Source organism: Phodopus roborovskii, unplaced genomic scaffold (assembly GCF_943737965.1).
Source record: "Phodopus roborovskii unplaced genomic scaffold, PHOROB, whole genome shotgun sequence".
NCBI lineage: Eukaryota > Metazoa > Chordata > Mammalia > Rodentia > Cricetidae > Phodopus > Phodopus roborovskii.
Window position 1 is genome coordinate 29091241 of NW_026126541.1, and position 288358 is coordinate 29379598.

At 42.4% G+C, this 288358-nt stretch overlaps 5 protein-coding genes across 9 annotated transcripts; 2 read left to right on the forward strand and 3 right to left on the reverse strand.

Moving 5' to 3' along the window:
- Positions 1 to 38674: 38674 nt before the first annotated feature.
- On the forward strand, positions 38675 to 62076 carry Ak3 (adenylate kinase 3). 2 transcript variants are annotated; one of them, XM_051199963.1, is made up of 5 exons: positions 38676 to 38964; positions 46383 to 46502; positions 55406 to 55578; positions 56470 to 56588; positions 60135 to 62076. In XM_051199963.1, exons 1-5 carry the CDS (start codon positions 38814 to 38816, stop codon positions 60253 to 60255), a joined length of 684 nt encoding a protein of 227 aa, XP_051055920.1. In that variant the 5' UTR covers positions 38676 to 38813; the 3' UTR covers positions 60256 to 62076. The 2 variants fall into 2 exon arrangements, with proteins under 2 accessions (XP_051055921.1, XP_051055920.1); XM_051199964.1 differs by lacking the exon at positions 46383 to 46502 and having other exon boundaries at positions 38675 to 38964.
- Positions 62077 to 66950: 4874 nt separating this feature from the next.
- Positions 66951 to 92853, reverse strand: Cdc37l1 (cell division cycle 37 like 1, HSP90 cochaperone). Its single transcript, XM_051199959.1, has 7 exons — positions 92545 to 92853; positions 88110 to 88391; positions 83569 to 83659; positions 76294 to 76409; positions 75619 to 75741; positions 71225 to 71389; positions 66951 to 67566 (listed from the first exon to the last, which is right to left on the reverse strand). The coding sequence occupies exons 1-7, from the start codon at positions 92674 to 92676 to the stop codon at positions 67468 to 67470; spliced, it is 1008 nt and encodes a 335-aa protein (XP_051055916.1). The 5' UTR covers positions 92677 to 92853; the 3' UTR covers positions 66951 to 67467.
- A 10526-nt stretch (positions 92854 to 103379) lies between these two features.
- Spata6l (spermatogenesis associated 6 like) lies at positions 103380 to 144420 on the forward strand. Of its 4 annotated transcripts, none has more exons than XM_051199953.1 (13): positions 103380 to 103549; positions 107559 to 107696; positions 110937 to 110985; positions 112851 to 112892; positions 122154 to 122278; positions 124934 to 125011; positions 126031 to 126270; positions 128955 to 129057; positions 131601 to 131635; positions 132365 to 132549; positions 139444 to 139528; positions 140391 to 140492; positions 144176 to 144420. In XM_051199953.1, the coding sequence occupies exons 1-12, from the start codon at positions 103511 to 103513 to the stop codon at positions 140478 to 140480; spliced, it is 1209 nt and encodes a 402-aa protein (XP_051055910.1). In that variant the 5' UTR covers positions 103380 to 103510; the 3' UTR covers positions 140481 to 140492; positions 144176 to 144420. The 4 variants fall into 4 exon arrangements, with proteins under 4 accessions (XP_051055910.1, XP_051055911.1, XP_051055913.1 ...); XM_051199954.1 differs by having other exon boundaries at positions 126031 to 126261; XM_051199955.1 differs by lacking the exon at positions 103380 to 103549 and adding an exon at positions 107300 to 107448.
- Plpp6 (phospholipid phosphatase 6) lies at positions 104340 to 107248 on the reverse strand. Its single transcript, XM_051199962.1, has one exon. The coding sequence runs from the start codon at positions 107246 to 107248 to the stop codon at positions 106376 to 106378; it is 873 nt and encodes a 290-aa protein (XP_051055919.1). The 3' UTR covers positions 104340 to 106375.
- Positions 144421 to 150073: 5653 nt separating the features above from the next.
- On the reverse strand, positions 150074 to 210648 carry Slc1a1 (solute carrier family 1 member 1). Its single transcript, XM_051199726.1, has 12 exons — positions 210437 to 210648; positions 183048 to 183188; positions 171451 to 171543; positions 170597 to 170711; positions 169177 to 169219; positions 167750 to 167845; positions 163503 to 163687; positions 161993 to 162100; positions 160014 to 160136; positions 159253 to 159447; positions 154417 to 154551; positions 150074 to 152543 (listed from the first exon to the last, which is right to left on the reverse strand). The coding sequence occupies exons 1-12, from the start codon at positions 210525 to 210527 to the stop codon at positions 152297 to 152299; spliced, it is 1572 nt and encodes a 523-aa protein (XP_051055683.1). The 5' UTR covers positions 210528 to 210648; the 3' UTR covers positions 150074 to 152296.
- Between the last annotated feature and the right edge of the window lie 77710 nt (positions 210649 to 288358).

A 288358-nucleotide genomic window follows, 5' to 3' on the forward strand; every position in this document is an offset into this window, starting at 1 on the left:
TGCGGCAGCCCCTTGGCGAGGATGCTAGCCACTCCCGTGTTTTCCCGATAGACGAGAGGACAGGGTTGGCTCACTTACCCTGTTGTTCTCGAGGTCTGGGTCTGAGCAGTACTCCTGGGAGGTGCAGCCTACTATTGCAAAGCTGTCAGAGGCTGCCTGAACCAGGACCCAAGCCTTTAGACAAGAAGACACTGCTTATTTTGAAATGAGATGCCTTGCATCGTCCCTTTCTTATCTGCACCTTCGTTTATATACTTTGAGTTTGGTGTCAAGACAGATCCTTCACCTATCACGTCTCAAAATGGACAATTGCAATACTTCGAGACATACATGAGCATGCATACGCGAGGGGGGCGGGGTCTTGCTATTCCATCTTTCCTGTCATCCAAGCCCGCGCTCCAAAACCTTCCTAAGTACTGGATTATTTCATGCCTCTATTCAAAAACTATCAAATGACTACCATCTTAGGAATCTAGTATCTTAATGTTCGGTTTGCAGCTGTTTATGGGCGGCAACACCAGACCTTGAGTCCCAGAAAGCACAGTGGAGGATGGGAATGGGAGATGAAGAAAGGTAGCTGTTCAGAGTGGTGGGGAAACCCCGGAGGAGCACCTGCAGGGTGGCAATCAGTGCAGAGATATTCATGGATCAGCCCTGAAGTCCTCTGTGGCGGCTAACTCGCTTAAAGTAATGACGGTCTGTGACACTGCCTTTACACAGTGATGGTTTGATGGGCTCCTCTAAATGCTGCTGTGAAGACTACCAAAGCACCGGGAATACTTTCACACCAGGAATGGAGTTTTTACTTTCTTTTTTTAACTCCATCTCGTTTACTTACTAAATAACCTTAAGAAAATTATTATTAAATGAAGAATGTTCACATCTCTTCAGACCTCACTGTTTTCATTGCAAACCTGCTCAGTTTTGATCTATCAGTGCCTTGTCTCTGCTTCCAGATTTTTAAAGCCAACCTCGAATTTGCTGTTTTCAAGCAATGACTGACTGGAGCGGACATGGAAATAATATCCAGGCTCCCTTTAGCCTTAGGTGAGGTAACTGTGCTGTCCTTTAAGTTCTAGTTACTGACAGTGGTATTTTCTTGTTTGAGCATGACTGTCTGGCTTCTCTCCTTGTATCTCTTCTCGGCTTCCTTCTGATACGTGCTGGAATTAACTCTCCAATAAATTACGTCCACTCTAAATCCTGCCTCAGTATCTTTTTTTCTGGGCAATTGAGACTAAGTCCTGACATAAAATTTGAGAACTGAGATTCAGAAGGGGGGGGGGAAGGAGGGGATTCTTGGGAGCAATAAAGTAAATGGCAGAGTCAAAGTAAAAACCCCATTTATCTGTTTATTCTTTTAGAATTCTGATCCTTCTAGGGCTGACTTCAACACTGCTGGAGGATGCAGCAAAATCCACACAGAGAGAAAAATGCTAGCTGCCCCAGCTTCCAGAATTAAGGCCAGACATGGTCTCCAGTAAGCCCCTGGATGATTTCACTTGTCACCTACCCTCTGGTCTTCTGAGCCACCCTCACTAATGCCATCTGGGGCACAGATGAGCCACTGAGCCCTGCCCAAACCGCATAGCCACAAACGAATTATGACCACTGTCTTAAGCCATAGCTTGGGGTGGTTTGTTTCACAATAATAAATAACTGAAAATTATTTACTGTGGTATGAATGTGTTGTTTCAGTTTAGATAAGTTCTAACTACACATCCCTGAGCAGTAAGGGGTTGGCAAGCCACAATAAATGTCCCTATGATACTACTGAGTGCATGCCTACAGTCAATTTCCACAATAAAAGCCTTGTATATGGGATCTGATTTTGTCTTCACACCAAGCTAGCTCACAAGTTGGACCGTGCATAGGTAAAAGTTTATGACACAGCTCTGTTGACATTTGCCTATTTTTATATTGTCATGTACATTTAGTAATCTGTTCAGAGTCCTCTGCCTAACTAAATGACAAATGGCACACATCTCACTCTGCGGCCACTTCGATGCTAATAAGGACAAGAATCTGCTGGACTCAACCACAGAGCACTGGGCTTAAGAGCCAGGCTAGAAGTAAATTCTTCCTACCTCACAGAAAAAGTTGCTCAAAACCACACTTCCACACACACCCTACTATTTCATCATCTTTCCTCAAGTCGTCATGGACCCCAGGACTTTTTCCAGCTTCAGTCTGGAACAAATGCTTATTCTGATGCAGCTTTAGGGTGAGTTTCTGTGTCTAGTCCTCCTCAAGCCCTTACAATGACTATTCAAAACTGTTTGGGCATACACTATGTAGCCCTTTATCACTTGCTTATGTGCTAGTCTCTCTAACACACTTTTCATCCAGAAAAGGCAGGTCTGGGTAATTTCTTATGATAAGACAGCTTACTGTGACAATAAGAAGGGAAATATTTTCATTGTATTCTCCAAGCTTAGCACCTAGTAGTTTAATGAAAGCATGGCCTGACTGGAATTATTACTTAATCAGTTCACTGAAAGGTACATAGGAAAGGTAAGTCAGTAAAAATTGAAAGGGTAAAGATCATTGATTCTTAAGCTTTGGTATACATCAAATTGTCTTGAAGGGAGAGTTGGTAAGATGACTCAGCAGGTAAAAGTGCTTGGCAAGGAAATCCAGTGACCTGAGTGTAATTAATCCCTGGGACTCACCTAAAGGCAGAAGGAAAGAAGCAGTCCTCTGACTTCTTCATGCATGCAGCAGCATTTGTGCCTGTGACACATACATCACACACACACACACACACACACACACACACACATTCACTCACTCACACACACACACTAAAATATATGCTTAAAATTTGCCCAAGGAGTTTTGTTTAAAAACAAAACAGGTTGTTGTAACATGAAAAAATAAAAGAGCCAAAGACTGATATTGGGGTTAAAACTTCAAGCTAAAGGTCAGAAAAGCAAAGTAATGGGCCACTAGCTCTTACCACTACCTCAGGCTGAATGGGCTGATCCTTCTGACTCTCAATGTGGCTGGAGAATGAATGCCTGATACTGAGACCTTGGTCCTGTCTTATATACCTCCCTAGAGCTGGGATTAAAGGCATGTGATCCCAGGTGCTGAGATCATCTTTGTGTGAGCTATTTCTCTTTAGGATTGGATCAATCTTGTGCAGATCTGAGTAGCTATTACGAGCAGTTTCCCTCCTGCGTGGTCCCTCAGCCATGTCAGCCCCAAATAACACATAGAGGCGCTGTATGAGATATAAAGCTGTTGGCCTGTTACTAGCGTTTCTTATTGGCTAGCTCTATCTTAAATATTAACCCATTTCTATTAATATAAGTGTTTTCACATGGTCTTATCTTACCGGAGAGAGGGTCCGGACCTCTTCTCTCAAGTCTCTACATCTTGAATCTCCTCCAATACATCTCCCAGAATCCTCCTTGTCTCCTAGTCCCACCTATCTTGCTATCCTATTGGCCAACAGGGCTTTAGTCATTAACCAATAAGATAAACATATTTACAGAATGACATCTCCCATCAGGTAGCCTTGGACAGAGGTCTGTCTACTTCTTAATACTGAGTCCTTGAATCAAAGATGTGTACCATTACACACCCTCACTCCCAGTGTAAGGAGTCCCACAAAAACACAAAGCTATACAACCTTAATATACTTGCAGAGGACCTATCACAGACCCATGCAGGCTTCGTGATTGCCAGGTCAGTCTCTGTGAGCCCCTATGAACCCTACCCAGTCTCTGTCTGTGGACCATGTTCTCCTGGTGTCCTCTGGCTCTTACAATCCTTCCTTTCCTCTTCCATGGGGCTTCCAGAGATCAAGGGGGCAGAACCTGATGGAGATCTCCAATTTGGGGTCCCTCTCCTCCCAATATTTGACTCTGGGTCTCTGCATCTACTCCCATCTGCTGGCTGAACTAGACATCCTATGAGTGTGTAAAATATCATTAAGAATCTATCTATCTATTTATTTTTATTTATATCCTAGGTCTCTGGGCTATCCAGCCTCCCATTCCTGGCCACCCAGGCAGTGTAGAGATGGGCTTCCTCTCATGGCATGGACCTCAGATTAGACCAGTCACTGGTTGACCACTCCCAAGTTCTATACCATTGCTCCAGCACATCTTTCAGGCAGGATAGATTGTAGGTTGGAGGTATCCCAGTCCTATGGTCAGAAGTTGGCATGGTTACAGAAGATGGCTAGTTCAGGCTCCAGTACCCTCCATTACTTGGAGTCCTCCATAGGGTCACCCTTGGAGAATCCTGGGAAGCAACTCAAATGTCCACCCACAGCTCTTCCTGTAAGTGGCCTAAGCTAACCTGTGAAGACTATTCCCTCAAACTATCCTGACCCAGAAAAACCTACAAAACCATTCAAATAAAGAAGTTCAAATCTTTGTGTTCACTTTAAGAAACCAGGGAAACTACTCAAGTGTATGCCCATCCAAAAAGCCACCAAGTATCTGAAAAACAGCTTTTTTTTTTTTTCAAGATGTTTTTCTGTGTAGCCTTTACAGTGAGATGATCTTCCCTGAAAAAAGCAAATTGTTTCAAAGCTAGAAGAGGAGGATGTGAAAAAGATATCTCTGAAAACACAAAAATTGGGATAAATCATCATAAAATAAACACAAATGAAAGTAAAAAGAAAGGAGGAAAGAAAGGGAGGAGGAAAAAGAAAGAAAGGAGGAAGGAAGGAAGGAAAGAAAAAAGAAAAAGATAAAGAAAGAAAGGGAAGAAGGAAGGAAGGAAGAGAGGAAGGGAGGGAGCAGAAAGTGGGGTTTGAATAAAAATATTTCTCATAGGCTCATAGGGGTTCACACTATTAGGTGTGGCTTTGCTGGAGTGGGTGTGGCTTTGCTGGAGTAGGTGTGGCTTTGCTGGAGTAGGTATGGCTTTGCTGGAGGAAGTGTGTCACTGGGGGCAGGCTTTTGGGTCTCAGATAGTCATGCCAGGCCAGTGACTCACTGTCTTTTCCTGATACCTTTTGATCCAAATATAGAACTCTCAGCTACTCTCCATCACCATGTCTGCCTCCAAGTCACCATGCTTCCTGCCATGACAATAATGGACTAAACCTTATGATGATAATGGACTAAACCATCCCCAATTAAATGTTTCCTTCATTAAGAGTTGCAGTGGTCTTGGTGTCTCATCACAGCAATAAGACCCTAACTAAGACAGAAAGGAAAAGAAAATGTTTAAAAAATGACTAAAGCTCTAGAACTCATTGAATTCAACTCATTGAATTTAGAGAGAATTCTAAGAAAACATGTGAGATAAAATACTGAGTAAGATTAACCATTATTACACACGCAAAACTCCCATGTATTCATGATTCTGATGTTAATATGCTCTTAATGAATTTCATTGCATTTGATCTGCTGGGTGACACAGATAAACCTTGAGAGCAGTTAGAGGCTGGTCTCTTTAACATGATGCTGCCTTAGTTGTCCTAAGTCAAACTGAACCTTCTTCCAATGCAATGCCCCCAAAGAACTGTTCTGGGCCAGAGATAATGAGACCATCATGAGACCATCCAGCAACAGTCACTTCACTTTACAAAGTTGCTTTCTGCCCTATTTCTCTTTTACCTCAAGATTTTCTGCATCTAGCACTCACGGGACCAGAGCTCCCATTTCTTGGATGCAAATTGGTCATTTGTACAAAAGGAAATGTGTTGAGTCCTACGTTCTTAGTAAAGATCACAAAAGACTAAGAAGGGTCTTATTTTGGTTGAGTTCCAACAGTTACGGTGAGGTTACTCTCAAGTGATTAACTATTGCATCAGTTAGGGTTTCGACTGCTGTGAAGAGACACCATGACCATGGAAAGCCTTATAAAGGAAAACATTTAATTGGGGTTGGCTTACAGTTTCAGAGGTTTAGTCTATTATCATCATGGTGGAACATGAGGCGGCATGCAGGCACACATCTTGCTGGAGAAGGAGCTAGGACTTCTATATCTTGATCTGCAGGTAACATGAAGTGAACTGTGACACCAGGGTAGTTTGAGCCGAGTAGAACTCACCACCACAGTGACACACTCTCTCCAATAAGGCCACACCTAATCCAACAAGGCCACAGCTCCAGTAGTGCTCAAACCACCACAACTATCATATTCACATTTACAAACACGAAACTGCTTTTTGGTAATAGGACCCTACACTAAAGGGTAGGCCATTATACCTTAGCACAACTGTCTCCATGATGGAAGAGTCATTCAGGCTATAAAAACTCAGCATGTAGATAGCACCACCTGCCAAAACTAAAACAAAGGCTTCATTCATCAAATGCATATAGTTCTGAGAGTTTCAAAATGTTCTAACTTTGCTTTTTTAGCTTCTGGAGTTCTGTTTCTAGCTAACAGTTCTTATTAACTGTAGTGTGTTAACCTAGAACCCAGAACATGCTTTTTTGTGTTTAAATGCTCATCCTGAGAAAAGCTCCATGTTACACTGGGACCCCAATCACCCAGTGTGGTCACCAGCTGGCTAAGAAAGACTTTCTATTGGCTTACACCCATGTCGAGCAGTCTTCTCTGGTGAATACCCCACATTTCTAGGCCCCACCGAGATCCCAGAGATCAGACCTCGAGACACTGGTCATCTCAGAGCCACTGGGAGTGAGGAAGAGTGCAATCCTCAGGGAGTCCTTAGGGATGTGCAACCTGAAATGCTCCAGCTTCCCAGGGCTCCAGCTCCAATCAATCACAGCTGATGATTTGCGGGGTCTGACACCTCCACCCCAAAAGGAAACAAATTAAAAAGTTGCCTTATCTGTCACCTCTAGAGGTGAGTCTGGTTAAGGTGTCTTCTGTTTGGACACATAGGAAAAGCTGGACACGGCTGCTGATCCAGTGTCCAGGATCCGTGTGGAGACACCATGAGTTCCTTCTGTCTGTCCAGGTGCATGAATGTGTGGTGGCACCACTGGTTGCTTTTACTGTGTGTTTCTGTGTCTTCTCTGTGTGTGTCTCTGTGTGCCTTTCTATGTATTAGTTTTGCATTGACCAGTGACTTTCTCTGATGTTAGATCCTCCCTCACCCAGCTTAAGACCTGTGCCCTCTTCTGTTGGGGACCCAAATACTTTTGGCTCTGCCAGACCCACCCAGAGAAACCCCAAATCCTCCACCTGTCCCACTCTTGGAGCAGGACTCTTGGTTTGGTGGCTTGACTCCTGTTCACAGTCAGGGTTGGTCCCTGTGTGGAGATGGGGAGGGGCTGGGCCTCTCATCCAGGGCCCCTGCCATCCAAAGGGGATACATAGGGAGGGGGAAACAGCTCTGCTCCATGCCTGCTCTAAGAAGCCCCAGAGAAGGGGAAAGTTCCTCTGGACTGAGAAGGAAAGGAGAAAGTTCCACTCATTTCATTCACATGATTTGTGTCTCCTTCTAAACCAACGATCCATAAAACTCACCATTCTCTGAAAACTGTGAAGAGAAAAAAAAAAATGCACCTGGTCTGGGCAGGGGGATTGTAGCCAGGCAACATAGCCTGGACAGGATGGATTTTCCCTTCTGTTTAACACTGACCAAAGAGAATTTAAACCATTTTCATAGGCCCCTTTAAAGGATAAAGACAGCTCCTAAAAACATTTCCTTTGTTACCTAGTCAAAGTTAAAACTTTTCAGAAAAAGTTTTAAAAAATTGAAATTACAGGTAGGTCCCAGCTGTTGGAGGTCCTTTAAAGGATGTTTCACAACACAGACCAAATTGGGAAAAGATCTTCAGCATAAACTGAAAGCCTCCGTCACATTCTCTGATGATAAGATGCAGTTAGATTTACAAATGGTTGGCAAAATTTTGATGTCTCAACCTCTGTTTAGAAGAAACTAGCCCCCAGAACTGGCCCAACACCAAGCTCCTATGATTGATCAACTAACCAGTTCAGCTACCTCTGTCCAGATAAAACAATACCCAATGACCCTGAAAATAGGAAGGGGAAATTGTAGTCCATATTGCCTTGCTTGCAGACAAAGGCATCCTGGTACCCCTACCAGTATCCTGGAGTATAGCTCTCCTGCCTGTGAAAAAACCTAGGACCTCTGATTCTCATGAGTCTAAGTCTTCCAGAGAAACAGATGTCCACTCTCTTGGACCTGAAGGATGCATTATTCAGCCTCCTTTTGGCAGAGGTGAGTCAAGCCATCTTTGTTTTTAAATGAAAGACCTAATGGGAGGGTTATAGCAAGAAATATACCTGGACCAGGTTGTCCCAGGATTTAAATACATTGAATGCAGAATCTCTGCCCTTCCTTCAGAGGTTTACTGGAAAATAGATTATAAAAGGACCACTAAGGGACTGATGCAGAAGTTACAGATCCTGGGCTACAAATGTCAGCTAAGAAAGCCCGACTTTGTACACCAGAGGCTGCCTATCTTGGCCACCAACTAAGGGGAGGCAAAAGGCGCCTGTCTCAGAACAGGACTGCTGCCATCCTTCAGATCCCAACTCCAAAGATTAAGAGACAGGTTCAAGTAGCCAGTACCCACATGGCAGCTTAGGCCTGTCTGTAACTCTAACTCCAGGGGATCCCACACTTTCACATAGACACACATGCAGGCAAAAACAATGGACATAAAATAAAATAAAAAGAGTTCTTAGTATAGTTGGATATTACTGCCTCTGGATACTAGAGTTTGCAGAAATAGCAAGACCTCTATACACCAGCACAAAGAGGATACTGAGTCCTTAAACTGGCCCAAGGCATTTAAGGATTTAAAAACAGCTCTGACTTCTGTTCAAGCCCTAGGATTTCCATATATCTCAAAAGCGTTTCATCAGTTTGCCCAGGACAAAAGAATAAAAGGGGTTTTAACCCAAACTTTGGGGTCATAAAAACACCCTGGGACACATCTGTCCAAATTGTTGGGCCCTGTATCTAAACCACAGGGTGGCCCACCTGTCTGAGAGGTGGTGGCTACTGTTAGTTTAATAAAAGAAAACAAACAAGCTAATTCTGGGTCAGGAGCCTATATTCACACCACCCCTCTGAAGAGCACCCATACACTGGATGTCTAATGACTATGTGACCCAGTACTGGGCCCTACTTGAGTCCAGTTTGAGAAACCCACTACCATCAATTAACTACCCTCTTGCCTGATGACACAGGAGCTCATCCATGACTGTCACACAGGAGTTCATCCATGACTGTCACGAGATGAAAACTAAACCAGGTACGTGGGAGTTGTAATTATTGCATTAACCAAAACAATTTGTGTTGCTGTGGTGGCGCGCGCCTTTAATCCCAACACTTGGGAGGCAGAGGCAGGCAGATCTCTATGAGTTCGAGACTAGCTGTCTACAAGAGCTAGTTCTAGGACAGCCTCCAAAGCCACAGAGAGACCCTGTCTCAAACAAACAAACAAACAATTTGGGTCCAAGCCAGCTACCTCAGCCCAGGAATCAAAACTGATTGATCCGACCCAGACATTCAGCTGGGGAAAAGGAAAATCCAGCACCATATACATGGATAGGTGTTACTCTTTTACTACTGGGTACGTCCACAGTATGATCTATAGAGGAAGAGGGCTTCTCATCACTAGGAAAGGGGGTATTTAAAAAACCATAGCCCTCCTAGAGACTATTTGGCTTTCCCTACAAATTGCTCTCCTCTGCTTCTGACCTGGCTGCTGGACAAACAGCCCTAAGGCCAGTAGGTCCTATTGATATTCTAGTGGCACACCCTGACCCAGTGCTCCCTGAGATTCTATGGTAAAGAAAAAAACATGGACAACTGAAATCCACAGGTCAATGGAGGACACCAAAGGGGAAGATCATTCCCCCAGAAACAACTGGCTGAACTCTGGTAACTGTCCTTCACCGGGCTACTCATCTGGAGTCCACAAAACTTTCTGAGATGCTCAGTCCAAAGTATGTTATACCTAGACTGGACAGCCTAGCGTTGGATATCTCAGCCAAATGCCAGGTTTGTGAATCCAAACCAGAGAGCCCTTACCCAGGAAGGGGTCAAATGAGAGACCAACACCCCAGAGAACTCCGCAAAACACTGGCTTCATGGAGATCTAGCCTGTTGAGGTACAATAAAAGTACTTTGCTAGTTTTTATAGATTACTTTTCTGGGTGGCAAAAAGCATTCCCAAACTGAAACTGCTCAAATCGTAGCTAAAACATCTCCTCCCTAGCCTCCCCCTAGCATTGGGGTCCAACAATGGCCCAGCTTTCATAGCCAAAACCTCTCAATTAACAGCTAAAGCTTTAGACATTGATTGAAAACTCTATTGTGCATATAGACCTCAAAGTTCTGGCCAGACAAATAAAAAATAAACCAAAACAAAAAGCCTTTAACAAAACTCTCATCAGAGTCCAACAAAGGATGGATAGACCTCCTTCCTTTACTTTGGCCCATTGCACCCCACATAGGGATGGATTTACCCCCTATGAGATTATGTTTGGAAGACCCCCCCCCCAGCTGCCTTCCAGGCTCAGAAACCAGCAGTTGGCAGATTGCTCTAATAATTCCTTTCTCAAGTCACTACAGGACCTCCAGTCCTGCATAAAGGCTATTTATTCACTGGACTATTGGAGAGACCCAGCTGCCCTCAGAGTTCACCACCAGAGTCTTCTTGTTCCAGTCCAATGATACTGTCGGGGTTAGGCAGGTAGACAAAAGGGCACTGAAACCAACCTGGGTAGAACTCTACATGCTGACTCTCTCCACTCCTACAACTGTGAAGGCAGCTGGCATTACACAATGGATCTACCATACCCAGGTCAAGAAAGTGGAAGCCACAGATGTTGCTGTCAAATGGACTGTGTCCGGACTATGGACCCATTGAAGTTAAGGTTTCATTGGGCCCCAGACCCTTCCACTGTCCGTCCCTCTACAACTTCTTGAGACTTGTATTTGGTATGAATACAGTGCTATGGTGCAGCCTCTACCACCCTCGGGGCTGAACTGGAAACTAAAGAACACAGATACAGGGAAGATATTAGCTAGTGTGACCACAGACCAGCCATCTTTATTTCATCTTGACCTTTACTTTTTGATGCCTACTTTAGGCATTTGGTTATAGAGGAAAAGGAAAAGATATGGAAATTTATCTTTTCAGATAGGAATACAGAGTTTATAATTCTATGCTTGCCTTGTGGCTGGGGCCTCTAGTTGTTGGAAACAAGTTCCGTTACAAAAATTGGGGTTGTAAAATTGAGGCTTCCAGAAAAAGTCCTTTAAAAGGATTCTGGCCCCTGAAAAAAAAAAAAAAAAAAAAAAGCCAGGGGAATCAGACTCTATACCGCAGGAAGAAGCCCTGGGGATGAAGTTAATCATTCCCAGCCCCAAATCAGCCAGGATTGCTGGTTATGCTTAAACACCTGGCCTGCATCCTTCATATGCACAGGAACCAACCAGCTATCAGACTAACAAAACTCACTATAACTGGGGGTGGTCCAAATTAATGTTAGAAGTCTTATAAAGGGCTAAAATTTGTCTAATATCTAAAATCTTCTACCTAGGCATGTCCCTTTATTCTGATGCCTGTTAGTCTGCCTTATGCGCTAATTCATCTAGATAACAGCAACATTACTGAGCCCCCTAAGACTACTTGTTGGCCATGAACTAATGATTTGACTAAATATACTTCTGATGCTTTCCATCAGCTTGGTTGATCAAGACACAGGAGTATTAAAATTTTCCATTTCTAAATTAAAACGACTGACTACCTAGCCAAAAAAAAAAAAAAAAAAAAAAATCCTACAAAATTAGACTTGCTTCTCATAAATTAAAGAAAACTTGACTTTGAGAGAAATCTGTTGTCTCTATGTTAATTAATCAGGAGTAATAGAAAAAAAATTGACAAGGTTAAAAAGAAAGTAATTGATACCAGTCTCTGTTTTCTTGGTCCCCCTGGCTAACTACTCTGCTACCAGTGCTGACTAGGCCTTTCTCATTCTAACTGGATCAACATCAGGACCCTACATCTTAAACTAAAACAGGACAAGCCCATGACTTGACTCATTCACTTGGACCAGTGGGGGAGGTAACAGGGCCCCAGACCTTAGCACAACTGACTCCATAACAGAAGTACCATTCAGGCTGTAAAACTCAGCATGTGACAGTATCATCTGCCAAAACTAAAACAAAGGCCTGATCCATCAAAGTCCATATAGCTCTGGGAACGTCTCTAAATGTACTAGCTTTGCTTTTTAACTTCTGTAATTATGCTTCTGGCTAACTGTTCATGTTAACTGGAGTGTGTCAACCAAGAACATGGATTTTGTGTTTAAAAACTCATCCTGAGAAAGGCTTGGGGCTACACTGGGCTCCCAAATACCCAATGTAGTTGCCAGCTGACTAATAAAGACGTTCTATTGGTTTACAAAAGACAAATGGACTGCATATTGTGAGTATAATCCTTACCTGTTCTTAATATATATAAATGTTCTTCTTATATATAGTTTTGCTGTGTTAGAATTAGATCCTTTTCTTTTTACGTAGACAAAAAGGGGAAAATGTGAAATATTTGTTTGCATTGTAAAGATGTATCTTTGTCCATGAGCCTTCTGATTGCTTTCATAAAGAGCTGAATGGCCAATAGCTAAGCAGAGAGAAGTTATCTGGGACTTCTGGGGACAGAGAGGACTCTGGGAATAATAAAGGTGAGGGAATAAGATAGGCCTCATAAAATAATGTGGGTTTAAACACATGGGTTAATTTAAGTTATAAGAACTGGTTAGGGATAAGCTTAAGCTAAAGCAGAGCTTTTATAATTAATAATAAGTCTCCACGTTGTTATCTGTGAGTTGGCAGCCCTTTCCTTTTTCTTTTTTGTATCAAATCTCAAGAACAACTTGTTCTCGAAGTGCATCTCCAAATTTAAAGGAGACCATATGGACAAGATCAGTGTGTTCACTAAAACAGAGAGTAGTAGTGTTCATCATTGTATTGATAGCATGCACTAAAAACTCTAAATATATAAAATTAGATCTCCCCTTGAGTACATTTTGTTACATACTACTTAGGAAGGATGGATAAAACAGAAGCCTTGCTTCTGTGAACTGCTCTGCTGGTGAGAGACCAAAAAATCTTAGATCCCATGTAAATGTGTGTTACATATGAATGTATGTGCATTTATGCATGCATATGTGAAGGCCCAAAGTATCCTTACACATACACACACACATACACACACACACACACACACACACACAGAAAGAGAGAAAGAGAGAGGAGAAAGAGAGAGAGAGAGAACATAAGATATCTTTAATTGCTTCTCCACAGTTTTTGAACCATTGGCTTCACATCAATTCCTACCTCTATGTTCTGACCTGCTTGGGTTCCTGCCATGATTTCCTTCAATGATGGATTATGATATAAGAGTGTAAGCCAAATGAACCCTTTCTTCCCTGTCTTAGCTAGGATTTCTATTGCTGTGATGAAACACCATGACCAAAAGACAAGTTGGGAGGAAAGTGTTTATTTGCCTTACAGGTCCATATTGCTGTTCATCACCAAAGGAAGTCAGGACAGGAACTCAAGCACGGCAGGAACCTGGAGGCAGGAGCTGATACAGAGGCCATGGAGGAATGCTATGAGGTCAGATATTTATTTGATGGTTTCCTCCCTGACCATGACCAATAGCAACTTGTAACCACCCCCGAATGATGACAAACATCCACTGGATGACTGAAAACCACCTACCCCACCTCTTGGGAATATGGATACCATGTTCTCTAGACTGCTTCCTGCTCTCTGGGGGTGACAGCACTTTTAGGGGACCCTAGGAAATTGGGAGAATGGTCAACTTCTGGAAGAGCTAACTATATTATTTCCTTTTACTCTTTGTGTGATGGGAAGTGTAGAGCTTGTCTGAAGTTTTGGCTGAAGTAGTCTGTGAGGGTAAACCATCTCAGCTAGTTGTTCTAGATGCAGAATTTTGAGGAACAACAGAGGCATTCTGAGATCACCTAGGCTACTTGTCTTTATTGGTATCTGATTGTTTTGTTTTGAAAAGATGCAAACTTTTAAAGGTAATATACCTATCTGTATTAACACAAGTATGTTTGGTGTGTACAAGTCAACTAAAGATTTTTTGTTTGAGAAAGTAAAAGGCATCTATCAACTTTATAAGTCCATTTAGACTTTCTAATAAAGCTATAATGTAAATTCCATCCATATAAAGGATAGCATGTAATAAGTCATGAGGACTCTATAGCCAACAAGATTTATCATGTCTGATCCAGTCTCAGAGCTGTTCCCATGCAGAGGGATCAGCATTAATGTCATCTGCCATGCTAGTCTTTTCTAGCTTCCTCCCTCATATCTGCAGCCAAGATCCTCAGGAGGATCCCTGATCAAATCTGACCTTTGTAATTTTGAAGGAATCCATAGCTTTTTGTTTCCTATAGAAACAAAAGCACAACCTCTCCTCCAATGCAACACATTTTCCAACTTCTATTTTGAAGCCAAAACATTTCTAAAGTATATAGACTGGTTTAACTCAGCAGTTCCTTCCATAATCCAATGATTCTCAGAACCTGCTGTTCTCTGTTCAATAGCATCCAAAAAATCAAAATTAACAAAGCACCATATAAGGTCAAAACTCCCTGTATTATAATATTTCCCACCCTTACATGGCTTATTTTTCATATTACCTTACTCATTCTTTAACGACTTTACTATTATTTTTAAACTATTTTTCTGTGACTGTCTATACCCGTTTTCTTTTCTTTGTTCAACACCTAAGCACCTTATATACAGTTTAATTTTGTTAAAGTGTTTGTTAATAGTGTTTCTTTTTATTTAGACAAAAGGGAAAATGTTGTGGGCTATTTGTTTGTGTTGTTGCTCCAAGATCACCAATGGAGTCAGACCTCAATTCAGAGTCCACGTTTATCTGGTTGAAGCAGACCACAGAGTCTCCTGGAAGACTTAAAGGAAGATAAAGGGACACACAGAAGGATTAAGGAGGGGCCTAAAGAGATTTTTCCATTGGGAAAGGTGAAGAGGGTCAGGTGCTCATTTCTCCATTGTTCTGTGGATCTCTCTGGTTAATTTCCTAATATTTAACTCCTGGGTTTTATCTTATAACAAAACAATAAAAGTTGTTGCAACATTGCTGATTACTGGGTTGTTCATCATGGCTGGCTTAGCCGCTCAGCCTGCTTTCTTATAGAACCAAGAACCACCAGCCCAGAGATGGAGCCACCCACAATGGGCTGGGCCCTCCCCCATCAGTCACTAATCAGAAATTGTCTTATAGCCACATCTTATGGAGGCATTTTCTCGGTTTAGTTTCCCTCCTTTCAGATACCTCTAGTTTGTGGGCCAAGGCGACATAAGACCAGCCAGCATACTTATCAACATGTTTTTGATCATAGTGTTTTATCACAGCAATAATAACCCTAACTAGGACAGTAATCAATTCAGGTCTGTACCCCTTGTGTCTCATACATTTTCAGAAGAAGTATTTCCAGTCCTCTGGGGAAAGGCATTGGTTACTTCTACAGCAAAGCTGACTAATCAGGTTCCATCCTCCTATCTTCCTGAACCTGTATAATGTGAGTAGTCAGTTGGTCACCAGGCCTTTTCTATGCATCTTTATTTCCAAATGCAGGCTAGAGAGGCATCCGTCCCCTGTCTGAACACAGCTGGGTGGTACAGGGCAAAGCTGCAAATGGTTTATAAACAGACAAGCTTCTACTCATAAACTAAAGCTAAAAATAAGTAAAATAAAATAAAAAAAAACAACCTTGCCCCACGTGTGACACATGGATTCTTGTTAGTTTCCATCTCGGAGGTTTTCCTCTTCCTAGCCATAAATATTGAGTTAAGAGTCCACCTTCCCTGGGGATTATAACCTCCTGTCCACCAGCTGAAATAATGTCGAAATTACTCAAGAGAAGAACAAATTGTCCCAAAGCCCCATGAAATGTTTCAAAAGTTCTGTTCATACGTTTTTAAATTTTGTTTTTTATGTGTATTGAGTATTCCTTTTGTATCTCTGCATGTGCTTCACAAGCATGCCTGGTGTTCAAGGAGATCAGAAAAGGATGCAGGACACCTGGGACCGGGCTTACAGCGAGTTGTGAGCTATCATGTGAATGCTCAGACTCGAACCTGGGTCCTCTGAAAGAACAGCCAGCGCTCTGACTATTGTGCCCTGTTTAGACTCTGTTCATAATTCTTTTAAGATTGTAAATGCATGCTATTGGTATACTCTTTTTCACTTAACCATTAAACTTGGAAAATCTTTTTTGTTTTTGTTTTGCTTTTGTTTTTTGCTGTCCACTTGGTTGTGTGACCAGGATGACAAATCTTGGTTGTCAGCTTGCTACACCTGGAATCAACTAAAACCCAAGAAGCTGGGCACACCTGTGAGGGATTTTTGGCTAGCTCATTTGAGATGGGAAGACCATCGAGCTCCCAAATCATGACCCAGAGACTTACTAGTTATGAATGCTTGGCCTAGCTTACGCTCATTTCTAGCTCATTTCTGGTCGTAGTGGCACATAACCTTAATCCTAAGACTTGCAAGGCAGAGGCAGGAGGATCTCTGTGGGTTCAAGGCCAGTCTGGTCTACATAAAGAGTTCTAGGACAGCCAGAACTATGTAGAGAAGCTGATTCAAAAAACCAAAACAAAACAAAATTAAAAAACCAAACGTATTTACTTAGCTATTCTGGTAGGACAGAGAGATGGAAGGGCCCCATCTCCCACTGAGGTGGTCAGAGAACAAGGGGAACAATCACAATAAAAATAAATATATAAGTGCCCCAAAGGTCATGAGCAGATGCTGTGGTAGGAATGGTAGGGAAAGTCTGCTTTGGCTCCTGGGTGAGGTGTAGATTGGAAAAGGCAGAGAGACAGCCGGGGAACAGCAGAAAAAGGCTGTTCCAACTGTCTAGGCAGCAGCCCGTAGTAACTGCATGGATGGGGAAGGAGGGAAGGGATGTTGTAGAGGGGGAGGTGCAAAGCAGAATGACTGGACTGGCTGGTGGACTCCAGGAGTCTGAAAGGCAACTGCAAAGGGTGAACTGAAAGCCATGCCCAGTTTCCTAGCGTCAACAAATTGCACAAATGGCAGGGATGGGTGCTGAGATTAGGAAGACAGGAGATGAGGCGCTTGGGGACTGAAATCAAGGACTCCATTGTTGTGCTTGGTAAGGAAGGGACAATCCCTGAATCTCACCAGTGTGAAGAGTCCTGTGGAAGTAGGCGCCCTGTGACCCCTTCTTGCCCTGAAGCCATGGTCTCCCAGAGAGTCGTCAGAGGCCTATAGGTAACACTACCAGCTGCGTTGTAACTCCTACTTAGCAGTTCCACCAATATGGCTGAAAATGGCATTGATTTGTATATGACTTTGTTCTTGGTTCTGTTACCATTGAGAAAAAATCATGAGGCTGCTTCCATGTCAGGACAAGGAATTTGGGATGATCTGAATCTGTATTCCCGGGTCTTGGTCCTTCATACTTGGTCCTTCTCCTTCGAGGCAAGAATTGTGTTTTGTGTCAACCCTCCTAAAGGCAGAAGACAACAGCCGCACACTGATGTTGTGCAGTTCTGTTCTGTTCTGGTTCCATCCACTGTTCCTATATCTTGACAGCATGGGTACCAGGTCAGGATCACACGCTACATGTATTTGCCATGCATCTTTTAGTCTCCTTCAATCTGAAAAGTCCTTGACATTTCTTTAATGACTTTGGTCATTAAGCTTAACCGTTCCTCATGACTAGACTCAGGTGCTGTATCTTTTTGTGGCTGAAGTACTGATGAAGCCACATAGTATTCTTCTCTTGGCATCCATATTTGCACACGTCAAACAACTGAGCTTTGCACTTCAATTCCATCATAAAGGTGGTATCTACCAGGCTTCTTGATGGCAAATCGCCTTTCCCTTCTGTAACAAACAGGCACTTGGTAACAATGAACTTAGATCCTGCAAATTTTTCACTTATCGAAACTTCACATCACCTCATATAAATGCAAATTTATGAATTATAAAATCGTTATTTTGATTGCAGATTGTCCCAGCGTTGGCCTGCAGGAATGCTTGAGGCTAGTTTAAGCATACTTCTCTCAGCACTTTCTTACTTTCTGCCACAAAAATCTTTGAGGCTCATCTTGCATTTATGGTACTGGTTATTTATTTCTATTTATTTTTACTGTGGTGGGGCTTGAACCAAGGACTTCATGCATGCTTGGCAAGCTCCCTACCACTCAGCCATAACCCTGGCCCTTGTTTTACTTTTTATTTTGAGATAAATTCTGCTGCAGACCTGAAAGCCCTTGAACTTGCAATCCTCCTGCCTCGGTCCCCTGAGCAGCGAGGCCCAGAACTTTTCTCAGACTTACAGCCAGTCATTCCACCCATCCAAGGGATCTTGGCCCTTTTAATGATTCTGTTTAGAAACCAGGACAGAGCTCTGTTGCTCTCCCTTCAACCAGGGACTTATATATGTGAACACAAAACGGCATGCATGGACCCACGGGAACTTCTACATTTGTTTCATGCAGATCCATTATACTTAATGCTTCTCATTTAACCCTGTGCAGCTTGAAGGTAGTTTTCCCTCTAGTTATTGTATAACTCTTTGCTCGCATTAGCCCTGACACACCTGTATGCACAGCCTTAGATCTACCCTTCTCTCGCCACATCTGACTGTTTCTCTATGGGGACACCCTTACCCCACTTGGGCTCTGATGCTAATACCAGACTCCTCCAAATGTATGCCTCTGCCTCCCTATGAATCCGTTTGGGCAGCCACACTGGCTCCTGGCTGCCTGTCTTGCTTAGCCCCTGCCTAACTACAAGGAAGGGAAAGAGTAACCATATCCACTCTCTTGTTATTTAAAATTGTTTCTTTTAAATATTAGCATACAAGGTACTAGTCATTACAGCCCCCCCCCTTTTTTTTTTTGTCCTTGAGACAAGGTTTCTCTGTGTAGTCCTGGCTGTCTGGGAATTCACTCTGTAAACCAGGCTGGCCTCAAATTCACAGAGATCCACCTGTTTCTGCTTCCCAGAATGCTGGGATTAAAGGCATGCACCACCACTGCCTTGCTATTACAGCATTTTTTTTTTTTTTTAACGAAGTGTGTTTTAATAGCTCCTCCCTTCCCTTCCCTTTCTCTCCACTCCCCTCCCTCTGTTCCTTTCCTCTCCCATCTCCTCCCTCCCCTCCCTCTCCCAGCTCCTCCCCTCCTCTCCTCTCCCCCTAGCTAAATGTTACTCCTGGTCCTCCCTTACAAACCTGTCCACTAGTCTTTTCTAAACTCCGGTTCGTTTATTCTTGACCATTCAGAACTTGATAGCATTTTCTGCCACGTGTGACCCTGTGAACCGTGATACCCTCTTGTACACTGGCTCTGAGCTGTAGACCCCTTGCTTCAAGGAATCATCAGTCTCTCTGCCTTTGGCTTGGAGCCTGGGAAGACCTCAAGTGTCTCAGGCTGGCTGGTTCCTCCTTCAGGGCCCCTGGCTGAAGGTCTGCTTGCAGAAGAAAACGTTCAGCTCTGGCCATGGCCTTGCCTGATAGTCGGCTGTTGGCCCAGAGCAGCCCTATCAGTCATTTGCACGCAGATGCCCTTTGGGGGAAGGGAAGGAGGTGTTGGCTTGAGGCCCCCCTGCCTTTCACTCTGGGGTGACTTCCAACATGGCAAAAGAGACAGCGCTCAGTCAAGACAGGCCTTCAGACTGCTTTGTGACAAAAATGATTTGAAAAGGTTAGTCCGATTTCACCCCCATAAAGGAAAACAGTAGATGGCTAACAGAAATTACAAGCTGGCTGCCTTCTCTTGCTGAAATGGCAGTTTCATTTGTATATTTGAGTAATTTCACAACAGGCATTGCTAGCTCACATAGGATGGAAGCTGGGACAATTAGGAATGTCTGTCCAGTCCCTTCCTTACCTGTCCAGGCTTCTCTCGTCAAAAGCCTGCCTTCAGTCTAGTCATACGAGTGAAAGTCGTAGACAAAATAAGTACGAAAAAATTGAAATTCAACCGTGCTGCATTTGTTTGAGACTTAAAACGCCAGTAAAACATTTTCTGGGAAAGCATTTACGTCGACTCAGCGCCACCTGCCGGCAAGTAGGATCCTAGCAACTGCGTGTTCATTGGCCTGGCACCTCCATGCAGGTGGGGTGGAGTGGGGGCGGGGCAGCTCATTTCACCCCTTCATTCTAGTGAAGTTCCAGGTACTGTCCTCAGTAGCGCAGGACAAGAAGTATCACCGTCCTGTCTAATGTGGCACGTCTTAGATTCGGCACAAGTTGGGGTCATCTCGGGATGTAATTCAGACTTTCAGGCTCCACACTACAAAGATTGTAATTAATGGCCTAGAGTAGGTCCTGGGAGCTAGGTGATTCTGGGAAACCAGAAATCAACGAGGGACAATTTGAGGGGGGAAACTAAACATGGAGAAAAGCAGGAATATTTGCAAAGGCATCGGGGTCTGGAATTCCGCTGCATCTGCTGGTAATGAGGACCACTGGCAGCAAGGCTGACCTCAGGTCTCGGGGAAAGAACTCTCAAGAGTCCTGAGTAGAGTGAGGGCAGCCAGTGAGAAGCAGGCAGGGCTGAGTGAAGGAGCGCTGGCAGGAGAAGTCAGTGATGGGTAAGTGGGCCTGGGTGTGGACTCACTCAGCGCGCCCACAGCTGACCTGGCTTATATGGTTAGAGGACAGTGTGGGGGGTAGGGATGGCTTGGCAGAGGGGGACAGAACAGGAGGAGAAGAGACACAGAAGGAAAATGCACAGTGTGCCTTTATAATTGCCACTGTTGTCCCGTATCATTTACTGTGTGATCTGGATTTTTCCTTGGTTATCATCTGTGAGATGATATAGATTGTAGTACTATCTCCCTCGCAGTATTGCTCTGAGTATTCAAGGAGTTAATTTATTCCAAGTATGGTTTTAAAGAGCCTACCACATAAATGGTAGTTACCATTTCATTACTTGGTTATATTGTTTATAATAAATTAGAAATATATTTATAAATTGTGAATAATTAGGCATAATGTAATGGCTATATAGCCACACACTACATCTTTGATAAATAACTATAGAACCTATTGCAATAATACATTACTTACAATGCTATTAGTTGTCATTTCACTAGCAGTGTGCGTCTCTCTCGATCTGAATCTTTCACTCCCTGCATGTTTTGGTCAATTGTTCCCATGGTCCTCTCCCATGTACAGCCAGAATACCTTGGTTAACAGAGGGACACCCATGGCTGTTGTTGACCAATATCGTGTTGGTGGAGGTGACGTGAGATGAGACTTTAAGCATGCCAAGAACGCTTGGCCAACTTGCCTTTGCGTGTGACATTCCTGAGTGATGCCCTTCTTTAGGCCTAGACTGAAGAAGACTGCAAAGCTAACCTAGGCAGGACCTGCAGCCCCCATCCAGGGCCCCCACCAACGCACAGACTCATCAGCCAGGAAACAAATGGGTTTTGTTGTGTGCCACTGAGATAAGGGTTGCTGTTGCTGCACAACGCTATTGCCACTTGCTGGAGCTGGGTGTTCAGATGCAGAAACACAGACAGGAGCCTAGACCCAGGAGCCAAACAAGGTTGATTTTTTGTTTTTGTTTTTTGGGTTTTTTTTTTTTTTTCTGTTTTGTTTTGGTTTGGTTTGGTTTGGTATTTTTGACATCTAGATGGGAGATGCAGCTCACCCCAAGTCTGGGAGTGGCTGCCTGAAGAAAAGAAGCTTACATGTGAACAGACTTTGAAAAGGTTCCTACCAAGGTCCTCTAGCTCCCAAGGCGGTTCTCTGCCTCCTTTCATTCAGGGACTTGCTTTTTGTTGTTGTTTTGCTTTGTATGTTTGGGATGGGGCCTTACTATGTAGTCTTGGCTGACCCAGAACTCTTTATGTACACCAGGCTGGCCTGAAGCTGGTAGTGATCTTCCTGCCCCCATCCCTCTCTCCTATCTCATTCTCCCTATTTATTCCCCAAAGTGTTCAGATTTTGCTGCTTGCCTACTAGACCAACTCTACCAGGTTATCTCGAGGTGCTGACACAGTAGTCTACATGGTTATCTTTAACCCCTGATTCAAAGGTTGGGAAGGGAATGGAAGGGGGGGGATTCTCAGTGGATCACACAGTTTGCCTACAGTGACTATTTGTACAAGTGGGCTCCCATTGACAGGATGCCAGGAGTGTCTGTACCATGAGGCTGGACAGCCATGGTTTCTGACTTACTGTGGAGAGAAGTGAGATTCAGACGCTGTTAGTGCGTGCCCCACCCTGCAAGCAAGTTACTCATTGAACGGGGACTCGCCCAGGTTTTCCATTGTGCACTGTGTGTCTCTGCACCTCACGTAGCTTGAGGGAATCTTGGATGTAGTGGAGGTTGGAATTAGGGACTTAAAAGAGTTGTTGATTATTTAAAATACTTGTCCACAACTTATTTTCCTTCTCGCCTCCCATTTCCTTTTTCATAGCACTTATTATTTCGTTGAAGGAAAAGACGGCAAGTGAAGGGGTAAAGAAAAGGACTCTGGGAAACGGGACAGAAGGGATGCCCATATATGTTTAGCAGTTTATATACAAAATCTATGCAAACCTCCCAACGGCCCCTTGAGGTGTTACACCCCTCTGTTCCATAAACCTGAAGAGGGAAGCGAAAAGAGTTTCCTTATTTTGCTCCAGGCCTCCCAGCCTGTCCTGTATGATCCAGGAACTTGAATTTCAAGAAACATTGCCCTCAGAGGAGCACATGAGATCCCCTCTAAGGAATCAGGACCTTGAGATGATGTTTGGAACACTTTAAGAAATAAAATCCTGTATAATTAACTAAACTAACTTAAAGAACAAAAACACAGGGCTGGAGAGATGGCTCACTCAACAAGCATGAAGACCCTAGTTCTATCCCCAGAACCCACCCAAGAAAACTACCCAAGGTGGTGCATGCCTGTAATAATCCCAGTACCAGTGCTGGGAAAGTGGAGACAGGTGGATCCCTAGGGTCTGCTAACTAGCCAACTTGGGGAGTCTCAGGCCAACAAAGGATCCTGCACCCCCCCCTCAAAAAAATAACGTGGGCAGTACCTGAAGAACATCTGTGGTTGGCATCTGGCCTTCACACAGGCATACTCATTCTCAGGAACACACACATCAATCAAAACAAAAAATAATATAGCTGGGGATGCAATGCAATAGTAGAATGCTTGTCTATTATGCACAACAAGAGTCATGATTCTACTACCAGCATTGGTATACACACACACACACACACACATACACAGAGAGAGAGAGAGAGAGAGAGAGAGAGAGAGAGAGAGAGAGAGAGAAAGGAAGAGGGACATCAAGGAAGTTAGGCGTTAAGTTCAAACCTATGTGCCACCTCTCTCAGGCAGCAATTTTTATTTTAAATATTTGTTTATTTTCATTTTATATGCGTAAGTGCTTTGCATGCCTGTGTGTCTGTGTTCTGCTTATGTGTCTGGTGATCAAGGACCCCTGAAACTGGAGCTGCGTTTGTCTTTGAGCCACCATTTAGGTGCTGGGAATTGAACCTGAAAGCAGCCAGTACTATCTACTCAGCTCCCTGTCTTTCCAGCCTCCAGTTAATTGTCACTCTTGGTCCTGGGGATTGAACCTAGGGCCTCACACAGGCTAGACACGTGCTCTATTCGTGGGCTATGTCCTACTTTTAAATGACAATTTCCAGATGTTGAACGGATAGCTCAGTTTATAAAGTGCTGCTGTTCGAGCATCAAGACCTGAGTTCAATCCCAGAACCTACATTTTAAAAAGCAGGATGTGGCGGCAAGCACTGGAGAGGTTGAGCCCACCTGCCTGCCCTGCCTGGTAAGCTCCAGGCCATTGAGAACCCTATTTCAAAGAACAATACTCGATGTTAATTCTCTCCACACACGTGCCTGTACCCCCACACAGACATGTACCATAGCACATTATATACACACACACAAGCCAAAAACCAAATAAAAACCCCCACAAAAAACAAAACAAACAAAACAAAAACCTACTTCCCTTTTTGATACATTGGCCTCATTCTATATTCCAGGACGATTTCAAAGTCATGGTGATCTTCCTTTCCCAGTTTTCCAAGTGCTAGGATCACAGGAATAAGCTCCCGTCCCCATAATTCTTCTTATAAAGTAATAGTAGGTACTTAGGTCATCAAAATGAAATGAAATGAAATGAAATGCGAATGTACGTGAAATCACGTTTTAAAATAAGCCATGGAGAGCTAACAGCAATAAGAAAAGGGTAACCCCCAAAGCAAATTCTCCCAAATTTCCATGATTTGTGGAGCATAAATTCCACCACTCTCTGGGTGCTTTTATTATTTTTTAATTACATTTACCTATTTACTTATTGGAGAGGGCGGGGGAGTACTATGGCATGTGTGTGGAGCTCGGACAACAACCCACTAAAGTCACTTCTCTCCTTCTACCGTGTGGGCCCTGGGGATTGAACCCAGGTCATCAGTGCTGACAGCAAGCCTCTTCATCCACTGAGTCGTGTCTCTGGCCCTCTCAGAGGGCCAGAGTTTTGTACTGATGGAAAAGAATACACACTAAGCAAAGGCCCTCCCTTGCCCCAGCCCTGGCCCTTCTTTGTGTGACATTACTCTGTCCACATCTGATCTGGAATTCCTTTTACTCTGTGTGATGTTCTCCACAGATGTATGTCCTTGGCTGCAGTTTGCAGTAGTGAACAGATTTCTTCTGGATGTCCACTGTTAGTCCCTAAGCATCGTGGAGAAACTTCCCACTCCACCCTCCTGTTGTTACAAAACACAGCTCTTGCTGCATATGGAATAGATAGTTCATTCTGGAGCCAAATATGAGTTACCACAGCTTAAGAACATGGATCCAGGTTGCTCAGAAAGATTTATTCCACTGCAAAGGGTTATGTGAGGTTTATTAGTTACAGAACAAAGTCATAAATCGAGGCAATTGCCAAACACGGTGGTGGAGACAGTAGGCAGGCTACAGCAAAGCAGGGAAGCCTCTACCATAGGTCTCAGACGTGGTCTGATAAAGCCTCAATTTCTGGAGTGGTGGAAACTAGCGGTCTGTTAAGAACACATACTGGATCAGACATGTGGTGGGCAGTAAATGGCTTTCAAAATGACCAAAAATAGCCCAAGAGATTTTGCTCTAGTCGGTAACATTCTTTGTGTGTGTGAGGATGTGTAAACAGATGTGTGTGTGTACATATGTGTGTGGGGCAGGCATTTACAGATGTGTGCACAGAGGCCAGCTGGAGATGTCAGGTGTCTTTCTCTGTTGCTCTCTGCCTTATTCCCTTGAGACAAAGCAACTTGAACCTGAAGCTCACTGGGTTTCACTAGGCTGGGTGAGCAGCAGGCCCCAGGATCTACCTGTCTCCACATCCCACTTCCCCTCCTCAGTGCCGGGGTTACAGGTGCCTGTGGCCACACCTGGCTTTTCCCATGGGTGCTGGGGATCTGAACTCAGGTCCTCATGTTGTACATCAAGTGCTCTTACTCACTGAGACAACTCCCCAGTGCCTGCTCTTCAATAGTTCACTCTCCAAAATCATGAAATCCATTATTAGTCTTCTGGAATCTGTTTTCCTTTTCCTTACTTTTTCTATATTCATCTTTCTCCCTCCCTTCATTTCTTTCTTTTTATTTTTTGAAACAGGGTTTCTCTGTGTATTTCTAGCTGTTCTGACCCTTGCTCTATAGACCAGGCTGTCCTCCTGCCTCTGTCTCCCAAGTGATGAGATTAAAGGTGTGCACCACCACCACCCAGCTGCCTTCTAGAATCTTTAACAGAGGTACAGCTTTCTGTTTTTCTGTGCATTTCCGTTTCACTACTTTAAATATATATGATACACTTAGCAATATACAGGGGTGTTTCGCACTTGTTTTCTGCAGGTGCATAATGTTCCAGTATATGAATGGATCATTCACAGCCATCTATGATGAATAGATTTTGGGGGCTCCAAGTCTCCCATTATTTCAATCAATGTTCATTGAGTGGCTTTAAGGACGTGTGTGTGTGTGTGTGTGTGTGTGTGTGTGTGTGTGTGTGTGTGTGTGTTTGCCAAGAGTCTTCCTTTCTTTTGGAGGCAGGGACTCTTTATGTAGCCCAGGCTAGCCTTGAACCCTTAGTCTTCTATCTAGCTTTAGTCACCCAAGTGCTAGGACTGCAAACCAGTACCAAACCTGCCCAGTTTGCTAGAAGATCTTTGTGATCAGAGTCCTAGAAGTGGGGTTTTATATTAACAGGTAAGTATCAAGGGACTTTTGCTAAACAGTATCAAATTTCTCTCCCCTTGTACTGTACTATTCTTCATTTCCAATAGCGAAATATGAGCACCCTTTCTCCACTGCATTCTCTACACATGGTGGATGCTCTTTACCTCCAGATCAGTGCTGACCTGACAGCTGAGACAGTAATTTACTGTCATTTGGTGGCAGGTCTTAAACTGGGACCCAGCGCCACGCTGCTGCTTGTGGTGGCCTGGGCAGTGGTTTTCAGAGGCCTGCCTCCTCCCAGGTGAGGTTGGCTGCAGGAGACAATGTCAGGGTGAGCCGATTCAAAACCAGAGCTGCAGTTTATTAAAAGAGGCATTCCCCCCAATCATCCTGGAGAGTAAACCTGAGGCCTCATGCATGCCAAGTATTCGGTCTATCACTGAACTACATCCCCCCGCCCTAAAAGAGATTTTTAATATAGTTTAAAACACGGAGAGGGGTAACAGAGAAGACTCCAGAGAAAGAGTCAGACACATTCAGGAGTGTGGGTGTTTCCTTCTCAAAGGAGTCATTGTCTTTATAACAGCGATATATGTGTAGGAGTTTGGCGGTTAAACAATAAGTTACATTATATTTATTGCGTGGGGGTGGGTTAGGGGTGCATGTCGCCCCAATATGTGTGGAGGTCATGGCACATCTAGCATGAGTCAGTTCTTTCCTTCCACTATGTGGATTTTGGGGCTCAAACTGAGCTCCTTCACCCGCTGAGCCATCTCACTAGCCAGATTTAGGTGACTTTTGATGTTATTATCTTTGAAGGATTGCAAGGAATTTGAAGTGATCAGAGGGGGGTCCCCAGATGCTCTAGACAGGATCGAAGCTGCTGAGGTAAATGGAACAAAAGAGTTGCTTGGGAAGTTCACGGTAACACCGCTGTCTTGTTTGGGAGATTTCCAGAAAACATTTGGGAAAGGAAAAGGTCTTTTTACAGTTCACAAAGGCTTACGTCCTGCACACGAGTTCATTACTATCTTAAAAAATCTTATTTGAAAATACCTCTTATATACAAGGAATAGTAGACTTCATGGCAAATGTTATCAGTGCTGGTTTATTGATTCTCAGCTGGTGAGAGACTTCACCAAGGCTCCATGACAGAGGGTTTATTTTTTTTTTCCATGCCCCCTTAATATTCTGTTTTTCTATCTTTACTCAACTACAGTTTTTATTCGCACATAGCTGAGCATCTTTTAAAATATTAAGTTTTACTTTTTTACTTATGCATGTGCAGGTATCCTTGGAGCCAGAAGAGGGCATCATATACCGTAGAGCTGTGATTACAGGCATTAATGTGGGTGCAAGGAAATGAACACGGGTCTTCTGGAAGAGAAGCCAGGGCTCTTAATGACTGAGCGATTTGTCCAGGCCTCTCTCTCTCTCTCTCTCTCTCTCTCTCTCTCTCTCTCTCTCTCTCTCTGTGTGTGTGTGTGTGTGTGTGTGTGTGTGTGTGAGAGAGAGAGAGAGAGAGAGAGAGAGAGAGAGAGAAAGAGTTTATTCTTCTTCGCCTTCCTTCTTTGCTTCATTTCTTTCTTTCTTTGTAATTGAAGATGTTTTGAACCTTTTTACTCTTACTTTACGTATCCGGGTCTTTTGCCTGCATGTTTGTCTGTGCACCTTGTACCTGAAGTGCTGAGGAGCCCAGAAGAGGGCTTTGGATTCCCTGGGATTGGAGTATTAGATGGTTGTAAGATGTGGGTGCTGGGAGTTGAACTTGTGTCCTTTTCCCCCTAAGAGCAGCCAGTGCTCTTAACCACAGAGCCATCTTTCCAGCTGCAGTCCTTAAACTTCCAATGCACGTTAGTTCTGTGTGCCACCGTGCCCGGTTTTTATGTGGTGGGCATTGAGCTCGGGGCTTTGTGCACACTGGGCGAGCACCGTGACAACTGAGCCCCACCCCAGCCCTGCTTCTTTCTTTTTCCTCCCCTTCCTTCCTTCTTTCATTTCCTCCTTCCTTCCCTCCTCCCTTCTTTTCTTCCTTTCCTCCTTCCCTCCCTCCCTCTCTTCCTCCTTCCCTCCCTCCTTCCCTTCCTCCCTTCCTCTCTCCCCTCCTTCGTCCCTCCCTCCCTCCTCCCTCCCTCCCTCCCCTCCTCCCACTTTCTCCTCCTCCTTTTCTTCTTCTAGAAGGTGAATGGCTTGTGTCTCTGGCCTGATCTGCACAATTGTTTTTCCTTTTCTTTCGGCCTTTAAAGGACCTCTTTTAGGGACAGTAGCAGCATCGTGTTGGACCTGGCCCTGCCAGCACACTTGTTACATTTTCAGCAATTTTATTCCAGCTCATGTAGAGCAGTATTGCTGGTTTCAAGTTACAGTTGGCTGTGGTAGGACTCTTTACTCCACAGAAGTGGGAAAACTATAAACTGCCCCTTTTTTTGAAACAGGATTTTTCTGTGTAACATCCCTGGCTGTTCTGGAACTCACTCTGTAGACCAGGCTGGCCTGGAACTCACAGAGATCCACCTTCCTCTGCCTCCCGAGTGCTGGGATTAAAGGCATGGGCCACTATCAATTGGCTAACCTTTTCCTACAACATAAATTGGATTTTTTTTCCTCCAGTTTTTCAAGTCTTTTAATTTTTCTCACATGTTTTACTGTACAAAAATTATATTGTTTCGTTGGTTTTTATATTTCAACTTTTGACTTTTTCCACATTTTCTCACATCCCTCACAAATTTCTTAGGATTTTATCACATTGCCTTCTATTATTTATGTCATTTCATTTATTTAAAAAAAATTTAGCCTGGCATTGGTGGTGCACACCTTTAATCCCAGCACTTGGAACTTGGAAGGCAGAGGCAGGCAGATGTCCGAGTTCGAGGCCAGCATGGTATACAGAGTTCTGGGACAGGCTCCAAAGCAAGAGAGAGAGAGAGAGAGAGAGAGAGAGAGAGAGAGGAGACACCATGACAAGGCAACTTATCAAAGAATCAGTTTATTTGGGGCTCGCTGTTTCAAGAGGGTTAGAGTTGATGACCATCATGATGGAGGGCACCGCAGCAGGCTACACAGTGAAACCTTGTCTCAAAAACACCTCTGTCTCCCCCAAAATAAGATGGCTTATTTCTCTGTTAGATACCCCTTCACCCCAAGGCTCCTCATTATGGTATCCCCCCATTGATATGAAATGCCACACTGTTATAATGTATTAAACTTTCTAGATTAAATTAAATTTACTTTTTAATTTCCTATGCTTTTACTCGTGTACTTTGAATGTTTAACCTAGAAAAAAAAAAACCCATGACAACTTTTTTTTTTTTTTTAGACAAGGTCTCTCTACATAGTTCTGACTATCCTGGAACTCAGTAGACCAGGCTGGCTTTGAACTCACAGAGATCCATCTGCCTCTGTCTCTACCTCCTGAGTATTGGATTGGGATTTGTGTGTTATCATGCCAACTTTTAATTACCTTTATTTAATTTTATATCAGGACAGGTTCTTGCCATGTAGCACAGGCTGACATGCTGATCCACCTACATCAGCCTCTGTGCTAGGGTTAGGCCTTGGGGAAGGAGACATCGGGACAGCTGCTGAGCTGTGGAAGCTCTGTCCTCCTGGATGGGCTTGCAGCCTTTATAAGGACTTCAAGGCCTGTGCTCTCCACTCCCCCTTTGCACAGCATGGCCTCCACCTTGTGCCTCAACTGTCTGCCATGTCTACTTTGATCTTGTATTTTGCTGCCCCTCAAATGACAGGATTAAAGGTGTGTACCACCATCACCCTACTGAGTTTTTCTTTTAGAAAGACACAGGCCATAACAATGTGGAAAGCCACCAGCCTATTCAAATGATTAAAAAAAGCAAAAAAAGTAAGCTCCAAAGCAAAGTGGGGCTGGAGGTTGTGGGGTGTTCACCAGAGATGACAGCTCAGACATGGGTGTAAGCCAATAGAAAGTCTTTGATAGTCAGCCGGGGAACCCAGTGTAGCCCTGATTCTTTTTCAGGATGAGCTTTTAAGCCCAAAAACCAAGTTCTGGGTTGACATACTCCAGTGAATAAGAGCACTTAGCCAGAAACAGAACTACAGAAGTGAAAACGCAAGGCTAGTACATTTAGAGATTTTCCCAGAACTATATGGACTTTGATGGATTAGCCCTTTGTTTTAATTTTGGCAGGTGGTGCAGTCTGCATGCTGAGTTTTACAGCTTAAATGACATTCCCATCATGGAGTCAGGTTGAAGGGCCTACTAAAGTCTGGGGCCCTGTCACAAGGGTGACCAAGAGCTCTACTAAGGCTAGAAGGAAGCCAGGGGCTAAGTCCCACACACTGGGACAAGGACACCCCCACCCCTAACACACACAGCAGCTCAGAGATAATCAATGCCCTGCCCATCACAGGTTCACCATGCCTAAGCTCTTGTGGGCAGAATGGCTGGTTCCCTGCCCAAGGCAGTGCCAGGATTCTGCTCTGGGTCTCCTGGATCAGCTGGGGCTCATGTAGCCCTAGACACCGCTGAGGAAGGAGCACATGGCAAACCTTCTTGGCCACTTGGCGCTAATCCTGCAAGCTTACAGGTTGCAAAAACTGTGATGGCATAGCTTTCTCAGCTACATTTCAAAGGTCAGTGGGCTTGTTTCTCTCCTTCCACCACGGATGTCTCAGGAATCTAACTCAGTTTGTCAAACTTAGCAGGAAGAGCCTTTACTTGCTGAGTCCCCTGGATGCCCCCCCCCCAAATTTGAAAGTGAGTCAGCATGAAGCAGAGCTGGATTTATTAAGTGATGACAGTATACACTGGAAACTTAAACTTAAGCATGGGCGTTTGGAGAGAAACATCTAAGTGTCTTAACTAAGTATGTGTATGTATAGTATGTACATATGTACATGTATATGATCTTGTGGCTTTTTATGTGACATTGCTCCAAGAGTATAATTTGCAGCCAGTTTACAACAAGGTTCAAAGATTTAGCAATATTAAAATTTAGCACAGTTTAAAAATTAAGAAAACAAAGTGGTTTACATATTTCTTTTATTTTAAAGAATTTCCTCATTTAAATGCACTCCCAAGGTGGCTTATGGCGCGTGCTTTCAGGTTTAAGGATTAGAGAGGAGTGTTGATAAAGTCAAACTTCAAGGTCACGGACAGTTTTGACTTCACGCAAAGATGGGGCGTTTGCTTTTCTGAACATTCTTGGAGATACCCCTGAGAAAAAAAGCATGGCCGTCTCTGCAGACAGTCTTCCCTGCTTTTGTCAGAGCAGTTTCTGGAGGGTGGAGCTTTGGGTCCTTCTCACATCCCAGTAATCCCTTCTGTCTTTCCATCTTGCCTCAGCATCTCTGACTAGAGCCTCCACTGGGAGAACTCTGTGGAATCGTGGAGTTGAACCACTTCTGAGACCCCAAAACTACAGAACTACCAATGGGCAACAACTGCCTAAAAGAGCCAAGTCCTGATTCCAGCTGCAGAAAGGAGGCTGCACCCAAAACAGCTGTCAGGAGCCTTGAGGAGCTGTCCCATGGTGAGGCAGTGGAATCTAGAGCCAAAGACTATTCTTAGGCCTTGCAATCTCCTATGGCCCTGTGGAGTTTTGAGTTTGCTTGGGACCTGTTATCCCTTTCTTGTTTCCTGTTTTTTCCCTTCTGAAATGAGAACAGCTAACTCAGCCCTGTCTCAACAAGGCACTTCGGAAGTATTGAACTGGTCTGATTTCACAGGTGTGAAGCTGGATGGAGAGTTGAAGCTGAAACGAACGAATGAAAGCTTTTGAAGTGACATGAGTTTTCAGAAGGGTGCAGGGTTTGAACGGCCCTCCCTTCAGAACACAATGTTGAAATTTCATTTCCACTGTGGTGGTGCTGAGAATTGGTTCGGCTGTGGGACTCTGCTCTCTGGGTGAATTCACAGCCTTACTACACAGAGCAGCTGGTGTGTGGGCTGTCAGTCCCTTCCACCAGAGCAAGGCACAAACGGAAGGCCCTAGCCAGACACTAGCATCTTGCATGTAAAGCTCCAACCTCCAGAACTATGAGACAGCAAACATCTTTTCATTATAAATTGCTTAGTTTCAAACAGTATGTTGTAGTGGCACAAAATAGGATCAGGTGTGCCAATACTACCTTATTTTATAGAACTTCCCATGTTTCCTAGACTCCTTTTCATTTTTTTATAGTTTAGGATTGCCTATATGCTTATACTTGCTTATCCTTTCAAATAAACATCATGATAAAATTGTCTTATTTCTTGGGATCCCCGTCTGTTTCCATTGCAAGTGTAAAATATTAGACCTTTGGCTTTCAGGGTTCTGCCTCCCCTACTTTGGTCTGTGCATCCCTCCTCCCCACAGTAGTCTGCTTCTAGACTGTCTCAATTTTATCCCCAGGGAAGCTTGTCCTCAAAGAGAGCATTTTCTGATTGTAGTGTGTGTGTGTGTGTGTGTGTGTGTGTGTGTGTGTGTATTCATGGACACGTGTGTGTAGATGCTTGATGGAACTAGAGAATGACTTCAGTTGTCATTCATCTGGTACCATGTACCGCATTTATTTATTTATTTATTTATTTATTTATTTATTTAGACACGGGAAGCTTAGCAGTAGCTAGGCTGACAGACCAGCAAGCTCCAGGGATACTCCAGGCTCCACCATCCCAGTGGTGAGATTATGAACATGAACCACCAGACCTGTTTTGTTTTATAAGAATTTTAGATTTATGTTTCGATGATGTCATAGTGTATACAATGGATCTTGAACGTAACCAAACACACCTCTCCTTTCCCATCCCTCCAGGTCCCCACCACCACCAGCATGTCCCCTTCCTACTTTTATGTTCTTATCTTTAAAAAACAAAGTAACCTGAGCCTAACCAGTGCTGTCCAAATGTGTCTGGATGTTGGGCCGTTCACCAGAGTACAGACAACCTACTAGAACATCCCCACCCCTGCCCAGTATTGCTTCCTCCAGATACCATTAACTGTCAACAGCTCCTTAGTTGGGGTGGAGGCTACGACCGCTCCTCCCAGCTCATGCTAGAATTTCGACTGGCTTAACCTTGTGCAGATCTTGGGTAGATAACTAACTACAGCTGCTATGTTCATGAGTATGATGTCATTTCATGCCCAGAGGACAATCCTTCACAGCATTCCTCTCCATCCTCCAGCAGACATTTTCTCTTCCCTGCAGTGATATACTACTTATAATTTAAGCTTTCCTGAGGATTCAGAAAGCAAAGTCAGCCTCAAGCTATACAGATGAGACAGTGGTAGAACACACCTTTGATCCCAGAATTTGGGATTAAGAGGTAGGCGGATCTCTGTTGGATCTCTGTTAGTTTAAGGCCACAATGACCTACACAAGAGTAAAGACTAACAAAGTTCATGCCTTGACCCCAGCCCCTGGGATCACTTGCCTTTAGTCTGGGATTAGGAACAAGGTCTCAGAGCTGGCATTCATTCTCACTGAGTCACACTGAGGATAGGAAGACCTAGAGTCTCCGGATTCACGTTGAGGAGAGCATGGCAGTCTGGGATTTCAGTCTGAGGTTTGGCGGAGCCAGGATCACCTTACAGTCTGAGGTAGAGGTAAGAGCTAGTGGCCAGCTGCTTTGCTTTTCTGATCTTCAGCTGGAAGCTTGAACCCCGATATCAGTCTCTGGGTTGTCTATTTATTGTGCTACACTTCCTCCTTTTCCGCAATGTTTCTTGTGGAGACTTGGGGCGCTTGATAGAGATGTCCCATTTAGAGCTGAACACTCAACTCCCCTTTTCTCAGCCCTTTAAAGTAGTTAGGAGTCTCGGCATATCTGCTGCCCATGGCACAAAGAAGAATGTAGTTTGACAACATTCCATTTATTAAAAACAACAGCAGTAGCTCCCCACTTTATCCCTGCCCCATAGAGCCTATAACCTCCCCAGCCATAGGCTTTTGACTAGGTGTATTATCACTTGCATGAGTCACTTCTTATGTAGTTTGTCTCAAACCGAAACAGGAAGAAGTTAGTTAGTTCCACAACAATCATTCCATTATTGCCCCAGGAGCACATCTTGCCTGGCAGGATCTTGTGATGCAGTCCTGGCTGGGCTGGAACTCACAGAGATCTGCCAGCCTCTGCCTCCTAAGTGCTCAGATTAAAGGCCTGCACCACTACTGCCCAGCCCCATTCTCTTCATGTAACAGCAGTAACTCTGTCCTGACTCGACTCTCCCTTTCCTTCTACATTCTTCTTTGTGGCATCTCCAAACAGCTGCCATTTTGTGTACTTTTGTGTTTGTGTTCCTCTTCTCTCCCCAACCGAATGCTAGCTCGAGAGAACAAACAAGTAATGTATTTCCCTTGCTCAGGTCTGTGTGTTGGTTGTGTTGCTGGGCATCATAGCCAGGCCCTCATCTTCATCAGGGAAGCACTCTACCACTGAGGTACATGTGCGCTCCTTTCTACAGCATGCAAACTCCTCTCTTTGGCTAACAGTCACTGAGGACCTGAGATCTACCAACAGCAACATCAGGCAGCTTAGAGGTAAATCCCCTCTAGGTTGTGGTTGGAGAAGATAGTAGCCATAGCCAATATCTTTGCTGTAGCATTTTATGAGACCCTGAGCCAGAGGCACCTAGCTGAGCAGTGCCTGTGTCTGAATTTCTGATGTATGGTAATGATAAGACAATAGGTATCAGTGTTGTTGTTTGTTTTTGAGATAGCGTTTCTCTGTGTAGTCCTGGCTGTCCTGGAACTCACTTTGTGAGGGGAACCCCAGAGCAAAGTTAGCATCTTAACAGCCATCTTTCCTACTACTCTCTTAGATACTAACATACTGGTAATTTTCCCTTCTCCTATGACTGTTCTCTTGTTATGCATATGATGCAGAATGACTCTGAAAGAGTCCCAGCTGCAAGCTTATCGTATAGCAACTTATCTTACAGCAACACACCTGCATCCTGCTTGGAAGGACATTCTGCCTCCCTCACATCCTCCCTCTGGCCCATTCCCTCATTTCTCCACTACTTAAACCCTGTGGTTGTAATCATTAAATGAGACTTGACCGGAACACTGTCTTGTCTCCATCTCTTGCGTCTCTTGTCCCCTCATTCTCACTCCCTCCCTCAGGGTCCCTGTCGACTGACCCCGAGGGCCAGAGCAGCTCTGTAGGCCATGCTGGCCTCAAACTCAGAGATCCTCCTGCCTCTACCTCCCAAGTGCTGGAATTATAGGTGTGCACCACCACTTCCTGGCTAGCTATTATTGTTTTAAGTTAATAAGTTTTGGGATAATTGGTTAAGTTGTACTAGATAATTAAGGAGTCTCTGAGACAGATTATTCTGTTAGTGGTGTCTCATGAATCGTCTCTGTCTACACACACACACACACACACACACACACACACTGGCTTGGCCATGGGACTTGCTTTGGTCAATGAGGTATCACAAGAATGAAGTGGCAAGAGATGTAAGAAAGATTTACATATCAACACACTTCCGGGCCAGGAACCCAGATTTCATAGACTGCAGATTTGGAAACTGACAAACACTCATCTCTCCAGGCTGTTCCAGCCATCCAGGCTAGCGGGTAAGCCAGTGAGCCATGAGGAACCAGTGTGGGAAACTAAACCATGCTGTGCTAAGCCAGCAAAGGCTGGGGCAGCTTCTATGGCAATAGGTAGCAGACACACCCTCGTCAGACACTCCCTCCTCTACTGGCTTCTTTTTAGGCTCTTGTGGCTAGACACTGAACCTTCCCTCTCACTCACTCACTAACTCATGCTGGGACAACTCACTCTTATTTCTGGAACAAGTAGATTCATTTCCTAGGCCTGCTGTAACAAATTGCTGAGGACTGGGGTGCTTAAAGGAAAGGGATGTTTTCTCTCATAGTTTGGGGAATTTTGAGCCAAAACCAAGGTATCAGCAGGGTTGGGAGTTCTAGCAAGGCCTCTAAGGAAACAGTTCCATATCTTTCTCTAGGCACTGATCCGTGTTGTCCTGCTCTTTGGTGTCCCTTGGCTTGCAGCCCTCACAACTCCAGCCTCTTGTCTGTTACCACAAACTATTGTCCTCATGCTGTTACTTTGCATCTGGTAAAGAGAATGAACTGAGCATCCCGATGTGATCTCCCCAACTATCCTGTTACAGCCCTTCCCCAAATCAGGTCATGTTCTGAGGTCCTGGGACACAGGATCAACCACACCTCCGCATTTGGGGAGTCAACCTATAACACATACCTATGGTTCCTGCTCCATCCACTCTGTACATTCTGGGGCTTTAAGATATTCCAGCCTTTGATGTAACCCTTACTCTTTCGTCAACAGACATTTATTGAGGGCTTACTACACACAGCACTCATCTGAGCTTTCTTCCATGCAAATGAATCTGTATAAGAAAGCATTTGGCCATATGTAGTTTGGGCACTCTTGCTAGATGAAAACTTAAGTTAGGATCTGTATTGATTTTGAATTCTATCATTACCAGTGGTACAAGTTAAACAGGAAAACAAAGACTCATATAAATACACGCCTGTGTGTGGGGAAATGGCTGCCCCGTGCCTGCTTGCCAGGAGACTTCCCAGTTTGGCAGCCTCTTACTCCTCTGTAATCAACAGACTCCAGCAAAGCCAAAACTGGCAGGCTTCTGTGGGCCTGTTAATGTGACCACACACTCTGCTTTACAGCTCAAACGCCTGATGTCTTCTATAGGCCTGGGTTTGCTTCGTCTTCAAGCCCCAATAGGACGTTAGCTCCAAGAGAACAAGTAATGTATGGCTTCTGCTCGGGCTTGTGTATGTTTGTTGTGGTGCTGGGCGACCCTTAGCTTGTTTGAACATTTTCCTCCCTCATAACCCAAATTTCCAAAGATTCATTTTTTTTAAGTGTCTCTGAGGGCTGAAGCCACAATGTTCCCAACTTCGTGGAGACTAGAAAGGTTTTCTCCACCGTCAGTCAGGTTTTCTGGGTCTGGTCTTGCATAATCTGTTCTTGCCCAGACCTTTCCATTCTTGCCTGCTATTTACTAACTCCCTTCCTTTGCTTTTCTAGGGCCTGTCTCATGCTCCTTCCCTAACCCCACACACAGGCACTGGCTGTTTAATTTATTCATCTTTATTCTTTCTTGTGCAGTGATAACCATGTGACAGCCATTCTTTCCTTCTAAGTACAGGGCTGTCCACCCTCACCTTGCCACCAGGTCAGGTCCCTCTCTCAGCAAGTAACTTTCCCTTGCCACATTTTTCCAGAAGTGATTTCTACTTGGGAACTGCAAGTAGTTTTGAACCTGTCATTTGGCAGCCTCTGAAACATGGAGTTACCTTTTAACGACTCTGTTCTGTCCTTCCTTCCTGTGTCCAGAACAAAGAAACCATACCACATGGACAGTGGGCAACCTCCTCTGAGTGCTAGCCCCTACCTGCACAGGCAACTCATATACATTTGGACTAATCTGTGTCCATTTTGTAGGTAAAATACTACTCAATTACTTCTCTTCTGTCAAAACTTGGAGCAGGCCAGACTTTGAGTGGTTGGGCCTTGCCTTCGGCCTATGTCACTCTTAGCTCAGTGTATATATTCAGCCAATGCCAGGGCTTCAAGAGCATTCCTGCTACCTGTTCTAAAACAGCTCCCTCCCACCCTCCTACATCTTCTAGTCTTCTTCTTATTTTTGTTGTTGTTGCTGTTTTCAAGAAAGGGTTTCATTGTGTTGCCCAGGCTGTCCTGGAACTCTGTAGACCAGGCTGACCTTGAACTCACAGAGATCTGCCTGTCTCTGTCTCCCGAGTGCTGGGATTAAAGGTATGCATCACCACCACCGTTTTTTGTTTTGTTTGTTTGCCAGCACTGTTTCCAATGGTCTCTCTCCTTTGCGTCTGCCACTAGACTTTTAAACCCCGCCAGCAGTACAAACCTTGGTTTTGTTCAGCACAGCATTCTGGGAGGCCCTTAAGAACGGTGGCAAACAACAGACACTGGATAAATATTCCAGAAATGAATGCATTTCTGAAGGAACTAGTTCTTTTGACCTCTGCACAGTAACCTTTGGTTCTGCACGTCGTTCTGGGAGGTAAGACACACCTTTCACAGACCTGAGGCATTACTTGTTGAGAACTTCAATGAGAAAGGTTCAAGGTCACCCCTGGGAGGAGAAGAAAATGGGGTGAAGGGGGGCAGTATTGTCATAAAAATGTGTTTTGGGGGCAGGGGGTTGGCAAGCCAGAGGAGCAGAGGGGGTCACAAAATGGGGCACCCTGCTTTCTGTTGGAACTGAGTAGGACCGGGCCTGACTTAGAAAGGGCTAAGGGTGAAAAGAGATGAACACAGAAAATTAAATCTAGCCACCCAGAGGTGCCAAGGGGCGACTAGAAGTAGGAAGGAGCTCTCAGAGGTTGCCCATGGGGAGAATGCTGTCGGGCACAGCCTGCGGTTGGGGACCAGGCAGCACAGGGCGAGAGGGTCTGGGGATGCAGAGAGGCGTGGGGTGGAGTCGAGGGGAGTGGGGTGCAGCGGAGCGGAGGGGCGGTGCAGCAGCGGGCGGGGCGGCCCCGGTGGCCTGCGCTCACTTCCGGGAGAGCGGGGAGCTCTGGCCACCGCCCGCTCGCAGCTGCCAGCTCGCTGGGGCCGGGGAGCCTGTGAGCGCGCAGGCCAGGCCGCAGCCCAGTATCTGTGCAGCTCGGGCCACGGTCTGTCACCATGGGGGCGTCGGGGAGGCTGCTGCGCGCCGTGATCATGGGGGCCCCGGGCTCCGGCAAGGGCACCGTGTCGTCGCGCATCACCAAACACTTCGAGCTGAAGCACCTCTCCAGCGGGGACCTGCTCCGCCAGAACATGCTGCAGGGCACAGGTGGGAGCTGAGACCAAGGGCTGGCAGCGTGCGATCGTCCCGGAGGGGCTTTGCGGGCCGGGGTCGAGGGTCCTGCAGCGCTCCCTGATGTTGCCTGGGGAAACAGCGGCTGCGCCCTGAAACCTCCGGCCTCGGTGGGCAGCTTCGGGAAGATTGCGGGGGTGGGACTAAGAAATTCAAAATAAGCCCTAGGCTTTGTTCGAGTGGCATATCAGACCAGCTGGCAGATGCTACGGGGGTCCAGCCTGGGGAGCTGTGCACGCTCTCCACGTGTCCTTGTATGCGGAAGGCAAGCTTTGGCTCTGCCAGAGTTACCTTTCATTTCTACACTACCCCTCACGCCTTTGGTAAGCTCCGTGGGATCTTGCAGTTCTGACCTTTCTAAACTCTTCAAGGTCAAGTATGACTTATTTGCAGTCACAAAATTGGCTTAGATATTCATGTCCCCAGACATAAACAATTGTTGTGTTTCTTCTGCCAAAATCTTCTAACTCAGCATAAAATGAACTCAACAAACTACACTTTACAGTGAGTGGGTTTGTGGTGAGTTCTACTTTAAGAAAAGCAGTAAAGCCAGGCATTGGAGCACGCCTTTAAACCCAGCATTCGGGAGGCAGATATCTGTGAGTTCGAGGCCAGCCTGGTCTACAGAGTGAGTTCCAGGACAGTCTCCAAAGTTACACAGAGAAACCCTGTCTCGGAAAAAAAAAAAAAAAAAAACTTTTTTTTTTTTTTTTTTTTTTTTGAGACAGTGCCATTCGATGTAGCCAAGGTTAATTTTAACTTAAATTTGAGATCCTCCTGCCTCAGCCTCCCTAGTGAGTACTGGGATTACCAGGCACCAGCCAACTAACAACAGTAAGCTATTTTTAAAAAGTTAACACCAGATGTTTTCTTCAATACCTAACTAGTGCCTATTTTGAAAGTCATTTGAAGCTTATTTACATAGAAATCGTACCTGTTCAAGATAAAAGAAAAAAAAAAAAAAATGGAAGAAAAGGTAAAGGCCCTAGAGAGAAGGGAAGACAGAAGGAAAGAAGGTAAAAAGCAAACCTTTCTTAGTCCTGCCCCTACGGTTCTTCAGAGAAACAATGCATTTCCTCCTGAAGTATCTTTATGTACAAGCACATGTGTATATCCTGTGTATCATGTTACCATATATTTACTCAGCAGCCGTCTTCACACTCTGGTCTCTTCCATCCATATGTCCCGTCCCCTGTGTGTTTAACCACCAGTTTGCTGAACCTACCATGATTTATCAAACCTCCCCTCCCTCCTGGTGGGTGTATAACTAAAAGGGTGTTTTTTTTTTTGTTTGTTTGTTTTTTTGTTTTTAAGACACTGACATTCATATAGGGGAGAAGAAACCCAACCCACTCTTTCCAGTTTCTCTGGTTGGCTCAGCACCCCTGGAGCATGTTTTCCCTCTCTTCTAATGTTGACCTTAAAAAATAATAAAGGCTGCAGTTAATTAAACGTTATCAAAAGGTTGTTTGGCTCTTGCTAAATGTTCTTAGTACAACAGATTGCAATTTTACTTAGGGCAAACAGTCCCCAGTCCTGGAGACTGCCTGTTTTGTTTGCTGCAATCCAAAGTACAGAAGACTTTAGGTGACCTACAGGCTAAGAGCTCACCTGACTGTGGGTGGCAAAGAATGCACACTGCTGTGGGAAAACAGAGCATTTTAAGAGTAAATGAAAGGGAATTTGAATTAAGAAACAATGCTCCTTGATTCACTTTAAACCTGTTAAGAGTCAGGTATGGAAACTCTGTAACATGGAGGGGGCCTACAAAGATGTTCACCGGCACATTCTGTAATTTTTCTAAACTTATTTATTTTCATTTTGTATGCATTGGTGTTTTGCCTGGATGTATGTCTGTATGAGAGTGTCAGATCTTGGAGTTACAGACAGTTGTTAGCTGCCATGTGGGTGCTCGAACTGAACCCAGGTCCTCTTGGAAGAACAGTCGTTGCTCTTACTGCTGAGCCATCTCTCCAACAGCCTCATTCTGTAGTTTAAATGGGCAATGCTTTTCTTTTGTTAAGACACGGAAGGACAAACACTTTCTTAAAACCTTCAAGATTCGTTAGCAGAAGTGGGTGGTTGTTTTAACAGGGTCTCACACAGTACCTCTAGCTGATACTGAATTTATAGCAATCCTCCTGCCTCAACCTCTTATGTGTTGGGATTGCACACCCTCCAGGCCCTGCTAGAACTGAGGTTTGTGAGAGAAGTCTTTGTAGGTCAAAGTTCAAGGTACACACAGGGAGTTAGTCTCTGAACAGCTGGGAAAAGTTACAGATCTCAGAGGAAGCCAGGGCAGATCCCTAGGGATGGTTTCCACGGAGTCTGGCTCATCTAGCTGATTCCTGAAATCTGGAACTGGCAGGTCCTGGGATAGCCAGGCCACTTATTCTTCAAAGAAGTATGGGTAGTTCCTTAGTAGGAACAGAAGAAGCAGCTTGGGGAGTGTCATGAAATATTTTCACAGCTGTTAATAGTTCATTATACAGAGTATTTTTTTTTTTTTCATTAAATGGTATCCAGCAGGTCCCGTGGGACAGGCTGAGAATATAGCCCCAATAAATATTTGTGAAAGGATTGGATATTTCCCACAGAAACAACCAAGGGAGAAATAATCTCAAAAAAAAAAAAAAAAAAAAAAAATCCTAAGAAAGGACTGAGAATTCAGCAGAGGAACTGACACCCTCTAAGCTGCCTCATCAGGGACATGATTGATTGATTACCCTTGTGGTGTGTTCTCCTTTATTCTTTTCTTTTTCTGTTTCCTTGTTGCATTTGTGTGCAGTTGTACAATTGTTATTAGATAAGATACCTTTTTATTCTCATTTGTTGTAAGCATGTTTATATATCAAGTCTCAAACTTAATTTCAGGAAGACTGCACAATTAATTTAAACTTTGCCTGTTATTAGCTATTGATTTTTTTTCTTTTTTTTCTTTTTTTTTCTTTTTGGTGCCAGAAACCAAATCTTGAGCCTTGTGTACATCAAACAAGCCCTGTGCCTCGGAGCTGGCTCTGCAGACTCCTACCGATTGGACATTTTTGTGTTGTTAACCATTCTTGGCTGTAATAAATGCTCCTGGGTACCCAAACAGCTGGCTGCCACTTTGCTTATTTTCCTCTGAGTGAATTCCAAGTGTGGAATTCTAGGGACTCACTATCATTTCACGAAAGTGCTATTTTATAACACTGACTATATAGGCTAAAATGTGTTTGGTGGCAGTGGGGGGATCCAATCCTTCCAGGAGTATTCACTTCACCATTACTCACTGTTGGACCGAGACACCTTCCTCGGCTCTATATTTAACTTGAAATGCAAGCTGTGCGTTGTATTCATTAAAACAAAAAGTGCATGCGAGAAAAACAGCTCGAGAGAGACGATAATGGCTTTGGAAACTCGAGGTGACTTGGTGACACTCACAAACCTCTCGAGACCCTAGATAGAGCACCAGCCAGGACAGTGGAATCTGAAGGTCTGAGTCTGAGACTTACACCTTCCATGAGAAAGCTGAGTGCCACAGAGGTTGAAGAATTCCTTTCCATACTCACCTGGGTAGCACAGATCCTGAAGCTGGTATGCTACACAGCCATTAGTCTGGGCCCCAGACAAGGGTGAGATTCCGATTCATGAACTCCTTCCCATATACACAAAACCCAAAACAAAAAGAAACGGCATTTCCTGGGGTACCAGGGTGGAAAACTCAGGCCCCAGGTGTCAGTTATATATTCTTTCCACAGTGCAGTACTTACCAAATTGAGGTTCATGAGGTCATTTTAGATAGACTTTTTATTTATTTCAAGGTGTATTTGCCAAAAAGAACTTACATTTTGTGAACATGTTGGCTCATTCAGAAGGTGTGCTGCTTAAAGGGAGCATAGTGATTCAGGTGTGGCAGATGTGAGCATATGGGCAGCAGCCTGGTCTGGCTCCTTGGTGGGTGTTAAATCTGTGGTGCCAGATGAGAGAAACAACCCTTTAAGTCTCATTTGTTACCATCTGTATTTTAGGAGAGGCTAACTCAGTAGATAATCTCTAGCCCCCAGCTGTCCTCCATATGGCCAAGCCTTGTCATGTGGACCATGGAGCATAGTGTGTATAACTAGACTTAGATTGATGGTAGAACAGGTTGTTTTCAAGGTTTGCAATTCCAAAAAACATCGAAATGAATATTTAGTGATGAGAGCCTTGTAAGATATTTCATGCCTACATGACTTGGTGCTAACACAGGTCCATAATGTACAGAACCTTCAAGAGTCAACAGTATGCTTTCCAGGAGCTGTTTATTTCTGCCCCTGCAATACCTTGCTGGGATGATTCACTGCCCTGTAACTTCAGCATTTAAGGTATAGGTATGTAAAACCTGATGCACTTAGTGTGTTACCGAGTTGGGTAACTGTCACCACAACAGACTTCAGAACATTTTTATTACCCACAAAAGAAACCTCATACCTATGAGTCACCCCTATCCCCACCCACCCCACCTAAGCCTCTGGCAACACTATTATATTTTTCATTTCTCACATTCTGGACATGTCACAGACATGAAATGGTAGTCTATGAACTTTTCTCTTTGACTTCTTTGACTTAGCATACTAATTTTCTTAATTATATTCATTTACGTAGGGTGTGTGTGTACTTGTGTATATGTGTGACATGGTGTATATGTGGAGGTCAGAGGACAACTTGCGGGTGGGTGGGTGAGTCACTTTCTATCACATGGGTCCAGGAACCCAGCTCAGGGTGTAAAGCTCAGTGGCAAGCTTCTTTGACCTCTGAGCTGTGTCTGCTGTTCTGAGATTGTCAAACTGTGTCAGGCTGGACATGAACTCCTGGCTCAAGTGATCCCCTTACCTCAGCCTCCCAGATAACTGAAACTTGGGGTGAATGCCACTCTGCCCAGCTTGACTTGGGCATTTAAAGATCCCCTCATGCTGTAATTTTAGGACTTTTGCATTATATGGATGTTTCTCATTTTGTTTAGTTGATATTTGAATTAGCTTTTTTCCCCCCATTGTTTTGCATCTACATCATTCAGAGCAGCCTTAAAAAAGAGACATTCAGGACTACTGTCATAAAAAGTAAGCTGCTAAATTGTTGGGGTTTTTTTTTCATTTTTCATATACAAAACAAAGGAAAGTTTCTTTTGATGACTTCATACATATGTGTCATTGTATTTTGTTCTCATTCATCCCCCACAGCATAGATTCATTATTTAATAAAACATCATATAGACCTCCGAAGAACCCTGACCCTCGTCCATGCCCACATACTGATCCATCTACCCAGTGTTCTGTGGGTCCATTAGTCATGCACACAGGGTGGGACATTTCACAGGAGGTGCTCACAGTGGACATGGATGTGTGTATTAGTCACAGTGGCGGCCATAATAGCACACCACTGACTGGTGGCTCAGAGAGCAGAATTGTTTTTGGAGCCTAGAGGTCTAAGATCAAGGCTCTGGAAGTGTTGGTTTCTGGTGAGGCTTGCCTTTCTGGCAGGTAGCCAGCCACATCTCACTTTGTGGCTTTTCTTCTGTGCTCAGGCACTCCCACTATCTCCCCTCAGTGTTTACAGTTTCTGTGAAATGGAGGTCCCACCCTGTGACCCCATTCTACCTTTATTACCTTCTTAAAGGTAAATAGTCTAAATATAGTCACAGTCGGGGTTAGGTTAGAGTTTCAGTATGTGGACTTGGGACTGCTCAGTCCATAGCAGTATTAGCACATGACTTCAGGGGAGAGAGGAAGAAAGAGACAGAGAGAGAGTGCACACTCATGCACACACACACACACTCATGCACACACACATACGCACGCACGTGCGCGCAGGTGCTCTAAAGCCCTTGTGACATTACAGGAGCCTAGAGGGGAACCTGATTACCTAGGAGGTTGAGGCTTTCTTGCCGTGTAAGTCTTTTAAAATAATTTGTTTTCATTGCTATAACCAAAGACTAGACACTGAATAATTTATTAAAAAAAAAAGAAAAAAAGAAAAATAAAAGCTAATCCAGCGCACAGTTGTTGGGATTGGAAGTGCACAGATCTGGTTCTGCAGCTGGCAAAGGTCTGTGCTAGTTTATTCCATGCAGGCAAGTGGAAGAGCACGTGGGTGCACGAGGAAGTGAGAAAGTGTGGCAAGCAGTTACGTAGGACCCGCTCCCAGAGAATTCACCCAGCATCATTATCTCCTTATGAGGGTGAACTCAGGACCCAGACACCTCAGAGAGGCTACCTCTTCTCAACATTGCTTCTCTGGGTGCTGGATTTTATAATGAGTTCTGGCTCATGAATGTCAGGCCACCCTAACACGTATCTGTGTCTTGATTTGCTTATTTTGGATAAACCACATCCAAAATCTGGTGAAGAGTCCTATTATCTATCAAAGAAGGAGCAAGGGTTATAATATAGCTAGAGGTGGGACTGTGACAGATCCCATGGTGGGCAAGGGACAAACACACCAAGCAAACAGAGCTTAAGTGGAAAGTTTTATTGGGGGAGAGGGGAGGAAAGGGGGGAAAGAAGAGAAAGAGAGAGAGAGAGACAGAGAAAGAGAAGAAGAAAGGGACAGGAAAGGCCTATGGCCCCCTTCAGAGGAACAGTGGGAAAAAGCAGAAGTGGGCTGAGTCTGCCTCTTAAAGGGACCTTTGCACCTGCGTGCAGACTACATAGTGACATAGCAGCTTGTTGGGGGGGGGGCAGGCCAGCACAATGCCTGAATCCTAACACTAGGGACGGTTTGTTACTCTCCTAGTAGGGGTGTGTGCCTGGAAGGAAGCGTGCCTGTGGGAAAGGAAAGGGGTGGGCTGAAGGCAGTCACAAGGACCGTGAGCATGCTGGGCAGATGCTGTGCTACTGCCTGTGGAACCGGGCTGAAATTCTGTCCTGAAGCACAACGAGGAAGCAGGAGACAGGTCTGGAAGATGAAGGCTTTCAGGCTGTTTCACGGGAAGGAGGAACGATGGTTGAGGGGGAGTTTGCTGTTCAATGTTTTGTTTTAAAATGTATCTCTTGGGAAATATTCTGTACCTGAAAGTTGTATAACTATGTAGGGGTAGAATAGCCCTGGATGGCCTGGAACTTGGTATGTATATCAGATTGGGGTTGAACTTACGGCAGCCCCACTGTCTTCGCTTCCCCTTTGGTTCGCTTGTTTTGACAGGACCCTCTGTAGCATAGAGACCTCAACCCCACGTATGTACTGCCGCTGGCCTTGAACTCGGCATCCTCCTTCCTGCTGGCATTTCAGATGTGCGCCACTGTGTCCAGAGGTAACCTCTGCTTGTAGCATGCACTTTCTCATGAGCCTGACTTCTGGGAGCATCTGTAGAAATTGGATTCTGAGATCTGGAATGGGATAAAGCAAACACTTACTGGCTCTTCCCTCTTCTGTAGAAATTGGTGTGCTGGCCAAGACTTTCATTGACCAAGGGAAGCTCATCCCAGATGATGTCATGACGCGGCTGGCCCTTCACGAGCTGAAAAACCTCACCCAGTGTAGCTGGCTGTTGGATGGTAAGTGCAGATATGCAGTGTCCAGAGTGTATCTCCGCTGCCCCAAGTAATGACTGCCAGCAGGAGAAAGAGCAGTTGGGACAAGGGACAGTCAGGAGGGCAGTCAGTCACCTTTGAGCCTAATTTTAAGACTGAATTAGTGAACTGGTTAACTTACTTTGAGGCAAGGTCTTATGTAGCCCCTACTGGCTTCCAGTGTGCTATGTAGCTGAGGATGAACTACAACTTTTGATCCTCTTGTTTTTGCTGGGGCTACAGGAATGAGTGGCCAAGCTTGTTTATGTGTCATGGTGATTGAACTCAGGGCTTCCTGCATGCTAGGCAGGCTTGCTACCAACTGAGCTATATCCCAAGCCCAGGGGTCTGGTTCTTTTTTTTTTTTAATATACTTTTTATGAATTATTTTTATTTTGCGAGAATTGGTGTTTTGCCTGCATGTATGGCTATGTGAGAGTGTCAGATCTTAGTGTTACAGACAGTTGAGCTGCCATGTGGGTGCCGGGAATTGAACCCAGGTCCTCTGGAAGAACAGTCATGCTCCTAACCACTGTGCCATGTTGCCAGCCCCTGGTCTGGTTCTTTATTTGAAAGGAAAGAGGGTGTTTGTTGGTCTGCATGGTTTCTAGACTGCTTCCTTCCCACTTTTTAAACTTCTGTTGTTTTGCTTTTTGACACAAAGTCTTATGATGTAGCCCAGGCTGACCTTGAACTTGTGAGCTTTCTGCCTCAGTATCCTCCCCTCAGAGTAGGGATTCCAGGCAGGCAGCACCATACCCAGCTTAGAATATTTGGTGCTAAGAAAGGATCTGCACAAAAGCAGTTAGATGGAAAAGTACCTTACAACACACTAAAGACTTTCCCAGCCAGAGTCCTGACAGAGTCTCAGGGCAGGGTGGCTTGTCTACGCTGCTTGCTGATGTAGGGAGGACCCAGAGGAGGTCCTTAAACGTGGATGCTTCCCTTCAAGATCAAAGTTCTAATCCCATCTTGGAAGGAGTGTGCCAACCCGGTCCTGTCTCTTCTCTTCATTTAGCCCCACCCTCCACCTTCACACACCATTCCTCAGTGCTGCCGCTGTGCCCTGCAGCTCAGCTTGCTGTCACCCTGCTTACTAGCGGGCAGAGAAGCTGTGGTAGTCCCTAACTGCAGAAAAGTTCTAGATGACTCAGAAAGGTGACATAGAGAATGAACAGAGGGAGAGAGAGGCAGGGCAGAACTCCTTACTCTGGTTTATGAGAGCTAGAATCAGAAGATAAAAAGCTTAACGTTGCCTGTATATGTCCATCAGTATGTGCACAGAATCTCGAGGACTTAAAATTTCTTTAAACACTTATAAAAGGTCTTTGGTGTGTAATGACCATGCTAAAGACCAGAGACTGTGAATGCCAGCCTAACATATATTTATTCATGACATAAATGTTGACTGAGTGTCTTCTAAGTACACAGAGCTATTCTAGGCACTGAACCTAAGCAAGAACAAAGTCTTTGCTTTTATGGACTATATATTATAATAGAAAAGTTTGGACAAGCCTAGACTCAGTGTTGATGTGAACAGAGAGCTGTGTGAAGGGCAGGTGGGTGTGTGTCTCCTCTTCTGGTAGAGAATATGGATACATATTTATCCTCAGGGTTAATGAAGTCTTGCTTCTGTGAGATGCTGGGATTTAGAAGTACTGTTGACAGGCAGCCTGTGTGGGTCTCTTTAGCTGAAGGAATGGGGTACATGAAGGTTGAGTGTAGATGCTGCCCAGCACAAGGAAGTAGAAAGTTTCCCAAGGGCCCATGGCCATCAATAGAGTATATCTGGCGACTAGGCTCAAGACAGAGTAACAGGGGAAGGGACTGGAATGTGGAATTTTTTTTGTTGTTTTTGTTTTGTTTTTATTTCTTCATTGTCGTACTGTAACAATGGCTTTTCCTTTAGAAAAACTAAATCAGATGAAAATGTCTATGAGAAACAGCATCCTCAATGATCATACCCTCCTACAGCAACTATGTTTAATTGCCTTTCTTTAAACAGGCATTCTCTACAGTAATAAAAAAAGTACACATGTATACAAACTTCCATCATTATTAGATATTAAGTATTGCTCTCCCTATTAAATAATATTTAATATATTGTATGTATACACACACATACATACATACATACATACATACATACATACATACATATCCTTTTTTTTTTTTTTTTTCCAAAACAGGGTTTCTCTGAAATAGTCCTGGCTCTCCTGGAATCCATTTTGTAGACAGGCTGGCCTTAAACTCACAGAGATCCAACTGCCTCTGCTTCCTGAGTGCTGGGATTAAAGGTGTGTATCACCACCATCAGGCCTTAATATTGTTTTTCTTTTTGCTGGATTGACAAATACTTCAGAGAGACAACTGGAAAGAGGGATGATTTATTTGGGCTTCTAGTTTCAGAGTTTTCAGTCCATGCTGCTGCGCATGTTGTTTCTGACTTTGTTGAGAGTGTGACTGAATCGAGCCTGTTGTCTTCATGGCGTCATTGACCGTATGTGTGTAATCACAACCACCTCTCAATGACTGGATCTGAAAACTGGGGACCAAGACTTTTCAACACACTATTATTATTAAAACTGTGACACACACACACACACACACACACACACACACACACACACACACACACAGACATATACGCTGTGACAGCTATTCTTGGTTGTCAGCTACATCTGGAATTAACTGAAACACAAGCACTGGAAAAACCTATGAGGGCTTTTTTTTTTTTTTTTTTTTTTTTTCCTTAAAAAATTTGAAGCGGGAAGACCCACCTTTAATCCAGTACTTTGAGGTGGGAAGATTCACCTTTACCCTGTCCATGCCTTCTACTGGCAACCCATGTAGAGGACATGGAAGAAGGAAGCTTTGGCTCTTTGCCTGCTCGCCCGCTGGCAAGTCATTCCATCACTGGCATTAGAGCCTATTTCTTCGAGATTCCAGTGTATATTGAAAATGAGCTGAGACATCCAGCCTCATGGACTGAACTACTACAGATTCTTGGACCTTCTGCTGGTAGACAGCCATTGTTGGACTAGCTGAACCACAGCCTGTAAGCCATCCTAATAAGTCCCATATATATTTTTCTGTAAGTTCTGTTCCTTTAGACACCTTGACTAATACAGATACAAATTTTGCTACCAGAAGTGGTTTGAAAGTAACAGAAAAAAAAAAAAGTATAAGGATGAAATTTTAAAATGATCTTGAATGGGCTTTCCATTTGCTGATACACACTGAGGCCTTTCCAGTTACCAAAGCCTGTCCTAGCAGCTCAAAGAGTGCTGAAAGCCCACGGTATGAACTATTTTACAAACTTAAGGAGAAAAATAGCCAGGCAGTGGTGATACATGCCTTTAATCCCAGCACTCAGGAGGCAGAAGCAGACAGATTGATGTAAGTTTGAGGCCAGCCTGGTCTACAGAGCAAGTTCTAGGTCAGCTAGGGCTACACAAAGAAATCCTGTCTTGAAACAAACAAACAAAAAACATCAACCAAACCAAACAGACTTAAGGAGGCGAATATATTTGATTATCCTGATTCACCAATTGTGAGAGGCAAAATTGATTTGGTGACTCTGTACATTAAACTTTTCGACAATTTGTGGAAACATAAGGAAAATGATGATGCTGGTAGGTTGCTCCTGGCATCCCTGGATAAACTAACCAAGGAAAAGAATGAGCTCCATGATCAAATTAGCCAACTTCTAGCATCTCAGAATGTGGTGAAGGACACTGAACTCACTGATAAAATTAACAAACTCAAGGTGTGCATGAACTGTCTAGAGCTTCTACATGTGTCCTGGAAGAGTTCTTCTCTCCAGAGGCCACAGAGCTCAAGTTTCAGAAAATCAAACAAAATCCCTCATTATGAAGTTGACTGAATTACAGTGAAAATTCAAGTCCCAGCCTTGGAGGGTGTCAGCAGTTCAAGTAAGGCCCAAGAATGGGACCCTGTAACCGGATGGGGATATGTGGGGACCCCACTGAAGCTGAGAATTTTGAACCCTCAGGTTCTCAAGGGTTTATCTCACCAGAGGATTAGCCTCTCCACCCTCAGCAGAAGATGTGCTCCACCCCTGAAACACTGCCTTTTCTGCTCTTGACTAGGGAAATTAATCCTTCATTATCTGCTAAACCAACAGTAAGTTTTTCTGAAGCAGATGCCAGGCAAGACAATAGTGGTGCCTCAGGGCCTGCCAATAGTTGCCTCTAGACCTATAACCAGACTTAAGGCTAAGCAGTGGACCATGAAGAAATGTGCTACACTGCTTAATGAGCTTAATGAGTCTGCTAATTCATTCAAACACAGGTCTGATTACATGTGGAATAGATTTTAAGGGTGTGGGATAATGGTAGAAGGAACATAAACCTGGGCCGGGCTGAGTTTATTGATACAAACTCACTGAGTGGACATTCTAGGTTTGATATGGAAGTTCACACAGTTGAAAAGGGTGTCAAAAGTTTGTTTGAGTGGTTGGCTAAAGATCAGAATGTATCAGAAGATGGTCTACTGGAAAGGAGTTAGAGGCACTTGATATATATCCCTTGGCTTAGTGTTGATGAAGGGATTTTAAGGCTCAGGGAAATTGCTATGTTAAGAGTAGGTAGGCTAGCCTGGTGGTGGTGGTGCATGCCTTTAATTTCAGCACTCGGGAGGCAGAGGCAGTTGGAACTCTGTGAGTTCAAGGCCAGTCTGGTCTACAGACTGAGCTCCAGGACAGCCAGACTTGTTACACAGAGAAAGCCTGTCTTAGGGTGGGGGATGGGGGAGAGTAGGCACGGCGTGTAAAACCTAACCCTTCACAATGGGAAGGTCCGGAATACATGCCCTTATTGGTCCTGTAAAACACACAAAATGGTGAGGGGCACCAGTACATTTGAAGAACTTTGTTGTCACCCCTCTCCTTGTGCCACACCTCAGGGCTGGACAGATTAAATGCAATGTGTTTAATTGGGCCCAGAGCAGCGGAGGTCAGGTGATTGTAGTTACTGTAATGGGCAGCACAGGCAAAGCAGTGTTGATGCATAATGGTCAGCACAGGCAAAGTGATTGTATGGTGTCATGACACATATGGACCTTTGGCACTGGCTAATCAATCACAGTGTTTCCAGCCACGAAATAGATAAGAAGCCTACTGCCTTTCTATTCGATCTGTATAAATGGAAACTTTCTCAAACAAATGAAAGAAAGGCTACCCTGTATGACGGCAAAGGGTCATCTTAGCCCATGAACCAATTTCCAGACTTGAGCCAGTTTGCAGGCCCAGAACCCCTTGAATATAAGGATGGCCAGGCTCCCTGGAGGAAGGACCTTGATGAGACACATAAAAGTATTACTGTTAGCCTTTCTCTAGTCCTTCTCCAAGGGGACATATGGCCTTTTATGGGCTCACTGTACACTAAGGGAAAGGAAACAATCAGACTTTCTGGGGTCTGTTGGATACTGGTTCTGAACTGACCCTGACTGATCCCAGGAGATCCCAAGCAACACTGTGGCCCTCAGGTAAAGTAGGGGCTAATGGAGGCCAGGAGATTAATGGAGTTTTGGCTGTTGTTTGACTCAAAAAAGGTCCAGTGGGTTCCCGAACTCATCCTGTGGTTGAGTTCCAGAATATGTAATTAGGAAAGATACACTTAGAAATTAACAGAATTCTCATATTGGTTCCCACCTGTGGACTGAGGAATATTATGGTTGGAAAGGGTAAATAAAGTCTTTAGAGTTGCCTCTGCCAGAAATGGTCAATCAAAAACAGTATTACATCCCTGGAGAAACTGCAGAAATTAGTGCCACTCCCAAGAAGGGTGGTGGTCCCTGCCACATCTCCCTTTAATGCTCCATAACCAGTGCAGAAGGCTTACGGATCATGGAGAATGACAGGGAACTACCAAAAACTCAAGTTCTGACTCCAATTGCAGCTGTTGTACCAGATGTGATGCTCTTACTTAAGCATATCAACACATCTTTCGGTGCATGGTATGCAGCTATTGATCTAGCAAATACATTTTTCTTGGTACCTGTTCATAAGGGCCACTAGAAGAAATTTGCTGAGGCTTTACAGTTTTATCTCAAGGATATATTAACTTTCTAGCCCTGTGTCATAAAATTTACTTAGAAAGGATCTTGATCATATATCTCTTCCACAAAATATTTCTCTGGTGCACTATATTGATGACATTACGCTGATTGGACTAAGTGAGCAGGAGCAACCACTTTGAACTCATTGGTAACACATGTGCATGTCAGAGGATGGGGGACAAATCCAACCAAAACTCAAGGACCTTCCACCTCCGTGAAATTCTTAGGAGTCCAGTATGTAGGGCATGCAGAGACAATCCTTCTAAAGTGAAGGATAAAGTATGGCACCTGGCTCTCTCCAACCACTAGGCAAGAAACACAATGTTTAGCCGGCTTATTTGGATTCTGGAGACAGCACATTCCTCACACTGCTGCCAAGCATGCACCTTAGCCTCATGGTTTGTGTCCTGAGGAAGAGAAGACCAGGGCCTGCTTTACTGTTGGTTCTGAGCATTATGCTGTCACCACCCAGAAGTGGACAGCTGCAACATTACAACCCCTTTCTGGGACAACCCTGGAAGATACCTGTGCAGGGAGATCTTCACAGGTGAGCAGAACTTAGGGCAGTGCACATGATCATGTATTTTATTTGGAAGGAGAAATGGCCAAATATACAATTGCACACTGATTTATGGACTGTAGCCAATGGATTGGCTGGACCTGGTCAGGGAGCTGGAAAGAACATGATTGAAAAATTGGTAAGAAAGCCATCTGGCAAAGAGTTAAGTGGATAGAGCTCTGCAAATGGCAAAGGACGTGGAAGATACTTGTGTCCCATGTCAATGCTCATCAAAAGATGACTTCAGCAGAGGAGGAGTTCAGTAACTTATCCTTGGTTACAAGTGCAGGCGTCAGGTTAGATAGACTGCTATGTTCACATGTGACTACCACTGTTTAACAGCTTGATGAGTGACAGCAAGAGATTTGCTGCTGCTCTGCCTGTCTCCTCATTTGTAGAGTGGAGATAACAACAGCATCTCTCTTAGGACTGTTAGGGCAGTTGAAAGAAATGGTCCCTATAAACCTTTAACATACGGATGTTGGCATCTGAAAGCATTCTGTGGCATGAGTTATTATACTCTGATTAGTCTCATTAAAGATATTAAAATTGTTTCTCTCAGGATGACTTACTTCATTATAAATCTTATAGTAAATGCTTATTATTTTTTTCAACTTGGGGCTATTTAAAGTGTTGCAGGTTGAACCTCTTGCCATTAGTTTCCTTTGGAGGCTCGCCCCTCCCCCAATCCAGGTTCCTTAATAGTTATTTTATGACATTTAAGTTCTAAGTCATAAGCAAAATTTTCCATGTTTCAGGGTTAGCAAGATGTGTTTTTATCTCTAACAAATCATTGCATATTTATTTTAACCTCTGTTACCTTTGAGAAATGTATCATTCCCACCTATTTTAATTTGCCGTGTGTTCTGGACAGAATGTTCCTAGTCATAACATTGTAAAGTAAAAAATTTGGGCTCAGAATACCATTTCCAATTCCCCAACGTACTTGTGTCTATTTTGGGATTCAATAATCAGTTCTAGTTGCTTTTCTCTGTATTTTTGCTCACATTGTTTAAACTATTTTAGCTGCACTGGCTGCGTATCCTAGTTTTCAGATGCCTGAGACCACATGTTTCCTATTTCAGAGTGTTTGTACTTTCAACTGAGCATCCTGAACACCCCAAATCCCAAGTTAGACATTCTCTGACATCACTGGATCTAGATTTCTAGAGTAGGGATGTTCTGACTGAAAAAAAAAAAAGTTTCTTATGTCAGGACCTGCTTCTCTGTATTTTGCTTTCTGTCATATTCCAAAACAACCTTCTGAGATTCTGAGTAAAGATGATGTCCTCCTGATATGCCCCCCCCTCAAGATAGGGTCTCACTGTGTAGCCCTGGTTACCTTGGAATTCACTATGTAGACCAGGCTGGCCTCAAATTCAGAATTTAGCCTTCCTCTTTTGCCTCCTGAGTGCCGCCACCATTCCTGTCTTATTTTACAAATTTTGTGTCCGTGTGTGTGCAGGTGTTGTTGGTCAGAAGGTGTCAGACCCCACCCCTTGGAACTGGAGTTATGTAGGTGGTGTGAAGCCACTGGATGAGGGTACTCAGGGTTTGGTTGGTTTTTTTTTTGTTATTTTGTAGGGTTTTTTGTTTTCTAAATTTGTTTTGTTTTAGAGAACCAAGTGTGGTGATGCACACTTGTTTCATTTAAGATTTATGGGTGTTGTGCTTACGTGTTATATATGTGTACCATGTGCATGCCTGGTGCCCTTGGAGACCAAAAGGGAAAATCAGAGCCCTTCCAACTGGAGTTATGGTTTTGAGCTGCCAAGCGGGTGCTGGGGACTGAACCTGAGTGCTATACCAAAGCAGCAAGAGCTTTAAACCACAAGCCATCTCTAGCCCCTTTTGTTTATTTGTTTCTAAGGCAGAGTCTCCCATAGCCAAGGCTTTGAACTCCTGATCCTCCTGTTTCCAGTTCCCGAGGGATTACAGGCGTGCCATCACACCTGACTTGAATTCAGTTTGACTGGTAAGCATGAGGGCAGGCATGCTTACCAGTTACTCTTCTTCTACACAGGCTTCCAACTGTTTCTCCAAGACTTACCCACCCCAGGGGAGAGCAATGTGCTGTATTATACAGAAACACCCTGAATGCACACTCAGCATGTTTGACCAAATATCTCGGCACTCTGCAGCCCAGCCAAAATATTCGAGCACAGTTGTGCTACACTTCTGATCCACAGGCCCGGAAACACTAACCCTTTTTCTTCCTTGTCTTTTCCTCCCTTCCCCTCATATGAAGGGTTTCCAAGGACACTTCCACAGGCAGAAGCCCTGGATAAAGCTTACCAGATAGACACAGTGATAAACCTCAACGTGCCCTTTGAGGTCATTAAACAACGCCTTACAGCTCGCTGGATCCACCCTGCCAGTGGCCGGGTGTACAACATTGAGTTCAACCCTCCCAAAACTGTGGTGAGTTAACTGCAGTGGCACTGGACACAGCACAGTATCCCCGAGTTCTCTTACCCTCACAGGCAAAGCTCTGCAGCTTGGACATCCTCTGTCTGCCCAAGACTACTGCTCCGGTATTACTTAATGGGTCTGATCCACCCGAGCTTACTAGTGAAGAGCTGTGTTCCTCCGTCACAGGCGCGTTCCTCATTCACAAGTGCTATGCTGTAACTATGCAATGTCCCCCATAGGCTCAATGGGTTGACGGCTGGGTCCCCAACTGATGGTGTCATTTTTGAGGTGGAACACAACTGGAAGAAGTGGGTCACTGGGGCAGTCTCTCTCTCTCTCTCTCTCTCTCTCTCTCTCTCTCTCTCTCTCTCACACACACACACACACACACACACACGAAGACCTACACTCTCCAACCATGATGGCCCGAAGCCCAGGCTTATGAGCCCAAAGCAGCCAAGGTAGACGTCAGCCCTCTGATACTATGTGCCCAAATAAACAGTTGGTCCCTTCTGCTTGTTTTCCTCCAGTGTTAGTTACAGCAGTGAGAAACCCTGACACAGGAAAAGGTATTGATTGCCGTACCCTGTGCCAGGGTGTGAGCGAAGGCAGAGGTAGTGAGGATTGGCAACCCTGGCTTACAGTTGGAATGTCTGCCGCCACCTCCCTACTAGTAGCCCACACCTGGGAGCTAACACTTGAGGGCTTGGGCCTAGGAACGGAGAGGGGCTTCCAGATCCAAACTGTATGGGAATGACCCCGGGGGTTCTCACTGCTATATTTATCTTTAGTTTGGCTCCTGTTTACTGAAATGCTAGCACGTCTCTGTGATTGGAGTACAGAGGCTGTCTGCTTAGAAGGGTGCCATTCGCTGAGCTGATGTCCTAATGGCTGTCTTAGGGCATTGATGACCTGACAGGAGAGCCACTGATTCAGCGCGAGGACGACAAACCAGAGACGGTGATCAAGAGACTAAAGGCGTATGAAGCCCAGACAGAGCCAGTCCTGCAGTATTACCAGTGAGTTCTTGGTTTTCTCAGCTTCTCTCATACAATCAGCTTTGATTTTCCACACTTTGCAGATGAAATACTAGGCTACCAGAAAGAAGCCCCAACCCCAGCTGGCTCAAGCAATAGAGATTTCTAGGTGTAACAGACAGTAGGCGGGGCTTCAGTCTCCTAGCTTTCCTCAGTTTTGCCATTGTCTTAGTTTCCCCCACTTCTGAGTACTGGCTTTGTTCTTCCTGCACAGTTGCAAGTATTTGCCAGAAAGGCCACGCCTTCCTCTTTCCTGAAGGGCTGAGGAGTAACCCTTTCGTTCAGAGAACACAAGCTCTGCATCACTCAGGTGAAACCCTGCAGCCACTGGTCAGGAAACCTCATACTCATTGTTGTAAGCCTAGGTTACTGCCGGTTCCATTGTCAATCATGGGACTTAGGAGGGTGGATACAGGCTAGTCCACATCCAAGGTTTGGAGCTCATGTCCACCACATTCTGTCGTGTGGCAGAGGGCTGGAACCAGTGTTGACACAGTCGTGAGCCCAGTAGAACCCACCGACTGTACCCAGAGAGGAAAGCATAGAATTTCAAATGACAGCCAACTCTCGGAATTATCATGTGTCAACAGTCTGAAAGCTTCTACTCACATGTTTTAATCTGTTCTTCAAGGAAGTCTGTATCATACACAGAATATGAGAACTACCCATATGAGATACCCAACTCAGGCCAAGAAGTAGTTCTTCTTCCTTACTTCCTAAGCCCGCCCTTCCTCCCTCCCTCCCTGCCTCCTTCCCTCTCTTCTTCCAAGACTTGAGTACTGTGCTTTGCTGTCACTGTATCCTGCTAATGATTCAGGGCCAAAGTAGTACATACTGCTGCAATAAGAGCATATACCCAGAGTGAGAAGGCCCTAAGTTCAAAGCCCAGCTTGCTGTTTGATTAACATGACCTTCACCTCTTGCTCAAGCCCTGCCTGGTTCCTCTATCATAAAATGTGGGTGAGTTAGAGGCTTGAAAGTGAGTTAATATGTGTAACTCATCAAATTGTCCTGGATGCACAGGAAGAGCTGGACATATACTGGCTGTTAATTATGGCGACCATCACTGCTACATTAGGATAAACATGCAGGACCATCTGACCCAGTCCCAAACTGTCCTGATATTTCTAACAGTTAATTTCTGAAGGGAGAATTTACAAGAGTTGGCGATTCACTTTTTACTGTAGATGTTACTTTAAGCTTGTGTTAGTATACCAAGCCTGGCCCTATAACCCTGGGCAAGGCATTTCTCCTCTATACCACTGATTCCTTCTCTCCCTCCCTCCTTTCCTCCCTCCCTCCCTTCTTTCCTGTCAGCCAGTATTAAATAGTCCCTGCTCTATACATCTGTCAGGGGCAAGGAGATAACCAGGCTTAGAGCAGTCCTCAGCTCCTGAAGCAGCCACTGTTGGGTACTCTGCAGACAATTAGGCTCAGTTCCTACAAGCCTCCAAGGAAGTCACCTTGTATGGATAAAGAGGAAAACTGTGCAAACAGCATGTATAGTGCAATGAGATGCAACACGTGCTTATCATCAGAAACCATTCACACTGGCTTAAGCAAACAGGGGTGGGGTGGTGGGGGTGGTTAGTCCTATAACCAACAAGTCCAAATACGGATGGCAGATGGCTGGCCCAGGGGCTTAAGGAGTGTCTTCAAAACTCAGTCCTTTCAGCTCCATTCCCAGTGTGGGTTTCTGTCCCAGGTGGCTGCAATGTCTTCGGACTTTAGCTCAGGTCATGCCAGCCCTGCTAACACAGCAGCAGAAGAGGCACTTTTCCCCTCAGCAAAAGCTGTGGGATTGATGGTGATTAGCTGCAGCCACACACTGTTGAAGAGAGGGTGTGGAGACAGTCTCACTTGAACCTCATGTACTGAGTGTGCTCCACCTGACAGTCCAAGGACTCAGAACAGAGAACGCCGTGTGCCTGGGCAGATAATAACACTCCCGAGAGGCCGTGCATAGAGGAAGTGCCTGTAAGGATTGGTTCTGACACAAGATGGGAGGACAAGGAAAGCTACAGAAATTAGTGACTTGGGGGTCTTTCTATCTGGGCTCCTGGTACTTTTTGCCATAAATTCACGCTTTTCCACCTAAGATCTCATGCACAGATTTATAGGCTTAATGAAAAACAGAAGGCCTTAAAAAGAAACTTCATGCCAGGCGGTGGTGGCACGCGCCTGTAATCCTAGCACTGGGGAAGTAGAGGCAGGTGGATATCTGAGTTTGAGGGCAGCCTGATCTACACAGTGAGTTCCAGGACAGCCAAGGCTACACAGACAAACTCTGTCTCAAGAAACCAGAGGAAGGAAGGGAGGGAGGGAGGGAGGAAGGAAGGAAGGCAGGAAGGCAGGAAGCTTCATAATAGCCAGTACTATTATTTGAACAAGCTTAAGTCTTATTCTTCCCAATTGGGGAATGTTCACCAGTCTAGAAATGTAATGCCCTTACTCTTTGGAAGACTAATTTTTGTAGCTGGTTCCATTTCATTAGAGAAATTACACTGGCAAAAATACAGGGTGAGGAGGGAATGGGTGCCTGTAGTTCTGCCTTGGTAATACGTCACTCCTGGCACCGTGGCTGACGCTAAAGTGTCTTCAAGAAGCTTTCTTCTTCAAAGCTTGCTCTCCTCAGAGCTCTCTCTACCTGCCTGAGAACTGAGATGCTAATGAGCTTCTACCATGCAAATACTCCCTTTGCATAATTTTTCCCTGTAGCAGATTATTTCACTCAGAAAACAGCTCCTGTTATTTAAGTTAACCGCGGCAAATGTTGTGGTTTGTCAACAAAGGGATCCCTTTGTCCCAGCAAAAGCCTAGTGAGAACAGCTGCAGAGTTGTGACAGCCTGTTTGTGGAAATTAATAAGTCTAGTTATATATCTGCTCTTGGGTGACCTGCAAACCAGTGTGCACACACAAGAATCGTGTGTGGGTTAGGGGATTTCGGAGCCTCAAGGGAAACGCCAGAATTCTGAGCCTCACACTTCTTCCTTCTCGCTCCTGAACACTGGAGTAAAATAAAATACTTTGATGGCTGGTCTGCCAGGGGTCAAGCCAGGGATAAACCGAGAACTCCTCCGACAGGAGAAACGATTCAGGAAGGTAGAAAGATAATGAGTGTTAGAAAACTTTCAGACTCCAGTGGACAAAGTGAGGCAGGATGGTGGCTGACTGGCCTTGTTTCTAACCTGCCAACCCGGTTGAGGCTGAGTCCCTTACAAGAAGGCAAGGGCTTTTGCCAAGGCATGAAGCATTAGCATAGGCTTAACTGGAAGCACTGGCTCAATATGACAGCTGACATCTTTTTAAAGAGCCCCTTACATCACAGGACAAAGGTTTCACTGTCAGCCAAGTTCCTTCCCACTGGATCAGTGACCTAAGCTCACGGGACTTCCGGAAGTCACATGCACTACAGACTCCTTTGAAAAAGCTCATTAGGCACACTCAGACCTATGCAATCTATTTACTTAACTACTGATCACACAGTAGGTTTATCCATTTACCTTTCCATTTGTTTTTATCCTCAGGAAAAAAGGAGTGTTGGAAACATTCTCTGGAACGGAAACCAACAAGATCTGGCCCCATGTATATGCTTTCCTACAGACGAAAGTTCCAGAAACTACCCAGAAAGCCTCTGTTACTCCCTGAGGAGGGCAGTAATTAGCAGGATGAAACAGGACCTCCTTGCCCCACCTTGGCTCTGTTTTTTGAAGCTCTTTCCCTAAGACCTCTGAAAATTATGACTTATTCCTAATGGCTTTCTTCTGGATGTTACTAAGGATGTGCCAATGAGTCAGACACTAAGTAAGGCGATCTGTTAAAATAACCTCGAATGTTTAATCTGAATGTTTAATCTAGTTGTCTTCTGTGAATGTGCAATTAGAAAACATCAGAGATGTTGAAACTTAAAGAAAAAAAAATCAGAGCCCAATTAAAAGAGCAACTGGTAATCATCTACCCTCCTGTTCAGTTAGCCAATCGATCACATTTTTTTTTTTCTGGAAAAGTTAAAAAAATAATTACATATCACTTGAGGCAGATAAATATCTCATTAAAGGCTTTTGCATAAGCCAGTGCCTCATCACAACCCAAAAAATGTTTCCTAGCTCCATGAAATGTATTTGGGAAGACTGTCTATAGATGCCAGAAAGCAACTGGCTTTATTTACAGATGCAAACTCACTGCTGCCTTTACAGGAAAAAGCGAGGGCACAGCCACCATGCTGTGTCCTCTATTTACTAAGTTTCCAATTTGCTATGAAAATGCAGCCATTGGCACTTAAGAACATGTGACTTTGATATGGCTTGTTTTCTTTTCCAAGCATGCACATACTGAGGGGTATGATTTATGTACTGGCAAACAGCAGTGGATAGTCCTACGTCCTCACGTGCCACTCAGGCTGAGGACTATGTCTCAGCCTCTCAAGTGCTGGGATCACTGTGCACTACCAGTTGCCACTCTGCTTCAAAGGGAAACAACTCTTGTACTATCTAAGCAGGCTCCTTGTCTGCCTACAGCACTGTGGCTCCAACTCAGCCTTGTGTGCTGGGCAAGCACCCTTCCAGTGTGCTGTCTCTCCAGCCTTTAGTCTTTTCTTTTTTCTTTTGTGGTTTGTTTGTTTCTTAAGACAGGATCTCATTATGTAGCTCTGGCTGCCCAGGAACTATGTTAGCAAGGCTGGCTTCTAACTCACAGAGATTCACCTGTCTCTGCCTCCCAAGTGCTGGGATTAAAGGTATGGGCCACCACAGCTAGCCCCAGCCCCTAGTTTTTGAGACAGGGTTTCACTATGTAGCCCAGGCTAGCGTGAAATGATGTAGTCCAAGCTGGCCTCGTGTTCATGACCCTCTTGTTTAAACCTCCAAGTGCTTAAATTACAGGTGTGTACCACTAAGCCAGGCCTGAGAAGCCAATCTAAACTTTGGTCCCTTTAGATTCCTTAGTAGGACATTTCCTTATATATTGTGGCCCAAAGTGAGGAAAAAAAAAAAAAAAAAAAAAAAAAAAAACTACCTTCAAGGAAGATGTACTCTTTATTTTACTTGGTGCTAAATCAAAGAAGCCCTTGCCCAAACCTTGGCAATTTTGGCCTGTTTTATTTCAGACACTTAAGTACAGATGCCAGCAGGTGGTTCTTACATACCTGGGAGTGGGGGGAGGAATGTTTGATTTTCAAATTTCACTGTTGATCTTTCAAGATGGACTAGGCCTTTAAACAGGATACCAATGAACATCTTGTCCTTTATCTAAGTGTTTCTAGAATGCCTTATCTGAACGCTGGTAACTGCTTTCTAACAGTGTTGTGAACTACCTAAATTTAGGACTGACCATCAGGTTCTGTTACAGCACTGTGGCTGTCGTCCGTTGCCCTCCAACCCCCTTCATGTCTGTTGTTGTGGCTGCTCACTGGCTTCTTTCTAATGAATTGTCTTCCAATAGCACCTTTCTAATAAACAGGTCTTCAAACAATGACTATAAAATTTTTTCTCCTGCATACTGACTTTTATGATACTGTTTGGGGATGTGTAGGTAGAGGGTTGGAGAACATAAAGTGACAAAACTTCTTTATCCTGTGACCAGAACGACCAAGTTATTTGGGGACTGTGGCGTCTTTTCTATTAAAACAGATAAAGGGGACCTGTTTTCTGCTGGATTAAATTGTTATCAGACACTGATAACGGATATCAGTGTTGGGTCTGGACAGATGGGTCAGCAGTTAGTTTCGTTGGCTGCTCTACCAGAGGACCAGGGTTTGATTCCCAGCACCCACATGGCTTATAACCATCTGTAACTCTAGTTTTAGGGAATCCAGTGCCCTCTTCTGACCCATGCACACACATATTGCACAAATAGACAGGCAAACTCCAATATACTTAAAACTTTTTTAAAAAAATGACCATTACTGAATACATGATGCCGAATAGCAATGTTGTGGTAACCAGTGAGTTGCATGAAATTTGCATGTTTTATGTCACAAGGAATATACATATTTTATGTCACATGAAATATGCATGGAGCTGAATACCCTGGGCAGGGACATTGTGTTTTCTCACTGACAAAATTCCTGTATTAATAACTACAGCTTGCAGCTAAAGATTTTCATTCCCGGAAGTTAGGATTAAATTTTTTTTTTTTTTAATCAATTAAAATAGTCTAGATGGGCTCAAAAAGCCAGTACTGTTTTTGCATATCCAGCATTCCCCTGCAGTTCTGTTTTAAAGGTTTCATTTTTATTTAGGGTGTATGTGTACATGTGCATGGGTATCTACAGAGGCTATCAGGTCTCCTGGAAGTGGCGTTACAGGAGCTTGTGAGCCACCAGTCAGGGGTATTAGAAGTCAAACTCTGACCCTCTGCAAAAGCAGCAAACACTCTTAACCAAGGACTCCTCTCTTTAGCCACCCACCTTTTAAAGATCTCTAAAAACCCTGCTTTTCTATACAGCACCAAGTAGTATCATGCCAAGTGTCTACTGGCCCCATAGCTCAATTTTTCCTGAAAAGATTCCGAGTGTCTAAAGAGTAACATGAGAAACCACATGAAAGATACAAGGATTTTAAAATAATTTTCCTACCTTTAGAAAAGGTTCTAGTTCTTTAAGGCCTGTGAAAATATTTTCACCTGTTATTGTTGGTAAGCAATGCATAGGCCACATTTCCCTACTGACTGACACCGTGAGCCAGCCACTACCATTCTCTTCTTGGAAAACCCATGAAGTAGGACAGACACACCCATACAAGCAGGAACCCAAGGCTGTGGGATTTAAGGGTCTTCTTGTTAAAATGTAAAGGGCATGCTAGAAAAATGGAAATGGGAAACCCAACCCCAAATTGTGTCCCACATCAATTTAAGAAGTGCATAATGTGACTAACTCTGAGAGTAGTAAATCTACTTTTGTTTTTCTCTGAAAATCCCCTAGGATTACCTTAGGAATCACCTTGCCTACATCCTACACTGCAGTAAGGCCCACTGAGTAACAGAGAAACGTGCGCTCTTGGGGGAAGCATGTTAATTAAATCACTTAAAAAATTAAAAATGTGTGTGTGTGTGTGTGTTCTCCTGTGCACATATGAAAGTCTGATGAAACTTAAGGAGTTGGTTCTCTTTCCACCATTTAGGTCCCAGATACTGCAATCAGGTTGTTGGGCTTGGCAGCAAGCACCTTTTCTCAAGGAGCCATCTCAACAGCCCTTATTCACTTTAAAAATAATGATTGTGCTCATCTGAAAAAGCCTAGTATTTCTGAAGAGAAATTATAGGATATTATAAGCTCCTTGGGCAAAAAATTTGAAAGAACCACAGATGGGATAATTAAGAGATGCAAAGCAGTAATTCTAACCAGTATTTTCTCCATTATCATCAATGGAATGACAGTTAACAGGGTAAATGGAGTTACAGCTCTTTGTTCCTCTCTCACCTAAGACAGTTTTCAGGTAGCCACAAGGCTGGCCTTGAACCTGCAATGCAGTGGAGGAAAAGCATGAGCCGTCCTGTCTTTACCTCCCAGCACCAGCCACAGGTGTGTGCCCCCATGCCCAGTTTACGAGGTGCTGTGGATACATCAAGGGCTTAAACATCCTAGGCAAGAACTCTACCAACTGAACTGTACCTTAAGTCCCCAGCTGTCTCATTTAAAAAAGAAAATATTTTATTAAACAACACATGAAATTTATCAAGTAAAACAACAGTCTTTGTTGAATATTTTGATGTCAAATATTTTTCACTGACCAATTTGAACTTCTCATAGATTAGGGAAAATTTTTATAACCTGAAATATGAATTATCTATTTGCTATGTACTACTACTTCAGAAAAAAGAAGAAATTTATTTTGGCAGGAGATAGCCAGCTGTCAATACAAAATAAAGGAAATAAAATAATTCTAATATACTGTCCTTTTGTTTGTTTGTTTGAGACAGGGCCTCTTCACCTAGCCCTGGCTGTTCTGGAACTTTCTATCTAGACCAGGCTGTCCTCAAACTCAAAGATCCACCTCGCTCTGCCTCTCAAGTGCTGGGATTAAAGGTAAGTGCTACCATACCCAGCCCAATATACTGTCTTAATACCAAAGTCCTGCCAGGGATTAAGTTACCATCCTCAAGTGCAAATTACAACATCCATTAGTGGTTCCCCAAATACACTTTTTACACACTAAAACAACCCTTCCTTAGGGGAAGACCAAAAAAAAAAAAAAATAAAAAAAAAAATAAAACCAGAAAATTTTGTCTCAACAATTTTTTTTTCTTAATCAGTTTTTGTCTCAGAAAATAAAACCAAAATAAATTTTAATTATATACTTATTTTTCTAATATCTTTTTTTTTGTAACTAGTCTTTTGACATTAAGAATTAAAATTATCGTAAGGTAGAGGCAGTTGGATCTCTGTGAGTTCGAAGTCAGCCTGATCTACAGAACCAGTTCCAGGACAGGCTCCAAAGCAATAGAGAAATGCTGTCTTGTGGAAAATAAAAATAAAAAGAGTTTACATTATAACCCAGCCCACAATCCACAACCCCAAAGAAGCTAGAACCCTCTTCCAGAAACAGATGGAAGCAGATGCAGAAACCCACAACTAACCAGTAGGCCAAGCTCCTGGAGTACAATCGAAGTGAGGGAGGAACAATAATATGAACAAAGGAGTCAAGATCATGATGGGGAAACCTTCTAAATCAGCTGACCAGAGCTAGTGAGAGATCACAGACTAAGGTCTGACAAATGGGGAACTTGCCTAAGACTGAACTAGACTCCCTATTAAGGGATGACACTGGTGTGGCTGGGACAATATATGAGGCCACTGGCAGTGGGTCCAAGATCTAACACTAATGCACAAACTGACTTAGTGGAGCCCATTCTATATGGAGACACACCCTGCTCAGCCTAGACAGGTGTGGGGGTGGGGAGGTGCCTAGGTCCTGCCTCAACTAGATGGTGGGAAAGCTTGGTAGACTTCCTAGGGGAGGCCTTACCCTTTCTGAGGAGCAGATGGGAGGTGTGTACTGGGGGAGTGGGGGGACCCAGAAGAGAGAAGGGAGGGGATGGAATGTAAAAAATAAATGAATACAAAACAAAGCAACGTTTACGTTATGGAAGGCAAAACTGAAAGTCACAACCATTTGGCTGAGCTGACAAGTAGACGAGTTGTGGGCAGAGTGAAAGAGTAGCAAGCAGCCAGTCCAGGGCCACTTCTGTGAGCCAGGGATCCGTCCTGTTCTAGTCTGCCGATTTGGTATAAGAGGAAAACTAAGAGCATGCTCCAGACATGAAAAAAGAGAGGTAAAAATATAACAAAAACAAAACTATCTCCCATGACTAGGTCACTGATTAAAACCATTACAAGCCAGTGAGCACTACCATATAAATTAGTCAAACATTTTATTATAGAGTATATATATTTATATCAAAAGCACAAAAAGAATTTTATTCTGGGAACCAGGGAGATTGTGACATTACAGGAGTATGAGTCATGATTCCAGTCCATTTCCACAAGTATTTGGTGCCCGTCACCTAACTCAGCCCCATCAGCTAGAAGAAGACAGATGAAGCCCAGGTTACAGCTCTGACCCACGCAGGCCGCTCAGCATAATTTCTTAATCAAACTGCAACCCGCATTCCCAACCACAGGCACAGACTTTCCAAATAACTGCTATAACTCAAGTGGGTACTGAGCCAAAGATTACACTCAAAAATAACGAAAGCTAACACTCCCGTAGATCGGAAGATGAACCCTCAAAGAGTAAGGATATCATCATAATTGGCACTGTCATCTAACTCTAAATAAAAATAATCATCAAATATCCTGGTGGATCTCAGTGACTTAATCAGGAAGAAGTAAAGCACAGAAGCATCTCCTAACTGAATTAAGCCAGTAACAGATGGAGTGAAACCGTTATCACCACCAACGGTGACAGTTACAAATTCTTAAGACATGGCTGGCAGTCAAGGCAGCTTAGCTCTCCGTCACTTCTCCAGGCTTCACGGGAGGGAAACACACAATAACCACGATTTAACAATGGTGTTACTCTTACTGTTTGTTCTTACAGGCTGCTCTATTCTTTTAAAACTTACTCCCTGAGAGGTCCCAGACTATGTCAAGTAAAGAAGTCAGAGTAAGCTTGTTTGTAATTCATCTTGTTGGAAAAACAGAAAACTGTATAGCTTTCCACACATGCTACACTCCTTAACATTTAAACAGTCATCAGGACAAAGTCAACTCCTGAATAGTTTTGAGACTACTTGAGGGGTAAATGTCATGTTTTTAATACCAAGTTTATAGTCAAGGAGTTAACTGGTGGTGCCGAAAATACAAATGTAAATATTACCTTAGAACACTAATTTGTGCCACCCAGTTTACACATTAGTAAAGTAGGTTACCACTACTGATTTATTGCTTTTAATGTGACAAACACCAGATTTGACAGCTGAACTTTGACAGCAGTGGGACAAGCACACTTTTATCTTTAATTCTTTCCGTCAAGTCAGACATGTACATATCCACGTTAAAAAGACTCGCTAGCAGATTTCTCCTCAGTCTTGTAAACATTGCATTGTGCAGATTTTCATACTTTGATTCCAAAATTAACAACAGTTAAAGGCAAATTTAGTAACTGAGGGGTAAGGAGAGTCCAGTTTGACGTCCTGCAATGTATGGTACCGTCCCTCCCTTCAGAAACAAAACAACAAAAAACCCTAGCAGCACATTAAAAAAAAAAAAAAAAAAAGTTGCAAAACATTTCAGTACTCTTTTCCCTCCCATCAAAAACCGAACAAAAATAAAGTGCAGCACCCATAAAAGTGTCAAGAAAATAGCCAAGCTCTTCCTTTCTTGTAACAAAATAGTCCTTGGCCTCAGCAGTCTTAACTGAATTACACAGTGTCCATCATTTTGTCGTCATCTTCTTTATGTACCACTGAGTTTAAACTGCAGAGAGGTGTATTGATAGAATACTGAAGATAATCTGGATTCTGGGGGAGACAGAAAGGGAGAGGAAACACTTCATGAGCAGCCCACATCAGCACATTCATTGGCGCGTTTGTCTATTCCTCTGCAGCATAGCAAATAGGAAAGAACATGCATTTCTGAAGTCTGCTTGGGCTGAAACACAAAGGACTAAGGGTAGGAGGATATTACTTAATCCAAAGAGATGTGGATATACGTGAACAGAAATGTACGAAGCACCACACCCATTTAACTCTTTCAACACAACTAATTTTAATTCTTTAATCATATAAGGTTAAATTTCCCCATAAGCATTATATTTTAATAAATATGGCTTTTAGGGGGCTAGAGAGATGACTCAGCAGTTAAGATCACTTGTTGCTCTTCCAAAGGATCAAGGTTTGGTTCCCAGCATCCACGTGGCAGCTTACAACCACCTGAGAAGCTAGTTCCAGGAGATCTGCCAGTCTCGCCGGGCCTCTGTGGACACTGCATGCATACAGTGCACAGACATGTCTTTAGGCAAAACATCTACACATAAAATAAGGTTGTTAGCCAGCAATGTATCCTTAAGATTACTGATTACAACAGTGAGGTACTATAAGTGTAAAACATTTTGATACAGGCAAATCATGTACTGAGTAAAATAAACTTGAAGACAAAAATCTTTACTTTTCTGAAGAGGTACTTTTGCCTACAATTAAAAAAACAGATAAAAGTTCAAAATATTGTTCAACTAATGCCAAAACTGAATGCATGATTTTTAAATGTTCCATGGGTAAAAGTGTAAGCTCTTAAAACTCAAGACTGTACTTGGCCATTTTCTTCTTTTGAAGTGATTTTCCCCCCACTCAGTTATTTGACTATTTTCCAGTAACTTGGACTTTTTATTACTTTTACTACCTAATTTTATTTGTTTTTAATAAGCATTAATGAGCAAAGTTATCCAAATGAAATAGGTTTCTTTAGTAAAAACCAAAAGCTAGGTAGGAATTTGATTATTTCCAAGAGTCTTTTTTATTTTGTTTTAATGCTTCTATTTAGTATCATTAATACTCAAAAAGAAGAAAAAAATATGTCACAACTTAATACCATTAAAAGTCAGTGCAGAGAATAAACATGAAGCAGCCACTACTTTTATCCGAGAAGGCACTGTTGAGTCCTACAGCAAGAATAAGGATGGGAATATCTGGTGTGTTTCAGGACTGTTTTTCACTATTAAAAAAAACTAAAATCAAATGTTACCAAATTCTAAGCTTTATAAAAGTCAATACTCTTGTTATATTACATTCCAAAGTAGTGCTAAGCCTTTTCTGACATCCATTTCAGACTCCAGAGCCCTTCAAGACCAAACTTACAGTAACTCAAACATGATACTCAGAATTAAAAGCAACCAATATCCCTAACCTAAGCAACACTGACACTTCACTGGTTTCCTCTTCTGTCTGTCCAAATTCTCAGCATTTCACTTATCTCAGTATATAGTTCTCTCCAAGAGCATGACTACTTGTAGTGTAGGACTCTGAAGGCTGGAGAAAGGACATTCAAAATTAGAGTATCAGCCCCGTCACTTATTGTGTTGGCTTTAAGCAAAGTAATTTAACCTCTGACATTTTCAATTTACTTATGTGCAAAAATGAATTTAAATAATCACAGCACTTTAAAGAAGTTTAAATGATAAATGTCATCATATTATACAGGCCACGAAGTGACATACCATTATTATAGTAAGTTTTTCAGACTTCCCTTGGGTGGCTGCCTCCTACCGTTTCTTTCATCTAGTCAATAATCTTCGGCAACTAACAGGGACCTGGATCAGCGCTGCTCTCCCTGAGGCTGTCTAGGACAGGACGCCTAAACTTTCACCCTGTAAGGAACAACTAGTCTACTAACCAGAGTAAGTATGAAGATTCCTGACAGTAGTAATAATTTAAATGACAAAACTCTGACTCCAGTCTTCTCTGCCACAGGTGACAACAGAGGCCTAGCCACTGGTGTCAGCTGCCACTGGTATGCATGAGAATGACTTACAGCTCTCAAACCAGACGCATCTTCTGGATAACACGGGTTGCTTCTATTTCATTATGTGTAAAGAACCAATGATACCTTTTACGTGTCTTTTTCATCGATATGCAATAGGAGACTAATCTCAGGTTACCAACTGCCTCTGACATCATAAAGCTTCCTGGGAGCCTGCTTCCTTGCGTACTACCTCTCAATACTGTAGTTAAGTGGCAGTAAAGAAGTGATGACATGGCTCAGCACTTAGAGCATTTGATCCCTTGCAGAGGACCAGGCCTCACTTCCCAGGATCCACATGGCGGCTCACAACCATGCCTAACCAACAGTTCCAGGGGCTCCAAAGCCCTCTTCTGGCTTCCCTCTGTGGGCACCAGGCACACATGTGATGCACATATATACACGCAGGCAAAATATTTTCATATAAATAAAACAAATCTTAAAGAAATTAAAAATAAAGAATGGATCTTTTGGCATTCTTGAGGGGGCTATTTCTGATATGTCTAATTAAAGGAGAACACTAGTAATTATTTAAAGTCAGAATATGAATGTTTACATCCTTGAAAATGTTTTTGTTTGAGTTAAATATGACCAGGTGCTTTCCTTACTATTTTAGATACATTAGGTTAAAAGTGCTAATGTAAAATTTAACAGCTATTTTAAAAACACGTTACTAAAATGGTAAAATTATAGTGACATAATGTCAAGAAATTGAAAATCTCAATTTTTACCATTTTATGAGGCTTAAAAATAAATACAGGACTCTCCTCATATTATCTTCTCAATGATACTTTCCATCTCCCAATGTAGAAACAGAATAAACTGGCTAAAGCTGGTCTTAAAATCTTGGAGCCTGGAAATGAGAGATAACCGGGCTCTATTAAGCTGCTACTTCTAAGGTCATAACGGGTGGGGGCTGTCTGACAATATCTTAAGGCTCTAGGGAAGTAAGCAGTCAGCTACCTTAGTGGTCTGCTCCCCTCTTTTCACTGACACTCTTTCGTGTAAAAGCATAGCTTTTACCTTGCTCTAACTGCAGACTCTGAGGAGGTTCAAGCAGTTGCTAACAGTACTGGATAGATAACATACAAAAAGTGCTACTTAACAAGGTACTAATTACATAAAGCCATGCAGCAATTTAGCTACCACTCAAATGCCTGCTCTCAAGATAATTTCATCCTTAAAAAATTGCCAACAATGTATTTTACTCAGAAAGAGATGTTTGTGGGAAGCCACACTGAGTTTATGACTGAGATAACCATTAGGTAGTGACACTTGACATTAAAAACGTTTAGGTACAGTTCATCTTTTCCAGATTAAAACGAAACAGAATCTGGTGACTCTAAAAGATAGAAGAGACACAATGCCAAAGCATGGAATGAAATAAGACTAAGGTAATAAATTTATTATTTATTTATTTATTTTGGAGGCAACATGCCCCTGGCTGGCTTGGAGCTCTCAATGGCGATCAGGCCTCAAACTCACAGAGATCTATCTGCCTCTGCCTCCTGAGTGTTTAGATTAAAGGTGTGTGCCACCACATAAGAGTTATTTTTTTTTGAGGCAAGAAAAATTTAAGCGATCATACAGACATTATTCACAAGTGGCCTGACAACAAAATTATGTGAATACATTTATGAAATGAGCATCCTTTTTCCAGCTTACCTGTGATAAGGGTTCTAAGGAGCCTATGCATCCAACACCAGAATGGGGAACATGATTCTGAACCGTCATAGGCTGAAAGCTTTGTGATTGAGCATAAAGCCTTACTCTTGACTTGAAAGCTTCAAGTTCATTTTTGAATGCTTCAAAATAACCTTCTTCCTCTGCCTAGAATATAAAAACAAACAAGCAAAAAGAATTTTTCTGGACTACTAAACACAGAGTTAATTTCCAAAGCACACAGCAGAGCTGGAGTAGAAGCAGTGAGGAGTGGTCAAATGCAGAAACCAGCACAGTCTCCTGGCAGATTTGTGAACAATCTCTTTCACAGGAACATTCACAAATAGTTGGTTTCCTCTGTTTCTTTCTGGTTCAACAAAATTAACTACTGGAAACAACACTCCTATTTATACAGACAGAGTAGGAGTGGCCTGGTAGTAAAGCTTTTAAGACCAGCTACTCAGGAGGCCTAGGCAAGAGTATTGATAGCAAGTTCAAGGTTAAGTAGGCAAATGAGTAAATTTACCAGACCATGGCAACTTAGTGAGACCCTCAGGCAGATCTCTGTGAGTTCTAGGACAGCCTGGTCTACAGAGTGAGTTCCAGGACAGCCAGAGCCCTATCTCAAAACAAACAAACAAAAAACAAATATTTGCGACAGGTTGGGGTGTGATTCACAAATAAAGCCTGTCTGAGGGTCAGAAAATGGAGCCCCCCACTAGCTAACCATAGAGGTCCATACAGACAGACAAGAAGTGAGCTAACTGGGCAGAAACAGGATATAAGCACAGAGAAACAGGAACTCGCTGTCATATTTGCTGAGAGGTAAGTTGTGCTGATGACTTGCTGCTCCTCTCTGATCTCTCAGCATTTTCCTCTGTATCTAACTCTGGGTTTTTATTACTAAGACCAATTAAGAACACGGGGTTACTTGCTTAGAATGCACAAGGCCCTAGGCTCAATCCCGAAAACCAAAAAACAAACTATCAACGCTCACATTCACTTTATTCTCACTTAATTCGGGAAGGGGCACTATTACTATCCACTACATCTCTGACCTTTTAAAACTTTATTTCTTAAAGTTATAAAAGACAAAAAAGGGTTATAAAAGAACCTCAACATTCAATTTAATTATTATAAGGATGTCTTAAGTATTCTAGCTCAGCAATTGCCTGGCATCTGGAAACAAACAAGCATTGTAACTTAGGCAGAGGGAAGAGACTCACTTTTTGGCATCCAATGATGTAGGAGAGTTCTCCAAGAAAGCCTCTCTCTACTGCAGAGGCCTCTTTTCAAACATTTCTCCTATGTGTACCTGACAAGGTATATGTCCTGTGCTAACAGTATGCTGACTTTAAGTTCAGGGGGTAGAAAGATCTTGTCAATGGAGTTTAGGTTGTACATTAGTTCTGGGTTACATAAATAATGGAAATTATGCTCTGGGAGGATACCCTGTCTTTTTCCTTGGTTAGACTTAAATCTTACTGTAGTAATAGCTAGCTAGTGCTTGTGAGGACCTATGCTCCTGTCCAGGGCTTGCATACAAAGGCGAAGAGCATGACTGCTGACTCCACTGTAGTCCTAAGGCCGAGGCTTAAATCAAGGGACCGACTCTGCTTAATGAAGTAAGCTACAAGACACCATTTATTTTCTTTATGTCAGCTTCCTTTACAGGAGTAAAAATCTTCAAGAATAAATAAGGATTTAATAAGTTAACCTATCAAAATGCTTAAAACAGGGACTATCATGACAAAAGTACCCCATGAATATTACTCCCTAATTTTTACTATTAAAACTGTTAAAGCTGAAGATTTAAAGGATTTTCAGTTGTTTTATCAAAGAAAACATTTACATGTAGTGTGGCAATGTCCCACTACCAAATAAAGTATCAGTTTAAATAAATTAAGGTGTCATCAAAAGGTATAGTTTTTATTGCTTCTATGAGTCAAGTAAAAATTTAGTTACAATAAGCCTAGCTAAAATTCCAACCTAGTCATTTGTTCAATCAAAGTCAACTGCTGTAAACTGTAGGACAAGACTGGAGGAAACTGTAGGAACAGTGAGTGCACTTCAGAATTTATAGTACTTATTTTAGAGTAGGACTACTGTTACCTTGCTACAAGAAGCATTCACTGCAATAGATAATAAAGAAAATGAAAATGGTAACTCTACCACTCAAGCATAAACAAAGTTAAACTTCTGGTGCATTTCCTTTTAATTTCTAATTACATGATAAAATGTGCAAAAAGCCGTGTGTGTGTGCGCACGTGTGCACATGAGTGTATATGTGCATGCCCATAAAAATTAGGAATCTGATCACCACCAGTACCTCAGAAAGCAATTCCCATAGGTTCTTCTCCTCTCCCTGGGTCTCAAGTCATTCATTTGCTTTACTTTTCTTGCTCATACATGTAGCTCTCAAAAATATACTGTTATGCCTCTAAAAATGCTTTATAAAATATAAAATACTTAAAACTACCAACTTTATAAAGTACATCTTTAAAGTTGATACCGGCTATACAACTAGCCTGTTCCATTCATTCCTACTGTTGGGTTTATATTTTTTCCATCTATACTGATGATAAATTATATAAATGAATACGCCCAATTTATTCTTAGGGTTATTAGCAAAGGCGGCCAGTCTTTTGGTATTAAAACAAATCTATGAGCACCACAGCAGTGAATGCAGAGACATAAGAGCTGTGATTCTCAAACCTTACAGCCCTTCTACATTAAAATCTCATGCATACCATGATGTCACGTAGTCAATATTTACTGTGTTCAAAAACTTTAAATATAAACTTAAAAAGACCCAGGAACAAACTTATTACGTTTTGCCACTAGCAGTGTACTTTTTTTTTTTTTTTTTTTTTTTTTTTTACACAATTGCATTTTTACAGAATTAAACATATGATGATGTCTACTTGAGACTCAGAAATGGTGACCAGCAAAGCCCAGGAATATGACAAGTCTGGGCAGCAGTGACACCTACCCTAAAGCATGAGGACCCCAGTTTGGATCCTCAGCTCCCATATAAAACCCTGGCATGATGGCACACATGTGGAACCCCAGCACTGAAGTGGGGGAGGGGATCTGACAAAGACAAGCTGATCCTGGGGTTTTTCTGGCCTAGCCAAAATGGCGAGCTTCAAGTTCACTGAGAGACTCTGCCTTGGAAGATGGGATGGAACATGATAGATACCAGTAGTCAACTTCCGACCACCACACTGTAAGTAAACCTGCATACACACAATATGTAATATTTAAAAGACAAAAAGGATTCTTTAAAGCACCATCCCCCAAAGGAAAGAACTGTGAAATTTGCTGTTCATCCTCTCAAGTCTCTCACATCTAGCTTTAATAAGAGATGACAGGTTCTACCAACTGCCTCAGCATCAACTGTGCACTCATGAGTGGATGAGAGTGAAATGGGCGCTAATATCACAGTTGTATCATGAAAACCATTGTTACTGAGGCATCCCGACTATCAGGCCCTGAGCACATGCTAAGAATCTGCTCTCTGTGGAGCACTCTTCACAAAGGGTTTTGCTGCTCAGAGATGCACTTGCTCAGTTCCACCAGAAACATTTCCAAGGGGGTGTCCTAATGTATACTTATACCAGCAGTGAATTCAATTCTTATTACTTTGCTTCTTAGGAAACTTTTAATTATTACTGATCCAGTAAATATCAAACAGTAATCTTTCAACACATATCTATTTTTCTTAGTAGGGCCAACCTTATGTTTCTATAAACCATGCATCTCTTACTTTAAACTTGCAACATAAACATTTTCTTAATTATTAACAATGCTCCATAAGTATATAATAGCTATATAACATTCCAGTCTATAAGTCAGGTGGCTAGCTGGCTTCCTCCTTCTTCCCTCTCCTCCTCTACTATCTCTCTATTGCAGTCTGTGCTGATCTACAAATCATAACCCTCTTGCCTTAGCCTCCTGAGTGTAGTTAAATTTTTCATTACAAATTTGGTTTCTTAAACGGTAAGTTCTACAAGTAGAGGATGCTGTTGTGCTCAACATGGCATTTAAAATGGCTCTGTTATCCATTAGAAAACACTCTACATATACTAAATGGGTAAATGATGAAGTAGCCCATAATAGTCACATTAATTTGCATGGGTTTCAAATGTATGGTCTAGTGCAGTCTCTTTCTCATTTTAAGTCTCAATCAGCACAAAAACTGTGATGTAACATGTATTATAAATGCTAACATACTGTGTAACCACTGGTCTAGCTTATATATACTCTTTAACACTATACCTTTCTTTTCACTAGAAAACCTACAGCATTTGGATCCTACTGCCTAGACAGCTTTCTGACTAGAGAGCTCTGACAAAGAGAGCTCAGCTATAGTCCAACACCAAGTAACTACTTACTTTGGCTTTCTGGAAAAACAGACGGAAACAGCCTCTTGGATCCACATGACAGTTTTTGGCCATTTCCATAATAAACTGCATCACCACCGCTTGATGTGCTACTTGTTCCATTAGAGCGCCTTTCTGAAAGACACACATCAGGGTCACACAAAAGACCTCAGGAGGAGAGACTGAACTGGTCCCGAGGCCACTTTTCAATTTTCATAGTTCTTTTTCTTTTATTCTCCGTATTATTAAATAAAATATTATATAGACATAAAGACTGCTGTTATATGGGCCAGAATAACCACATGCTTTTGGCTTAGTCCTCACCATGATTACTTTATGAAAATTTAAAACATGACTAGTAGGAAAGGAGAGAGCAAGTGACTACAAGCACGCTGGGAAATAACAGCAAAGTCCTTACAGTAAGCATGAAAACAAACGATCAAACTTCATAATTCCTTCTGATATCTTCCTGTCCCCCTTCCCCCAAGAGAGAGGGTTTCTCTGTGTAGTCCTGGCTGTCCTTGAACTCAGAGATCTACCTGCCTCTGCCTTTGGAGGGCTGGGTTTGAAGGCATGAGCTACCACTGTCCAACCCCCTACTTTCATTTAAAGTAAGCAACAATTTTTTTAAAAAGTAAGTAAAAACTTAGAATTCTATTAAGGTTTCCAGACACCCAAGATTCATACCTGCTCAGCTTCTAGATGAAAACACCATAAAATAAGATATTTAGCAGTCTCTTCGCATACAAGGTATGGGTGGTCAGACAGAAACCTCTGACTATCATCCCACCGACTCAACATACCTGTAAAAGAGAATTGAATCACAGATGTCAAATATTTCCTTTCTTCCCGTGAAGCAAGAAATGGATTTTTAAATGTTTCTCTTAAAGACAGTTCCTGGTACTAGAGCACTGTGTTATGTGACAGGACAAGCCATGAGCAGTAATACCTCTTAAAGCAATATCCATCAGATTGGAATGACAGCAAGTTTTATTTCACATAATTAGTCTGACTAAGAAGAGTGACCTGCTGAAGACCCCTGCTAATAGGAATGCCTGAAGTCCCAAATACCGTGCACAACTTGGACTTCCCTTAAGGTTAAAGTGAGAGCAAATGATTTTGAGGTACTTCTATCATCTAATAAGAGAACAAAATGCTTTTTAATAGAAAGATGGTTAAGAATCTGTTATTGAGTGGCTACAGCAAAAGACTGCAAATGGCCACAGAGCCTGTTTAAGGACAATCTGAGCAACTTTGTAAGACCTTGTCAAAAAAAAAAAAAAAAAAAAAAAAAAAAAGACTAGGTCATGATTCAACGATAAAAGTGTTTGCCTATTATGAGGCCTGTGGCTTAATCTCTAGTACAAACACTTTTAAAATGCAAGACTTCAAAAAACTAAACTTGGCAAATTTACGGGCTTACTAAAAATTCAGAATACTCTTATTATCTCTAATTTATTTTTTAAACAGTCCAAAACATAGTAAAATATAAACATTTATCAATTCAGGAAACATTATTAACTGGGAAACAAATAAGTCAATATTAGAATACTAATATACTGCAACTATTTTAATCATATTAGGCAATTACTAATACTGTCTGTTCATTTATACAGTAAATTATTTTAAAATTAGTTGAACATATATGAAAGGCTACCATTTTGTTTCAAGATATTAAATGAATCCAAGTAGTACTTAGCATGCATCTGTATCTTTATCTAACTTAATAAAGCCACTATAACCAAGAACCCGGAACCTCGAATGTGCTGTTCAGGGTTACACTTGAATGAACTAAGGATCACTATGTCAGAAACTTTAGATTATTCACAGCAGCAAAAACAGTATAGATATTATTTAAGCCATCACTGAAGTGTCATAGGACTGTCTTAAGAATCATGACAATAAACACAAAATGAATTTCTACATACTAAATTTCACATGAGAACATAAGATCAAGATCAAAAACAAATATCTTACACAGCAACATGTGGGGAACCAACTAAAAATACACTACCCTTAGAAAAAAGTTGGGGCAATTTCAGCATTTTTAAAATTTTTTATTAAGAAAAAAAGGGGGACAGGGTCTTCTACATAACTCAAGAATCCCCCAAACCTTAACCTTTCCCCACCACTTCCTCCCAGTGCTAGGATTATAAGGGTGCACCACATTTTTCTGACAGTTGGGTCATTTAAGTTTCTGAGACACAGAATGATTCTGCAAATCTATTTGAAACTAGTTCCCAGGAGTTAACAAATGCTGAAAAACTGAGCTGATGAAAGCACAATCCTTATTTCTGTTTTTTTTTTTAATTTAAAATTTTTTATTCATTTCAGATACCAACCATAGTTCCTCCACCTCCCTCCTACTACCCCATCCTTATTTCTTATACCTAAAGACATACATCCCCTATGGCTCAGTCTCTGCCCCTTCCCTTTTCCCCATACTCTCTTGAGAGGGACTCAGGGAACCCAGGCTGACTCTGAACTTGCCACACCCCTCTTTTTCTCCAGTGCTGGGAAAGCAGAACCTTGCACCACCATGCCTGATTTTTGCAGTTGGAAAGATGAAACCTAGAGCTCCATGCATACTAGTCATGCACGTTACCAAATGAGCTATACTCCCAGTCCCTTTGCTAGCCTGCTAATACCTCTAAAGAGGTAATACTTTCTAGTTTCTTTACAGTCAATCATCTACAACTACCTCAACAGGGCAGCATTATGACTTTATTAACAAAACCCTGTCCATTTGGATTCTGAATTAAAGATAATATGAAAAGGACTGGTAACATTTGTTACCAAAATGTTAGCAATCTGTTACAAGCTGAAGGAAGTGTTTTATCTTTTAAATACCTAAGACACTTGGGACTGGACAAAGATTTTCTGCATCTAAGTAAATTAGATCTTCAATTAGTAGGAAACTGAGAAGTTACAAGTAGTCTATATAAGGGAAAAGGTATGGAATTTTATAAGAAAGTCTTTACAGAAAACCTAAAGTTACAGAAACAGAGCACACCTGAAATCACTGTTTTTTTGAAATTTGTAAACAGTATACAAGCTAGGATGAGGGCCAAGGAGATAAGACTGTCTTGGGCAAGTTCCTTCATATATGTCTGTGTCTTCCCACAAGGAGTGGGGTGAGGTAAAACAGTACCTGACATGGAAGGGTTTTTATGAACTAAAGGTATTAATTCATATAAAACACTAGAACAGTGCCTCACATAGTAAATACTTAATAGTAAGTATTAACACAACAGTGACTAGTTCACTCATATAGCAAATACTTATTTAGACAATCTTTTGGTTAAGGATAAGCCAGCTACTCAAACTAATCAACCAACTTTCTGAATTCTTAGACTACCTTACTTTGACAAATTAAAGTACGTTAATTTTCAAACCATGTGTCTTTCTGATGAACATCTTTGTGTCATTAGTTCTCAATAGTCTATTCGATTATTAAAACTGCTCCCAGTACATATACCCTGCATTATATTTACAGAATACATTTAACACTTTATACCATCTATCGTAACTACCTGCTAAAACTCCCCTAGCTAGTCTGCAAGATCCTTGAGAAGAACTGTGACTAGCTTAACTTTCTGAGCTCTCCCTGCGTTTCCTGACATCTACTACCAGACAACCATTTTTTTCCACCTCCACACCTATGCACAGTCATGTTAGTTAAAAATTAATCCATCCTTCTCCCTGCCACCCCACAATGCTTCTGAGGTTTCAGGTTATCTTGTCAGGTATTCTAGAAACTCCTATGACTTTCTATTTCTCTGGTATAAAACTGACCATGAAGTTTGGTGGTTATACTATTATATACTAAATACATTTTTAAAAAATATTAAGCCATGCCCAAATTTTAGAATAAGGGCTTAAAATATTTTTTTCAGGTAATAAAAGTATATTTGTTGTGAAGAATTTGGAAAGTTCCCAAAGTTAAAAAAAAAAAATGTAATTCTATCAGGGATAATTTAAATCCTACAATACATGATTTCAGTTTATTTTACTTTATATTTTATTCAAGTACTTCACAGCATGTTTTTCAAAAATAACATTACTATTTTAAAAAGTAAAGCACAAGTGAATATAATGGAAATATTATAAATGAAAAAGGTTTTATATAGATGTTCATAGTTTTTGATAAAATCCAAATAGATTGAGAAAATGCTGAATCAAAGCTAACTATGGCTGGAAGGGAAATGATGTGCTCCGAAAAAACCATTGCACAATTTGAAAAGCATCTCTGAGGACCACAAAGACAGTGATGTTAAAGGTGCAAATAACTGAAAACTGTTTTGAATTTTAAGAGAAAACGAGCTCTCTGTCTTAATAAGCAGTTTGTATTTCTAAAGCATAAATCGCCCAATAAGCAAAAATATAAAGGAAAATCAGATTTCAATAATTTGTAACACTATAATAATGGTACCATTTAAGTATAAGGGTTAAAGCAACATGAAAACAGTCATCAAACAGCATAAGGGAGAATTAGGAAAAACTATGAAGAACCTAAGTACAGAGGAGACAAGTACTAGTGTGAACTCACATTCACCAGGCTCTCTTTTTCAAGAGGCCATACTAGAATCCATCTTTGGAAAGTTTCCACTTGGAAGCTTTAATTACAGCTGTCATTCCAGATGTTTTTGAAGAATTTATCGATATACCTACCAGTATGGCGATGCTTTGTTCTTTACTAATAAGCATATACCAACAGAAGTAATTGTTCTCCAAAGGTGGATAAATACCGTCAAACCCTCAAACTCTTGTCTCAGTCCTTTATCAACTGCATATGACTTTGTAAATGTGGATTTTGCTATCTCATCACCTCCTGTAACTGTAAATTTAGTCCACTCTATGTTGATGGAACTTGGCGAGCAGAACTAGCAGATGCCCCAGATGCCTATTATGTATAAGATACACATACGCCAGAGAGTGGGAGATAAACACATGAAAAATTTGGGAGCCTACTACCTGAGGAACATTTCTGTGGATCCAATGTGCTGCAGCAAGTAGGGTATCTCCTCCAAAGTGAAAAGCCAATGTGCATTTCCACTAAGAAACGGGTACAATGTGAGTCTGGGAGTGGCTATAAGTCTGGTTGGATTTGAAGACAGCAAGGGTCTGGTTAGTATTACACGATGAGATGCTGGAAGCTCACAACATGCAATGGTAAAACAAATGCTTAGTAATCATCTGTGGGTGCCAAGCCAGCCTATTTTCCTGGCCATTTTACAAAACACACAATAGTCTTAGGTGGGCAGTTTACGCAGATTCAAAAGCATGGATTCTTCTCACCAAGGATGTCTTGGTTATCTAGGCCAGTAGAATCAATGGATACCAAATTTTTCAGGAGCAAAAACTCCAATACAGCACCATATTCTACAGAATTAATTATCTATCCATAAAGTAGCAGCTTGAGTATAGTGGTACAATTTCTTCTTGGAGGGATCAACAATCCCTCACATGAACAAGCCCATTCTAGAAGTGTTCCCTTTCTTTACCATGCTTCTACCTGAATTACACTTTGGGGTTTACTAGATGGACTAACCTATTACTTGTGGCTCATTTTATTTCAAAATAAATGATGAACACAAACTCATGAAATTAACTGGTCTTACCATGGACTACTCAGAAACAGTCGGTTTTACACAGTGAGGAAAGGGTCTACTGAAGACTGAGTGTCAGTGTCAGGTGGATTACAACATCTTGTGAAGCTGGAATGCTTTCCCACACAGAGCTGCATTTAACCAAAGCACTCAATCTACAATGAAAGAGGTACTGTTTCTCACTTACTAGGTTACACTGCTTCAAAGCAAACAGCCTACAGAATGCCAGCTGGGGAAAAACTCCACTAGTAACACTACTCTATCAAATGCTATGTGTGCCCAGAAAGAAGCACCAGTAGATGGAACATCATTTTCCTGCAGAACACAGGGGTGTTGGTAGCAAGGACTGTAGGTAGGAATGGTAGCCAACAACACAAGACTCATTTGCAAATTTCTATCTACTATCCCTGTGATTCAAGACCATGCTGATTTAAAGATTTTAATATCTATCCAAGAGAGGGCTACTTATTCCTTTTGTTTCAATGATATGAAATGACACAATGATATACATAGAAATGTGTTTGTATGTTTAGCTTCCAAACACTAGCCTTTTCTTATTTTTGGCTATTTGTGACAGTGTCATAATCCAGGCTAGCCCTGAACTTGGGATCCCCTAGCTTAAGCCTCTTTAGTGCTGGGATTACAAGCATGTTGTCATCATGCCCAGCTTTCTTCAGGTACTAATTATTCTTTTGAATTAATGTACAGGTTTTCCTTTTGAAAAAAAAAAATAATACTTTGTGGGAGCACAAACAGTAAAAGGTTTCAATATGCCATTCATGAACAAAACACAAACAAGAACTGTATCTTTTAATTCACACAATACTTGAATAAAAAAAAATAATAGTTTGAAACTCAACTCCGGACATTTCCAAGTAGCTTTTTTTCCTTCCTTCCTTCTTTACTTCCTTCCTTCCTTCTTTACTTCCTTCCTTCCTCCCTCCCTCCCTTTCTTTGTTTTTAAAAGATTATTTATTTATCATGTATAGTGTTCTGCCTGCATATAACCTGTGGGCCAGGAAGAGGGCACCAGATCTCATTACACAAGGTTGGGAGCCACCATGTGGTTGCTGGGAAATGAACTCAGGTCCTCTAGAAGAGCAGCCAGTGCTCTTAACAGCTGAGCCATCTCTTCAGTTCCCCAAGCAGCATTTTCAATCTAACAGTATCACACTGCTTGTAAGTCTCAGAACACACCACACATATATTTTCTGACTCTGCATTTTGTTTTATTTTTTTGAGACAGGGTTTCTCTGTGTAGCACTGAAGCCTGTCCTGGAACTTGCTCTGTAGACCAGGTTGGCCTTGAACTCACAGAGATTTTCCTGTCTCTGCCTCCTGAGTGCTGGGATTAAAGGCATGCCCCATCACTGCCCAGATCTGACTCTGCATTTCTAATGCTGTTGTCCAATCTCCATGGAAAATCCATATCTGCCCCTCCTAAACAAACTCCAACATTAGCTCCCCCCAGGAGCTCATTTACTTCAACTTCACCCCCCACTCTTCTTCCCACAATAGAAAAAGCCAGTTCCGGGACTGGAGAAATGGTTCAGCCATTAGGAGTGCTTTCTGCTTTTCTAGAACCCGAGTTCAGATACCAGCACCCATGTTGGGTGGCTCACAACTGCCCACAACTCTAGCTCCAGGGGATCTGATGCCTTCTTGTGGTGTCCATGAGCTTCCTCCCTACACATGTGGCATATACTTACATAGACACATACACATAAATATTTAGAAATAAATGACAAAACCTGTACTTAGATCGTGTATGTGTGTATTTAAGTTCTGTTATCTGAGCAACATGTCAAGGAACCATGAATTACACAACATCCTATCCAAACATGAGAAAAGGAAAAGGAAAAAAAAAACCAAACAAACATGAGTACAGAGCAGAATGACTCAGGGGTAAGGGTACTTGCCACCAAACCTGATGGATGAGATTCAATCCCTAGAACTTACATAGTGGAAAGGACAGAACTGACTCCAGTAAGTTGTACTCTGACCTTTACATGTGGCATGCACCTGACCCCTCCCCAACTGCCCATGAAAAATATATAATTTTTAAAGGACAGCTAATCTTTTAATGTTAAGAAAAAACATAGAAAAGAAAAACAAAACAGGATCAGTCAAGAAATGAAAAGCAGTGATGCCATCATAGAGAACAGTATCACAACCTGGTTTAAGACACAAGCAACCTGGTATAGGACACAGGTCTGAAGCAGATCTGGATGACCCCACATAAGCAGGAGTGGAGCTGGCCACATGCTTCTTGGACCTCATTTTAGAGGTTCAGTTTTATATACATGCCAATGATATCAAACACAATAAAGAAGGAAACTTTAAGTAGACTTACCAAAATGTCGGATTTTTTGCTCATATTTCTGCATAAATGATTGTGATTTATCTTCATCTTCTGTTTTTCTTTTATCTTGATTAATAAAACTCTGGAAAATTTTTAATAATTAAAATCAGTATTTTAACTGAATCTCTCCAGATGCTGAGTGCTTAGCAATCTTTCCTATAGAAATGATATAATAAAAATATGGCATAGTACTATGCATCATTAGACTAATCTGTTAAACTTGTCATTAAAAATATTAAACATTCTCACTTGGTAATCCCATTGGCTTTGTTTTACATTATAAATTTATCTAGTGATCACACAGGAAAAACAGTTGAATGAATCTTTTCATTAACTAGATTACTCTATCAAAGACAGAAAGATTCTTTACATGTGTTATTCATTTCCAATAAATACTTGCAACTCTAGCCTAATCTTTGAGCTTCTTGCTAGAAGCAAATTCAGCATCCAAAGCACACAGAGTCAAAGATATTTACTATAAATATTTGAGAAGAGACAAAACAAAAAATAAGACTTGCTTGCAGTTCTAAAAACTTTCTCTTGGGAAGCTAAATAGTTTAATTCTTAAAACTAAATATAAACATCTACTGGGGATTTACATTGTTCAGTAAGTCATGAAAACAGACCAAGAAGTTTCTCATCTAATCAGCAAAACTAGCACAATAGTTTCCCCATAGCATTCTGTGATACACTTTATACCCTGATATTATCACTACCAAATTGAAAAACTATGAAATAAAAGCACCTTGTACTTTTTCTTGTTATCTAGACCAATACTGTCCTAGTCACAAATACAACTTAAAATTTTCTACTAGCCCCCTTGAAATACAGATATAAACAAATGATATTCATTACCTAACATATTCAACATATTATCATTTCAATGTGGAAGAAACACCAAAATTTTATTAGCAAATACTTCATTCCTGGTGTTTTGGTATTGAATAATGGAATTTGGTATGTATTTTACACTTACAGGACATCCTAATTTGGATTAACCACTTTACAAGTGCTCAGTATCTCATGTGGTATTGATTAGCATGGCCTTTAACTCCAGCTTCAGGGAATCCAACATCCTACACTTGTGGCTTACACACACACACACACACACACACACACACGTTGTAAAAAGTTAAACTTTAAAAAGACACAAATTCCATCCCATGTGGTATGTCCATGGGTTAGTGAAGGGACATGATGACATCTACAGGTCTCATTGCTCTAAATTCTCTTCAGAGGTACAGTACTCAGACTCAGACAGAGAAAACACTAATAGAATATACAAAATCTACCCATCATAAAAATAAAGCCTTTAGCTTCTGTGAACTGTTTTCCTTAACCAATTTGACAGAGAGAAAAAAAATCAAAATATTTAAACCTGTGTATTCAGACTTACGTTTCTCCAAAGTAATGCTTAACATAGGCTATCCTCAATATTTTCTCAAAACTGATTCTGCATTAAAAACATTTGTTCCTAAGTTATTGAGTTTTCACCTTCCTTCCACTTTTTATGCACTTTGAAAGCAATCTTTATAAACTCTAGTTTCCAAATAGAAAATAAATATATAAAACTAGAGTAGTTTGAGAAAAATGAGATTTTATTAGTTCAGGCAGGCCAATGAGGCCCTTTGTTAGCAGTAACAATGAATATTATTACAGGGACATCATTTTCTTTATTCCTTTTTATTTTGAGGGGTGTGTGTGGTTCCAGGAACTGAGCCTGGGTCTTGAGCATGCCAGGCAGGTGTTCTACCCTGAGCTCAGCCTCAGCCCTCTTTTCACTTCATCATGACATAGGGTCTCACTAAATTGCTTAGGCTACCTTCAACGTGTAGATGTCTGCCTCAGCCTCACTGGACTGCAAGCCTCTACCATCAGGCCAAGTAGGAATTTTTTTCATTCTTAAAGACTAGGAAAGGAAAAAAGTAAATGTGTTCTTATTTGTAAATAATATAATTCTATTTGTCAGTGACCCTACGGACTACACCAGAAATATCTTTAATTTGATATACTTTCAGAAAAAATGGTAGGACAAAACTAACATAAAAATCAGTAGCTTATAGACTAGTATGCTGAGAAATACAGGCAAAAACAAAAGACATTAGAATAAACCTAACTTTATTCAAGGAAGTAAAAAGAAATTATCTATGGTAAAAACCCTAAAACACTGAGGAAAGAAAGCTCTCTTAGGTTGATAGGTTAGAAGATTTAATATTGTGAAAATGGCTATCATACCAAAAGCAACTACAGATTCAATATAATCTCCATCAAAATCTCAATGTGTTTCTTCACAGATAGAGAGGAATAAAAAAATGCAAAAAATTCAAATGGGAACACAGAAGAACACAGGATAGCCCAAACAACGCTGAGTTAAAAGAATAATGCTAGAGTTACCACTGTACTTGATTTCAACTGTACTGGAGCCACAGTAAAAAAACAAAAACCAAACAAACAAAAACCCAGCATTCTACCATATAGCCACAGCTGACAAAGATGCCAAAAATAAATTAATATATCAGAGAGCAGACAGCCTCTTCAAGTCGTAGTGGCACAACTGGATATACACACGTGCAAGAATGTAGCTCCTTATCACTCATCCAAATGGATTGAAGACCTTACTTAATGTGAGCCCAGAAACTTCGACATTACTAAAGGAGGTACAGAAAACATTTCAAGATAATGACACAGGCAACAGTCTGAATAGGACTCCAGTCACTCAAGAAATAACACCAGCAATTAACTAGACTTTATACAAAGTTTTCATGTAGAAAAACAAAGAGATAGCCTACAAAATGAGATAAAAATGTGTTAGCTATATATACCTTAGACAGGTCTAAAAAACAGCCTACAAAATGAGATAAAATGAGTCTGCTCTACCTCAGACAGAGGTCAACTACCTGTTTTAATTAAAATGCTTTATTACATTTACTTATTTATTTTGCATGAGCAAAATATGTATGTGTTTGTGTGTGCACATGCCTGTGTGAACATACCATAGAACATGTGTGGTGGTCAGAAGACAATCTCCAAGTTTCTCCCTTCACCATGTAGGTCCTAAAGATCAAACTCAGGTCATTAGACTTGCAAGCACATTTACCTGCTGACCTGTCTCACTGCCCCTAATATCTTTTACTACAGTATACAAAGAACCAAAATACTGAATAACAAGAAATAAAACATCCCAATCAACAAATGGGCTAATGGAATGAGCAGGCAAGTCTCAAACGATAAAATACAAACGGCTAAAAATATATGAAAAAACTTGAACACTACCAGCCATCCAAGAAGTGCAAATCAAAACTATATTGAGATCCCATCTCACCCCCAACCAGAACACCAGTCATTACAAAAAGAAGTAACGACAAATGCTGGCAAGGTTAAAGACAAAAGGGAACACTTATATAATATAGGGATGTATGAGAGTCCAGCTACTATGGAAGTGAGAATGTAGGTTTCTCAAGAAACTAAAAATAGATCTTCCTTATGGCCCGGCTATCTTACTCCTGGATATTTACCTAAAAGGCTGTAGGGCGGCCTGGCGTTAGTGGCAGATGCCTTTAATCCCAGCACTTGGGAGGCAGAGGCAGGCAAATCTCTGTAAATTCAAGGCCAGCCTGGTCTACAGAGTGAGTTCCAGGACAAGTTCCAAAACAATACAAAAAAAAAAAAAAAAGACTTGTCAGTTACCACATCAAATGTTGTTGAAGTACTATTTTATTAGCTAGGACAACAGCTAAGTTATGGAACTGACATGGGTATCCAATAGCTAAATGGATAAAGTGAAATTAAACATACACCAATACATATATAAGCCTACATGCATGAATATAAAACACATTGTTTTATAACCATAAAAAAATGAGGTTATATGACTTGTAGAAAAATAAATTACACCTGGAAATAATCATACTGCCTCTTTTCCCTCATGTGTAGGCCCTCCGTGTTCTATAAATGTACAAAACCACTAAAGTACAGACAATGTGCAACTACCTAAGGGCATCGAGGTGAGAAAAGGGAGAATGGAGGAGGATATATCAAAGTACACTGTATACCCGCATGAAAATGACTTTACATAACAGTAGAACAAAATTGAAATGGGGGGAGGGGCACTGCTACTCGAGTTTACTAAACCTGTGCTGCCAAACTGAACAACTTTATTTACAAATCCAGTGACTACGTGTGCCAGAGAACTGACAGGGAACTGAGAGCCACAATCAGGAAGTGCTCACCTGCCAGGGGCAGTGCACAGGCCCACAACATCATGTCACCTTTTGAGATGTCACCTGACTTAATTAATCTTCCCAGCTACCCTAGATATTGAAGAAAGCAAGGCTTGGAGATGTTTGCTGTTTAACAGGACTCTCTATAATTGCTTTGCTAACAGTTATTTACAGAAGTGTTTGCTTTTCCTTCTTTGTTTTTTATCTGTGGTGCTGGGAATGGAACCCAGGGCCTCTTGCACATTCTACCTCTGAGCCACATACCCAGCCCCTTTTCTTCTTTCTTTGTGGTCCAACAAAGGATCATCATACCTTATTAAAAACATCCTTGCTAATGGCATCCATGTTCCAGAGACACATCCTCTCTGTTTGGACAAGAGCCTCCTCTTTCTGTCGCCATTCTTCCTCCCGCTGCCTCAGTTCTGACACAGCGGTCTGGGCTTTGGCATGTTCCTGATCCAAGGACTCAGAGTTATGCAGGGCTAAGCTGCCAAGTTTCTGCTGGGCTTCAGCAAGATTCCATTTGCACGCCACAGAGCTCTTCACAAATTCTTTCTGCTTTTGGCAAGCCAGCTCAATCCCATCGCTATACATCTAAATAAAGAATATCAACGACAGTTTTAGTAAGGAATGTGGTGGCAGCAATGACACGGTACACGGTTTTTCAACTCAAAGGATTTCTGTGTGACCTTTCTGGAACACGGCATATCTGTACTCTTTGTCTGCAATTACATTTTACATTCACCAACAGACTCTGAGCTGCTTTGTTCATCCACGCCCCTCCCCTGACAACTAACAACACAAAGCCTGGCAACTGTCAGTAACTTGCATACAGCTGGCCCACAACAAGCATCAGATGTGCAGGCTCCAGAACTCTTCACCAGAAGGAAAGCAAAGTTTAGTCTGGTTCCTCAGTTCTTTATGGCTCTTCATCCTGAAAACCAGACCTTCAGAGCTTCAACCTGCCGGTTCTACCCACACTGAACATCCTTTTACTTCAAAGCAATAATTTATTGTTTCTGTGTTATCACAATTTGTGATGTGAGAGTTCTAAATAGAAAACTTTATAAATGATTGTATCATATTGTCATACATCAGCTTAATCTAAATCAAAAAAGTAAAGGTTAAATCACTCTGCTCTACTGGGGAGTAACTGATTACTTTTAATATTTGTGTAACTACTTATGTAAATGCAATAGATGTTTAATTCCTTATACTTCTTGTTTCAACAAAAGCCTAGGGCTGGTTTTTTTTTTTTTTTTTTTTTTTTTAGGATTTCTTCGTTACAAGCACAATTTTACATTACTTAGTGAGAACCACTGTTGTTAATCTGTTCCCACACCTGTTTCAGTATTCAAGCCTTTCCAATTTTACATCCTTCAAAGGAGGGGGACTCATGTTATTTACTAGAGTCCATTATTAGAGATGATGATGATGACTAGACCCCTAAGTTCCAGTTACTTTTACTTATTCTTCCCACCCTTAAGACCCTGTTTTCCCTTTTCACCAACAACCCTCTGTCCTATAACTTACGGCCAATTCTTAAGCCTTATTCTCTCCAAACCCAAGGTATACACATTTGTATGGTGTGTTTTTTGGTGGCTTTTTTTTTTTTTTTTTTTTTTTTTTTGAGATAGGGTTTCTCTGTGTACCTCGCCCTGGTTATCCTGAAACTCACTCTGTAGACCAGGTTGGCCTCGGACTCACAGAAATTCCTCCTGCCTCTGTCTCCTGAGTGCTGGGACTAAAGACATGGGCCACCACTGCCCAGCAGTGGTACTTATTTTTAACATGATATATACTTATTTTTCTCTCTGACTACCAGCTTTGTAAGGAGTTAGAATTTAATAACTGTTAGATAAATAAACCAATCTTTACTTCTTGAACAAACTGTTCTGAGGCAGGCAGTAAACAAGGCTCTCCTACTTCCTGAATCTGCAGGCACATTCAGGATTTCTACAGTATATGTATTCGGACTCTTGCTATCCTAGTTCCTTATTTAGTCACCATGAGGGCTTAAAGCCCAGATACCACCAATATCTCTAAATAAACAAGTAAAACGCTTAATTTTACTTTTTGACACACCAAAAACATTATGGATCTAGAGAGTTGGTTCAGTGGTTAAGAGCATTTGCTGCTCTTGTACAGAACCTGGTTTCCATTTCTCCCACCTATATGATGCCTCATAATTGCCTGTAACTCCAGGGCATCCAACACGCTCTTCTGACCTTGGCAGGCATCAGGAATGCATGGGATGCAAGCAAAACACTTATATAACAAAAGAAAAATTATAAGGTAACTACACTTTAAAAAGGAGCCAGATAAAGGAGGAAAATTAAGCTGTAAAATGTTATTTGCAAAAGACAAAACTACACCAATAAAGGCAATTGTAAATAAATGGGGTATCTTCACTTTCTAATTAAATAGAAGCAATTATTTCTTAAATCAAACCTAATAATAGAATGATTTATATTCAAATTGTTCTCCATAGACTACCCCTATACTATTTGGTATATACTAACCATTTGGTAATACTATCCAACATGCATTGAGATGACTAAGTATAATGAGTTAAAAAAGAATGCAATACAGGGAATTTAACCCGTGTTAGGGTTAAGAACTCTCTGCTGAGCTACAGTCCTAGGCCACATTAGGTCTTATTTTACTCTGTGATCATATAAAATTTTAGAGGGACATAAATTTTAATGAATAAAAACTTTGCAAAGGAACTGTTATTATTAAAGTTTACTGTTGTAACTTTATATCAAAAGTTCTCAAACAGCAAGTCAGACAGGGTCCCAGCACTGAGAGGGCTAAGAGGGCACGGGCTTCACCCCTAACCAAGAAGCAATGTGCAACTGATACCTGCCAGGAGAGAGAAAACCACTTTGAGTGGCATGTCACTGGGTCCCATCAACTGTACTCCAGGGCAGACCCTATGCTAAGGAGTAGTTGATCAACACAAAATAAACTTAATGGGTTTTTGTGGACATTTCATTTTAGCTTTATAGATTTTTATTTATTTATTCTTACTGGTCTTTTGCTTGTTGATTTTGATTTTTACTTGGGTAGAGAGGTGGGGAAGATCTGGAAGGAGTTAGGAGAGTGGAAAAACGTGATCAAAACATAATGTATGAAAAATTCAACTAAAAAGGATATAATAATTTCTACAAATTCTTAAATAGGACTTCCAAATTCTGGCTTGCCTTTTCACACATCTCTTGTTATACTGAGAGAGCACTATCTCTCATATTTGATAAAAATTAAGCCAGCCATTTAATATGGATTTTAAAAGTCTGTTGATTAAACATTTTGTCTTTAAATATTCTAAGCTCCAAATTTAAGTCCTAAAGCTATCAAGAAATATAAGTAGGCTTGTAATTATTATAGGTCCTTAGGAATAATGACTCTGCAGATTTTACCACCATTTAAAGGCCTTCTCATACAATAAAATTTTTAGTATTTCTCCAGATAGGCAGTGCAGAAGTAGGTTGGGAAAAACACTGGACAAGAGCTATCTATAGTGGGGAGTCTGCCACTAACTAGATGACCTCAGGGAAACATCTTTTAATGAAGGAAATAAAAGCCTCTTTACTTTTAAACCTGAACAAATGCACTGGTAAAACGTGTCTTAAAATATTGAATTTCTTGGGTTACTTCTTTGATTCAACCACAGTGCAATGTAATTCCTGAGATCATTTTCCCTCCACACATCTGTTCAAACTGATCCAAGCAATTGTTCATGTTCTCCTACTGTAATACTATGTACACACAGATGACACTAGTGAGCCATAATTAGCGGGTGACTACTGACCCATCAACTCCCATTTTGCCTCACTTTCCCTGTGACTAGCTGGATGAACATAGATAGCCTGTGGTTATGAAACAGCATACTGTTGTGTGAGCCCAGTTAACTCAGCTGGCTGACATAACACCATTATCCCACACTTGCTGGCACACAATTTAAAACGGTCATCTTTATTTAAAATGGGAGGGGGGGCTATTGTTCATTGAGCCGCATTTTGCAAAAAAAAAAAAAAAAAAAAAAACCTAGAAAAAAAATATCTACAAGCAATTTCACTGAACAGATTAGTGTTTCGTCTGTGCTCTTGAAATCTAGTCCAAAACACACCGGGGTGAGAAGCAAGCACTCGCAGAAAAAAAAAAAAAAAGTGTAAACCACATGTCACACTTGGCAGTTTCTGAGGCAGGAAGGCTGAGCTGAAAACCGCAAGTAGTATCAGGAACTTGGGGTAGAAGCCTGAAAGAAAAGCCAATTTCACTGGAGGAACGAAACAATTTTTACAGTAAGGGACCCATGACTGAGCGAAAGGGAGGCGTGTGCCGGAGTCCAGAGAGAGAGGCTTGCAGCGTTTGCTGAGATGTCAGCATGGGAAGGCGCACGTGAGATGTTTATGTCGGGACTCGGTGTACTACTATGGAAGTACAATCACTCGCTGTCCCCATCAACTGTGTAATAAAGGCTCGCATGAAGGCACGAACAAGAGGACAAAGGGTCAATGTTACTCGGCCCGGGCTGCCCCCGTATCCCGGCTGACACCAGAGGGAGCGCAGGAACCTCCTGCAAAGGTGAGGGGACAAGTGTGCGAGGACGTGGAGGTCGCGTGGCCACCTCCTCCCTCGCGGAAGGTGCGGGCAGCGCTGGGGGCGGGCACCGGGCCCCCGCGATGCCCGCGGGCGTCCCCTCCATCCCATCCCCCCCCCCCAGAACGCAGGCTGCTCTCACCTGGGCGCCGCCGCCAGGCACCGGCGGGTAGTGGGAAGAAGAGGGGGACACGTCCAGGTCGCTCTCCTCCGCGGCCTCCCCGCCAGTCCTCGGGAAGCTCCAGGGGCCCGGCGGCGGCCACGGCTGCTCCATGTCCCGCTGGTCCGGGCCGGACAACCGCCACCGCCAACTGCCCGGGCGTGAGTAGAACCCGCTGGGCGGAGCCAGCCGCCCCGCCGGCCACGGTCGTTACCCAGAATTCCCCCGCCGCCCGCAGAGACGACGCACGCCCGGAGCAGGCCTGCCTGGGCCGCGCCGCCGGCCGACTGCGGAAGAAGAACTAGCCGGCCCGCGCGTCATTTCCGGTGGAAGGGAGAGGGCGTGGCCTCGCCTGAGAGGAGGGGCGGAGAGGTCTGCCGCCGGCGTCCGGGGAGCACTAGGGCTTTTGAGGGTTCGGATCCCGGAGGTCACAGGGAGTTTTGCCTTTCTCCTGCTCTCGTGGTTTTAGGGAACAGAAGCCAACTGTGCTTTAACTTCAGGGTTACTCACGACAAGACAGTTGTGCAACCCCTGCTGCCGCTGGGGAGGACACTAAAAATGAAACCCTGGAGCAAGGTTGTGAGGAATTGAGACTAGTAGACAGAACGGAGGGCTTCCTGCCTCTCACATCTTTTAGAATCGTGAAGATCCGTGCACTCGCTGTCCCTTTTCTTTTTTGAGATGAAATGTTCCCAAATTCCTCAGAACACATTTTAAGAGAAAGATCCAGAGGCCAGCATTGGTAGCGCACGCCTTTAATACCAGCACTCAGGAGGCAGAGGCAGGCAGATGTCTGTGAGTTCGAGGCCAGTCTGGTCTACAAGGTAAATTATAGGACAGCACAGAAAAACCCTATCTTGAAAAACAAAACACGGGGAGAGGTGGGGAGAGAGAAGAGAGAGAGACCGACTGACCCAAGACCTGGGAATGTAATTTGGTGGTAGAGTGCATGCCTGTCACAAGTAAGATCCTATATCAATTTCTAGGAATTTCTGGGTCCTAGGACCACAGAGAAACAGAGACAGCTAGGATCCAGGCAGTCTAACTTCACAACCTGCATATTTAACAATCCGGCCTGTTGCCTACTCATAATCGGACTAGACAACAGAACATCAATCTTCCGGCCCTTGCTTGGCAAGCTCTGTGTGTGAGGGGGTGGAGCTTGACAGGAGTAGGCCAGAGGACCACATCTCTTGCCCTGCTCCATCATTCTTCACCCTATTCCCTTGAGACAGATCTCTCACTGAGCTTGGAGAACTCTAGATTGACACCAGGCAAGCTCTGTGATCCTTGGGTCTCAGTCCTCTTACAGAGGTGCAGGCTTTTTACACAATTGCTGCTAACAACATGCTTGCACAACTAGCATTCTTACCCACTGAGCCATCTGCCCTCGATCTGGTTGGCAGACTCTTAAAGTTGGTTAATCCCAGTGGTTGACCAATGCATGAGAAAGAAGGAGTTAGAAATGCTGTGTAACCTCTAGGGAAGAGGAATGACATGATATGCTTTATGTGGTTCTGTTCTGCTCTTCCACGACCAGGAAAATGCCCACCAATATTTTTACAGAAGTAGCCAAAGATGTATCTACAAAGAGGTTTGGGGGTGGTAAAAGAACGTTAAAAAATAAGCAGAGGCAACGGAATTGCTCACAGATGAAGAGTAGAATAGATCTAAGTGTACTGATACGGAAATATCTACAAAATGAGCTAAGTGTGGTGGTACACGTCAGTAATCCTGGGAAAGGCTGAGGCATGAGAGGTATCAAGTTCACCACCACCCTGGGCTACATAGACGAGCACTGAGTTAAGAAATCTATGTAGAATGAGAACTTGAATTTGTTTGTTTGTTTTTTAAGGAGCACACTCACATACACGCAGTGTGTGTGTGTGTGTGTGTGTGTGTGTGTGTGTGTGTGTAATTCTTGGAAGGTATAGAAGAAATTTAATAGTTACTTTGGTGGCTAAGGCCAGGGAGGAAAAATTCTGCAGATCTTACTTTCACTGTTAGCATTCCTGTATTGTGTTGATTGAAGATTTTCTGACGAATATATGACTTTATAATCATAAATAAAAGTTGAAAAGCATTTCACTCAACCCCTGTTGAGGTCAGGTTTAAAAAGCCACGGGGCGGGGCAGGGGGGGAGCAGAGTGTGACAGGAGAGAGAAAAGGAAAAAATGAAAAACGTTTTTTCCTCTTTATTTGAAACCACAAAGTGCTTTGAGCGGTGCTTGGCAAAGAAACCAGCTCTCTGTGGATGCAGTGTCACTGTAAGTTCTGAGTTGCTGTCCTTGGTTGCCTTCTCTTCTGCCTGACCTCTAATCTTAGGAATCCTGGGATTTTGTAAGGGTGATGATCTTGTCAATGTCCATAGCTTTAAATCACATCTGGGTATTGACTGTTCCCGAATGGGAATCCAGGCCTTGACTTTAACCCCAGTACTTCAGCCTCATGGTGTGTGCCTGCAGTTTGGACATCCGGTTTAAATGTATTATGCGCAAGTAAAATTAAACATGTCCAAATGTGAACTGTTTCCTTAGAACGTAAACACTTCCTTCTCTCCCAAAAAAGAGGTATGTTCTAAGACCCAGAAAGCTACAAGATTCGAAAGCCCAGGCTCCCAAAGTTATAAAAGCAGTAAACACTGAGGAAAGCCACCCTCATCCCCTCCCCAACCCATGCCTCTCTGCCTCCCATAGGTCAGATGTCACTTACTTGTGAGGCTGGCCTAGCCACTGAGCCTACAGCAGGTTCTTGCTCACTCTATAACCTGTGACCCTCCATCTTTCCACTCTGTATTTTTTTTCTTGCTATTCATTGTACTATCTTTTCCTAATCTTATTTATTATTTCCTCTCTCACTAGAATATAAGCATCAAATGGTCACAGGCAGCATCTTGTTCACACTTGTAATACTCAGATCTGTGCCTGATACATAGTCGTGTTCACTACATGCACGGTGAATTAGTAAATGGAAATGACAAAGGACGGCTGGAAACGGGGTTAAGCAAAGGCAGAAGAGGGCAGAATAAGGACACCAAGATGCATATTTTTGACAGATGGCTGTATTACTTTTCTCATTACTACAATAAAAACACCCAACAGGGGCTGGAGAGATGGGCTCAGAGGTTAAGAGCACTGGCTGCTCCTTCAGAGGTCCTGAGTTCAATTCCCAGCAGCCACACGATGGCTCACAACCATTTGTAATGAGATCTGGTACCTGGTGCTCTCTTCTGGTCTGCAGGGTTATATGCAGACAGAACACTGTATACATAATAACATAATAAATAAATCTTAAAACAAAAAAACAAACAAACCAAAAAAAAAAAAAACCCCACCCCAACAGAAGCATCTTAAGGAAGAAGGGCTTGATTTTGGTTCACAGTTTCAGAGGCAACAGTCCATCTTGTTGAACCAGCTCCACGGTGGTGGACATATGAAGCCACAGCTCCTCACATCTCAGCATATCAGGAAGCATGTGGCCTAGACTGGAAACAGACACACATACCCTTCAGGGCCCACTCCCAAAGATCCACTTCTCTTAGCTAGTCCATACCTTCCAAAGATTCCCACAGCCTTCCAAAACACATGAGCCTGTCAGGGGCCATCTCATATTCAAACCATAAATGAATATGACCGTATGAGAGGTGTAAATTGTGGGCCACTGTTAACTTCAGGGCATAAATCTTTTGCTTAGGTAAAGTAATATTTTTATTGTTACACAGTGTGTGTGTGTGTGTGCATGCTAAGAGGTGCACATGTGCAGGTCAAAGGTGGAATATGGCATGGTGTTGGTGTCATATGCCTTTAATCCCAGCACTTGGGAGGCAGAGGCAGGCTGATCTCTGTGAGTTCAAGGCCAGCCTGGTCTACAGAGCTAGTTCCAGGGCAGCCTCCAAAGCCACAGAGAAACCCTGTCTCGGAAAAACAAAACAAAACAAACAAACAAAAAACCAAAAAGGTGGAATGTGTTTTCTCCTTCCACCTTTATAGGTGGGTTTCATTGATTGAACTCAGGTTGCTAGATTCACATGACAAATACTTGGCCACAGATTGATTTCACCAGTTCCAATACCTAAAATAATAGCAGAAATAAAACAAGTTTGGAGCTCCATTATACTCCTTTATATTCTTATGTTGGAAAACAAAATTTCTTACAAATTGATTTGTATTTTATATGCCTACTAATCAGCAAGTCAGTTTTTCTGAAAGAAATGACTGCAGAGTGTATAGTAGAAATTCCAAGCAGCTGTCTGTCCCCAAGAAAGCGTTTGTGTGTCATCATTGTGTGTTGAGCCCACAAATGCCAGTGAGTCCAGCTCAAGCCATCATGTAGCACTAGTCTGGCTCATAAATGCTAATGCTGTTATATAAAACAGATCCCATGCGTAGGCCCGGATCCCAAATGGCTTCATGATTATTAAAAGCCTTTTGGTTTTAATTTGCTCTTTCATTGGACTCATTCCCAAAACTGGGGGGAAAATTCTGGAGCACTGGGTGTTCATTTTTTGTTTGTTTGTTTTGTTGGTTGGTTTTATTTTGTTTTTTGAGACAGGGTCTCTTTCATAGCACTGGATGAGAGCAATGTATTCATTAAGAAATATTGAAGCTGCCAGTTTGTGCTTGGCATTGGGACCACTGTTCTTACAGTGAAGGGCTGTGTTCTTTCCATGGTGTTCCCTCTGAAATAATTGCAAAATATTAATTATACTCTATGGTAATTATCCTGTCTGCATCTTCATTGAATTTATCACCATATTTTCCTTGTATATGTGTGGGATATTACTATGAAAGGAGATTTAAGACTGATGCCACCATGAGTCCTTTTAGTGGGCAAAAGGTCCATGTAACCATGTGGTAGCTTTTCCTATTTAAGCACATATTACAGGTTGAAAGGTATATACTTTAAACACACAAACATCGAGACTACAGAAAACCATATATCACCATCATCCAACTCATTGTCAAGATTTGGCTACATTTGCTTTATTCCTTTTGTTGATTTCCTGGAATACTTGAAAGTGAAATCTATGCTTTCTGTCATTTTGCCGCTACATGGCTATGATGGCCAGTCTTTATTGACTCACACTTGAATGTGGGTGGCCCCACCCAATGGACTGCTGGGAAGGAACCTACAGTTTCATGCTGGCAAGGCAAGCCGGCCATCAGTGGAGTTGTATCTCCAGCCTTGACAGGTTCTGGAGCCAGCGGAACACCAGCATCATCTCACCCAGCTTCCTGACTGCACCCAGCGTAGCAAGCAGCAACTTCACTCTCCTGCTGCATCTTGCCCACCATGATGGACTGTACTCTCAAGTTCTGAGCCAAAAGAAACCTTTCCTTGAATTGCTTTTGTCAGGGATGTTTGCAGAGTAACAAGATAATACAGTACCTTAATATGCATCCCTAAAAAACTGTAATGTGTCTAAACAAAAACATAATGGCTTTATCGTATCTACCAGAATGAATCAGTGGGTACTGTATAATACCCAGATACAACCAAAATTGCCTGACATTTTCAAACACTGAGTTGGTTTGTTAAAATCAAGGTATAAAAATGGCCCACATACTATATTTGGTTACTGGCATTTTCTTAAATCTACACCAGTTACTGCCAACCCTTCCTTTGTTCTAACAATGCCATTGACTATTTCAGTTGTCACGCAGAAGGCCCTATATTCTAGATATGACTTATAGGATGGCTTCTTTGTGGTGTCATTAATATGCCTATTAGCTGGCCACATTGCTCAGTGGTGGAGTACTTGTCTACCAAGCACAAGGCCTTAGGTTTTACCCGACACTTAAAAAAAAAAGCAAAACAAGATGAAAACACGTTTATCCTCCACATCTCCTTTAAGAGCAGTTAAATCTATGACAATACTGCACACTAGAACAGTCTTTACCGATGCAAATGATCTCTTTGCACTGTGTAATGTAATAGTCACTAGCCACATGTGGCTACTGAGCACTGTGACTGAGGAGGTAAACTTTATCTTGTTGAAGCTAACTTAGTTATATGTCACCACCATATTGACAGTGCAGCACCAGTTGCCTGATTCAACTTAATGCACACTTTCTCCATCAAAATGTTTCCTGTAGACACATCCTGTGACTAAAAGGTAGGCTAGTTCCTTAAAGGATGCAATTGAAATGATTTTTAAAATATAAACGTCATTGTTAGTTTGTTAGAACCAAGGAAAAAGCCAACACAGTTCATTTATTTATTCCCAGTAAAAGAAAGGTAAAATGTCCTCTGGACATTAGACTGTGAGAAAGTTAAATTGTTAAAGAATGTTTTAAAGAAAGATTTTGGGAGAGGATGGCTATAAGATACAGTTTTTCCTATCTTAAGGCTGCGTTTGTGCACAAAAACAAAAAACAAAATGAGTGCTCTGGAAATGCGTTATCGCTGAGATAATACAGGTTGTCTCATTAACTTGGTTATTTTCTTTTCAGCAGGCATTTCTCAACAATAAATAAATAAATAACCTGATAACTCACTTTGGAAACTCAATCTTCTGGTGTTATTCATGCTTGCTTAAAGGATAATTCGCAGACATGCAAGACTGTAGGGCCTAACAAATCAGCCCACAGACATAAGTAAGTAATTGGATTAGAACAGTGCAGAAAACACCCTTGGATCACAGGGTACAATCTCTTGCCCTGGAAGCAGAAGTGGCAGGTACCTTTGCTTGGTTATTTTTGTGACGTGTGATACATAGGCTTTAGCTCCAACAGTTGAAGAAGTGTGAGCTCTCGCTTTGTCTTGTGTTTTTAGGCTTCTTTTTTCTATCTTTTTTTTGTCTTTTAATTGTTGATTTTTTTCCTTTTTTATTCAGTAATAGAGGTTGTTGGGAATAATAGTATTTAACAGCCCCTAAGGGTATTAAGTGAAAAGCAAGTTTCCCTTCACTCACTCGACCTGAGGCTCTTTCCAAAGGAATACATTATTAAGTTTTTAGTGATCCCCTGCCTCCTGCCCCAGCCATACTTCAAGCATAATTATACATATTGCATTTTCCTTCTGTCTGAAATGGTAGTATATTAGATATAGTTTTTGTTCCATGCATTTATCTTCTTCTTAGAGATTATTTACTGTTAAACTCACAGCTCTGCTCCTTTCTTTTCTCATGCTGTGGTATCTATCAGCTTCAATATGACTCAATGTAGTGAACACCTGGTTATTTTGTTTTTAAATCTTAATGATATCTAAACCTAGCAGCAGAAATACTGAGCCAAATTATAAATTTTGAGAGCCATTATCAAGTTACTTTCTAGGGAAGTTGTCTATTGTAAACACGATAATTGGCTTCAAAGATGTTCACATCCAAACCGTGGAGACTGAACTATGTTATCTTACATAATAAAGGGGATACTGAGGTTTCAAGTGAAAATGAGGTTGTTAACCAACTAACTTTAAAATAAGGTAATTACTTGGATTCTCCGAGTGGCTCTGATGTGGCCACAAGATCTTTTTTAAAAGATTAACTTATTTTTAAATTATGTGTGGTTAGGTGTGTGTGTGTGTGTGTGTGTGTGTGTGTGTGTGTGTGTGTGTGTGTGTGTGTAGCATAAATGGTGGGAAACCAACTTGAGTCCTCTGCAAGAGCAGTGGGTGTTTTAAACCTCCATCCAGCCCAGTCACAAAGACCATAAAAAGTGATGAACAGAGTCAAAACAAGGGCAGGACAAGCAAGACTTGATTTGATGTCACTGGCCTTGAAGATGGAAGAAAGGAGCTTTGAGCCAAGGAGTTCCAGCAACCTTCAGTAGCTAGAAATGCAAGAGAACTGAAAGGTGCCAGTACTCTCCTGCCACCTAAATTTTTTCCCAGTAAGATGCAAGTTAGACTGTTGTTCCAACAAACTGGAAGATGATCAAAATTTTAAGGTCCTGAGAATATAGAAATGTGTTATAGTAGCCATTGACTACTCATACATTACATTTTTTTTTTCATTCCTCACCTCACAACCTTTTATTCCTTCAAAAATTAGTTTCTCCCTCACACAGATGCTGTTTCATTTATTTATCATGTTGGGTTGATAATTCTTTGTTTTAAGGTAAAAGCAACAACTTGATCACGAGGACCTGATTGTCACATTCGTACTCCTGGTTAATTCACTCTGGAAATTCCCACTTGGGGAATGCTTTTGTTCTCTCTCTCGTGGCTAGGATGTGAACAGGATGGGTGATATGTCATTTCTGCAATGCTGAGGCTATCAAGCTGCCCTGCAGAAGCATTCTGGGAGTAGAAGCTGGTTCACTGGCATCTGTTTATCGCCGCACAGACCTACTATTTTAGGGTTTCTATTGTATAATAAAACACCATGAACCGAATCAACACGGGAAGGAAAGTGTTTATTTCATCTTCCAGCTCTCAGCTCACACCCCATCACTGAGGCCAGTAAGAGCAAGAACTCAAGGCAGAGTCACAGAGGCAGAACCATTCCCATGGGGGAATGCTGCTTACTGGCTTGCTCAGCTTGCTTTCTTATACAACTCAGAACCACCTGCCCAGGGATGACTCCATTCCCTATGGGGTGTCCTCATTGTTAATAAGAACAATCTCAACAGACTTGCTTACAGGCCAGTCTTATGAAGGCATTTTCTCAGTTAAAAGTCCTTCCCAGATATGTGTCAGGTTGACAAAAACCAGCTCGGAGATGGAGCCATTCATTTGACTTGACCTGGTGACAATCCAATCCTTGAATCGCTTTGCTTGGTCTCCAGCTGAGATGGGCAGCATTACTGATTAAATGGGTTGCAAGAGGGGCTTGAGACATTATGTCTGTAGCAACTTTCACATTTCTGTGGCATCTGGGAGTCTGAGATGACCATGGTAGGGGACAAAGTAACCTTAATGGGAAGAGTTAGAGACCTTGGTGGCATATGCAAACTTGTGTGTATGTTAACCAGTATTATATTGTCACCTCAATAAAGGACAGTGAGTTAAACAAAGAGTTCTAAAAATACTAGTTGAACTAAGTAAAGGAGAGAAAACACAGACAAAATTAATGGCTAGATAGCCAAAGGGAAATCCCAAGAGTTCAGGGCTCTAGGACACCATGCAAGTGAGCCTAGTAATAGCAAGTGTTAGAAAGAGAGGAGAGTCTGATGACACCAAGAGGTAGAAAGACTAGGAAACAAAGAGTGCAGGGATAGGACAGTGTTTCTAGGGACCAAAAAGATCTGTGTTGTGAGGCAGTGAGGTGGTAGGAACCTGAACTCAAACATGACTCTTGTTACTAGTTATGTAGCCTTGGGGAAAAGGCAGTTTGGCTTCTAGTCTGAAGCTGAAAAATACAGACAACTCCCCCAAAGGTTTACTGTGCCAATGAAATGACCACACAACATGCTCCCCTTTTTGTAGATCTTCAGTAAGAATTGATCCCATCTTATATTTTACCTCTAGAAACTTAATTATAAATTTGTTTTGACACAGTATTAGCATTATCTCTCTACTGGTACTATCCCTGAGATATCACAGGCCTTGTGCCAGTTAGCCCTTATGTCATATCTGTGCTCTGAGCATTCAGAGAGCTGGGCACCCAACTGTATATACACGTCTTTGGGTGCAGAGAGAGAGAGAGAGAGAGAGAGAGAGAGAGAGAGAGAGAGAGAGAGAGAGAGAGCGCACACACTAGGAACTGGGTATAGACATGATGCTCCATTCCTCACCACACTGGGTTTTTCCTTTCAGAACAATGAACTATAGCTACTGAAGTGAGAATCTTCAGCAGTATCTTTTTAGGGACATCTTCCTGCACCATTTCCAACTGTAGAGATCTCAATGTATTAATAATAAACCATAAGATACTTTTTAAAAAAAATCTCTTATTGAGGCAGGGTCTCATGAAATCCAGGCTGACGTCTAATTCATTAGTTATCCCGGGCTAATTTTGATTTTCTGATTCTTTTAACAGTGCTAGGAGTACAAACATCCAGCAAAGACAGATTTATGTAGTTCTGGTGGACACTAGACTGGGCAAACACTACCAACAGACCAACAGAACCACATGGCCCAGCCCTAATTTTTAGGAACATTATGTATTTACTTGCTTAAATTTTGAGATATTGGCCTTTTGGTAAATTTTGGATCTGCTAAAAAAAAAAAAAACAGCCACATTCTCCTGTTGTCCACTGTTGTTTAAAAAAAAAAAAATCACACAAAATGGGGGGAAATGTCATTCCTCTTGCCACCTGACGATCTCTGGGAGATGATGCAATTCAATGCTCGCCTTAAACTACTTGGAAAGATTGAAGTATGCAGTGAAGAGGGACTGGCAGTTTTAATTCCTAACTTTAGAAATGACCTTCCTGTTCCTAATTAGTACACTGTTCGACTTCTTAGCGATAGTGAGCATATTTTCTAAGGCAAAAGGAGACAATACATTTAATAAGGGAGTACCCGTAGGGAACAGGTGACTGTGCTAAATAGAATCTATCACAGGAATCCCAGTGTCTGGGGTCCCATAGCCACTAAAAATGATTACCTAACAGAGCTATGATCTCATTCCACTTTTGGGATGGAGACTGTTAGTCATTTGAGCACAGTTAAACATTTGAACATAGAGCATCCAGGGAAAGATAGCAAAAGCTGGGCCGTTCCATGCACCAGGGAGGTTAACAAGAACTCTGGCTCCCAGCTGAGCATTAGCGCGCCTGCGCCTCGGCCTCTCTAGCCTTCCAGGGGAGAACGTTGAGCGTTTGAGTGTCCATGGCAACCCGACGCTTCCGCCTTCTGGAAGCTTACAACCCGTAGCTTGTTGTGAGATACCCGCCCGGGTGGGAGGGACCTGGGCTGGGGGACTGATGGGGGAACAAAGGGGTGGGGGTGGGGGCAGGGAAACTTCTGGGAAATACTTGCCTTGATGTAAACTAAGAAATAATCGGTTCAAGGCTCAGTACAAAAGGATCTTGTCTTTGCGGTGCTTTCGCCTACACAGGGAAGGATGCCTCTGGAGGTGGTGGTGGAGCTCCAAATCCGGGCGGTAAGAGATCGGCGAGCCTGCTGTTTTAACCCCACGCTCTTCCCCGCTCACTCCACACACATCGCTTTTGGTGCACACTGTCCCGACGATTCAGCACATTTATCACCCTTGGACCTCGTAGCCTTTAATTCGGTTCAGTCTGTCCCGTCTTTTTTTTTTTTTTTTTTTTTTTCCACAACCAGCATGTTTCCTGGCTTCTTAAAAGGATCTTGACTCAGGTTCAAGAAGGATTTTCATTTCAAAAGACTTTGTGAAAGGATTTAATGTTGTTTCTCTAAGTAATCAAAGAATATAGTTTTTAAAATTCTCGACTAATGTTCCACCTCTCAGAAGCAAAGCACTTTCCCTCGGCTTTGAGTTGCTAACTCAAACAACAAACACTTTGATAATTACCCTCCAATTCCTTAAGTGAGTTGCTGGAGCGCAGGGAATACTTTTCCTGTTTGGGAGTCCTTCATTCCTCTCTTTTAACCCTCCCATCCTCCCATTTATAATAGCATGACTGGCATGGAGTTTGGCCTCCCGATTATAAGGGACTTCACTACTGGCCATAGTCACAAATGGATGCTGATAGGGCACTGCATGGAAATTCAGCCAGCTGCCACCTAGAAGCAAACTCCAAGGTTTCATGCAGCATAATGAAGTTAAAGGATTCTAGTTTTGGCTCCATTTTACCGGCAGTTATCAGTTGTGCTGTATCCAACTGTGCTGAGGGAGAGGAAGGGATCCCTACAAGGCTGAGAGAGCTCTCTTACAGCAAAACAGAAATTAAGATTTCACCTCATGTTGCTCAACGTTACCGGTTACTTTATTTTGATTTTTAAAAGACATCCTTCAGTGTACAAGCAATTAACAACAACAAAAGAAAAATCAGTTTTTTACTCCAGAGAACTTAGGGTGATCCATGAAGTCAGATAACTCGATCTGATCCTATTTTAGACAGTTGGCAAACTCAGGCCCCAGTGAACAAAACATGGATTCTAGAAGTGTAACTAGAAACTAGAAGATAGGTCCAGTCCTCAGTAATCAAACCTGGGGACAAGGTAAGAGCAAACACTATCCGCCTGAATGTTGCAATTAAAAATGATCTCCAAAGCTGGGTGGTGATGGTGCATACCTTTAATCCCAGCAGAGGCAGGTGGATCTCTGTGAGTTCAAGGCTAGCCTGGTCTACAGAGGCAGTTCCGGGACAGCTAGGGCTACACAAAGAAACCCTGTTTCCACCCCGTCTCCCCCCCAACCAAACCCAAAGCCTCAGAAAATGTGAAAGTTTAAACAACACACACAGACCACTTAGAACCTCACAGCTCAGCAGAGTCAGTAAGCAAAGAGGTAGTCAGTGTTCAGGGTGTTGTGGAAATGCAGTGACTGTTTACTCAGAGGAAGAGCTGTTCCTATTGGTGTGCCTGACCCTCAGCTCTCACAGTTCCTGCTTCTTCCTGGTGAGAATCTGTTTAGCACGGCCATTCTGCACAGTCTGGTCCACACCCATGCATGTTAGATCACAGCCAATAATCCATTCTATTTATAAATGCCAGAACAATTGGTCGTTATCTGACCCGACATTGCCAGAGTGATTTAAAGGTTTTCTTTCTGGATAGGGCAGCATTTACAGATTTATACAGTACATACTCTCTTTGGTCTTCCCAGGTCAGACAATAATCAGAGTCTACCATGTTATTTGGTCATCTTTGGTCTTATGATTGGGGGAGGCACGTGAAGGAACAGCTTTCCATGTAAACTGAAATTTAGGAGTCATACCTAGTGGTCACTTAGGGCAACAGGCTCTCCTGAAGAATTTCAAGTTAAGTACCGTTAGGTCAAGTGTGCTGGGTATGGCAAAGTGGAATTGATATGAAAACGGGTAGCATACACACAAGGAAGCTCTGCGAGCATACTGAAAATCACATTGCGTTTCCATTTTTTTACTTAATGGAGGACCATTTGCTCTGTTCCACAGAGATGATGGGCATCAGGGCTCCATCTCCTTCCACTGGTTGTTGACATCTGTTGGTCTATTTCCAGGCTCCTAAGTTCCCCAGCTCAGCTTCTTGGCCCCCTGCTATGCACTGCTACTGGTTGTCAACAGAATTAGAAAATGAACAGTAGTCTCATACTTACTTTTCTGTGGGAACCTTAGACAAGCCCACTTTTTGAGTGTGTCTTCTTTAACATCTTGGTTTGTCCTACGGATGCTAAAAGACTATTAGAGAGTAATGGAAAGTAAACATCTACAGACCTTTTGAGAGGTATAGGAAGAAAGGCAAGTACTGTCCGTCACTTCTTACTACCTAATCCACAAAGGTGGGTGGGCTTGTTACAGGCAATCAGGAGAAAGAAAAAGCTCCAATTATGGCAACAGATATTCAGAGGATGAAGTGGAAAAAAAAAAAAAATCAGCCTTTGGCTTTAAAAATACTGTTTAAAATCTACCACAGGGAAAGGGCTGGGAGTAGCACATAGTTTATCTGGAAGCTCATGTCTCTTAAAATTCAATTTACAAGTGATAACATTGGTTGTTTGGGGACTACTAATTAACACAAATCTGTCAGCTTTAAATAAATAGCAATTATATAATCAGTCAGCTTGATTTCTTTGCATCTGTCTTGAATATATACACAATAGACTTTCTTTCTCTAGTATAGCTGTGTTCAGTACTAGCCAGCATGTACGTGCTCCAGCTAGGGACATGCCAAGACAGTGGGATCCCAGAATTCCCAAAGGTGCCTGAAATGTCTGAGGGGCAACTGGATGGCTGGTTTAGGCCAGACTTCTCGAAGATGGAAACCTTGAGACCTCCTGGTGCCAACAATCCAGGTGAGGGCATCACTGTTGATTCCACAGTAGGAAGAGAACCGGCACACTGTGGGGTGACAGCCAGCAATAATCCACAATGCTGTACAGCATGTAGCCCACAAAGAAGCCAAAAGCTACATCAGTGACGTTGTGCCTCCCAAGCATGACCCTGGAGAGCCCTAAGACAAAGGCCCACAGTACCACCAGTACCCTCAGAGGAATGGCCAGCACCAGGTGCTTCAGGATGAACCGCGACACCAGGGCGGCCCTGGTGGCGTGGCCGGAGGGAAAGGAATACTTGTCCACTGACAGAGTGAAAAACATGTCCATCTGATTGTGTGCTGGTCGACGCCTGCGGACCAGCCCTTTCAGTGCAGCCACCAGCAGTAGGTCCAACAGCAGGGCGAAGAGCAGGTTCATCAGCACTTCGCGCCCGGCCCAGCTGTCGCTCCTAAGCAGGCAGTAGAGGGTGCCCAGCAGCCAGGGGATGCCATGCCCCGAGATCTCCAGCAGCTTCATCAGCGGTCGCACGCTGCCCCAGGCCGAGCTCTCCCCGGCGCACACCCCCAGCTTCTTGGATAGCCACAGGTCGATGGCCAGCAGGGAGCGCAGGGCGATGCCCAGGAAGGACGGGTTCAAGTTCATACGGTCGTCCTCCGGCGGCAGGGCCGGTGCTGCTTGCGCGGGGCCCGCGGAGGTCAGCGGGAAGGAGCCGCGCCGGTGCACCGGGCTGTCGGACGCGCGCAGCCGGGCGCAAGCAGGATCCGCGCCCGCACGGCAGCTCAGCAACGACTGAAACTCGAACCTGCCACCACCTCCGCCGTGGGCCGGGCTGCCCGGGACGCTGTTCCCGCCCGAGGCGCCCAGCGGCCGTCCCTCGATGGTCCTCCGGGGGCTCGGCATCGCGGCGGGCGGCGGTCCCGGGGACCCGGCCAGTTCCGAAAGAGGCTTCCCGGCCCCGCAGCCTCTTCCGCTTCCGCACTGCCATCCTGGAGGGCGGGCCGAGGAGCGGCAGAGCGCGATTGTGACACCTGGCGGAGACGTGGGAGGGAACCGGGATATCCAGCTCGAGGAGAGGAGGGAGGATGCTGATGTTGAGAAATGTGGGTGAAGGGTGCAGCGATGGGGTCATTTCAGAGGCTGTGGGAGGTTAGGAGAAACACAGCCCTGTTGCACAAAAGCAAACCCTAATTGCCCTCCTCTTCTTTTTAAGATTTCTTGCCCGGGAGTGTTCCTGCCGGAAAAGGAAGGTGTGTACCTTGGAGTCTACCTCCTGAATCAGTACCTGGAGACAGACTGCTTTCCCTCTGTGTTCCCTATTGCGATTCAACAGAGCATGAGATTTGAAAAGGTGATCTTGACTTCCCAGTGGGTTATGCTGTCTGAAGTCAGCATAATAGTTACTATAAACAATAGTGGCCTTTGCACATATTTTTTTCAAAAAATAACTGACCCTAGTGTAAAGTACAGGCAGACTTGAGGCAAAACCATAGTGTGGAAGACTTGCTTTTGCTCTGCAGGTCTGGAGCCAAGTTCTGTCCATCGAGTGCTAAATACCCTAGTGGGTACTTTCTATTCTTGGAGCTCCCATGGCATTTTCTAACTGGAGCAGAGAGCGTTTCTGAATGTTCTTGGAGGTGTTAGAGACAGTTGCATTACACTTATGAAAGGGGGCTGTTAATAAACTGCAGACCATAAGAAAAAAAATTTCTTAAACCCAGAAAAATAATTGAAAACTATAAATCAGTTAAATCTTATAACTAAACACAAGAAAGCCGTTCATGTTTTCTGAGTTTCCTTAAGTGTGTTATGTAACTAGTAGTAAGGTCTAGATTTCATTCTGATGAATGCAATCATGATTGGGAAAAACAAAACAAAACAAAACAAAACAAAAAAAAAAAAAAAAAAACCCAGCCAAAACACTAGCCAGGGCTTCCTGATACAGCATGGTGTAGAATATTCTTTAATCACCAACCATTTTGGTTATGGACGTGGAGATGAAATTGGAGTTCTATTCAGTAAGTCTAATCTTGCCAGTGTCACTGAGGGGGTGGGTACTCTGGGGCAGAGAGAAGAAGTCTATAACTCACCACTTTCAAAGGGCTGGAAGATGGTATCCAGAAACCCACCTGTCTATTTTGAACCAATGATGGGAGAAAAGATGAAGATTGTAACATTAAAAAAAAATTTACAACCTAGGGGCTTGAGAGATGGCTCAGAGGTTAAGAGCACTGGCAGCTCTTCCAGGGGTCCTGAGTTCAATTCCCAGCAACCACATGGTGGCTCACAACATTGTGTAATAGGATGTGGTGCCCTCTTCTGGCATGCAGGCATACATTCAGGCAGAATACTGTCTACATAATACATAAATAGATCTTTAAAAGGTACAACCTATTCATTTAAAAATATGCAAACTGGTTGGGTAAAAGAGCAATTAGTTACTATCTTGGAAAAATACAGTGAGAGTCCCGATGATTTTTCTGGCCATGTGCAGGTGATGGGTGTGATGAAAAGTAGGTGTTGAAAATTAAGCATTTTTCCTCCCAACATGTTTTTTATTTAACTAAGATATGGGGTAAGAAGCCCATAAATACAAAATTGTGCAAGCACAGAACGATAGATATATCCATCAACCACCTTGGGAACTTACCTAGTCCAACCTCCTTTGTTTTTTAAAAGGAGAATGTCTGAGACTCAAACTTTAGAAGTTTCCCTACTGCTGCTGTGTATAAACTCTGTTGACTTGAGATTACTAGTTGAGTATACCATAGGGCCATTTGTTTTTCTTCTAAAGCTGAGTTGTTTAGACTCACATTCTAGTTTCTTCTAGTTCCAGGTTTCTTGCACTCAGTCCCATTTTGTAGCCGAAAATACTTGTAACAGGTAGCAAAAGCATTTTCTTCTCCAATAGCCTGTTTGCATGACTCAGATTTGAATACTTAAAAGCATCTGGGTAAACAAATTCTTGGTAAGGATTCACAAGCCATTGTATTTGAATAGACTAAACTGACTGCTCTCCAAGATCACTCCTAAGAAAAGCCTTTCATGGGATATATTAGGCTCTTACAGGTGGCATACAGAAGTAGCTCACAGTAAGTAGCAGACTTACTGTTAATTAACAGTAAAAAACTGGGGCTGGAAGTCAGAGCAGAATGCTGGCAGGGCATTGGTATTTCCCGAGGCAGGAGGGATGGATATTCCCCTAATTTAATGCACCTCACCCCAATATGCAGCATGTAGCCATTTGTTCTCTACAGTGCATGGAGTTAAAAAACATTCTGAGCATTAGACAAGAGAGGCTCCAGTTGTTTAAGTCGAAGGAAGCTATGCATGAATAGTAAAACCAAAGCAGAGACTTCCCGGATGAGAAGTGTCAGGTGCTAGAAGCCCACTCTAACCAATCAACTATGTTTGCTTTCTCTGCTTGGCATGCCAAAGTAGAAAACTCTGCCCAGTTTAAAATAGTGGCTCCTTCTGAGCTCTGTCTGGTTCATAAATTTTTCTCTGCTCAATTACATTCATGAATTTGTTTTAGTTAATTTTTAACTTTAAAATGATGATTTTGTGTGTGTGTGCTCAAATACTCACTTAAATGAAGCACCGAACATATGTTAGGTGCCCAACCTACTCCAGTATGACCTCATTCAAATTTTAACTAAGCATATTTATATTGACCCTATTTGGGGATAAGGTCATATTTTGAGATACTGGGGTTAGAGGTCAACCTGTGAATTTTGACAGATACACAATTCAACTGATCACAGTGTGAAATGGAAAGATGTAGTTATTGAAATAGTTTAGGCAAAAAAAAAATGTTATCCACATTTATTTAATAATTGCAAGTGGCAAAGCCATGTCCAGTTTTGCCCTTAAAGGAAAACTGGCTTTGAAACCTCAAGCAGAATTTTATCCATGCTTACCTTTAAACATCATTTAAGTCAAAAGTTTAAAGGCTAGAGGTATTGCTGAAAAAACACTGAACACCTCTTTGTTTTTGTAAGGTCCCTGGAGAACTGTTCTGTCTCAGTGCTGCCTCAGAACCTGTTATTGTAAGCACAAAGTATGCAGATCTGACAGTGTTTAAGGTGATAGAGTGTGTTTCTGTAGTTGATGGTAGAGTTTCCCCCTCTCCCCACCCTGCCACCATTTGTCTTTGATGTTACTTATCTATGGTTAAGATTTCTATTGTCTTCCTGTTTAGCACAGCCAATTGCATGGGCAGGGGAGTCATCTGGCTAACACTTGATGAGTACCTGCTGTATGCAGAATGCTTTTCTATGTACTCAAGACTCAGGCTGATACAAGATGTGTTTGCTTGTACAGTAGATCAAACTGATGACATTTTAAGCATGTGATAGATTTAGCTAACTCAACTTACTTTGTTACCATTCTGATGACTTTAACTCTTCTGTGCTACAGTCATCAGTTGCACTTTCGTCACAGATAATCTTAAAAATGTTCCCGTTGAACCCTAAAAGCTTGTGTGGCTTGATTTTCTATATGCTAATTACTTGAAAGAACATAACTACAGTTTCTAGGAATACATTTCACTTAAACCTTGAAAATTTCTTTTCCTTGTTTTTCTCTATAGATATTTGAAAATGCAATAGATCCTGGAGCTGTTGCAGAAATTTTAGAAAGTAGGTACATAAGAGAAAAAAAATATATCTATAATTCACAGGTACAGAATTTTGCTGCTTCTGGAGTGTGATATTTCTGTGTTTCATCAATCTTTAAATTTAGGGAAATTCTAGCCTCTGGGTGACAAGGGAGCCACCCACCTCAGTCTGCTCCCACTACCTTCACTGTTTCAGATCTGCCTCTCTCCACAGGACATGGCCCACTCTCCTCTCTTCCTCCCTCTCCTCCTCTCTTCCTCCCCCTCCCCCTCTCTTCTCCTCCCTCCCTCTCCCCCCTCCTTCCCACCCTTCCTCCCTCCCTCCCTCTCCTCATGTTTTTTACTCACCCTAATAGTTTCCAGGCAGGGCCACCCTGGGCATGTGTGTGGGTCTCCTTCTCCATCCCAGTCCTAATGTGCTTTAGCTTTCTTGTGTGTGTGGGGCTCTCATTTGAATATTTCTATGAAGAATGTCACTGAAGTTTTGATGGCAATTGAGCTGAATCTGTAGATCACATTTTGATATAGTAGTTTTCATTATATTCTGTCAATCCATGTGAACATGGGTGGTTTGTTCAGTTTTTCCCCCAGCATTTCAAAACTGTTATATATGGTGAGCATGTGTGAGCGTATGCATACCACTGTGTGTGTGTGTGTGTGTGTGTGTGTATGGTGTGTGTCTGTGTGTGTGTGTGTGTGTGTGTGTATGGTGTGTGTGTGTGTGTGTGTGTGTGTGTGTGCATGCATGTGATATCTGAGTGTGGGTACATGAAAAAGGCAAAGGGTACCTTTAGGAGTTAATTATCTGCTGCTTCTGTGGGTTCTGGGAATTTAACTCAAGTCACTAGGCTTGAGTGACACACACTTCAACCTGCCGACACCCCTCCTGGCCCAAGATCTAAATTTCAGTCTTGTCTTTATAGATATTACAGCCCCTTTAAAACTATTTTAATCTCAAGGAACATAGTAAGATACATTTTATAACACATGTATAGTCATACAGTATGCTTTTCAGGCAAGCTAAACGTTTGCATTAATGGATAACATTGGCTTTCCAAACTTTAAAAAATGAAAATTGTGTTGTTATTTTAGTATTCTATGAATATACATGCTTTTGTTTATGTGTGTCAGTGTGCCATGTGTATACATAGGTACCCACAAAGGCTGGAGAGGGAACTGGATCCTCCGGAGCTTGAGTTACAGGCGTCCTTAGCTGCCTGACATAGGTGAAGGGAATAGAACTTGGGTTCTCTGCAAGAGCCGTGTATGTGCTCTCTTGACATAGCCATCTTTCCAGCTCTGAATATACATTTAAGAGTCAAAGTATTACATACTTTTGAGGAAGTAAAAAGCTAAATTTGTAGCTCACTCATCTTTGCCCCACTCCCTCATTTTATGAAAATCTGTTTCATTGTTGCCATGGCAATTATTTTAAATTATGGTTGTTTTTTGGTTCTTTGGTGCCCTTAGCAAAATGGTTCCAGGACCTTCACACATGCCAAAATACATAGGTACTCAAGGGCCATAAGTAAAATGACATAGAATTTGCTTGTAACCTATGCATGAGTATGTGCATGTGTGCATATCCCACATAGTTAGGATTATCTTTATATTACATATCGTATGGACACGTGATTCTGCATTGTTTAGAGCATAAAAAGAAAAGAGTGCACATGTTGGCAGAGATGCCAGGACTTTGTAACTGCTTTCTGCCTGTATTTTGTGAAAAGGTTGTCAGGAATCTGTACATAGGGAACCTGTGAAGATAGAAGGCCACCTATATTGTCGAGTAGTGTAAATGAGATACGGTAGTTTTAATTTAGCATATGTTAAGAAACACAATTTTTCTGAAATATTAAAATTTCATGTTTCGTCTTTCTTTTTTAGGCTTCCTAACCAGGTTTGAATTGATACAGCTAGTGTCTCCAGGTAATATGCCTGTAAACATACTTCTAAACTAACAATTTCACTTTGAAAGAATGGGGATAGGATTTCAGTTTTCTTTATGACTGAATCATTTCTAGTGATTCATGTGTATGCATGTGTATTTCTGAGGACTGAACCCATGCATTTTATTTTTTCTCATTAATATAATATTTTATTTTTAATTTAATTTATTATTTTACATGTCGATCCCAGTTCCCTCTCCCTTCCTTCCTCCTCCCCTCTCTCTGTCCCTCCCTCTTTCCCTCTCTGCCCCCTCACATGCACCCTGACCACCCTCCCCTCCCAACCCATGCATTTTATATAAACACTGTGACACTGAACTATACCCTAGACTTTTTAAAAATGGTTTTAATTTTGAGGCAAAGTCTCATCGTATCACTTAGGCTGACCACGAGCTCATAACCTTCCCACCTCAGCATGATTCCCATCACCTGGTACTTGTGTGTCTTTACAGAGTATGAACAATGTAAAAATATACTATTTTGAATTTTCTTTACCTTGTTTCCAGAGTTAATGTATTTGTCATTTTAATAGCTATTTCCAAAGTGTTACTATCCTCAAATTGTTATTTATGTTTTCTTGTCTCTCACATAACCATGAAAATCATTATTCTTTCCCCTCAGTACATTTACAGAGTAGAATTCCCAGACTGGACTGTGCCTTGTGAGCCTGGGACAAACTGGTTCCCAGTAGAGCATGCCTGTACCTCATGTCTTGTCTAAGCTGGGCATTACCATTTGAATTTATTGTGCTTGAATTGTGCAATAGTTTAGATATATTTTATGATCCCCTTATTTTTTAGATGTGGTGTATAACCCTAAATTTAAATTTTCCTTCTTAAAAGCTTCAATGTTTCCCAAATTATGATTTTTTTTTCCCTTCTGGTCATTGTTCTTAATTGGCTTCAGGAGGAGGTCTGAATGTAAGCATTTCCCTTTGTTGTAAATTTACAGTGTTTTTATGGAAGTCTTGAATGTTATGATCAGTGTGAATGCATTTCTCCACCATTTTGATATTTTCTCAAGTGGACTTTCTTTCTTTTTTTTTTTTTTTTTTTTTTCCTTCTGAGAGTTCCTGAGAAAAGACTAGTGACCCGGATAGAAGACATTTCAGCTAAAGGGGGCAGGTTGAGTAGAGGCTTTTTATAAAGTTTGTGGTTCTACCCATAATTGGATCCCTGGGGCAGGCAAGGGGCCCCAGAAAGGGGGTGTGGAGCTAGGGACCTGCTCCTTGGTTCTTTAGCAAAGGTATGAGAACTCTACACTCTAGGGATGTAGGGATTGACTCTCCAATTATTGCAGTGTAAGTCTAGTGATAGACAGTTGGATATTACAGTGCGGATTAGGGATAGGCACTTGAATATTTTGATCTGAATCTATAGACAGCTACTCGACTATTATGGTGTGAATGTGGGGATAAATGCTCTGAATGTAGACACAGATGTAGTCTGAATCTAGGTATAGCCATTAAGATACTGGTGTGAATCCAGAGGTAAATTCTTGAATTTGTGGTGTGGATATATGGAAGGCACTCAGATGTTACTGTGTAAATCCAGGGATAAACACCTGAATGTTACAACACCAATCTAGGGGTAAGCAAGACACTCTGTTATCATAGTGTTAATCTACAGGTTATGGTGTGAATCTAGGGATAGATACTTGAATATTATAGTGTGAGTCTATCCATTTAAAAATTACTTGTTTGGTCAACAATACAGAACAATATCTTCTACCTCCTATTCAGAAAATATCACTGAATGGCTTTTTTTAGACAAAAAAAAAAAAAAAAAAAAAAAGGACAAGCTAAAACCAGGCCATTGAGTTTTTTTCCATAAGTTTTTTTTTTCTTGTTTGACCCAGTTTTATGTTTAAGCATATAACCTTGTGAACTGGCAAGTTAGATTTTATGTTAATAGAATAAGAGCATGTTTATTTTGGTCTTAATTAATTTTGTACTAATTAAAAAATATATAAAACCACCCAATATAAAAATATCAACTAAGGCATGATTATATGATTATATAGACTAAAAGGAAAAAGAACCTGTTTATCAATGATTCCTGACAGACACTTTATTGGCAACTTGCTGTGTATTTTTTTTAGACTTTTAAAAAATGCACTTAGTATATAATGTATTGGCACACAACACCTATATATAACTATCTGTCCAATACATAGGATACTGTGGGTAAATATAATGAATATAAACATTTTGAAACTTACTTTTTAGGATTGTATGTGTTTTGGATTATGGCTTTTTTTTTTTTTTAAAGTCAAGCCCATGCTGGCTTTGAATGCATGGTCCCTCCTGTCTCACCGTGCTGAGTGGTACGAGTTACAGGTCTTCTATGTGACCACATATCAATCTGTGAAATTATAAGAATAGTTGCTTGCAAATGAAGACTGGGGAGTCTGAGCTGATAGCTTGTATATAATTCACAAGTTATAACAGTTTACAACTGTTTATAACTCACGAGTTAAGCATGTGCAAAATGGGAGACTTACTGTATTTGCTTTCTTTTTGTCCATAGCCCTCCAATTTCAGACTGTGATTTTAGTGGCACTCATTTTGAATTACTGAAAATAACAATTTCACTCAGTGTCAGATACTGTGCACATCAATCATTTAATTACTTCAGCGTGGCATGTGGAGCAGCTGTGGTCCTTGGTACTAACTAGGTAGAAGAAATTTGCTTAAAGTAGAATGTAAGGTCATATGGACCATTTTTCAGTTCTCAGAGACCAGTTCTTTTACTGGCCAATCCATTACCTCCTTGTTTTGCTATAGACAGTGTACTCTTGTGTGATAGTTTTCACAGCATCTTCAGACACACAGTCAAAGGGCATCTGACCATCAGTTAGTGATGTTCATATCTGTTTGTAGCTTAAGGCAGTGACTAAAGAGAGTCAGACTTTGCTCCCAATAAATGAAAACGAGCCTCTGGTTGTCAGAGGTGTGAGAAAGTGGTGGACACAGGGGGGCAGTGTAATACTATTTGACTATGAACTTGGTGCTTCCTTTTTATCAACTGCCTAAGCTAATACCGTCTCTTTGGCAAATCATATTTAGTCAGTACAACTATAATATCCCTCCTTTTCTTGAGTACCTGTGTGCTGAGTCAGAGCTCAGTTTTCCACCACAGTCAGTAATGGTCACTAGAAGACAGTAAGGGAAGACAGCCTGCAGACATGGCTTTGAATTCCTACTTTGCCATGTGGTATTATGACAACAGCTACGTTAAACCCTTAGTCTCGAAGAGAACACAATAAGCTACACTCTCTGGAAGCATGGTGTTAACTGTCATATACTCAAGAAACACATGATAGTTTTCAGACTGGTGCTGTACTAAGATTTTCAGTTTTTGTAGTCTCATGGTTTCCTTTGGAGAAGTTATTCACTGATTTCACTGATAGCACTGAGGACATCATTGTCTATGTCATTAGCCGATCGAGAACACGGAGTACATTCAGCCACTTTACTTGGCCAGTATGATTAGCAATCTGAGCACTCTCACTATTTATTGCTTGGCTCTGTACTGTCTTATCATGTGCTGACTTGTCCATATTGGCTACCATTTGGGTTACTGAAAAATTATCAAACTCTGGAGATGGTTTTAAGATACTTTATAGCCTTCTAACTAGTTTATAGCCATGTTTCAGTCTTGTCTTACTTTTCTGTTGTAATAAAATCTCTAAGAAAGGCCACCCAGAAAGGAATGATTCATTGGGGCTTACAATTCATGGTTATAGTCCATCACTGAAGGGAAGTCACATGGTTAGCTGGCCGGTCACATTTCATCGATAGTCAAGAAGCAGAGAGTAGTAAGTGTTTGTGTTTAACTTACTTTCTTCTTCTTTTTTTTTTATATAGTTCAGAATCCCAGCTCAGGGAATGGTGCTAACCACAGTGTATGAGTCTTACTACCTCAATTAACCTAACCCCACTGGCATGCCCAGATGCCAGTCTCCCATATACTTCTATGTCTCATTAAGTTGGCAACAAAGACTAAGCATCACAAGTCCACTCTAGTCGACTTGATACCCAAACACATCACTTTTAAAAAAGGCTTACTTGTTTATGGATTTAAACACTATGAAAGGAAAGGGAACAAAGAAAAATCCTAATGTACAGTGTGATATGCCATGTGTCTAGGTGTATCACGGTTTAATAAAGGTCAGGCTAAACAAAAGGCCGAACAAATGTTTATTCAGGGAGAAATAACTTACAACCTAGACAGATGAACACCAGCAGGTTCCACTGGATGCTCTCCTCTCCATGTTCAGTCAGCAAGAGAGCATTCCCTGGTTCTTCCTCAGACCTAGTTCCACAGGTCACTTCCGCCCCGGCTCCACCTCCAATGGGCGTGGTCAGTGCCACAGAAGCCGACAAAGTGAATATCTCACTACGTAGATGTATGTTCATGTAGGAATGTAACCATGTAAATATAGACCAGAGAAGTGTGGGACCATTGTTAGAATGGTATCAAGGAACAACCATGATGATGGCAGATACTGATGTACACTCTTTTTGCCATTTTTTACACAGTAGCCCAAGGTGCTATATCTTAGTTAGGGTTTCTAAGGCTATGACAAAATACCAAGCCAAAAAGCAATTTGGGGAGGAAATGGCTTATTTTACACTTCCTGGTAACTATGCAGGGATGTCAGGGCAGGAACTCAAGTCAGGAACCTGGAAGCAGGATTGATGCAGAGGCCACAAAAGCATTCTATTTACTGGCTTGTTCCTCAAGGCTTGCTCAACCTGCTTTCTTTTAGCACCCAGGACCACCAGCCCGGGCACTGTCTACAGTGATCGGGGCCCTCTCACTTCAATCATAATCAAGAAAATGCACACAGGCTTACCCACAGCCAGTCTAGCTCTCTTGATATGCAGTAAGTTCTCAAAGACTGTTCCTTGAATGTGTGAATATAAAGAAACCATTGAAGAATGAATGGCAAGCAAAAGTTAAAAAGATTTTAGAGACCATCTGGTCTTTGTAACTTGTTTGGGCAGTTGGTGAAACTGAATTTCATAAAGGGTGATTGCTTCATTGAGTGACTAATATAAGTAGGTACTTACGTTATCTCATTTTAATATTTATGTTTCTTCATGATCGTGTTTACAGAGTCTCTATTATGTGCCAGGCACTCTTCCTCAGGGAGCAGCATCTAGGACATTTGAGTCAAGGCTATCATTTGATAAGAGGGAGTCAGTCTTGGGGATTTGGGGAGGGAATGTTAAGGGGGAGCATGGACAACAGAGAGAGGGGGTGTGGGGCACATGCCTGTAATCCTAACACTTGGGAGGTAGAGGCTTCGGGGCAAGGAGTGCAAGGCTATTTTGGCTGCGCAGCCAATTCAAAGCCTGTCTGGACTACATAAGAGCCTGCCTCATGAAAAGCACCCAATTAAACAAAGAAATAAACCACCAAAACTCTGGAGATGACTTTGATAGATGTCTGTGATGTGGCAAGAATGGCATCAGGGATGAAAGGAAGTAACTAAGAGGGAAATGCCATTAAGGAAGTAGCAGCGGTGACTAGAGGCCGGATTTACATAAACCCCGAAGGTCAGTGAAGGCAATGACTTGTACCTTCCCAGTGTTTTGTGTTTTTTTGAGAGCAGGTCTTGGGGTAGCTCGGGTAGTCATGGAATTTGCTCTGTAGATTAGGCTGTCTTCAACTCACAGAGATCTGCCTATCTCTGCCTCTGGGGTGCTGGGATTAAAGCTGTTCACCACCATGCTGGGTGGTACATGAGTTTTATTCTGATATACAAAGAACCCTAATGGGAGATTTAAAGTTGATTTATAGTGAAACTTGAAAGGACAGGATCTTGACCAAGTGAAGAGCCCAGCTCAAGCTGTAGAAGTGCTTTGTAGAGAAGGGAAGATGTATCACCATCTGTCCTCTGTGGCTGAAGTTGTCTGCTAAGGCAGGGGTGGACAGAAATGACACAGGAGTAAAAATAAGGAGTACCATATTTTATACATTCATCCTTACTTCATTAGACGCCCAAAGGCCCATATTGAATGGAATAAGTGTGAAGAAATTAATTCATGATATCATTTGATGCTATCATTTGATGATTATTGCCTTCTATAGCTACTATACCTAAAAATTGCCCTCATCAAAACTCTCCCCACAAGAAAAAAAACAGCCACCAAACAAAAGAGGTGTTTTATTAGCTATGGTGTCACTTTTGCTGGTACTCTGAGTAGGAAACACTATCAGTCGAAGCTGGCCATGCAGTAGCTGCTGTGCTTACAAGGATGGCTCAAATGGCAGCTTCCTTGTCCACTAGCTCAATGGATGCCTGTCCTGTTACACCCAAGATCATTTTTGGTAATGACTATCTTCATTAATATACCCTTATCACAATGAAATATGATTTATAGTTAATATTCCAGCTTCAGTATAAGGGAGAAAAAAAGAAAGTGATTTATAATGAAACAGGATTCATTTTAGAATATAAATACTGGGAATAATGATATATTTAGATGTGATGTGATTTTCAAAATGTCAAATAGGCCTCAGTAGAAACCCAAACAAGAAAAAAAGCAAATATTTTCTTTTATTTGTGCAATACCCACACTTTTAGACAAGTCAGTGTATTATAAATTCATACAAAAAGTTCTTTGTAGTATAGCTTTGGGTTCCAGGCTCAGATGATCATTAGACTATTTTTAACCTAAATAAATGTCTTGTAGGAAATTAGAAAGTCATGTGTGGTAGAGAAAATATGCAGAGGTGTCATGAGCTGTTATGAGTAGGTTTTTCCCTGCTGGTCTGGGCCCACCTCCATGCCAGCCCCAAATAATACACAGAGACATTATATTAGGTATAATGCTGTTGGCCAGTTACTAGTTTCTTATAGGCCAGCTCTGTCTTAATTATTAACCCATTTCTATTAATCTAAGTACTTCCACATGGTCTTTTCTTACCGGAGAGAGGGGCTAGTGTTCTGCTTTCTCCAGTCTCTCCATCTTCGATCTCCCCACTACCTACTTCCTCTCTCTTCCTAGTCTCCTCATCCTGCCTATTTTTCTTTCCTATTAAGTGCTTTATTCATTAACCAATAAGAGAAACATATTTACAGAATGACATCTCCCATTATCTCCTCTTTTCTGTCTAACATAAGAAGAACAATTTTAACCTTAACATAGCAAGATATATAATAAAACAGTTATCAAATAAGAACCACAGTCAACACTTAGTCCATTAACATTTAGTAAGATTTGAATAAAATATTTCATCATCTATTCTATCTTTGTGAGTCTAAAGTCTATGTAACTTATCTATCTTTAATCATAACTGAGGAAAGCTATAACCATAACTATCTGTCTTCAACTTCATCAAAGACCACAGAAGGATAATATATAAACTCTAGAAATGACAGAGATATCTTGCCTGATCAGTCACCTGAAGTTCTTCTGTTATGTTCCATCTTCAGCCTATAGGCCATAGTGTGTGGCAGACTCCTCAGCAAAGCAGGAAACTTTAAACTGTCCACCTGTATTGGCAGTTTGTCAGTCACTTTTCTCCGTGTCCTGCAGACTGTCTCGCAGACTCTTCATGAAGCAGGAACCCTGTAGCAATGTCCATCTTGTATCAGCAGTCACTTTCTTGGGGTCCTGCATGTCCAGTTTATACAACATGAAGTCAAACAGTCCAGAGAAGAGCAGTATCTTGCCCAAATGGCTAGTCTTGCCATATTGGAGGCAAACTCCATAACACGCTTCTTTAAGGTCCATCTTCCTTTCTGATGAAGGTAGTGTTGCCAGGAGCAGTTATGTCTCACTGTCAAGAAAAACCCTAAGCCATTTTAAATGCCATATTCTGTAGGTCTTTGAAAGGTTTGAAGAATGCCTATCCATCTCAAATACATCTTGAAAACCTAACTAACTTAGCTCTAAGTTTTGACTATCATAGGTAACTATCTATAATCTGTACTAAATTATACATTATATTTTTAAATGAGCTATATAAACACAATACCTAAACAAGAGGAGAAATATACATACCACAAAATCGACCTTAAATTGTATCAATAAATGAAAATCCATTCCAAAACAAAGTATTCATATCTATACCATAATCTCCTTTTTTTAACCTTTAAAAGGATTGGTTGTGATCATTAACCATTTATAACAAAGCACATTTAAATTAAAAGAAACATTTACAAACAATATTTGGGAATTTGGGCATTATTCTTTCCAAATTGCTTCCTGCTGGTGTTCTCTTTCCGTCCTCCATCTTGGATCTTTCCTCTACTACTTCCTCTCTCCTCCTAGTCTCCTAGTCCCGCCTGTCTTGCTTTCTTATTGGCCAACAGTGCTTTATTCATTAACTAATAAGAGAAACATATCAGAATGACATCTCCCATCAATGAGCTCCACAGGACATTGTAGCATTGCTGGCTCTTTCTCATAAATGATCTTGATAAATGTCTGAATCATCCCTGGGTTGATACCATCCTTGCCAAGAACCTCAAGTCTGCTTTCTCTCTGGGCCATTGGCACCCGCGTACCCAACCATGCAGAACCCTCTCAAACTATAAGCTTTGGGTGAGCAGGACTGTGTCTGCCTCATTCCTGCCTGGCTCAAAATTTATCTTTGGTAAATATTTGGTGAAGAAAAGGATGGATGGGTGGATGGATGGACGGACAGATGGATAGATTTATTTTATTTAATTTGGTGTAGCAAGAAGATTATCCATGAGGTAAATTATCCACAAGGTAAAAAGTAATAGAAATTAACTTATTTTTGAATAACAAATGCTAGGTTCAAAATGTCTAGTTTGACCCAAATGTCCTCCCTGACACAACTGTGATGAAACTTGCAGAAGACTTTATTTGACTTACATTTCCACATCATTGCTCATCATAAAAGCAAGTCAGGACATGAACCTGGAGGCAGGAGCTGATACAGAGGCTATGAAGGAATGCTCTTATTGGCTTTCTTGATAAAGCTTTGTTGTAGAACCCAGGACCACCAGCCCAGGAGTGATGCCACCCACAATGGGCTGGGCTCTCCCATATCAATCACCAATTTAAAATGCACTACAGGCTTGCCTATAGCACAGTCAAGGAGGCATTTTCTCAGTAGATGTTCCCTCCTCTCAGATGACTATAGATTATGTCAGGTTGACATAAAGCTAACCAGCACACCTTCTGAGCATCTATTTTGTGAAACTTGAGGGGTGTAAAGTACATTTACTTACACTTTTTCTCTTTTCATTCTAGCATGGGAAGAGCTGGCCTACTACGAAGAAAACACACGCGATTTTCTATTCCCCGAGCCTAAACTGACATCTTCACATTTTGGCATGTATAGAGAGTTGCTCATGAAGACAGCAATAGGTTTCCCAGTGAGTGACCCTCCCCACTAGGGCTTCTACGGGAGAGAAATTTTGGGGGCTTGAACATTTTATTCCTGACAGGGTTGATCCTAGGCAGTTAGCTTTGTCTTGCTTAGTTACCTCAGTTCTGTTTTCATCTATGGTCAGATGCCCAGCTCATGATACCAAACTATACTATTGCTATAAAAGTCGAAAGTTTTATTATTTAACTAAAATGTATCATTGCCATATTCACTCGTCACATGATGTCCTAAAAGGTTCCTCTTTCAACTTCTTATTGCAGTTTGACAGAAAGATCTGCTTGGTCATACCTGTTTTCACTAGAGCAATGACAGAAATACTATTATCTCACATTTGTTTTATACTTTCAACCTTCTGCATTTTTAGTTATTACCATCTTAACAATTTACAAATCAGCCAAGGCTGATATTGCTGATCAGTTCCACTTTAGGAGAGGTGAACAGATAGAGGTCAACGTTGTTGAGGAGCCATGCATGGTGCAGCTGATAAGCAGCTGGTAACCTGTTTGGAGGCATTTATCTGAACCCAAATTTGTTGACCGAGTTTTCCTGTCTTGCAGCTAACACATTGAGACTTATATTAATTATAAATGCTCAGCCAATAGCTCAGCTTATTACTAGCTAACTCTTATATTTTCAGCTAATCCATTTTATCTATGCTTTGCCATGGGGCTTGGTAAAGCATGCCCATCCTGCTTCTCCCTTCGTTTGCTGGTGACTCCAGACTCCCTCCTCCTTCTTCCCAGAATTCTCCTAGCAAAGCTTTCTCACTCAATCTCTTCCTGCCCAACTATGGGCCAATCAGCTTTTTATCAGCAATGAGAGCGATACACTTTGACACTATACAGAAGGATTATTCCACAGCACAGACTCAAGACATTCATTTTGAAATTATGGTCTATGATTTCTGCCTTTGAAACAATCACTTTTTAAAATAGGATTTTTATGTCTTTTGGATGACCTCCTCTTTATGGGCCACATGTTTGTGAATTATAAAAAGCATAACTAACATGTAGGCTTTCTGTTTCTACACTGTGAATTGCTCTTTTGTCACATAGCGAAGTGTATCCATCCCCACCCTGCTGAGAGTACTCTGCAGAGGGTGCAATTGTTCCATCAATGCTTCTGATGACGGATATGTACACCAAACATCAACATTAGTCAAAAGTTGCCCTAATCAGAACCAAATGCCTATAACTTTAAGCCTCCCTGTTATCTTTCAGGATCTGGCAAATATTCCTAAGACCACTTTCTTCTTTCTCTAACATCACCTTCATGTATCACTCAAGTCCATGGTACCTATGAGATACTTACTGTTTACTTCAATTCTTGGCATGTTGCCCTTCAGAATCTAAAAGGGAATAAAAGTTAATGGGAACGAACCAGCCTGAGGGAACTCTCATATTGACTATGTTTTCCTCAAATTCCTTGTTAAATAAAAGCCATCTTCATAATCAAAACAAGGAGAAACATGTATTTTTTTCCTCAAGTGTCATTCATGTGTTGAATATGCTGGGCATGAATAGAAAGACTAACGGATATGAAGTTGTCAGGAAAAATCTTTAAAATGCATTGAAATACCTTCACACATTGGTATCAATTCTTGTAATTGAGTTTATCAAACTCTATGAACAATTTGGTAGATAGATAAAATGATAGAGGGGTTCAAAACTGAACCACTTGCCAGAGCTTCTGTGGCAGTTGGTGTGTGTGGTGTGTGCCGAGCCCACAACATGGGTTGTCTTATTCCACCATCCTGGGGAGGGACAGCTATTTCTTTTCCCATTGTGTGGAAGGGAGCTGCTGTGCATCAGAAATCTGGACTTGCAGAACGGGAACTCTTGTGCTCTGGGGGTTATAGTCTTAGCCACAAACATGATACTAATTCTCTTGGATTTATTCTGTTCTCTCCTCTTGGTTTTTATTACAACTGTTGAAAAGGAGATGAATGACCCAAATAGGTCAGGCAAACCACTCACCTGCTTACTGTGACTTCTCAGTTCATTAACAATTAGATTGATTTTCTCCACTATAGTAGGGTTTTTCTTTGTATTCCCGTACATTGAGGTTTTGTTTCACTTTAGACCTCAACAGTCATTTAGGTGGTAAAATCCCACACCAAGATAGATATATAGCTGTTAATAAAACAGTTTGAGAATAGGCCTGATGAATATAAATGTCTGATGTAAGATAAAGCCATGTTTTCCAAGGCAAGCAGGTAGGGAAGGAGACCCTCTACCTGCCCCTCCTTACTAATCTCATTTTCACGTTCCTGTATTTTAGACAGAGGAGCTAACAGAGTAGGTAACAGCATGGACACTGGAACCCAGATGCCTAGGTCCAATTACCACCAGCTCTGTTCCTGCCAACCTGATAGGCTACCTAAGTTGTCTAAGCTCATTCATGTCCCAATGAAAATTTAATTAGGACCCAATTCACAGATTGTGTTAGGAGTATGAGTGTATATTCCAAGTTGATATAGACCTCAGCTTAGTATAGTAAAATCAGCTCCTCTGATTTAAAAAAGTATTCTGATTATGCTGACTATAGATGTTCTTAGTGGGTTTCCAGCAAAGACAAGATGGGCAAGAGAATTGTTTCCAGTAATTTTATTTGCTTCTCTTTATGCTGCCTTATTTTTTAGGGCATTGCTCCCAAACTAGAGTTTTCTACAAGGACAGCCATCCGAGAATGTATGTTCCCGCATAGAAACAGATTTTTTGTAAGTATAATTAAAAGGGCAATGACAGAAATGACAAGCGCCCCCACCCCCAATTTAAAGACTCTTAGCCTGAACTCAGTTTGCTGAGTTTAAATGAAACAACATACAGAAACTGGTCAGTTTTTGCTAGATTTGATTTCTGTATTCAAACCGTTTGCTCAGCCTGCCCCATTACAGTCTGTTTGCTGTGTCTTAGGAGTGGTGGTGTTCAAATGAACGATGGTTAAGCGATGGTGTCAAACAGCAGGAGATACCATTAGCCCCACCCCCCGCCCTAGCCCCACCCCCGCCCTAGCCCCCCCTCCCCATCACAGACTCACCAATCAGAACAAAAAAAAAAAAAAAAAAAAAAGGGAGCCGAAAGTCTATTTACTAGTGTCATAGAGCTGAGGTGGGATTTCAGCTAAGATGGTTGTTTACTCGCCAAAACAGCTGGTCATAGTGACACATCTGGAATCTCAGCCCTGGGTTGCTGAGGTGGCAGCTTGCTACTGTTGAAGGGCAAGCTAGGCTACCTGGTGAGACCCTGTCTCTGAAAAACAGCACCTTTCCTAGACTATTAGAAAGGCCCCGTTGCTGTACACTTATCAGTACTTGACTACTGGTTTCAATAAATTTTTTGAAGTGAAATGGTTAGACCTATTTATGCCGTTCATGTATCTCGGTGTCATAATCCACTGTGCTTGGAATACATCTGTGTATATTTGCCATTTTCAAGCTTTCCCTGAATACAAATCACCTTGTGATTACTACTTAAAATAGGCTAAGCTAAATGGTAGATTAAGAAACAAATGCCTTTCTTTGAAGGTTTGTCTTATAAATCTGAAGCAGTCTTCTATCTTAGTTTATAAATGGTCAATTAAATACTGAATTAATTGACTGAATTATCATTTTTTTTTCCAATCAAAAGAACATTTTTGGCTGGAGTTATAACCCATGGGCAGAATGTCTTCCAAGCATGGTCAAGGCCTAACAAAAAGAAAGAGTACAGCAAATCTTTGTTTGTTTTTTGCTTTCAGGAAGACAAATGTAAATCACAAAGGCCTTTATCGAAATCACATGGGCAAAGAGCTCCCACAAATAACAGAAAAACAAAGCCGAAGGAGAAAAGTTCCGACCGACTTTCCAAAGGCACCCAGTCCCGGGTACCCACCCCATCTTCCCCCAGACATCTCTTCCTGCACCAGCCGACTCCGCTGAACCTTGGCAAAAGCTTCAGGCTCCCTGGAGAAAGAAAGCCTCCGTTTGTGGTTAGACATGTGAGCTTCACGTGTTTTCTCAGGGTTACTGGCTGCGGTGAGGATGTGGATAGCAATGGGAGAAAGAAGTGTTGGGCTGCGCCAAGTGGGCAACAGTAACTCACGAGGGAATTCAAAGGAATAATAACTGTCATTAAATGATGTTCATTTGCCAGTGCCATTGTTAGGAAATGTCTACAAAGGCATCACAGGGGGAGTTTGCTCAGCGAATGTCAATCATCCCATTTCTAATTTCTGAACGTTATTAATAGAGTATGATGTCTGTAGATGATAACTCACCATTACTCAGAGGAGTCTGTGAAACTGCCTGGAATTGAAGACGTCAATCAAAGGCTGGTTGATAAGGTGCATCAATTCAAAGTGAAGCCCCATCCCTTTTTAAGAAGCAGATTTCCCTTTCTCCATGAGACTGGTGCTTGGTAGCCAAATGCTGAGCAGGGACAGGATGTCTGTGGGGAAAAAGAGAGTCATCTGAGTCTTAGTCACCACAGGCAGTGGGCTCAGTTAGTTATTATAGTGCTCCTAACCGTCTTGAAATTTTGTTTTTAATTACAGTATTATAAAATAGAGACATTCAAGGTAGGTTTACACATTGTCTCATCAGTGTAATGGAAAAAATATCTAAAGTCAGGTGTGGTGATATGCCCTTGCAATCCCAGCACTTGGGAGGCTAAGGCAGGAGGATTACATACATGAGTATGTAACCTGGGTTACATAGTGTGTTCCAGGAAAAGTTGAGCTACTGAGTTTTATACACACACACACACACCCACCCACACACACACACACACACACACCAGCCACAAATCATTAATTTGATTAATTTCCTCAGTTTTTGTATTTATAACCTTTATGTTTTATGAAGCTATGTATACAGATAAATGCAAACTAACATTTTCTGTTACTTTATACTGTTTGTGAACTCTACCACACATTCCAGTTAGTGACTATCTTCAGACTGCTAGCAATAGATAAATTGCTGATATTTGCACTTAGGGTCACTAGAAATTATGATTGCACATTTGATACAGGCTGTGAAGTGGGGCAATTCTCAATCAAGGCACCATTGAGATGGTTGTGTGTAGTTTACTTCTAAGTAGAATTGAGCTTTCCAGCTGGAAAATTCCGACTAACTCATCCACAAATAAGACCTGTTCATAAACACAGAAATACTAAATAGGTGTTTTCTTTTTGTTGTTCTTGGTAAAGATGCCTAGCAAACATGTAGCAACCTGTCATTAAACATAGAAGTGTTGATAGCTTGTCTTTTTTGGACAGTGTGATTTATTCTATTCCATACATATGCTTATGAAATGCAGTCCCTGACACTGTGGAGTAATTAATCATTTTAAAAAGTGGTTAGATTTCTTAGGACGTGGAAACTTATTATTTAACAAACCATTACAGTTTTTACTATATGCTAAGCCCTTTTATAGGTAATCTTACATGAATAATTAGCCAGATTTTCTGATCCTACAGGAGACATTCTTAATAAAAGCATTAAAATTTAGAGTACTTGTACCTGGAAGGCGGCTCAGCAGTTAAAAACACTGCCTGCTCTTCCAGAGGACTCAGGTTCAATTCCCAGTATTCACACAGCAGTTTGTAACTGTTTGTAACTCCAGTTCCAGGGGATCTGATGTCATCTTCTGGCCTCTGTGGACATCAGTATACATGTAGTACATGGACATGCATGCAAACAAAACACTCATACACATTAAAAAGTTTTAAATTGGAAGATGTAATCAGTAATTTTTGTTATACAATGGAAACTACCGTTGTAGCCTGCTTTACTGAGGAAAAAAATCCAAAATCTATTTCAAAGTTTATTCTGTAGAAGAATCCTTTTCAAGTCCCTTGACTTGCTTCTGCAGATCTTGTTGAACAATTTTGTCTTAGGAAACATGGCCTGTCACTTTTTTTTATTAAAAACTGTTTATTAGTTGAATCTACATTGGGGGGATTACACACATATATTTACTCATCAGATCCCAAATTTCCAGTGTGTGTGATACTTAAACTCAACTGCAATGCTCACACAATTCCTCTCTGCTGTCCTTATAAGCTGTTTGCTGAACTGAGGTCATATATTTTATGGTTCTGAATTATATGACTGTCACTTTAAGTAAGAGAGTAGTTATTGCTATTGTGGGTTTCATTAGTTTGTTTGATTTTTGTTTTTGGAGACACGGTTTCTCTGTGTAGCCCTGGCTGTCCTAGAAGTTGCTGTCAACCAGGTTGGCCTTGAACCTCAGTCTGCCTGCCTCTGCCTCCAGAGTTCGTGCACCACCACTGCTGGGCTCTATTGTGTTCAAAAAGAATCTAGATGGTAGAATGGAAGGGAACCTGAATGGTCAGTCTCTTGTTCTTGGAATCCTCTGTCCTGTCCAAAGGATTCCAAGCCAGGTGTGGTAACTCACACATTTAATCCCAGCACTCAGGAGGCAGAAGCTTTGTGCTGTTTTTTTTTTTTTTTAAATCTATCTTCAGTTCTCTATGCTCACATTTAACACACATCCTCCTATCCAGCCCTGGTGGAGATGGATGTTTTCTTCTGTGGGGTATAACATACTATAGTTGGAGTCTGTGATTTAGGTTATTTTCCAGCTTCTCTCAGAATTGGAGTGGGGCATTATGGGTAATGAGAAAGCAAACCTAGCTCTACATGTCTTCTTCACTTTCAGGTGGACAGTGAGAACCCCTTTGGTGAAAACAATTTGGAACATCGTTTACAGAAGTCCAGGAGAAAATCTAAGGCTTTAGACTTTGCTTTTCCAGTGAGAAGAGGTACTTGAGTTTCTTGTTACTAAGATTCCCTAAATGAGCATGAGTGCATCCCCCTTAGCAGCTTTCACTCCGAGGATCGACAGGTTACCTTGCCAACTGTGGACCCCATTCTCAAGGTCTCTCCAGCCAAGGCATTCCCATGGGGCAGAGGCAACTAAGAAGCTGTTTATCTTCAAGTTGCCCTCAGTACTTGAAGGGGACTGAGCTGGATGGTGTGACTAACCACATGTGGCCACAGCCCATGGCTAGGCTGGCAAAGCTGGTGCTGCTTCTCCTGGTGTGAACTCCTTACATCGCTGACAGTTAGCAAATATGTTGTTTTGTTTTGCCATTTTTTTCTGAGGGCAAAGGGGCAAGAGACTGATAGCAATCATGGCACTTGCTGCCCAGATTCCATGTTAGCTAGGAGGGAGCCAGATCTCTGAAGCAGTTAGCCTAAAGTAGCTGTCTTCAGAGCTATGGATTTCAGGATCCATTTGCAAATAATATTGAGAACTTTAGAGAGCTTTCATTGACATGAATGATGGCTGCCACCATTTGGCATGCTAGAAATTAAAACTGAGTAATTGTAAAATGTAATATGCCAGCAGAAAAGTCGCTAGCCGTTAGAATCATAATGTTATGGAGTGTTTCGATGGCGTTGTTACACCGTGGGGAAATGAGACTGGGAGGAATAAATCGTGTCTTAGTGTAATTATGAATGCAGGTTTTGATTAGGTTCCACGAAGGGCCCTGAAGGGACCTCCCCCCCTCCACCCCCCATTGAGGTTCCTGGACTGTACATTACTAATTGACAGTGTGTGGGTTAAGGCACCCCTGGGAGGCTTTTACCTCAGGACTGAAATGTGAGTCTGTCTCTAGTGAAGGTCAGAGCAGCTTGCCTGAGCTCTGAGTCTAGACTGGGCTGCTGATGGCCCCTTTTGTTCCCCCTGGGTGGGCCTAGGCTTGTGATGTCCTCACGGTGGAGTTCCCTGTGTTCTGCTTAACGGTTTGTACTTTTAAAGGACCAGAGAGTGTTTTGTGGTAACTCTGGCCAGACAGGGCAACAGGTAATAGCTGACCCAGACAGATGTATGAGGTTGGGAGGAGAAGGTGCTTCATTACCTCTGACCATTTCATTTAAGCACCGCAATTGAAACAATTGAAAATCACTGGTGCAGCCCGTAAAAGCAGCACCAGCATCCCTGTCATAGTGAAAACAAGCAACAACAAATGCCCTTTCCCGGGGAAAGACAGTGGAACTTGATGCTGGCTTGCCTCTTACACTGCTCATACACAGTGCTTGCCATTTCTTGATCCAGGCAGTGTGAGGACAAGTATTACACCAAGCTGTTCGCAGAGCTGCAGCCCCCAGATGTTCAGATCTCTCTGGATTTAAATGCTGGAATCCCTGGGGCTTTCAGGCCACTTCCAAATCTAAGGGAGAATAAAGCCATGCCTCTAAGATTCTGTGTGCCTCTGAGACAGCTGGGGTTCTTGTTGAGCTGGATATCTTGATAAAGCCCTGGGGTGGGACCTGGGTCCTTTTCTCACAAGCTACCAGGTGATCCTTGGATTGCCCCTTGAGAAACAAGGGGTCAAATCAGAACAGACATTAATGCAGTTCTAACCTCACCGAAGGGGAGTGCCCAAGAGTTCCTAGGTTTCTGGATGGTTTTGTAGCTATAGCTGCCAGGAACTTAGCACTGATGATTCCTTGTCCAGTTTACTGGGCTGCGGGGGGGGGTTGGGGGGTGTTCCAGGACCATGTGCACACGCACAGATGAGTGTGCCCAGATCGGGAAGGTGTCGGGCTTTAAAAAAAAATCTCTCCTTTCTTCCTTATTGCAACTGGTGGCGTAAGGGGACCAGGAGTCCAGAGAATGTTTTGTCATTAAACCTGGGGAAAAAATCCACTTGTGTTTCAGTTTTCTCCATGTGTATTTATTAATTTTGGAACTGAATTTGTTGTTAGTTCTGCAATATCTTGCTTTGTTTTGGAGTTAGGGCCCTGTACATGGGTGGCTATTGTTTTGCTTTCTCGTCTTACCCTTGCCACTCGCTAGTATGAGAGCTACTTACCGCTCGTAGACATTTAGGGTAACGATAATGATTTATGGGTCGGTTGCATTCATTGTGTTTCTCTATGTATCCATTGGCTCGACGTCACCTTCATGTTTACCTCGAACAAGTATGCTTGAGCTAAGGACTCATTTGGCAGGGCATGGAAACTGTATATTACATTCATGTTGTCTTCTTCAAAGCTCTGGGCATCTGGGCAAATATGTTTCCTCTCTTTAAGGCGGTAAGGGTCTTGAACTTCTCCTCCTACGCCCTTTCTAACTGTGCTGTAACTGAAAATATAACCTGACTATGGACCCCAGGAAGACAGAAAGTTCCTTGAATTTCAGTGCCCTAAGAGGGACTCAGTTGTGATTTTGGATTTCGCAAGGGAGCATTTAGTTTCTTTGTCATTCATGTATTGTCTAAATTCTTGGTTCTTCTACGGGATAAATGTATTGGCAATTTTATGGCTAACACACTCATGTTTCTCTTTCTTCTAGCATCTTCTCTTGACAACCTTGCAGCAAACATCAAGGTAACTTTAGCAGTAATGTCTGTAAAATGATTTATTTCCAGCATGTATGTCAAGCCCTGTGAAGTTAGTGGGAGAATATGCTCCTAGCTGTGTTGCTCATTTTAGGGCTCAGCTAGGGTTTATGCAGTGTGGTGCTCAACTCCACTTTGTGCTTCACTGTGGGGTTCGTCGGGCTATTTCCCTTCTTTCATTTGTGTGGTCAGTTATCAAGGAAGGTTTATATAGGCTGATTATTACATTATCACCAGTAACCTATGTTGCCTATCTTTAATCAGACACCTTTTACACACTGAGGTGGTAATCATGTCCTCAAGCTTGATCAGTTTGCCAACTGAAAGCTCCAGCTTATATGCTACAAACTGAGAGCTGTATGTGAAGGAAATTAAGTATATACTGTATTGCATATGTACAGGATAGTCACACTGTATTTAAACATTTGATCTTTCCTGGAACCAAAAAGTCAGTGTCCTCAGAAATTGAAGTTCTGAGTGTGAGTTTATTTTGGCTTATTAATGTTGTCAAACACAGAGCCTTTTGGCTGTGTCCCTCCCGTCCATATTCCTGAGGCTTCAGTACCATGGTCCCCTCTTTTATCTGTGGGGGATCCCTGGCCACACATCCTGTTATCTTACCTCAATTTATCTTCCTTGTCCTAACCTGCTCCTAACTCTATATTAGGCAAATCAAAACCAAAACTACACGTGAAGAATAATGCATGTTGTCACTCAGGTTACCAGAGAGCCAGATGAACGTATTCTTTTGGGAAGTCAGCCATCGTCACCTTTAGATTCAACGAAGTCTGGAAAACCATCGCCAAGTCATGAAGGGGATGCCAATTTCCACCCGGAAACTTCACCCCCCCACTCCCAGCATTCCAGATCTCCCAGCCCTCTGGATCAGCCTCTTCAAGAAAGGTCAGCAGCTAGTACCCATCTTCTTGGCCAATGAGTCTTGTGCACTGTCAGGAAGAAAGCCTGCACGCCTTGACAGTTTGTTTTGCTGGAATAGTCAGTTGGTGAATGTGACTATCCCTTTTTAAACTGGCGCAAAATGTACCATCAGCTTCTCTCCCCTGGGGAAAGTGTTTGAGGATACTTGGTGTAGGTTTAGCAATGGAACTCAATGGCACAGCACCTGTCTAGCACACATGAGGCTCTAGGTTCAATCTCCAGTACTGCCAAAAAGAAAAACCAAACCAAACCATCACCACACATAATAGAACAGGTGGAGAATGAATAGCCATTTGGTTCTCCAAAGCCCTGTGTTTTAGGGAACCCTGACACTCAGACAAATCAGCAGAAGAGTTTGGTTACCTATACTCAATGGAAGGGCCACTGGGGGGAAAAATCAGACAGCAGCTTTGAAAGAAAGTCATGCCAGTTGGCTTTTCTCTACATTGTTAGTGATGTGATGCAAGTTAGATATCTCATTCCCCAAAAAACACAATTGCTGCATACAGAGGGACCCTCTTTAAACAGTTGCAGAACCTAAATGGCCCTGGAGATTTAACAGGAATTATCCTTGAGTCTAAGGTAGTATAAGAAGGTAGCAATCCATCTTTAAGTGTTTTTCAGAAATAATAGAACAACTGTATTAAAATGTTACACTAGCTGGAGAAATTACATAACATATATTAATAAGATAACAATGTAATGCCAATTCTTGACAATTCATTGTATTGGAAAATGGTATAACATTTAAAAACACCAGAATCGCCAGGGTCGGATGTTCAGGGTCATAGTTATTCCTGCCGTGGGCCCTGTCTTCTTTCTTTCTGGATTGTGCTTCTCCCAGGTTGGCGAGAACGTTATTCAGTACTCAGAGACCTAGAGCATGGGAACTGGTGACCCAGTGACACTTGTCTAAGTGATATGTGATCTCAGCAGCATTCCTGTTCCATCATGAAGATGACTTCGATGATCAAAGGTCCTTTGGCTTTTAGCCACAGTGCTTTTCTGCTGCAGGAACTGTGGTGGCCCAGGGCTTTTGTGTGCTTTGTTTAGAGATACTTTCCTAGCTTCTAGAATTAGTACAGCAGGTTTTCCTGACACTAAAGTACATAAAAAATTCGCAGATAGCTATTTGTAATGTCCCTGACCATGGCACATCTCTACTTTCCCCATCCTATGGTGATATGTTGTTTATGATCTAATAAAACTACTGATGATCAAAATACAAAGCTAGCCGCAGCCATAGAAGCTGGGCAGTGGTGGTGCACACCTTTAGTTCCAGGACTCAGTACACATATGCAGATGGATCTCTGTGAGTTCAAGGCAACCCAGGGCTACATGAGAGTGAATCAGTTTAAAAGAGAAACAGAGCCAACACCTTTAATCCCAATGCTAGACAGGTATATGCTGTACTCACTGGGCAATTAGTCTCTAGCCATGTTGAGGTCAGTGTCTCTCCAGCCTTGGTAGTGGCTTGGCTGCTTTGCTTTTGTAATCTTCAGCTTGAATCCCAATATATGTCCCTGGGTTTTTATTGTGCATGCTACACCATCCTGCTTAACATGATATAGATCATGGGATGCCTTCAACAGTAGTCCAAATGCAGGGGCAGACAGCAGATAGAAGCTAACTCCCACAGGAGGCAGAGGGAGGGACCTGCTGCTTCTGAATATGTCAGATGGCATATGCATTTATGTATTCATTCAGCGCCCCTTGGATGCATGTCTTCATGTAACTGGCCAGTTGATCCTTAGTGTTGGCTGATAGAAGAATTGTCTCATGTTGATGGAATCAAACAGAATCAGTTGGGATTGGAGTTGAATGTGTGAGAGAGTGTTAAGATTGATGATCTGTTTACCAAGCCTAGAATGAAGACTTAACATGTAACACACTTCTCCTGTTATATGATAGCTTGCAACATAGCATAGAATGGAAATGTACATGCATACTCATGTGCTCTCTCTCCCTCTCTCTCTCTCCCTCTCTCTCTCTCTCTCTCACATGCATGCACACACACACACACACACACGTACAGAAACACGGTTTTCTACAAAGCAGAACTTGATGGATGCTTTTAGAGACTAAATGGGGAAGATGGCTCTTACAGTTTGGTAGAGGAGGTAACATTTTGTGCGGGCCCCGAAGAAAGCTGGTTTATGACTGAGTTAATGGAGGGTAGGGATGGGAGGCGAGAAGGCAGGGGCATTGTTAGCTGAATTTGGGGAACTAGCCGATCCCAGGGCTCCAGAATCTGAGGATAACTGTGGAGGGCAGTGGAGACTGAAAAGACAGGAGAGCTCCAGAAGGTTCAGTCAGTGGAGGCAAGGCAAGGAGCAGAAGGAAGGTGAGAGGGTATCCAGCCATCTCAGACGAGGCAGCAAATTCAGAATGCCAGTCATTCTAAACAGGTGAATTTGGACCTAACTGGACTATGGAGTGTGTAAATAAGGCCATGATCCACAATGACAAAGAACAGTGATCACAGAAAGGCCATCCAGTTGGCCTTTGGCTATCCTGGCTCTGGTCCCCAAGTCTCACATTGTGGGAAAGCCCTGAGTCCTTGGCCACCTTTCCTCTAAAGGAATGGCCTTAAATGGCATCTTTTAAAGAATGGCAGTGGTAGTGAACACCTTTAACCCTAGCACTTAGGAGGCAGAAGCAGCAGATTGCTGAGTTTGAGTCCAGCCTGATCTACAGAGTGAATTCCAGGACAAAGAAACGCTGTTTTGTAAAAAAGAAAATGAAAGAAAAGAAAGCGGTTTTCTTATGACAATGTATGCTGGCAGGAGGCCTTCATTCACTGATGGTGGGCATGGAAACTGATGTAGCCACTGTGGGAATCGTGTGGAAGTTAATAACAGTGACGATGATGATGATGTTGATGATGATGGCTGTGCCTTTCATATGCTTCATGGAGATGTCCTTGCCCCCTTGACAAGTTTAGCTGGTCACTAAGGCAGCTGTGTGGACCTTTCATGGCTATATAGCATCCTTTTCTTTCCTCTCTGACTGCTCTTTCACAGCAGGGCCAACCCAATCAGCCCCTCTCAGTGGGGCACCTCTTGAGATTCTGTTAGCTTTGCCCTGGAGGCAGTCAATGCTCAGCTTGCAGGGATGAGGGGACACAGAGAGTAGAGGACTTATTATGACATTTCATGTATGTTTTGTTCATTTTATGTCAGACTTCCACCCTCCCTCACCCCTTTAACTCCTTGCTGGTTTCCTTCCTGACCCTGCAACAGCCTTCCTGCTCCCATGTCACATGTGTTCCATTACCCTCCTCCCAGCATCTACCACCTCGGGGTCTCTTCTTATATGACTTCTGTCCTGGTTAGTGTTGTCATTGCTGTGATGAAACACCATGGGGAGGGAACGGCTTCTTTGACTTATATTTCTACATCACTGTTTATCAATGGAGGAAGTCGGGACAGGAACTCAAGCAGGGCAGGGACCTGGGGGTGGGAGCTGATGCAGAGGTCATGGAGGATTGCTGCTTACTGGCTTGCTCCTCGCAGCTTGCTCATCCTGCTTTTTATAGAACCCAGGATCACCAGCTCAGGGATGGCACCACCCACAGTGGGCGGGGCTTTCCCCCACCAAACACTAATTAAGAAAATTATTTACAGGCCCACCTGCAGCCTGATACAATGGAGGCATTTTCTTAATTGAAGTTCACTCCTCTCAGATGACTATAGCTTATGCCAAGTTGACACAGAACCATTCAGCATAGTTCCCTTTCTGGTTTTATGATTTACATGAGAGAAAACATATAGCGTTTGTCTTGTGAATTTGGCTTTGTTTGCCTGACATAATGATTTCCAGTTCCATTCATCTTCCTTCAGATGTCAGCGTTTGTTTTCTTTATGGCAGAATAAGATCCCATTGTGAATGTTATCACAGTCTCTTTACCCATTCTTCTATGGATGGGCATATAGGCTGGTTCCATTTCCTAGCTATTGTGAACACCACAGCAGCGAACATAGATGTAAAGATATCTTTGTGCTATGTTGACTTAGAAAACTCCAGCTCTATGCCTAGGAGTGGGACAGCTGGATCATATGGTAGCTGTACTCTTACTTTTGCCCCGATTACTTTGCCCCGATTTCCACAGTGGCAGCATCAGTTTACACGCTCACTCTCAGCGAATGGAGAGTCCTCCTTCCCCCTCGTCCTCGCCAGCATATGTATTGTGAGATGGTAGCGCGGACTCTCAAAGCACTTTCATGTACATTTCCCCGATAGCTAAGGATGCTGAACATTTTTTCAATTATGTTGTTATTACATACATATTAAACATTTGCATTTCTTTGAGAACTATATTCAGTTTTTCCAGCCCATTTACTAATTTTTTTTTGCTGTTCTTTATGTGTCCTAGATGTTAATCGCCTGTTGATGTATTGTTGGCAAAATTTTCTCCCATTCTGTAGTCAGCCCAATATCTTAAAACATTAATTAACTTTTGCATTTTTAATATAATTCATCACTTCCTCCTTTCCCTTTCCTCCCTCCAACCCCTTATGTGTCTGCCCTACTTTCAAGTTGACAGCCTCTTCTTCTTTTATTGCTACACACACACACACACACACACACACACATGAATATATAGATATAACCTATGAGTCCCTGTTTATTATACATGTGGACACACGATTTCAGGGATGGCCACTTTGTATCGAAGAACCAGCTATGGGGCTCAACCCTGGGGGAGATGACTTCTCCCTTTTTCAGCAGTTGTTAGTTGCCTATAGTTCTTTGTTCAGGGGTGGGGCCCTGGGGGATTTTTACCCCTTTCATGTTAACATGATATTTTCCATTTCTCAGATCCCATTAATACAACAATTTCTAAGAGAGGCAGCCACACAATAGGCTTCCTCACAGTCTGGCTCTTTCAGATTTTCCACTCTCTTCAGAACTGTTCCCTGAGACATAGATATAGGTGCTATGCTACGGATGTGTCCACTGGGGCTGGGCTACCCACAGCCCATTGCTCTTTTCACTGAGCCGGGTTGTGGCTTTCTGCAATGGTATTTATTTGCTGTAGAGAGAACCCGCTTCGATGAGGAGTGATAGCTAGACTCACCTGTGGTTATAAGGTTAACGTTTAGAATGCGGTTAAAGAATTATGCTGGTCTAGCAAAGAGACGATAGGCTAGTAGATTCTCTTCTAAGATTTATAACCGCATTAGTGGATTCTCTTCTAAGATTTATAACCGCATTAGCCCCAGGTAGCTGGCTAGGGTTCTAGTACTAGGCATGATCTCTCTCCTGTGGAGTAGACACTTAGCTGTTGGTTACATGTGAGTGCCAGTACTGCAGATAGTGGCAGATGAGGTAGATCTCTTGCTATGCTGGCCGTCATTGTTGTGGTTCACAGGTGTGACAACTGGATAGCACCAGTAATTGCTTCCCTCCTTTGGCAGCTTGCATAGCACTTTTTTTTTTTTTTTTTTGAGACAGGGTCTTTCTGTATTGTTTTGGAACCTGTCCTAGAACTAGCTCTGTAGACCCAGTTGGCCTTGTTAACATCGCAAATATGTGAGTTATTTTAGCGTTTCTCACTAAAATTCTTTGACTATCTTAAGGAAACACCATCTGCACGTTACATCATCAGATCATCAAATTTCTGTGTGCACCTTTAGCTTCGTGGTACCTCGGAAGTTAGGATTCAGTACGCACTGCAGTGTGAACACAGCCACTACTCAAGCAGTATTGTTTTTGAAAGATTTCTTTTGTGGGCCTGAGTGTATATCCATGCATCATGTGCATGCATGTTGCCATGGAGACCAGGAGTGGATGTCCAGCACTGGAGGTGAATGAAGGTGGTTGTGGGGTCAAAGATGTGGGTGCTGGAACTGGACCTAGGTCCTCAGTAGGAGCAGCAAGTGCTCTTAACTACACCCTGCCTTCCCCACTCCCAGCCCCCCTCCATCCCCCCACCCCCTTCAACCCCTGGGCAGTTAACAAGTCTCTTTAAGCCCCACTGGTGGTATTCAATACCTACTGCGACCTGAGGTGAGTTTTACTTTTGTTCTTTTGTATAGCCCAGGCTACCCTCAAACTCATGATCCTTCCACCCCAGTGTCCTTGGGGCTAGGATTACAGGTATGTGCCACCACACCCAAGTCTGGGATGAAATATTAACCAGAATCTCAGCCTGGGTCTCAGTCTAGGGGACACATTAACCAAACAGGGCCAGTGTCCACTGTCAGAAGTGCTGTGAAATGAACAACACAAGGGTCAGCTGGACTCTAGAGGGTGAGGTGGGGGTGTGGAGGGGGCAGGGCGGGGGCAGGGCGGGGAGGCCCCTGGAAGGACTCCTGAGAAATGAGTAATGGAGTTCATCCCAGAAGAGTGGTTGGGAGTTAATGAAAGCAGAGACTTGGGTGGGAAGGCTGTAGTATTTTCTGCACAGAGAGGTCTGTGGAATAGAGAAAGCCTAGTGTGTGAAGATGTGGAAGACGTTATCCAACTTATGCTTAAGTTTGGGCTCTGAGTGGCCTAAACTAGATGAGATGTAAAATAAAGTCTCTGTGGCAGAAAACAATTGAGATTTAGATTTTAAAATATAATTTGGGGTTGAAAAAGCAGGGGTTTTTTTATTAGCAATTTCCCTGAAAACAGGAAAGTCCAAAGAAGAGTGGTTCATAGGCAGACACCAAGCACAGCTCATTTTTAACCATGTCGGTGGTTTGTGTCTCCACCATCCTCACGTGTGGCGTTGACTGCCAGCATCAAAAATCATAGCTGTACCGTTTTGCATACTGGCACTTTAGCTTACGGTTAAGTTTCAACCCATATGTAAGTGCTCTAAGTTGGCATCCTTTTTAGTAGCTGTATAATGCTCCACTCCATTTACAGGTTCCAGCCTCGTTCTCAGTCCACATGGAAGAAGATCCATGAGAGGGTATGCAACCTCCTGACATCCTACAGAGCCCACCCAAAGGTTAGCGTTTCTGTCCAGACTAGATCCTTGCTGGAATTCAAAGTCCAGGGAAGGAAGCAGACATCAGTGGAGTAACCATGGAAACCATGTGAAACTATGACACTGGCCCAGGAGAGAACATGGTGTCCTGCGTCTGACACGGGGCAGACATCTGTGTGGTCGGGAGTCAGAGCAGGCTTTCAGAGGAAGGGACCTGGAAGAGATTAATGCGAGCAGTTCATCAGGCAGAGGCCCTGGGAATGCTCCAATGAACCACACATGCTCGCTCTCTCACCCTCTGTTCACAGCAGTCCTGACACAGAGAAGAACATATTTATGTGAGGGTCCATGTACAGCCACATCTGGAGGAAATGGCGTCTGTATTTAATAAGGTGTTTGGGTGCTTCATGTTTTCTGTAGGCTTAGGGGGATTTCTGACCTACCGAAGATATGCCCAGCACTCGATGTTCCTGCAGACATGCAGCTTGTGGATCTTGACCTGCATTTAAAGGCATTCTAGTGGAGTGTCAAAAGGGCCCGAGTCTCTGGAGCTGATCATGCCATACAGTCTAGCTTATACCAGGCTGGCAGGGTGACATTTATAAGTGGGTACTGGTCATGGTACCCACGGAAGAGCTCTGGTTTAGTCTTATTTCCTAACCTAAAGGAAACAGATCTCCTTAAGATGGAGAGAGGGAAGGAAACACACACACACACACACACAAACACACACACACACACACACACACACACACACACGATCCCATTTGTATGATACATAGGGGATGCACAGACCCCTTCACACTGAAAGCCATGTGTCTGAGTATTACCAACCTTTGATTACATCCCGGATAATGCCATTGCTGGATGTGCTTTGTTGTAGGAAGATTTTATCTCTGAAATAAATTATATCCGTTCAAGACCAAGCTACCCCCTGAAGAAACTCCCACGGCATGGACAGAGATATTTTTAACTACTATCTCATGTAAGTAAGCAGCTTAAGTACAGCTCGTTATTGTGGCTTGCTAAAAACAGTTTCCGCCTGTCTCCTGCTGTCACCAAGTTCCTAGGGAATGTGGAGGAGGTGGGAGGAGCTCTGAGAACTCCACACACCCCCCCACCCCCAACCAGTCCCCCCTCAGTGGAACATGATAGCAGGGACCTGCCAGTTCTCACATTCCCACACCTCCCTCCCTCTTTATGTAGAGGACACTTGAGCTGTTTTTCAGCTCCTTGACCACAACCTCTGTTCTGCCTTGGGGGGCCTCTACATGCCACCTGGCCTATTTCCTGACTCAAATGATTTGAGTACCTTCCATTCCTCCTGGCATCTGTGACTCTCCATTAACTCTCCCTGATTTTCTAACACAAACCCTTTAACACCCTGCTTGTTTTTTTTCCAAAGCAGAAACAATGTATTATTACTGTTTAAAACCAGTCTTCTACTAGGTGGAAAAAGGAAATCACAAATCACACTGGGCGGGGATCCTGAGCAAGGCTCCACCTTCTCACACTCATCCTTTGTTCTTACATCTGTTGACCGCCACCTCCCCCCCCCCCCCAAGGTAGTCCTTAGCATGTGTGATAAGGTACTTGACAGTAGGTAGGGTGACAGGTCATCATTTCTTAGGCGTTCTCTTAGTTTTCCTCCTTAATCCATGCTCCAATTAACAACTGTTTTCTTCAACCATGGCATGTTGGCCTGTGGATGGTTGCCAGTTGGATTTCTATGGATGGGAGCGAGGCTGGGGAACTTGGGTTCTGCCATCATACTGACAACACTCCACTCTTCCTTATGTATTTCCTACGTAGGGTCAAGAACTGGCCAAGTTCATCCCATGAACTAAATGAATTAATGGTTAATTCTCACATCCCTGTGAGAAGGGTTTCTACTAAGTTCTGTTTTTGAGGGTAGAGAGACTGAGGTACAGAGAGCCAGATACCTTGCTCAAAGTGACAAGGCTAGTCAGTCAGTGGCAGGGCCACGGCTATGATTGATGGGACTTATTGGCACACAGGAGATCCTGGAGACCATGCTCTGAATTGTCATATTCTATTCTGTTGCCTTTCCAAAGCTAGAATATGGCCAAAAATGATGAGGAGTAGGTGTACCTTTAAATGACAGCCCTTTGGTACCCAGTCAGGTACCCAGGCTGCCTTTGAATATTTCCCCCTAGGAGTGATCGTGTTATGACTTCTGCCCATCAGAAAGGAGCAGGCCTTTTTAAGCAATGAAGGGGAGTTGGATGACCTGCTAGATTTCCTGTCAGGCACCTGAAAGTCTGGCTTGAGGGTCATTTATGCTTCACCCTTGCCTGGGGCCTGGGGGTGGGAGGGAGTTGGCAGGGCTCTCTGCCTTCAGCACAAAGGAAGGAGGACATCTTGATAATTGCCCATTCTGTAGCCTTTACTTTAGAACGTTCTGCTTGGTAGATTAAAGGGTAGATTCTAGGACACTTTATCTCTCCTTCCAAGAGTCTCTACGCGTCCATTAGGCTGTTACACGGAACATAGCACACATAGTTACCAAATGGCAAATTACACTGAGTTTCTGTGTGGGTAAAGTCAGGTTTCATAAAGCTGATTTCGGGACACTGATATGAGGGGGCTAGGAAGGAAGTAAAATAGACTCCCACCCCCATTGCCAATTCTGTCGTAGACAGTGGGTTTCTCTCATATCTGGAGTTCCCACACAAGGTTTGGAAGACGCTCATAGGCCTTTCCCAAAAGTGCCCTTTCTTCCTGTGATTAATGCTACTTTTTGAGTCCTGGATCCCCAGGAAGTCAGCGATCCCAAAGGATTTAGCTAGGGAAGGGTCTCTGGGTTGAACTGAAAGAAGACAGACTAGGTGAGTGCACGTTTCTTAGGTGTGACCCAGTAGACAGCAGGGTCAAGGATGTGTGAGAAGAGAGCTGGTGCCACCCCTGTGGTTTGGGAAGACACATTCCTGAGTGGCGACTCCTTGTCACACGGCAGAGCATCCTCGGTTTCTACCGTGTGTCCCTGCTCTGCCTTCCCGAGGTCTTCATTGGCAGACCCCAACCTCTAGTTCCCCACAGTGGCCTTCACTCTGCTCAGCTCTCCCTGTCCTGCCTCCCTCCCTTGTGGTCTCAGCCTCCCAGAAAAATGAAAAAGATCCTTAGTCACCAAAATGCCAAGAAATTTCGAACCCAGAATAGGGAGTCCCATTGTCCGTCCTGGACATGGAATGGGGAGGAGGTGGGTGGAGGAGTATAAGGCTTGGTGTGTCTTTATTCTGATGTGTCAGTTCATGGGATTTGGGGTATAGGTGGTTTATCTCTGGTATACTTTAAAATGAGAAAGTTTCCTAACAAATAAACACATCCCCTCTCCCCCACCAACCAACAGGAAAATCCCATGACCCCTCCAAACTCCACAGGTATCCAAGTTCTCTTGAAGAGATGAATATTCTGTGCTCTGGCCTTTAGGGAGCTGATGCCCATGTCTAGTGTCATGACTCTATGGGAGTGGGATCCAAAAGTTGTCTCTGATGGTCGAAGTCCCACTGGATGAGAGCAGGGCCAGGCCCTCATTTTCTGTGTGTTGGGATGGGGAGGGGGTGTTTACCACATACACCAGCTGTGGCCCACTGAATGCTTACAGTCTCCCATATTTTATCTAGGGCTAACCCTCAGTGGGAGGGAGCAGGAGCCATTTTCACTGGCATGCTTCTAAACAGATGGTAATCAAGGAACTCAAGTCAGGGAAAATTGTAAGCTCATGCTTTTTGTAAAACTCAAGAACAACATGAAAGTGTGACAAGAAAAGAGAAAGGTTAAATTGCTGGTTTAAAGTGCTGTTTTCTGATCCTGGTGTCTCCTGTAACCCCAGCTCCTGAGACAGTAGTGGCCATGGGTTTTAATGTCACATGTCCTGGAGGATCCTTGACATCTGTCACCTCCTCAGCCCAAAGCAAAGCAACTGTATCCGACAGCGAGCCCAAGCTCCTTCAGTCAGCGTTTTCTATCTAGATTTGGACACCAGCATCCAAGGGACTTGTCATTTGGTGGCTTGTGGGGGACTGGTGTAACGGATAATGATCCGCCTTCATCCTGGAAGTTCCTGTCAGCATCGGACAGATCACAGAGGTGTCAGCAAGTCCCCAGACCTACAGACCTCAAAGAGCCTTAGGATTACTTGGGAAGCTCTGAAAACACAGAGCCCATGCTCTATTCCATACCACTTTAACCCTATGGTACCCCGTGCTGGGAATGCTACAGGATGTTGCTTGTTAGGAGATTATGTGCACTTTAAGGCTGAGATGTCTACAGTAGTCTTGAGTTTTGTGAGAATGGGAAATTCAGAAGACCCACCCATCATCCAATTCCAAAATTGACCACCTTTCACGCTCAATGATTGCTCTACAAAACAGCAGATAGGTATGTGTTTAACCCTCCCATTTAATAATATCCAGTAGGTTTGGGCACATTTGCCCAAGGACTTTAGTAATTCCACACAACACTGGGAAACAGATGCTCTGACTGTCATTGTGCTGCTATTCCATAAAGAAGCCAAATGCTTTGCCGTATTCTGACCAGGGGTGTAGGGATAGGGTCTCAGACAACAGGCAATCAAGAGGCTGATAGTTTATGTTTTTTCTCCTTGGCTGTGTCTGTTATTCACCTTTTCCTCAATACCACATGTAGATGTGATCTTCAAATTTCACAAGGGAACATGAATGGAAATTGAAGAAGGATGAAGGGCTCAGTCATCAAGACACTAACACATCCTTGGAGAAATGAATGGCATTCTCTGTTGTCTGGGTTGAGTTACTGGTGCCTAGCCCCCATTAAATCAAACCTTATCCCCCATTAAATCAAGCTTTATACTCAGTCTTTTGTGCCCAAGGTAAGACTTGTTGATTAAATTCTGTTTGGGGCTCTCATTCACACTTGTCACCTGGAGAATTTGCGTTTATTTTGAGAATGAAAAAATAGGAAACATAATAATAGGAAACATAATAAATGTCAGGGGTTTTTCCATTTGGAAAGCATTATTAAAAACTGTAGTGAAAATATGTTGTGGGATATTTGTATACTGTGAAGATATATTTCTGTGATTGGTTCAATAAAGAGCTCTATGGTCAATAGCTAGGCAGGAGGTATAGGCGGGACTTCTGACAGAGTGGAAGTAGAAGGAGATAGTCAAGGCTCAGGGAGATGCCAATGAGACATGGAGGGAATTGGGCATACAGCATGAAAGGTAAACCACCACATGGTAAAACTTAGATTAATAGAAATGGGTTAATTTAAGTTATAAGAGCTAATTAGGGACAAGTCTAAGCTATAGGCTGAGCTTTCATAATTAATATTATAATTGTGTCATTATTTGGGAGCTGGCTGGTGGGACAGATAAAGACTCATTACAAAAATATATAAAAAATTGCAACAAAACCATCTTACATGAGCCAGGGAGTTGGTTATTTAGGGAAAATAAACTGATAAATCAACTGGGAAAAGATCAGCAACCTGATTGTCTCTTTTTTGATAAATCTGAGTGGGTTTGTGTGTGTGTGTGTGTGTGTGTGTGTGTGTGTGTGTGTGTGTGTTAGGCTTGAATGGCATCAAGTCCCTTCAAGCCCAGGAAGAAGAGTATTAATCTTCTTCTTTTTTTTTTTTTTTTTTTTTTTTTATTATCTGAAGAGTTCAGGTCTCATTTTAAATAAGCTTAACTTTCTAAGACGAATTTGCAAGAGGGGCTAATTTCTGTAGTTTAAACCATTCCCTCTCCCTATCTCCCCTTCCAACAATTCTTAATACATGTAGATCAGAGTTCCTGTGGCCTATTTTACAGCCTCATCCATAGGGCTCTACCCTTATGACTCACTGGCCTCCCCCAAAGCTCCCATTTCCTGATGGTATCACCTTTCAAGTTAGGATTCCAAGGAGACACAAGCATTCGGACTGGACTGGAGAGGAAGACGTAAAAGTAATGAGGGTGGAAGAGACACAGCATGCCTCCAGCCCCCTTCCAGCCCTAATGAGTGTGCATCTGATTTCAGTTGTTAAAATATATGCAGAGACATTCTTATTTTTCCTAGTTGTGTATCTATATGTGGTTGTGCGCACATGAGTGCTGGTGTCTGCAGAGGACACAGGTGTCAGATCCCCCTGGAGGTGGAGTTAATGGTAGTTGTGAGCTGCTAAACATGGGTGCTAGGAATCGAACCTGGATCCTTTGCAAAAGCATCAGGTGCTCTTAACTGCTCAGCCATCTCTTCCTCTGGTGTCCCTTTGGGGTGGGGGCAAGTGGGGCGTGAGCATGACTTTTTAATTTACTATGAGTATAAATGCTCATTTCTATATGAAGCCATCCCCCTTCTTCTTCTTCTTCTTTTTTTTTTTCCTCATTATGTCTCTTTTGCATTTTCTGATCTGATAATTTTTTTTTTTTTTCCCAAGGAACTATTTAAGCTTTGAAGAGCCATATAAAGAATAGGACTGGAGTTCAGGTGTCTTGCTTTTGGAGTCTAAGATAGCACAGATCATTTTGTGATGGGGGTTTGGCTTGCTATGGGGTGAGCTGTATCATTGTGGTGATTTGAATAAGAATGGCCCCCATATAGGCTCATGCATTTGAATGCTTAGTCGCCAGGGAATGGTGCTATTTGAAAGGGCTAGGAGGATTAAGAGGTGTGGCCTTGTTGGGGTGTGTCACTGGGAATGGGTTTTGAGATTTCAAAGACCCATGGCAAGCCCAGTCTCTCTCTCTCTCTCTCTCTCTCTCAGCTCTCTCTCTGCCTGTGAATGAGGTTGTAGCTCTCAGCCTCTGCTCCAGATCCTGTGTATTGATGCTCCCACCATGATGATAATGGACTAAACTTTTGAAATTGCAAGCAGGTCCCCCAGGGAAATGCGTTTTGTTTTGTTTTGTTTTGTTTGAGTAAGAGTTGCCTTGGCCATGGAGTCTCTTCACAACAATGGAAGAATGACTAGAACATTAAACATAGTGAAACAGAATTCCTACCTGTCATGTCATGTTTGGGTTTATAATTCCTTTCTTGACTTTCACAGTTGCAGATCTGGCAAATCCAGGACTATATTTTACAAGTACATTTCACAGTGTTTGGGTTTGCTTAAGCTCCTGGGACAGCATCCCTTGCTGAACCTGGGCCTTCTAAGAATAGCCTCTCCACAGCAACACCATTTCTCTCTGCTCACTGGACTGGTTGAATCCTGTAGGCTTTGAATTATAATAGAAATTAAATTAAAGAAAAAGAAAGAGAGCATGAAGGATAATATCTGACCTAAAATGGTTTTAGGTGCTAACTTGAGAGTAATTTGTCTTTCTTCTACAGGAAAGGGCCAGGAAAAGGACAATATTGGGGTAATTTGGAGAGACATGTTTTTTAGAGACCTCATTATCTGCCGAGGGATTCAGATGGATGGGTAGGACCAGAAATGCCACAAAGAAAGATGATGGTGCTTTCTTCCAGTTTGCATGCCCCTTATCTGCTCTTACCCACTAACCCCTTTGCTTGGCATCTCTTGCCCTGTGCTGTAATCCATCTCTTTTTATGAGCACATATTAACCTAGGTGTGAAGATTGAGCCCCTGGATTTAGAGCCATTGAAGGCAAGGGCCTTGGACAAATACCATACCCTTCTTGTTCTTCAGTGTCCTTAGGTTTGAAATGGAGGCCGTGATACTATCTGCCTCAGGATGTTGAAATTCGGATGACTCATTTAAAAAGCATGTTAAATCAGTGTTCAGTACAATAGCAGAACTCTTCATGTATTAGCCATTATTTCCATCTCTTATAGTCATTTAAGGAAAACATCATTTCCTCCCATTTTCTTTCTAAGGACATCAAGGCTCAGAAAACCAAATGCCAGAGACAGTTTTCCAACTTTGGTTTGTCTTGTTTCCAAACCACATGACTTGTTTTTTTCTGTTACTTTTTGGTTGGTTGTCACATGAGCCTTATTGACCCCAAGGCTAGGATTCCTAGAAATTGCACCAGAGGGCTGAAAACAACTAACTCATCATTTACCTCAGAGTGACAGGGTAACTCGGGACTCCTGACGGTCTTGAGAATGAGGTTAGCCACCTCTTGTGTCAACAAGAGGCGCTTTCTGTTATTTCCTGTCCTTGAAATGTTGTGTTTGTAAATAGCATTTTTAGGAAGTTCCTCTCCCCCCCCCCCTTTCAAAATAAGCCTCTCTGTTCCTTTTCCTTCAGGAACTGACACTTAAGATCAATGTTCTGAACTGAGATAAATAGCACACCTGTTTTAGTGGGATGACTTCCAGGGACAGAATGTAAGAGGTAGGTGCTATTGGTGGAAGTGCTTGACTCATGTAAGATCATCTGGCTTTGCGTAAAGGAAGTTCAACCCAGGCATATGATGGCATCTTTTTGTGCACTGGGTCATGCTGGGTCCCAGTGCTGACGACAACCCCCTTCCACAGCCTTGTGGGGACCCACCATTTTTCACTAACTATGTGGAATTAGGTTTCGACTCTGTACTCAGTGGAGAACTCAACCCTGTGGGGTGGGAGAGGTCACATTAGGATGTTTCCTAATGAAGCTTCTGTCCTTACTAGAGAACAAGATGTCCTAAGTGTGGTTCTCAGAAAGTGTTACAAGCTAAGACTCAGTGGATGGATATGTGACTGTCAGCCACAGGGGGTTGGAAATAATGGTGGCTAGGAACTGAGATGGACCATGTAATACCCCTTCCAGTCTCCCATGAGCTGTTCAGATTCTCCAAATACAAATCTAAAACAACAGAAACCTCCAAGGCTGTGCTTATTCATATAAAATAATGATATTGATTAAAGTAAGGCTTGTAGAACGCAATTTCGTTACTTTTTAGCCAGGTCTCATGTTAACTTAATAAAACAAGGCAATATATGATCATGTGACAAAATATTGTTATTTCTTTATGTTCCAGGAGGTAAGAAACACTGGACAAATCTGAAAGGAATTTGGGAGAAGGCATAGGACAATGGCCTGTGTAAGGAGGAGGAATTGTCCCCTGCTAGCATCTTCTAAAGTGCCTTAAGGACTTTAGACTTTATGCCACGGACACTCAGGTTTAGGGGTGAGAAAGTCAGGTGCTTTCTGATGAGCTTGCTTTTGGTTGGAAGTGGCTGGTTGAGCTTGGAGGTGGGAAATCAAGAGGTAACTTATCTTAATGGTGTTTCAAAGTGGATGGGTGTGTGGTAGGGGCCAGGAGCCAGGTCCTCCAAAGGATCAGTGGTGCTGGTGGCCTTGGCCAGTTTTTTTTTTTTTTTTTTAATTTCTTTTTTTGAGGGGGCAGGTATCTTGGATTACTGGAGAGCATCACTAAGGCAAGAGAGTACTGGGATTGTGTGCCCACCTGTAATGAGTCTATTTTCTATCCCTGCCAGCCAGCTCCCAAATAACAACACATAGACTTCTTATTAATTAAGAAAGCTTATAACTCAAATTAAATCATTTATATTAATCTACTTTCTATCACATGGCATTACCACTCTTCCATCTTGTACCTCCTGTTTCTTCATCTCCTCCTATTTCTTCTCTCTGCCAGGAAGTCCCAACTATACCTCTTATCTAGCCATTATCTGTTCAGCTCTTTATTAAACCAATCACAGCAATATATCTTCACAAGTGTATAAATATCCTACAACACCCATCATTTATGTGTCTCTTGTGGTTTCTTTCTGAGCAATTACTAATTGCAGAATATCTGTGCAGATGTATAGCATCAGTGCTCTGCCAAGGCTGTGCAGGACCCCGACCCCTTCCCTCCTGCCACAGAGGAAGGTGCTTACTCTCCTGCAAAGCTACCCTTGATTCTGCTCCCCTCTCCTGATCAGCAGGTCACATTGTTTCCCATGGTGACTTAAGGACAGAGGTGAATTTTTAATAACTCAAAGAGTTTACAAAAAATTAAAGTCGCCTATTGATATTGGTAATGACACTCTTTTGGGAGACGACTAAGCTCATGTCCTGGGCCTCTGCTCTGCTGTGTTGTTGGGAATTTCTCCATCCCCACATTACAGTCAAGACTCTGTCCTGTATTCATGTGGCCAGAAAGCAACTGGCATTTTTTATGCTGCCCTTCCTCAGTGGGGCCCAGGAGACTTGTTTCTTTGATATCTGTCAATCACATAAATGAGTGCTGTTCTTTAGAACTTGCTGATAATTCAGGAAGAAGCATGCCATCCCATTCAAGGGCACTTCAAATCCTGCCACTTGTAATCAGTGGTCCTGTCTCAGAGGGGGAGGATTGGCCTTTCAGTGAACCCAGTCATCACACTATTTGAGATGTTAACTTCTGTCATGATAGCATTTTCTAGCAAAATCTATTCTCATTTCAGCCACAAAATATGAGCTGAACTGTCCAGAATGGGCCCATATTTCAGCCTTGTAATCCTCAGTGGTAAACATGAAGGAGCAGTATGTTTTCCTCAAGTCCTGACCTTTCATTCTCAAGGTGACAAAAAAATTTCAAACTAACCTTCTCTGGTTTAAAAGCCAATAATCACACTAGCCCGCATTTCAACTTCCCATAACTACCCTGGAAAATAACAGAATAGATAGGAGGCAGGAAGATAAGGGGACAAAGAGTATGAGAAATGTTTATTGAGAAGGAAATGAAACATGTCCTTTTTTCATGAGTTAACAGCACAGTGTGTTAAGGGGAATGACCCCAGTGAATTTGTGAACAGCTCTGCCAACTCCAGTGTCACTAATGAGAGTCACCAGATAAGGGGGATAGAACCATTCATTTCTAAATAAAGTATTCATTCAACTTCATTTAGATTTAGATTTACTTCCTATAAAGAATACCGATATTTATACTCCGGTTTTCAGTCCTTGGTCACTGTGATGATGTTTGCTTGACAATTCACTGTCATTTTCTTGCAGCTTTCAGGTGCAGGTGGCCAACACTGAGCATTTCTTTACCTCCCTGGTATCTTTGGCACAATTCCTGGCTTCTTAAATGTAAAACCACGGGTTTAAGGTGGCTAAGGATACTACAGAAACACGGCTGTTAAGTACACATTTTTGTTGAGCTATATTTACAAGAGGAGGGCAGAAGTGTAGACTTTTAATAAGCCGTCTTCAGAAATGAGCAGGAGAAAGGCAGGCAGAGGATTCTGAGCAGCAAGGCCAAGATTCTTCGAACAATCCTTTCCGAAGGAGGAGACAGAATGGAATGGAAGTTTTCCCCCTGAACCACTGGTACCAGTAGTTCATGGCTTGGGCTTTAGTCTGTAAGAACAATACAGAGCTGGGCATGATGGCACACAACTTTCAGCCTTGCACGAGGGAGGCAGAGGCAGGAGGATCTCTGTGAATTAGACACCAGCTCTAGTCTACATAATGAGTTCCATGACAGCCAGTCCTATGTAGAGAGAGACCCTGTCTCAAAACAAACAAAATGAACTAAAATAAATACCTAAAACAAAATACAAAGAATACAGTATAAGGATAGCTTGGCCACCTTGCAATGTGGCTTATTCAACTTCAGCAGCCCATTTTGAAACACAACTTGGTGATGGCTTGCCTCTGTTGTGTCTGCGGGGCAGACAGGACCAAGGGCAGTGAAGTGATAGCCTTGTGAAGTAGGCCTGAGTGTACATGAAGAACGAAGCCTTGAAGCCTTGTTTGACTCTGAGTACACCCAGCCTTTGGGAGAGCTGCCTTTTAAATCCATTTATTCACTGCCAACAGGGATTCCCTCCCTGGAGGGAGCTTGGGTCTGGGAGTTGGAAATGATTGGCTGTGCCACCATAGAATTTCACCATTATATATTACTGCTTTAGGGCTGAAACACAGTAACCCAGCAACTTGATTTCTCATCCCAGAGCTCCTGACTGCTCTGGTGGGCTCCAAAGTACACCTCAGTGGGATTGCAGGGTTTGCCTGTTTGTTTGTTTTCTTGAGACAGTGTTTCTCTGTGTAGCCCTGGCTGTTCTGGGACTCACTTTGTAGACCAGGCTGACCTCATACTCCTAGAGAACTGTCTGTCCCTGTCTCTCAAGTGCTGGGAATAAAGGCATGGGTCACCACTGCCTGGCTTGGAATTGCAGTTTTGATTCAAGTACAAGGAGAGCGTCTTATTTCACATTGATAGTTCATTACTGATCTCTGTCTTGCAAATTATATGAAAATAATAAATATACACACATATACATAAACCTCTATACCGAACACTGGCTAAACAGCTACCAGCATCCCAATACAGTACATGGAATAAAAAACCCTCTCCCTTCCCCTAACCCCACAACTATCTTAAAACTATTATTGCAGAACTGTGCTGATCCTTCTTCTTCTTCTTCTTTTTTTTTGAGTAGTTTGAGAGTGGCTGAAGATGAGGTCAAAATGGAAAATTTGGCACTTTAACTGGCTGGGGCTCTTATATAAAAAGTGAGAAGGCAAAGGAAGTCACGCCAATAGAAAGCCTGAGTAAAAATTTGTAGCCAATAATAATATTGTTTAAAAACCCCAAACATTGGTCTATGCACAAGAGAGCAATTTCTCTTCCATATCCATTACCTAATTTCAACAGCTACTTCATATATTTCCAAACTTTGTTTTATAGAATTAGAAAAATCCAGATAATACAACTGTCTTAATTTCCTGTCATTTTACCCCACCCCAAATTCCCAAACCCAGAGAACAAAGGCCATAAAGCCAAATATAGAAAATAATCTGGAGGTCTGTTTATCAAACTAAATGTGCAGTTGACTCTTAGTGTTTCTCTCATTTGTTAATGTTGGAGTTTGCTAGGAGATGTCCGCCTCATCCCAGTCCCCTGAAGCTGGGCCTCTAGAACTGTGAGGTCTGGGTGAATGATATGGTATCAGATTTGTCCACTGCAAAGCCACCATTGACATAGGACTTCTTGGTATCCGAGTCTTCATTATCAAGGATTGTGGGTTCCAAAGCAAAGGGGTTCACGATGTTGACTTCAGACGAAACGTCCATCTGTTCCAACTCCTTCTTGGAGAGCTTCTCCACAATGCCAGTCCCAAATGCATCACCCAGAACATTCACCATGGTCCTGAACCGGTCCCTGGCAAGGAGACAGGAGAGTCAGATGGGCCCATATTTCATCTTCCTCCACTGATGTGTGGAGAAAGAAATGCTCTGAATCAGAGTTGGGTGCAGAAGCCCTCCCCCTGGCTCGACAGATGCCTCACTGGTCTGGGGCAGGAGGTGGCTCCCAAAGGGGCAGAATGAGGAAATGGGCTCTACTTGGCCCATGCTCCCAGAAGACAGCAATGACCTCTCAAGTCTCCAGACATTCCCTCATTTCTTCCTAAATAAGAATGGGATCTCCAACGAGATACATGGAGGATACCAAGGATGGCTGAGAACTAAGTAAGTCTTCAAGCTCTGACTTTGTTTTTGTGGCTTTCCTGGGTATAATGCACTGGTATTATGGACTCTCTTTTGGCTAAGGTGAGAGAAACTGAACATTTGGCTGGGGTGGATGGTACCAAGTATGTGGGCCTCAGGTGTGTCCCTGGTATACTCATTTCTTTACCAAATAAGTTCACTCCATGAACAACCTGGCAAAGACACAGAAGAACATGACATCCCAAAACTATTGGCCAACCAAGAAATTGATTCCTTTTTGATACACCCTCCATTTGTCTTAGTCTCAGGCAGGCAAGAGAAGAGGCCATTGGCAGGAAGGCCTACAGAGGGTGTGCCCATTTTGACAGTAGAATTTGGAGAAAACTGTGAACATGGGTAGCCTTGTGAGATGACACTTGGGAGACAGGAAAGGCCAACAGTGACTGCACATGTCATTGTGGATGCCCTTCTAGCAGGAGCAGTACTGGACCAGTATCTTTGCATCCTATAGTTTGGGCCTTACACTTATCTTGTGGAGAGTCACTGCTTCTAGGAAAAGCCAGAGTTTGTTAGCCTGGTTTCTTCCTTTACCCGAGATGCCCATTCTGTGCAGTATCCCGGCTTCCAAGCCAGGTACAAGGTTGGAACCTTCACAGCATGACCTGATTCCCTTTCTCCATTCTTAGCTGCTATATAAACTGTACAACCCTGGTGTCTCTCTAATCTGAGACAAGGTTCAATATGGAGCTACACTTAACACTGATGGCTAGGGGGCAGAGCCACACCTTGGTACTGGAAGGTATATGCAAGTTTCAAAAATAAAGCCAAAGACCAGGCTACTCCACTTTCAACTTTGGGCATCAAGGGGTCATATTCTCACACAGATTGTTCTGTGTATGGAGGATGCATGTATAAGGTGGAAGAGAGCTGTCTGGGGCTAAGTGGGTTGACTCATTGCCATCACAATAATAGAACTTTCCTTGTGATGAGCAGGAACTGAACTGCCAGGCATATTTCTAGACACTTGGCTCATGTGAACCCATTTGGTCCCTATATCAAACCACTGAGGTAGGCATAACTTTTCCCATCCCATAAATAATACAATTGGGCCTCAGGGGTTAAAGTGTGCTCAAGATCCCAAACCTAGTAAGATACCAGATTTGAACACAGGCGCTCTTGTCACCAGCCCAGAGGATTCCAAAGATACCTGGAAAGATGCAGTGATTTCCAAGCAGGTGGTCCTGTGTTCATGAAGCTATCTTGGGGCTGGGATATGTGGGGATGGCTATGGGGTCTTACTCTGCTCCTTCCCTATATTGTCTCACATTTAATCTTGTCCTCTGACCTTAAGTGTCACCAGGTAATACCATGAGTTGATGGAGCTCACAGCCTTTGAGAACCCCTGCTGAAGTTATGAAGAGTTAAATTTAAGCATGTTACCAGACGGCTTTGCCAAAAGGAAGCGAAAGCAGCAACAGATGGCTCATTAGGCATTGTAAGCAGGCAAGCAGAGCACAGCAAAGATTCTGCGTGGCTGGGAAGCTGCCTCCCAACCAACAGAGGCAGGGGTATTTATTCCAACTCACAGGAGCCAGTCCACAGCGATGATGAGGGTGACATCCTCAGCAGGCAGGCCTACAGCACTCAGCACGATCACCATGGTCACCAGGCCGGCCTGCGGCACGCCAGCAGCTCCAATGCTGGCAGCTGTGGCTGTGATACTGGAGCCAAAAGACAATGGCAGGAAAGGGTTAGACTGAAACAGGCTCCGTGGCTGGTACTGTCATGTTCCTACAGTGGACAGTTAGGACCTGTTAAGTCATCAGTTGTGACTCATGTGTATCTGTTATCTATCTGCCTATAATCCATCCAGTGTGTGTGTGTGTGTGTGTGTGTGTGTGTGTGTGTGTGTGTGTGTGTGTGTGGATACACATGCACATATGATGGGAACTGCTGGGGATTGTGTCATGACAGCAGGAGAGATTTGGCAGGTCATCCTAAAGCAAGGAATTATAGAATAGCAACAAGTAACATCAACGCGGAGGCAGAATTACTCAGGATGGTGGGAATTTACCCATCCAGTGTCCCTATCCTAAGTGTGAGATCCCTCCCTGCTTGTGTCCCTCCCCCTTCAGTCTCTGCTGCCTAATCATTAGCAGAGCACTCAGTGTGTGCCAGGAATTTCTGTTGCCTGAGAAGGTGACTAGAGGGACAGTGGAGTGGATGGGCAAGGATGTTTGAGGTGAAGGCAAATGGAAAGAGCCATGCTTAAGCAAATTTTACGTAATTTCCCAATATCACAAGACTCTGGCCTTCTCCAAGAACACCTGTTCAGGGAACTGAATTGAGAAACGGTGATGCCATTGAAGGTACAAGCATACAAGCATTCCTGACTGGCCCTTCATTCCAGCATGTGCACTTTGTTCAAAAAAGGAGGAGAGATCTGGAACCCAGGGTGGGCAGCCGAAGGGACTTAGTGACCATGTATTGGACAAAATCCCCCTTGAGCACACACACTAGGAGAGAGTTTTCTCCTGGCAATATGCAGTTTCTCACCAGCAGTATGTTTATTTTAATTGGGTCATTCTGGAGAAATCAAGGCTCACTGTACCCTGGAAGTCCTTTGAATTGAATGAGCTGGCAGGGACACCCACAGTGCTTCCTGGAACTATGCCTCACCCTCAGGCTACAGTACCACTTGCAGATGCGGGTGGGCTGAAAGGCAAAGGTGCAGAAACTGCTCAGTTCAACTAGATGACGTCCAGATCTAGCCACATCGATATCCCTGTGGGTGGCAAAGATCTCTACATTCTCAGAAAATGGAGTCTGCTGCCCATTCATCTGCCCAGTGCTGTGTTCTAGAGGCTGTTCATGGGTCAAAAGCCAGCCAGGCTCTTTGCCTAGTACTTAAAGCTACTGGCTTGCAGTGACTTAGAGAGTTCTGGAGTTGTGCAGCATCTCTAAAGTTTGAGGCTTACATCATCAGAGCTGTCCTAAGTCCTCTTTGGAAAAATCTAACCTTATTTCAACGCTAGTTGAAAAAAAATTTAAAGTGCATCAATGGGTTTTCTTTGTTGAAAGAGGCATGTGCTCAGGCTCATTGATCCTCCTTGGAAGCCTCTACATGTCATGGTTAGCCATGTCCTTACAAGCTTGAGGCTGGACTTCAGAATCTGTTCAGTTTGCCCTTGAGCCTTGACCTTGCTCACAGAACATCTGTCATTTGACTGGCTTTGGTGTGACATTCAGAACATTATATCTTCAGATAAGGGGAAATAAATGAAACCAAATCATCTGCTTTAACATTTCCTGCTTCAGCAAAAGGGTTTTCAGCTTCTGAGATACAGGGTTCTCTCCTAGCAGCGGGACTGGAGACCGGGCTGACAAGTAGTATAGACACAGGTTTTGGAGTCAGACACATCTGGCTGTGTTCCTGGTTCTGCCAATCTGCTTTGAGCATTTTCTTCAGCAAGGTGTTCCTCTGAATCAGCTCCTTGCTTGGATTTGAGGGATCAGATGTCTGCATGGCTTTTATGTAGACAAAGTCGTATAAAGATCAGGATAGTATCTGTGCAGCAAACTATAAATCTGCCACTTTTGCTGTTCTGCTAGGATCAATACACATGAAGCTGAGTACAGTAGCCACTGACTACCCACTGCTGGGTGAGCATACTGAGGGACCAGGAGGCTAGCAGCTGTCTGGTAGGCAGGCAGACAGGGCAAAGAAGCGCTAGGTTGACTAATGTACTTTCCCACAAACGTTTATGATGGCTGACTTCCTCCTCCCTCTTTAAGACAAAAACTTGATGTTTGTCCTGACAGAGGAGACTATGTGGTATTGATTTTTACATGGAGAGAGGGGCTCTGATTGTGGGAACCAATCAGCTTTTCTTTGTCTGGATTACCCAATGCATTGCAATAGCCCAAAACAGCCGGTCCTGAGGGAGAAAGGGAACTCATCCACCCTCAAACATGAAAGCTTTGGCTCTGCCAGGAAAACTCAGATTCTGGCTTCTGGATCCTCTCTACTACTGGAAGAGCTTGTCTCTGTGTGTGGTGTGGTGTGTGTGTGTGTGTGTGTGTGCGTGTGTGTGCGTGCGTGCGTGCGTGCGTGTGTGTGTGTGTGTGTGTGTGTGTGTTTCTGTTTTCAATAAAACCTGGCTGAGTGCTGAGGCCTTGCCTTGCCAGCGTTTTTAGTCTTTATATCAGCAGAGAAGAGGACTCTGTTCCTGCAGCCCCAATCAGCCACACCACAATGACATCAATATCTCTTCTGGAAATTCAACATCCTACAGTCTCCAAAATCTAAGACAATATGAATGGAAAGCTCCACATGACAGATCACATATGTGTATGAATGTATATGGCTATGCATAAAATGTGCATGAAACATAAATCAACCCAAGATCAACTGGAATCCCCATTTGTCACTCAGATACAGTGCAATTCAGCAGAGCTGTCCGCAGTAATGGTATACACCTGTGCTACCCAGTTCAGTCAGTCATTGGCCACACAGGGCTAGTGGCTACGTAATGTCATCCCTAGGAAACAACACCAACAGAATTCACCAATGCCATTTCTATGACCTCCTCAGTCTTCATTTGCCTTGAATTCTTTTTTGCATTAGACACTGAACCATTTTAATCCTTGGAAATAGGCCACTCTAGATTTCCACAATGCCCCTGGCTTCCTCCCACCTCCCATTCTTTTCCCCTCTCCCTCTCCTTCCCCCCCATCCTACCTACCTCTAATAGGATTTTTTTGAGGCTTTCCCCTCAGTTTCCTCTTCTCTACAAACCCTTTCTGCATAATGCCATCTATTCTATTCCTAACATTTACCGGGGACGCACTGTGTAGGCAATAAGACTTTATAAACATCCTCTCATTTACCATATTTGAATAAATCATAGGCACTATTATTTCCTCCACTTACAGATGAGAAAACAGAATGCAGAGAACTCAGATAGCTTGCCCAAGGTTACAGTCATAACTAGTCATGGTGGTACTGATTCAGACAGACTCCTGACTTGTCACCCTCATGTCCTATGACCACGGTTAAGCGACTGACCCTGACGTTTGGGTTTGTAGTTCAGATCTCTATCTTCAGTCACATCTGCACAGTTTCTGATGTTTTAAATTTCCCTTTTCTTTTTGTGTTTTCAAGACAGGGTTTCTCTGTGAAGCCTTGGCTGTCCTGGAACTCACTTTATAGACCAGGCTGGTCCTGAATTCAAGAGATCCTCCTGCCTCTGCTTCCCAGGTGCTGGGATTAAAGGTGTGCACCACCACTGCCTGCCTTAAATTTACTTGTGTGTGTGTGTGTGTGTGTGTGTGTGTTTGCATGTACACATGAGGATTTGTGCCTATGAGTACAGGCACTTATGTAATTGCAGAGACACTGGCTCCCCAGGAAATGGGTCCAGGCAGTTTTGAGCCACCCAGCATGGGTAGCTTCTTGGGTCTTCTGGAAGGCAGTTCTCTCAACTACCGAGTTATCACTCCAGCCCCTAGAATTCTTAAAGGCATTCAAATTCAAAAGTACAAACTATTTCCCCCTTGCTTTTGCTTCTCGTTCTCACGAGCTCGAACCACCCACCTCAGCCTTTTCCTATCCCTTAGCCTGAATCCAGATGGTGGCTGTGTGATTGACGAACTCAGAGGTGAGCCCAGTATATGTCTTGCTATAGGCCATTTGGTGACTTACTGATCTTCTAATTTGTGGTCCCTGCTCCCATCCTAGCCTCCTATCATATTGCTAATTATCTTGTTAAAATACAAATCTATCCATGATATGATAGACTGTTATACTAGATCCTCCACACAGGGCTCTTATGGCTAAAGAATCTAGATTCTGATTAGGCCATGAGATACTTCTGCTGTTCTGAGCTCTTAGCTTTTGTCTTTTTCCTGCTGAATTCTTACTCCTCATCTAAGATTCACCTATAACTTCCCGACCCTCTAAGAATCCTTTCCTTTCCTCCCCTTCTCTCCCCTCCCCTCACCCTTCCCTCCCCTCCCCCCTCCCCTCCCTTCTCTTTCCTTCCCTACCCCAGTTCCCTTCTTCCCCTCCCTTTCCCTTCCCTTTCTTTCCCTTCCCTTCCCAGGTAGAGTTGACCCTTCCCTCATTGGGGCCACCCTGTGACCCCAGTTAATTATCCATGAGAGCCCTACCACAGATCCAATATTTATTTGGGTATCTCACCCGCCCACCCACCAGGGACTCCCATTAGAGCAGGGGCTGACTCTCATTTAACCTTGAGTCTTAGGTGTCTAATCTGTATCTAGCACCTACTGGTCACATTGAGCTGAACAGAGAGATGCTTCAGTTACCCAGACGCCTTCTTGGTCTGGGTTCATGGATCATGTTTACTTGAGGCAGTCCAATGAGCAGTGATGCGAATGAGAGCGACACTATGCCTCACCTGATGGTGATGATCTGCCCAATGCTCAAGTCCAAGCCATTCAGCTGTGCAATAAACACAGCTGCCACGGCTTCGTAGAGCGCAGTGCCGTCCATGTTGATGGTGGCACCGACAGGCAGCACGAATCTTGTGATCCTCTTGTCCACCTGGTTCTTTTCTTCTGCACAGCGAAATGTCACTGGTAGTGTTGCTGAACTGTGGGATCAAAGGAAATGAGTTTAGGTCTAAGGACGACAGGCCTCGGTCTCCAACTGAAAAGAATCCCTGTCTTCTAAAAAGTGAACAAAGGGCCCCAGAGGATGCTGGCAGTTAAGAAAATAATTTATTATTTTATTTTTATGTGCATGGGTGTTTTGTCTGAAAGCATGTCTGTGTGTCTGGTGGCCATGGAGGTCAGAAGAGGTGTTGGTTCTTCTGGAATTGAGAGTTACAGATGTTTGTGAGCCATTATGTGGGTGCTGGGACTTGAACCCCAGACCTCTCCAGTCCATATGCTGGTACTTTGGGCCAATCCATGAATTGGAAGGTGCTGTGCCTACCACTGACCCCAGTTACAGCAGAATATTTTCTGGGTATCAGGCCACCAAAGAGTGTAGGAAGTGTTCAAAAGTGTGGAGAAGTACATTCAAACTGATGGACAGAGAACAGAGGCACCATCTCTCAAAGGTGTCTATTCAACCAGAAGCTGGAGTCATCTTCACCAAGTAACAGAAGGTGGAGAGCATTGTTTGGAGGCTCCTCCAAGACTCCCTTCTAGTTACCTGGAAGATATCATGAGAGCTGTCAGGAGAGCCTGCGCCATGCCCAAGGCAAACCGGAAAGGGTTCTTCCGCACAACTATGAAGTAGATCAGGGGCAGTATTACAGTGGAGTGGATGGCAAGCCTGCAGACAAGAAGGAGAAGGTCTCAGTACCACTTCCTCAGACTTGAGCCTGGCTTCAATCAGTTTTTAAAATGATGACATCTTAAAACTTGCATAAAGGACCCAGTGAAATGTGGATGCTGACAGCAAGCCTCTGTCCCAATTCCACAGCTGAGGATGTCAAGGCTCGCTCAGCAAATGAGACACCTTGTCAAAGTTATCAGCAAATCAGGTAGCTGAATAGATGTCCAAGCTCACCGAAGGTCATGTCATCTGCTCTATCATTGTAATCGACATTCCTACTCAATGTGTAGTGATGTTTCTCTCTGCCCCTTTTACAGAGTACTACTCTCTCTCTTCCCCTCCCCCCTCTCTCTCCAGAATTTTTAATCACTCCCTAAACCTCAGGTAAAGTTCCTGCTTTCCACACCTTCACTGGCTGAGCTGATCCTCTCTCCAAGGTCACATCTGTCCCCAAGCACACTACCTCATTATAGCTTTCATCACTCCATTCCATCCTCTGGACTAGGCTCAGGGATGGGGTCTGCTATTTAAGAGGGAAACCAGAGTTGCAATAAAAAAAAAACTTGTTAGGTCTGGCCCTCATTTCTTTATTTTTCCTGTCTTCCCAAAGTGCCTCACGTAGGAATCTACAGGTTACTCTAAGGGGGGTTGCCTAAATAAGACCCACTAGCAGACAGTATGTACATGTAAGTGGCAAGCTGACAGTTCAGTTAGACAAGTTTGAATAATAAGCAGTGATCAAATCTTGAGGGTCTGAGGGGAGAGTCCTCAGTTCAGAGAATCAGGAGATCTTAGCTAAGATGTTTAGTTTCCTGTTAGAAACAGAAATAAAGCAAGAGACAAGAACGCAACAGAACCCCAATATGAAATGGCTTATTGTTCCAGATCTCAGCCAATCACTGCCCACCTCTGCCCCTAGTCTTGCTTGTCTCAGCAGCTCCAGTGCAGGGCTGCTGAGGTAGAAGCCCCACCTCTCTGATGTCTGTGGTCTAGCCATTCAACTCTGACCCTCACACCGTAGGACCAGGCTGCTTCTGTATGGCTGGAAAGCTGTGCTTTTGACACACTGCGGTTAACAACCAATGCTGGGGATTCCTTCATGTAGCCAGGTTCTGAGAGGGAAGCTGATGGCTCGAGCAAGGTGTTTGGCCCATGGAAAGCAAATCAGTGTATTTTACTCATTTCTTGCTCCATAGCTCTTAGTAGATAGGACCAGTCTGTCCTCGGCCAGGTGTCTGGGGGCACCATTCATAACCTATGGCACCTCTTCTGAAGGAGCCAACAGCTACTCAACCCTGTTACCTTCTTGTTTGTTTTATGGCTTCTGAAAGGTATCAAACCCTTACTAAATAGTCTAATGATCTCTCCAGCACCCTGACACCGTAGTGACAACAAGACACAGCAGTAGCCACCAGCCCAGCAAGAACATCAGAATCAAAACCAGTCCTACATGCTTGAGATGGAATTTATTTAGGTCCTTCTTAATTTCTTTCAGCTTTGGGATATGTGGGAGGCATTCTTTCCTGTTTGGTTAGTTTACATTCTAGAGGAAGTAAAGGGCAGGAGATGGCCCCAAGAGCCTACAAATGAATGTTTCTCTTGTTTTAAACCCAACCACTAGAGGCAAGGGCAAAGGCTGGTTCACGCTGTTCTGCCAGGAGCTGACAATTAGCACAGCATGATCCACCTACGGTACAGCTGTTAAAGGGCAGCCTTGATGCTCTCTTATCTCCAAATTCCATCTTTCCCTGAACATGGGAGAAAAACCACATCTAACCAGCTCCACCTTGGCCTTTCTACAGTCACCCTAGCGCGTCAGCCACGAATTGTTTCTTCTCTTGAGTTGGACATACCCACTCAGGACAGTGGCCATGTAAAGGCCCAACTTGCGGAATATTTCCCAGTCTTCCACTTCTATGATCTTCCCAGCAATTAGGAACAAAATACCAATTGGCATGTAGCTAGAAAGCAAACACAGGAAAGACACAATTCAGTCATCAGAGCGTTTCTCAGACAGGATGCTAGGGAGGAAACAAGCTAGTGTGGGCATGCTCACACCACTAGGAGGACCACAGGCTACAATCAGGAAGCCAAGGGTTCACAGCTTTGAGTCCAGCATGCATGACTGTCCTTGGTATCTGCATGCTCTCTACATTTTACGCACCCCAAATTAAGGGCAGTTGGTAAGAATAAGAATGTGCGCTACAGAAGCATCCATACAGTGCACACTCCCCCTAGTGACTGTCATATTTGTGCATCTCATGCAACCCCTAATTACTGTCATATCTGCTCATCTCATACGCACCCCCTAGTGACTGTCATATCTGTGCATCACATATGCATACCCTCCTCAGTGACTGTCATATCTGTGCATCTCATATACATACTCCTTCCAGTGACTGTCATATCTGTGCATCTCATATGCATACCCCCAGTGACTGTCATATCTGTGCATCACATATGCATACCCCCCCCCGCAGTGACTGTCATATCTGTGCATCTCATATGCATACCCCCTAGTGACTATCATACATATGCATCTCATATACACACCCTCCTCAGTGACTGTCATAGCTGCTCATCTCATACGAGCAAACTCTTTCTCAATCACCTGGCTTCTCAGGTGTCATCGATAGAGGCAATAGTAGCAGCAGTGGGATAACCACGATAGCTCTGCTTGTGGAACTCTGCCTAGCTATGTCTTATGCTGGAGGAGCGTTTTACACACATCATTTCACTTAATGTTCTTCCCCTAGCCCTGGGGGTAGGTTTTACTATCTTTTTCTTACAAATGATGAAGCTGAAGTTTTAATGGGATTAAGTGACTTCCTTGGCAGTTACCACCGGATATTTTACTGTCAGTTTTTACCATTTGGATTATAAAATGTTGAGCCAATTCCACATGAGATGGGGGAGGGAGAGGTCTGCCAGGAAAGCTGAACTTCTGGGCATCTCAGAGGCAGGGCAGACAAGCAATGTCTCTGGATGCCAGAAGACAGTTCAGATGGGGTCATGCCCAGGCTAGAATAGTTGAGATATTTTGAATTTCATTCTTGTGTAGGGCCTAAGAAGAAAAGCACCTTGTGTCCATATACCTCAGGAACTTTCTCACATTCTTTCTGACAGGAATGCTGGGTGGGTACAGGCTGCTTGCCAGGCCTCTGAGGCAAGAGACAACGACTGACAGACTTTCAGTATTACACTAACTCCTGAGGAGGGTGTGAAGCTAGTTAATACTCCAGTCTTGATTTTAAGCATCTGCCTTCTCTAGGGAGGCCCTGCTGAGGAATGCATGGCTCTCCTTTCCAGTTCTGAGAAGGTGTTGTCATGGGAAGCAAAATGGCGCCTGTCAGCGCTGCTCACCACATGATGATCTGGACGATTTTCATGGTTGCATCACTCAATGCGTTGAAGAAATCCACCAGAATCTGCCCCTTTTCTCCCATTTTCCCAATGACAAGTCCGAAGACAAGACAAAAGATTATCAAGCCCAGGACGTTGATGCCATCTGAGTACAGGCCCACGATTTTGTATTCCTTTGTCTTGTTCTGTGGATCAAAACCCAAGAAAATGTACTGAAGTATGCTGGGAATCATAGTGATCTAAGTCAGAGGTATAATGCTAATGAAGGAAGCCTGTACATGAAACACTTTGCCTCTAGACACTGAAGTTTAAGGGGTTGCTCTTTTTTTCTTCTAACAAGCCCATTTCTGTGAACGTGTCTTTTGAAAAATTCCAATGCTGCAATGTTGTGAATTTTTATGAATTTTAGAATTGGGGCATTTTCAGGGTTAACCAATAGTTACATTTGTAGACTTTTTTTTTTTTTAAAAAAAGGATAGAAATTAATAATACAAGAACTACATGGTGTTTACCAGCATGAACATATAGAGGACATTATACCATCTGTTCCTTCCTGATGATGAATCCAAGGGAGATTCATCATTGCCTTCAGTCTGATGTGACCAACAGGATTTTAAAGATATGAAAACTAGTCAGACATCTGCACTATGAATTATTTCTTCATTCTGAGCCAAAAATAACATGAGATTTACTAAGTGATAGCATAATTTATGTGGGGCAGGCCAGATCTATAAAAATTATGCTGGTGAGCCAATGCAGTGCCAGTCATTTCTTATTTGTGGCAGAACAAATGTTTATGGTGCAGCTAGGGTGTTCTAACTGCATAGTCTGTGGTGCAAGGCCTGAAAATGTAGTTGAAGACATAGGATGAGCAGTGAGAAACCAAAGCCAATACTATGATAGCAGCCAATTAACTGCGCAGCCACAGTATGAGTTACAAGTGTCACACAGAAACTAGGACATGAGTCATGTCTATAAAGTTAGGGAAAGCTAGGTGAGGGGTAGGTATCTTAGTTAGCATTTCTATTACTGTGAAGGGACATCACGATCGCGGCAACATTTAACTGAGGTGGCAGCTTATAATTTCAGAGGTTTAGTCCATTATCATCATGGTGGGACATGGCAGTGTGCAAGCAGACATGGTACTAGAGCTGAGAGTCCTTCATCTTGATTGACAAGCAACAGGAAGTGAACTGAGACACCGGGTGTGTCTTGAGCATATATGAGACTTCACAGCCTGCCTCCATAGTGACATACTTCCTCCGAAAGGCCACACCCACTGAAACAAAGCCATGCCTCCTGATAATGCCACTTCCTTTGGGAGCCATTTGTTTTCAAACCATCACAGTTCCCAAGAGTAAAAGCATGTTCAAGAAAGATGCATGCCATAGGCAGAAGGTGTGATGCACCTGGTCTCTGTAACCTGCTCTGATGATTCTTCTTCATCCTTTATGGCCCCCAATATTCCCACAGCAGCCTGGTTTCTCTGATGATGACATTCATCATTCCTTGCTGAGAATATGACAAATCTGTCGTATGTCACATCTGTTCTTCCACTATCTTCTTAATGTGCAGCAGCAACTCCAATATGGAGTGTGCTCAGAAAACTGAAATCTTGTCAAAAGTCAGGAAAAAGGAGCAAGTAAAGGGTGGGTCTGCATAGAAGAGAGCCACACCTCCATCCTAGGAGGCAAGAAGCCTGGCCACAGAGGGGGCCCATGGGCATAGTTGGGAGAAATGAAGGCTTTTTGCTTTCATTTTGCAGTAGGAAGCAGGGAACCAACAATGGCCTGCTGAGTTTATATTTATTCCCATATTTGTTACGTATGTGTGTGTACGTGTTTGTGTGAGGATAATTATGGAGGCCAAAAGAGGGTATCAGATTCTCTGGGGCTGGAGTACAGATTGTTGTGAGCTACCCAACGTGGAGCAGCAAGTGCTTTTAACCACTGAGCCATCTCTCCAGAGCCCCTACTTATTTAGACAGGGTTTCATTCAGTAACCCTGGATGGCTTCAAACTTGTGATCTTGCCTTAACCTCTTACGTGCTAGGCTTATAATCATGCACCATCATAGCCAGCTTTAGTTTACTTCATAAGTTGGCTGAATGTTCTTTGCCCTAAATCTCCCTCCTGCCCTCCCCACTTGTCTCTCCCACTTCAAACCCAGAACAAGTATTTCCTTCGGGGTCTACTGTGGGCCTACAAAGTACCACGTCAGGCCCACAAATTTGATTCTCCAGTGCAAAAACCTCAATAGCTCTCAAAGCCTATTGATTTTCTTGATAACTTTATGGTCTACTCTAATGACAAAAACTGTTCTGAATGGAGAGGAGGACACTGTGTTTCTGACATGGCAGAACATACTTGAGTTTGTTGGAGAAACATTGGTGGCACTTGATTTTGGAGTGATGCTGGATCCCATATAGGGAACCTGGCACACATGCCATGAGGCCCTGTGAAATACAAGAGGCTCTGGACTCAGATTCACATACAGGCAAGAGATTCAGACAAGGAGCCAGGGGACTGCAGTCTGTCTTTATAGCCTTGCAAACCTAAAACAGTGCCTGAGGTATGGAGAGGCCGAAGTACAAACAAGGCTCATCATTTTCTCTCTATGAAGAGTAAATGCTCTTTACTCCTGATAGTCATGTTCTATAAAGTCCCCATGAACACCATGTTAGCACCCCACGGAGAAATAACAAGCCTTGTCAAATCGTTTATATCAAGCAATCAGTGCATGCCATTGCTTAATGTGCGTTTCTATTTAGAGATGTCTGCTTTTCTATATAGATTGATTCATTAACATGGAATTCACAGATAACAGGACTAGACATAAGCCTGAATGAAGCTTTTCTAACACATATTTTTTTTTCTGCAAAGTGCATCACTGTGTTCTTATACTTAGAAGCATTACAGAGCATTTTATTACTATGCTTCTGTCCATTTTATGTAGTAAAAATCAACAGATAGCCAATAAATATATGAAAAATGTGAACTATCTTTCATCATCAGGGAGATACAAATTAAAAGTACACTGAGATTTTGTCTTATCCCAGTCATAATGGCTATCATTAAGAAAACAAGCGCTGGCAAGGATGCAGAGGTGTTGCAGATACAATCTAGCCGTACCACTCCTGGTACACACTCAAAGTCCCCACAGCACAGCACAGAAATACCTTGATGTTTATTGTAGCACTATCCACAACAGCCAAGAAATGGGCTGGGCACTTACTTAAAGATGAATAGAGGACATGTGTATGTACACAGTGGGGTTTCATTCATCTCTAAAGATGAATGAAATGACGCCATTTGCAAGAACAAAGTGTAATGGGAACTGACACAAAATATGCCAGACTCAAACATTGCAGGTTTCCTCTTCTATATGGACTCCAGATTGAAAAGTCTATAGGGCTGGGGTGAAACTTAGTGGTAGAGTCATACACACACATACTCTCTCTCACACAACACACTCACACACACACTCAAACACATACAAATATGCATACCATATGAGAGTAAATGGGGTTCATAGGGAGAACAGAACAGAGAAAATAATGGGGGTGACTAAGAGCAAAGTGCATGAGAAGTATGTGAGTACCTCAATTACAGCCATTATTATGCACTCATGAGACAGAGCCATAGAGAGAAACAGAGACAGACAGACACACACACACACTTACACTCACACACACACACGCTTACACTCACACACACACACACACACACAGAGAGAGAGAGAGAGAGAGAGAGAGAGAGAGAGAGAGAGAGCGTGAGCATGCACTGGGGAAATAGCTCAAGGATAGAATGCTTGTCTGGCATGCAGGAGACCCAAGGCTCAATTCCCAGTATCCCTGACCATCTACATACCCACATAAAGAGTTAGCTAAAGATATCCTGAATGCAATACAGGACAAAATGAAAAAAACAGACTGCAAGATCACCAAGGAAATGCATGAAAGGAAAACAAAGATGGGCTAGAACATGTTCCAACATGTATGTATGTTTGTTTATTGAATGAAAACTAAAATGAAGATACATTGTGGCCTCATTCAACCCCAGTTTGCTGTGGGTGACTCAGTCTTGTGCCACTCTTGAGGGACTTCAAAAGGTTTCAGGGCTACAGATACATTTGGAGAAGAGGGACTCACAAATGTAGATTCTATGCATAATAAAACTGAAATGTCTTTCTTCTGCCACTCAAGACTGGCACATGTATGCCGGGGAGGGCGGGGTAGCAGATGGTACCTTAGACATTGTTGCCATGGCGGTGGTGACAGCCACCTCTGTCACATTCCCCCCAGGATCACTGACAGGCTTCACTTCTTCACGCTTGGTTTTGTACTGCCCATTGGAGAAAAACAATTGCACACAAAGTAAAAAGAGCGTTTTAAGCATCCAATTGGGGCTATACTACAGGGATGTTATTTTGACCAAATAACTGTCACCTAAGGGTTCTACTGGTGATGCATCTGTTGCTTCTCATTTTTGAAGATCCTTCCCAGGAGGCACTGGGACTGAAAAATGGGATCTAAAAATCCAAACCCCAGACAATTGCCATTCAGTAATACAAGAATGTTGTTCCCCTTTAATGACAGGGGAAAATGTGTAGAGACATGATGCAAAGGAAGCAGGTTTTTACCTGTAGGTACTTTCACAGACGGGGGGATTCCTGCCAACCATTTTTGTTTTTATAAACTGATCATTTTTTAATCTGGAAAAATAACCTTAGCACTTTGATAAAAATAGTCATGGTGACTAATAAGTTTCGAGAAAGGTGTATCTGGGTGGTTGTGTCCAGATCAACAGTACCCCAGGGCTATGCTGTGAGATTCCTGTTGAATTCCTCCCTTCAGCCAGCCCTGTTTGGTTCTGCAAGGCTTTAATCATGGTGCATTGAGAAAAAGCTGTTCTATTATGGTGCTCGAAAGAAATGTCCTCCATACAGAATCTCTGCCAACTTCGAACCCTACAAACGGTCACTGTAACTGAGCTGCACCCCATAAATAGAGGTGGCTCTGTTCCTGGTGGGGGCTGCAGGATAGCAGTGCAGTTACCATTTTTCCTTGGTTTATATAGAGGTCTCTGTCCGTGTAATTTATGTAAATGAATACAGCAGTTTGTGATAGACTCAGCTGTCTCAAGGAGCCCAGATAAACAGAAAAGGGATTCTCAGTAGAGCAAAGACAACGGTAAACATTCATGAGAAATCTAAAACAGCCTTGGCTTTGCTGCGGGGCTCCAGCAACGGACACTTAACGTTAAGAAAAGACCCAGTTCTGGGTGGGCTGGCCAACACGGTATGGGTTAGATGGTCATCATGAAAAGGACGGGAAGGGAGAGATGGACAGCCCTTCCGTCCATTGCACTGAATCTTCAGGAAGTCCAAGTTCTTCGCAAATATTACCCGGCTTTCCAATAGTCAAACAAATAAAAAGCACATGTTGGCAGATTCTTGCTTTTTTCTATGTGAGGGTAAGAGAACTCTGTCAACCACGGCACGATTTCACTACAGCCCTCAAGACAGGAGTCATCTGAAACCAGTGTTCACAAGTTTGCTTTCTGCTGTCAAGTGTTGACAGGCTAATTTTATTTCTTGTGACTTTAGAGAAAATGAAGACTCAGTGGGCCATGGGGACAGAGGGGCAACTCAAGAACAAAACCACTGATGTTACCTGCTGGAAACAGGCTTGGACCAGGTTCTCAGGGAACATGTTCCTGTTGGAGACACGGAGAACATGATTATATATATATATATATATATATATATATATATATATATATATATATATATATATATCACCCCTTGCTGAGTGCCCCCCACCCCAGTCAACTGCCACTTAACAGATTCCTTAAGTGACACCCTTTCTGTTATTTCAGAAATTCTGCACAGGCAGATGACTACTCAGAGTTGAGACAGTTGTTTGATTTTCTGTATCTTTCCATTTTTATAACAGTCTGTTGCAAATTCTATCATAATTACCAAATTAAACATGTGAACCAATGAAATATGGGTATGAAAGAAACAGCATGGATCCTATAAATAGCTAAATTACATACCTTGGAGACTTAAGAAACCCAACTGACTACATTTTCTGCAGTTGAGTTAGGTATGGTAGGACAGTTGAAACATAAGGAGAAAAGTAAGGATTTAAGTACTTGGCTTTCTTGGCAATTTCTCATGATTTGGTCGCATCACTCTGTGGAAACGGAACCTAGTGATTCTAACAATGCATTTATAAGTCAGTAAATTCAGAGAAATTATATGCAATTACAGTGGAGGTCACAAATAGAGACAATTTGCCAATTGTGGTCCTACATTGCCAAACTGCTCAATATGTATATATCCTGTAACCTCTACATTTGCTCTGCTTGAATTGACACTCTTCCATTCATTAATTGGTTTGTGGCCTAACCACTTTAGAAAAGAGGGTTTCTCTATAAAATAGAAACATGAATTTCTCTAGTAACCTTCAGAAGTGGCCACCCAGTTCTGCCCAGCATCCTTATGTAACAAGGGTATTTCCTCCTATCTGTCCTTGCTAAGTCCGCTGGCAAGGGTCTGTTCTGTCTATGAATTGCTTTCTACACCATGCTAGGAGAAGAGAAATTACTGGCTATGTGACTTGTAGGACTTAGAGCAAAAATGAAGGTGCAAGTTAATTTAAATATTATTAAAATGTTAAGATATTGGGCTGGGGGGATGGTTTAGTAGGTAAAGTTCTTGGTGCAAGAGCATAAGGATCTGAGTTCAAATCCCCAGAATGCATGTAAAGCTGGGCACAGTAGTAATACTTAATCTCAGTGGCTATGTGGTAAAAATGGAGGCAGTTACAGGGGAAGCTGCAGAAGCTCAAGGGCCATCTGTGCTAGCATATACAGCACAAAAGCCATCAACAAGACCCTCACTCAAATAAGGCCGAAGCAGAGGATGAATGACTGATGTTGTCTTCTGACTTTATCATGTGTGCATCATACACACACTCATTTAAGACGCACTTACAAATGTTAGACACTGGAGCATTAGATCACTCATGGGGCCTTGTGCATCTGTACAAACGACCCATCCAGGAGGTCACCACCAGCAAGACGTACCTGATCAGGTCCAACATGGCATCCACGGTGCTGACGTCAGGGCTTTTGCCTGTCCTGTTAATTTCACTCACTTTCTGAGAGACACCAGGCTTGATGCTCACAACCAGCACGATACCTGTGACCAAGGATAGTGTTCATAGACAATGAAAACCTTCCAGGGCAGCTGGGATCCTGGGGCAGTCTTTAGAGAACTGGGTGACATGGTGGTCAAGGCAATACTGTGACACAGAGGGCTCCAGGTTCCTCAACAAGATGCTAAGCCCTAATCACTACCGTGCCCCCAACCCACACATCGAAGTGAATAAGTGCATTAAGGAAGAAGTCTTCTTGCTTTCCTTTTAATGAAGGAGCAACTTCCTAGAATTGCTTCTGGACACACCAGGTCATCTTTCTCCTGTTCTTCAGTCTATGAAATCAGCCACAGACGGATTTGAAATAAAGGCACCTCATTAGATTGACGCCACTCTGTTATTTCTACCTGAGGATACATGGCACCCTTTCTGGAACTGTCTCCTAAAAATATTCTACCACTCTAGATTAATTATCTGCCTTAAGATTATATAAACTCTTGGCCTTACTTCTTTCTCCCCACTGATACTGACAGGGCACAGAAATGTCACCTTGTCTCTGTTTCTCACCAGAGACTTTGATACCCAGTGCTATGGTCAAAATTCTGTCCATACTGCATTTTGTTCACGTAAAAGGTGTTATGCAGATTTGAAGGCAGCAAAGGCCCGGGATAATTTGACAGTATTGATTGCTGGCTAAAAATGTGCATTTTAAGAAGCTCAGTTACTTCTTGAAGATGAAGTGACAAATGCATAGGGGAAGAAGGAGTCAGAAATAAGCATCACCGAGGATCACAGCAATGATGGTGGTGCAGAAATAATACACCACAGCACGCAGACCAATTTTTCCAGATACATTGGAATCCAGTGCAGCAACACCTGGAGGGAGAGGGAGAAAGGTCAAGTCACAGTTAAAAGGCAGACTTCCAGCACCAGAGATGCTAACAAAGAGCTGTGAGGTGCATCTCACACAGTTCACAAGATGTAGCAAACACTGTAAAATTGCAAATGCAGAATTCAGAAGTAGAACCTCAGTGGGACACAAGCTCCCTACACAGCTCATTCCCATGACCATGCCTCTGGTTTTCTTGGGGCTGGTCATAAAATAGAGTCTCCCTTCTGCAGGTGATGTATGGACACTGTTAGTATCTTTACATAATATCACTCAATAGCAGAGACAAACCTCTTTGAAATTCAGTATTGAGAAACAACTTATCTTGAACCAAATTAATTATCTTATTGCACAGTGACACTCATGCAAATGTCTTTTCTGTCAGGAGACTCAAGCTGAGAAGATAACATCTGCCTATAATTATTAAGGTAATAGATATCAATCACCTCTGCCCACAAACATACATTATCTCACCAATTATAGTTAGTATTTTACTAAATTTTCTTCTCAAAGTTTTGAAAACATAGATAAGTTTATAGTTAACATAAGACTACTAGTCTTCACTGTCACAAACTTACCCCAAGGGTAATTTTAATTGGGGCATAATCATCTGACACATGGCTGGACTGTAGTGTGCTTTTTGGTCCCTTGTTTGATCTTTAGATTGTCTCTGAACCTAGCTCAATAATAAACCATGGCGATTTCATTATCCATCCTAGCATATTTCCCGGCTCTTTTCATGACTTCCAGATTACTCCTTGGTGAACAAATGAATGACACATGTTTGCTACTGTGAGATACCTCAAAAAAATCTAAGACTAGAAGGGTCCAGATCATTTCCATGACACTGGAAAGTCAAGAGACTTAATGGTCACATCAAATAGTTTTAGCTACCAATAAAATAACCACATGCTGTCTAGTCTTTTGAGGTTTGTCTGAAGGGATGATTGTATTACAGGTAAAAGGCCCCTGTCTCTGCTGGAAGCAGTTGCCTCTCTCAGGGATGCTTATACAAGTGGAGTTGACCAATATTCTGTAATATGAAAAATAAAAGACCCAGAGACAGATATTGGGGTTCAAACTTCAAGCTGAAGAATATCAGAAAAGCAAAGCAGCTGGTCACCAGCTCTTACTCTACCTCAGACTGAAAGGTAATTCTGGCTCCGCTGAAACCTATCTTCACCCTGGCTGGAGAATCCTGAGACTTTGATGTCTTCCTATCTTCCATGTGGTTAAAGAATGAATGCATCTTCCTGAATACTTAAGACCCTGCTTCTATCTTTTATAACCCTCTAGTGCTGGGATTAGAGGCGTGTGATCAGTTACTTTTTAGATTGATTCAATCTCATGTATTCTCAGAGAGATCATCTGCCTCTTAATCCTGAGTCCTAGGATTAAAGGTGTGTACCACCACTTCCTAGCTTCTGGCTGCTGGGATTAAAGGTGTGTATCAGCACTACCTGATCTCTCTATCGTGAGACCGACTTTGCTTTCTGAATCCTCGGGCAAGCTTTAATAAATCATAAATAATATATCACACAATGTTCTCTAACTGTGTTTCTGGGAGAGAGATGGGACAGATTGAGAAACTTCTCAGCAGGCTGTCATTTGGAGGTTGCAAATTCTACACTGCATGATTTCCAAGCTGAAAATGCTATTTTAAGCCAAAGTGCCACCATAGAAAATGATTTTGCATTTTTACATGAGTTGTTCCACAACTGTGTGCGAAACCTGGAGTTCGGGGCAGCAGGAAAAGGGTCGTAACAAGTCAACTCCAAAGGGAAGCCACTGGAGCTGAAGAGCTGGCAGGATGCAATGGTGACTTTCAGAGGCATACTGACCCATCCATTTTCTTGAGTGGCTGGAGGATTGTGCCCTTCATATTTCCCAGTATGCATCGGAAGTGCAGGAAAACGCTACAGGATGTCTGCCATGGAATTATCCTGGTGTACACTGTGAAGATTTGTCACTGTGACTGGTTCAATAAAGAAGCTGACTGGCCAATCACTGAACAGGATAAAGTTAAGCTGGAAAGCCAAACTAAGAATGCTGGGAAGAAGAAGGGCTGGGTCAGAGGAGTTGCCAGCAGACGCTTGGAGGAGGAAGATGGGTATGCTGTATTGAGAAAAGGTACCAAGCCACATGGCAGAGCACAGATAAATTAATTAATGGTTAATTTAAATGTAAATTAAATGTTAATTTAAATGTAAGAGTTAGCTAGTAACAAGCCCAAGTTATTGACCAATAATTTATAATTAATATAAGCCTCTGTGTTTATTTTGGAGCTGCTAGGTGGACAGAAACTTCTGTCTACAGATGTCATTGATGTTAGGATGACAGAACAAGTCATTTCTCAATCTAAACACCGTCCTTTGACCTGTGGACTGCCCATCTGGGAGGTAGTATTTGGAGAGGTTGTCTCTGGCCTTCAGTCCCCACCCAAGACGTTGTAAAGTGTCCATTTATCAACTTCCAGGGTAAGACAGAAAGTTCAGTCTTTTGGGGGGGGCAGTGGGGTAGAAATATTGAGTTTGGTGTGCTGAGGAGAACTAATTTTTCTGCCAGCAAGGCAAAGTAGCAGTTGCAATAGTAAAAACAACCCAAGTAAGTACCCAAGAGAGCAGAAGGAAAATGAACGAGCTTGTCTTTATGGAAGATGTCACATGTACTTTACAAGAATTTCAATGTAATCATGTCTTAAGCATTGTTGTGCACAAGGGATTGAGTTAATTATCACCAGGTAACATTTTCCCCCCAAATTGTGCTGTGCTTATATATTCCTGAAATAAATAGCTCTGGATCAGACTCTCAAAGTTTGAACCAATGTCAGCTATTGAGTCCCACTGGACCAAGTTTCTTTCTTGCCCTCCCTGGACCAACATCCCCTGGATCAACACTCTGCTGGCCACAGTGTTTGCAGGGACCCCACATAGACAGTTTCATGCCTGGTTCCTCCTCTTTTCTCTGTTTCTTCTTCCCAGGAGATGAAGTGCCTCTTACCACCATGAACCCAGGGCCTCTGCCTCAACTTCAGGACTCAGCTGGCAACAAAAAGCTGGGATCCTTGGTAGAAATATCTTAAATAGATACATCCCAAGTGGTTGTAGCAACTCAATTGGGATCACTCTTAGGAAGAGCTTTATTCCCATTTTTCTCATCTGTCTAGGTCATTAATGTTTTCCAGCCAGACAAAAATTTTACTAAAATCAATAATCATACTTCTCTAATATTGTTTATTCTCTCTACCATTGTAGTCACAAGACAAGGAGGGTACCACAGCACCCGAACCCAGGTTTTCGGAAGATTTACAACACACCATGGGGGTGGAGGAGGTTGGCAACTACTATAGAAAGAAGGAACATAGGGAAAACCGCTGTGTCTTCAAAACTATTACCAAAAGAAGGACAGAATTTAATGACTGTGAAATATCTGTCTGGGTAATATAAATCCCTCCTAATCACAGAAGAAGATGATAATGGCAACAGGCACTGTCTTGAGCAATGACTGCTCAGTGATCACAGATATACTTTAATTCTCATTTTAACTCAATGAGGTAGGCATTATTAGCCCATTTTTTAGAGAGTATAAATCTTTGGCTCAGATGGGCTATGCAACATGGCCCCCAAGCTATGGCAGAAAGCTGTGAAGCTAGGGTCCTAACTTAGGTTTGACCCCAAAGACCACATTCTTATGTACCACCACATATCAGCTTCTTCTGTGCACTATGGAATTCCAAAGCAGCACTGCCCAGTGGACTACCCTGTGCTATAGACATTGTCCGTGTTTACACTGTCCACTGAAGTATCCTCTAGCGAACGCTTGCCAGGTGTCTAAGTGACTGAAGCACTAACTTGTAATTTTACTTAATTGAAATTAATCTCTACTCAAATAGCCACATGTGACTAGTGACTACCAATCATATAGACACCACAGCACGATCTCCACACCTCACCAGACTGTTCAGCATTAAACAGTCACTGGGCCACATCTAAGGATCAAACTTAGACTTAATTCCATTAAGGGAACTCCTTGAACAACCCCCCCCCCACTTTGCCATCTTAGGGCAGCAGAGAGGGTTACACAATAAACTACATTCTCTTGCATACTGTCCCTTACTGCTTCAAGCTAGACCTCAAGCTTGTCTCTTACAAGTTAAGAGCACCTGCTGGCTCTTTATTTTAGGGAAAAGGCATTTTCTGTATTTACCTCAGGAGGAGGCTCCGAGGAGCGATCGGGGATGTTGGTGCTTGGCCAGCGGAATAATCATCTGAACTTTTTATAACAACACTACAAAGGAAGCAGGGTGGGCTAAACAATAGCAGGCTTTAAAAATAAATATCCGAGGGCAAGACACTCCTCAGAGTGCTCACTGACGAAGCTGCCACCCACTGAGAACGAAGACTTCATGACAATCTCTGTACCTCCTAGTCAAGGTATCAAGCTGAACAGTCACTGGAGTCAGGCATTTGCTAGCGCTTCAGAGGGCTGGTGGACAGAACATCCAAGCTTGGTGTGACGCGAGGGTTGACCAACCGTATGAATGTCTCTAGCTCTGTCACCAGCAGAGGAGCCAGTTGCACAAAGAGGAATAAGCACGAGCTTTGTTCCCAAGCTCGGTTCACACATGTACACAGCAGTCTTTAAAAGCCCGTCTCTCCTTCAAGCTGGTAGCAAGGAGAAAGCTGAAGGAGCCGGGCTGCACAGCCTGTGAGATGCCTCCATCTACAACTGTGGCAGCAGTGCTCGGTGATCTGTGTCACTGAGCAACAAAACACACTCTAAGCTTTCTCATTATCCACCCCTCCTCCCTCCATACTTCACTGCACCATCAGTCAATGTAACTTCCATACTCCAGCATAATCCGCCAGTGGTACTGAGGATAAACAGTAGTGGGTGGGGGATGAGACCCCGCCCACACATCTCCAGCCTGCATGTGTACCTGCTGGACATATCACACCCCCAGCCCTCCTCCTCAGAGCCTTCACTTAGGCCCTTCTCTCCAGCTGTTATTCTCCACTCCTCGTCTGGCTTTTAAGTCCTTTTCTTGGGTTCCTTCTCTGAGCACCAAGGGTCCATGATTGGTATCCTGTGCCTATTATATTTCACTTAAAAATAAAAATTAATGGTCTCATTAATTAACACTTGCCTTTTTCACTAGACTATAGATCTCATAAAGTTTCTCTCTCCCCTGCTCCCTCCCTCTCTCTCTCTACACACACACATACACACACACACACACACACCACACCCCAGCCTTCTGGGAAGCAGATTGTTTTAGAATGGAATTGCCTGTTCCAGGTGCTGCTCTGTGATTTATGTGATCTCAAGAAAGTGGCTTAATCTTGTTCCAAACTCCGGTTTCCTTATCTCTACAGATGGAGACAAGACTCCACCCACTTGACTACTTCTTAGGGTTGCAAGAGGAGTAAACAAACATGTTACCATTTTTAAAACTGTGAAATGTTTTTTGGTTTTTTTTTGTTTTTTTTTTCATTCTCCAGGGAATACAAGGCTGGACACAATCTCACTTGGTTAATCTAGGGCACTGGAATTCTCAGCTATCAAGATGAATACTTCTGGGTTAGAAAAGGCAGAGGTAGGAGCTGGAGAGATGGCTCAGCAGTTAAGAGCACTGGCTGTTCCTCAGAGGTCCTGAGTTCAATTCCCAGCACCCACATGGTGGCTCACAACCATCTGTAATGAGATATGGTGCCCTCTTCTGACATAAAGGCATATATACAAATAGAGCACTCATATACATAAAGTAAATAAATAAATCTTTTCTAAAAAGAAAGTATGCAGAATTTATTTTTTGTTTGTGTGCATGCCTCATTGGTGACATCTGCATTTTTTTTTTAAACGATACTCATACAAAGAACTCCCTTAAAAAAGGGCTCCATCACAACTACACTTTGCTAACTTGTCCTCAGATAGATTAAAGAAGAGTCATACTCTGGCCGCTGTCATCTGGTCCATGTTTGACTCCACAAAGCTTGTCAAGAAACAGTGAGTGAGCTGGGGAGTTGGACCAATGGCCATAGGGCTTGCTATGTAAGCATGAGGTGTGGAGTTTAGATCCATAGCACCCACAAGAAAATCCGGCTGTGGTGGTACAAATTTGCAACCCAGCATCATGTAGGGGAGACAGGTGGGCTCTGGGAGCTAGCTTGCTAGCCAGCCAGCCAGCCAGCCAGGCAACTAACACACACACACACACACACACACACACACACACACACACACACACACACACGGAGCATGATTATTCTGCTGTTTGAGCTTTTTTCTGTATCACAGAACATTGGAGGCATTGGTGATTGGGGTCAATTGTTTAGAAGAACCCACAAGCTCTTCATAAGACTTGTTAGCCAATAAATGCATTCAACACAGTGTAGAGTATTCTCAACCCATGCATCATGACCCCTTTGGGGGGTCCAATAACCCATTCACAGGAGATGCCTAACTGTAGCAAAATTACAGCTATGAAGTAGCAATGAAAATAATGCCTTCACCAGCTGAAACAACCTGATGGGTCGTGTTTTACAAGACTCAAAGTAAAAAGTGAGACTCTTCAAATTCTTTAACCCAATTCACTTTGTTCTCCTCCACCTTTTACAGAATCTTCTCAAGACATTAATTAATGAATAATCCCTTTTCTAGACAGGGTCTTACATAGCTCAGATAAGATCCAAACTCACTATGTCACTATGTAGCCAAGGTTGGCCTTGAATTTCTGATCCTCCTGTCTCCACCTCCCATGCACTGGGATTACAGGCTTGAGTTACTACACCTGCCTTAAAACCAGAAAATCATATAAGGCATCAGCTTTACTTGGTTAAAAAGTAACAGGAAAAGAGAAGTTTCCAGTTTATGTATAATCCAAGCCTGAAACATTTGAAATCCTAATGTAGAAGTTAGAGGAACAATCACTTGATAATTTGTGGCAATATTTTCCAAATTTTTTGAGCACAAAGTCAAAATATCTTGGAGACTCTTACTGCAGATCCACACACAATCATTCAAGCAGCACCATCCAGGCACTGCTGTTTTTGACAAATGGAGGGCAGTTTGTACAGATGTCTAGGGTTTGCTAATATGTCCCGCTCAGCAAATGGACTCAGTCCTGGAATTCACACCCATGGCCTGGGAGAGATAGGCAGGAATGAAGGGCGTTTTCTCAGCTTGGTATTCGCTGGGGAGTGCCCTGAGCCATTCTTGAGGGACTTTTCCTGATTTGCTATGCACACCCTTGTGTGCTGCTGGCATTTGCAGGAAAGAGTTAAGTATGCACTTCCCCCTGATCTGGGGAAGAAATATTTGCTGAAGCCAATATCAATCTGATTCACCCAAACCTGGACGTTCTCCAGGATCTACTGCCTGAATGGATATCTAGCAACCCAGCAGGTACTAGGGTTACATACTTCAAAGGGGCTCACAAGCAAAGACCAACCCTTCTAGGCAACAAAGGAGGCTTTCTCTAAGGTGGATGGTCTCCGATGGCACATATCGCAGGAAGAGAGCACACTTCCTGGGACAGGAGTTTGGGTGGTGATGAAACTTTTTCTTGTTACAATCAGGTGTTGGGCCCAAGGTGTGCCATGTTGGAACACTCTCATGCAGAGGCAGAAGCTTCCCCGCTGTCTTGGAAGCAGGGTGGCTAAGCAGACAGGAGCCCTATTGAGGAGCATAGACCCTGAAGAGCCCATTCTGGGAGTGACTGGATACTGGTGTCTCGTTGCTTCTAATTATGCCACCGAAGTCCTTGGCAATGCTTGGCCCTATGGAGAATTGTTAAGCTCCTTGATTAGATGGAGGAGTGAAGGGGAACCTTATCAGGACCAGAGGTGTGATGGCAGCCACAGCAGACAGCAGGGGGCATGGCTGTGCCTAATGGAGCACAACTGCACCTTAGTTACCACTAAGAGCATCCAGGAAAAAGAGCCTTGGGATCCTGGAGTGGGATGGGAAAAGCTGATCTTTTCGTGTGCTGGTGGTGGTAAGCTCCAGCCATCAGACTGTACTGAAGCGACCTTATTCCTGGGTTTTCAAAGAGCCATAGTTCCCAGGCAGCTCCATCATTTCCCCATGACTTCCCTAGTAGTTTCATAGAACCTAGCTTAAAAACCAAAACTTTCAAAGGGCATATGCCCCCATCTCCATGGGGTAATCATGGTGAGAATTCTGGCTTCCTATGACATCCTGTCTCTGGAATGTGGCCACTATACCATGCCCAGCTCCCCCAAACCCCAGAGATTTTGTGTCAGTTCACCTCTACATAGTTCCATATGCATTTAGAAAACATGGAAATTTTGTTCATAAACCTGCATATCATCTCTTGACTAAATAATTAACAGTCACCTCATACCTCTTAATAGCAAGTCTAAATTCAAATTTCCCTGATAAATATGATTTACTAACCACACATCACTAAGAAGGATGCTCGATGTAAAACAAATGAACAAACAAACAAACAAAAAAAACTACAAAATACACATTTTTATTCCCAAAAGACTTTGATGACAAATTAGTTTTTTTTTCTTGTTGTTTTTTCCTGCAGGAGCTCACTCTATTGGTCTTGGATCTTAGTCTTAGCAATTCTTCTGCCTCTACCTATTACCAGAGAACTGATTCAACCCCCTGCTCCCAACCCACAGCTTCCCTGACACTTCCTGCTATTGAACCTCCCATCCCAAGCCCCCACTTGGGAAAGGTTTTTGTAATGGGATCACCTTATCTCTGGGTGCAGAGGCAAAGAAGCGTGCAGGATTGGCATGGCAGGGTAAAAGTGGCATTGCTTTGGCAGGAGAAGGAGCGGGGGAAGAGAAGGAGGCAGCAGACTAGCAGAGGCAGAGTCTGAAACACACAGTGGAGAACCCATCCACTCTGATTTCCTTCTTAAACATAAGAAGAAAATACAAAACAATGCAAAGAAACGGTGTAACAAAAATATCATGTTCACCTCAGAAATGTGAAGAAAGCACAATAGATCATGTTTTATTTCTATTCTCATTGAAAGGCTGTTAATCTTTTAGTTTTGGGTCAACTTTTAAAAATGCTACTACTATATAATACAGTCCAGAATGTCACAATGTCTCTTGTGTTGTTTCTTTTGTACATTCTCATGGGCCATCTGGTTGTATCCAACTAAGCCTTTAGCAGTTGCCACATGCTAACTTACATATGTAACATCCTTTCACACTGTCATTATGAAAACACTATCAGGACCGTCCTGTACCTGGGTCTTGGGATGGATCTCTATGAATATGCCCTTTTACGATAAAATGAAATGTCCGAACATGCTCCCTGCTGCCTTCCAGAGTACATCTAAGTTGACATGGTAACAGAAAAAGGTATAAGTAAGTTTTCTCCCCTACATTCCTGCCAACACTCTCCCCCACTAACCTAAAGATTAGACACATGAATGTGGCATGGACCTCCTAGCCCTGCCTTTGCTGATGTTGCTCAAGTCTTTGACCTTTCGTTGTTTTATAGCAAAAGAAGGAGGCATGTGTTCGCTCTAGCTCCTGGCGATTGGAAAAGGTAAAGTGGAGAGCTGTGGGCTGATGTTGAAACAGAGCTGGGCTACTCATGGTATCTGAGAGTTGTAAATTCTCCCCATACATAATTTTCAAGGCCAAGCTACACACCAGAACTTCCAGACCGCAAATCTGGAAGAGATTTTTACTGTTAAGAAATATACTATTATAGAAGTAGTATATTCATACACATATTTTTACCCTTTCTTCTAAACCTTGGCTTACTATATAAATTCTGAGTTTGCTTTCTACTCTGGATTAGGATTTTTGGCTTGCTTTTTGTTTTTTGCTTTCCTCATAAACCAGAAGAATCAAACCATGTCACACATAAGCTTTGTATAGATACATGCAAAATATTCTGCATATGTACAAATGTATTTTTCTTGAGAGAAAAGCCCAAGACTTCATACTGTCTGAAAGAGTACAAGAATCGATTTAAGAATCTCCAATAGGGAGAAAATTCTAAGTTATAGCTGCTGTGCTTACAAGGGCTTACAAGAGCCAGGCAAGCAATAAGAGAACACAGAATAGGGAATGGTGGCTGGTGACTTTGGAGTCCTCAAATGCAGTTATGACAGCTAAATTGAACAATTGTCTCTTGCTCCAGGCCACTATTAATGTGGGGAAACATGGGCCCAGTGTACTTACAAGAAATCTTCCAAAATTTAAATGCTTTCAATAATTTAAACAAGCAAACATTATATGAGACAAGTAACAGATCTTCTGTCCCATCATCCCTATCCCTCAGGCCATTAGGCTTAAAAGAAACCAGTAATTTTTAACCATAATTAAACCCATAAATAAAAGTAATTAAATGTTCTCTTTAGGCTTCTAATAAGCCAAGAACACCAAGGTCACTTAAGAAAAATGGTCCCATAGGGTTCTGGTCTGACTGGAGTCTGGCACTTGGGAATAGGCATCTGTGACAGGTTTTCAGAGAATGCAGTTGATGACAGCAAACACTGACACTCTTAGCACCTCTAATATCATACTCAACAGACTGAGCCTTTGCCATAACATTGGGAAGAGAGTTCTGGAAGGAGGACATGTCAAGACTCCTAATTGCATAGTTACATAAAATCTTAGCACTAGTGAGTGAGAGACATCATGGCACATTTTACCAAGTGGCAGAATTAAAGTAGCACAGAAACACACAGCAGCATACCAACTCCAGAAAAATGGCATTAAAAAATAAATCAAGTTACTCTCTCCATAAGCATGTTTGTTGCTGTTTGAAGGAACTCAGTGATATAAAGATCTGTAAGAGAAAAACCATTTCCAAATCTGTGTTGTAAGTGCAGATTTAAAAACACTAGTACTCTAGACTAGGAGGCAAACTCTAACTTAAACCTTTTCCATTGCTCTTGGCTGCTGACCCCATGGCAGACTTGCAGGGCAGGTACATAGCTAGTGCTGAGCTCTGTGAGGAGAAGGGGGTGAGGAGTCAAGAGGTGAGGCCCCTCAGGACAGCTGCCCAGAAGTTAGTGAGCAGGAGAGCTGGAGCTGGGAGCCAGCTATGGAAAATATGATCAAAACTGACGACTGTGTTTTTCCCAAGGACATAAGCTGACATTTCCAAGGCCAAATATGCATTTCCCCATTCTGTGTCCTAGACAGAGTTTTATTCATAATATGTTTAAAAATGGCATCTTGCACACAAGACATCACATGTTGGACAAACAAAGGTTTGAGGGACAGTAACACAATGACGCAGTGACACTTTGAGTGTCCCATTACATTTCAAGTCAAGAGAATATGTTTGCAAATGCAGGCAGGCTCTCTCTCTCTCTCTCTCTCTCTCTCTCTCTCTCTCTCTCTCTCTCTCTCAATCTGTGCGTGTATGTATGTGTGTATCTGCCTGTATGATGCACCTAATGCATTTTGATTTTTCCATAGTTAGTAAAGAACAGCCCAGGTTCACACGGGCTCCTTAAATAACAGAGAACACAAGGTACCTGTGATCATGCTGGATATAATCAATGGCAAGATGACAAGTTTCAGCATTCTCATTAGAATTTCTCCAGGAAAAGCAAAGTAGAATTTATCCAGATTTGAGAGCTCACTGTGTCCACGAACCAAGACTCCTATGGCAATGCCTAAGAAAAACAGGGAAGACAGAGGAAATGCTTTTAGTTCTTTTGCATGTAATTTGATGGGAAAGTACTGCAGCATGCAAATTTCAATGGCAAGAAAAGCTGTTTAGACCATCTCTTGCAAACCTATGACATTTACACTTAGAAAATTCAGAAGGTAATGAATAGGACGCATGTGTTTAAAAAAATGTAAAGAATAATGTTCTTCATATGAAAGAGTTGGTTTTAATTTCCTCCTCATTGGTTCTATATATTGTAAAGGCGCATCATTAAAGACTACTGTAGGAAAGAAAAGATTCGTCATCATAAACTTCCTGTCCTCTTTGTCTCTTTTCTTCTCTCTCCTTTTCCTTCTGTAGTACTGAACAGTAAGTCCAGGTGTCTTGCATGCCCAGCAAGTGCTCTAGCACTAAACTACATCCACATCCCCCAAGTCACCATCTTTTGTAACCCACCATGACTCCTTTCACAGGTTGCCTTATATTTTATCCATATCAGAGGCCCTCCTTATATTTTATAGTTCACTTATGGTTGTATTTTTCTCATAAGTTCTTTTTACAAAATACATTTTGGGGACTGGAGAGATGCTTCAATGGTTAAGAACGCCTGCTGCTCTTACAGAGGATGCAGGTATTGTTCTCAGTGCCCATGTGCAGTGTCTCACAACTACTTGCAACTCCAATTTCCAGAAATCTGACTTCATCTCACCTCCTTAGACACCTGCATGCATGTGGTACAACACACACACACACACACACACTCACACACAAACACACACTCACACACAAACACACAGCAAATACTTATTTTAAAAGATACTTTTTTACATTAGTTCATCTGTTTATGTAGCTTTTTCATTTTAAGGGAAAAGTAACTTCTGTTTGGTTTTTAGACAAGTCTTTCTATGTATTCCAGGTGGCTTCAACTTTGCCATCCTCTTGCCTGAGTGCTGAGATTACAGGTGTGTAGCACCACATCTAACTGATTTACTATTACTTTGACAGGTACCACATTTTAGAGTACCAATGTTGTCTAATGTTCTTCATTCATTATTCCAGTTATTTCTAAGTAATGATATGTTTAACTATCAAATCAAAAATCTTTTTTAAAAAAGATTATATTTTATTTCCAATTATGTGTGTGTGTGGGTGGGTGACAGAAGAGGGCATCAGATCCCCAAGAGCTGAAGTTAACAGGCTGTTGTGAGCTTTCCCAAAATGGGTGCTGAGCATTGAGCTCAGATCCTCTGGAAAAGCACTAGATGCCCTTAACTTCTGTGTCATCTCCCCAACTTCAAGAGTCCTTTTATGAAGCTTTTGATCCTGATCTCCTTGTATTTGAGCTTTGTAATTATGTAAACACAAGGATGTTGTCATTATTAAAAAATTCTTCAGGTCCCCCAGTTAAGTGCAGTCTCATAAAACTGCTCTACTTTAGATACCAACCATAAGCCGTAGGTAGTGGCCTGAGTTTCTGGCTGAACCTCTCTAAGTCAGGGTTCCTATGGCCTTCCCTTTGGGTTCAATTGGTTTTCTAGATTGCAAAACTAAAGCAAGCATTAAGGATATTACAAAGCACAGGGATGAATGGCCAGAGGAGCTGACACACAGGCCCATAAATGGTACACCATTTTCCAAAACCTCAATTTGTTCATTTATCTAGAAGTGTTAAACCCTAAGCCCCTCATTAATACAGACAAATTGATTATTGTATCATTGACTATTGGTTTATCAATCTTTCCCCCTTCCCTTAGGAATGCCTTGATTCACAAGGTTTGTTGGTTCCCCTCGCAACCAAATATCCTCAAGCTAGGAGGGCCCCTCATTAATCTCAGTAATCCAAGGATTTTACATGTCCAACAGCCCTGGACCCTTACCTTATGTGCTGTAGTTTCAGTAACCTACATGAATCTCAGGTATAAAATATTGTATGGAAAACTCTAGAAATAAATCATAGGTAATTTATAAATAATTTTTAAGAGAAGCAAGAAATGTTATAAATTTCCTGAAATTATGTCTTGAGATGTCTATGTGAAAAACACCCATTATATGGAGGCCCAAATTAACAATGACTTTGATCACTAAAACTCATAAAATATTAAGATTTCCTTGTTATCTTGTTCCAACTACTTCAAATAACATCTAACTGCTCTGACTTGACTTACCCCCAAAACACACACCTTTTCTAAAAGCAAGAAATAAATGAGTTGGATGACTGTCATATCTTTCTCCCTGTGTGTGACATGTTAGCCTGATGAGTTAGCTGGGGGGGGGGGGAAATGACTAAATCATAGGAAGATTCAAAGAGGATATCACTGAATATGCAAATTCAGAAACACAAATAGTTTAGGAAAAACCCAGGGTCGTTTGGGCAGTTAGTCACCACAGGGCAATGAAAAGGGAACTGAATTATAATGAATAATATAATCTTCATTCAAATGCAGGTGCCCATCCTTCATCCACTTCTAGGCCAAATATGAACCTCATTAGATAATATTTTGAAGAAACTTAGCCTTTACCTAAATTCTACTCTTCTATATATTTTTGCCATGACAGATATTGATACTTTGAAATTTCCCAAGTTGTGATTATAAAACAGAACTCTATTTCCAATCCACTGTAGTTCCTATGTTAAAACATAGTGTTGGAGACTCATAAATAGTTAAAATACCAATTATTCAGAATATTTTAAATAAATGTAAAAGGCATGTCATTCTCATTTCTTGCTTTGTGAATTGCCTGTCTTCAACTGTTTCAATGGAATGCCAATCTGTCACTTTGGGCAAATTTTGGGCTTTTTATGTAAAAGGAATCTAGGTCTACAAAAATAAAGGCATCTGAAAAATGATCTAGTTGTTGCTTTCCTCCTGCTCTAGCGCTCCATGGCAGCTTCTGGGTTTTGCAAGGTGTGTTTGTCTCAGCCAGTGCCATAGCCTGGCGGGAACGGATCCGAGTTCCCACTGTCTCCCATCATGTGTCCGACTATAGTCAGTCCAGGACAAGATTGGGCAGTGGCAATGCTAACCGGCTTTGTTCAGGTCACCCCAGACACCACCCCTCGCCTCCACTTGGCGCCTGAGCCTTCCCTGGTCTCTGTGGCTAGTGCCTCTCCGTGCCTGCTCCTTCTGTCCTGGAGGTCTCCTGGAGTTGTGTGGTCACCAAGAGGGCCGAGGATGCAATAGCCCTGAGCTGAACTGGGCTCATCTTCCAGGGAGCAAACTAAAGCCAGCAGTCAGTCCCGGTAGAGCATTGGGGAATTGGGGAGAGCGGGTGCGCAGAAAGTATCTTCTGGAGAGAGATCCTAGAGCTGGGTCACAACCCCTTCCTTTAGGCTAAAATGTCCACCTGAGCTTTTCCACTGGGAAATGCCTTTAGAACCGGGACTGTGGGAAGCCCTGGGTGGGAACTATTCTGGCTGCCCGTGGGCTCCTGAAGTCTTCCGGTCATCGACAAGAGGGTAGCATGCAGGGAATAGCGAGGATGTCATTCGGTTGAAGGTGCCTGGTTTAGTGCTGTTACCTCTCTCTCTCTCTCTCTCTCTCTCTCTCTCTCTCTCTCTCTCTCTCTTTCTCTCTCTCTCTCATAATGTATATATTTCTTGGGATAAACATTTTAAATAAATAGCATCATAGCAAAAACAAAAGCATCTGTGCTCAAAACCAATAACAACAGCAGAGCAGACCCTACACACTCGATCTTCACACTTATATTAACAATGAACAAGAACTATGCCTGTAATCATCTCCAACCCACATGGGTGCAGGCTGGCTAGGAAACATTGTATTATATTTTTCGACCTTTAGCCAGATATGGATTTTTATGGGGAAACAAAAGAGCTGCTATATGGGATAGTTGAAAGTAATGCATGATGAATAAGTGGGGCATTACATTTGGTAATTATGATTTCTATCAAGCTCGTTTGAAGTTGAATGCCGTAGTACCCTAATAGTTTTCTTTTCACTGTAAAGACTAGAAATGTCAACCAAGCTCCGAGGATGCGGTCAGGGGTTCACAACTGGCACCCTGGCATCAGGACCTAAAAGGGTCTGGTGAGTAACCTCAGGCAAGGGGTACAGATAAAAGTGGGTGTGTTTTAATTTCAAGAAAATTGGAAGCATCAGATTCAAGACAATGGCAACAACTCCTGTTGCAAAAGGTCTACACTAACTACAGATATCTGTTCACGGCAACAATGTGTCAGCAGTAAAGGCAACTCAGTAATCCCTGGGACAACTTGATTCTGGCAATCGATGAAGTATAAAAAAGCTAGGTTTTTAGTGCATAAGAAGAAAGGAATCTTCTGAACTCATGTCCACGACTAATGGAAAATTCTAGACTCACGCAGCTGAATACAATGCTTGCCTCTTCCTTCATTTACCAAGCAACCTGGTCAACTCTGTGATCAGCGCTGGCTTCCAGTTGCTCAGGAGCAATACTTTCAGTGAAGTGTTGCCTATTTTGTTTGTGATGTTTGGCTCCTTTCTTATTTACTGTTTCCAAGCCAACAAGTGCTGTGGAGTAATCCTCTGTACACTGTGAATAGTATTATTCTCATTGGTTAATAAAGAAGCTGATTGGCCTACAGCAAGGCAGGGTAACGTTAGACAGGACAATCAAACTGAGGATAGTGGGAGGAAGAAGGGTGAAGTAAGAGAGTCATCAACAGATGCAGAGAGGGCAGGATGGGTACACTGTACTGAGAAAAAGGTACGAAGCCACATGGCAAAGCAATCGGTAAAAAAATGTGGGAGAAGTGGAATAGTTAGCTAGTAACAGCCTGAGCTACAGACCGAGCATTTGTAGTTAATATTGAGTGTCTGTGTTGGTTATTTGGGAAGGGGCCACAGCACAGGAAAACTCCGCCTACAAACAAGTGTCCACATCTGGTATCAGGAAATTTGGGCTGGGTGAAGGTGCAGTCTCCAAAGCCAGAGGGTGCTGTGAAGAACTTCTAACCTGGAGGTGAACAGCCAAGATCACCTGGGAGGGACAGTTCCCCAGCTAGGGAGGGGGCAGATCAGTGACCTCTCTAATAAGAGAGAACTTTGGCCAGGCCAACAGAAATCCTCAGAGACACAGTCATTAACTAGACACAAGCTGCCTTAGAAATGGACACAGACATCATTGTGGGCCTTCTTCCCATCATCTGCAAGACGACCTCTAAGCAGGTTCAAAGGTAGCAAGAATACTGGTAGTAGTTGAAAGAATTCAATTCTAGTTGAACAAATTGTGAACTTTAACTTAACTGCTCCCTTAGCTGGGGCAAAAGTCTTATTAGCTGACTGCAAAGAGCCCTTCTCCTGCCCAGGAGGCTGGACTTCACGCTAGCCTTGGCTCTCTCACCTTAAAAGAGGGTCAAAAATGTCAGCTGAAACTGCCCTTGCCTTCTCCAGCTCTTATGCTCTCTCTCTCTCTCTCTCTCTCTCTCTCTCTCACACACACACACACACACACACACACACACACACACACACACGCTAATAACAGAGAAGAAACACAGGAAGAAAGCAATCAAGACCTCCGCTAAGAAGTCTTAAATGTGAAGACTCAAGTTTGAAAGAGAAAATTCAGGGAATGCTACCATTTTATGCTCCATTTTCTGAACAAATGATGAAGCAAAAGAAGGGGGGGGTGCGGGTAGCATCTGCTCAGCCTATCATTCCCCTTCTTCCAGTCTCAGGCACTCACTTTCCATAGTTACAAAGCAAACGTGGGATAGAAGCTGAATTGCCCTGGGCTCAGACTTAGGAACCCAACAGCTTTCCTTTTGGGGGGATTTAATAAAATGACTCTAAACACATGCCTGTCCACACCTGTAATAGCTGAAATAGTTCACAACATTTTAGATAATAGTTCACACATACTATTTTTTCCTAAAGCACGTGCGCCTAGATTTTATGTAATTGTGTCCCGTGTGTCTATGATAATTGTTTCATAAGTTGTTTGTATCAAAATATTTTTTTAAACAAGCTGAAACCATTTTAGTTCTTTCAAAAAGGACTTATTTTGCTATATGCTAAAATTAATTTTTTTGGCAGACCCAATTAAAATATACATGTAGACTGACAAATCTAAGTATTGATATATTTAAAAGACCTAATTCATACATACTATGTTATTAATGTGAATACTCCAGGCATTTTAAGACCTACTAAAATTATATCTTTGGGTATATGAAATGTTTATAAAAAGTTTAAAATGCAGGCTGCAGAGATGGCTCAGCAGTTAAGAGAACTGGCTGCCCTTCCAGAGGCCTTGAGTTCAGTTCTCAGCAATCACATGGTGGCTCACAACCATCCGTAATGAGATTTGGTGCCCTCTTCTAACCTGCAGGCATGCATTCAGATAGAACACTGTATACATAATACATAAACAAATCTTTAAAACAGCTTAAAATGCTAATTTTTTATATAAAACAATATAAAATAATCATGATATTTGATTCAGCTATAAAATTTAATGTTATATACATAGATTTTAATACAGATTTAAATGTGTTTATAGATTATAATTTGTATTTCATAAAATGGGTAGCATAGAAATCATGATTTTTTTCAAATTATTTTAATATAAAACTTAACTATAAGGTATTTATCAAACTGGACTCTATGTAAATCAATGCATATGTTTACTAAAGATCCTATGTTAGGTCTCCTTTTCATGGAGAGTACTACAGCAAATACAATCCCAATAAATAATAACATTCAAAATATTGGTTTATAAAGTCTATCTTATTTATGATTATGCACATGTGATAATGCTTTTGTTGTTTTACATCATATACTCAGTGCCAAATTTATTTATAAATACATGTTTATAGAAATTTAAGTTGTTAACTTGGCATGGCTTCTTTTTGGCTCTGTGTCCAAATCCTGGCCTCACCACCTTATGAGCTATATTATCTTGGCCAAATTTATCTTATCTTGCTGCCTGCACCTCACCTGTGACCATGGGCTTATTAGACTGACAACTTTAGAAAGTCATCAGTAGCATGAAAACAAGACCATATGTAATGAATGAAAAGTAGCTGGCTGAAAAGTACAGTAAACAAGTATTGACTAATATCGACGTATGCATTCTTCAGAGAGTTTCTCGTGAGAGCTTCAAACACAGTTATGGCTCTGACAGGTGTCATGGCCACAGACCTTAAAAGCAACAGAAGTAGGGTTGAGAGGGTTAATGAAAGATATTTTCAGTGTGTCTAAATTCACAAGGTCATTTCCTTAACCTGTCCCAATCATTTGAACAGAAAACTTTTACTTTTGGCCCTTCCATTAAAAAAAAAAAAAATTAGGATACATAAAAGGCCTGTGAAGTCACCGAGTGTGACATCAAATCCTACACCACTGCCTGTCCCTGAAATAAAATTCTCAGAATCTTGCTGGGAACAGAAGAAAAGTCATTTGATGTGTTTTTTGTGTCTTCTGAAGTATTTTTTTCTTTGTAGTTCAAAGACCTAACTAAATCTTGTCACTATTTCCTGTGTTCAGGATCTGTTTTAGGCCCAGGCATGGGTGTCAAGACATGTAAAGCATGGTTGACACACACCCCTTCCTTCAAGGAGCTCCAGTCAGCAAGGACCAATCACAGTTGTGAACCCGCAGGGTGGGGCGCTTATGGAACTGTGGGCAACCCTGAGAAAACTCCACGCCAGTTGCTCGAGATTATTTTACTCTCCCAGGAATGAAAAGAATCTAGAGTCAGAATTAAGATCACATCAAGAATATACTTGATCAAATTCATGGAAGCTGTGGAAAATGATGAGGTGTTGACTGAACCATGTGGAGTACACAGAAGGAAGAGAACAGAGCATAAATGTATGCACAAACATAAAGACCTGAGTTCAAATCCTAGCTCCCACATTAAAGGCTGGGTGTGGTCACATGAACCTGTGATGCCCATGAAGCTGTCCACCTGCCAGCCTAGTTCCAGGTTCAGTGTGAGACCCCCTTTCATAGGAATGTGGCGAGAAGTGATACAGCAAGACACCCGATGGTATCATCACAGTACACCTCTCACAAAAAATCTATTGCTCAGACTTTGGTGTGTATACAAATCACTTGGAGATCTTGTTAAAAAGGAAATTGAGTAGGACCAAGGCTGGAGTAGCAGAGATGTACCCAAGTCTAGCTAGGACATCCTTGCTAGCACTGACAAAAACCCACACCAGCAGGACAGAAAGATCAAGCAGGAGGACAGTGAATAGGACTTAGTCAACATGAGAACAAGCCCTAGTCTAGAATGGCCTTGAACAAAGCGGTATCCTTGCCCACTCTTTCTCCCCTCTTGGCTTCCATCATCATCAGGTGTAGTCTGTCCTTCATCAGTTGCAGTCTGTCCTTCCCTATTCCGCCTCCCTCCATGTGGGGCTCCAGGCTTCTCTGCATGAGGTGGTGTTGAGATGACAGTGGGAAGTGGATGAAGGAAAGGGTGACTACAGCTAGCTGCCTCAACGCACAGCACCTCCACCGGGCAAGTGTGCATCCACAAGAACTGTCCTATAAACATTCTTTCCACGCATCGCTGAAGCGGAAACAGTGTCTCCCTCCTACCCTGCCTAAAAGTGTGATGACTACGTGGATCTGGTTTGACCATCTTGAGTTATAACTGCCATGATGTCCCTGAGTCATCCGGCTAGCTTCCCGCCACTCTGCAAATAACAAAGCCATTATTAGTGTGGTATATGGAGTCTACAGCAACTCTGGAGTTACAGTGCCAAGAATGTGTCTGCTTTCACTGAAAGGAGCTTGAGACAATTCAGTAACATTCAGCTTGGATGAAGTCACTTGACAGCTCAATTCGAAGGGATCCCCTCTTCCTGCAGTGCTCATAACTATGTTTCTGTCAGCGGGTCTCCAGAAAACCGCATTCTGCAATCCTAGTCTTCTGGTCTTAATTGCTCTCAGTGCACCTGTGGCTGGATCACACATTACAGCAAGGTTTTGCCAGACTAGGAACCTATAAACTCCTGCCACAGCATGTAGGTTCAGCATCGGCAGTGGTGGGAAGGGTGGGTGCTCTAAGGCCCTCCACAAATGCAGATCTTCCTTCTTGCCCAAATTCCTATTTTTCAGCATGAATTCTGTTGGCCTTCCAAAAATTAACAGGTAAAGACACAGGAGGACCTGGGCTTCACATGGTGGCAAAATAGAAACAATCTGAAAAGTCTTATATTTTTAACGGGCTTAACAAAGGCAGTTATCCAAATCATGTACCTGATAAAGGTTTGCAATGTAAAAAAAAATCTCTAAAAGTCAAAAATAAAAGGACAACCACATTTCTCTGGGGCCTGGCACAGATGCTCCAGTTACAAGGTTGGGAAGCAGTTCTTAAGCCTACAGAGTTTGTGGGGTTATTGATGATGAGTTCAGTCCCCAACTTCTTCCTCAATGGACAGGGAAACTACTAATACACCTTAAATGGGGATTATAATAAGTATATGGCTACTTGAAAGTGCGGCTTGCAAATACCAAAGAATACATGGATGGGGCACTGTCTGGACATCTGGGTGGAGTTTACTAAGGTAGAATAATGTCCTTTATACCAGAGCATTTTAGAAGATGAGGAAATGAAAGAATAGCTCTGTTGATTGGGGATTTAAAAATATATATATGGATTTCTAAGCAATACAGATTTGTTCGCCCTTTAAAAAGAAGACAATCCACTTGAAATCAAGCAAAGATTTGAACTCACATTTCTCCATATAAGACATAAAATGACCAACAGGTGCATGAAAAGAAACGATTAGTTATGAGTAAATCAAAATCACAAGACGTTATTTTATACTCATTAGGTTGGCCACATTAAAACAACAACAATAACAAGCTCAAGTAAGAAAACGTGCAAGGATATGGGGAAACTGGGGTCCTTCTAAGCCACAGGTGGGGATGTGGAGTGGTGCAGGCTCCGGGAACACTGGCAGTTCTTTTAAAAACCTCATCAGTTGCCGTAGGAGCCAGTGGGGCCACACGGTAGGAGCCAGCGAGACCACACAGTATGCCCAAGAAAACAAAAGGCATCCACACAGAGCCCCACAGGAAATGCCATAACAACAGCAGTAATAATAGCTTAAAGGGAAAGCAATCTGCGTGTCCATCAACTTCTAAACAAAGTAAGGTAAAGCTCCACAGGAGAATGCTACTCTGCCATAAGGAGCTATGAAGCGCTGACTGGCACACACTCCAGCCTGACTCGGTTCTGAAAAACCTTATGTAAAGGAAGAAGACAAATGTATAAGCTCTCACTATGTGACTTCATCAATGTAAAAATGTGCAGAATGAACAAACCACAGAGACAAGACGGTAGAATGCGCTCTGCCATGGGAGAGGGGAGGGCTGGCGCTGACAGCAGGTTCAGGGTTTCTTTTGATATCATGACTGGGAATAGGTAACTAGGCAACAATGATGGCTGTCCTAAGTAAACTATATACAGCAAAAGCCATTGAATTGTATTGGTAATTTATGTGAATTACATTCAATTAAAAGGGTACAACACACATAGACACACACATAAGTGGTTACTTCAGAAAAGGCTTAAGTTTTAGCCGGGCATTGATGGTGCATGCCTTTAATTGGGAGGCAGAGGCAGGAGGATCTTCGGGAGTTTGAGGCCAGCCTGGTCTACAGAGAAAGTTCCAGGACAGGCTCCAAAGCTACACAGAGAAACCCTGTCTTGAAAAACAAAACACAAAAGGCTTAGGTTTTTAACACTTCTAGATAAATTAACAAATTGATTAAAACGGGGAAAAAAGGACAGATTGTGGTGGTGCATGCCTTTGATCCCAGCACTCAGGATACAGAGGCAGGTGGATCCCTGTGAGTTCAAGGCCAGCCTGGTCTACAGAGCAAGTTCCAGGACAGCCAGGCATACACAGAAAAAACTTGTCTCAAAAAGGTGTGTATGTGTGTGTGTGTGGGGGGGGGGAAGCAGATGCCAACACTGAGTGGATCCATTTACATTTGATTGGTTAACAGACTATGCTTTTCCTGGGATGGAAACCCAACACAAGGCAGCTTGTTTATTCTTCTCATCATCATATTAGCGGCACAATGATTGCCAAAGCTGTGGCATTTTGTTCCACTTGGTAGGCTGTATGCGAGCTTATCAGATCTGAGTGTCTCACCATCTGGAAATAATAGTCTGGAACCCTGATTGAAGCCAGACATGTTTATTAACAGCTTAAAAGGAGACTCGTCAGTTTAAGACAACGTGTGATTACAGAGCGTGGTTCATAACCAGCAAAGGTAGTGTTTGAGAGATTCATTTTCACTTACACAGTATAAAAATGATTCAAAACGACCAATAGTAATCCCGGATTATTGTAAGAAGGATGTTAGCTGCAGAACAACTGAAAGAAAAAGCAATTGAAACAAATGATGTAAAAAAAAAAAAATCATCTCTCATTAGTCAAAGAATGACCTGCAACTATTTTGCTAAGCTTTGTGGAGACCTCCTGGTTCCTGCATGGTTCCTCAGTGGGGTTGGTTTATTTTATTTTATTTTATTTTATTTTATTTTATTTTATTTTATTTTATGTTTTCCTACATGCATGGATCTGTATCGCACGTGTACCTGGCGCCCACAGCAGCCAGAAGAGGGTGTTAGATCCCCTGGAATTGGAGTTGTGAGGTTGTGAGCTGCCATGTAGTTGCTGAGAACCAACCCTGGATCCCCTGCAAGAACAGACATTGCTCTTAGCCACTGATTTCTTGCAAGAAATTTCCAGAAGTTTTTCAGTCCAGGAGTTGAGTCCTCCCTTTCAGTACCTAGCAGTGTGACTGTAAGCTACTTAACCTGAGTGAGCATAGCATCCTTACCAGTTAAAGGAGCCACATCACCTGGCTATTGTGAGCGCTAAATGACATAATGAAGGCAAGACTCACCCCTTCCTTTGGGTCATGGGAAAGCCCTATCAGAGTTTGCTAAATTTGAATAATGACAGGAGGCAACAATACTAACAGCAAAAGTAGACAGAACAGCATTTCCAAAATACTGTGGTCCCTCAAATATAGACAGAGTCAGATGCTGGGAAGAGAAGCAAGGATCTAGGTTTAATTCCACTTTTACCACCAAGCTTTGTCATTAATCCTTTTGCTTTTGGTTGTTTTCATCTGAAAGCTGCAACAGAGTTATTTGGGAAAGATGAAAACGGAAGGAGAAATTGCACAGAAGTACCTCGCGTTCTAAGTCAGCGTTGTCCACAATTCATACTTGAGAACATACAGATCTTTTATAGCCCTTCTTACTTCCCAGAAAACCACTCAAATTATAAGGATATTTTGGGTGTAAAATTTGGAGGCCTAAAGATATTTCCCAGCGGATGGCAGAACAAAATTTTCCACTGAGGATAGGGAGAAACCCGACTTCTGTTTATTCCAGCTCAGCTCACAACATTCTGCAAACTATTAAACAAATGTGCAAGGGCCAGGCTTAGAGACTAAGCAGAAAGATGCCGAAGACCCCAGTGCAGGCAGGAAAGCAGGCAAACATGGGGTAAAATGTATAAGGGCCAGCATGTATATAAGGGAACACAGTTTGGCCCAGAATCCACTAAATCTGTGTTTCCTAGCTTTAGGCAGGAGGTAAATGGCAGCCTCCTTGTATCTTATCATGTCATAGATCAGGAGGGAATGACACCTGACCCCGAGACAGGCTGAGTTGATATGAGATAAAGTCAATGACTTCCCCTTCTCTGTCTCCCCTGTCACATTTGTTCTGGAAATGGTAACAGAAGCAGGGTTACTGTACAGCTACGGATGGCTCCTCTATCTGCACAAAGCTATGGACACAACACCAGCAGATGGCTGGACTTGGAGGGGCTGAGGTCTCCCCCACAACAGACACCAAGCAGCAGATGGCTGCTGCAGAGACAGTGAGCAAGCAACAGCAGAACCTTCCATTGCTCCAGGAAATCACACTCCCGGGGTCATCTGTCCCAGACCCCAACAGTTAGGCTGAGTCACTTTTCTACATACAGCCCTTTGAATTCCCAACACAGAATAGCATGCAAGCCTCTTGCTTGCTCTCCTCCAACCCTGCTCCACTGATTGAGTTCTGCCCATGGCATTGGGCCTTTGCTCATAGCTCCTTCTGCTTTCCTGATTTCCACATTAGCTACTATAAACCCCAATAGATCGGTGCTTGGAAAACCTTCCCAAACACCTCCTCATGAAAACCATACTCTCCCAACTGAAACAATTTCTCTTAGAAAGAAGAGGGATGTTCATCAAATTCAAGATGCTAGCCAGGTAGTGGTGGTACATGCCTTTAATCCCAGCACTTGGGAGGCAGAGGCAGCAGGTCAGCTTTGGCTACAGAGAGAGTTCCAGGACATCCAGGGCTACACAGAGAAACCTTGACTCAAAAAACAATGACAAAATAAATACATAAATAAATAAGAAAAATAGAGAAAATTTCAGGAAGCTGAAGAAATGTATGAGGCCAGGAAGACCACAAAATTTACAGAGATTTAGGAAGTTCAGATTGTCCCTCCTGAAGTTTATATAAGCAATAAACAATCGCTATGGAAAAAGAGACTTTACTGTAGCTGCCTGTAAGTGGCTCAGGGAACTCCAGGAATGTAGCTTTTGTTCTCAATGATACCTTTGTCTTTTTGAGATTATCGCATAGATGGTATCATATAAACTATAATTTGCTTATTCATTTACTCATTGAAGGACATTTGAGAAGTTTTCTATTTTGAGTAATTATGAATAGGACTGCCTATCAATATTTACGTACTAGTTTTGATATGACTACAAACACTTCTTTCTCTAGGGTCTGTATCTAAGAGTGGGATTTGGGGGAACAGGGTGGGCATATTTAAGTTTATAAAAACCCACTGAAGTGCATTCAGAGCGGCCCTAGCAATGTGTAGGAGTTCTGCTTGCCCTACTTCTCATCAACACTTGGTGTCTTACGTTTTATCTTAGACATTCTAATAGATATTTGACAAGACCTTAAGGTTGTAATTTTCATTTCTCTAGTAGATCTGATACTAAACATCTTTTCATGCCTTTATTTTCCTTTGTTACATAGTCTTTGGTGAAGCATCTGTCTACCTAGAAGGTGGGTAGTTTGTCTGCCTACTATTGAGTTATGAAAGTTCTTTATATATTCTTGATAACTGTAGATGTATTAGAGAGATGACCTTATTCCTTCCTTCCTCTCTCCCTTCCCTCCCTCTCTCCCTCCCTCCCTTCCTCCTTCCCTCCCTCCCTTCCTCTCTCTTTCTTTTTTTATAAAGTGAAACGTCATTTGTTTTCTTTGAAGAACTGTACTTCGGTATTTAAGTCTCTTTGCCAAACTGCAGGCTATGAACATTTATCTTCTAAATTTTTTCCTTAAAGTTTTATATTTTGTTCTTTTCCTTTATAGCTGTGACCCATTTAGACTTAGTGGGTTATTATTACTATTTATTATTACAAAATGTAGTGTTTGGACAGAGGGTCTTTAATTTTGACCTATAATGTCCAGCTATTCCAGTATCACCTACTGGAAAGAATACCCTTTCTTCTTTGAATGCACCCTTGTCAAGTATCAGCTGGGCACAGTGGTGCAAGTTATTTCTGGAATCATTTCTCTGCTTCACTGATCTGTGTCTGGCCTTTCACTATTGTTATACTGGTTCAACTAACTGCACTAGAATAATAGTATGGTTCCCCAACTTTCTCCTTATTTTCCAAAATTATTTTAGGTCTCATTCTTTTGACTCTAGCATAAATTTTAGAACCAGTTTATCTGACCTATCTGAATAAAGTCCTGGTGATGCTTTGATCTAAATTGTTTTAAACCTATAAACCAGGTGTAGGAGAACCAACACCTCTATTGTTTTGAGCCGTTCAGTCCATGAACAAGCATGGGTCTCCTTTTAACCACAGACTTTTACTTCATCCATCACTCTTCTATTGTTCAAGCCCATGCTCTTGATTCCACGTTAACTGCATGGTATTTTTAGCACATAGATTTTCTAGAGTCAGCTGTGTGTCCAGTCTTTTCTTTTGGGGAGCTGATCTATAAATCTAGAATTTCCCATTTCCATTTGTATATTATTATATTATAGAAATAACAAATGGGTTTTTTTGGTATGGTGATCTTATAACCAGCAAACTTGCTAATAAGGATTATTTCATAACTTCTAAACATAGAAAATTGTGCTATTGTAAGGACTACCTGCCTGCCTCTCTGTCTGTCTGTCTGTCTATGCCTTGCATTTCTTTTTCCTGCCCTATGGCATTGTCTAAGGCTTTCACTGAGATACCTAGTAGGTGCAAGAATAAACATCTTTGTCTTATTCTTACTTCTAGAGCAAAAGCATTGAGAGTTTCCCCAAAAACATATTAGTGCTATAGTATTTTTTAAATGTGTAGAATTTTTTAGCTATAGTATTTTTTTAATGTGAGGAATTTTTTTTAGCTATAGTATTTTGTAATATAAGGACTTTTTTAGAGTTAAACTTCCATTATAGTTATTTCTTACTTTTCTTTCTCTGTTATGGTCTGAATGCTTTTGTTCCTGGAGATTTGGTGTGCTAAAAAGCTAATCACCAATGTGACCATGCAGGAGGTGAGGGCTTTGGAAGATGGTCAGGCCATTAGAGGATATACTCACGAATGGGACTCATGTTACCATTATTATGAGGAAGACTCTGGAGAGCTGCTTTTTTCCCTTCAACCATATGAGAACACAAGTAGAAGGTTCCATTCATGAACCAGAAAATGAGTCTGTCACCATACACCAAATCTACTGCTAGAACTATGAGGGGCAAAATTAGTTTGTTACTCAGTTATGACATATTTGTTATTACAGTCTGAATGTTTTAAGACATGTTCTCTCACACTTTACTGAGGTTCCTGCCTGATTTTGTGTGTTTAATTATTCTTTATTCTGAGGAGCTAAGGAGACAAGCCCTAAGAAGCAATTGGGCCATTAGAACCATGCCCTCAAGAACTAATCCATTCATGGATTAAGGGGTTAATGCAGTGGTTCTCAACCTTCCTAATGCTGTGACCCTTTAATACCGTTCCTCATAGTGTGTTGACCTTCTAACCATAAAGTTATTTTTGCTGCTACTTCATAACAGCAATTTTGCTAACTGGTATGAATCATAATGTAAATATATGTGTTTTCCAGTGGTCTTTGGTCAGCCCTATGAAAGGGTCTTCAACAACCAAAGGGGTCACGCCCCACAGGTTGAGACACTGAGTCAATGGTTTATCATGAGAATGGATCCATTATAAACACTTGTTTGGGTCAGTCTCTTATGACCATCTTTATTGCCATATGATGCCAGTGCCAACTTGAGATTCTGCAGAAATTTCCAGCGAACAAGAACAGTGTTGCAGTTTCTAAACCTTGGAATTTGCAGCCTTCAGAGCAAAGCAGAATGAAGCTTTACTTATTAATTACCTAGTCTCTGGGAGAAAATAGATTAAAATGGCCAAACAATGGCTTTTCTGACATCATGAATTCAGTGGGATTTAGCTTACAAGTGTCTACTAATCATGCCAGGCAATAGTCTAGGTACACAGCAGAGAGTACTCAGTATCTCTCTGGTTTTGGCTATTAGTTTTACATCTACCACTTTTCCCTGAAAATGAGTTAAGAAAGACAATTAATTTCCAATAGCTTAAAATGTCTAGTCATCGTGGCCCATTCCTTTAATTTCAGCACTGGGGAAGCAGAGGCAGAAAGATTTCTGAGTTCCAGACCAGGTCTCCAGAATGAGTTCCAGAATAGACAGGGCTACATAGAGAGACCTTGTCTCAAAACAAACAAACAAACAAACAAACCTAAAAGTAAACTTAACCAAGAGGGTGAAGGACCTCTGTGGTAAAAACCAAACACTGGTCCTGCTAATTGTGACATCCTTCCCAATGTTCACATCACGGTATCAACCTACAGGCCTGTCAGTGGACGAATGGACAACATTGCATATGTACACTCAGTAGAGCTATGAAGAATGCTTATGCCATTGGCTGGAAAAGACAGAATTGGAGATTATCATGTTAGGCAAAATAAGTCAGACTCAAACAAGTATTGCATGTTTTCTTTCATATGTAGAAAGTAGAAAAACAAAAACAAACAACAACAACAACCAAAAAAAAAAAAAAAAAACCCCAAAAACCAAGACCAAAGACATGCATGTGAAAAGTGAGGTACTGGGGAAGAGGTAAGGGGCCAGGAAAGGAGGAGGGAATAATAGGGATGCACTGAATTGTCAAGATGCAATCTATTATCTTGTATAAATAATATGTCATATGAAGACAGGAAATATAAAACATCAACAAAACCTGGTATACCTCCTAACTCTCAATCAGTTCCAGGTGCAGCTACTGGAGAATTTGGGGGGAACAGGATAGGGTGAAGGAGTGACTCTATCTGGCCAATTCCTTTTGTCCCAGGACTTAGTCGAGGAATGAGTCTATGACCTAATTAGGGTTGAGAGAGCCTGGGATGTGTTGTCTGAGCCTACAGGAATAAGAGCCTCTCTGTCACTGGTGAAGAACAGGGAAAGGAAAACACTGAATATTGGGAACTAGCTTGCTAATCAAGGGGAGTCTTGCACTCACTGAAAACAACACAGGAATGCAGAGGTGCACAGGTAACATGCAGGAAGGAAGGGGTCCAGATGATTTGGTTTCAGTCCCGGGATACAGCTATATCTGAAGCTAGGTACTATATTTTTGGATGCCTAAGTTATGAGAGCCATAAATCCTTTCACTCTGTTGCCTTTCTGACTTAAACCTGTTTGAACTGGATTTCCTGGCACTTCCAATTATGAGTCTTAAATTACAGGTGGGAAGCAATTGAGAAGGTGTCTATGGTTCTCTGGATAACTCCTTCTCCAAACACATCTGCCCTAGCTGCTAGTGATGTGGGTGCAAGGCCTTTCTGATATGGTGCCAAGAAGTTTGTGGGGCAGGTGAAGGGGATGAAAGTGGCCTTGTTGGTACTGAGCTACAGAACAGTGGAAGCCATTATTACCTCACGTCCTACAGTGGCCATTAGGGACAGCTACTAATCATCACCGGTATTATGGAAGTAACTTCATAGCCATTCATGGACCATCCGTGAGTGGCCAGATACCCTGAAAATGCTTCAGCCTGGCACTTGGTGTCACTTCTTCTGGGTGGCTTAGTCTCCACTTGCCTTGAGGTTCACTCTCTGCCCAGCTAACCCGCAGTTCCTTGCCCTCTGGTTTTGTCTGGATGTAGTCAAGGAGCAATATTAGCTGTAGATCTTGATGGTGGAACAAGGAATGGGTATTTATTTTCTCCTTGCTGGGGTTCTGGTAGTAGCTTTGTGTGTGTGTGTGTGTGTGTGTGTGTGTGTGTGTGTGTGTGTGTGTGTGTGTGTGTATGTGTGTGTGTTTCTCTGTATAACAACAACTCTGACTGTTCTGGAACTTGCTTTGTAGACCAAGTGACTTTGTTTCTTGAGGGCTGTAAAAGCTGTCATCCAGTCCCCCTACCACAGCCTCAGCTCTTCTAAGACTGTGCTAACACTGCCTGTTTAGGCCCAGGGAGATTATAGTATGCCTCAGCTGTTGGTTCCTGGACCTTCCTAGCCCTCCTAGTCCCTGTAACCCTGCCTGACTCTATAATAGCCCTGTGATGGGATTCTGTTTGGTGAAACCTGTCTGAGTAAGTGTGCCATCGGTTTCTTACCAGGTCCCTAACTGAGGCGGTCCACCTTCCCAACCCCACTCTCCACATTTCCAGTCACCACAAACTCCCTTCTTCTTAAAGAGTCTGTGCAGTGCTCTGCTTCCAAACGCCTATTCACACATGCACGTGCTTCTCCTCGGAGAACTTTTATTCTGTCTCTGATTCAAAACGTCTTTCCATTCCTACTTAAACTGCTCCCTATTTCTATGAGGCCTTTCTGCAAGCTGCAGAGTCCCACCAGCCCCTACTGAGTCTTATCTGCATCAGTTAGCCCCTCTGAGCAGCCCCTGTCTCTCTGTCACAAGCTGGAGGCTGGAGCCCTGTGTGCCAGCCCTGTGCTCTGTGCCGGTCACTGAGCTTCACATAAGTTAGGTCCCTGACACCTGTTACACTGATCCAACAATGCTTTATAATGTCTACTTAACGCTCATGCCCAGGCAGCCACTGCCTTGTCCACCTTGCGGGCATCGAACCTGATCGTGACAGGCAGAAGGAAACAGCTGGGAAGAGGCCAGTAGAAGAAGGCTTGACCATGGAAACATTCTGCCATTTCCCCAGGGAAACCACACTCCAAGATGCATCTTAAACGTGACCCGTGCAGCAATCCTGACTCAATCCTTGACGATGGCCATGGGGCTGCAAGCATGAAGTTCAGGGATAGGTTTCCATACCTAGAGGCTTCTCACAGACTTCTGGGGCCCTGAAGTCTGGGGGAGCCACCTGTATTCAAGTTAAAGTGGAACTGACTGGCTGGGGAAAGTCAACAAGAAGAACCCTGTCTCTAGAGCAGGTAGCTTGAGAGGCCTGGCTTGTGCTGACTGCCCTTTCCTCATCTCTGCAAGCATGTTAGTCCTACATACACATGGTTAGGTTAGTTCCTGAGTGACTCATCTATGACCTGAATAATGAGTTATTAACTCCTGCATTTCCTACCTGGGCCTGACTATTTTATTCCTCTCAGAATGGTCTGAATCTGCTCATCTCATGGCAAGCCAAATAATCCACTTTACACATTCTGATAAAAATACTTTCCTCTACCTTGTGGCCATGCTTCATTGTCTTCTCTATTCAGTGAGTGTTTAGGCTTCAGTCACATTGTATGGCCTTGAGAGGCTCTGGAGTCCTCTGCTTGAAGGCCACAATGTTTCCTCAAGTGATACTTGCACATGTATTGCTACTAACAGACTGAGGCAATCTATCACAGACATCTGACTCTGCATCTCTCGCCAGTGACGTCTATTCTTGTTCAATTTAAATTGCTTTCCTCATTGGCTGCTAAATGAATTTTCTAGCTACAGACCGCACTTTTCATCTCAAATGCCGATTCTGTTTGATTAACAGTAGCCACTGTTAATAGTACACATAGTTCAAAGTACCCAAGTAAAAGGAGTTTTCATCAATTAGTGATGTCTGCCACAGGGTAGGCTAAGTTGTGATGGTGTGAATGCTGAGTATTTGTGAATATAAATTTGTGACGGTAAGGGTATGAAGAGAGAGATGACCTCTAACTAGGCAATTAGATGAGTCTATATGTTAAAAATAGGAATTAGAACCATTGTCAACAGGCAGGATAATGGTAGATGAAACATCTGGCCATCAATGCCACAGGTACACTCCACCCTGAGAAAGACAGTACTAGAAGCTAAGATATAACTCAGACAGTTTATGTAGGAAAAATGTTGTGGAATGATCTTTTTGTGCACTCTGAAGAAGTTTCACTTGGATTGGTTTAATAAAAAGCTATATGGCCAATAACTAGGCAAGATTTTTGGGTAAGAGAGAATGCTGGGAAGAAGGGCAGAGTCAGGAGGAGCCATCAAGGGTGAACAGGAAAGTAGCATGGGCAGTGCAGAGTAAGGTAATAAAGCCACAAGGCAGAAAGTAAATTAATAGAAATGGGTTAATTTAAGTTATAAGAGCTAGTTAGAAAGAAGCCTAAGCTACCAGCTGAGCTTTCATAATTAATAAGTTTCCATGTGGTTTTTTGGGAGCTGGCAGGAGGGACAGCAAAATCTACCTACAGAGAAAGGACTAAGCAGTGTGAGATACTCTAAATTAAAGGACAAGGTGAAGAAGATCCCAGAGACAGAGCAGAGAGAAACCAAGAGGAAGTTCAAGGTCCTTTAGCGCCTCTGTAAGAAAAAGGTCTGTTATAGTGTCCTTAGTTACCAATTAGGCATATTAGGGTTCCCTCAAAGGGAAGAGACTTTGCTTAACGGCTAACTTAAACTTTAGAATAAGACAGTCCTGGGTTCACACCTCTGTTCTTACCCCCATGACCCAATAACTCCCCTGTAAATATTAGCATCTCTTCGCTCAGCCACAGACAAAACTCAGAGGAGACATCTCTGATAGCCTCTCAACTCCAAGAATCCTATACAAAACCCACAGGGTATCTAAGTGGTTAAGAACATAATTATATGAGATGTGCATAGAAACTGGATTCATTTTCTAGGGGTGTTGAGAGACACGAGGTCGGGATCCCCGGAGCTGGACAATTCCAGTGAGGGTGCATACCTTTGGTCATCTTTCTTGGTTTAGAGCTTTACTGAATTGCAAGTAACTGAATAACTTCTAGGCCGCAGTGCAGTAGTAGACAAACAATTGACTCACCTAGACTCTCCCCTGACAATTTTCCCCTTGACTGAATGCATGCCATAGTTTTAAGCAGCCAAACACTGGACTCAGATGGCTCTCTCAGTAGTTAAAAGAACAAACTTACTGTGGACCTTCTCTGGCATGGTTTTCTAGGCACCATTTTAGTCCAATACAGAGGCTAAGATCACAAGAATATGGTGTCAAGACCCTTTCTTGACACATAGAGCTCTGTGATGAACATTGTCATACCTCTGGACCTTGGGGGGGGGACTATGGGTGTAAAAAGGGGCCCAGGAGCCGTGGCTTCAGGCTAAGCAGAGAGCTGCTGGGGGGGCCTTACTCCTCAGTGTTGGTTCAGGTGAACCTAAGTACCCTGTCCCCAACTGGGCCGAGAGGCAATGGCTCCCTGGAGCTCACACAGCTGGGGCTGGAGCTGGGACTGGGAGGAAATATTCAGGCTAGGTGAAGCATCTGCATGCTGCGACCGACCGAGGTCCACTCCTTCTGGGGTATGCAGGAGTATTTGCTGGAAGGATGGATCCTACCTGAGGTAATCGAAAGGCAGTCAGCAGGTACTGAACCATTGGGGAAGCATTTCTGGAAAGGAGTGAGTCACAGAGAAACACTTCCTTTCTAACTACAGAGGTGTCACTGTTGAGTGTACTAGCGACAACAGAGCACTCTGTTGTACTCAAGGCTGTGCTCAGCAAGTTGTGGCTACACGCCTTGCTAAACTCAGGGCTCTGGAGAAAATTGTGGGTTCATAGTAACCGTCTCCAATGCTGTCTTCTATTAGATGCACATTCAACGTGCAAAATACAACAGGCATTTAAAACACTTGCCACATTAACAGACACTGCCGCAGAGGATGAAGTGGTTACTTGATGCTGTCTGTAAGTCTATAACAAGCACATTTCCTTCTAAGTGCTCGAGTCTCCACAAAGTGGCCTTTGGTCCCCACTGGCATTGGGAAGATTTGCAGCTCCTTGGGCAGGCACTGCTTCTTTGGCAACTGGCCAGTAAGTTGCTACTCTCTCTAGGACAGTTATTTTCAGGCTTAGCTCTGTGAAAGGTAATCACAGTTTCTCACAAGTAATTAATATGGAACACTTTATCTGTAAGAGCAGGACACACGCACACATACATACATACACACACACTCTCTCTCTCTCCCCAGCATAATTCGTACTGCATTCTGTTTCCCTCTCCTGCTCTCTCTCTCTCTCTCTCTCTCTCTCTCTCTCTCTCCCTCCCTCCCTCCCTCCCTCCCTCCCTTCTCTCCCCTCTCATCTCTACCTTTAAGATGGCTTCCTTTGGAATTAAAGCAGACTCAAAACCCAAAACAAAACAAGAAAAGGTTCTCGGCTGAAACACTGAATAACCACTTTCTCCCAGCCCTTCCCTTTCCACGCCCCAGTGCCTCCAAAGAAAGTCTCACGGGGTTACCTCCCCTCCTCCGCCCACAGCCCACTAGTGAGCACCCTCTCCTGGCACGGTTCAGTCTTTAACTGCTGGTTTTGGGTCAGCAGCCCCTCTCTGCACTCTCTGGCCCTAGGTCTGTTCATCTCCCTGTTCAAGTGGGTTCATCTGTCCCCAGAGCTTTAACCTCTTCCTGGGCCTCTACCTCCTAGCATTCCACTCCTCACCACTTGCAACCTGTCTCCAGACTCCAGACTCCCTGCTTACGGCCTAGCCTCACTCAATGTCCTTTTTCACAATGTCCACATCAAGCCCGTTTCTGGAATTCCAGATCCTGCTAAAGACAGTCATTCTCACTCTGACCAAATTTCACCAGGCCCTAGTGAGTTAATTCGATGGCCTTCATTTCCATCTACTTCCACTGCCTGGATGAGGCCCTTTCTCTCCTTGTCTGGATGTGAACCAGGCCCACCCTGCTGTTTGGTCCCTTTCTCACTCCCACTTCAACCTTCTAGCCCACCCACACCCAACCTTTCCCTGCTATGCATTCAAGGAGTTAGGATGCCACAGATAGCTGTGCAACTTGTTCCCACTAGCTGGCCTTAGACTGATGTAGACCAGTCTGACCTCAAACTCACAGAGATCTACCTGCCTCTGCCTCAAGGGCTGGGATTAAAGGTGTGTGCCACCACACCAGGCAGGTACACACTTAAATCCTGGGAGATGAAGAGCTGGTTCTGGAATCATGTGATTGATTCACGGCTGGCTCCAAAATGAAACAACAGAAAGCAAAGGCTGGGTCCAAATGAACACTGTCAGGCATGCTCAGAGGCAGAAGACACAAGGCTGAGTAAGGGTGTTAGCTCAGAGTCTGTACAATTGCTTCCTTAGAACTCATAGGAACGGCTCAACGGTGAACAGGTTTGACAGCTCCCTGGTGCAAGCAGTACCTGTGGCCTTTTCTGAAAGTCCCCAAGCTGGTCGTTGCAGATTTCTCCACACAAAGCCTAGAGGGGACTTGATACTGCCTGTAGTGAGTGTGATGGGGAGTCCACAAGTATCTCCCCAGTACTACAAGCAGCCCTAGCCTTGGTGGTGGAATTCTCACACACAGGAATTCTGCTTAGACATAATTCCCACTAAGACTGCAAAATTTCTTCTCACTGACTTTCTGCCTATTAAGCAAGTTGAGAGTTAGTCCATAGGGTAAAAAAACCAAGTCATTAACTTTTTTTATATATACTTTTTTTTTCTCTCCTCCCATCCCCCACCCCAATTCCACATGTAAGGGCAATGCCATCCAGGTGGGGTCATGTAGATCTGTCAAGTCATTTGAAGTAGGGACTAGGACTTCTCGCCTGTCTTTAGGTTAAGGCAGTATCCCTCCATGGGGGATGTGTCCGCAAGGTCCTTTTGTGCACCAGGGATACATCCTGGTTCCACTGTCTGTCATTAACTTTTTCTATTCCCTCTTTTTAGTTTGACTAATGCTACAGAGATTGGCACTGGCTTCAATAGAACATGCCATTAAAACCATTACTATGAACTTCAAATTATAAACTGAACATTAGGCAGACTAGCGACTCAATTTCAAAACAAAATATTAATTTTCTCATATTTAAATTCAGATTTTCTTCCTTGTAGCATGTACTGCATACCTATGGCATGCCAACCCCAAACTGGCTATTTCCATAGTATCTTAATCAACTCTGGTCACACATGTTCCCATTTTTGAAGATGAGGAAACTGAGGATCCTGGAGAATAATCAATGAATCTAGACAGCAGCACCAGGCAGAATTCCGGTGTCAAGTGCAGAGTTCCTGACTGGAGGCACCATGCTTATTCTACCGTGCTATGGGAATAGGGAGCCCAATTAAAATGCTCCTCTCAGGTAAATATTATTTTCAGGATCTTGTAGGAGTCACATAAAATACCAACGACAGTCACCTACTTAGTACCAACTTTATATATAAGGATTTGTCAAACAGTTATCTCAAAGAATCTCCTTGGCCATTAAAAACAAGTTAACATCATATGTCTAATGAAAGTGATTTTTAATTGGATTTTCCCTCACTAGCTGTATCTCAGAAAGTCAATCAGAGGCTTTAAATAGGAGCTTGAATATACACACACATACACACACACACACACACACACACACACACACTCAGAGTTTTTTTTAAAAACAGTCTCATGTAGCTCAGGGTAGCCTCAAACTCACTATGTAGCCGAGGCTAACCTTGAACTCCTAATCTTCCGGTTTCTACCTCCTGATTCTGGGATGACAGGTTTGTGCCACCTTGCCTAGAAAAAAGAAAACTTTGTCCTTAGTTTCACTAACCAAAATATTTTACATAGTCAAAGCTGCCAACTTATTTTGGGGACCAAATATTTCAATAGCTGTGTTCAGAAGGTTTCACAGAAGAACTAACTGCCTTTAACATTTTCCTCCTTTTTTATTTTTTTTGGTCTACATGCCCAAAAACTCCCTAAAGAAAGCTTTGTGAGAGCTCTGGTAATTTTGCTGAATCAATTCTGGCAGCTGTAGAAAAACTTGACTATCACAGCCTCGAAAGGGCTAGTAAATACTCAGGACAAGTGGCTGTGATTGCATTGCTTATTATACATACAGGCAGGCAGTGTAGACTGAACAAAGGCAAGTTCAAGTTCTTACTCAGACCAGAGGGGCTCTGAGTAACAAAAAGGAGACTGGAGCAAGTGTCTGTTTGGGCACCCTGATGGTATTCTAAAGCTGGGGGTTTCTCCTTCCAGATGGTAACATACCTGAACCTGCACTACAATTCCCAGGAAGAGCAAGTGATTGCTAAGGCCTCAGTTGGGCACCTGCAATTTTAAGCGGCTGATTTGTGGCTAAAACAAACTACCAGAACAAGTTCCCGTATGGTTCACCCACACTCAAACTGGGAAGTGGGGTCATCGGCCAGAGACCACAGGCATGCCTGAGAAATAGGAGGGAAACCTTTTTTCAGCCTGAGGATGTTGCTTGTGCTACTGGTTCAAAGGCCAATGAGTAAAGGCCAAGCTTCCTTCCCAGAGTGGCCTCTGCAGAGTCGGTACATAAGCTGTGGGGAAGCAATGCTCGTGCCAGCTGCTGGGTTGGAAACACTTGGTGACCAAGTGGATTCTCTGAAGGGCCCAGGGCTGCAGACACACACACAGAACTGGGAAGGAGACACAAGCTTTAGTCACCTCCAAGGCTTTCAAAAACAGATTTAAAAATAAATTCTCTACTCACCATTGGGAAAACAAACACGGCATGTCTTCGAATCCATTCACTCTCTCGGAAGGGCCTGTTATTTTAACATGGTGACGCAAGATAAACCTTCCTCCACCCCCAACGCCCTAAACCACTTGGCGCTGGGGAAAGTGAACACTAGCACCTCCACTTCCCCCCTTCCCTCCCGCAAACAAATCCTCTGTTTAAGGCGATTCCGGGATGTTATTTATTTACTAGAAGCCTGACTTCCCTTTGCATAAGGTTCCAGAGGAGCCCATATAACCCCAAAGATTCCATTAACTTCCAAACACATTTTATTTTTGGTGGGGAAGACTTTGGAGGAGAGCAGACTACACCAAGTATTCCCAGACTCGAGCAACACCACGGAAGAACAGACTGCCCCATCCCCTTTCCAGCAGGGACAGCTGCAATTTCCAGACAGAGGGTGGAGGCTGCCTGGGAATCCACTTGCCCTCAAGGTGCACCTGCCCGCACTTGCTGGGCTGCCCCGCCTGGGATATAAAGACCCCCAGGGCTTCCACCCTAAAGTTCATTGCCTAGCTCAAGTTAGACCAATAACCTGGCCAGAAAATGAGATTCTAAACAGGAGTAACTGCACCTAGCCCTGGGTCACCCATATGTCAGGCGTGGGTCACTTAAAAACACGCGAGTGAGAAAACAAATAAAAGCGGCTTATAATATTTTCAATAGAAAAAAACGCGGTGAGCAGGGAGGCCAGGAAGAAGGAGGCTGAGGTCTCTTAGCGCTGGTTGCCTGTGGCCTCCCTTGAGCCACAACTGCTAGTGAGAATTCAGGCACGAATCTGATTGGAGGGGATCCTGTAAGGGGGCACCTACCCCTACCAGAGGCGCCAACATTCTCAGGGTCTCCACCATCCTGCAGGCCCAGGTGTCTTTTCAAATCCGACAGAGAACTGTAATTCATACAGTCTCCGTCGGGCACGAAGGTGGTGGTGTGGTAGTGTGGTGGTCTTGGTATGGTGGTGAGTGTGTGTGTGTGTGTGAACAGTTAAAGATGAAGATCAAATTAAACCCTGTCTGTTTCCAAATGACCCCTGTCCACCTTCCAAACCCCTTTGATCATTCTGGAGAAAGCAGACAAAAGCTCGCGCAACATCCGAATGGGGGTTCCCTATAAGCATTGCTCCCACCCCCGCCCGCGTGAAAGCAAAGCGCTCTGACTGTCCCCAAGCTTGGGGGTCCAGGCCCGGGGGGGGGGGTTGCGGGCAGCGCGAGCCACGCCGAGCATACCCGACCCCGCACGCGGCCTGTCCCCCTGGCGCGCGCCTCGCCCCCCGCGGGGCTCACCTAGCACCACGGCGGCCACCGTGGAGAGCAGCAGCCAGTTATTCCGCAGGAAGCGGCGCCAGTCGCATCCAGAGCTCGTGGGCTTCCCCATGGTGGGCACTGGCGCTAGCGGGGAGCGTAGCGGATGCGGGATGCTGGATACTGGGCGCCGCGAGGACACAGCGCACAGGCTGCTGTCAGTGCTGCCACCGCCGCTGGGGACCGAGCACGGTGGTTTTGCGTGGCAGGCGCGCCTGGCTCCTCCCGCCGCCGCCGCTCGCTGCAGTGCCGCAGCCAACCAGCGAGGCCGAGGGCGGAGCGTCCTGGTGGGGCGGCTCGCGTGGGGCAATCGGGTTCCCCTCTGTTGCGAGTGGAGGCTTCCCGCCGGAGGGGCTTCTGATCTGCTGATTCCACACTAGCCTCCTCTGGGACATACGGCCCTGATTGGTTGCTAGAGGATTCGATATGGGGACGCTTTTCTGCTTTGGGTCCCAGGCCGCGGAGTCTCAAAAAGAAGGAACACCGTGAGACTTTGGAGCACATTTGGGGAATTTTCCCACCGGGTCTCTGATATTCCCCGCGGGATTATTTAATTCTCTGACTTGCAGCTCAGACAGGATCAGCCAGGACCCAGGCTTGGTGGTATACCTCGCGCAAGGCGGTGGTCAACTTAACAATTGCCCTCTTAGGTGCCTTGTACAATTTAACAATTGCACCCCGAGTACTTGCTCTGTGGCCATCACTCCATAATTAGGGGTGAGAACGAGGACTGGCTGGTGTGGAAGGTGGGCGGACCCATCCCATCCCCAAGGCCAAATACCTTACAGGATGTAGTTGGAGAATCTGGGTTAGTGTGGTCACATACTCTGTACTAACAGAGTTTCTGTTTTCACCCTGATTTAAGCAGACTCTTCAATTGTCCTTAGCATCTCACCACCGTAATTAAGGGAGCCCTACATCTTTTTGGCATTATGGAGTTTACTCTCTAGCTGGGAGTCAGGGGAATCTCCTTGTCCAGATTAATTGATCGCTAGAACCCCATAATTAGAACCCCATTCCTTTGGTTTAAACTGATTAATTAAAAAAAAAAAAGACCTTCAAAATACAGTGGGTTAGGTTTTATTAACCATGTACATTATAGTATGAAAGATCACTCCCTTTCCAGTGATTAAACTCGCAAAAAAGTTAGGAGAGAGGGAACTCAAGATCACTGGGCACTGGGTGTCCAGGCTAGAGATGGAAATAAAAATGTCCGAAGAAGGCAAACTGTCAAGAAAAAGAATCACTCTACAAAAAAAAAAAAAAAAAAAAAAAAAAAAGAATAAATAAAAATAAAAGGACAAACTCAAAAAGGTGGAGGTGGGGGGCTAAGTATATTATAGAAATTCATGCAGCCAGATGCAGAAAGGAAATTAATGGAGGCCCCTAGTACCATGGGGTAAGAAAAAGTTAAAAGCTGTGTATGTAATTTGATCATATGTATGTAAAATATATCTATAAAACAGCTGTGGGTTTAGAAATGATGCAGTGAGATATACTGGGACTCTGCAGTGATTTGTCACATTTTTTGTGTCCTGTGGGTTAGAAGTGTACCTATAACTGTGCTCCAGTGTGTTCTACTAGATTTATAAAACTAACCCTGCATAGGGGAAGCAGGGGAGGGACAGAGATGGATCTTATCTACCTGATAATTTTTGCGTTCTGCTTGGAGGATCTTACTTCAAATCCCTGCACCGCTTACTCATGAGGTGGCCTTGAATCTGTTGCTTAATGCTGACATTTCACTTCATGTGTGACATGGGTGCTCACATCTTCAGGGTTTTTCAGAAGTTGTGAGAATCAAACAGGATGTTTGCCTCACTTCCATCTTGTGGGTGGGCAAAGCTAGGCACATGCGAGTTAAGAACTGTGTACAGGCTCTCTGTGTTGAGAGGAGCAGGGATTGAACTGAGCAGCCGGCCTCTGTACCATATCATTGAACTAATTCCCTCAGAGACAGGGCCCACACAGAGCTCTGCAGGGGAAGTTGCTTTTTGAGTCACTAGTTTGCTTGACTCAAGGTCCTTAAGGCTATATCCTGTCCACTTGGGCATCTGAATGAGCTGTACTGAAGCAAACAGCAAAACAGAATGAACTTCTGAATCTGCTGACCCCGTGAATGGCATCTCATACTGTGGGATTTTTTTTAGCCTAAACCAAGAAATGGTGGGGGTAAGAACTGCTCTGGAGAGAGGAGTTGGAGATCCCTAATGTGCATGCTCTCTCTGTCTCTGTCTCTGTCTCTGTCTCTGTCTCTCTCTCTCCTCCCATTTTCTTATTTTGTCATCATGAACACAAAGGATGTCAGATGGGATGACAGTGGAGGGTCATTTCCCCTGTGTGCTGCACACCTGTGCCTGGAAGATGACTGTGGTAAGAATCTGAACCCAAGAGTTTTTTGTTTTGTTTTGTTTTGTTTTCTACAATAAATGTGAATCCCCCCCCCCCCCCGCCTTTATTCCCAAGTCTCTCAAATTCCTTTATCCAGAGAAACCTTTGTCTGATTTTCATTAATTAAATGTCTCTAATGTGAGGACAACTCCCCCTCCTTCTAAGAAACTGGTGTTCCTTAATGTTATTGTTTTTCCTTTTTTCTTTTAAAGGTTGACTCATGGGATAACTAGTTAGCAGTTAAAGAAAAGAGACTTTGACTTTGTCTCACAAGGTTAAGCAGCAGGTGACAGCCTGGCCTTTAATATCAACTGGGATAGAAATGAAAAAGACAGAAACCAAAGGCCAGAAAAAGACAAACAGAAACTAAAGGCCAGAAAAAAAAAAAAAAAAAAAAAAAAACAGTCAGAAACCAAAGGCCAGAAAAAGACAGCCAGAAACCAAAGGCTAGCCCCTTTGGAAGTGATTTGATGGCTGCAGTCCCCCATCACAAGGCAAGTATTGTTGAATGATGTCACACAACAGTGATGGAGGAGGCCACAAGCACACACGTAGCCTTCAGCTTCTCAGGTAACCTACCATGACTGTAGGACCTGGGATACTGTCAGTGTATCAGATGCCCTTTGATACGGGATCTTCTTTATCTTCCAATCTTGATCTGGACCCAAGTTATCTAGGGATTGTAAACCAAAGACATTAACTGTCACAGTAATTCTCCAAACAGTACTTTACAAAGTTGATTTGGCTGAAAGTAACTTAGTTTTGTTAGATGCCCTTGAAATTTGGGATTCAACAGAACCCTGCTTACTGGAGAAAACTGAAGAACAAATTCATTCATTTAGGAGATGAAAAACAAGCTGCTAAGTTTGCTAATACAAGCTGTGTGACTTTGAGAAACTTATTCAACCTCCTTTATCTTCTATTCCCTTCTCTCAAGGCACCACACAAGGTAATATCTGTGCAGGACATTTATCTGTCAATCCTCTCTCGCTCTCCATCTCTCTCTCTCCCTATCAATTAATAATATATCTACCTACTTACCTATCTATCATCTATCTCTATCATCTATATATGTGTCATCTGTCTGTCTATAATCTATCTGTCATCTGTCTATGTACCACCCATTTTTCTATCTATCATCTATCTATTTGTGGTGGTTTGAAAGAAAATGGCCTACAAAGGGAGTGTCACTATTAGGAGGTGTGGCCTTGTTGGAGTGGATGTGATCTTGGTCTAAGAGGCTAGATGATCCCACACCTTTAATCCAGACCTTCTGCTGGAAAGTCTGTCACTTTGAGGTCACTCAGTGTGACAGTCAACTTCCTGTTGACTGCAAGATATAGGACATTTGGCTACTTCTAGAGCACCATGCCTGTTTGCATGCTGCCATGCTCCTTGCCATGATGGGCTGATCCCCTGAACTGTAAGTGAGACATCACAATGAAATGTTTCCTTTATAAGAGCTGCCATTGTCCTGTTACCTCTTCACAGCAATAGTAACCCTAACAATGACACTATCATCTATCTATTTATAATCTACCTATCATCTTTCTATCAATCAATCAATCAATTATCTACCTATCATCTATCTACCTATTTATCATCTATTTACATACCTATCTATTATCTTCCTATCCATCATCACCATCTATCATCTATCCAGCAAGGTAGATATTATCATCATTATCATCCATCTTTCTAAATACCATCACCTATCATCTATCTATTGATCTGTCTGAAACAAAAAATTTCAATTTATTAGAAGTCAAAGAAATGCATAGTCAGATCTTCTATAATTTTAACATTTAACGTTTTATATTTGGGAAAACCCTGGAGAAGTGGGCAATATTGTGCCCTGTATTTGTGTATCTAGAAAATACTATGATTTTCTTTCTTGAGGATGATTATGAAATTTATAGCATTTTTTTAAAATCAGATTTTTTTTGACTAGTTTTGAATTTTGAGCTTCTCTCATAGGATGGCTGCAGGAAGTTTTTCTGAATAGGGCTAATGACAGCACTCACCTGTGGGTAGAAACATAGTTATTTAGTTGTCAACAGACTTATGTCTGTGTTACAAAAACAACAGCAGAGCCTGTGGTCCGGCCTTTAACCACCCAGCTGTGGCTTTTGCCTGAATTCACAGTAGCCCCCTTTGGAGCAGACTCAAATCAGAGATACTGTAAACAACCCTGGTGAGTCTCATCAGGTAAGTCATGAAAATGAAGGGGAAACTGGGAAGAGGAGGGTATTAGAGTGAGAGGAAGTATGAGGAGAACAGGAGAGGGGTATGGAGGCATGAGTACAGTAGAAACAAATGCATTATGTACACGTATGAAAATATAATGGAACCCATTATGATGTATAACTCATATATGTTAAGAAAAACTTTATTTTGTTCTGTTTTGTTTTTCTCCATGTAACAGTCCTGGTTATTGTAGAACTCACTCTGTAGACCAGGTTGGCCTTGAACTCACAGAGATTGACCTGCCTCTGCCACCCAAGTATTGGGATTAAAGTGTGTGCCACCACTGCTCCGCAAGAAAAAATTTGTTTATATTCTTCACCTGAATCAAAACCTTCAAGATTTCTGCCAAAACAAATGCAAAAACAAAACGAACAAAACACCATCCAAAGACATGAACTAGAGCTAGCCCAGGACTGTGGAAAGAGCTTAACTAGAACACAGACTTGTCTCAGTTTGGAGAGGTGGGAAGATTACACAGCGCCAAGCAGAAAATAATAACATTGTAACAGAATGTTGCCTTATGAGCACACATGTGCATCCACATGCAAAAGGAGACTTAGACCGGAAAATCTCAAATTTGAGGCCAGCCCTAGGTCACCTAGCAGGACCCTGTCTCTTAAAAATAAGAATATCAAATTATGTGGAACTCAGATGGGAAATAAACACAAATACAAAACTATGGGTGCTGGGTGCCTGTTTGCTTTTGAGACAGTGTCTCCTGTAGCATGGGCTGGCCTCTAACTCACTATGTAGCCAAGGAAGATCCCGAACTCATCAACAACTACTCCTCCTGATCCCCAGCGCAAGAATCAGGGACAGGTTGGTGAAGCTGAGACTTCATTTGACTAGTTTGACTAGTTATGATCTGTAATTGGATGTTTCTGTCCCATTCAGTTCAGGGGGGATTTAGTCCCAAATAAATACAAAGAGGCTAGTATTAATTATGAACTGTTTGGCCTATTGCTCAGGCTTCTTATTGGCTACCTCTGTCTTAATTATTAACCCATTTCTATCAACCTGTCTATCTTCACATGGTCTTGGCTTACCAGTGATGCCTCCAGCCTCTTGCTTCCTTGGAAGCTACCTGGCATCTCCTCAACTTCACTTATTACCTTTCTCTGTCCCTGTATGGATTTCCCACCTGGCTAAATCCTGCCTGTCCATTGGCCAAAACAGCTTTATTCATCAACCAATAAGAGAAACATATATTCAGAGCATACAGAAGGACATCCCCCATCACTGTCCCCCATAGACTCATGTGTCCAATGCTTAGCCCATAGGGACTGGCACTATTATGAAGTTTGGCTTTATTGGAGTAGATGTGGCTTTGTTGGAAGAAGTGTGTCACTGTGGAGGCAGGCTTTGGGGGTGTAATATGCTCAAGCCATGCCCAGTGTGACATACAGTCTCCTTCTGCTGCCTGTAGATCAAAAAGGCAGAGCTGTCAGCTCCTTTTCCAGCACCATGTGATGGTAATGAATTGAACCTGAACTGTAAGTGAGCCACCCCAATTAAGTGTTTTCCTTGTAAGAGTTGCTATGGTCATGGTGTCTCTTCACAGCAATAGAAACACTGACTAACACAACCAGTTATCCTATTCTTGATATCTGTATACTGGCTTGGGAGTCACCATGGGTGTCAAGATGACTCAGAATCTAGGGAACCTGTATGCACTGCCTACTTGCAGACACCGTCAGCTTTGTTCCCAGAACTGGCTGGGGTGAGGCCTAGTGTGGGTCCTAACCAGGAACAGTACAAAATACATCTTCACAGCCACAGGTTTCAGCCATGCAACAGGGCAAGTCTGCCAGAGCCACAGAGAATGACCAAGTGGATGTCAGACTCTTCATAAATCTACACATTACTTTCATTATTCAATATTTTTTGTCCTACTTAACTGGCCCCAAACTCACTAAAGATGACCTTGAACTCCTTATTCTTCTGCCTGCAGAAGGGCTGGGATCACAGGTGTGTGCTGACACACCTGCCTCGTTAATTTTTCAAAGTCTCTTTGATGGCTGCAACTGATCTTGGTCCCATCTACTTGTTTAAGAGACCAGGTTGCCTGGTTTACACAATTCCCGGCAATCTGTATTGCTTCTGTGCAATGACAGCCTTCTTGATTCTCTGTCCTCCATGTTTTTTATAGGTGGGTAAGTTAGAGGTCAGATATTCAGCCATCTGCAGTTTAACAGGTAAACTCTGATGTCAGTGGGTTCATCTGTGACATATTCCCCCGTGACTTTTCTCAGCTGAAGTCATCCTGATTTTATCATTCTTCCTTTATGGTGCTAAGGATTTTACATGTACTTTTTTTTTTTTTTTTGAGATACTGGTATAGCTGACCTCCAATTAAAGATCCCCAAACCTCATGTGATTGCTGGATTATAGTCATGTGCTACCTCTCTTGGATCCTTGCATTCACTCTGAATAAATTTTCTGTAATCAACTGTTCAGGATGAAGTAGATTACCTAAGAAATGGTGGGACAGGTTGGTTTTCTCAGTAACCAACTGGCAGCTTTGGACTAGGACTGCTAGATTTTTACATGTACCACTGTGTTATAAGTAGAGGAATGAGTTCTAGTCATATCTCAAACTGTCCCATAATTAGCCAATAGGAGCCCTATCATTTTATTTTCTGAGTTTTAGACAAGCATTTGCCTACAACCACACTCTTGGTGACAGAGTTCATTGTGACCATGCTGTCCTTGTTTCCTGACTTTTTCCAGGAGAAGGGGGCCTCATGCCTCTCCCTCCCCAGTGCTGGAACCACAGATGAACATTGTCACGCCTGGCTTTTTTTTTTTTTTTTTTTTTTTTTTTTTAATGTGGCTCTTGGGGACCTGAACTCAGGTCCTCATGCTTGGGCAACAAACTCACTGAGCTAGCTCCCTGTTCCCAAAGCTTTTTGTTTTATTAAGTCATATAGTTCTAGTAACAAACCCACTGCTGAAACTCAAATTCCTGGTGGTTCCCGTGACTCAAAGACCTAGAGGGTCAGGGGCTGCAGAGTCAAAGTGTGTGTTTAGGAGCCAGTTCACGTAATTCATCAGTGCAATTATGCCCTCAGTTTGATATGCATATCAACTATGATTATAGTTTCCTACTTGTTTGTAAGATTTAGGAATTCATTTCTAAAAAGTTGAATAAACAGCTAAAAAGACATTTATTTGTTTACCTACTTACTGTAGGGGGCATGCACATGCCACAGTGTACATGCATGTGGGAGTGAGAGAGTCTGTGGGAACCCTCTCCTTCCACCATGTGGGACCTGGAATTGAGCTCAGATGGTCAGGCCTGGTGACTCTGCCTTTAGCTGCTAAGCCATCTTGAGGGCCCTCAATAAGTTTTACAGTATGTAAAATAATAGTATTAAAAACAACAAAAACAAAAGTCTGCCATGTAGCTCAATCAAAACTGTGGAAGAACACAGCCAGAGAGTTTTTCCTTCTTCCCTCATCTTTCTTCTGAGTCTGTCCCCCCACAGCAGACAGTGGTTCAGTTTGTAAACGCCTTTGGTTGGTCCTGTTGCTCTGTCTTAGAAAATACAGAAGCCTCCATTCACACCCCCTCTGTTGATTTCACACAGGTGGCATTTGATGGGCCCTGCCCTGTGCTTGCTTTTCTTGTTGAACAATACAGCTTAGTGCTCGCTCACATCGAAGGTTGCTTCCTTATTCCCTTTTTCTGCTTAGCCCCGCTCTGTGAAGACCTTGTTGTGGAGATCTCTTCCTCATTCCTTCCCATGCTTGCAAAATCCAACACTGTGTGGCTGTCCTCGAGGCTTATTTAACACTCTCGCTGATGATGGACACTTGGCTTACATCCAGCATTTCCTGCTTACAAACAGTATCACAAGGAGAAGCATTCATCTAGAGGAGAGAAAGAGGGGTCGGGAGGGGGAGACAGACAGAGAAACCGAGGAGAGAGATGGGGGGAAGAGAGAGAGAATAGAACAAAAATGGTCCTGATGGTAATGGGCTTCTGGTAAATACCCCCATTAATTGCTCCCTTTATGGTTAGTATTTAGTCAGCAGCAGCAGGTCAGGGAATGTGCTGTCAGGAAGAGATGTTCCTATCTCAGGCTGTATCTAGCTGTTCCTGGGAAGGCAGGACAGATGGAAATCATCTCAATGGCATGCAACCGATAGAAGCTAACAAGATAAACAGAGATAGTTTTAAGTCTTCATTACTATTGTTTAAATTTAGTTTACACACACATACACACACACACACACACACACAGGGGGGGAGAGGGGGTTCAAGACAGGGTTTCTCTTTGTAACCTTGGCTGTCCTGGAACTTGCTTTGTAGATCAGACTGGCCTGGAACTCAAAGATCTGCCTGAATTTGCCTCCCAAGAGCTGTGATCAAAGGCATGACCTGCCACTGCTATAGACTCTAATCAATCAGTGACTTAATTTTTCAGTTTTTGTTTTTCAAAACAGGGTTTCTCTGTGTGTAGTTCTGGCCATCCTAGACCTTGTTCTGTAGACCAGGTTGACCTTGAACTGGAATACAGAGATATGCCTACCTCTGTCTCCCAAATGCTGGGAATAAAAGGTGTGGGCTACCACCACCCGGCTTATAGTTTTATTTTATTTAGGTGTGTGTGTGTGTGTGTGTGTGTGTGTGTGTGTGTGTGTGTGTGTGTGTGTGTACTCATTCGTATATGTTTACATCGTGGAGGTCAGAGGTTGGTAGCAGCTGACACTCAATTTTTTTGAGACAGGTTCTCTCACACACCTATTTGGCTTGGTAGGATGAATAACAAGGCCCCTAGGTTTCCTGTCTCTCCTTCGGTACTGGGCCTACAAATGTGTGCCGTCATGCCCAGCTTATTTGGCTCCATGAGTTGACTTAAGCCAACAAACATATCATTTTATCTGTACCTTTTTAAATAGCAGGACAGGGGGTTTTTCTTTTGGCCTAGGTTAGCTAGCACTAGCATCATTTGAATAACTATGAGTACACAGAGTACACAGGTTCTGTTTTTCTCTGAAGAAAAGAAATTTAAAGGCAGGCAGTCTGGGGTCTTATGTCAGCATCCCCAGATTTCTTTCTAGTCTACAACAGAGCCTTGTGGTTGAAAGTGGATGGCAGGATACCAGATGTCATGTTCATAATCCAGAAAATATGAATGGAGAAATAGTAACTTGCTACAATGTCCAGGCCAGTTTGCTGTCTTTCAAGATATTTCCTGGGATCCCACACAGCACCCTGCTTCTAATTGGCTGAACACCACAGTGATGTGGTCAGACTTAGCTGTAAGAATGAATGGAGAATGGAGTTAAATTTATACATCTCCTCAAATAAAATCAGGGCTTTTATTTGGTCATTTTAGCTTACTAACTAAAAACACAGAAAATAAGTGTTAGGTGGGAAACAAGAAAACTTCATCATTCTGCCTACATCTTCCAAGTCCCTCACCGCACCCCAAAAGCTGTATCTGCTCACATACAATTCTCACAGCATTGATGCTTCAGGGATGGTCTTGCACGCAACATAACACAAAAGCACCTTATGCCATTATATTGATGTTTCGAGTACGTGCCCAGCTCCCACATTCTCATTCCCTTGTATTTATACACATTTATCCAAAATAGGGCACAAGATTTGTATTTCATATGTCTTTTTTTGCTTCTCTTATCATTTAAAAGTGAACTGCAAAAAAGCAAACAGGTCAGTAACACGACACAGTGTTGCTGGGGGGAAGAGAAGAAACGAGGCGCACGAAGGACTGAAGACTATGGGGTGTTCCACTGGCCACATTTTCTCCTCTTTTATCTCCCCTCATTCCTCTCATCTTTTTTCCTCCCTGTGATCAAATGAAAAGAGGAGGTTGAGGATGGTGGGGTGGGACCCTCTCTCTTGGCCTTGTCAATGCTACTTGCATATTACTGGAAGGTTTCTGCAGTGGAAGTTGCCAGAGTTATCTTGGGGGGGGATGGTTAGACTTCCTGTCCTAGGCACATGGCCAAGTATCCCTACAGATATACTCCTATGCTCCTACTTATTATTAACATGCATTACTTTTTTCTATCCTTGGATCTTGCTTCTTTCAATCCATAAGTGCATATGTGTAATTTACCCATGCTGTCTTCATACATCAAGAGTTTTCATTGTATAAGTAGGCTGAAATTTATTTCCCCTTTGGACTACTTGTAGTTGCTGCTAACTATTATAATTAGGTCTGCTCAAACAATCTTACACATGCCATTGCTGTCTACAAGTGTTGGATATATGGAAGCGCTGGGTCATAGGACATATGTTCACCTGTATTGGAAACCTCCAGGCAGCTCTTCAAAGGGACTGTGCTCACCACCATCCAGAGCTCCCTGGCAATCCACCTTTGACAGTTCTGTATGTGTAGAGAGTGTTCTGGGACACTTCTTGTAAACCCTTGGCTGAGAACGAAGGCCCTCACTCCATTCACTGAGTCAGGTATCATTGTTGCCTGACAACTGTGTGCTGAGGCCCTCTGTGACAATCACCTTTCTGCAGAGAATGGTCCTCCCTACCTCAGACAGGCCCTGCGCTGATTCATCTGTGGTCTGTGATGGCCCTGGCACGTAATAAATCATGATGGATAATGGCAGTTTCCGGTGCTCCATTTCCAGTGCTCTTAAACAAATTGAGACTTTGGTAGCATTATTATTCCTTTTGTCCCATGGCATCCCCATCCTCCAAATGCCTTCTCAAGAGAATTTTGGAAAATGAACAAACCTTCCCAAGTACAAACTTGAAGGCACCAGTCTGTTCCCTCCAGGTCCTGACCTAGCTCTGCACTCTCAGATTTTAGAAGATTAACTGGGAGGCTGGGCAGACAGATCAGTAAAATAATTTTATAAATAGGTGAGGCTAGAGTTCCCACCTGGCATCCATGTAAGATACTGGACATGGTAGCAGATATGTGGGGGTTTTGTTGTTGTTATACTTTTAATAAATTTTTTATCGATTCTTCAGGAATTTCACATCATGTACCCCAATCCTAGTCATTTTCCAGCCCCCTTTACCCTTGTAACACCCCTCAAAGGAAAACTAAAAAAAAAGGAATAATAAAAGTAAAGTAAACATTAAAAATAAACACAAATAAGAATATTAATTAAAAACAAACCAAAAGCAGACAACAACAACAAAACCTCTTTGCACCTCCATCTTTCTCGACTCCCCATCTTCATCTATCACGTGTATCACGCAGTAGACCCTTTTGTCCAGACAGCTTTACTTGCAAATATTCACTGCGTACTATGTTGTTGGTCAGGTTCAAGGCCTGTGGCTTCCTATACACCAACAACACTGGACCCCTACGGACACTCATCTCCGATATCACACCATTGCCCCAGTCATGGAGATCCCGTGGCTATGGTTCCGCAGGACCAGTCCCTTTTTCCATCCAGCAGGTGGGCGTGGATAGATGTTGGGGTAGATGGGACAGATGTTCCGAATGTCAACTCAAAGCCCCGGATGGGTGGGGGCTGAGCTGATCCCTTGGGCCACTGGGACCACCCAGCTTTCCCAAGTGTTGGGGTGAGGTAGGGGCTAGGGGAGTGTCAGGGGCAGCTTTCCTATTAGGGGCAGGGCCCACTCTCCCGTGCTGGGGTGGAGGTCAGGGGTGGGCTATCTTGGGGTTTATAAAGGGCGTGGTCAGCTCTGTAATCCCAGTGCTCAGGAGGCAGAGACACAAGGATCTCTGGGACCCCTTGCTCAGCAATTTAGCCTAACTGGTGAGTTCCAAGCCAAATGAGGAACCCTGTCTCAAAGAAAGTGGACAGTATTCCCAAGGATGACACCTGAGGCTGTCCTCTGGCCTCCACATGTGTGCACAAGCATCCCACACACATTTATCCATGCATACATAACATACGCATATGAAAAATAGCTGGCTCATCATGGTGGAGAAATGATGGTATGCCGTGGTGATTTTTGTGTCCATCTCCCAAGAGCTCATGAGGATGGACATTTGAACACCTTAACTGTCCCTACCCCACCTTCCTTTCAGTCCAACGTAGTCTTTTCTTCCTATGAAACAAGTCCTTTATTTATCCCTCTTCTTCCCCATGCCTTGACGTTTACTCTTCTGATTTCCACAGATTTTCTGAGTTAAAAGTAGTGAATATTTTCCAATTTAAGTCTGGATAACTGGGGATTTTTGCTCAAGAAACACTTATCTACAACAAAGACATGAATATATTATATGCCTTGTTCTAGAAGTTTTATTTTCTTTCTCTAATTTTTGGTTTAAAATCCATTTAACCCTTTTTTTCTCTGTGTGAAAATACAATGACTCTGACAGTAATTTATGAAAGAAAAATCGGCACTGTTCTCCTAGCTGGGTGTAGGAGCCTATTCATGGGCAGAGCTTTGTTTCATTGATATACTTCTGCGTCTCTCCCAATTCCTATCCAAAACTGTTTTTATAAATCAGTTATTAGAGCTGGTGAAGTTGGATCTTACAAATCTGTTTTCCCAAATCACCCTGTTTAGTGACTAGGCTCTGACCTGTCACATTTGCTCCAAACAACTTTCCAATGAACACAGGAAGATTTTCTACAGTTTTCTTTGAGAATGATTTGAATCTGTAGATGAATCTGGGGGAGATGACACATTTACAGTATTCCAGTTCCTGGGTTTTGTTTTCTAATTCACTATCTTGGTGTCTTCCTTTATTCAGATTACCCTTATTTGTGGAAATACTATTTTGCTGTTTCTGTGTAGAGGTTTTGTAAATTCTTCCTAGATTTTTTTCTCTTGAATGTGCCTTGATATCTTGATGCATTTCAATGCAAATAGTATAATTTTTTTTAGATTTTTAAGACTTATTTATTTTATGTGTATAGGTGTTTTGCCTACATGTATGTATGTGAACTATGTACATGCTTGGTGCCTGTAGAGGGCATTGGATACCTTGGACTGGAATTATGGGTGCTAGGAATTGAACCCAGTTGCACTACAAGGACAATTAGTGCTCTTAACCACCAAGCCTTCTCTCCAGTTGTAAGACAAAATAAACCCCCTTCTTTCCAAGTTACTTTGGACGTGGTGTTTTTGTCACAGAGATAAATAAACACCCTACTTAAGACATTCTTCAAGTTTTATATCTGTGTTATAATGTTATGTAATTTTATTTTCTCATTATGGCTTTGCCTGGTTTTAGAACCAGAGAATTTATGGTCTCCTCTAGACGTGGAGTTTATTTGTGGGAGGTTATTTGTTTGTTTGATTCAGCATCTTGCTATGTAGCATAGGTGGACTTGATTTTACTCCGCAGCCCAAACTTGCCTCAAACTCGGTCCTCCTACCTCAGCCTTCTGACCACTGGGATTATAGGTATGCACCACCACACCTGGCATTTAATTTCTTTAATTGGCATTGAACATTCAAGCTTTCTGTTTCTCCTTGAATCAATTTTTGTAATTCATATATATGGTGGTTTGAAAGAAAATGGCCTCCAAAGAGAGTGGCACCATTAGGGGGTGAGGGCTGGTTGAAGGAGGGTGTCACTGTTGGGGTGGGCTTTGCTTCTCTCTCTCAGTGTGACAATCAGTCGCCTTCCTGTAACACTCTCAGCTCCAGCAGCACATCTGTCTGCACGCCATACTCCCTGTCATGATGATAACAGACGGAACCTCTGAAACTGCAAGCCATCGCCTCAATTAAATATTTTCTTTATACGAGCTCTCATGGTCATGGTTTCTCTTGACAGCAATGAAAAATTCCCAAGTAAGACAATATATTAGTGGATTTATTCATTTCATCTAAGCTGTCAAACTTACTGGTATAAAGTTGTTCATAAACATCCTCATGTGTAAACGTTTTCTAAGTCCACAGAGAAGTCTTATTTTTCAGTTTCACTATAGTGCAGATGTTGGTATCATGCTTGCTGGCTTTGAGAGCAGCAGGACTTTAACTTGCCCTGTGCTATTTCATTAGTGCTGGAAGCAGTCCAGGAAGACTCATCTTGGATGCCAAAGCTAAGGAATTCCTAGGTTTGACAATGTCATCTGGTGCTAATGCTGGTATTATAACCTGGGGCAGGTCCTACAACTCAGTTAAGTGTCAGGTTCCTTGTCTGAAAAGTGAGGAAAACAATATCTTAAGTCACAATGTTTCGGTAGGAACCATGAAATTCAAAGTTAAATTGCTTCATGAACTATGACAAACTTTATAGATGATGCATAGTTCATGTTTGGGTTCTGCATCTGTGGATGTCTTGCAGGAAGAAAATTTCTCTTTTTATGTTTCTGCAATACCTAACACAGTTCCCAGGACATATTTTGATTTAATAAATATTTGTGGAACTCTAAGTTTTATACATCAGCAGAAACAATTCTCACATACTGACTTCAAAGTAAGAGCATATGCCCAAATCATTGATGACCTTCAGATTAACCAAGATCATACTGTTGGTTTTTATTATCATAATTTATATTAAAATACACTCAGTATTGTATGTAAATTTCCTGGCATCTTACAGGATGAGCTTTTCTTGAATGACTAGAAAAATATGCCTAACAATCTGTAAAGGGTGGGGGAAGTCCTATCTCATCCTGGAAGCTGAGGGGGAATGCCCAGACTTTGGCAGTCAAATGGGCAGTGAGCAGACTCTGTAAGCAGTTTCCTAAAAGATGTGTCAGTGCTGTTTGCAGACTCTAATCAGGTGACCACACCCCTTTGACCTGATACAAATCAGTCTGTTCAGAGGAATTAAGTCCACCAGAGACAGGTCTGGACCTCATCTTTACACCTCCCTGTCCCTTGTCCATGCATGCCCCTCTCCCACATCTAGGTTAAGTTCAAGAGTGAGCTTCATGCAAGTCTCATTAAGATTTCCTGACCTTGATATTTGCCATAGAACCCTCTTAAGTCTTTGCCACACTTAGGTGCCTAAGACTGTCTTTTGACTTCCTCAATGGGGTACATCCTAAGAGAAACAATGTTACATTCAAAAAAAAATCAGAAACCAACTCTCTTTAAGATCATAATATAAATAAAAACAATGACAATGAAACAACTTTATTAAATGCTACACAGAGACTTCCCTGTTGAGGATTCCGAGGTGGAGGTCTGCTCTCTTTATTGTAATGAAAAGTAGCGAGAAATTCATTAATACTTAAACAAACTGATTTATCTTTAATGTAATAAAACTCCCAAAGAAATGGGAACTTGGGCAATCTCTTCACTACCTGATTTCATGTTGCTTAAAGATTGGCCCCCTGTCACACAAAGGAATCTCTTGGGCCTCTCTTTGAGATACACTGGGCCACACCCCAGGCCTCTCTCTCCTTGCAACATCTACAGCCTTCTATGTTTCCTCTTCTGAGTGTCAATACCTTCCCCTTCAGTTCTCACTCACATAGTGTTCTTGAGCTACAAATGGCTCCTCCTTACCTACTAATGGTCTCATCCTCTCTAATGCTGTCACCGTAGGAAGAAAAACAAAACAAAACAAATCAAAACAAAAACCCTGGGAATTTTATGTAGAAACTGTAATAGGGAAGACGGAAAAGCAGGAAGTGGTTGGTGACCTCAGCTCAGACAAAAGTCATGCAGCCTTCCTGCCTGACAGCATTTCCAAGCACGTTTTCTTTACTTTCTGGCACTTTTCCTTTGAAATCTACTTGTGTTAAAGTAGGCATGTTCTTCTGTCGGGGCCACGTCAGCACTGAGAGAAAGAGCAGCTGTTGATCTGTCTATCTCTTTAAAGAGCCACAGACAGAAGGGGGCAGGGCAGTTTGTAGGGGTGCCACTGAGACAACGTGAATATGGTCTGTAGATTACATAAGGGTATGTGGAGGAGTGTTGATTGTCTAGCGTTAATAATTCATCTGTGATTACATAAGAAATGTATGTCCTTGTTTGTAGGAAGTACATACTAACATACTTAAAGAAAACATTTGTCTGTGTCTTACCACCAAAAGACTGAGAACAATAACAGTTGGGTAGACCACAAATAAATAGAGGAATAAATCTTAAATCCCCCTCCATCTTCCCCTTTGCTCCTCATCTGCCTCCTTTTATACTATAACTTAGACTGGACTTAAACACTCCGTAATTATCCTGCCTCAGCCTCATACAAACTGAGATTATAGGTGTGAGCCAACACGTTTAGTTCTAAACTTGTACTTTTCTGCACGTCTGTACATTTTTATAAATAATATAGCCTAAAATTCTGCTCTACACTATAAGTAAAGAGGACTCTGTTACGACATGCTTGCAGAGTTAGTTTATTTAAGACCCAGGAAGAGCTAGAGGAAGAGAGTGGGTGCTATGGTTTGAATGTGTCCATGTGTTAGTGTTAGTTCATGTGTTAGAAACTTAATTGTTTGTTTGCTTGTTTTGTTGTTGCTGTAACTGTTGTTTTTGCTTGTTTTCTTGTTTTGTTTTGGTTTTTTAAGGCAGGGATTCACTGTGTAGCTCTGGCTGCCCTAGAACTCACTATGTAGCCCAGGCTGGCCTCTAACTCACAGAGACCAACCTGCCTCTGTTTCCGGAGTTCTGGGAATAAAGGTGTGTCTCACCATCCCAGGCAGAAACTTAATTCTTAAAACAAGAGCATTAAAGGCTAGGAACTTCTAAAATGTGTTTAGGTCAAGAGAGCTTGCGTCCATGAGTGGGTTACTGCTGGCATTTCAGTAGTGGGTTCCTATTAAAAGAAAGACTCCTGCTCCCTCCTCCCTTCTTGTCTCACCTTCTGTCATATGATGCTGCAAGGAGTCTTTTGCCAGACACTTCAATATTAGACTTCTCTATCTCCAAAACTATAGCAATGCTTTCTTTATAAATCACCTAGATGGTGGTAAAGGAATACAAATCAGACTAAAATAGTGAATTATCTTGACTGACAACTGTGATGGCTAATCTTGGTTGTCAACCTGACTGTATAGGCAAGCAGTGAAAACCCAAGCTCTGGCCCTCTCATTAGGAGGAATTTTCTTAATCAGTTTATTCAAATCAGGAAGACCCACTCTAATTCTGGGCCATGCCTTCTGATCAAAAGGGAGGGAAGAAGGAAGGTTTACTTTTACCTGCTTGCCCTCCCTCTCATTGGCCAGTTCATCTATGCTGTTGCCGAGGCATCCCTTCTCTGTATTAGAAATACTTCTTTAGATTTTCAGTTTAGACTGGAGATCAGCAGCTGTCCAGGAATCTTCCAGGACTCAATCAACAGACTGGGACTGCAGAGACATCCAGCTTCATAGAGTGAACAACTACAGTATTCTCTATCTTGAGACAGTCATTGTTGGATTATCCTGCATGCTAGTCTAATACACACACACACACACACACACACACACACACACACACACACACCTTAGTATAACATAATATATATATTTTATTCTCTCAGTTCTGTTCCTTTAGTCCTCTAAGACTGCACAGACAGGGAAACAAATCCTTTCTCTAAGATGCTGAACTACAAAAGAATTACAGGATTCTTGCCAGACCCAAATCCATACTGAACTAAATTATCAAGTACCTGAGCAAGACAGTGAGTGCAGTGTGTTACAGATACCTCACAAATCACAATCCCTAACCTCACCTCATTTAGGACAAACTAGAGTCAACCTAGTATTCAAATCTTGCCTCAGTTGGCACCATTCTCTCTATGTTTAATACCATCCACCTGCACCACTCCAAAATTCACCTTTCAATGGAATCCCTCCAAAGGCTAGTTAACAAAAAAGATAATGGCATCCACTGAAAGAGAGCTTTTGGCAAGCTGTGCTGACCTAGTGAGGAGCTGAGGAACTGCAGAACAACTTACTCCAGTGTGGAAGTTTCCAGGTGTCTGAATAGAAGTATAAGCAGTTCCATTGTAACAACTCTGTTCAACCAAAATGTATCATTAACATCTTTAAAGTACAAAGACCAGACTTACTCTCACTGGAAGAACCATGGACAGCACCCTGGTTTGCAGGCAGGTTTTTTTTTTTTTTTTTTTTGTTTGTTTGTTTGTTTGTTTTTTGTTTGTTTTTTGGGTTTTTTTTTGTTTTTTTTTTTTGCATCTGAGAAACAGGAAGAAATCTTTACAATGGTATGTGAAAACCACTAATTTTATAGACAAGTAAAACAAATGTTCCCCCAAAGGTTACACACGATTTTCCCCTAAGGTTAGGGAGAGCTGAAACACAAATCTAAGTGTTTAAATCTGAGTCTACGCCTGAGTTTCCTCTCTGTCTCCCAGCACATTGGGATGCTATGTGAGAGAAGACAAAGGGACAAGTGTGGGGCACAGAAGGGAAAAGATGTAGCTATTCTCCCTTCCAACCTCACCCATCTTCTGACTGTGGCAGATGCATCTCTACCTCTTGTTTGAGGAGCTATCTTTCCCATGCATATGGTAGAAAACTGGCTCCTCTAGTAATTGTTCTAACTTGTTTTCTAGTGTGATTTACAAAACAATCAAAAGCAACTTGGGGGAAGAAAGGGTTTATCTGGTTTACAGGTTATAGTTCATCATCTAGAGAAGCAAAAAACAGAACCCTAAGATGGGGGCTTGGAGGCAGGAACTCAAGATAACATAGAGGAACATTGTTTACTGGCTTGCTTCTCATGACTTGCTCAGATACTTTCTCATAAAACCTAGGACCACCATCCATAACTTGATTGGTCCCTACCACATCAATCATTAGTCAAGAAAATCCCTTCCCCACACTTGCCTACAGGCCAGTCTGATAGAGGAATTTTCTCAGCCAAGCTCCTGTCTTCTCAGATGATTCCAGCTTGTGTCAAGTTGACAAAAAACTAACCAGCACAGCCATCATTATTAAGCATCAAAGAGGAAATGAATAAAGGCAGGGAAAAATACTTGAATTATTTCAATACTCATCACAAGAGATGACGAGGCCTAGACTAGGTGGTAAAGTTGATGAAAGTGATCAGATGCAAACTACTTTGAAGTTAGTCAGTATTATATGCTGAAGCACTGTATATGGAGGTCTGAGAGAAAAAAAAAGAATCAAAGATCAACCAAGGTAGATCGAGGACAGAGGTCGGAAGCCTGTGCTCTCAAGCTCTCTACTCTTGAAGCAGGGAATCTCAGGTCAAAGCTGCAAACGAGCATGGGAAGGAATAGCCAGTAAGCAAGAGAACCTGGAGAAGGGAGAAGTTGGAACAGGAAGTAGACAGACACTGCAAATACTGCTGCATGGTAGATAAATGAAGTCTGGAGATTAGCTCTGGGGATGACATCAGACCACACATGGCCTCAGCAGAAGCCAGTGAGTGGAATGATGGAGAACAACACTCTACAGGCTTGAACACTGAATTCCCAGCTCCATTAAAAAAATACTAGTTATTGTTCATTTTAAAAATTGTGCCAGGCAGTGGTGGCACATGACTTTAATCCCAGCACTTGGGAGGCAGAGGCAGGAGGATCTCAGTGAATTTGAGACCAGATGGTCTATAAAGTGAGCTCCAGGACAGCCAGTATTGTTACACAGAAAAATCCTGTCTCAAAAAAAAATGTAGTATTTTGTATATTTTGTATGTGTGTGAATGATTTGTTGGCATGAATGTATATGCACCATGTGCATGCAGTGCCCTCAAAGGCCAGAAGGGGGTGACAGATCCCCTGGAACTGATGTTAGAAATACTTGTGTGCTGCCATGTGGGTGCAAGGGATTGAACCCAGATCCTTTGGAAGAGTAACCAGTGATCTTAACCTCCAAGCTACTTCCTCCAGACCCAAGTTTCACTCTCAAAACTCCCAAGACAGAACCTGATTAACCATTCAGGCTAGGTACTCATCTTTATGTGAAACAATTATTGTCTCAAAGAAGGGCCATCTGATGACTCAGAGAGACCCATCAGCAATGCAGGATCTCCAGAGGTCATGTGAGAACATGGGCATTGCTATGTGGATATGTGTGGGGAGAAGGAAGATAGACTGTGTGTAGGAAGGCAACAGCGGAGGCATGGTCTTCCCTGTGTTGGGTCTATGACTTAATGATGTTCAGCTGTAAGATAAGATAGAAAGCTCAAGTTTCACAGAATCATTGTCAGAGTTAGATAAATGAGAGAATGTGGTCAGTGAACTCTGTGCTTGCTCTGACTTCAATATGAGGGCAATGAGTTACCGTAAGCAGCACGAAGATTCCTAGCACATTTCCAAGATGGCAGTCCACATTTCGTGGACCTTCTCTGGCTTCGTGTGTTGTGCTCTGTGCCTCATGGTCCATGAAGAGGCTGCAGACATGGGAATGAAAACAAGCAGACTTGGGCGTTGTGGCTAGTGCAAGAACATGACATGCCCCCCCCACACACACACACATACCCACTCCTAGTTTATATTTCAGAAGAGATAGAAAACATGTTCTTCATATTTTTTAAAAACATAGCAGAAAAGTCTATCCCAGGAGGAGCTGAAAAGCAAGAGCCGAGTGAGGCTCGTCAGCTGAATAAGAAAGCTCTACCAATGAGGGAGCGGAAAGAGGCAGATGAAAGTCTCCCATGATGCAGTTCTTCTGAGAGCTCCACGCTGTGGGGGTCTGTCCTTATGCCCTCTTTCTGATTCTGACAATGCATTTCATCTAAAGTGTTTTTAATAAAAAGAGGTCTTAAAGATCTCACCTGAGTCCAGTTATTCACAGACCGTATGGTACATACTTAGGGAGGCGTGTTAGTTCTTTCATACCAATGACTCCCATTTGAGGAAAAGCCTGAGGGAATTTTGTTCCTGCCTGTATAGAATTAAGAGTACTTAGGAACCAGTAGGATAATGGTTGGAGATCCCTAGTGTCTTACAGTACGGCAAGAGAATATCTAGTAAGGCTCAGAGCGCAGATATGCCAAGATAGGCAACTCCTCTCCTTTCTTTGATACTTTTCGGTATGTTTTGTTAACTTATAAAATTGTATGTATTTATCGTGTACAATATATTTTGAAACATGTTTACCTCATGAGATGGTTAACACCTAACAAATGCATTGCCTCCTAGTTACCATTTTTTTTTTTTTGAAGAGAACTCTAAATAGCCACTATCTGAGCATTTTTAAGGTTACAATATGTTGCAATTAACTATAGTCACAATGCCACAGATCTCCTGATCTCGATGGTAATTATCCCTCCTCCTCTTCCTTGCCATAGCTTTACCCTTTTAATGCCCACATAAATTAAGATGCTGAAGGTTTGGAATTTCAGCTATTAGTTGAGCTGGTATCGGACTAGATTATATTCCTATTTGTATTTACTCTTATAATCATGCTTTACTTGTATTTGAGCCTTCTATAATTTTGACATAAGGATAAGTCCCCATGGTGTTTCTTTTTCTATAAATTCCTACAAAAGGGATACATTTTACGTCATGGTGTTTTAGAACAATTTATTGCTTTGTGTCACTAGATCATGTGGCAGGGTGGTTCGGTATTCCCTTTAGATCCCTGCAGCAGAAGAGGCAGTTATACCCCTAGAAGGCACTATGCACCCCTGTCCTCCCCAGCATCCTGTGACTGAGTGGAGCCATATTAATGACTTTAGGAATTAAACTATAAATGCAGATGACATGGAACTTAAGAGTGGATGTGAACTCTCTGGCTTGAGGTGATCCTTTATCTCCCAAGAAATAAATGCAAGGAGTGGATCTATATATATATATATATATATATATATATATATATATATATATATATATATATATAAGCAATCTCTGATGCTAAAGGATGAAACACTTGAATAGCTCTTTCAGGCTATGAAATTAGGGAGTTGATTTACTGCCAGAACATAGCCCTGCGAGTCTGCACCCAAACATCTAGTATCTTTTCGATATTTTCCCTTTGATATCTTAGCTAGAGGGGCTCTTTGTCTATGCGATTAAGAAACTCTAAGTGCATACGGCATTGTTACTCTAACAGTCTTTCAGCGGGCTTCCTTGTTATTTGTTTCCTTTGCCCACAACAACCTAACCTTCACCCAACTCACCATGGATCATTTACTTCTTCATTATTCACCAACGTGAGCTTGAGTCTCTCCTCACCCTGTTGGCTTTATCTTCTTTATCACCTTTGCTCTAGAAGCCTGTGTTCTCTATTTGTCCAGAACAGTCTATACTTTGTGTTCTGAGATTCTTACCACCCTACTCCTTCTATCAAGGGAATTACTTCCTCATTTCAGTAATATCTGACCCATCTCAAATGCTAACTGAGTTCTTCTTTAGCCTTTTAAGTGCCCTGTTATTCTCTTTAAACCTGTTTGCATGCATTTCTTTTCATTTTAGCCTTTGTTTATTTGGTTGTCTTTTCTGTGAAAGCTTTTTGAGAGAGAAAAAAAAAAAAGTTGTCTTAGTCTTTGGACTCCTTAGCCTTGCCATCAGTTGCCCAGAACCTTATCTGGAGTTAACAGCATTAAAGAGCTTCCTGTCAAGTGTGGCTCCTATCTAACCTTATGGTTACAAGACTTCATTAACTCCTTCTGATACAGGGTATGGGTTCTGATCAGTGCATGGAGGCAGGCGAAGTATAAAACACACACACACACACAGAGAGAGAGAGAGAGAGAGAGAGAGAGAGAGAGAGAGAGAGAGAGAGAGAGACTGGGCAGAATGTCTTATATATACAGTTCCCCCATGTACTCCTTAACAATGGTGAGTCTCGTTTTCCTCCACAGGTTAGGGTTAATCATATATAAATTCCAGGGCATTAAGGCATAGGATATTATGGGTGCCAAGGGCAAAAACATCACGTTCTTCTCCCCTACCAACTCAGAGATCAGGGAAATTGAACAATTGGTGCCAGTGAAAGACATATCCAAACAGGACCCCACCCCCAAGGCCAAGTTCTCAGAACAAGTTCTTAGCACAAAGGAGGCTTATTTGCCCAGAGGGATAGAGGGCAGAAACAAGGGACAAAGACAGAAGATAGAGGAAGAAGGAGAAAGGGAAAGGGACCAGGAAGAAGGGGAAGGGATATTTGTCCCAGAGGACAAAGAACTGCTTCTGGATAGAGGGAAGACTGACATGGCACTTAGGAAAATGACAGTTTATAAAGCTAAAATGGGAAATCCTGTGTTAGGATGAGGTGTGTAATTTTAATTGGGCTTGCTAATTAGGTGAACCAAAGGGGGCTTCCAGTTGCTGAATTTCAATACTTTGATAGCTTAACCTTAGTAGCCAGCCTCAGGAGGAGGAAGTGATCAAATAAGGGAATGGATCTCGGGGTAATCTAATCTAAAGGTTTTTAGCACCGTGAAGGGAATTGGAGAGGACAATACCTGCCAGAGCCACATGGCCAAGTGGGCTAGTGTCCCTTCAGTGAGTTACTTGAAGATTCATCTCTTGGCAAAAGTAGATTTTTACTTGTTGTGGGATTTCTAAACTCCAAGATATAACATTTAAATATTTGTAAGAAGAACTGAGGTGGGCCAGAAGCAGCTCCTGTGCAAGCATGATGGCCTACAGTCAGTCACCGGAGCCCACACAGGAAAGCTGAAGACAGTGGCACATGCCTGTAATCACAGCAATCCTACAGAGTGATGGGAAATGGAGACAGTGTTGTTCAGAAGCTCACAGGGCAGCTAGCATGGAGAATCAGGGACATCCGAAATAAGGAAGACTTTGCCTAAACAAGGTGGAAGATAAGACCTGACTTCTTAAATCTGTGTTTCCTGACTTCCATACACACTGTAGCATAAGCATGCCTACATGTATGTGAACATGCACATACACACATAGACACACACATACCCCACACACACACATGCAGTAATGAGAAATGGGGGGAGGAACTCATGTGCATTGTCTTTGCTATTACCACCATCCAGAAGACTGCAGGTAGTCAACACTTCTAGGAAACTGTGGTTCAGTGGCTATGGGGCTGCCTAGAACATCATCCCTGAATCTACTGGTCCTTTCAGGGCTGTGGGTAAGGTCACTCCAGAGATGAACAGGAAGCTATTGGCATGATTGTTCATGCCCTACCCCTAAAATGTAGTGGATCTGGCCTGCTTTCTGCAGAAAGCTGACAAATACAATGATATCAAGAAGATGATGAAGTAGGCATTGGCAGATTCCCCTTAATGGCATCCCAAGCTACACCAACTTGTCTCGAGAAACTTTAACAATAATGACTCTCACTCTTCCTCCTGGGATGCTGAACTGTCTAAACCATCAACAGCCCCAGCAAGATTGTTTAATTAATTTGGCTACAGCAAAGATTAGAGGGCCTTGTGGCTCACTTGGCTCCTAAGGAGTAGGAAGTCCTGGATTACTCATCCCAGCAAGGATAGGAGAGAAAAGAGGTCCATAGCTTCTGGGGACTACCCCACAAGCTCCTCCCCTCACAGTTTCCAGTGCAGAAACTAAGGAGGGGGGCTCAGGAAGCCCCATTTTGTCCCACACTATCAATAGAGTTCACTATACCTAGAAAAATTAATAAACAATGAGTAGAATTTGAAAATTTAGAAAAAAAATAATATGCATTTAAATTGTGTTCCTTATTTGAGAAAAAAGCTTGGTTTTGAAAACTTTTTCCTAACATCAAATTGGTAATTTAAATTCAACTAAAAACTTTAAATTAAAAAAATCTAGTGTTACAAGCAGTTTTCCCGCCAGTCTGGTCCCACAGCCATGTCAGCGCCAAATAACACACAGAGACACTGTAGTAGATATAAAGCTGTTGGCCTGTTACTAACATTTCTTATTGTCTTAAATATTAACCCATTTCTATTTAATCTAAGTATTTCCACATGGTCTTGGCTTACTGGAGAAAGGGTCCAACCTCTGTTCTCTTGGCCCTAATTTTGAATCTCCTCCTTCCTCTCCCTGAATCCTCCTTGTCTCCTAGTCCCGCCTATCTTGCTTTCCTATTGGCCAACAGGGCTTTATTCATTAACCAATAAGAGAAACATATTTACAGAATGACATCCCCCATCAATCTAGTAGTCAGTAAATTTAAAAAGAAATTACTACAGAGTGAGTGCCAACACAGGCTCCAAAGCAACACAGAGAAACCCTGTCTCAGAAAACCAAAAATAAAATAAATAAATAAACAAATAAACAAATCTGAAAATGAAGCATGGACTTCATGATTGAAGGAGAAATGTGGGGAGACTTTCATAAGGCTTGGGAATGATGCTGGGTCTAGTCAAGAAATCACTGATGGACACCTCTCCTCTCCTGCCTGCTGCGTGCTTCACTGATGGACACCTCTCCTCTCCTCTCCTGCCTGCTGTGTGCATCACTGATGGATGCCTCTCTTGCCTGCTGTGTGCATATTGATGGACACTTCCTCTCCTGCCTGCTGTGTGCATTACATGAGAATGAAATATCAAGGACTCAAGAGTAGAAAGCTAGTCAAGCCTGGAGGAACACACCCTTAATCTTGGTACCCTTAAGGCAAAGGCAGGCAGTTCTCCATGAGTTTGAGGCCAGCCTGGCCTACATAATGAGTTTCAGGACAGCCAGAGCTATATAGTGAGACCCTATCTCAAAAGAAAAAATAAAAACAACAACAAAAACCCAGAAAACTATTATAATTTAAAATCATAATAGAAAGATATTGTTAAGAATCGTAACAACTTGGGATTAAAAAACAAAAACCCCAAAAACAAAAAAGATGGATATTATAGTCCTTAGCCCCAGCATTTGGGAGACAGAGACAAGTGAGTTCAAGACCAGTCAGGTAGAGTGACATTACAAGAGCCTATCTCAAAAACAAAATGAAACAATAACAGCACCCTTTCTGATAATTAATAAACAAATATGAAGTTGTGAGGCACATGTAGAATTCACAGAGCTCTGTCATTAATACATATGTGTACATCTCCTAGAAAGGACTAGCTATCCCAGAATGTTTTGTGCATTTATTAAGAAAAATATTTCTCACCAGGCAGTGGTGGCACAAGCCTCTAATTCCAGCACTTGGGAGGCAGAGGCAGGCAGATCTCTGTGAGTTCGAGGACAGCCTGGTCTACAGAGTGAGTTCCAGGACAGGTTCCAAAGCTACAGAGAAACCCTGTCTCAAAAAACAAAAAAAAAAAACAACAACAAACAAACAAACAAAAACCCAAATTCTCTCTTAAGCCATGCATCCAAAGCAGTCACTAACAAAATTAGTCATAGTCTTTCGGGGAATTAGGTAGTTGGAGACCCCAGGTCAATGTGGTTCTGTCACTGTTGATGTTGGAAGTGATAAGACATGATTTTCACACAGTAATTAAATTTCCTTTTCACAGTGATCTGAGGCATGTTGATTCATAGTTGTTATTTTTCCAAAGCAGGGGAAGCTGCACCACCATTCATCCAAAAGATGCTGGAAGTATACTGTAATGGTTGCTCTTACAACCTCCAGGAACAAAAGGAACAACACTGTGCTGAAGTGGGTATCCACTTTAAAGACCTGATAGCCTATGTGTCACTTTCATAGCTGGCTCAGCTTTGACAAGGGGCTCCTTCTCTCATCAGAAGGCTACGGTACTAATGTGGCCCTCGCCCTCTGTGCTCATAGACTTGGGGATGGAATCTGGCTATCTCTGTGTATAGGCTGACTGGTCCAACATGTGTGAATTTATTGGGAACGTATCTGACCCCAGGCTCTCCAGCTTCAAGCAAGCATTAGATGGAAGATATCCCTGCCCAGTGTGCATGTGGAGTCAGCAGTTGAGGAGAGACAACCAGAGTTGGGAACAAGACATAAGGACTCATGTGAGAGCTCCATGGAATTGACATTAGAGACTTATGACAGGGAAAGCTAGGGAAGAAACGAATAGTAAAAAAAATGAACAGTAAAAAAAGAATGCAAGAAGGACCTGGGAAAGAAGAGCCCTCAGGTGACACAGTCTGGTCTTGGCACTCAACAGAGGGATGGGTTCAGACAGACCTGCTGCTTTCTAAGATGTCCATTCATTCAATAGAAGATGCAAAGCACCTGGCCTCCTGCAGGGGGGTGCTCGCCATCAAGGCATCTGTTGCACAGAAAACACCATCTCTTCCCTATATCAGCAATACTTAGAGTCAAAGACAAATCTATAAGCGTGGGGTGCAAGCGTGGGGAGACAGGTGATGGATTCTGACCAGGAAAGATCATGAAGAGCATTAGCAGAGTTCTCATTGGAGCAGATATCAAAGGAAGATTCTCAGTCCTACAAGGTAGACAGAAGAGGGTCTGTAAAACAGCATGGGTATACATACAATGGAGGAACATCTGGGTGGTGGGGCTGTGGTAGAGACTGCTCAGGGACCACTTCCTGGCAGGAACAGGATCCAAACCATCTTAAAAGAAACATAAGGGATGGCAAGCAGCCTCAGTGAGTAAGGGCACTTGCCAGCTGCCTGATGACCTGAATTTGATCTGTGGGACTTGCATGGTAGAAGGAGAGAAATGACTCCCTAAATGTCATCCTCTGACAACCACACATGATCTGTGTGTGTGTCCCTCCCTCCCAAATGCATAAAAAATAAAATTTTATAAAGAAATATGAAAGTTATAGCATAGAGGTTTGCAGCAGGTGCTGGGTACATTGTGAACAAGAAGCAAGGGTGTCATGGTGAAATAAATCAACACGCATGAGTCATTGGGTGTTTGTTCAGTGCAGTTGGACCCTAAGCAAAAGGCCAGAAAATGTAAGAGATGAGTGAGAAGGAAAACACACCAGAATCACAGAGCATTGCTTGACACCACAATACAGAATCTGGATGTTTCTTTGTTGTCTTAGTCTATTTGGGCTCTATAAGAACCTTAAGAGTAATTCATAAACCACAAAAATTAATCCCTCCTCATTCTGGAGGCTAGGAATTCCAGAGCTAAGCTAGGCTAGCAGATTTGGTATCTGGTATTTGGTGGTGGAGAAGGGGCAGACAGATTCCTTTGGCTATGCTTATGACGATGTTCATTTCATTCATACTCTATAGCCTTTGTGATGTCATCACTTTCCCAAGGGCCTGGCTTTATAGACCAGTGACTTTGAAGTGCATAGGGACAAGAAATGGTTATACACAGGAAACGCAGGAGTTTGGTGCTAACAAATTCCGTGAGACTGGCAGGCCAGTGCGCACAGCTTATTTTTCCTTATTTTTCAAGGAAAGCATGAACTAATTTGTAACTGAGATAACAATGCTAAGGAAACCAGATGGGAAGGAAGTGGGGGAATAAGCCTGGCATGTGATCACACACCTCCTGTCATGGTGGTACATGTGTGTTACTTAGGTGCCTTCATTACTCTGTTTGACAAGCATAGTAATTATAAGGCTTTTGTGAACTAAGTAAGTGGCACATATCATTTTACAGAGCCTTTGTCTGATGCAGGTTGGTGGAAAGGCATCAGGAACTGAATGGAAATCTGAGATTATATTTCACACTGTTAGATCCTTTCACTCCTGTCAACACTATAGTTACGACCATCAGATCAAGACATGTCCCCTGAGCTCCCATTGCTCAGGTCAGCTGTCACTGTGGTTTTCCTCATCCTGCTCTTTACTCCCCCCCATATGATCCCTCCCTCTCTTCAGCTGAAATGAGGAGCTCAGCCCAGTGCTTGCTGTGGCTCACTGCATCTGCTTCTATCAGTTACTGGATGAAGCTTCTACAATGACAGTTAAGGCAATCACTTATCTACTTAAAGGGGGAGGCTCATTCAGACATGATGGGAGATGTCATTCTGTATATGTTTCTCATACTGGTTAATGAGTAAAACCTGTTGGCCAATAGGAAAGGAAGATAGGAGGGACTAGGAGACAAGGAGGAAATAGGAAGTAGGAAGGAGGGACAAGATGGAGAGTCTGGAAAGAGCAGAACCGCCATTCCTCTGCTCTTGGTAAGACCACGTGGAAATACATAGAAATGGGTTAATAGAGCTAGCCGATAAGAAACTAGCACCTGGCCAACAGAAGTATATCAAATACAGAGTCTCTGTGCATTATTTGGGGCTGGCGCGGTGGCAGGACCAGACCAGGGCGGCGGGAGGAAAAACCATACTCCTTATACAGACATTCTCCACTATTGCCGGGAGTCTTAGCTGGGGTCATCCTTGTGGATTCCTGAGAATTTCTCTCTATCTATCTCTCCCTCTATTAAGATATCTCTCATTTCTCTCCCCTTCCACCCCTCCCCCATCTTGATCTTCTTGATCCCTCATGTGCCCTCCCATCCCCTCCCTTCTAACCCCTCTCTTAACTATTTTCCCTTCCTGGGGTCCTCTGTGTGATGTGTGTTCCTCTTAGGCTCCTCCTTTTTACCTAGCTTCTTTGGGGTTATCCTTTGCTTTACATCTAATATCCACTTATGAACGAATACATATGGATCTGGGTTACGTCACTCAGGGTGATTTCTTTCTAGTTCCGTCCACCTGCCTGCAAATTTCAAAATGTTATTGTTTTGTTTGTTTGTTTGTTTTTGATTTTTAACCTCTGAGTATTACTCCATTGTGTAAATGTACCACATTTTCTTTATTCATTATTTGCTTGATGGGCATCTAGGTTATTTCCAGGTTTTGGCTATTACAAATAATGCTGTTATTAGCCCAGCTGAGCAAATATCCTTGTGGTAGGGACAGAACCCACCCTCTGAATGTGGGTGACAGTTATGTGGCTTGGTCTGTTGGGGGGTGAGGGAACTGGCAGTGGCACCAGGACCGATCCCAGGTGCATGACCTGGCTTTTTGGAGCCCATTCCCTGTGGTAGGATACCATCCTCAACCTTGATACTGGGGGGGGGGAGGGGCATGGTCCTGCCTCAATTTGGTATGCCACCAGACTTTGTTGACTCCCCAAGGAAGGCCTTACCCCCTCTGAGGAGTGAATGGGGGTGGGAAGGGGGTGAGGTGGGGAGCTAGAGAAGGGAGGGAAAGGAAACTGGGGTTTGTATGTAAAATGAAAAATAAATAACAATAAATAAAATAAAAGACATGTCCCTTCCTTGACTGGCCTCACTCCTTCCTTTTCTCCAGGGTTGGTCCTGGGGTGGCTCACTCACATAGCCACAGTCTCCTGGAAGTGGAAACAAATCTCTTTGACTGTACCTTAGAGAGGCTTGGGGAGAGAACCACTTCACATACAACAAAGCATAGGACCCCTGGCTGAACTTGCTAAGTGGGTCATGGAGTAACAATTTTGATTTCTATGAGCCAAGCTCTTGGATTAGAGACCAGCTCAACATTTTTCTCTTGAATTTGAACAAACAATGACCTCCTGAATTCTCTGCTCAAAACTCTGAATTGAGTTTGCGTCAAAGCAGCTTTCTTACTGATCACTTGACATATAAGCACATTATTTCCTTTTCTGGCCCCACAACCCCTTCTGAGCCATCTGGAGACACACTTCACAGTTTTTCCAGTAGTGTGGTCTTTATTCCTGTAATTCTGCCTTGTTTCTATTTCAAACCTGCTTGTTTTCTTCTTTCTCTACCATCACTCCCTTATTTAATCAACTTAATTGGATGGCACTTATTTCCCATAATCCTTCCCTTTGGTCTTAAAAAATGCTAAGCCTCTTTGATTTTGTTGTTTTCTTTCTATGAGTTAATTACTAACTTGATATGAATATGGATTTTCTTTAAAAAGAGAAAAAAACCCAATTTCTACTCAAATTGTAAAAAAGTAATTTTATATTTTGACACATTTCTCCTGAAGATTTAGTTTGGGGCATAAGCCATGGAGAAGCAATACTAACCAAAAACTCCTGCAATTACAGTTTCATTGGTTAAAATAGTAGCACTTTAGTAATTTTGTAACTTTCATCTTAAAACACAACTGAACTGAAGAAAAAATAGGTGATTATCTTTGGACATGAGAAATGAGCTCATGAGAGAGGCTGGAATTATAGGCCTATGTGGTTCTGGGTCAGAAAGCATGCTGTAGCTCACACCAAACACAGGGATTCTAGGATCTTCTTGAGAAGTTGAAGGACTAGATACAAGTTTTACTAAAACCAGGCACTGGAATGCAACTTTGTGTTCAAATACGACCCTGGGTCCTTTTGAAGTACAGTTGCTTATGTTCTGGACTAGGGTAGGAAAAGATGAGAAAGCAACTTCCAAATTCCCAGAATGAAGGAAAACAAAAAAGACAAAGAAAATGAAAACAAAATCTACCCAATTATAAATAAGCCTCCAAGTTAGGAACTGCAAGCACATAAGTAAATCTAATGCCAAGAAAGACATAAATTCATTAGAAATGAGATTAATTTATGGTGAATTGTAATGATGAATGTGAGGATATCTATCACATTACCCTTACAAGTCTCAAGATTTCTGCAGTGTTTTTTAGACAGAAAATATTTAAGGACATAGCGTATTTGCTTTAGTATGAAGGTTATTAATTACAAGCAATAAATAACCAGGTAACAAGTGGTCTACCTTTAGACCACCACCTCATAATCATTTAATAAGGAAGATTCCATGGTCCAAAGGGATTGTAAGATGATGGCAGTATGACTTACTTAATTTATCTTGACCCCTGTTCTTAATTTTATTATTTTTGTCTTACGGGAACTTTAAGCTGTTTCTGCTTAAAGTATTCAAGGAGAAAAGGAAAGGCATACATTTATCACAAATAAAGAACTGTAAAGCCAAAATAACAAAATTTAAAACAAAAAGGAATGAGTAAGAAAGCTTGGAAACAGAAAAAAAAAAAGTCTTGGAAAAGTAAACTTTCATCCTTCATCCTTGCAGGGATAATTAGTGAACGAGAAGGTATCAGTGAAAAAGTTATCCAGAGTACAGCCGCTAGTGACAAAGGGCTAAGGACACAGGCACACCGAGGAGACATGAGTCACAGAGGAGGACCATGATGGCCTTAGACACGTTTTAACAGCACTTATCCATTCTTAAAAGCTATGTTACATTTAAAGAAAATCTGCATACGCAGTAGGATTGTGCAAAATAATAATAAATGCCAGGTTTAAGAAATCTTCTGAAGCAGGATGGGGGTGGGGTGGGTGTGTGTGAAAAACATCACTAGGCCGCCATCGACATCTCACCATTCCTGAGTTTCATGTTTCCTCCTTCGTAAAATACTTTTGAGTTGGGCAGGTTTCTCTGAGACACACATAATTGCAGTCTGTTTGTCACCTGGCCTTTCACTGCATGCCATTACCACAGTCTTCTATAAATGGCCAGGCAAATATGTTATGTGTAGCTGTTTTCACCAAAATACTATATGTCTAAAGAAATATAATAAAATGTTAAAATTTATTGGGATGGCACAAATGGTAACAGTCTCCATTTTGGTCTTATTATTATATCTCTTTGTCCATTGGAAATATTTCATGTGTAAGTCAGTTTATGAAGTAAAAATTGTAAGAGGTCAGGTAATCAGCATACATGTTTTGAGCTCTATATATAGGCAGAACTGCTCCCCATACGTGTGTCTCTGAATCTCTCTGGTGCTTAGTTTCATCATCAGTGTGCTAGCTGTAATCTGGCAAGATGGTAGCCATGACCTCCCCATCCCCAAGCCATGCCTTGTTACAGGTACAACATCCAAATAAACATGACAGTGATGCCAGTGCTGAATCAGCAGATTGGCTTCACAGGGCTAAGGAAATCATGTGAGCGGTCACAGAGGCTACTATTAGTAAAGCAAATGGAAAAGGCTGTGTGAGAAGGCAACGTTGCCCTCCATCCCTTCTCTAACCACAAGCAGCACCACTCTGTTCTGCTTGAAAGAGGAGGAAGAGAACTGAGTGTAGCACTTTGATGTGATGGACCAGCTGTACTGCAGAGAAACGCAATGTAAAGCACCATGCTACTGCCAGGCCCCTATGTGCCGAGCAACTGTGGCCATTGGAGCAGCGTTAGACCAGATGGCAAATAGCTTCTACCACCCTTCTCCTCACCTTCGCAGCAGAGCAGGTCTCAGGATTCCACCTTTTGGAAAAGGCACGGTACCCAGCATAGGCTTTTGTCTTGGAGCTCAGTGCTAGACCATTCATGGTGAAGCTCATCAGTATAACCTGGAGGTTCAGTATATATGCCAGAACCCACAGACAAAACCTCTTGACCAGCCTTGGCATATCTAGAGAGCTGTGTGCTGGTAAGACAAACTTGAGTTGTAGCATACGTCTTGTGTTGTTTTACCTTTGTGGCCGTGTTTCAAACTACTAGGAGCTTCCTGCAGCTAAGGCCATAGCCTGCCAATTTGGTTTCCCCAGAAAATGGCTCTGTTGCTGAAACTAAACGTAGTTCTAACTAAATCTCTATTGTCATAATAAAACTGGAGATTCAAGACCAGGGTGGAATCCTGTAAGCTCAGAAAATTATAGTAGCAACTGGCTAACTTCCTCTCTTTGCGGGTGTCCTGGAATCCACTCCCTTCCACACCTCTCAACTAAAAAAGAAAAAAAATCCCATGCTGCTACTTCACTTCCTGTCAGCCAACTGGTACCCCCCCCAGTTAATTTTTTTAATTAATGCAAAAGCAACACATCTTTACATAGTTAATAAAGCAGCATTAACAAATGCAACACATCTTTGTCTAATTACAGAAATATTCCACAACAATCCTGTCTAGTTTTGAACGGGCCAGAGGCTAACTTGCCTCACTCTTGAGAAAATACAGGCCTCTGTGGCTGCAAGACTCAAAGGCACAGCTTAGACACAGCCTTGTTAAGGACTACCTTTATCAGCCATCTACCAACCTCAAATAGCATAGCTATCACTAGCCCAGTCCACAGAGGCAGAGTTCCAGATCTTTCTTGGCATCAGGCAAAGGTCTGCTTCCTAGTAGCACAGACTCATATTTTTACCTGTTGGTCTTGGCAGACTAATGGCTTAGGGTATGGCATATGTTGGTAGCATTAGCTGCCCACAGTACAACTTAAGGGCCCGTTTAATGTTAGGAACTTACAGACCTACCTAGGCCCAGGGAGAGGCCTGTGTCACTACATTACTTCTATGTTCTTTCTTGTTTCCTTTGGGTAAAACTTGAATATAGCATTTTGGGAAAGGCCTGGTCTTGGATTCTCTTCCAGCATTGAAATAGTGGCCCCATGTCATGAGCAGATTCCAGCAACTGTGGCACCATCCAATGCTGAGACAGTGTAAATGACTATAGGATCAAGGAAAATGAAGACTCTGCTTAGAGTTTCTGGAAAGACAGGAAAAAATAAAAAGGTTAGGAAAAGAAGAATGAATACTCATCCCTCAATACTGAGCCATGTCACAAGCCACAAGCACCAAGCACTTTCAGAAACCCAAGACCTTCCCTAATAAGGTGTCTGAAAAATGGCCAAATAGTCACCAGTATGGGAGAAAGCTCAGAGATTTTACAACTGTTCTGACTTCCCAGCTGAAACTTACAGGTCAGGAGAAAATGGCATAAGATTTCCAAAGTACTGAAGGAACAAGACAAGCACCCAGAATGAGAATGTTATACCCAGCAAAGCTATCCTCTAGAGATGACGATTTGACTAACAAAAGCACAGAGTTTGTTTTCATGAGATCCATTCTATAAGAAATGCTAAGAGAGGCCTTAAAACTGAAAAATATATTAGTGAATAAGAAGAAAACATGGGCAAGTATTATACTCACTGGTGGGGGGGGGTGTTACACAACCAAATACAGAATACTCTGCTTTTATAAAAACACTGCATAAGCCATTCATATTTGAGTACAAAAACTGAAACACAACATAAAAAATACTAAATATGTTGGTATGTTTTACAATGTAGGAAATTCTAAAATAGGATAGCAAAAATTCAAACTTGTCAATGCCAGGTGTGGTGGTACATGCCTTTAATCCCAGTATTTGGGAGGCAAAAGCAGGCTGATCTCTGTCAGTTTGAGGCCAGCCTTTATATAGAGAGTTTCTGGAAAGTCAGGGCTATCTAGTGAGACTTTGTCTCAAAAGAAACAAAATTATTGAAACTAAAGTTGATGGTTGATGTGAAAGGGCTCAGACCACTGTGGGCGATGTCATCCTGGAGCAGTCGTCCTGGAGTGGATAAAAAGCAAACTGAGCAAGCCAGGAGGAGCAAGCCAATAAGCAGAGTTTCTCTGCGATTTCTGTTGCGGTTCCTGCTCTGGCTTCCATCAGTGATGCACTGTAGGATGAAATTAAACCCTTATCTCTCCATGTTGCTTTTGCTTAGCTGTTTGTTATATTTTGTGTTCGGTTTGTCTGGTTTCATCACAGCAACAGATAGCAAACAAGAACAGAATTTGGTACCAGGTTCATGGGGAACTGCTGTGACAGACATGACCATGCCTGTTTGGGGAAAGGTCGTGGAAAAAGTTCAGAACTTTGATCTGGGAAATCCTTGAGGGAACTTGGAAGACAAGAATGCCGAGAGCAATATAAAGGACGGTGACGTGGCATATGAAGTTTCAGAGGCAAATAAAGACTCTATCAGGGTTTTATACACATATACATATATGAGGGTTTTATATACATAAATATATATTATTTTAATGATAATATATAAAGATACACATTATATATTTATTACATCATGTATTTTATGTTATAAAATAATTATATGATACATTGTTTATATATTATAAAATAATGTATAATATATTATACATACAAATATGTATAATATTTATATATATTAAGCATCTGTGGTTCTGGTCAGCTGGGGCTGAAGAATCAGCTATGATAAACAAGAGACCAGCACCATTGAAGAGAAACGTTTACTTCACTGGGATGGTTAATGCTGGTCAACTGGGGCCAAGATTAACAAGGGACAGCATCTCAGAAATCTTCCAGATTTTCTTCAAGGTTGGCCCACAGAAGCTGTGGTCCAGACTAGGGGGTCAGGATGCATCTCACACTGGAAGCCAACCTGGTAAGATATATGTCTCCCACGTGGTACTGGTTTTGAAGGCATGAAGGGGTCATGGAGACCAGCTGAGGGCTTGGCACTGTGAGAGACCAGGAGAGGCCGCTGATGAAGGTGCAGCCTCAGTTTTAATGGAAACCACAGGAGTGAAGGGGTCCTGAAGAAGGCCGAGGCTTTACAATGAGAGGGAGGGGCCAGGAGGCCATTGGTGAAGGTGCAGCTTAGAAACTCTAGTATGTTGGATACTAGAACCACGAGATGGCCACTAAGGACAGCAGCAGGCCTGAGCCTATGAAATGAGTTGTGTATTGTTGGCAGAGCCGAAGAAGCAGGCATGCCATGAGGATCATGGATGGGGTTGCAGAAGTCAAGCAGTGAGCTTTTTCCACTGCTGAATTTTGGCTTTGCTTTCATTTGATGATGACTATGCCTTGGTTCTTCCTTCTTTGAATCATAATATTTGCAACTTATTTTTAACTTTTTTTAAATTTTATTTTACTATTGCCCACTTTTAAGAGACTTGTGTCTTTCAAGGAGACACTGGACTTTTAAAGAAAACTTCAACTTTTAAAGTGTGAATTTTTTAAAAGACTGTAGGATATTAAAGTTATATTGTGTTTTATATTGTGATATTAACGTGACATTCTGGGCACAAACAAGAAAAGGAAAGCTCATGCTTTAGTAGGGATGCGTTTGTGTGTGACAAGCAGTTGCATGTTTTTGTCAACTTCCCACAAGCTAGGGTCATCTGAGAGGAAGGAACCTCAATTGAGATTGACATATAGTCAAACCTATGGACATGTTCTTGGTTGATGATTGATGTGGAAGAACCCCGTCCACTGAGGGAGGTGCCATTCCTGGGCAGGTGGTCCCCGGGTGTATAAGAAAGAAAACCAACCAGGCCTGGACTAGCAAGCCAATGAGAAGCACTGCACAGCTTCAGTTCCTGCCTGCAGGTTTCTGCCTTGACTTTCTCACCAGACTTCCCTTCATGATGGACTACAATACAGGATGAAGTAAAAACTTCCTCCCCAAGTTGCTTTTAGTTACTGTTTTATCACAGCAACAGAACTACATAAGACACCCCTGCAAACCCATAATCCAGCCTATGACATCCCAGCCATGGGCTTTTGAAAAGGCTTACAGTATCAAACATAAATTCCCTCCTGTGTAGAATCAAACAATCAAAAAGTGACGGATTCACCATAAAAGCCATTCCAATATTGCACCAGTGGGAACATCTTGCATGGCAGGTGGGTTCACTACTGGGTAAGGTCATTGATGACCTTTCCAGCCAGCAGCCTGCATATCACTTTCTGGTACCATGAAAAAGCTAGACAGCAGGGGAGCAGTATCCAGGTGAGTTCCATTGTCATTATTCTATGTCCTACAAGTGAAGTATGTTGTGTCCAGCAATCCAGTCTTACCATCTAGCTATGAAAGGTGATCAAGAGCAGTAGCAATGGCCTCTGTTGTTTTGGAAGCCTTTGGGGCCTCCCTGACCAATAACTCATAGGATGATCTCCTACATCCGGCATCTAGATTTCCGGGGCAGGGTGCCTCTGTTTCAGCTTTCTACCCATGTTCATTGCTGGTCTACTCACGATAGCTAGGAAATTGTTTCTCCCTAATTATGCATCAAGTGATGAATGGATAATGAAAACATGGTACATATATCCAAGGGAATTTTATTCAGCTGTAAAAAAAAAGGTGCAATTATGAAATTCATGGGAAAGTTATGGAATTGGAGAATATTCTAGTAACTGAAGTCGCCTGGGCCCAGAAAGGCAAGTGCTTCACATTCTCACTCATATTTGGAGAATAGCTTTGCATTTTTAGATTTGTGTGCTTAATTCAGTGTCTTTAGAAGTCAGGAAACTAGAAAGTGCCTGTGGGGGGGGGGGCGATGGGAATGGAGAGAAACCTTTGGAGGGAGAAGCCAGTAGAACACAAGCAATATAAAGGCAGAGGTAGGGAATTCTGGGAGCTAAAAGTATAAGCAGAGATGAGAGCAGTTGGATGGGGGATGGATAGTAGGGAGTGGCTTAACCAAAACTCAGAGCATATGAAAAAGGCGTACAAAAATCCAATACTTGGTGAGCTAATTAAAAGTAATATGGGGGGGGAACCTTTTCCCTCCTACTTTTAATGACTCTCCGAAGCCTGGCCACAGATTTCAGAGGTGCCCCTGGGCTAATGCTGAGAATCTCTGCACTAGGATGTGTCACTTGGGTCTGACTCAACATTTTAGCTCCTAAGCTTGCATACTTGCTGAAGGAAGGGCTCCTCCTGCTTGTTCTTAGCACAAGCTCATGGAATGAGTGAATGTGTGCTGAGGACAAGGCAGCCAGGGATCGGTCCCTAGCAGAGCACCCTTCCCTGGGCAGTTCCAATACCGATGCTATTTTGGGTGAGGTTCTTTGCATTCCACTGAAACCCAGGGAGTGCCTCACACACCGCCAACCCAGAGTACATATTTCAATGATGAAATGTCTCTTTTGGGAAAGACAAAAACACCACCTCTAATTACGCAGGTCTGTGGAAACAGAAATGTGACTCTTCCTCAAGCCAGTGAGTTTCCTTGTGTTGCTTTGCTTCTTTTTCCTGTAATGTGGGAACAGAAGCCCCCATGAGAGAGCTACAAATAAGGTCCTATCCTCCAACAGATTATTCTAGGCTCTCAAGAATATCAATCAACGGAGAGGTCATCCCTGCATGGAGTATTATTCTAAGGGTGCCTTTGTACAAGCCAGCACTCACCGACTTTAAAGAAAACTCAGCTGGTGAAAAGGAGATAAGTTCACAATGCAATGCTTAAAAAGAAAAATATCAATATATTAGCTGTGTCAAAAACAACATCCAGTTTTTGGTTGCAGACACTTTGGGCTAACAATAGATATTTATGTAAGTGTGGTAGGAGTGAATTTACTTGGGTAGTGGGAAATAACAGGGAAATAATGAAAATTTAAGGGGGCTGTGAAACCTAGGCACTTTACTGTGATTGCACAATGTAATCAAGCTATCAACATTATGCCAATCAAATAGTCAACAGCTTCTAACCAACCCAACCTACCTATAATGCTCACTGTCATTCCTAATGCCAAACCAAAAAAGTGACTAATTACATACTTCCTGGGTCCCGATGCCTTGTAAATAGTGGGTAAGGTCTAGAGATGCTTTTCTGGCTCTGGAATTTCCCTCTAATTATCCCTCTTAAGCTCTGTGGGTAGACATTTTCTCATAAGCTAGACAAGGTGATAGAATATAGATTCAATAATGGAAGAAATTATGTCCCTTCTTGTTGATCTCAACACATTTTCTGTCCTGCTCTGCAAATGTGGGTGCTAGGAACCAAGCTTGGTCCTCAGGAAAAGGCAGAATCTGAACATAGTTGCTAGTCTTAAGGTATCTTTTGCCTCAGTAAAAATTTGTATTAAAGAAACCCATTATCAGTGCAGGCCTGAAATTCTGATGACAGAGTGTAAGGAGTAGGGCTTTTTCCTCCCGCGGCTGGTCTTGTCCCGCCGCCACGCCAGTCCCAAATAACACAGAGACTCTGTATTTGATATAATGCTGTTGGCCAGGTACTAGTTTCTTATCGGCTAGCTCTGTCTTAATTATTAACCCATTTCTGTTAATCTGATATTTCCATGTGCTTACCAGAGAGCCGGCTGGCGTCCTGCTCTCTTCAGACTCTCCATCCTGACTCCTCCTTACTACTTCCTCTTTCCTCCTTGTCTCCTAGTTCCTTCTATCTTCCGTTCCTATTGGCCAACAGTACTTTATTCATTAACCAGTATGCGAAACATATTTACAGAATGACATCTCCCATCATCTCCTCTTTTCTGTCTAAATAAAAAGAAGGGTTTTAACCTTAACATAGCAAAAGATATCACACAATAGTTATCAAGTAAGAATCACAGTTAACAATATTTAGTTCATTAACATTTAGTAAGATTTAAGAAAATATTCCATCATATATTCTATCTTTGTGAGTTTAAAGTCCTATATGTAACTTATCTTTAAGCCTAACTTAGGAAAACTATAACCATAACTATCTGTCTTCAACTCCTTCAAAGACCACAGAAGGATAGTATATAAACTCTAGAAATGGCAGATAACTTGCCTTGTCAGTCACCGGAAGTTCTTCTGTAATGTTCCATCTTCAGCCCATAGGCCATAGTGTGTCTGGCAGACTCTTCAGCAAAGCAGGAAACTTCAAACTGTCTTCTTGTATTGGCAGTTTGTCAGTCACTTTTCTCTGTGTCCTGCAGACTGTCTGGCAGATTCTTCCATGAAGCAGGAACTCTGTAACAATGCCCATCTTAAATCAGCAGTCACTTTTCTGTGGGTCCTGCATGTCCAGCTTATACAGCATAAAGTCAAACAGTCCAGACAAGAGCAGTATCTTGTCCAAATGGCTAGTCTTGCCATATTGGAAGTAAATTCTATAATGAGTTTTTTCAATGTCCATCTTCCTTTTTGACGCAGATGGTGTTGCCAGGAGCAACTGTGCCTCATTGTCAAGAAAAACCCTAAACCATTTTAAATGCCATATGCTATAGGTCTTTGAAAGGTTTGAAGAATGCCTATTCATCTTAAATACATCTCTATATATCTAGAAATCCTAACTTAACTATGTTTTGACTATCATAGGTAACTATCTAAAATCTGTACTAAATTATACATTACATTTTTAAATGTGCTTTATAAACACAATACCTAAATAAGAGGAGAAATATACATATGACAAAATTGAACTTAAATTTGTATCAATAAATGAAAATCCATTCCAAAACAAAGTATTCACATCTATACCCTAATCCCCTTTTTACCTTTAAAAAGAATATTGGTTGTAATCATTAACCATTTATAACCAACCCCATTTAAATGAAAAGAAACATTTATAAACAATATTTGGGAATTTGGGCTTCGTTCTTTCCAAACTACTTCCTGCTGGTGAAGTGCGCTGTCTTGGGGAATCCTAAGAAGATGCAGAAATCCTGGCAGTAGTCTGTAAGGCTGCTTTGTTCAGCTGTTTTGAATGTAGGATCACCTGGTACTCTGTTTCAGGGGGTCTGGCTTGTTCAAACCACATTAGTCTGGAAGGAATCCACAGCTTTTTATTTTCTGTGGAAACAAAAATAGAAATCCTTTTCCCCAGTAACTTGTCCTTGGACTTAAATTTTGAAGTCAAAGCATTTTTAAAATATATAAATTGGATTGATCCAGCAGCATTTGTTTTATCAGTTGTTGTTATTTCCTCAGCAGTCAAACAATTTAAAGACAACAGAATAGAGTATAGTATCCACAGCTTTTCTGTGCTTTCCATCTTTACGTGGCTTTTTTATTACTCTGTTTGTTTACTTTCTATTTTTTTCTTTTTTTCTCCCATGTCTGCGTATATTTTAAAACACACTGTAAACCTTTAGAGGTTTTTCTTAATATGAATCTGTCTTTCCTATAAATCTTTATCTTTGTCTGGCCACGAGTCTTATCTGCTAAACAACAACATTGCTAACATGAAAGTCATAGCTGTGTTAGCCACAGCCACCGTCTATCCAAGAGCACTGAGAGCTATGCTCACCACCTTGGTCTATGCTGCCATCCAGCAGCATGTTGCCGGCTTGGAGATGTGGTCACTGCCATTGCCAGCTCTGATACACACCAATAAATTGTTAGCAGTGCTTTTTTAAAGTCGTGCAGTTCTTTGCCGCTTATGCTGAGTCAGGAAACTTGCCTTAAAGGAGACTCGCAAATATCTGCTTGTCTCTCGCAAAGCAGAGTCCAACCGAGAAAAATGCTGCTACCAAGAAACCTTGCTTGTTTCTGTTCTTTTGTTTTTAAAGCCCTTTTTTAAGCTTTTGTTAAATTTTAAATGGAAGTTCTTATCAGCCACATGGCTGATGTAAGGAGTAAGGTTTTTCCTCCCACCGCTAGTCTTGTCCAGCCGCCGTACCAGTCCCAAATAATGCACAGTGACTCTGTATTTGATATAATGCTGTTGGCCGGGTACTAGTTTCTTATTGGCTAGCTCTGTCTTAATTATTAACACATTTCTGTTAATCTAATATTTCCACGTGCTTACCGGAGAGCCGGCTGGCGTCCTGCTCTCTCCAGACTCTCCATCCTGACTCCTCCTTACTACTTCCTCTTTCCTCCTTGTCTCCTAGTCCCTCCTATCTTCCATTCCTATTGGCCAACAGTACTTTATTCATTAACCAGTATGAGAAACATATTTACAGAATGACATCTCCCATCAACAGAGCAATTCCTAAGTAACAGGTTCCACTCCTGAGCTAGTGTGCCAATTCAGATCTGAGCTGCTCGACATAACACAAGCTAACTTCTAATTCATACTGATCTATATAGTAAGAAGGGCTGGAAAAGGAGGGCACTCTCCACAGAGCAACTCAGAGACCCAACCTGACAGAGGGGTTGCCATCTCCAGCTGGCTTACAATGTCACTCTGTATGTAACATTGTGTTATAACTTAGAAATGAGTTTCTGACCTTCCAGCTCATCTGTATTGGGCTAGCTTATTTTAAATATTTATTTTGAGGGTTTTTGGTTTTTGAAACAGGGTTTCTCTATGTAGCCTTGGCTGTCCTGGAACTCACTCTGTAGACCAGAGTGACCTCGAACTCACAGAAATCTGCCTGCCTCTGCCTCCCACCCAGCTTAAATGGCATTGTTTAGCAAAATACATTTCAAGAATAATTTCATTTTCTCTATAACTTTGAGACCACACATCAAAAACTTTAAAGAGAAAAGGTTCCAGATTAAAAAAAAAAAAAAAGGTAAAAGCATCCTGTAAGACCATGGTGGATGGTGATTTAAGCCAATTGCTCACAGGGTAGTGTTTTGGGAGCATTAACTATATGCTTCTGTGCTTTGGGGCCTCAGAAAAGGACTGAAGACAGTTTGCAATAGAGCATACACCACAAATCAAAAATATGAATTTTCTAAAAATGAGGTCAAGTGGAAAATAAAAATAGAATAAGGCCAAAGGGAAAGATGTCTACCTCTAGCCCTTAAATCAGTGGTTCCCAAACTGGAAACAAATGTCTAAATATCTATCAAATGCTCGCTTTCTGTGAACATTTAATAGGACCTAAGTTTTTCTGTGGATGTCTATCAAGAAGATGCTGATGAGTTCAAATTTCAGTGTCCTTGACAGCATCTGAAAGTCGCTAAAACAGTGAGCTGAGCCCACTGCTTCTATAGTATCAATGCGGAGGGCAATCTGTCCTGCTGGCAGACAAATGAAAATCTACAACCTCTTGACCTTTTTGTTTTTAATCCTTATGATTTTATTTCCAACCATAGTTTCAATACACATATTTAAATTCCAAACACTTAACTTACATACTTTCATTTTCTTTTCTGGCCAACACATGAAACAAACATATACATACATACATACATACATACATACATACATATATATTTAAACAAAGTGGGGGACACTTTGGGAAAAAAAATCAGCAGCCAGTTCTGTGTCATATAATTTTTTCTTAATATCTGAATCCTCATATAGAACTCTGGCCTTTAGATTCTTCATCCATACATTGTTCAAGAAATCATTCCTCTTCTGTTTTTGAGTTCTGTCAAAAGCTTAAAAAAAAAAGTCACCCAAAAGTATTTGGGGACTAGCGAAATTCCTCAACTAGAACTCCCCAGGAGCCACCTCTCTTGTATGTTTACCTGGGGACAGGGTTCCTTTATGTCTTCTTGTTTCCAGTCACATTGATGGTTCTGGCTGAACATTTGTTCCTTGCTTCCAACCTGCTTCTAATCATTCTCCAATCAAACAGCACCAAGCAGAAATATGTCTGGATCAGAATTACTGGAGTCATAAATGCTTTTCCTGCTAGATGGTTTTTGTCTGGATCCCATACTGTGATGGTGATTGTCACTGTGTCCCTACAACAATGCAGTTACAGTGAGCATTTGACATGGTAGTTGTTCACTTAGGAGACTTGCTGTAATCATGGCAAAAGTAACAGTGGTAGTATTTGTTAGTAGAAAAAGAAATGGTGTCAGTTAACTCACCTGGAAGTCCACAGCAAAGCTGTTTCTTCTAGTCCTGTATGCACCGCTAACATCTATCCCCAGGCTGGAGAACGCCCGCCCTCTTGCTGTCTTGAGCCACATCTCACCAAAGAAGCCCTGTTAAGATGTACTGCACAAATAGTCTTGCCTGTCTGTGTCTTCTCCAACCTTCCTGCTATTCTTCTAGTTTGGGCCACCATCATCTCTAACTCTCCAGCACTTTCAGGCTGTCTTTAATCAGTAATCACATGGAGAAGCCATCTGAAAACCTCAATGGCATCCCTTGCCCCTGAAAGTGCACTAACCGGTCCTTGGAACCTGAGATGACTAACCGCCCCCTCCGCTTACCCCTCCTCCAACTGGTGCTGGGGTATATAAGCTAGCCCCCCCCCCAGTAAAGTAGGATATATAATAAAAAGCCTTCTTAATATCAAGAGTGTCCAGTGTTATTAACCTCAACACCCTCCACAGTTTCTCGGGCTTCTACCGCAGTGCAGGCGCCGCAGGAGCCACTGCTTACATGGTTTCTGAAGCTCTCAAGAACTTGAATACCGTTTGCATTGGACCTCTTTTCCTCTCATGTCCCACAGTCCAGCCCTGATGCTACCCCTGCCCCTAGGTCCTTCTCTTCATCCCCTGACCCAATTACATGGTCCCTCACCTATGATCTTTACATTTCTTGTTTATTCTACTCACCCACAACTTGGCTATAGCATTAGACAAAATAAACTCCATGCCCCAGGCTGGAGTACAATGCTTCCAGTGTACCAGTGTTATAGCATCCTTCTCCCTGTGTTGTAATTTACTTGTCAGTACCAACCTCTGATGTGGGCTGCCTGGCGAAAAGGAAAATGGATTGTGTGAAAGAAAGCCTCTATAAGATGTGGATAAAATATAGATGAATATCTTGACCTGAGCATTCAGCAACAAGTTATAGAAATTCAGCCAGCAACAATAGTTGTGGATGAAAGATAGCACGGCATGAAGGGTGGGCAGAGATGAGGGCTTGGCCTTGCTTCTGCCTTCTGAACCATCATCATTCAGTCTTATGTAAGGTATTTAGTTGTTTTCAATCTTAGTTTGTTTCCTAATTGTAATTGGGGATAAGACTGCTGCTTTCACCATTTTAAATGAGGTTAAATGAAAACAGTACACAATAAAGCTCTTAGCACAGTGCCTGGTATATACATGAGACAACTCTTAGGGGTTTCCCTCCCCTTCTCAAACCTAAGATATGTGGGAGGAGGGCTAAGTCTCAGGGTGGGGCTGGATGTGGGGCAGAGACTAGGCTAAGAAGCACTTTTAGCTAAGGAGGAATCAAGGGATCTAGCCCCCAAATTGATCTACCCTGCAGACTGGAGCTCATGAGTCTATGTGTGTGGGTAGGTGAGGGGCGGCAATGTTCTCCAGGACGTGATTAAACACCGCAGTGTCTGAACACCAAGAAAACTTGTGGGTGGGTAGAAAGACTCTGAGGATGGTGTGGGAAAAGCTCTGAGGTGGTAGGAGAGGACACTTCAATGGCAGGTAATCACCCAAGGATTCTGTTTGAAATACAATTTTGATTCAAATCCTTGGGGAGGGCTTGCAAGACTGCATTTCTAACAATATCCCAGGTAATCCCTAAGTGGCAGCTCCATGTAACATACTTTGTATAGCAAAAATATAGAAATATCCATTTAGCTCACTGTTAATGGTCTGATGAATGTTAGCTGCCTAACAGTATTGTGTGTGTTGAAGAAATACTGTGATAAACCACCTGGGTCTGGGTTGAGGCGACTCACCAAAAGGTTATCTTGAAATCATGATAAATGATCTTAAATTCTTTTTCCAGTGGGGGAACCTTTGACTTCAGGTCCGTTTGATGGGAGATGTCATTCTGTAAATACGTTTCTCTTATTGATTAATGAATAACACACTGTTGGCCAATAGGAAAGCAAGATAGGCGGGGGCCAGGAGACAAGGAGGTTTCGGGAAGAGGTAGGAGGGCACAAGAGAGCACAACTCTGGATCATCCTCTTTCCATTAAGACCACGTAAAAAGACTTAGATTAATAAAAATGGGTTAATATTTAAGACAGAGCTAACAATAAGAAACACTTGTAACTGGCCAACATCTTTATATCTAATACAGTGTCTCTGTGTGTTATTTGGGGCTGGTGTGGCTGTGGGACCAGGCTGGGAAAAAAACTACTCATAACAAAATGGTGCCTAACGTGGGGCCGAAAACTTCCACTTAAAACTTAACAAAAGCTTAAAAAGGGTTTAAAAAAAAAGGACAGAGACAAACAGGGCTTCTTGGTAGCAGCATTTTTCTTGGTTGGGCTCTGTTTTGCTAGAGACAAGCAGAGATTTGCACAGCTCCTTTAAGGGAGGTTTCCTGAATCATCACATGTGGCAAAAACCAAAACAATAAAAAAACAAACACAACCCCAAAAAAACAAAACAAACAAAAAAAAAAAAAAAAAAAAAAACAAAAAACCCCGTACGGCTTTTTAAGAAGCAGTGCTAACAATTCAATGGTGTATATGAGCAGCTGGAGAGACTAGCTGGATATGGTGGCACATGCCTTTAATTCTAGCACTCAGGAGGCAGAGGCAAGCAGATCTCTATGATTTCAAAGTAAACCTGGTGTACAGAGTTAATTCCAGGACAGGCAAAAGTTACACAGAGAAACCCAGTCTCAAAAAATAAAAAAATAGAAAAAAAAATATAGTAATAAAAAAGCCATGTAAAGATGGAAAACAAAACGATTCTGGATACTGTATGTTATTGTATTGTCTTTAAATTGTTTGACTACTGAGGAAATACCAACAACTGTTAAAAGAAATGCTACTGAATTAATCCAATTTATATATTTTAAAAATGCTTTGACTTCAAAATTGAAGTCCAAGGACAGATTACAGGGGAAAAGGATTTCTATTTTTGTTTCCACAGAAAATGAAAAGCTGTGGATTTCTTCCAGACTAACATGGTTTGATCAAGGCAGACCCCCTGAAACAATGTCCCAGGTGATCCAACATTCAAAACAGTTGGGACAAGGCAGCCTTGAAGACTACAGCTAGGATTTCTGCATCTTCTTAGGATCCCCATGACAGTGCCCCCTACCAGCAGGAAGCAGTTTAAAAGAACAATGACAAAATTCCCAAATACTGTCTATAAATGTTTGCTTTCATTTAACTGGGGTTGGTTATAAATGGTTAATAATCACAACCAATCTCTTTTTAAAGGTAAAAAGAGAATTATAGTATAGAAATGTATATTTTGTTTTGAAATGGATTTTCATTTATTGATACAAATTTAAGGTCAATTTTGTGATATGTATATTTCTCCTCTTGTTTAGGTATTGCGTTTATTTAGCTCATTTAAAAATATATAAGTTAGTACAGATTTTAGATAGCTACCTATAATAGTGAAAACTTTATTTAGGTTTTATCTATAATAGTCAAAACTTATAGTTAAGTTATTAAAGTTTTTCTAGATATACAGAGATATATTTAAGATGAATAGACATTCTTCAAACCTTTCAAAGACCTACAGAATATGGCATTTAGAATGGTTTAGGGTTTTTCTTAACAGTGAGACATAACTGCTCCTGTCAACACCACCTGTGTCAAAAAGGAAGATGGACATCGAAGAAATTTATTACGGAGTTTACTTCCAATATGGCAAGACTAGCCATTTAGGCAAGATACTGCTCTTGTCTAGACTGTTTGACTTTATGCTATATAAACTGGACATACAGGACCCACAGAAAAATTACTGCTAATACTAAATAGACAGTGCTACAGGGTTCCTACTTTACGGAAGAGTCTGCCAAACAGTCTACAGGACACAGAGAAAAGTGAAAGTGACTGACAAACTGCCAACACAGGTGGGACATTTTGAAATTTCTTGCTTTGCTGAGGAGTCTGCCAGACTATAGCCTATAGGCTGAAGATAAAACATTGCAGAAGAACTTCAGGTGACTGACCAGGTAGCGAGATGTCTCTGTCATTTCTATATATATTATACTTCCATGGTCTTTGAAGGAGTTGAAGACAGATAGTTATGGTTATAGTTTTCTTTAGTTAGGATTAAAGATAAGTTACATATAGGACTTTAGACTCACAAAGATAGGATAGATAATGGAATATTTTCTTTAAATCTTGCTAAATGTTAATGGACTAAATATTGTTAACTATGGCTCTTATTTGATAAATGTTTTGTTATATATTTTACTATGTTAAAGTTAAAACCCTTCTTTTATTTTAGACAGAAAAGAGGAGATGATGGGAGATGTAATTCTGTAAATATGTTTCTCTTATTGGTTAATGAATAAAGCCCTGTTGGCCAATAGGAAAGCAAGATAGGCAGGACCAGGAGACAAGGAGGTTTCGGGAGGAGGTAGGAGGGAGATTCAACATGCACTCTGGATCCTCTCTCCGTTAAGATAAGACCACATAAAAAGACTTAGATTAATAAAAATGGGTTAATATTTAAGATAGAGCTAACCAATAAGAAACACTTGTAACTGGCCAACAGCTTTATATCTAATACAGTGTCTCTGTGTGTTATTTGGGGCTGGCATTATTTGGGACCAGGCTGGGCGGAAAAACTACTCCTAACAGCCTTTTTTATGTTTATCAGGATGAAGAAGTCTTTGCAGAAGAACATAGGAGGAGAATGGAGCTGAGGGAAGAGGACATTAAGATGTCATGTGATATTTAAAGTCACTTGCTTGGTAATATACTCATCTCCTTTTATCCCTTCCCAGGAGTTCTTGGGCTTGCTCAGCAATCTATGGTTCATAGAATTCCTTTTTTTGTTCTCTGCAGGGGACGTGGGATTGAAGAGGCAGACTAAGGGACAGATCACAGCAGTATCACATTGCCTGGAAGGCCTATGCTAGCTTCTCTTCAGCAGGCATGAGGCGTGGGTGGGGCTCCATTTTCTATTGTTGAGCAATATGACTCTACTGCTATCCAAATCAGCAATTAAAGCAAAGAGCAATAATGGGTTGGCAACACCACAGGGAAAGACAATGACAAGAGAGACAAGAGAAGAGGATGCTTGGAGAAGGTTAGGAGTGGCTGGAACAACCCCCTGGAAGAGAGGGAGTTACAGGAGCAAATCCATTGTGAGGTCAAACTGTATCAGCCACATCCAGGCTTGCAGTAGTTCCTAACCATAGCACAAGGCACTAGGACCAGCTTTACAACAGTTTTAACCTGGTATCTATGAAAGGGCTTTCCAAGGTATTGTCCTGCTTTGCTTTTGTTACCTTGAAACAAACTAGAATTGCTTGGGAAGAGGCAACCTCAACTCAGAAATTGCCACCATCAGATTGGCCTCTGGGCATGTCTGTGGGGGCACCTTCTTGATTGCTAATTGATGTAGGAGGGACCAGCCATCTGTGGGCAGGTAGTCCAAGGCTGGATAAAAAAAGGAGAAAGCTGTGGAAAACAATCTAGTAGGTTGCAGTTCTCCACTGAGGTTCCTTCTTCTCGGATGACTCTACCTAGTTGGCACAAACCCAACCAGGACAGGGAGAAAAGGATTTATTTCATCTTACAACTCCCTGGTAACAGTTAGTCTGAACTGAGTGTTCAGATCAGGAATTCATGTGGGATCCTGGAGTCAGGAACTAAATCGGGAACTAAGGAGGAACTAAGCCTGTGAGGCAAAGATATTGCCAGAATTATTTCTTAAGTATACCAGTGTCTTCTTTCTGAATAGTTGTTACCTAGGGTCCTCTTACCTGGAAGAATTATGCTTTTCCTGGTAGGAGCACAGAAGACTGAAAAGCAGATCAGGACTTAATGGCCCTGTGCTGTCCCCTCGACCTGCCCATCAGAAGTGTGTTCTTCGGGGATGGGCCTAATGACTGGTCAATACTGGTGGACCATCCTAGCATCATAGAAGATTTTGCTTATCTCTAACAGGCCCAGGTAGTATACTTCTTATATTTGTGGTATTTTTGGCGGCAGCGCCTCTTTAGGTAAATTCTACATTGCAATTAATTTCTCATAAGAAAGTCTACTAATTTACTCTTAGTAAATCCTTTATAACATCAGTTCTATTGCTTTGAGTTTCTTCTACATCAACCTGGGCTGCCATTTAGCCAGAGTTGTGTCAAGTGGCTGCTGAAAAGGAACAACCATCCTCATAATATACCCTTCACATAATCCTTTTCCAGAGCCAGTTAGAGTGTGCCTGGGCCTTTTTGGAAAGAGAAATGTCACCTTTCAGGACACAAGAACTAGTGTAGTTGGAACAGCCTCTCCTTTGGTTGAGTTCAGGTAGTATATACCACCATATATTCATACTGCTTGTTGGAGACATGGAAAGCTAACTACTTTGAAAGGTCCTGAAGGGTCACATGTCCATACCAAAACCCTGCAGGGAGTGATAATGGGAAATGAAAAATCATGTCAGTGTCTCAACAAAGTTATCAGGCTAAGCATGCAGCCCGTGTGTTTTAGGGGTCAGATAAATAGTGGCAAGTTAACAAATAGATTTATATTATACTTGCAAAACAGTGTCTCTCAAAGGAAAAGGTGTGATTTGAATTTTAAAAATGGAATTACTAAATATTTGCCTTCATGGGAATAATTTGTAAATTCATGAACATGACCTATATAAAGACCTCAACATTATCCTTTAGCATATTGCATATAGGCGAGAGCTGCCCACTCAGCTCTTAATGAGCAATTAGGAAGCATTGTATACAGTTACAGACATTCAGGAACTGTGGTTCTGAATTTTTTAAATTGGCAATTAGTCATCTGCTGGATATTTAATGCAAGAATCATATTCAGAGTGCTCTCCCAGACCAGACTGATTGAGTAGCTAATTATAGCACTGGCTATTGTGGTCTTCAAGTGTAGAGATGCTCACAATAGTTAGAGGTAGCTATATCTGGTAGTGTTTGTACTGTGATGCAGGGACAGCTCAACGAGGTTGCGATCATTCTTGTTTACAATGAGAGGAATGAGGAGCATGCTTGCCTAAGTCCATGCTCAGTAAAAAAAAAAAAAAAAAAAAAAAAATGAACGTAGTATCAGTTGTGATGAATCAGATTTTCCTGAGGAAAAGTGAGTCAACACAAGGCAGACTTTTCTGAGAAACTTTGGGGTGGGACATAAAGCTGACCCTGAAGAAGGTTGTGGATTGGTTCTCATCTGCAGTCAACTGAATGCAAGATAAATCTACATTCCACCCATGCAGAGGCCCTCGGTACTCACCAAACTAAAACCTGAAATATAGTTTTCTTTTGCTTGTTCTTTAAGAACTACAACCACACACAATTCTTCTCTTCTAGAAGCACACACCCCAAAGCCTACTACCTTCTTTGATGAAATAAAGACCGAGAACAGCCACAAATATCTCCTAAGTCCTAGAGATGGGGCCTTGTCTCTGTTTTGTGTTGCTGTGATAAACACCGCGACCAAAAGCAACTGAAGCGGGAAAGAGTCTATTTCAGCTTACCGTAGCATCAGCCAGACTGACGCTTCTGTTCCAGGGACAGGTGGCCTCATCCACAGTCTGGTTTAAACAGAAAAAGAAAAACAAACAAATAAACAAAAACAAACACAAAATCAAGACAGCTGCAGTTGCTATTTTGTTTTATTTTGTCATCAATAGTTGGAGTTTATAGAGTTTAACTATCTGGCCAAAGAGCTGATAAATCTCTCCCACCTTCCTTAAATACTTACTTAGAGCACTTAATTTCTTGAAAGCCTATAAAATGGGATATTTAAGTCTATTATGAATGTTTACTAAAACATGAAAATACTTTAAAGGAAATATGGAGACATATCTGTTCTTCTAAAGAAAGTGTTCTAAAAGGTTGCCAAGTGTTTGCCTACTTCACAAGAAGCATTCTTTTGCTCATTTATACAAAAGTATTGAGTCATAACATGAAAGTCTTACTAAGTTACACAATTTTGTATTCATTACATAGATTTTAATAAGGACTTTCTTCTAAAACAGATAATAGACATAGAATAAATTTTATTCAATTTTTCCTAAGTAGTCAAGGATAATAAAATGAAAGGACACAAATGCTTTATGTTAATCAAAATGCAATATTTTGAAACCGTTTTAAAATGAATACATAAAAATCTAAATATGATTGCTTTGGGACATTTTTCTGATGTATGGAGGCTCTCAAGCATAAGTTTGGTGATATACATAAATACATAATCGTAGAAATAAATCAAAATATCTCTAAATGCTTTCAGATTATTGCTGTGTATTTATTTTCTAGGAATACTATGTGAGATTTTTATCGAGACTGTGATACATAAAAAGTTCACAGAATTGCATATGTTTTTCAAAAAGCTTTAGGTTAAATTTCCTTTTTTTATGATGAGATTATGGCAGATCCTAATTCCTATGAGTACTAATTGACAGATCTAGGTGAGATGATTATATTGTTCTGTATGCAATAGTCAAAGGAACTATGCTGTCAGGCCTTATCACTAAGAGCAGAAACTAATAGCCTAGATTTAAAGGGTGATTAAATCATTAAAATATCTTTGTTTAAATACTCAGAAAAATTTTACATTTTTTTTTCTGTGCAAACAAAATATAATGAATTTAATTTTGGTTGCCTACAGAAGAATGGGTGAGGGGCCATTGCAAGGTCATGGGCACCTTGTCAAGGTCCACACCATTGAGGAAAATGTCTGTCCCTCTTTCAGCAACTGTTAACTGCCTACAGGCATTTCATGACCCTCTCCACTCTCCATGAGGAGATATTGACTGACGAATTTTGTGCAAGTCTTATGCATATAATTGTAGTTGCTGTGAGTTCAAGAATGCATTGACCATCTCATGTCTGGAGGACAAGATTAGCGCCCCATTCCTTCTTCTAGCTCTTATATTTTTTCCACTTCCTATTCCATGTTACTTGGAAGAAGGTGATGTTGCTGTCCCACTAGGGCCTAGCTTTCCAAATGATGTTTCTTAGCGCCATGACCAGCTATGACTCTCTCTGTAGTAACTGCTGCCTCCTGTAAAAAGAAGCTTCTATGACCAAGCAGATAGCAGAGTTAATTTGTGAATATTCACATAAATGCTTAGAAGACAATTTGACAGGCACACACATCCACTTAGCCAAGCAACAGCAGTAGTTTCCACATTCATGCATATGACCCCCGCCCACTGCCCATCGCCCACCGTGCCACGAGCTTTTAACCGACTCATAGTGTCAAACATGAGTTTCCTCCTGTAGAGCAGGCCCCAGATCCAGTAAGAAAACTGTTGATTACCCCTTGACAGACTTGTCATTATTGCACCATTGGACACATCTTGTCTGGAAGGTCCTTCATATATTATTCAGGGTTACAGCTGAGCAAGACAGTTGGTAACAGTTTTCTAGAAGCCCATATAACACTTTCTGGCACTAAGTCTAGACAGGAAGAAAACTTTTAAGCTCAGTTCCAGCTTGATTTCTCAGTGTACTGAAACCAAAGCATGTGTGTCTTCAGCAATTGAGTCTCACATCTAGTTCTGGTGGGTGACCAATAGCAGAGGAGCTAATCTGTGTGGCATCGGGGGCTTCAGGAATCTCTCCAAACAACTCAGAGGAAGGTTATCTACCCCAGTGCTGGAATTCTTTAAGTTTATATCTTTTCACTTATTATAAGAATGGAGGAGGTATCACATTTGTCACTCTTTAATGATTATCATACTACATTGTTGCAAGTGCTTCTGAAAAATAAATCTTGAGCTAGGGGAATGGTTCCATGAGTAAAAATGCTAGCCACACAAGCATGATAACCAGAATTCTCCAAAATCCTTATTTGTAGTTGTTTGTTTTGTTTTTGTTTTTGACTCTTTGCTCTTTACTCTGGTTTTTTTTGGGGGGGGGGACCCCTGCACACTCAGCTCCTGAATCCATCAAACTGAGGCTTATTCTTTCTTATAAATACCCAGCCTTAGCTTGACTTGCTTCTAGCCAGCTTTTCTTAAATTATCCCTTCTACCTTTTGCCTCTGGGCTTTTATCTTTCTCTCTTCTATACACCTTTCTTTGCTTCTTACTTTGTGGCTTGCTGGGTGGCTGGCCCCTGATGTCCTCCTCCCCTTCTTCTCTCACTCCTTAATCCTCTCTTCCCAGATCTCTCTTCCTATTTATCCTCTCTGCCTGCTAGTCCCACATATCCTTTCTCCTGTTGGCCATTCAGACCTTAATTAGACCAATCAGGTGTTTTAGACAGGCAGCGTAACACAGCTTTATCGTGGATTAATAAGGATCAGAAAAACCAGATAAGCTGAATAGATGTTTATTCAGGGAGAAATAACTTACAACAGAGACAGATGAACGCCAGCAGGTTCCTGGTCCCAAGGATGCCTCGGGATGCTCTCTGTCCCCGTCCAGCAAGCAAGAGAGCACTCCAGGACCCCTTTCCCAGACCTAGTTCCCCCAGGTCTCATTTGCCCCTGCCCCCACCCCCAATGGGCGTGGTCAGTGCAACAAGTGGGGACAAAATGAATATCTCACTACACAGCTTCACAGAGTTAAACAAATGCAACATAAAAGAATGCAACACATCATTGCATCATTAAACAAATGTTCCATAGTATAAACAAATGAAACCCATCTTAAAATAATATTCCACAACACACATACATACATACACACATATATACATATGCATATACATATACATACACACACACATATATATAAACACACACACACACATATATATATATATACATATATATATATATATATATGCTAGGTGCAGTGGTGTAATTCCCAGCATTTCTATAGTAAAATAAATAAGAGGTGGGGACTGGAGAATCCAGGGATGATGGCTACCCAACAAGCCTAGAGTAAGCAATGCTGTGGTACTGCAGTAGCCTTGGGCTATGGAAGCTTAGGTCTCCACCTCCTGTTTCCCTGGTAAATAGCAGCTTGGTTTTCCTTTCCTGGAAGAGGCTACAGAAGATGCTCAGATGAATGAAGAGGAGATAGGGAGGTAGTGTACCTGATCAGGAAGTGGAAGCCCCCTCGGAAGGTATACTGATATTAATAATGTACATTAATGAATTACTGTAGACATAAGTTGAAGGAAAAAGTGCAGCAAGACTAGTGGTTAGTCTTATGTAGATAGAGGTGAAAGTAGAGGAGGGGGAGGGGAGGAATAGTAGTGATGAGGTGGCAAGAGATGAGGCAGGTTTTGCTAAATGTAGAATGAAAAGAGATAAAGAAATGTGATCAGATGACCCGATACAGTCCTACGTCTCAGGGAGCTGAGACATGGAAACCTCTAAACTAGGCCAGCCTATATTCTTTGGGAAAGCTTTTCAAAAGGAAGATAAAAAAGGGAATTACATATAGAGAAAAAGGAGGTGTAGAAGGGGAGAGAGGGCAGCTGGCCTGAGAAATCGACGATGTGTTTTATATGGAGGAGGAATGAATGTGAAGGGGAAACAGTTTCATGGGGGTAAAGGGGTAAAGGATTTGAATGCTGTTGGGGCTGCTTGCTGACTCGAATCTGATCTCCAGTTCTTCCCAGCATGTTAGATCCTGCCACGCCTCTGGAAGCCTTTCACAGGGCTGTCATGCAGGCTGCTTCTGTCAGTGGCCTGCTCTTCACAGTTTGGGTCATAAGTTCTTTTCACATCTCGGGGTTGTCCATCCGGGTAAGATTTTGAAAACTGTCTTTATCTCTTGCTGATCCTTTGTGAAGTCTCGGATGCTTATTAAACATTTGAATGAGGCGGGGCGTTGGTGGTGAACGCCTTTAATCATAGCACTCGGGAGGCAGAAGCAGGTAGATCTCTGAGTTCCAGGCCAGCCTGCTCTACAGAGCAAGTTCCAGGACAGCCAGAGGTTCACCCAGGGTTCTTTGCATTTTAGACAGAGGCTGTATCAACTGAAGTACACCCTCCAGTCTGGAACTTGAATGACCTTAATAAAATAAACGATAGGTGTTTGAGATAGCTAATGAGCTGATCATTATACAGTCTGTGTATGTGTTGAAATATAGCAACAACAACAACAAAAAGCCACTATGATGTGACGAGAGGAGTTTCTCTGCCACTGTTGTGAGCAGTTTTCATCTCCCCCCATTGCTTCCTTCCCCATCCCCTTTAAAATATCTGTTGCTAAGAATACAATGCCAATTTTCTGAGACTCTGTGTTTTAAGTGTTGTTCTGGATGTGCCCATTTGGGGCTATTTTTGAAGAACTAATTATATACAGACAGGATTTGTAGTTGGAGCTCTGAAAAATCTACTTACGCTGTTTCTTACAGGTAGATGAATTATGGGGCCCTACATAGTGTGAATTGCTTTGCTCGGTGCCTCATAAGATTGTTGAGTGTTTCTGCTATATCTGCTATTTTTCCTCCTTTAAATAGCATTCTCTACAGTTTGGGATACCTTAGAGTTCATTAGACACGCCATGATCTTTTATATTGAAATAGAATGAGGCAGAAAAACCAATGATTACATACTGATTTATTAGTTATTGCCTATTTGCCAAGCATGGCTTCATTTGCTACCTGGAGCAAAATGACCTGGAGAAATACCTAAAACAATGGGTCATCACCCTTAACAACTTGCTGACTGCCAAGTATCCAAATATTGCTTGTTTGCCTCCTCTGTCTTGTGGTTTGATAGTTTAAAATGAGAAAGCAAATAGACCCAGATTGAAGCCTTTTGGGAGCTATTCTGACTCCAGTATCGGAGGGTTTATTCCAGAAGGATTCCTGCAGCAGTGTGTACATTTTCATCTCCCTAGAATGTCTCTTCTTTTCAAATGAAAAAAAAAATCAATTTGTCTGTGCTTTGGCCCATTGTAACATAGAGTATTTGGTCAGAATGTTTTAGTGGAGTGAATGACTGTGAATGAATGAGTGGCTCCTTCAGCCCCCCCCCCCCCCCCCAGTTAGCCTGTCCCTTCTGTCTAACTTGGAGCCTTTAATACACTTTCCTTGATGCTGTGATAATTACCTGGTAAAAGCAACTTAAAGGAGAAAGGTTCCCTTGCTTTGGCTCACAGTTTGAGGCACAGTGTCCTGGTGGAGAAGGAAGGCAGGAGGTGCTTGTGGCAGCTGCTCACACTGCGTCTGAAGTCAGTAGGAAGAAAGCAAGACATGCAGGCTGCTTATCTCCCTCTCCAGTACACAGGATCCCATGAGCAGTTACTCACAGTGGATGGGTCTTCTCACTCAAGCCAGTATAGGTTAAAGAGAAATCTGGCACTAGGGAAATGTCCAGAGATCTACAAGGATGACCCCAACTAACACTCTAAGCAATAGTGGAGAGGCTATCTTAAATGCCCTTCTCCTATAATGAGATTGATGACTACCTTATATGCCATCCTAGAGCCTTCATCCATTAGCTGATGGAAGCAGAAGCAGACACTCACAGATAAACACTGGGCCGAATTTCTGCAATCCAGTTGCAGAGGGAGGAGTGATGAGCAAACAGTCAAGAACAGACTGGAGAAACCCACAGAAACAGCTGACCTAAACAAGGGGGAGCTCATGGAGCCCAGACTGATAGCTGGGAAACCAGCATAGGACTGACCCAGACCCCCCTGAACATAGGTATTAGTTAGGAGGACTGGGCAGTCTATGGGGCCTCTGATATTAGATTAGTATTTATCCCTAGTATACTAATGGACTTTAGGAGCCCATTCCACATAGAAGGATACTCTCTCAGCCTATACACATGGGGGAGGGCCCAGACCCTGCTCCAAATGATATGACAGACTTTGAAGATCCCCCGTGGAAGTCCTCACCCTCCCTGGGGAGCAGAAAGTAGACGGAATGGGTGTTTGGAGAGGGACAAGGGAGGATGGGGAGGTGAGGGAACTGGGATTGACATGTAAAACAAGCTTGTTCCTAATTTAAATAAAAAATACTATCATTAAAAAAAAACACTCCAGAAAAGAGAGGGCACAAGAAATGGATGGTATATGAAGAGGGCTATCATGTCACAGGAGGGGGACAGAAGGAAAGATCTCATAGGGACCTTGCATCTGGCTTGAATTCTGGAGCCTTAGCACTCAGGCTTTGAACACATTTTTTTGATTATTACATTTTGTGATTATTACATTTTGTTTTAAATGTTTGATTCTTATCTGAGTTCTTCCTGGAGGGTTCCAGAGCCTTTGCAATAATAAGCAATGAAAGGACCTGGCAACCAGGAGGCCTCTTGTCGGAGGATTGCTTAGTTTGTGCAAAGGGTTCCTTCAAACAACTCCAGGTAAGAGGTTTATCATGCTATTCGGAAAGGGCTTGCTAAAGGTGTAAATTGTATAACAATAAAAAAGCTACTGAAGACACTTGGAAGAAAATTAGTCATTATTAACCACATATGAGCTTATAGTCAATTTTTTAAGTACAGTGTGGTGAAAAGAATATGAGCGGACATTGGTGGCACACACCTTTAATCCCAGTGCTCGGGGAAGATAGAGACAGCTGGATCTCTATGATTTCCAGGCCAGTCTGGTGGTCTGAGCGAGTTCCAAGACAGTCTCCAAAGCTACAGAGAAATTCTGTGAAGAAAAATAAGAAGAAGGAGAAGAAGGAAAGAAGGAAAGAAAAGAACACAACAAAAAAAGTTTTTTTCAAAGAAGCACTGGGCAGTCAGTCCAGCAGCAGCTTTTGATTCACTCTGCTGCTTTTGCTAAGCCTAAATCCACCCTAGAGTGACCCTTCTTACACAGATCTTCAAAAAACAGAATTCCGACACATGTCTTTGTGACTTTCGGGTATAGGGTGTAGTGAGATAGTCCTTCTGTGGCACTGACCACGCCCATTGGGGGGGTGGAGCAATGGGCGGAAGTGACCTGTGGAAGGGAGTCAGGATGGAGAGCCTGGAGAGAGCAGAACTGCCATTCCTCTGCTCTCGGTAAGACCACATGGAAATACATAGAAATGGGTTAATAATTAAGACAGAGCTAGCCGATAAGAAACTAGCACCTGGCCAATAGCATTGTATCAAATACAGAGTCTCTGTGTGTTATTTGGGGCTGGCATGGCGGCAGGACAAGACCAGGCTTATAATAGGGTTACTGATGGAAGATAGTTTTTAAGCTAGACATTAAGTGAGTTTTCTAATGGTCAGAGTCATGGGAAGGTGAAGCATTTGCTGTCTATGAGTAACAGCAACCAGGCAAAGGCTAACTAATCCTGTGCGGAGTGTTGAATAAGCTAAGTTTCAGATGAATGCTGAGCTTACAGACATGGGTGGCTTCTCTTAGAGCAGTATCCTTTTTTAGTCAGGAATCTCCCTGTGTAATGGGGAGAGGAGTGTTGGTAGAAACAGATCATGATTTGAACCATAATCTGCACTCTCTTTTCCTGAGATAACTCGGGTCACCTTCCAACACTCAGTTTCTTCGTTTTAAGAGAGTACGTTTCATAATACTCAGCCTGGGATGTGCAGACACAAAGTACATCAGTGGGTGTTATTGTAGGTGTTATTATAAAGCGGCTTAAAAGTTTGATCCATTAGGTCACTCAGGGACAAGAGGAATCTTTGTGAAATTTGTTTTTATTTCATGTTCATCAGTGTTTTGCCTGCATGTATGTTTGTGTGAGAGTGTCAGAAGCCCCAGAACTTGAGTTACAGACATTTGTGAGTTACCAGGTGGTTGCTGGGAATTGAACCCAGGTCCTCTGGAAGAGCAGTCAGTGCTCTTAACTAATGAACCATCTCTCCAGCCCTGACAAGGAGAATCTTTATGATAGAAAAAAAAAAGGTATCATATTTTCAAAATATCAGATCTACAGAAAAAAATACATGAAAAATTTAAGATAATAAATAAAATAAGTATTTTGTGGTAAACCTAGATGTCCGCTTATTCAAGGATGATATAGCAGTGATAGACATAAAGAAGAAAATTAAGCTTTCTTCAACTCAAACCTTACTGAAAATTAGCAAGATTGTAAAGGGTGAATTAAAGAACAATATGGTCAAAATCCAGCTTCTCGTGAATGTCTATTAAGTGACCCTCTCTGGGCATCAAGGACAATGGAAATAATGGGCTGGTCCAGTCTGGGTGGGACAATCAATGGTTGCTGTGTGCAGCAATCAGCTTTCTACTATTGGTCCTTGCTTCTCCAGTGAGGCTATGGAGCTCATGCCATTCTTGCTTCCAGAGAGGACAAGCTGCATAGATTTTGCTGTTTTCTTGGCAAAGTTTGTGCAGTTGAGAAAGGGTAGCAAACACAAAATTCAGAGTTCAGGGAAGGTCCAAGTCAGCTGTGAGAGACAATTTCCAAGGCGGTGGAAATATTAATTAGGTGGTAGTGACACCACCTGGTCGTCTTGGGAATCTTCCCTCACACGAAACACTAGGAGAAATCAACAAACTTGTTTTCTGTCTGTGCTATGTTAGTTACATAAGAAATACAAGGGCCCTCCCTGATCTTTAGAGGCTCAGTCATCTACATAACAGAAAAAGACAACAACTAACTTTGACTCTGGAGATTAGGGGTATGGGGTCCTGATACCTAGGCTTTTCTGGGAATTCTGATGAACACTCAGATTTGGTATACCCGATAAAATACTCAAGAAATCCAGGAAGCTAAAGATCATTTGGAACTCATAAAAAATCTCCTATAAGGAAGAGATAGATCCTTGTAGGTCTGTGTGGGAAAGCAGAATAATAGAAAGGAAGGAAGGAAGGAAGAAAGAAAGAAAAAAGGAAGGAAGGAAGGAAGAAAGACAACAATATAATATGATTACAATTTAGCTTTTCTGGCAAGCCTTTTCTTCCATGGACTCCCTGGCTAATTCATCATAATACTAAAGCCAAGAAGCCAGGGCAATGAATGCGGTCATACAGCCCTGTAATCCCAGCCCCTGGTAGGCTGAAGCAGGAGGATTTCAAGTTTGAGGTCAAGTTCAGCTATACAGTGAGTTTGGAGCAGGTCTTGAGTACTTAGAAAGACTCCATTGAAATGTTTATCTAAGTTATTCTTTTATCAATAAAAACTTGGGACTCAGATATTGGTAATGAAACCTGATAGATCCACAGAGTGATGAAGAAACAAACAGCTGACCCTGCCTCCCCACAAATCTTCCTAAGCCCCTCCCTATTCTTTCCTGTGTCTCTCTATCCTAATCTGGCTCCACAAAAAGACTCTATGCTTAATTCTGGCTGGCTGAAAGTTAACTCCATCCTCTGATTCAAGGTTTAACTTTATTCTCCAGAGTGTCAGAGAGCAATCAAAACACCCTGACTCAAAATAGAGAAAAAATTAAGAAAACAAACAACAGTACTAGGACAATGGAAACAAAGGGCTAGTCCAGCCTGGGTGGGACATTCTAATGGTTACATGTGTGCAACAATCAGCCTTTCACTACTGGGGAAAATGCCTGAGATAATCAACTTACAAGAAGAAAGCATACATTTTGACTTATAATTTCAGAGGGCCTAGTCCATGCTTTCTTAGGCCTGTTGCTCTGGGCCTGTGGCAATTCAGCGTATCATGGCAGAAACATATGGTGTAAAAGGTGTGTTCATTTCATGGTGTCCAGGAAGCAAAGAGTGGAAAAATAACATCACCATATCCCTGTAGAGAGCATGCATCATCATAAACTAATGTCCTTCCACCAGGCCTCATACACTAAAGGTTCTACCACTTCCTAGGAGTGCCATGGGTGACAAGTGAGGTTTGAGCACAAAGGCTTTTGGAGGACAGTTATGATCCAAACTGTAGTAATATGCTATGTAATAGTGATACAATTATACAATTTAATTTCTACTGTAGATTCTTCTAGAACAAATGAAATACTCTCAAACCTGTGCTTTTGATACCTTATTATAATTGTATTTCTCTTGCTTGTACTAAGTCTATCAGCTAGGGTCTTGCCAGAAGAATAGAAACCACTCTACCATCTTCAGAATTGTGGATCTAATATAGATCTTGGACTTTGAGTACTGGAAGGAAAGGCTAATAATAAAAGCAAGAGGGCTTGAGAAGCAAAGTGGGGATGGGGAACAACGGCAATGTGAAACCCAAAGGTCAGTATTCATATGATTGTAGTGGCCAGCCTTGGGGACTAAGAGATAAAAGGGAAAAAGAGCTGTCATTAAAATGTAGAATTAGGTTCCCAGGCCAGCCAATGTTAGGAATGCTGAGCGCAGTCACCCCAGCCAGTGTTGGCATTAATGAGGAACGGCAGGTAGAGTGCCAGGCTAGATTGTTAAAAGGCCATGCCTGCTTCCACAAATACCAGCAGATAAAAGAGTAGGAGGACTAAACAATAGCTCTTCCTTCTTCTAGCTTTAGCCAAAATCCATGTAGTATAGGCATTTGGGGAATGTAGTTATGGATGACCCAACCCCAGCAATACAAAATAAAAGGTGGAATTGAGGGAAACAGGTAGGTAACTGGTCTATCAAGCAAAATAAATCAAGGCCAATAAACATGCCACTTTGGAGGCTCATGCATGACCTCCAGGAGATATTAATGCTGTAATATTCTCTAGTCCCATAACAACCACTTACTAACTCAGACATGATGGTTAGAGAATTATGGCTGTAAAGTTTTGTGCGTACCAGGTGACTACAAAACTCTTGTTGTTTGTCTATGTTAACTGCATCCATCCATCCATTCATCCATCCAATCGATCTAAACATCCAGCCCAATCAATATATCATCCATCCATTCCCATGCATATGTTCATTTTCATTCAGTCCAATCCATCAATTCAATCTGTGCAGTCAATGCATGTATAACAAAAGTCTGAAGCAATCAACTAATGAAAAGATTAATTTTGGCTCACAGTCTTAGAGGATTTGACCCATGGTTAGGTGACTCTGATGCTTTTAGGGATGTGAAGGTGCTATTTATGATCATGGGAACAGGAATTTGCCTCATGGCTGGGAAGCAAAGAGAAGGCAAGAAATATACCAGAACTCCCATGAGCGTCCTTTCAGTGGCCTGAAGATCTCTCACTCTATCTAACCTCTTACAAGCTCTACCATCTCTCAGTAGCACACTGCTCTGGAAACACACGGGCCTTTGGGTGCATTGCAGAGCCAAACAACAGTGCCTCCAGATTCATTCTTTCTGCCTGTCAAAGTACTTTCCTATCTTATAATTCTCATAGAATATAAAAGTATTTTCACATATTTATTTTTTACTTATTTTCCTGTCATCAAACTTTCCATGGACATTGAATATAATTCCTACAAAATACTCAAATTTTTGTTGTTGTCTCTTTTGCTTTGTTCATATTATATTGTTTTTTAGTGAACATATTCCCCCTCTTTGACCAATGACTTCCTGGTTCTTCCCTGTTTTCCAGAACTTCATGATCTCACCATCCTGGAGACTAATTGTCCTGTGTCCATTTCTCTGTGTCCTTCTGCTATAGACCAGGGTTTTTCCAGCTCTTAGTTTTGTCCATTTTCCTGTATCGTCTTTACCAATCTTCTGATTCAGCCTGAGAGACATTTTGTGAGAATAGACATTGCTGGAGAATCCTCTACTCATCTCACTGTGGAAAAGTCCTGCCCCTCTTCTTCCAGAACATCACAGTAAATTAAATTCTCCTTCTTTTTCTTCAAAAGGGTTTCACTGTGTTATGTAGCCCTAGATGTCTTGGATCTCACACTGTAGACCAGGCTGGCCTGGAACTCACAGAGATCCTCCTGCCTCTGTATCTGAGTACTAGGATTAAAGGCATGCACCACCACTGACCACTCATACTCTTTTTACCACAATGTATTTAAAAACTTGACTCTAAGCTCACATGTGGCTAATAATGATTAATAATCTCCCAAGTGTCTTCAGTAGACTATCTGAATCTCAGTTTCCAAGTGTGCAGATATTTCTCTTCCAATTTCATTCATTCTACTGATTCAGACTCTTGGATAAGGGGCCCAGAAAACCCCAATGTTTAATAAGCATGCCAGGTGGCTTTGATTGTACAAAAACGTGAGACTACTTAAAAACTGCCTTTGTTTTCAGTTCTGACACTTTTATTCTCTTTTCCTTTGGTGCTTTCTAAAATATTTTTATCTTTTACAGTAGACTCTCTTGTCATCAGACATCTTAGATGGGCAGTAATGATGTGAAGTTTGCCCCCTTGTTTCTGAAATCATTTTCTTTTGAGTCAATTATCTTTTTCTTGTATGTGACAGAGGTTTTTATTATATATAATAGAGAGTAGAAAGCCATTTTAAAAAGACACAGCACTAAATAATTGTCTAATTAGCATATATCAAGAAGACAAAAAATGTTCCATTAAAATTCTTAGGGAGAGCTCATAATAAACTGGTTGTATAAGCTTTCTTCTCCTGGTAGCATATAGCAAAATGTCTTCCAGACTTGATGCTCTATCTCCACATAGGCCCAAGGAGTAGAGCGATATTGATGTTCTACAGATGGTAAAAATAAGGCTTGGGAGGTACAGAGGCAGCTGTGGGAGGTCACACCAGGAGTTAATTGAAGAACTGGCAATAGAATCCAGGTTTCCTGGGGCCTCTTCACTGGCTTCACCTCCAATTCAGAGTTGGTATCTTTGCTAGCACACATATATGCACATGCACACACATACACAGATTCACACTGTTCCTACTCTTTGCAATATATTGTAATTGAACACAGGCTTCTCCTTTGCATCCACTGTTTGCAAACAGAACATGACATCCTTTATCCAGGAGTGAAAAGCTTTTTGGAAATAGTTCAGCATTACCAGTGAATAATTATATTTACTCACAGAGTGCTGCTGGTTACAAATGGGGAGGCAGGAAGGAGCATGATGCAGTGGAACAGACAGCCACAATCATTCCAAGGTCCACTGACAGCAAAAAGCAAGTCAGTTACCACCAACCAATGAAAAGAGGCTGGGTTAACTTCTGGGTCCTGAAATCTCAGCTCAGGACAGCCAGTAAGCGTTTATGGGCGTACACTCCCATCAATAGTTTACAACAAAAGAAAAGACCTACATAGTCAATTCTCCAAAATGACTAAGTCATTTAGATTTGGCTCAGAAGCATGTTTTCTTTTAAAATGCTTTCACTATATTGCATTTATTTATTTTGCATGTGGGGCAGGGTGTGTGTGGAGTTAAGGGACAATTTGCAGGAGAAAGTGCTTTCTTTACCAGGTAGATTCTGGGGGTGGAACACAAGCCATCAGCCTTGGTGACAGGTCCCTTTACCTGCCAAGACATCTTAACAACAACCACACAATACATTTTACATTTAGTATTTGGATTTTAGATGAATATATTTTGAGAAATTAGAACATTCTAATAATGGGAAAAATAAAATAACAGCCTGGTTTTCTCATTCTGCCTCTTTATTTAATGCTAATTCTCAACACAAGTAATTGGTGATGGGGTAATTGATGATCTTAGATGAACAGCCAAACTGGACATCTTTGGCCATATTACATGTATGGCTGCCAATAGAACACAGAACTCAGGGAAATTTTAACATTAGATAAACATTAAATTTAGTTTTAGTATTAAATACTTAGCCTTAAATATTTCAGGTAAACCTTGATCATTGCACATTAAAATTGTTCATTCTTGTATTTGTTTATTTTTTTTTTTGAGACAGGGTTTCTCTGTGTAGCCTTGGCTGTCCTGGAACTAGCTCTGTAGACCAGCCTAGTCTCAAACTCACATAGATCTGCCTGCTTCTGCCTCCTGGGTGCTGGGATTAAAGGTGTGTACTATCATGCTCAGCTAAATTATTCATTCTTTATTTGAAATAAAATGTAACTGCCAATGTGATTTTATTTTCTAACCCTGATAACCCAGAGTGAAGAGTAAATAAGATAATATATGCACAGTTTCTGACAGGCAGTAAATGTTCATTAAAATTACTTTCATCATTGCATTTCTATAGACTCTAACAATTAGTCATAAATATGATTTGTGTATGATTTGACTGCTTCCACAGTTTCTGACAGGCAATGAATGTTCATTAAAATTATTTTCATCATTGCATTTCTATGACCCTAACAACTAGTAATAAATGTGATTTGTGTATGATTTGACTGTTTCCAAAGCCTTTTTGTATTCATAACCGTGCTCAACCTCTTAACGAATGAGTTGTATCCCCTTCCCAGTGGACTGAATATGCTTTACAGTACTTTGTGGGTGTCCATTTCATGAGACAGATGCACTAGTCAAGAGGGCTGATGGACACACAGTTTTAAATACTGATGACCACTCTACATACTGTAAAATGAACATCAGTTTCTGGGGTTCTGCTGTTAGTTTATTTTGAGACATCTTGCTCTGTAACCTTGGTTGATCTAATATTTATTATGTAGGCCAGGTAGGTCTGTAATTTGCAATATTCCTCCCACATGCTGGAACTATAGTTGTGTACCCCATACCTGCCTGAGCATATTTGTTTTACAACTGCACCATGGGCCCCTTTTGCCAGAGACCATGGGTGCGTGTTCTCTGTTGTCTGACCAAAGGACTGCTCAATAAATATTCTATGAAAAAATTAAGATTATTGCTATATTTTTGAATAGTAAAAGTATTAACGATGTTAATGCCATCTATGGTGAACCAGGCTCCTTCTAGATGACTTGTATATGCTGGTTTGTGAAACAGACGATGTTAGCCCGTTTTATAGATGAAGGAACTGGTGTGTGGGGGTCAGTCACTTCCCTGTCTATCAGGTTAGTATGTAGTGAGCTGGGAGGCTTATTTCCAGGACCTGGATCAGAGTCTGCATTCTTCACTGTCCTCTTTAGCCACCAGTAGTGAATCACCAGCTGTAAGAATGCAGGCATCAGCAAGAAGTGTCTTGGTGCACATGACCGGTATGCTGCCTCTGTGACTAGGAACACCCAGGCAGCCACTCTGGCATGGGAGTCTCACGGCAACCTTTCCCCTCTTCCCTGACAGTAAAAAGCATCCAATAGTTCTTCTAAAGACGCATTTACTTGGTTATTATAGCTTGTGCTTTTTAAAATATGGTTAAAAATAATATTTCTTTTTTGATGTGGTGACTATTTACATATGTGCCTCTTGACATATGAGGATCGAATAACTTCATTTTTATTTTCATTTGTGGGAAAAGGATTTGAACCTCTAGCACAGTGCTTGTCAACTTTTCTAATGCTGCAACCTTTTAATACAGTTCCTCAGCCATAAAATTATTGTTATTGCTACCCAATAATTGTAATTTTGCTACTGTTATGAACTGTAATGTAAATATCTAGCTAGCAGGATATCTGAAATGTCACCCTGTGAAAGGGTCAGTTTGATCCCCAAAGGGATTGTGGCCCACAGGTTGAGAACCACTACTCTAGCATATGCTGTTTAGATACAAACATGGAGAAATGTCTGAATGTTCCTCTGTGGCTCCCTCCATTGTTGTTTTATTTTGAACAAGAAACGCAGATCTTCTGAACCATTCCACTTTCTTCTGTTAACCTAAACCTTCCGTGTTTGTCTCTGGTGCTAGGGATGGAACCCAGAGCCTTGAGCATGCTGTACTACTGTTCTATTTCTGATTTATGTGCCCCACCCAACTTGTTTCTATCCTAACACCATTCCCCTGTGGTGTTATTAAAGCTTGCCTGAAGACTCAGAAAGCAAAGTCAGCCTCACCATATACAGATCAGGCAGTGGTGGCACATACCTTTAGTCCCAGGACTCAGGAGACAAAGGCAGATGAATCTCTCTGAGTTCAAGGCCAACCAGGTCTAAAAGAGTAACAGAGCTAACACCTTTAATCCCAGAACTAGAGAGGTATAAAAGATACGAGCAGGGTCTTCAGTAGTCAGTATCAGGATTCTCCAGCCACGTTGAGGAGAGCAGAGCAGTCTGGGATTGCTGTCTGAGGTTTGGTGGAGCCAGGATTGTCTTTCAGTCTGAGGTAGAGGAAAGAGCTAGTGGCTGACTGCTTTGCTTTCTGAATCCTCAGGCACGCTTTAATAAATCATAAATAATGTGTCACTACAGTCCCTTGAGAGGAATCTTTTACCTCATCTGCAGGGACAGTCTCAGCTCCATTAGCTTCATATCTGAGAATACTAAAGAACTAAAGAAGTCACACACCACTTGGGCTGTGTGTGTGTGTGTGTGTGTGTGTGTTCATGTGTGTGTGTTCGTGTGTATGTGTGTTTGTATGTGTGTATGTTCATATGTATGTGTGTGTGTGTTCGTGTGTGTGTGTTCGTGTGTGTGTTCGTGTGTATGTGTGTTTGTATGTGTGTGTGTTCATATGTATGTGTGTTTGTGTGTGTGTATGTGTGTTCGTGTGTGTGTGTGTGTGTGTGTGTGTGTGTGTGTGTGTGCACGCGCGCGCGTACATACAGGAGAATGCATGCATGTGCCCATGTGCTCACACAAAGACCAAAGAGAACATAAGAGTGTCCTGCTGAGACAGAGTCTGTCACTGAACTTGGAGGTAGGCTGCCTGCCAGCCTCAGCCTCAGTTCCTCTGGTCACCGTTCCTCACATTGTGAGTTACAGGTGCATGTGCAGCCACACCCAGGTTATTCTGTGGGTTCCAGGGCTTTGAACGCAGGTTCTGGAACCCAGAGCAGGTGCTCTCTCCCAGTGAGTCATCCCACATATAGATTTTTATTTTAGTTGTTAATCCAAAATTTCAGAACAAATTGTTTCCTGCTTTAGCAAATTTCATCCTGTTTCTCACAGATGACCCTGACCTCACAGCACAGACACTCTGTCCCCTGTATTCTTCAAACTGAGACCCTAATATCACTGCTACTGAATCTGTAGCCAACACTGAAACATTTTTTTTTTCTTCTAAAAGTAACACCTGTGGTGTTTTTTCAACTTCTCCAAAATTTCTTGTGAATGAATAGTGTCCAACAGGGGAGCTAAATACCTTCTAATGTGTATGCCTGTCGAACATTAGTGTTCTAGAAGACTCTGGAACTTTCTCACACCTGCCTGTCTGTTACTGGTTGAGGACAGGAAATGTTTAAAGCATTCACTCCCTTTGGGCACCATTTAAAAAGGTGAAAAAGCCACACATGCACATTTGTGTAACTGTTGAAATAAGTATCTCCTCTCAGAGGGCCTTGCATGATGTAAGTTACTTCTCACAGCCTCACAGGATAGAAAGCTGGATAGCGTCTGGTTATCTTTTGTGTCAGCCACAAGATGGTACCATTGCACAGCCTAGAGAGAGCATTAGTCAGCAGAGACCCTCTAGCGGATGCATCTCCTGTCAAATGTCCCACAGAGGAACCTTGTCTTTATAATCTACAGTATAAAGGTATCACTCTCATCCCCCATCAAAAGCATAGTAGAACTGTACATCTTGCAACTTGACCTACTTTGTTTCTCTTGCCTCCACAGTATTGGGATTCTGTTTTGCTTACTGGAGCTTTAGGATGGTCTTCACTTCTCCTGAAGGAGAAACTTGTCATTTGAATGCTGGAGTCCAGAAGGCTTGACTAAAATCCCCCTCACCCTTTAAACCTGTGAGAAGTCCTTCCCTTCTAGAAGGGGCTGGCGCTAGGAGGCACGGGGATCAGCTCTCCAAAAAGGATCTGAAGTTTATTTTTGTAACATGACTAAGAGCAGTACGTTATGTCCTAAGAATTTGGACTTAAGATCTAGCAGAAAGAGTGGATGGAGCATCATCCGACAGTGGCAAGCTGGAAACACTAACACACAATGGCAGGGAATAGGGTGAGATGGCCACACCAGAGACATGCTGCTGCAGATGCCAACTAACAGAATAGGAAAGAACATTTGGTCAAGTGGGACAAGGCACAAGACATATTGTTAAATGGAAAAAATGCATAACAAAGCAGTATACTCAGTGTGTCAATGGGAGGGCTACAAAATATCCATATATACATACATACATATATAGTGTGTGTGTGTGTATGTGAGAGAGAGAGAGAGAGAGAGAGAGAGAGAGAGAGATCTGAGTATTGGCTCTTCTAAGATGTACTACAAAGCAGAAGGTCAGGACAGCCAGGAACACAGAGCACGATGCTAATCTCCAGCCCTTCCCACATTTTTGCTTCAGAAGGGTAAGTAGAGTAGGGACTGGGGCACAGAGAGGTTTGTTCTCCACACTGATCACTTCAGACAAAGGGAATTGTCCTAACTCCTTTTGTAGTTTCCCTTACAGCAGAAATGCCTGGCAGGGATGGCATCCACTCAGAAAGTGGCTTTAATCATCAGGGCCTCCTCTGCATCTTAGCAGAAGATCAAACAGTGGACACTCTCATGGGCAGAGACTACTTCTATATGAAGAGTCCTCGTCGCCTGATACTTGTTCCATTAGTTTGAAGACCTGGGGAGTATCTTTAAAAGAGCACATGTGACAGTGTTAGCCGTTCAGTCATGACAGACTGACGTCCTAATCCTGCGCTAAGAATTCTTTAGCCTCTAGTTATTTAGCTTTGTGTTGCCTGAGGCAATCACCTTATAAGGACACAGGCTGATTTTGGCTCACAGTTTCAATGGTTCCAGCCCAGGGTCAGTTGCCCTGTTGATTTGGGTTTATAGCCAGGCAGCCCTGTATGTGCTCGCTATGCAACCAGGAAGGAAACGAGAGAATGGAGATACCAGAGTCCCACAATCTCCTACAAGAGCATTTCCCAAATGATGTAAGTGGCTGCCTGTGAAAGGTCCCGCCATCTTCCCTGAGGCTTCCATATTTAAGGCATCACTGATAAGCAGTCTCTGAAAGCAATGTTTTGCATCCCCAGGCTCTGTAGTGCTGCCAGGGAAGTCTGTCTTCACATAAATAAGCATTGCTGAAAGCTACATAAATCCCAGAAGCCCCTGTTTTCACATGCTTGGAACTCAGGAAACACATAGACACCTTCCTGGGGGTGATTCAATGTTCTGAGATATGGTGTTGGATAATAATCAGACTGTGTTTACCCTTTTTCTTTCTTTCTTTCTTTCTTTTTTTGTTTGTTTGTTTGGTTGGTTGGTTTTTGTTTTTTGAGACAGGGTTTCTCTGTGTAACAGTTCTGGCTATCCCAGCTGGCCTCAAACTCACAGAGATCTAACTGCCTCTGCCTCACTAGTGGTAGGGTTAAAGGCCTGTGCCACCACCACCTGGCTAGGCCGTGTTTATCTTTCTGGCATGTTTTTGTGCCAGCTGCAAACATTGGTGGGTGACCTACTAGTACCTAGTCACTGCTCAAGACACCTAGGTGACTATCCCAGAGGCATTGTGTATTAGAGGCTCAGAAGGGCAGTGGCATATTGCTACCACTATGATGGGAGGGGGCAAGAGCATGAGCAGGATGGATAACAGCAGCAGATTCTGTCTAGGCTAGATGAACTCTTGAAATCAAATCTCACTTCCCAACTATTTTTAGAGGTATCTAGGAAAGTAGTCTACTTCAGCAGATCGGAACCCTTCAGAAATACTGCTGGCAGCAAGACTTTCCCCTTTTGGTCACCAGACAGTCCCCCAAATTAGTTGACTCTAGAAAGTTCTAAATTTGAGACAAAGTTTTTAATGCATAGTAGTTAGAATTTAAGTGTGAACACGGTGTGATTTCTATGCTGGCTTTTTATATGCACGGATGGCTCATCGCTCTTGGCTACTCTCCATTAACTAGGGGACAGCTGCCTTACCAGCATGTGTCTTTTTATCCCTCCAGGGCACCGTCCACTTGCTAAAGCCTCTGGTAGACTTGTCATCTCTTTTCGAACTGAATCCCATCCCTAACTGTGCCAACCAAGGCCTCCTCATCCAGGCACTTAACGAAACTCCCAAAATGCTTTCCTTGGTAAGTGTACTTGGGGGGCTTAGTCATAATCAGGGTGATGAGATTTTCCCTGCCTCTTCCCCAAGTTGGTTACATGATTTTTAGATGCAATGGAAAATAGAAATATAGGACCTTCCTTCAAAAGGCAGGGAGAAAAATACCATCATTAAAAATACTTCAATAAAAACAATTAAGTGTTTTCCTTTCTTCTACAGTCCCCCACCCTAACTTGTTATAGTGTTTTAAAATTGCTATATAATGTTAGTCTGGGTGATGAAAATTTAAACGTCTAGCCTGAATTTTAGCATCCATCTTTATATTGTCAAAGCCGATTTCATTCTTTAGGTTTTAAAGTTAAAGTATTTTGATGTAACACTGTGCAGTTTATTATATGAAGTGGATGTTTTGAAGTACATATGCATTGTGGACTGGTTTAATCTAGCTCATTAATGAATGCATTACCTCACATAGTTAACATTCTTGTGGTGAGAGCAACATAGCATCCTTCTCTCTCCATTTCTCAAGAACATAATTAACTAAGGTCATCAGGAGGCAAGAGGGATGAGGAGAACACTGGACCAGAGCCTTGGCTGAGGTTTCATGAGAAGGAAGAGGAGAGGAGGGATCGGCCTCTGAGTCCCCCTGTGATTATCTGGTGGTAAGAATTCTGGCAGACTTAGGCTACAGTAGTGGTCCCCAGGTGTTTGGTACCTGACCCTGGGGTAGAGAGGAATATTGCCTCTCACTAAAAGCCAGACCAGGACAGGCTTTGGAGTATTTCTCTAGACTAGCTAGTCTGCAAAGCAAAGTCATGCTCAGAGATAACTTACTTATTGATTCTTAGAATCAGCTAGCCATGCCATGGGCAGTCCCTGCCTGGTCTACAATGTCCCCAAGATGTAAAAGCATCATTAAATACAGAAAACTAAAACACATGATTAGTACAACCCATATAACAGAAGTTCAAACGGAAACTATTCAATAATTCAAGAGGGTGGCAACAGAGGGTGAGACCAGGGATTCTGAGCACAGGACATCATGCCTTTGAAGCTGGCAGTGTCTTTTCCTTTGCAAATTCAATTTGCTTTCTTTTGTTGTTGAGATGGGGGTCTCACTATGTAGCTCAGGCTAGCCTCAAACTCAAGGTAGCCTTTGACTCAGACTCCCCTGCCTTAGTCTCCCCAAGCCTGGTGTATGACAATGTGAATTCTTTCCAGACTAATTCCTCCAGGCTTAGTCACACACAGAGCAGAGGCAGGGTTGGTTAATACGTGTTACAGCACAGACACGACCCTGAACCAGGCCTCTCCAGGGACCAGGAGAAGACTCAAAAAGACCCAGGTGCCGGTTTGGCCAGTAGAGGTCAGCAGACAGGCAAGGCTGAGCATCAAGGGTGTGGCTGTAGGAGACCATGGTATAGTTTAGCAAGCATTTATTCTACTCTATACAGGACTGAGATGCAGTCTATATACCCTGAAGCAAAGGACTAGGTATCACGTGGTACTTCAGGATAAACAACTAAAATCCATCTTGTAGAATATGAGGAACTTTAAAAAGGCAACACAGAGTTATTTTTGTTTTATAATGATGACTTTAGCCAAAGTGTCACAGTAAACAGTAGGAGAAGCAGGACAAAAGACAGAGGTAACTTGGAAGACTGTAGCAGTAGTCTAATATAGCGTGGACCCCAATGAAAGATCAGCAAAGTGACTATAGGCTATGGATGGAGCAGAGTCCCCACTGGCAAGTCTGGCAGGGAGAAGCCTCCAAACTATTCACATTGAGCTAGGTTTGTGGACAGAGCACCAACCCCAAGGTAGGAAGTGTGAAGACAACATAAAGAGCTTGAGAGTATTAGCACATATGAGGAGAGGGCAGGGCTTAGGAATAAGGTGGTATCCAGTGGGAGAAATGGGCTTGGTCTGGGGACATGAGGGACTCACCAGTGTCTTCTCCAGACACTGCTCTACAGGGCTTGTAGGCTTCTCTTCTCTCCAGCCAGGTGGGCACCAGATGTGCAGGTAGAAAGTAGAAGGATAGTGTTCCTCTTAACCAAGCCTGAGAACCAGCCAGACTAAAAGCTTGGACCAAAACATTTCATAAAAAGACTTGTAGAGGTTGCTCCAGCAGCATGATCGGTTAGCACACGGTACTTATACAAAGACTTCTAGAAAATAAAATAATCGAGATGAATTTTTCTTATTATAAAAATCTGAATCATAAATAAGTGAAGTGGAAAATTCTAAGTACAATTTTGAATTACTGTTAACATTTAGAAGCTAAATACCTTTAGTATTTTATCTTTGTATTCTCCCTTAATTTGCAAAAATAAGAGTCTTTTTTGTTATTTTGGAGGAACCATCTCTTTTATTTTGGGGGGCTTTCAACAGATTAATGCTCCTTACATCTGTATGCTTACCTTGAGCCTCCCTGGAAGCAGAACCTTGGTTCTTTGCAGTCTCTAGTACCTTAGAACTCACTCTTGAAGTCTTCATCAAGGGCCAAGCATTGGTGAGTAGAAGATGGGTACCTGGATACTTCAAAAAGTGCACATGGGAGCTGGACAGTGGGCACACCTTTAATCCCAGCACTCTGAAGGCAGAGGCAGGTGGATCTCTGAGTTCAAGGCCAGTCTGGTCCACAGTGTGAGTTCCAGAACAGCCAGGGATACAGAGAAAACCTGTCTCAAAAAATAGTACACATTTAACATGATTGAAGTATTTGATAATTCAATTTATATAATTAAACACAATATGTTGCATTCATTATAAGAAACAATCAAATATACATATTCACAGCACATATTAAGTATAGTGTATTTTTTATTTCAAACACCTGACCATATCCAGTTCCTGTCTTGTCTGTCCTTCCACACCAGCCACAGGTTTGAGATTCATCGGCTTCTCGGGGAACAGAGACCATGAGCAAACTCAAATTCCTGAAAATCTTGGCAATTTGGAACAGTGCTTCAAATGAACTGAGTCTAGAGGAAGTTAACTGAGAGAAAAAGTTCTTTCAGGTGATTGAAAATCTAGCAAGAACCTTGAAGTTGTGCACAACACTGGGCCAGTGATGAGTCCGGTGGGGACTATGAGGAAGAGTGTGATACTGTGGATGTCTGTAAGAACGATGTTCTTCCCTCAGTGAAGACAGCCTGTGGACAAAGCAAGCCCTTGGTGATACAGAACGCACGGAAGTATGAGCTTTGGGGGAATCATAAAGCGTTACTGATTTGTATTTGGCTTCATGTCGCTGACTCTTTTTACTGTCTCTCCACTCATGCATTGCTTTTTAATTATTTGTTTTCTTGTCATGAACATGGGGCTCTGTGTCTATTAGATGAACCTCATTCAGATGTGGGTCATGGTTGTAACTCATCAAGTTCCTTTGGAACCCTGATTTGGTCACTGAGATTCTAAGCCAACTCTGCCAACCATGTGTACATTTCGCCAGCCTGTTGTTAATATTACAAAACTCCATTGCAGGTGAGAAATGGATTAAGAGCTAAGCCACTCCAGCCAGGGTGTGTCAAAGCTGGGTCTTTTGACCTCCAGGCAAATGTTCCTTCTCTCGCTGAGGACAACTTTGAACCGAAGGATGGATGTATTAGAACACACATACCAAAGACCTGTCTTTTAAGCTGATACTATTGCTTTCATTTCTCAGAGGAGACTCCAGGGAAAGGTAGGGATTTTTGTGCCAAGTGAAAGGGCAAAGTGAGTGCTACACAGGAGTTCTTACAGAGAATAATTACGTGAGAAAGATGTCTTCCCTTTTTGAGATTCTTTAAATGTCTTGGAGGCTATGTTTTTGCAACCTAGGAGTGTGGGTGAAGAAGGATTATTAAACAAAGAGGACTCTACGTTCTAATGGATGAGGATCCCAGATAGAAGGTGCTTAGCTGCGGATGAGGGTTCCATACTGAAGCTGATGTTGAGAAAGCGTATGCTATGGGAAAGCATGTGAGCCTAGTGTGGGATCTCTGTATTTCAACTTAGACAGGCTGGAGGAATTTTCAGTTCATTCTTTGGAGCATGATTTGTTCTGTTTAATCAAAGTTCAGGCTACATCAACAAGATGCTGATTACTCTGACTGAAAAGTGTTTGAAGAAGTCTATTAACTAGAAACAAAATTACTGCCTTGCCAGCAAGTTTAGGGCAGCCAGCTCCACTTCAAATACAAAAACAATGGAAGCTGAGACTTGAAGTAGGAGTGGGAGGAGCCCTTAAAAATCCATTCTAGCCTAGGCCTCTATCCGTACGATTCTTGGCACAGAGTCTGGCCACATAGACTAGGCAGGCCTTGAACTTAGGACCCTTCTGTTTCAGCCTCCCCAGCTACTGGCATTGCAGGGGTGATCCACCATGCCTGCCTGCTTCCATTCCCTCCTTTTGGAAGATGAAGAACTAAGGTCCCAAGACCAAAGTGGTTTCATGAAAGTCATTATGTGGCTTGGCTTAAGAACGGGATTGTCATGGACTCCTTCCCTGGGGCTTTCTCTATTCCCTACCTTGTGATGTCCCATTGCCATTTGGCTCAGAAAATGCACTAATAAGGACTTCTCAGGATGATTTATTTTATTTGGAAACATTAAGAACATTTACAAAATCCCCTTTAGAATATAAAAAGAAACCCACCAGTTAAAACCTGATAGAAATGAGTTTTAGATGACTCTCTCTGAGAGTAGCCATGCCATGTGATGCCTCTGATGACACGGATAAGCAACAGCAGATGGTGGTTAAGTTTGGGCTAAGAGAAAAGAGAGTCATGCAGTAAAAGTTTGCAGGCTTTTGAAATTGTACTTGGTGGTAATTTCTAAATTTCTGTGGACTTTGCTTTTCTGACTATAAATTGTAGATGATAGTATTTTCCTTCATTGTTTTGAGTGAAGGGGAAATGTGATATTAGTGCCCAGCATACATTTACATAAAATAAAGGTGACTTTTTTCTTTCTAGACTTTTGTGCTTTTCTCTGTGTAACAGCTCTGGCTGTCCTGGAACCCACTCTGTTGACCAGGCCGGCCTTGAGCTCACAGAGAGCCACCTGCCTCTGCCTCCAGAGTGCTGGGATTGAAGGCGTGCACCACCACAGCCTGGTGACTTTTCTTCTTTTTTGTGTGTGCCAGTTTGGGGGATCAAGGAAGGCCTTGAGGCTTAAGTGAACTCTTAAAGGATGTGTGAAACTTAGCGAAATGTGAAGGTGAGAGTGAAGAAAGGAAATCACAATCACTTCAAAGCGAGACAGCAAACATGGGACAGAGAACGTGCAGACATTGGGAAGGGAGAGTGGTAGCGGCGGGCCATCCTTGGAGCTCAGAGGTAGCCAGGAGAGCCTTCGGGGCTCAGAAGCCTTGGGGATGATTTGGGTAAGTTAACTTTAAGGGCAATGAAAAACATCACTAGAGATCTTTCTGAATCTGAGTGTCGCTGTTTTGTCACTGGAATTCAGAAGCTGTGGATATTAGCCAACAGAGAAAGTGAATAGAAGGCAATATTAGGTCTTAGTGTCTTGTTTGTGGACTCAGGGGCAGCTGATTAGCCAGTGGCCTTCCACGGCTGTGTGGCTAATGGTTACTTGGTTGTTAAGTGATAACATGGTGGCATTGTCACTTGACTCAACAGTTAGTCTGTTTTCCAGGGACAGAGCCGTTATGGCAGTTGGTGGTTGGTAGCTTCAGCCCTGTGCTCTCTACCCAACCTTATGTCCAGACACTACTGACAGTCCTGGGCCTGGAGCCTCCGGCCAGCCGAGAATAAAGGCACCCTGAAAAAGCTTCTTGCTGTTGGCATGGAGATGACTTGAGCATTCACCCTCCGAACAACTCCCGT

What these genes read in the sequence shown, in the direction of transcription:
- Slc1a1 (XM_051199726.1), bottom strand. Translation starts at nt 210,527, where the DNA reads ATGGGGAAGCCCACGAGCTCTGGATGCGACTGGCGCCGCTTCCTGCGG. An exon ending in ATGGCCACTGTCCTGAGTGG is followed by an intron (nt 160,137 to 161,992) that starts GTATGTCCAACT and finishes TCTTGTCTGCAG; the next exon opens with GCTTGCCATCCACTCCACTG. An exon ending in ATCGCTGTGGACTGGCTCCT is followed by an intron (nt 152,544 to 154,416) that starts GTGAGTTGGAAT and finishes TCTCCTTGCCAG; the next exon opens with GGACCGGTTCAGGACCATGG.
- Ak3 (XM_051199963.1), top strand. Translation starts at nt 38,814, where the DNA reads ATGGGGGCGTCGGGGAGGCTGCTGCGCGCCGTGATCATGGGGGCCCCG. An exon ending in GTGTAGCTGGCTGTTGGATG is followed by an intron (nt 46,503 to 55,405) that starts GTAAGTGCAGAT and finishes CCTCATATGAAG; the next exon opens with GGTTTCCAAGGACACTTCCA. An exon ending in CCAGTCCTGCAGTATTACCA is followed by an intron (nt 56,589 to 60,134) that starts GTGAGTTCTTGG and finishes TTTTATCCTCAG; the next exon opens with GAAAAAAGGAGTGTTGGAAA.
- Spata6l (XM_051199953.1), top strand. Translation starts at nt 103,511, where the DNA reads ATGCCTCTGGAGGTGGTGGTGGAGCTCCAAATCCGGGCG. An exon ending in TGGAGCTCCAAATCCGGGCG is followed by an intron (nt 103,550 to 107,558) that starts GTAAGAGATCGG and finishes CTTCTTTTTAAG; the next exon opens with ATTTCTTGCCCGGGAGTGTT. An exon ending in TGTTGCAGAAATTTTAGAAA is followed by an intron (nt 110,986 to 112,850) that starts GTAGGTACATAA and finishes TTTCTTTTTTAG; the next exon opens with GCTTCCTAACCAGGTTTGAA.
- Cdc37l1 (XM_051199959.1), bottom strand. Translation starts at nt 92,676, where the DNA reads ATGGAGCAGCCGTGGCCGCCGCCGGGCCCCTGGAGCTTCCCGAGGACT. An exon ending in TTCATCTAGAAGCTGAGCAG is followed by an intron (nt 75,742 to 76,293) that starts GTATGAATCTTG and finishes TGTGTCTTTCAG; the next exon opens with AAAGGCGCTCTAATGGAACA. An exon ending in CCTTAGAACCCTTATCACAG is followed by an intron (nt 67,567 to 71,224) that starts GTAAGCTGGAAA and finishes TGTCTCCCCCAG; the next exon opens with AATCCAGATTATCTTCAGTA.
- Plpp6 (XM_051199962.1), bottom strand. Translation starts at nt 107,248, where the DNA reads ATGCCGAGCCCCCGGAGGACCATCGAGGGACGGCCGCTGGGCGCCTCG.